The sequence below is a fragment of the Embiotoca jacksoni genome, unplaced genomic scaffold (genome assembly GCF_022577435.1).
Source record: "Embiotoca jacksoni isolate LCO1_2020_lvr unplaced genomic scaffold, fEmbJac1.0.p SCAF_28, whole genome shotgun sequence".
Lineage (NCBI taxonomy): Eukaryota > Metazoa > Chordata > Actinopteri > Embiotocidae > Embiotoca > Embiotoca jacksoni.
The window spans coordinates 519,990-804,411 of NW_027185379.1; the positions used below are offsets into that span (position 1 = coordinate 519,990).

Sequence of the window (284,422 nt, forward strand, 5' to 3'; positions counted from 1 at the left end):
CTGTGTACACACACACACACATGTAAGCAGGGACAATATAACAGCGGGGGCTGCAGGGATAAAAGTAACAGAGAAGTTAGAGAAGCAGGATTGAATCCACAGACCATCTGGAGAACTGAGGTCAAGGAATGTGAACGATTCCCTCCTCCCTCAACAACTGCTGCTGCTGCTGCTGACGTGCCTTTGAGCAAGATGCTCCAGAGTTCAAAATCATATTGCAGTGAAAAGAACCACTTCAGTTCCCGTTTGCAGGACAACTAAAACATGAAAACAACGTAAGGTGAAGGTGCCGTGTCGCTGCGCAGGTGTACGGACCGCCGCACCTGTCAGCTGACTCCTGACTCCAGCTGACTCCTGTCAGCTGACTCCTCTCAGGACCGTCTGAGCGTGGACACACAATGTTTGATTAGCAGCTCACACCATTAATGGTTGTTCGTTTCTTCAGAGTTTTTCAGTCTAATGACACGAATAAAGGGGCCGCACGGTTTTGCCAAAATCAAATGACCCATGCGTGTCTGGACGAGATGACAGAAAGGACTCAAGTACAAAAATACCAGCTGGATGGCAACTTTTGGAAAGTTTCAACATCTGCTTTTGAAAAAAAAAAAAAGAACTTCTTTTGAAGCTTTGTCTAAAACTCAACAAAAATAATGTTCCTATGTTTCCATATGACATGAGAAATAGTTGCATTTTCTGTTTGTACAAAAAAAAAAACCCTGTAATTTGGTCCTCATTGTAAAACGAGGCAGTTGTTTTTTTAAAGACATTTCTCCTCCTTCGCAACGTCGTGCCGACTTTCAACTCTTCAGGTTCAGGAGAAATGACTTTTAATGAATCCTTTGGAAGTCAGACTACTGGAAGTTACAAAGAACTGAATCACTGAAAGAACTGGAACGGCCTTTGTTTGAAGACATTTTGGTCCGTTTTTTTTTAAGATAGGAGGTAAATGACCCTTCCCCCCCGCCCCCCGCCCCCACCTCCCCCTCCCAAACTGTTACTGCAGCTGATTTGTTTTCCAATCGAAGGCCCCCTGGTCAGGACCAATTAACAGCAACACACACAAACACACACATGTACTGAGAGTACTTCTGCAGTACCCAGCTGGAGCAGATTAGTGGTCCTCTACCTTTCTATTGTGCTGCCACGATGATCAGGGACTTCAAATTAACACCCACACACAAGAGCCAGTGAGAACCCCCCCCCCCCCCACACACACACACACACACCCTCTCCATCTGCATGCAAATCCGACTCGGGCCTCTTCGGGTCCAGAGGATGCTGGTGATGAACCCGAACTGAGAGAATCATTTGTTTCTTGAAATTTCTTGACATTAATATTCAGCTTATTTAAAAGCCAACATAATCTTCCACAAAGTTTAGATGAGGTCAAAGATAAACAGCCAACCACACCGATACCATGATGGAAGCAGTGGAAGCACCTTGTTGGGGTGTTTGGATGATCCTGAGGACAGTTACGTATGTACAGCAATCACGCTTCAGGACGCTTCGGCAGTTCGGTTCAGACAGATGATGTCCCGAGCTGCCGACTCAAACACATCTCGTCTCCGGGACCGTTCGGTGTTGCTGCAGCAACGCGTCCTTTCCACTGAAAACATCGAATAACAAGGCACGACTGTGGTGTCAGGTCGGACACGGTCTAATATGGTTTGGCATGTGCCGGTGTCTTAAATGGGCGACGCTGCGCTGTGGATGCATCCATCCTGTCTGTTCATCCGTCAGACTGTTTTTCTACCTTCCCAAAAAACCTAAAATGGACGTGGTCTGGGGAGGAGGGGGGAGTAGGGTGGGGGGAGAGGGTGATGAAGAGGAGAAGGAGGGTGGAAGGACGAAAAAAGCAGGGGGATGGATTGAAGGCCAGTAAGGGATGGAGGGGGAGGCGGCCGCTGCCAGAGGATGAATGAGTGCTACTATGTCTGCTGGCTCCAGACTCTGTGTGTGTGTGTGTGTGTGTGTGTGTGTGTGTGTGTGTGTGTGTGTGTGTGTGTGTGTGTGTGTGTGTGTGTGTGTGTGTGTGTGTGTGTGTGTGTGTGTGTGTGTTTGAGCTTTGCGGCTGAACAGGGCTCCTTGAGGAGAGGGCGACAGCCTCTCACGCTCAGGTAGACAAGCTCCACTTATTTTCACAGAACAGCCTAAAACACAGCTGAACAGTTTGGGCCACGACAGACACCGTAGAAAAGGAAAAGAGCTGCGAGAGGGTTTTTTTTTTTTTTTTTTTTGTTTTTTTTTGGGGGGGGGGGGGGTTTGCAACACTTGACAATAAAGCATGACATTCAATGGTATTTTAGAAATTGAGTTCTCAACTCAATAATGATCATAAATACAAGACTGAATGCATTTTTCTGCGACCTAAAAACTGCATCAGCCTCGACTTCAAGCGGTTCATTCAACATGGATAACAAATTTACATGCACTGATATTCTTATTCTCCTAAAACATTTCATTCATCGCGTCCAAACCTCACCAATCATGGAGAGTCTGATGGGCCAACAGAGTATCAGTATATAAGTATTAAAGATCATTTTCAGGATTTGCACAGTATTCCAAGAAACATTAAACTCCATTAAATGTTCAAACTTTTAGCCGAGAAGTATTAAATCCGACACTAAACGTATTACACAAAGATGAACCACTATTTGTACTGGAAAGTGTTTTAATCGACAGTTAAATTCACATATTTCACAAAGATAAGAGCGTCTTTAATGTCTACGCCTGATAAAGAGAAGGCCCCCTGAGGTGAAATGATCTGCAACATGTTTGCTGAAACGCCTAAAATAAAAATCCACTTTCCCCTTAAAGAAAAAAAAAAAAAAAAAAAAAACAAGTCCTTGACAGCAAAGAGGCATTAGTTGGCCCCTGAGCCATCCTACAGCTTATTTGAATAGTCACCATCTTTATTGTCCCGTCCCCTCCTCCACCCGATCTCCACCCGGGAGACACCTCACCGCAGGTTGAAAAAAAAAAAAGAAAAGAAAGAAAAGAGGTGTCTGTAAAACACGCCGAGCTTTTCTTTACAAACTATCTTTGTCCTCGCTAGAACTTTGTTTTTGGAGGTACAGGAATGTCTGAGTTTGAACTACCCTCTCCTCTCCCTCTCTTTCTTTCTTTCTTTCTCGTCTCTCCATCTGTAGTGCCCCCCCCTCCTCCTCCTCCTCCTCCTCCTCCTCCTCCTCCTCCTCCCTGCCCCTCCTCCTCGCCCCTCCCTTAACCCCCACCTCGCTCCCCCCCTGTCAAAATAAACACATTGAGAGCTGCCCTTCTTTTCATTCAGACGCTCCCAAGTCGACATTTAGGGTCCCACTGTCCTCCCATGTCTGTGTGTGTGTGTGTGTGTGTGTGTGTGTGTGTGTGTGTGTGTGTGTGTGTGTGTGTGTGTTTCTTTAAAGTATTTATAACACACATTCAACAGCAGCTTTTTTTTTTTCTTCACCCACGTCCCGTCCCTCCACCTCCACCTCCCCCCACCCCCCACCCCCTCCTCCACCTCCCCCTGCCCCGGCGTGGTATCTGACATAACCGGCACTGGGTTTCTCTCTGTGGCCCTGCGTTCCTGGCAGATAGAGGGGCCGTCAACCGCTGCCGGGGGAACTTTCCTGGCTCGGGGAAGCCGTGGGACAATCACACCTTTCATGGGCCGGAGAGAACGCCGCCCGGCCAGCGGCTCGCAGGCCGCGGCCAGGGAATTTCTCTCCCTCCCCGGACCCTCTCTCGCTCCTTTTCTGTTTCTGTCTCCAAATTGCGTTAGTTGTCACTTGTTGATTCCCGCCATCTGTGGTAACTTCTTTAGGATAAAAACTTGTTTTGGGGCATTTGAATGACAAACAGTGAGTGACGACACTGAGGATCTCCTGTTTTATTCTCATGCCAAAGATAAGAGGCGCTGCCTTACCGTTATTGTAATAAAATACCATCTGTCGATTGCAAAGCAGACATTTACCTCAAGGAAACTTTTTTTAATTTTTTTTTTTACTCAAAACACTTTAAAATGCTGCAACGAAAACCACCTCGATGCTGTTTTGCGTGACAGAATTCTTATTGGTAAACAAACCGTGCATGAAAACTAGAACGTTTTTCTCTTTATAGTGAAATGACTGTCGTGTCAACTTAAAGATCGCCAAATTTAAATTCCTATCTCATAATATTTGATGTCATGTCCTCTCCAGCTTGCCGTACCTTCTTTCACTCCTTCTACACCATGTATTCCTTTCCTTGATCCCTCTCTGTGACTTTCCTCCCCCATCTTCTCCCTCTAGATCTCCCTCTTCCTCTGAAAGCCACCTCCGGGTTTACAAAGCTACCTTTTTGCAGGGTTTAAATTTAGAATCACCTTCTCTGGGGCCACGACTCGTACTGGAGGTTGTCCTGGAGGGAGAGACACAGAGAGAGGGAGATATTTTCTAAACTCGTCCCTGTAAATTAGCAGGTTTTGTGAAAACCAATTTGGAAAAGCTCGGTTTGGGAGCATGAGTGGACTGGTTGTGATGTTGCGCTGTGCACTTCCCGTAAGCGCCGCTGAGTAGCTTTATTCAAAGAGCTGCGGTAAAGAGTCCAAATAAAGATCAAATCAACACGGAGGAAGCTCGCAGGGAGCGTGGGGCTTCTGTGCAGCAGTGGGGGCAAGCTGGGACATGGAAAACGCAATAAAAACAGAATTTGGAAAAGCAAAAAAGAGAAACTGTATTAATGAATGTCTTGTGCCATCATAAAAAAAAAATAATTAAAAAAAAAAATATATATAGGGGTTGTAATGTAATCCCAGAAGAAATGAACTCAATAGAAAACTACAGTATGAATCTATAATTAGACGGTGAGTGGTGCTGAGGCTCCCACCTACAGCAGAGACCTGACTGCACCACCAGCCTGTCAATCAAACCAGACACCACCCCCAAACGTCCCTCTCTTTTTAGGCCTAATATCTAATTCATGACGGGATTCTTCTCAGATGGACCGCCAGATGATGACACCATAATAACTGTGGCCCTCACTGGTATCGTACTTTGTGTGGCCCTTTGACATTCGCTTCACTTTTCAGACCCAGAAGCTACGTCCACTTTTATATACTCTTTGCCCGACACCCATTTTTTCCAGTATTTACTGGCTGTTTTACAGCTGTGTAAAAGATATTCATTGAGGTGTTACAGCATGACCATCATAGGTCCAAAAGTCATCCCTGTTACAATTACACTCATTTCTGCCACAGATTCCTCCACCACCAATTCTTTAATGTCTTCAACTGAACACGGGACCCCTGCAGGCTCCAAGCGACGTGCTCATTTGTGGAGATGACACTGCGGTCGTCTTGGTTTCACTGCGGTTACGATGGTTTCCGATGGCATCCAATAGTTACAACAAAGACAGATGTGAAAAGCAGCTAAACCGTGATTCACTCCTCTGCTGTTGACCTCAGCGTTCAGTATGTCCACATATCACTGAATACATACACTTTCAACACATGTGGGTTTTTTTTTTACACTTATCTAACTTCAGGGAAACACTGCAGTATTTGATCAAACATTTTAAAATGGATTTTACTGTGAAGTAATCCTTTAAATCATTTTCTGAATGTACGGCTTAAACTGAATGAAGGAAGATATTTACGTAATAGTATTGCGACTAAAAAGACTTGAGTGATTCTTTACTGACAGTTCAAATATACACGCGCGCGTGCGCACACACACACACACACACACGCACACACACACACACACACACACACACACACACACGCACGCACGCACACACACACACACGGATCGTCAGAGGGGTGGGACCAGCCCTGCAGAGCAGTCTTGCATCCTGGTGTCACGTCAGCCTTTTTAATTCCTTCCAGGAACCTGTGAGGATTTTCACCATGCTAACAATGTGTACTCATGCATGAGTCACACACACACACACACACACACACACACACACACACACACACACACACACACACACACACACACGCACACACTTTTTCTCCCCATTTCCCTCTTTTTCTGTGTCCCTTCCTCTCTGTTGCTTCCTCTTGGTTTCGTCTCAAGTATAAAGACCAGCAGAATGTGTGTGTGTGTGTGTGTGTGTGTGTGTGTGTGTGTGTGTGTGTGTGTGTGTGTGTGTGTGTGTGTGTGTGTGTGTGTGTTATAATTATAAGCATGCTTGCTGAGTGTTTATGTACCTGAGCAGGTGTCCGTATGCGGATGCAAGACCTGTCTGCTGCTTCTCACTTTCCCGGCCTGTCATCTGGCCGAGCTGAGCCGCTCTCTGCTTCCCGTCCAGACTCCATCATCTCAGGCATTCAAACGCAGTCAATGTCTCTTTCATAAAGGCTCCATTTCGCCTCATCGTAATTTCTCTCTAAACCTCCGTTTTGGCCAGAAGCCTCAGTATCTATAGGCTCATTCAGCACGGGGCAGGCCGTTGCTGCGTATCTGCATATCTGTGTGACCACGCTACACCGGACCAGTCATCTGTGAGCTCATTAGATCCGCACTCATCACACGAATGAATGACTGACGTTTTGTCCGAGAGGATAAACTGCCTTTTAGCGGACTCGGTTCCATACTGCCTCCTAATCTACACAGCAACTAACTTTAGAGGAACGTTTCTGCAGACTACGAGACATCGGCGTACGTCTCCGTATATACAGTATGCACGCTCACTGTTTAGTTATTGTCTGCTGTGAACGCTACACACTCAAATTCACAACTGCTGTTTCATTAAAATTAGTGAGTAGTTTGAAATCTGGATAAGCCGTGCTAATTTTAAAAAGAAGGTCAGTTAAAAATTCACCAAAGTTAAGAAGCATTTTTGTGGTACAAAAAAACAACAAAAAACTTAGTGCTTATGTTGCTCAGTGTTTGGCTTTTCACACCTTCAGCATGCTTGGAAAGACTAGTCAGCTGTTGAATATAACTCTAATTCATGACAGCCGCCCTATTGGAGCTGCATGTCTCTGCTCTGCTCTTGTCGTCTCCACCAACAGTTCTTCTCTTCTATCTCTATGCTGTCCTTTTCTCTCTCTGCTCTCCTCTCACCCCAACCGGTCGAGGCAGATGTTCTCCACCTCTGATCCTGGTTCTGTCGGAGGTTTTTCTCCCTTAAAGAGGAGTTTTTTTTCCTCCCAGCTTACATAGGAATTGTTGAATTGTTGAAATGTTGAATTGTTGAATTGTTGAATTGTTCTAATGTTGAAATGTTGAATTGTTGGGTTTATCTGTATAATATTGTAAAGTTCTGCTTTCAGGACTTTAATGTGTTAGGTGCCATGAAATAACCTGTGTTGTGATTTGGCGCTGTATAAATAAAATTGAATTGAATTGAGTAGTTGGTTACTCATAAGTAACAAATTGTCTTTGGTTCAGGTGATGGAAAAGTTGTGGATTTGCTTGGATACTGAAGAACTTTACTGTCACTACATTTAACCAATCTTTCACCAGATTTCAACGAGTACTTGAAACATAAATCATGCTGTCGATGTCGCGAGTGGAAATTCGAGTGAAGATGAACAGATTCTTTTATTAAAAGCGTCCCGGTGTCGATCACATTTAAATGCATTTTGCTACAACGTAGTAGACGATTAATGTCATTTTTAGATGAAAGGCTCAAACGGTGACTTTTGTGTTTCCTCCCATTTCAAAATGAAAAATGTGTCCAGTTAAAGATGAACTGTTCAAACAAAGAGACAAGTGGGTGTTGGAGGGTTCCATGAAAGTGATTAAATGACAGTCATGCAGAGCAGCAAGTGAGATGTTGGGTCACAGCAAACAGAGCGAGACTGAGATGAACTGGTCCAACTGGTTTTAAAAGAAGGTTGAAGGAGGCTAAATTAAAAAACATATCCCATCAGAGAGTTTTTTCTTTCTATTATAGTCCATAAATTACAGAAGTGGAGGCAGAGGAGGAAAACCTTCAATGTTATTGGAAATATTCAGTTTGATTGTATTGAATATGCCAAAAGTCAAAAGAATGAAATATTTAATTTATGCATTTTTACAATGATACAAACTGTAGATGTGTTTTGTTTGTTTGTGTGGTTGTTGTTGTTTTTTTTGCCTTATCTCAAACCTAATGGGATAAAGTGTAAAATCAAAACAATATTTTTGATATTCAAATGGGAGCTACAGTAGTTCAAAGAACAATTTGTCAATTTTCATTCATTAACACATTTACAGACTCGACCTGTTAGAGGTACTGAAAGCTGGTTTATATCATCATCACCATCCTCTGCCTCGCTTCAACTAGAATGACAACAAATAAGATGAACAGCATTTAGAAAATTGCCTTTTGAAATGAACCATTTATCGCCTGACGAGCACCTGCCTACCTTTTCCTCCATCTGGGTTTTGTTTGAAGTTGAATGCGGCTAACAAAAGTCAAACACAACGCCTTATGGCTTGTTTGCTTGTAAAGACAGTTAATTAAAGCTTGTCATCCATTCGAATGAATTACACGAATTATGAAAAGGTGGAGTGACGAACTTAACACGATCTGCTGCAAATCCTACTTTACGCTCTATTTATAGAATAACATATAAAATAATGTCTTGTGCGTGTAAATACACACAATGCGCCTGGTTCTCGTGAGAAAGAGTGACATAAAGGTGAAACTTCTTGTCAACCCGGGTGTGTTGTCTGAAAAGCTTGTGTGTCTTCAGTCGCTGTGCATTTCTTCAAAATATATAATAGTAATAATGATAAATGAACGTGCAGCTGAAAGTCCCGGACCCCAACGTGTCCTGAAGAAGTCCTGCAGAGCAAATCCAAAAGTTGGAAAGTTTAAGGAAACGTAAGAAGTGCCTGTGATGGATCTGACTTCTGTCAATCAAAACAGGAACAAGTGAGCTAAAAATGAAAACACTTGGAATTCCTGAGCCGTGTGTGTGTGTGTGTGTGTGTGTGTGTGTGTGTGTGTGTGTGTGTGTGTGTGTGTGTGTGTGTGTGTGTGTGTGTGTGTGTGTGTGTGTGTGTGTGTGGCATTTTACAGTTCAGCAACTCTGGTCTGAGACGGGAAAGTTTACACATGGCTGCGGGAATTCGGCTTTACATCACACACACACACACACACACACACACACACACACACACACACACACACACACACACACACACACACACACACACACACACACAGGCTCCTTCTCTGTCCCTCCTTGGGGTCTATTAGTCCCACAGGCAGTGGACAGGACGGAATTAGTGATATGGTGGGTGATTTTTCACGGCTAAAGGTGCAGTCTGCCAAACCAAATAAATAACACCACCATTCATTCACTTTTCCCTCCACAACTAGTTTTCCTTCGCTTCTACTGGTCCATGCAGAGAAAACACACACACACACACGCACACGCACACACACACACACACACACACACACACACACACACACACACACAAACAAGATGAAGATGAAGATGAAGAGCCCACCTCAAACAGCAACAGCACGCTCGCAACACACATGCAACATATAAACCGGTAAAAACATACGGTACACTGTATGTACATGTGTAGAGACACACGGGCTGAACACAGACTCACAAACGCACTAAACGCATAAACACACACGGTGAAAACACACGCCGCTTTACCACATTTGGACATAAATAGCAGGATAAATAAAAAGGCGAGAGTCCGTTTTAAAAGGATCTGGTTGAAGTGGAAAAGGTCAGACCGGTTCTCAGACGCCTGAGAAGAAACACACACCTTAATTGACCCAAAGTAGACGGGACATTTTCTAATATAATAACACTGCTGCTTATATTTTGAAACAAATCATAGCAAATTCACATGCTTTTAAAATGTCCTTTGTACTTATTTGCGTTAAGAGGAAACTCCGTTTCTATCATGAATGTCGGGAATATCACCAGTTGACCAGGAGGATCACGATCAGGCACGAGTGAGCTAAATGAAGCCTGGTTTGTAATTGATCGTTCATTTCTTTGCTCTGGAAACTTCTCCTGACAATCAATTTCACTTTACTTTGTTAATAATGGAATAATATTATTATTTCTACAGCGCTTTTCAAAAAGCAAGTTACAAAGTGCTTTACATACATTAAAAACACAATATGCAACAGTATAAAATATAATGATAAAATACAACAACAATTTAAGCAGGCAATAAAACAGGCAGTGAGTCAATAAAAATGCAGACAACAAAAGGAAAGTTTGAAATTGCTCCATAACTGAGGGGCCCCGAACAGAAAGCGCCCGGTCACCTTTAGTTTCGTGGTGAGTTGGAGGTCCGGTCAGGAGCGACCTACCAGAAGATCTCAAGGTCGAATCAGTTTATATATTGAGGCGCCTGCGAGCCTCATAAGTGATCATCAAAATGTTAAAATGGATTCTAAAACGGACCTGGAGCCGATGAAGAGACTTTAAAACAGGTGCAACGTGCTCTCCCCTGTCGGAGCTGGTTATGAGTCACTTTGAATGAGTTGTTTTTGTTTGCTTATGTTAAATGGTGTCAGGCAGGAGGATGAAAGCATCAATTACTGTTTCTAGGTTATTGGGGGGGGGGGGGGGGGGTCGAAATGTTAGGAAATTAAGACAGTGAACCGCCTCCTAGATTTATGCATCGCCTACATTTTATAGTAGTTACAGCATATTCATGAACGCTATATCCTATTTATTCTAGTATTTTCTTATATAAACAATCAATTTGGTTATTTTGACGACTGACTCATTAAAAGATGTTGAAGTGGGTGAATGAAGGGTACTCAGGGAGCAGACGGGAGACTGACCGAGTGGAAAGGAAAGATCGTTTCACGACGGAGGAGACACAGGAGTCAGGTTCTTCCTTGTTCTCTCCATTAATAGTTTGAATAAATATTGGAGTGACAGGAAAACTGAAATTGGAGTAAATAAGTAGAAAGTGAATGTCCAGCCGCTAGTCTTTGCTGTCTGAATTGTGTAAAGGTTGCGTGTCCATATTACTGGATCATTGTGTGTTTATGAAACTTGCTACTTTAATAAAAACCTTTTAATATATATATATATATATACAGTATATGTCTTTCTCAGGTGGCATGGTTATGTTTTTTTTTTTTACAGTTTCCTTTCAGTTTAGGTTTCGAACTAAGCGGCATATTAAAGAAACCTCATCAGGTTACCCCGGACTTCAGGAGTCTTCTGATGAAATTGGCCCGCTTGCTCATTTCTGGCCGTCCACCCACGATTTAACGAACTGCTAACACGCAAACAGACCCGAGGTGGTGACGGACATGTAAAGCCGTTCCTCATCTCTCACTTTTTTAATGATATTTCTGTTTTACAGGGACGCGAGCTGGCCGGGGCTCCGAGTCTGGAGGCGGCGGCGGCGTGAGAGTAATGAGCGGGACGTTTTTGGAAGTCGACTCACTGTTGCGCTGCCAGTGAGGTTCGTATGGAGACAGAAGGAAATTAACTGTATCAATGGAGAAAGTGTCCTGCTGCAGGTACAGGTGAGGTTCCAGTCAAAAGCAAACAGACCAGGTCCAGTTCAGTTCATTTCCTCAGTGAAAACAGAGAGAGGGCGAGGGACCCAGAGGGTACAGTTAGTGCACCTACATCCTCAGTCTGTTTCCTTCAAAACATCCGCTGCATGAATTGGACATCTTATTTATCGAGTGCCCCCCCCCCCCCACCGTACTGTACCTCCACGCCACTCCCTCTACGCCGTTACCCAACCTGCCTCAGCGCTCTCCTCCTCGTGTCTTCTCATACAGCCCCAGAAAGAGGACGGTTCTTTAAAAGAGGTTTGGTTACCATGGTGGTTCTCTATAAAACCGCTACGACTCAAAGAGCCCTCTGATTTCTCAGCGGGATGGGTGGAGGAGGGGAGGGGGGGGGGGGAGGCTGCGGATCAGAATAAATAAGCAACTGAGGTTCTTCAAGTTATTTTTAGTCCTTAACTTTGAACACTTCAGTGGATCTTAAAGGAGTTACATGAAGCACTTTCACGTGAATAAATAAAACTTATCACAACACATTAGTTATCCTAGTTACTAATTATTTATGTATTACATCATAAGAATGCCGCAATCATTTTATTTCTACCTTGTATGTTTTGTGAACACCTGTAGAGCTCCAGAGCACTTTTTATTTTATTTTTACGAGTCGGTCTCATGGACTTAAAGATAATTTAATCATGTCTGACATCGAACCATCGATTTGCATCGGAGCCAATTTATTTGGCTATAAATGCCCCCTTGATCGTTTCTTTCTTCTTTTTTTTTTTTTTCCTTCTCCCTCCTTAAATAGTGACGAGTCACCATCACCAAGTCACCGGCAAAAAAAAAAAATTACAATTTCTTCAGCATAAATCCTCCTCACCTCTTACACACAGCAGGGCATGTGTTGCAATTAAAGGGCATTTAATTTTAGTCTCATCTGGCATGTTAGCCGTACAAAGGTACCAGTGTTAGCTGGAGGCCAGAGAGAGACAGAAAGGGAACACATGGAGGTATTTATAGCGGGGAATGAGCAGAGGTGCAGGGAGGAGTCGGCATCTGAGGCAGAAATAAGAGTGAAAAAGAGGTAAAGTTGGGGGAGAATAGAGAGTTTAATAGTGGATGTGTGATCCTCTTCTATGTTCGACGTATCACTGATGATCTACGGAGAGATGAGGTGGAGGCCGGTTAGTTTCTCCTCACATGTACTTATTTATTCCAATAATGAATGGACTGTTTACTGTGAATCCTTCATGTGCAGAATCACAACTTGAGTCCATCCGTACTGTAACATGATGCACGGTGGAACTACGGAATCAAATGGCTGTTGAAGAAAAACTAAAAAGGTTTGTTTCATGGAAATATTGAAGATTACAACGAACGGCATCTTCAGTCTTGTTTGTTTTGTGATATCGGGCCCAGAAGTCTACGTCAACTCACCATTTTAATTTTGTTTTTAAATTGTCCTGCTACACGTGGCGGCAAAGATGAATCGGCAGTAAATGACTCATCTGAATCTGTCGCATTCAGGATGGGAAACTTTTGGCCGTCATGTACTTTCAGAATCAGTACTCTCTATAAAAAGCCGTCTGTACCTTTTCCTCCCTCGTTCTCTCTTTCTGTTCATTGTTCCAGGTTCAGGTGTTGTGCCGGCCGGTTAATGGTTAACCTCGGGCTCGGCCCTGGCGGAGAGCGAGGGGAGGAGGCGGCGGCCATGAAGGAACGGTGACATTTCAGTGCCATTATTCATCCGTGCTTTGTTCCCACTGCACTGAGGAGTGTTTGCACTGGGATGGAGCGCAGGGCGGAGGGATGCCGAGATGGAGGGATGAATGGGGTAGGGTGTGGAGGGGAGGAGGGGAGGAGGGGAGGGGGAGGTGATTGGGGGGTTTGAGAAGGTGAAGAAGTCATGGGGTTAAAGTGTGAGACACCTATGAGGAGTGGATAAGAGAGACAAAGAGCCTCTGTGTTCCTGCCTCACTATCTACAACTTTTAATCCTCATGATCTTTTTGCTTTTTCTCTTATTTTTGCTTATTTTTCTCCCACTTTTTTTCTTTTTGGTTATCCCTAACAACCACACACACACACACACACACACACACACACACACACACGCACACGCACACACACTCTTCCCAGCTGTTTACATGGTGTGTTTGCACAATATGGTGACCGGGAGGAGGGAGGCGAGCCAAGGAGAGGCAGGGATGATGTTCTCTCTTCTCTCTAAGCTGCCACAGAAAACCTCTTCAGCTGCAGCACTTTTATTGTTTCAGGATTGTTGTCGTCGTCCTGAGTGAACTTCTTAATCACACCCCACCCCACCCACACACACCCCTCCCCCCCCTTTATCTCCCCCGATGAGCCAATAACTGTTGATACACAATGATGTGTAATGGACGTGACATATGGAGCACTTCAGGAAAGTTGTTCTTTAAATGAATTAAATGATCTGTGTGAAATCGGAGGATTTATGTTACAGCAAAATTAAGACGGAAACTCAACCTCAGCGTCGCAATTATTCACCATTACCTCCACAGTAACACACTCCCAGATTGTGGAGGACGAATGAATCACAAACTCTCCCAACAACTCACTGATCAGATGGCAGATGGCCACCCACCTCCTAGTGGGAAATTACAGGGTTTATCTGTATGATATTGTAACGTCTCGACCCTAATAAAGTGTCCCGGGATGATTTTTTTTTATTGCTCCATGTTGGCACCATAAAGATAAAATTAAAGTTCAATACAAAAAGTCAAAAGATAAAAACCCACAAAATGACTGATGGTGGAAGAACAGCTGCTCCTAAGCAAATGCGAGTCGTCGCATGTATTGTGCGTGTTGTCTACCTGTATACAGTTGGGCATATTCTCAGTTAGATCACTTACACACACACACACACACACACACACACACACACACACACACACACACACACACACACACACACACACACACATAGAGGCGCACGCACTCACACTAATACACAGTGTGTGCAGAACAATGGCCAGCTTTGAGAGAGCTGTGCTGTCAGGAGGAGATGGGCTCGATCTATTGTCTGCTCTGTTTACTCACAGACTCACCTGGCACTGAGCTAATAGCACCAGCTCTATCTGTCAGTGCAGGGGGACGAGGGTCTCGGCGCGCGCACACACACACACACACACACACACACACACACACACACACACACACACACACACAATTTTGTCTGCATTAAATTGATATTACATAAACATAAGCTTGATGATAAATGGATATGTAGGTGGGGGGGCGGGGTTCGATCTTAAATTGTGTGTGTGTGTGTGTGTGTGTGTGTGTGTGTGTGTGTGTGTGTGTGTGTGTGTGTGTGTGTGTGTGTGTGTGTGTGTGTGTGTGTGTGTGTGTGCGTGCGCTAAGTCACATCTGGGTGTCCGGAGAGGTTCTGGTTAAATGGGAGGGTTTCTGAAGGAGAAAGGGGGGGGTGGGGTTCCTTCAGGTCTTTACTACTGTGCAAACACACACAAACACACACCGACCACAGTCGATGGGTTTTGATGGGATCAGTTGGAAGCCTCAGAGTGACCCTGCCCCAACCCCACCCTTGTTTGATCGACAAGGGTGAGAGAAGACGGGTAGGTGTGTGTGTGTGTGTGTGTGTGTGTGTGTGTGTGTGTGTGTGTGTGTGTGTGTGTGTGTGTGGGTGTGTGTGTGTATCCTGTGGCGCGGGGTTGTGTTTAATTCTGACAAATTTTAGAAAGAAAAACATTCAAAGAGACCAATATTGCCTCATTACTTCATGTACACACACACACACACACACACACACACACACACACTAAGTTGGAAATTTATAGACTACATATATGCTGTCACACATAAATATTTTTTTTGTTTCGAGTGCACGTGTCCAATTACTCTGAACTCCTAAACTTGAGGTTGGACGTGTCTGAGAGCTGTTTCTCCCTCACACTGTTCTCCATGTCGACGTAAACACACTCAAACTACAGCTGAGCATTTAAACGTAGTTCCCGTTACTTCTATTTCAGGTGGAATATGCCGAATGACAGAACCTGCAATGTAAGAATAAGTCTCACTGGACTTGTACCTTCAAAGTCTCAGCAGATCAGGGCTACGCAGACCAACCTGTTTCACAACATGTCCCTTAATTTCAACGGTTCAGAGCAAATGTCAGAGTTTCCCTGGTTCACTCTCGAGTCTCAAAGCCCGGGCAGTCAAGAGTTGGGCCGACCTCGACTGATAAGCCCTTTTTGTGTGTGTGTGTGTGTGTTGTTTTTCAGCTTGGGGCTTGGCCCTCTGCCAGCTGATAACAACATGGGGCATACCTGCTGCATTAATGATTGGTCAGCCCTGCCTCCTGCCCTCACCCAGCTCCTTTATTTTAGCATAATTCTTTATCATTTGAGCAGAAACTAAATCTTATCACAGCGAAGGCATGAGATCTGTGCATGCCAACAGTCCATTCTAGTTATCGCGATGAAATATGCAAAAAGGTGCAAATGACAGTACTTGTCCCTGTCTTTACTGAGTAGTCTAAAACATGAACCTACTTACAAATCTGCATGAGGGGGGGGACAGAGCTATAAACACGTCGTAGCAGCCGGTCAGTCGAGCAAATCCTCATTAAGATCAAACAAGACTTCAGTCGACAGTCTCACTGACAGGCAGTAATTAAGGAAGGTTCTTTATCCATAGTGGCATCTGTTCACAGTGTTTCGCACATCACTGCACACCTCGCTAGTACATGTGCAGGGGTGTGCTTTCATGGGACTCAGTGCGTGGTGCATCAGCCACAAGGGGGGCATCCTCAGGTCTCACTGCTTTACAAACTGCTGACTGCCTCGCGTCTCGGCTACAACGAGGTCAGACGTGAGCGCCTCGCTGCTTAAATACGTTTATACACAGCGTCAAAAAAACAGCAGCGGAGTATTAAAACTATGGAAAAAAAACAGAGACAATATTGTGTTTTGGAGCAACTTGGCTGAATTCTCTCTCTTTCTCTCATCTCACTATCTCCCCTTTCTCCTCTTCCTCCTCTTCCTCTTCCTCCTTCCCTCATCACATATTTCACATCGGTCATCAAACGCCAAATTAAGATGAATGAGTCATGGACGCGGTCAGATCCGGCAGTCTGTGCTGCTGGCTGTGACCGTGTGGTAACATCAAGAATTACAACTTTAATTTAGAGTCCGTATTAATCAGCTGAAAATTAAAAGGAGAGTAATTGTTGTGATAAAGTACGTTTTGCTGCCGCTGACGTTACAGTTTTGGAGCATAATATCAGCAGGACGGTGGTTGAGTGGCACCTGAAACTGAGCGCTGTGGGTCGGGCAGTGACCTAAAGGTTGTCTGGCCTGGATAAAAGGAAGTCCTGGTTAATGAGTAACCGTGGCGATGTGGCCTGGCGCTACAGGTGGGGTAGGTGGGGGTTGGCCAGGACGCACACTGATAAGGCAGGGTGAGTTTTAGTGGGTGGGGGCAGTGAAAGAGGGAGAGGGAGAAATCCACTGGAGCTTTTATTGTCTACACTTTAATCAAATAGGAATATTGTTGTTGTTTATTCTTTTCGACAACTGTGTCAGTGACTTCGGGGAAGGGAAGAAGCACGATTATGGAAAAGAAGTAGAGGTTGCAGCTATCAACGATCCACATCAACTTTAGTGTCTTAGTAAAACTACCAAACACATAAAAGCAACGGAGAAAACTACGCAATACACAAACAGTCCACGTTAGTTTGTAGTGCAGCTGCCCAATAAGTCATCAGATAACCAGAAGGTCTATAAAGCGTCCCAAAATTTAGAAAAATGTCCATCAAAAGTTTCCAGAATTCAATGTGACTTCTTCAAATGTCTTCATTGGTCTATGCAACATTCAAAATCTCCAAAATATCCAGTTTAACATCATTAAAGTAAAAAAAAAAAAAACAGAAAATGTTTCAATTCAAAAAAGGTGAAAGTAGTTCCCAATTCTTTCTCATGTCATCCCGGTGACCTTTGAACCCCCGAAATCTATTCAGGTCATCTTTTGGGCCAAGTGAACGTTTGTGCCGAATCTCTCGAGCTGCTCTTCGGATATCGAGTTCACGAGAATGAAAACACTCGACCCCAAAAACATTAACGCTTCCTGCTCGGCGGAGGCCGAAGTACTTTCACCGTTATGATGTGGTATGCTGCAAATGCACACGTCAAACTTCACACTGTAGTTTTCTGGGGGTTTTTGTCGGTAAAAACAAAACGATCGGGCGTCTCCTCCTCCATTCAGGACCAGCGGCAGAAGTTAGCGGTAGAAGAACCAAGAAGAGGAATCTGAGAAACGGCCTTTGTGACGGCAGTCTTTGCTGCAGCTGCGCTTTATTGATCTCAAAGCAGAAAATTCCTTTCCCTGCTGAAATACTGTAAGTGACGCAACGACCCGATGAGCTGAACTCGCTGCCGTTACAACCCGGCTCGCCGTGGAAACCGGGTCACCGACACGCCGCATTAACAACCGTCCGTCTTCACTTTAATTCAAAAGTGAGTTGATGGTTTTTATTCATTATCTGAACGCTTTAATCGAGCGAGCTGGAATGTTTTCGCATTGATCTCGGCGCTGTTTGGGCGGGGGAAGTTTAGACAACGCTGATAACGGCCCCTGATATGGACCCAAAAGATGGTTGCCGCAACAACCGACGTCACCTTTAACCTCAGCACTTTAGCTTCACTTCCTCATTCTGGGCCGCGAGACAGGAGGGAGACTGATGGGAGATTAGCATCGGGAATTTATTCCAGCAGGCGAAGCGTCAAGACCCATCAGTCTGTCCTGTGGCTGATATTATGACGTGTGTGACGCTAATAATTAACAGGGACATCAAATGACAAAATGCTCTCATGACATCAAATGTACATCCACTGGATTTCCACTGGATTTCCACTGGATATGCTGAAGGTTAAAGTTTCTTCTTAATACGTATTTCAGAGACAGGTTGAATGTTTCTTGTTTTCCTCTCTGAGCTCGAAAAGACTTTAATGAAAGCAGGTCCCCCGTATCACTTCAAACCATCGCTGCATTTTGTTATTTGAAACCCTCAGTGTTCAAATCTTGTTTGTCCAAACTGCAGAGTCTTCACCTCCTTAAAGAGCTCGGCTCCCACGGTTTGTTTTTCTTGCGTCTTAACTGAACAAAAGAGCTTTTTAAACACAACAGAACAGAGGAAATCCTCCGCATTCACACTCGGGGTGTAAAGTTTGAGGCCTGAAAGTCTGAGGAGTCAAACTAACGAAGGATATTCAGATGTACCAGCGGATGCACCACCTCCCCTCTTCCTCTCCCCTCCTCTTCTCGTCACACAGACCCGGTTCGACCGGACTGGGTAATGAGTTACCTGCTCTATCTGACCTGTGCTACCCACGTAGCGTGCTAGCGCGAGCACACGCCGAAAAAACCCCGGCCACGTCCACACTGAAACGATTAAAAGCTGTTGAAATGACTCCGTTACAAAGCTGCCTGGAAAGAAATCCTCTTTTATGTCCTTTCTGATATTTTTCTTTGCAGACCAGTCGTGCCGAGCCTGCGAGTGATTTAGGATACCTTTGTTTGGGCTCATCTAAACAGTCACTTTCTACACTTCATTTTCCTTCAATATCCTCGCCACCATCTTAACTGCTTGTATCACAACAGCTTTGAGTTGTTTTCCGATAGTTTAAAGGGTTTTTGTGTCTGTCGTGTGCATCCGGGGTTGATTTGGTTTTATCTGCTTGGTGCACCTGATGGGTTTTTTGGGAAATAAACGTTTGTGTACACAAAGTTGAAAACAAAGTGCCGGGTTTGTAGTGCGGCAAACAAAATGGATGTTTTCCTTCCGTCCTTTTTTCTGTGAGCTCAGCTACTATCATTTTAAACACCTGATCATGTGGTTTAATAAATACAAGAAAGAATCATATTTTGCTTTTACACGTTTTCTCGAAATGAAATTACAATAAAAAAAAAAAGAAAATGTCATTCATGTCCCTTCTTGTCTTTAGATGTTTAGACGGAGTTCAAAGTGAATTTCAAAGTAAAGATGCAGGAGGACACAAAAGACGGTGAGGTTTGATGTAAATCGGTCTGAAATGCAGCACCTGACCAGGAGCACGTCGTCCGAGCCTGTTGTTCGTTGCTCATAGCAGATTCCCTGGAATAAAAAGCCCCGACCCTGACCTCCATGACAAACAGTATCTCCGTCCTGAACATGTCAAGGTTCTTGTTTGTAAAATGTCAAAACCACAGACACACACAATGTTTAAAACAACACACTCCTGTGAGCGTTTCACCGCCCTGTCCTGCCCTGTCCTGTCCTGTCCTGCCCCCCCTCCCCCACCCACCCACCCACCCACGCCCCCCCGGCTCAGTATCTGGGCTTTCCATCAGCCTTCACCTGCGGCTGAACAACCTGTTCTCTTGGCCCGCACATCCCCACCCACTCACCCTCTGACCATTGTCACCCACATCCCCCCTCCCCCCCCCCCTCCCCCCCGGTCCAGCTCAGACAGACGTGGGTGGACGGTGAACAGAATGAACTGGCCTACTGTCAGAATCAATTTCTTGTCCTTTACTCTCCAAATCATCCGCTGACGGGTTGTTTTTTTTTGTGTGGTCTCAACCGAGAACATAATTAAATTAGGAGGAAAATAACGACAGAGAGGTTTTATGGAACATTTATTTTAAGGTTGAACCTGCTCCAGTGTGTCGGAGACAAGGTTTAGCCACAGATGAAGCAGTCGGCTCTTAAAACTTTTATCGTGTCAGAATTGAGCAACTCCAGGATTGTTTTGTAGTGATGACCTGCACTAGTCTGGGTTGTGGTTGTGTGTGTGTGTGTGTGTGTGTGTGTGTGTGTGTGTGTGTGTGTGTGTGTGTGTGTGTGTGTGTGTGTGTGCGCGTACTTTTTCGACCTCAAGTGAAGTCAGTGAGGGAGTTTGTTGTTTTTTTTGGTTTGGTTTTGGGGTTTTTTATTATTATAACTGGAATTTAAACCAAGGTTTGAGAGAGACATGTAGGAATAGGTGAGTTAGATGCCAGAGAAGACACAAGCTGCCTGTACAACGAGCCTGTTATCAAGTTAAAGAGCGAGTCGGTTACCTGAGTAGCTCCTCAGCCTGTCAGACAGTTGGGTGGCGACGGGTTTACAGCAGCACGAGCAGTCGTTCCGCTTCCTCCTCCACATCCTTTAACTGCACAGGTAACTGGCTTTCCTAAGATCCTGGTGGCTGTGCACGCTCGTGCGTGTGTGTGTGTGTGTGTGTGTGCGTGTGTGTGTGTGTGTGTGTGTGTGTGTGTGTGTGTGTGTGTGTGTGTGTGTGCGTGTGTGTGTGTGTGTGTGTGTGTGTGTGTGTGTGTGTGTGTGTGTGTGTGTGTGTGTGAGAGAGAGAGAGAGAGAGAGAACACACAAGTGAACAACAGATGAGTGGGCGCAGCAGGAAGACATGAGTCAGTGCATCAGGTACAAACCTGTGGGTGTGAACACACGTTACCGTGAGACGTTTAACGTATTCATTCATTTCAGCTGTGGAGTTAATTCATTTGAAGAAAATCCTCAAAAAAGTTTTTTTTTTTTTTTTTTTTACTTTATTATTACCGGTTACGTGAGATTACAGGTCTCCATTTACTAACCAAATCTGTTGTCAATAAGGAATTTCCTGCCTTTAAATATAAGACAATTTTTTCAAACCAACTTTCCAGAAAAATTATGTCACGCAAGTCTATGTAGTTGTGTAAGATGGCAAACTGAATAGTTTTCTTAAAGCTACATTTAACCTATTTGTTTGCTATTTTTTCATTCATTAATATGTTTTCTTTACACTGCCAAAAAGCTTCATTTTATTTGTAGTTTTTACAAAGACATTAAATTTGGAAGATTTACTCTCACCAACAACAACAACAACATGGCACTATAAACAGCAAAAAAGCTAATTATTTTGTCGGCTACAACAGAAGACATTTTTTAATCAATTAATCTTAATTAGAAATTAATTATTTTTTATATTTGTCTATCGAATGGTGTAATACAGTTAATTTGGCTAAGATTTCACACTTAATAAAGTCATGCGCGTACAAAATAGTCAACAGTTTTCTACGTGTCATGTTGATTTTTTAGTATTAAAAAAAAGAAATATCACAGAAGGGAGGACAAATGCAGAAACAGAATATTGTACATGTCGTGATGTTAAGAGTTCAGAGAGGTGACTGTTTTTCAGTGTGAATGACAAAAGCGACCGTGAAAAGGTTCCTCCACCAACAGGATCACCACCATCACCAGCCGGCTTCAGTGATGTCAAAGTGTTTTTATGGCCTGCCCGGTCATAAATAGCAGACTTAGACAAAAGAGAGAGCCGCCTCAATGATTAAAAGGATAAAAAGAAACCGGAGGTTTTTGTATTTGCATAATCTCGTACATTTCCGGACCGGTGTAAACAAGTCTCGTGTGGAATCATTTGTTTCGGTAAAATTGTATTTACCTAATCTGCTGAGTTAAGTTCTCTAGCAGGAGCTGTAATGTGTGTTGTTGTTTTTTTTGGTAGCAGCTGTTCCCATTGTCATGTCACGTTCGCAGGAGCACATTTGGACTCGATAATATAACATTACCGTGATTTTATACGTTGATTAAGTGCCCAAATAGAAGATTAAATCACCCATTTACACCTCCACAAGAACCCTTTTTTTTTGGTCCCAAGATAACACACGTTAAATCACATTAGTGGACAGTGTGAAGAAATGGAAATACATACTATTTAATCACCTAAAGGTAACTACGAGAGTGTAACTGGAAATCAACGACCCAGAATGTGAAGAAGTTATTTGAGTAAAAATTTTTGAAGCAGAGCTTTGAGTATAAAAGCAATTGAGTCAAGGTGGTTTCTCCGTGACTCACTGGATCCATCCTGACGTAGTATTACATGAACACACCTCCTCCAGGGGGAAGTTGATAAATAAAAAATAAATGAAAACATACATCTGATTACTGTGTGCTATCAGCAGGCTGAACAGTATATGATGTACCTAAGAAGTGACGATGCAAGTCGCAAACTGACTAGTTTCACATCGTCAGATAATAACCAAGTCACATTATAAATGTTCCACTTTAAAAACAAAGGCGTAACAAGACGACTGCTGTCACCTGTTGTGCAACCACAAAAAAAAAAAAAAAAAAAAAAAAAATGGTTGATCTGTTTAGAGATTAATCTCATCTGCATTAATCAGAATTCAGAAATCAGAATCGGTCTCTTTTTGCCTTATCAAACGACAGGTTTCACCACTGACAAAAGGAAATATGACCATTAACCACACGTTTCCACAAAGGCACATTCCACTGTTTTTGAACAGATATCCTTAGTTACTCTGTATTGTGAGCCGCTGGTGGAAAAAAAACTGCACTCTGCCTCTCTTCACCCTGCTATTATCCTCTCTGCTGCTTTCCAACCATCACTCATGCCTGAAAAGCTCTAAAAAAAAAAAAAATCCCAGAGTTTGTACTTGCACAATGGCGCCCCCTGTTGGCACGCAATCCTACCAACTCCAATCTATGAATTGTAGTTTGCACGCAGAACTGAAGTCAAGATGAGACTGTCAAACTCATGATAAAAGTTTGTTTCCAGTAGAATTTATTTATACTTTTTTCTTACTGTCACACTTTAAAATGGGTTTCACTAATATTCTATTAATATTTTCCCTCAAGCAGGATCTGCACTTTGAAGACAAAATGCAGTAAGGGAAGCGTGAGCATTCCTGTGACTAACAAATGCATTTACTAGACAAAGACAGCAGTACAATATCCACCTTCAAAATGCATTTGCTCTCCATAAATATCAGTTTCACGTGGGAATTTTTTTTTTTTACTGAAATTCAGGTTCTCCTTTTTTATGAATGAATATTCCTCACCTCTGTCAACACCATCTCTGCTGGGTAAAACTGAGGAGGCCCTCGCAGAAGCTAAGAAAGAAAGACAACAAACATATTAGGCTCTCATTATAAACAACATGGTGAACTAAAAAAAACAAGTACGGGTTTACTACTATTGAGAATAAAAAGTTGAGACCCAGCAAAAGCGGGAGACGTTAATTTATCCGGCTGGAGCAGAATTTAAACAAAAGTATTTCCTTCTTATTTTTATAGATCACGTAGATCATTTGTTTCTATCAATAATGGGAATAAATTCTCAAGAGGACCAAACCAAAAACCAAAAGGTAAACACGTTTGGAGAGAACACCACGCTGTAAGTGACTCAGGGATGCAAAACAACATGGTGGTTAATGAATGTGACCCATCAGTTCAAACAGAGGCCGCAGAATCACCTGTTTAATGAGCGCAGTGCAGCTGGACGGTGGCTAGAAGCTTCAGATGCGCATGCGTCATCGTTAAATATTAGCGAGATGACACCACGTGGTCTCAGACAGCCAGAGAGGCCTTGCAGTTTAAAACTTTCTTTGAAGCTAGAGAAGCTGCCAATGCTTTTAATAAAAAAATAAAAAAATAAAATTTTTTTTTAAAAAACACCACCACGAGTCTTATTGTGTCACAAGTTGTAAACTGTATTTCATGGACTTTTTTTTTTTTTTTTTTTTTTTTTTTTTTAATGCTGTATATTAAACAGGCGCGCGCGCATCCTAATCCGGGTACCTCCTGCCTTTTTGTGTCGCGTGTCTTCGGCGTCCTCTCGTGTTGAAAATGGAAAACGACTCCACTGTGACGTCCGTGTTACGTCACGCCGGTAGCTCCCCTGCGATTGGCTGTTCTGCCTGGATCACATGACTACCTCCCCTCTACTCCCCTCCACTCCCCTCCTCGCGCTGGAGTCCTGTTTGTGAATCGGTGCTCCAACAACAACAACAACAACAACAACGCAGTGAACGAGGTCCTTTTAAGCTTCTTTCCTGTGTTTAACAACGACACAGTAATCTGAACCACCGTGTCGACACGTGGCCGCAGCTGTGTGCGGGATCTGGACCGACCGTGACAGGTTAGTGGACCGTTTATTTATTTATTCTTCTTTACAGCTGAAAGCGGCTTGTTTTTTGTTGTTTTGCACCTTCAGCGACCTTCCGTCTGCTCAGGAAACCGGAAACCTGTCTCGTGTGTAAATGTACTAGTTTCATTTGAAACACATTTACCTCCATTTAAGTTTGAGCCTTCTGCCAGCTGAACCTCACTAAACCCGTTTCTTTATTCTCAGTAATCCTCTCTGACACAATACACACTTCTGCAAGTTCAGCCGAAGTTATTGAGTCACTGGCTCCTCTCGAAATTGTGTTTTCTAATTTAATTTGGTCCTCAGCACAGATGAACAAGCCCTTCTTTATCTTCTAGCAGATGCAAATTGAACGTAAAATAACTGTCAGAATTAAGCCCAGATTTAATCTGCTCCAGGAGTGAAAGGCGACTCTAGTACTCGAGTTTGTACCTACTTTTACAAAAGCCCCAATATGACTCATGCTTTCCCAAAACATCGACACATTTAGATGTTTGGTAAATGATCACAGTAATGTGGTTGTAATGACTAAGAGGGTAAAAGAGAAGTAAAGGATCAGTCTGGTAAATTTGAGAAAATGCCATCTTTTTTCTGTAATGTCGCCTTTAAAACCAGGAAAAGACAATAATTATAGCCATATATCACAATATTACAAAATCCCAAATCTAAGAGACATCTTCTCATATCACGATATGATTGAATATTGAGCCCTAACTTACACTGTACTTTGGTATTTCTGTTTTCTGCTTTTACTTCTGCTCCACCTTATTTATTTTACAGCAATAGTTACTAGTCACTTTTCAGATCAATATTTAATACCTTAAATTGCATCAGTTAGTTATATATGCACGTTATATGTATAGACTGTTCATCAGTGTACTTTTGATACCTTTAAGTATATTTTGCCGACAGTACTTCTGTACTTTAATTTAGGTTTTTTTGAATGCAGGACTTTTACTTTTAATTTACCTTTTTTTGTTGTTGTTATTGTGGTCCTGAGATCTCTGAACTTCTTCCACCAATGAGCTCCTTTATAAATTACAATACAAGAAGAGTAAAATGTGGTTCCTTCTTTTCCAACTTTCATGTTTTTATGACTGAATCGATGTGTTACTTCCCATAAAGGGTGGAAATGACTTTCTTATCAAACTCGATTCAACAGTACGAGAGCTACGCCTGCAGTTTTTATTTATTTTAAATTCAAAATATGTTTACAATAACCAATATAACCGATTAAATGATCTATTTGTCTTAAAACTGTAATAATGAGTAAAATATGTTGTCGGGTATGATTTTTGTTGTTGTTGTTGGAAGCAAAAACCTCCCAACTCCTGGTAAATACCATCATATAAACCAGCACCACTTTACAAACACATTTGAGTAAAAAATAAAATAAAGGAGCATTCACAGCGATTGCTTCGGTGTTTTTTTTCCCTGAGGACTCATTAAGTCAAATAAAAACAAACATTTGAGTGTTAAACTGCTTCCTGAGTGCAGGTGGGGGTACGACTCTAATCAGGAAATACATTTCTCTTCAATCGTTTTTAGGGGGAAAACCACAAAATGAAAATATGTTGGTGTGTTTGTTGTTTCCTACGTGTGGATGACGTGTAAACATGCCTGTAAAATATGTAAGTGGCAGAATGATTTCGGACACAAAATGATTATTTACTATAGGATGGCTGTTGAATTTGAATTCTTTTCAGCAGCAGTTACATGTTTGTTGTGACTTGCCAACTCTGAGATATTTTGCAGCTTCACACGGCTCCTATCAGCATTTCGGCTTCCTCACTTCCTCTTTTAAATAATCCAACCTCATAAATCACGAAACCTCAGATTCCGTCTTGATCACGTATTTTATTTTAATATTTTTGGGTTCAGCTCAGTGAATCCACCACAATCCGTGATATGTGTATTTGTATAGCTGTTAAGTGAGGTGGTGATTTTGGTGCAGCCGTGGGTCTTTGTGATGGAGATGAGCTGTGCCGTCCATTCTCTGTAAATGACTTTGAAAAACAAAGAGAACCTTCTCTTTGTCGAGTCTATAAAGGACAACCAGGGGTGTGTGTGTGTGTGTGTGTGTGTGTGTGTGTGTGTGTGTGTGTGTGTGTGTGTGTGTGTGTGTGTGTGTGTGTGTGTGTGTGTGTGTGTGTGTGGAGGAGAAACAGTTGTTTTTTTTGACATTGGTATGATATTTCACAACTATGCACATTTATGATAATCTCTGGAGTCAAATAGAAAACTGACATTGTTCAGGTTTCAAATGAGCATCGGTGGCCGCGTGGTGTCAAACCAGAACGTTTTTAATGAACCGACATTCAATTTCAATGTCTTTACTACCGAAGCCTGAAGACACGGTGTGACATTGTGTGTTTCTTTCCTCTTGTTTTGTCTCAGAGGACCATCTGACCTGAGGTCTGTGAAATCACACCTCATTTTGTCTGCCGACATGAAGACGGACATCATTTACAACCAGGTGAAGCGCTTTTTGGTTATTAGTAGTTTTTCTTCATTTCCACATTTGACTGGGTTTGATTATTTATTTAAATCAGATATCCAGTTAAAAATACCCAAAATTGAAGATGTGTTTGCCCACATTTTGGAAAGTTAATTTATCATGTTTAACGTCGGTTTTTCACAGTCAAGAAAAATCAGCTTCTGTGAATAATTTGTGTGGCAGCATTCACGTCCTCCCGGAGGTTCACAGTCCAGTTAGTAATGAAAGCGCTCATGGTGTTGTGCGGTCATTGTGTTGACGTGTGTCTCTGATGTCTCGTAGCTGGTGGACACGGAGGGGCGGAGACACGAATCCAACAGGAAAGCACAGGTGGTGAGTTACAGCGCGAATACCCACCGTCTCAAACTGCGTCGCCGCCGCTCGCCCTCGACTCTAATGGGAGGTTTTCAACAGTATTCCAGGTGTTTGCTGGCTCTGGCCACCGTGACCAGCGTGCTGCTGGCCGCCGTGGCCCTCTATAGCCTCCTGACGCCGAGGGCCTCCTCCCTCCACCCGCCTCCGAGCGCCCGCCTGCCCCTGGTCGAGTCGTGTTCGGACTCCTGCAAGTGAGCAAACATCCGCTCGACATTGAACGCAGCACAAACTTTGAAACTTGCATATGATATCTCGTGTAACAGCTGTTGTGTCATGTAAACAGACAGAAGTTATTGCTTCTTGGTTGTGACTTTTTGTTTTCCGTCATTTGATGTGTTTTCCCTCCTGTCAGGATCGTTCTGGTGGAGAGCATCCCTGAAGGTCTGGAGTTCAACTCCAGCGCCGCCCACCCGTCCATCTTCCAGACGTGGATGAATCTGATGGCCGAGGCTCGCAGCAGTCTGGACATCGCCTCCTTCTACTGGACGCTCAGCAACGAGGACACCGGCACTCATGAGCCGACGGCGCATCAGGTCAGCTGGAGGTCCCAAAGAATTAGACACGAGCTCAGTTTGAATTGAGTTTTTATCAACTCCTCTCACATTATATTGTATTATCTTCATTTACTGTGATAATTATGAGTCAGTCGACTTATTTTGATGCCTTTTTTTCTTGCTGTGTGAACAGGGTGAGACCGTTCTGAGTAAACTAGCTGAACTATCAGGGACGTTATCTGTCCGTATTGCAGTCAGCAGACCTCAGGCGGGAAAACCGCAACACGACCTCAGACTGCTCAACGACTCGGGTGAGGACTCTTTATATCAGCTGGTGTCTGAACGACGTGTCTGATGTGTTCAGATCCTGAGAATCAGAATCTTCTGCCTAAAAAAAACAACACCTGAATTAAAGTGACTTTCTAACAGATGTGTGTGTGTGTGTGTGTGTGTGTGTGTGTGTGTGTGTGTGTGTGTGTGTGTGTGATTTCAGGAGCTGATATCAGGACAGTTAACATGAGAACGCTCACCTCGGGCGTCCTGCACACCAAGTTCTGGGTCGTAGACAAGAAACACATTTACATCGGCAGTGCCAACATGGACTGGAGGTCCCTCACACAGGTACACACACACACACACACACACACACACACACACACACACACACATTGTAAATGTGTTATATGGATTATCTGAATGTTTTGGTTGATCTGTGCGGTGTCAGAATCCAGTGTGATTAAAAACATCTTTGTGATATCTGCTAAACTGACAATAATAAAGTTGCGTGCTGACGCATTTAAGATTCTTCTCCTTTTAAGAGGAAGTGTTTATGTTTGCTCAGAGTTTCAGTCACATGTCATGTTGTAAGAACAGTTTACGCCAGCTTTAATTCTGTGAAGCCATTAACATCTCAAACCACACCGTATTTTTTCCTCATCAGACATTCATTGGTCATTTTGCTGAGCTGTTAATGCAACAAAGATTTTTTTTTTTTTTTTTTTTTTTTTTTTTTTTTTTTTTTTTTTTTTGCTGACAGTGCAAAAAAATTTCTTTCTGAATTTTTTTTTTTAATCTTAAGTGGTATCATATCAAGTCATGGTGTTATTTCCTCGTCAAAAGACGGGATTTGGAATTGAAACTAGGTCAAAATTAATGAACAACAATTCTAAAATACTTTAATGTTTTTTCTGAAAAGCCAGAAGCTGTAAAAAAAACAACATGGGGATTATATTAATGTTGTGCTTTTGGGGGGTCGCCAGGTGAAGGAGCTCGGCGCCGTGGTCTACAACTGCAGCTGTTTGGCTGCCGACCTGAGTAAGATCTTCGAAGCCTACTGGTTCCTGGGGGAGAGTGAGTCCATCCCGTCGCCGTGGCCGACCAGCTTCTCCACCCCGTACAACAAGGACACGCCCCTCCAGCTGGCGCTCAACAACACGCCGTCCCACGTCTACCTGTCGGTGAGATACAGGAAAGGATGGGGGATTGTTTTATTTATTTTTTATTTCAGTATATCAAAAGGTTAAGAGACTGCCCCGCACCTCCTTATATAACTTAGGGAAGGTGTTCAATGAGGTTGAACATGTTGCAAAACACACGAGCTAATAACTCGACAGATCTCTGACCGTCTCCGTCCCTTCGCTCGTCCTCAGAGTTCCCCTCCGTCCTTCTGTGCAGCCGGCAGGACTCCAGACCTGCAGTCCATCCTCAGTGTGATGGAAGACGCCCAGAGCTTCATCTACATCGCAGTCATGAACTACCTGCCCACCATGGAGTTCTCACACCCTAAGAGGTACAACACTTAGAACTGAAGACCTGCTGAAGGGAATGCAGGTTGGATTTTATGCCTCGTCAGCAGAGTGTCTGTCCAGACTGAAATGTCTCCGCAGCAGTTGGATTGATCGTCATTAAATTTGGTACAGATATTTACAAGTAGCTTTTTTTTTTTTTCTTTTTTTTTTTCTCTGTTACGTTATCATTTGTAAACAAGTGTAAAAATGTAACAAAAATGTACTTGGGACGCAGCTGCGTGGGTTTGTGCGGTTGTCCGATGTGCTCACGCCGGTGTGCGTGGCGCCCCCTGCAGGTACTGGGCCGACATCGACACGCAGCTGAGGCGAGTGGCGTACGAGAAGCGCGTCAAAGTGCGGCTGCTGATCAGCTGCTGGGGCAGCACCCAGCCCGTCATGTTCCCCTTCCTCAAGTCGCTGGCAGCGGTTCACGACGCCAAGAGCAAAGTGGACATCCAGGTGGTAAGTAGCACTTCCTGTTCCAGACCCGCTCGCGGTCAAAGGATTTTATAAACATTATTACGTCATCTGAAGACATGATGTTTCCTTCATTCAGAGGCTGTTTGTGGTGCCGTCCAGCCCCAAGCAGAAGGAGATTCCCTTCGCCAGAGTTAACCACAACAAGTATATGGTGACTGACAAGATAGCATACATAGGTAAGACACGCTGCATGCTACACGTGAAATACACTCTGGATGCCCGCTGACAGCATCGAGCTGTGATACCGTTTGTTGACTCCGCGTACCCGGCTGAATACACACAAGGGGTTTTGGGGCTTTTATCTGTCATGAGGGATCCAAACAGGAATCTCCCTGCTTCCCTTTAAACAGGTGATTTTTGTGAGCAGATGATTCGTTTTATCCTGAAAACATGAAGACGAAAATACTTTTTTTTGAATCGAATACTTGGTGGAAGATGTTAAAAACTAAGCTGAATAACTGATCGATCAAAACGGATTGTACTCTCTGTATTCCCACCCGTCGGCCTCGTCTTCAGAAAAGGGGGCTGAATGTGCTAAGATGTGCGTGTTGCTGTCTGCAGGTACGTCTAACTGGTCAGGCGACTACTTCGTGAGCACCGCCGGCTCAGCATTGGTTGTCAACCAGACGGCATCACAGTCCCTGGAGCCAACCGTCCAATCACAGCTGCAGGCTGTCTTTGAGCGGGACTGGAGCTCCGCCTACAGCACTCCTCTCACCCAGCACTCAAACCTCAATGACTTCTGTTAAAAGCAGATATTACACAAATCATACCAGTCAAGGACACTTCGGATCCTCATACTACGTACTGCTGCAGTTGCACATTTCTTTTCATGCGTTTTTGCACTTCTCAACTGAAACAGTGATTTTACACATTAAAATCTCGGGAACTCCTCAGCTGAAAATACAGATACAGAACAACTCATAATATTTGTGCAATTTCCAAGTTTCAAAAGCTTGTCGCACAGCTTTTGTGCCAAACTCCCAATTTCACCAGAGAATAATGTGCCATCAAAACATTACTGCCCGGCAAGTAATTCTATATCTTCGGGTGATTAGATACTCTGATGTATTATCAGACCAGAGCAACACACTAGTCAGCAGTCAGAACGAGCTGAAACATGTTACCAGCACGGATTCCTTTTATTACAAAAACTCAGACATAAATAATTCAGTTTTTATTAATTTAATCATGTGGTTTGGGTCATGCAGTGCCAGTATCTGTAAGGGTTCCTGTTTCACCCTCCGAATGAGGTCCGTGTCATGCTGTCACACAATTTTTACAACGGCTCCATTTCTAGTTTAAACAATCAATCGCAGTTCATTGCTTTTACGCAACTTCGGTCTCAGTGGGAGTTTTTGTCCCAGTTCATCTCAGGGAGTAAAAAGTTTGAGTGTTTCCTTAAATGAGCATTTTAGTTTGCTGGAATTTGGAAAAGTAATTTTTGCTCAATGTGATGTGCCGTGATTGTTCTGTAAATACGATGGGCTTTTTAAATTCCACTTTCAAGACTTTCAGACTGTTTACTTTCCACTGTGTGGAGTGATTGAAACCTACTCATTAATGCAGAGATGGTTGCTATGGCAACTTCCCAGAGAAGCAGGTATACAAATAGCACCATGCTTAGGTTGGCAACGGTCCTATTAAGGCTACAAACTCTTCAAGACAAAACTTTAAAAAAAAAAATCTGAATTTCTATCAGGTTATTTTATTTCACATAACTTTTCAGAGTCATTGCAGAACATGTTCAGAATAGTATATTTTATTTGCAGCAGTAATGATTATACAACATCAAGAATTTAAAATTTTAATATTTTGGGGTTTTCTGATCCTAACACGGGGTCAGAGTTATTCATCAGTCTTCAACACACCTATAATGTTTGATTAAATGTCCCTTAAAGTTTCATCTTGACCACATGCTTTTGAGATTTTAAGATGACATAGTCTATAAATAAAAAACTACTCAAATGCAGACAGTGTCCCCCAAAATATAAGGGGGACACGAGGGTGCAAAGTTTCCAGCCAGAGATCCAAACCGGGCCGGCTGATTCACAGTCAAGGTATGAAAATCTATCCAAGTCCAAAAGTTATTAAAATAATATCTTAAGATCAAATTAAACCTTTATGTTTTTATTTATTTGACTTCTTTCTCCCATCTATTTTGATTACTGCGGATTAATGGACCAACAGGTCCTACCAGACAGTTGACCTTGACTACATCCAACTTTTGTGGACTATTAATAGAAATGCAGGATACAGATGAGTTCTTAAATGTGTTAAAGGACGCCTGCAGTGCACATGTTGAAGGTGAGATTTAAAAAAAGAAAAAATTATATATATAAGTTTTTCAGTTTCTGTCGTTGGTCAGTTTAACGTAAAACCTACTCCATGAACCTTTCACATGATAGTCGTCGTTTTAGTATGTGGAGAAAGTACTGAGTATTCTGCCGCGTTGTTACTTGTCTGGATAACAGTCATTACTGTCCAACTGATGCTCATCTCTCCATGTGCCGTGTCAGCGCCACCACCTGGATGAAGGCCCTGCTGGATGTCCCCAGTGTCACCGTACTGCTCTCGCGCCGCCGCTGTCTGCGCTTAGTTCATCCACACATTCACCTCAAGGAACCTCCCGAAGGGTTTAAGGTCACATGTTTAAAGTTACCTGCCATCCAGTAAAATTAGAGGTCATGTTTTTAATTCGGACTCAAAGCACCTGTCTGCTTTATGCAACAGGAACCAACAGGCAAAACCTCTGTTCCATGCTTTAGTCCCAGTGACATGTAACCACTTCCTGTTTACAGAAAAACAACGATGCAATAACTTTTTAGACTTTCAATAGATTATGAATCCGTTAGGGGATATGTTAGTATCAACATTGGGTTTTATGATTTTCCGTCTCCTCGGGTTATTTGTACTGGGAAGATATTGGGCATGCGTCATGGTGCAGTAGCAGATTTCTAACACTTGTGTGCAGTATTGGTGAAGGTTTGAACTGTCAGGCTCCTCTGATAGTTTACACACTGTTTGAGCTCCTCTCTTATCAGATGCTCCTCAAGGATTGAAGCAGAAATTAGACTGTTGTCTCATATTAAACCCGGAGGGTCCGCTGCATCTGCCTGTTTATGGGTGTATCTCAATGCGAGACTCAAACACACCCAGACTCTGCTGACACCGTTAGATGAATGCACACTGACCCAGAGTGAACTGAGGGGTTCTGAACCTGATATACTTTATGTCATATACCAGTTATGTATCTCCGTCTTTTAGTCTTCGTAATCACACGATGTTTGATCACAGATTGTCGTACTTGCGCTCGAGACCTCTCGGAAATTATGCTGATTTGTTTTATATGAAAACTAAGCCTGCACTAAAACAAACTCACCATTTTAATTTGTCATCGTTTGAAGCTGTAGAGCATGTCGAGCTGTATTTCTCCTATGAAAAGGTGATTTATAGCATCGAAACTTGGGTTCTCATTTTTTGCCGCTGCACATTACAACGTGATCTGTCAACTCACTTTCATAGATTACTTACTGAGACAGAAGATGCACCTACTGTCTCTGTGATAACCATCCCAACCTCATAAAAATCCCATCTCATAGTTCTTTTTTTTTTTTAAATCACTGTGCAGTGTTTTTGTGTCCGATAAGCCTCCGACTCATTGATCAAAACTTGCACTGAGCTTCAGGGATCATATTTCATTGTCTCACCAGAACCTCAGACATGTCCTCTCTAACGCAGCTGCTTTCTGTTTAAGTAACAATAACTGTAACCTCCATAAACTGTATTCTAACCTCATCCTTCAAATAAAACCAAGCACTTATCTGACTTATTAGGAACAGCTATAACCAACAGTAATTGCGGGTAAACCTCAAACACACACACACAGATCATGTGAGGTATGTCCAACATGTCACTTCCCGCTGTGTAAACTATTTGTGTCGTCAGCGGTCATGGAACTCAGCAGAGCCCAACCCAGGCGGTTATTTCTGTCTCCCTGTTAACTATCCCAAACCATCCAGCCTCCACCCATCCAGGGACCCATGAAGTAAGTGTGTGTGTGTGTGTGTGTGTGTGTGTGTGTGTGTGTGTGTGTGTGTGTGTGTGTGTGTGTGTGTCTCACCCTGAGGACCACTCAGTGTCTCTGGACACACTATAACTCATTTACTATGCTGAGTTATGACAGATTTCTGTCTTATGTTTATGTTACTCCTCACGCAGATGTTTCGGTACCAAGATGCTGAGATGTGCAGGAAGGACTAAATGATCAGGTATTGCTTTAATTGTCTTTAATATATGTCTGTGTGTCGTAATGATGACAATTATCCAACGACAATTCTTTATTATTTAGTCCTGTGTGGGAAGAAAAGTAGAACCTGTACATGACGTGTCTAAATATCAAAGGATTTTGAGGTGATGTTGATCTTCCAGAGATCCAAATGTTTTCTTTGAGACATGAAATTGATTTTGAAAAAAAATAATACAATAAAAAAAGAGAAAAGGTGGCAAAACAGTTTGAGACACAAAGTTATAGGAGATACAAGCAATAAAACAGTATATTGAAATATACTAACAAAATATAATAGTTGAGCAAAATCGCAGCAAAGCAATAAATAATAGTTGAAATTAAAATGTGATAAAGTGCATAATTTCAGACACAAGACTTTAAATTGTGTTAAAGAGCAGGAGAATCTTGGGATTTAACTGCGTGTCAGTACAGAGTAAAGAAAATGCACTTTAATTACCACACTGTCCTCAACAGTGGAGAGACGTGGTGACGAGGACGCGAACAGTAACGGGTGGAGTCTTGTCCCTTCACATCGCTGGTTCAGATGGTACCTGCCTGATGTCTGGGGGGGGGGAATGGGGCTCCACTGAAGAACTGGTTGGATGTTAGGTTTGACTCTTCTGCCAATGAGGCAAACTTTGTAAAATACTTTTATCATTTGTAACTGTGCAAATAAAAACACCATTTGGTTTGCCAGGTTGTAAAAAAAAAAAAAAATCCCTTTTAACTGATGTCTTCGGGCAACCTGCACCAACTTAATAGTTCTCCGTGAGGATAAAGGTACAGCTAGTGAAAAAAAAAGAAAAGAAAACACCCACCCAACCCTCTAAATCACAACCACTCAGACAAACTACCACCTTCAATCTACTTTCCTCATGATGTGACACTGTAGAAAAAAAATTCAAGAGCTCAAAATGCCTGCTGCCTTTTTGCCTCGTAAAATATAAAATCATGCATTCATCTTTCAAGCAATCATTTCTGAGAAGAAATCAATTCAGTGAAAACCTCATTTCTGAAGTTGCTTTTTAAAGCTGCTTTACCCGATGGCCAACTTACCTTTTACTTAAACGTTGCACTGCAGATTGCGACAGATATGACCAAGAGGGTCAAAGTTCAAGGCGCTTTTTTATTATAAAGTATGTCCCAATTGTATGCACACATATTCGCAAGGGTAACTGTAGTATGTAAAGTAAAAAAAAAAATATTTTTTTTTTAAAGTATGTAATTGGGACCGCGGGATGCGTGCCAAGGGTGCCGGCCCCGCCCAAAATTTAGCCAGACAAGTAAAGGCTTAGCACTGACTCCAGTCGTAGTTAGCAGGTGACTACTGAGTCTCAGTTCGGCACAACTGACCAGCATCACACAGGAAACTGTGACTAAATAAGATCATAAATAATAATCCACAATGCATCGGTGACTCAAGCAAAGGAAAGTCACAACACAGTTAACAGAAGCTGTGAAATCTATTCAGCCAGCTGGAGGTGAAATCTTTCAGTCCTGAACACTGCAGAGCTTCAATTCAACCTCCTCCTCCCCCTCCTCCCCCTCCTCCCCCCACACCTCCCCTCTGTTCCTCGGCATGATGACAACACATCAGAAAACACAAAGCAGATCTGCAGCATCACAGCTGCACGTTCAGGCGGATACTATAACGTTCTTGGAAGGTTTGTATATAATGCACGTCAAACACGATGTAGTTTGAGGTCCAATCGTTAATATAAAAATGTAGAAATATAACTTTGTATACAAAATCATGACGAAATGCAAGAGAAATATTAAAGTTCATTTCATGTCTACCTGGACTTTCCTTGTTGTCATTCATTCAATTTATGTATTTCACATTTGAAGCTAACTGCCCTCGTTGTCATGGCAAAAATGCTGAACAAGAATTGAACAGGACCAAATAATAAAAGCGTTAATCGTCTTATTATGACTGAACTCTCAGCTGCTCCGGTTCCACTCCAGGACTGGACATCTTTTTCTGAGCTCTCGACCCTTCTCCTCATCCCCTCCGTGCCTCTGAACGTAATCTGACAATTTAGATCATTTCTCAGGTCTCTCCTGTGTAATTAGACTAATTCAATTGGCTGTTAATGGCTGTAAAGGCTAACACAAACCTGTTTCACCGGGTCTCCGCCGGGATTCATTTAAAGTCCTGAACTCAGTTGGACATTTTCCTGAAGGGGGTAAAACTGTCGAAGAACGCCTCTTCATCAAATCTGCCACCAATGTTGATGTTGGTAAAAACCACTGTGTAAAATTAATCCTGCAAAAGTAAAAAAGCAATAAAATAGCTGCTAAATTTATTCAAGTGTCAAACACAAATTAATCTAACATCATTTAGCTTCAGGATAACAGATGGCCTCCAGAAAATCCATCAACAACTTCCAGTTTTGAAGATTTCACTGCCTTCAGATCACTTGATGGAGAAACAGAACCCACGTATATGAAGTAAAGATGAAGCGATAAGAAAGGGAAGACCAAAGGAAAGAAAAAAATGAACAAAACGAGAAAACACATCCAACCTCGCAGCTCTGAGCGGCTGTTTCTTGGTGCTTTGAGCTAAATGCTAACATTAGCATGCCAACATTTGATAATGAATCACAGAAGATAAAAAGCGGCCCACAGCTGAGGCTGACGACGGAGGACGTTTTGGACAAACTGAAATTTTCACCTGATTTGTTGGAAGATTGAAAAAAAATAAATAAAGGAAAACCATAAATATTACAACGTACCCTGAGGGAGGATATCAATCTGTGCACATCATGGCAAACGTCACTGAAACCACAAATGTCAGTCTGAACTCGTGCAACCAGCCAGGACAGAAGAATTGAAGTGAAAGCTCACAGAGAAGCTCTGCAGGTTTTCTATGCTAATCAGTCACTCTGTATTCTGTGTAAGTACCCTGAAATCAGAGACTTGTGTGTAACAAACGACCACAAAAGGACGGTGTTGTTCATGAATGAGCTCCACTTCGTTTTTGCGTCCCTGCTCCCCTCCTGACAGCAAGACAAAAACAACAACAACAATCATTCATGACTTAAAACAAATTATTCCTCTGTCTGAACGGTGGGAAAGTGCTGTCGACGAAATTTCTAAGCCGGAGGATCTGAGCTGTGAGTGGGCATCGGAGGAAGAAAACCGCTGTGATCCTTCTGAGTCACTTTCTGTTAAACCCACTGGATTTTCAGGGCTTTAGCCTTGTGTGAAACCAGAGCGTGTGCGCATGCCGGCTCCGTCCTCGATGACTCAGCTCTCAACTACTCTGCACTTTGTGGGGATTAACTGAGGCATTTGGCAGACAAACACCACTTCTAATGAGCACAGAAACTGCATTTACCACCCCGAGGGCCGCAGGAGCCTCGCATGTGGTCTGTGAATCTCTGCGGACTCGAAATCACAACGTTTTTAGATAGGAGGTCTTCCTTGGGGTTTTTTTTTTAAGTCACCATCTTGAACACAAAATAAAGTCTGAAATTGGTGTTTTTGAAGGGAATAAAGGCATTTGAAAGAATTATTAGTTTAAAAAAAGTAAGCTATAATAATTTAGTTTTTTTTGGACAGATTAGCAGCGCTCATGTCTGCCAGTCTTGCCTGTCCAACAATTGGGTCCAGAGTGAAATATCACAACAACTGTTACTGGGATGAAATTTGGCTCATTTGGTCCTCAGAGAAGAAAAGAAAAAGCAAGAATTTGGGACAAATGAGAACTTCGGTCATTCCAGCAGACGACCCGAAACAAGTTCTGGTTTATTTAATAGAAAAAGTCCTGCAGCAGCCAGATGGGCTGAACATGAAGCACACGGATCAGCAGGGTGATAAAAACATGTCATTTTAAAAACATATGGACAACTGCTTGGTCTTTTGCACAAGACAACTTTTGGGGTGTAACTTTTTTAGGCCCCAGTGGATAAATAACGACATTTTTTGTTATGTTTTATTAGTAACACAACTACAAATGCCAATGAATTTACTATTAATTTGCAGAAACGCCCGTTTGTTTATGGCATGACTGTTTGCTCAGTTTCTGGGATGAGGTTTAATTAAAATATGAAATATGGTGCTTTACATTGACCTTGTTTTGTTTATGGTTTGTGTTACCTGGTTAAATCTGCAGCATCAACATTTAAGTCACAAATGTCTTCCAATCAGATGCTAGATCCTAGAAAAATCTTTATACAAAACAACTAGATGGATGGATTAATGTAAAGTAATTAAGAAAGAGCCTTTAAATAGTTCAATACATTTTCCAATATTTTAAGGGTAGATTGTGTTTATGAAAAAAAATAGTACAATTATTGTTTCGTTTTCTCAGTGTAAATAATGAAGTAATATATATTTTCTGCTGGTTGCCCAGTTATACAATATTCTATATTTTTGTTGATGTCAAAACTTCAGTTTGAGTTATTACTAGAGACTTAAGATTTCAGGAAATAACAAAGCCCCTTTTTAACAAGACAATATTTTTGAGTCATTTCAAAAGATTTACATCTTCAGCAGGAACCAGTGCTACAGATAGGGAAGCTGGAAAGACCTCAATAATTAATTTCAGCCTTTTGTAAGATTTATTGTGAATAGAAAAATACAGAATGACCAGCGTTTACCTTTAAATCAATGTTCTGATCACTCAGTGATGAACTAAGGTCATGTTTCACCATTCATGGTGCGTTGGCTGTCGTTGTGTCTGACTGGTATCCAGCGTCCAGCCCCTCTAAGCCCAGTAACAAGGACCCGCTGGGCCACGGCTAAAGCCTCCAGCACCACAAACAATGGAGCGGGGCTTTACAGAGGGTCGGGGCAAACTGCTGACTGTCCACTAGTGCTAATACACCCCTATTCTGTCTTGTCTCGCTGGTGTCACCCTTCCCTGACAAACACACACACACAAACACACAGATATGCACATCTAATACCTGTATGTCCCGCTCTGGGGTGGTTTATGGAAGAAAAAGAAAGTCCAGCGCTTCTATATGTTCATGTGTACATCCACTGATGAGACAGCAGCGCTCTTCTTCTTCTGATTCATCCACCTTTCTGTCTCTGCTTTCAATCCCTCTTTCTCCATCCATCCATCCATCCATCCATCCATCCATCCATCCATCCATCCATCCATCCATCCATCCATCCATCCATCCCCCCTCTCTCTCCACCCTCTCTCTCTCTCTCTCTCTCTTGCTTTCTCTCTGTTTGTGATCCACACCGACAGTGTTGCTCAGTCTCCCTCGGGCCCAAACAGTCGAACCGACCCCCGGACCTCCTCTAACACCCACCTGCCTCCCCCCAGCGCTGCCTCCCAGCTCTCCCAGCCCCACAGCCTGTGTGTGGGCTGCTGCATCGCTGTGTTTCCTCCTTTGGCTTCCTGCTGTGGACCATGTGTGAGTGTCTGCGTGGAATATTCAGAGTCACCTGGACGCCCTCCTCCGATGCAGGTCAGGATGAGTCACAGTCTCTGTACTGAATGGAGCGCCGCAGCCTCCCTGAAAGTAATCGTGTTGTAAAACAGTCTTTTTTTTTTTTTTAGCTGGTCCAAAAAAAACCTGCAAGATTATGTCAGACAGTCATTGATTTGATTATAAAACAAAACAAAATATCATAGAGTGGTTGAGCTTGAAGAGCGAGTTGGGTTGTAAGAATAGATTTAGGTAAAACTTTAGTTAAGCTTGGGTTAATCAAACTGTTTGATTAATCTAGTTTGACATTAAATAAGTGTCCCCTTTCTGGAAAAAGTAAAACAGCCCGACATGAGTTGAGATTCAAACGCAGGCTTGTTGTCCACCGTGATCGCAGCACCGATTCTCCCCACATTTAGTTTTACTTATCTTAGAAAAAGCTCACTGCATGCTGATGCACTGCAATTGTTTACGGGTGCGGAGAAGCATTTCCATACAAACCTTTAGCTGATGCTGACAGCTGGAGTGACACAGAGAGCAGGTGGAGACTCCGAGATGGAAGTGAGGCACATCAAGTCGTCACCCATGCAACACCAGCAGCAGCTAAATCCCGGTAAATCCTCCGATCTTTTCTGTAACACCTCGGGGCCTCACTTCACCCTGCTCTTCTGAATGCTCTTCCTACTGTTTATACAACTTTTGGAAAAAGATATATAAGTATGCAAACCCCTCGGAGTGTGAGAGTTTGAGGATGAGGATGGGTTTGTTGTTGACCAAATATTTTGGGTGGATTTCAAGTTTATGTGATTTAGGATTTAAAGCTCGTTCTGCAGATAAACACTTTAGAGACTCTACAAACAGACGACTGCACATACTGTGTGAAAGAGGAGCAGCTTCAGTCTCCTCCTGCGTGGCTTCATTTGGTGGGAATGTGACTGACTGATCACATGCTGATTTATTTTTACACTTTACTGTGTTCAGTATTTGCTCCTACTGTAGCTCATGCTTATCGTAACTACTGGTGATGTTAAGAAACGATGTCATGTTCGATCAGGTGATCACATCAAAATCTAATGGGAATAGTTAACTGAAAGGTTTGGTGATTTGTTGGTGATCAGCTCGTCTGAGGTTGTCATGTGGAAACGGATACCTGCAATTTTATATGGAACAGCTGGATCATCAAAAATATTGAACTGAAAGAGGATCAAAGTTGCATTGTTTTTATTCATTTCCAGTGAGTCCAGCAGTGGGCCACTACTAACTTATTAACATCATATTTCATAGTTTTATGATTTTTGTTTGGTGACTATTCTGCCCTCTCTCAACCCATTTTAGTTTTCAGTGGCCTACAGGAGTTGAAGTCTCTGTTAGCAACACATTCAACTCAGTTTTCTGGGGCACAGCTGACTTCTGATTGATGGAAAATGTTCAGGAATTCGTGCACGTCCTGCCTGAAGCAGCGGGCTACAGCAGCGGCTGGTTAGCCGAACCTTTTACATTCAGCTCTTGACATCCTCAGGTCAGGTCGTCACCTGAAAAGGTCGCTTAGTTGCAGGTCGGGCGAAGCGCCGTGTCACTCGTAACATCTTCAGCTTGCTGGTTTATCATGTGTGTGAATGTAAGAGAGCCGAATCAGTCATCTTCAGTGTAGAGGTGTCAATGTTTATCTTGTCTCCTGAATGATCAGCTGACGTTTGAGTGGGCATTTTTGGTTAATGTGAGTTTATGTGTTTTGATGCACTGATGTGGACAGTTCTTAAAAAACGTCACTTTTAAAATGTCTTTGTAAATGATTAACCACTTGTTGTTTATTATTATTATTATTATTATTATTATTATTATTATTATTATTATTATTTTGGAAGACGGAAGCCGTAGAATACAAATCAGGTCAATTTGTACAGCACATTTAAATACACCATACTTTGACCAAAGTGCTGCACAACATCAAATAGAATTAAAACACGTCACAAATTGTGACATTAGAGACCAATTAAGCAATAAAAACAAACTTAAAAGAAATCAGAAACTATAGTAAGCTTAAACCCCAAACTGTGTATCTTTAATTAAATTAAAACAAAAACAAAAATCTCACAATATCTTTTTAAAGAAAATATGCCAATTCTTTCCTCTTTTTTTTTTTTTATTTTTTTTATTTTTTTTTTTTTTAAACATCACGCGCACACCTTTCCCGATAGAGGGGCGTGGTCACGTTGCAGATTGATACGCGATCATGGCGGACTGTGGCGCGTTTACGTCGTGGACATACAACTTTATAAGTTTTCCAACTGTAAAACTTTCCCTGCGGACTGCCAGCCGAGTCGACAGTGAAAACTCTGCAGTCTGCATCTTGAAAACCATGCGGGTAAGCGGCACGTTTAAATTGAACTTCCGGTGATTTGTGTCGCTTCAATCACAACAAGCTTTTCTCCTCCAGTGTTCACCAGCTCACCTGGCTCCTTCTCAAGTGTTTTGTTATTTATGTCTGCATGCAAAAGTTTCACAAATTGTATTAAGGGTACAGTTTTTTTAATTTAAATGATTCTGAATACTTTTTTTATTTATTTATTTATTTTTTTATAAATGTCCTGTAGCTTCATATAATACCGAATATATTTTGAGCGGTGGACTCAGGATTCATCCATCACTACTTGTTCAAGGCATTTTGCCCAAACCCTGTTTATAACCTCAGTAGAAGAGGAAGCTGCGACATCCTCCGCCTCCGACAGGCTGTTAGACCAAACACACACACACACACACACACACACACACACACACACACACACACACACACACACACACAGCCTGCTCTAGTTTCCTGGCCCATATAAGTGCTGATGAGGACATAGCTGTGGTGCCTGATGCCCCCCCCCCCTCCACCCTCCCTCCACCTGTCAACAGCCCAACACACCACCCTGAACAGTTTGCTCACTCCTGTCCATCTTTCCTAAACCATCCTCCCGTTTTTATTTTTTTTTAACTTTCCCCTCTCTCTGTCTCTCTGCTGTCCTCCCGTCTGTCCACCGTCTGGCCCAGCGCTTGTTTCAGGGTCCAAGCCCCCCCCCCCCTAAATCCTGGCTTTGTGCGGAGCTGGAATGCAACACAATGAGCATGTTAGCTGACACAGTGCTGGCGGCCTGATCTGCGGTGACAGCATCTCCCCTCCACAACCACACCTCTCACCGGCCCGCTGGCAAGGGAGAGACATCTATTGGGGCTGGATGGTGCTTTGCTGGCTGTATAAGGGGAAGGTTGGGGGGGGGGGGGGTAATGTGTTCAGTGGCAGGACCAGTGTGTGCAGGTGAATGTGTTTACAAAGCCTTCAGGTCCAGATATGTGCAGGTGTTCTCGGGGATTTTGGCCGATGACACTTGTGCTCGGTTTGGTAGAACGACGACGACGATGATGATGATGATGATGATGCAATTATTTATGGCTCTCACAGGTGCAACAAACAAACAAGCAAAGAGGAAGGCGCGTGATAAATGAAACCAGCTGTGTAGTTGCGTTGCAGATGTTTCAGGTGCTGCAGTGTAGAAATATGCATGAAATGATGAGATGACCAAGAAGTGACATTAAAGATTTTAAGTTAGAATTTATAATATCAAACACTTTGGTGTGATTATGGTGGATTGATGTGCTTCCACTCACTGCAGCTAAGCCTCCATCTCGGCTTTATTTATTATTACATAAAGAATATAAACAGGCAGTATTTCCTGAATGAAACCATCGTTCCCGTCCCTCCTTCAGACACTAAACAGCCTTTGAGAGTTTGTGTGTCGTTGAATGGGAAGTAAAAATCCATCGTGATCGGCACCAGTAAGCAGAAGCCTCTCGCATTCACAGTGATTACTTTTTAGTGTACTCATTAAGCATTCAGGTGTCACGTCCTTTCAGTACTTCTTCAGTAGTGCTCTGTATAAATAATCCTTTTGTTGCAACGGTTGGCTCGAGCATCTTCCCCGGAGAGTCTAACTCGAGGGTACAAGACTCTGAATGAACTCGGATTAGACATTCCTCCGGTTGTTCACAACACTTTACGAGTGGATTCTGCAGGCAGCTCAGCTTAATGCAGATGTGTTCCAGATTTACTCTCCAGGGTTCGTTGAACTCCTTTTATGCAGCTGAATTACTTCCAGTGGAGTTAAAGCTTCTCCGCTCGGTTTCACCCCAGCGAGAGTAAAGTCAGGAGTGTTTTGTGCGCGTTGGAGCCACCTCGAATCTTTTCCCCGAGCAGCAGGTGCTGAATGAGCAGAATGAGGCTTAAAAAGGAATCACTGGCATTGAAACGCTTGTTGTTTAAGCACTGAAGAATATAACATTTTAACATCTTACAATCTCATTATCTTATTTTATTTTGATATATTTTACATTACGATGCACTTTTTAATGTTCTGTTTTCAATGAGAGTTTTTTTTTTTTGATCAGTATTGTCACAGGTTTAAATGCCAATCTGTTGTTTTCTTTTTGTTTTCAGTTTTGTCATGTCACATAACTGTCCTGCATCTACAAACGTTTCCTTATTTAACTCTGCGTCGAGCAGCTTTACTGCTAATCATCTGTAAACACATAGATGTGCACAAATACCCAGACAGATACACATCGCTATGCTCAAATTCAAGCATGAATAAACAGACACTCAACGTTCAGCTCAGATCAGCAGCCGTTACCTTAAAATACATCACACTTTCTCTAAAACAAGATCCAAGGTGTGCTGCTCCTATTTTCAGCTGTTTGGGATCAAAATAACTCTCCAGCAAAATCAGCTGTCGCAAAACTCCTCCATTATTTACAATAAGTAGTAGAGACAGATTTCATTAGAGCCTGTTTTCTTGTTTATTGGCTCAAATGGATCATATGATTTATATATATATATAAAAGTGGTTTTTTTTTTAACACCACAGACTGAATACACTTTTTTTTGGAAGCTGTCCCATTGGTCAACTTGCATATTAAGTATTATAACTTAATGGCAGATCAATCACTCTCTGGCATGTCAGGCAAACTCAGCAGTATATAGTTGGATAGTAGATGATGAGAAGCATTATCCAAAGTAGAAACTCTGACCTTTGAGCTTTTATTTCATAGCCTGTTCCAGAAACAATATATCATTAACTCAATATAGCGGATGTATCTGCAGGCCTATTTGTACTTTTTTTTTTTTTATTAGTACTGTACATCATTTTAAATTCCTCCTGGAAACCAGGAAATGAATCCCGATCGTTATTATCCTCAAAAAATTCTCCTGTAGAAGAAGTAAAACGCATCAAATCATTTAATACCATTTTGTTTTAGAGCTCTGAAAAGTCCTTATTTTTTAGTTTTGTGAAAGCACAAGTCACCTTTATGAAACTTAAGATAATAATGGATTTCATAAAACCAACGACTCTGCAGTCTTGTGTGTCTCAGACAGAGACACATTGACTCGTCTCACCACTCAGACAGGCAGTCTACTATGTTAAAAACGCTCTTCCTCTCCTCCGTCCTTTATCCCTTTATCATTGTCGTGCAGCCCCGCCTCTTGCTGCCCTAATATGGGGGCATCTCTCTGTGCTCCAGCCAATCAGGAAGCCCTCCTAGAGATGCCATGGTCCCGGGCCAGGCCTGATGTTTCAGTGAGGGAAGCAACAGGCTGGCTGGTGACAAGGGGCAAAGGCTTCAGGGAGAGAGCGGGGAAGAAGATTTCAAAACAGCGCCAGAGAGTTAAGGGAAGCAGCTGATTGACAGGAGGTGAATCTGAGAGAGTCGTAGGAAGAGAGTAAAAAAAAAAAAGAGTGAGACTGAAGTGGAGGTCTGTCACCTTTTGAACCGCTGAAGGAGAAACGCTGAGGCTGAACATCAAGGTAGGCTTGATCGATGTGGTTTTTAATAAAGTGCCTGCGGCGATGACGCCGTGCAGCCTGCCGACGCCTCAAAGCTTCTTGTTTGCTGCCGCGTTTAGAAAAATGTGCTGCGGGACGCCTTCGGTTACGGCTGGTTAGTCCGGAGAGCAGAACAGGTGTCCCTCCACGTCACAGTTTTAGGCAACTGATTCCTCATTTAATGGAATAGCAGCAGCACAAGTGCTTCTTCAGCAGCGAGGCCTCGGCGGCCCCGTGTCCGTGTAATTTAGTTTTCAATCCGCCTGAAAACCTGTTTTATATACTGAAATGTTGCTTTAACATTTGGCCGCTCGGGAGTTGCCGTGCAGAATAGTTGACGGAGCAGCCTGCAGACTCCACATCGCTGACTTTGGAGAGCGTAACAATAGCGCGCTGTTTAAATGCAAAGACAGTTTTAGTAAGACAGCTGCTGCTTGTGTTTATTCCAGCATGCCAGTTGCTGGTTACAAACACTCAAGCATTCACTGAGGTTTATAACTATCTGCAGCGTGACATGTCGCCGTGCTCCAAGTTTGTCGGAGTGTTTTGTAATGAGACCGAGGTCGAATAACACTTGGAAATTACTCGTAGCATTTATTTAAAGCGCTGGGAGTGCCTGATGAGTCTCTATCACTGGACAACAGCAGAAATACTACAACAACTAAAGAAAATGACTGAACGAATAGAGAGTATTTGTCAGAAATAATATGTTACGAATAATTCTTAATATTGCTGTTTACTAGAGTTTACGGCTCTTTTAAACGACTGCCGGTAAACCGCCCAATCAGCTTACAGCAACATTTAGTTTTTGGTAAAAACACAACTTGACTCAGCTGTGGGTGCTGATGATGATGATGATGATGATGATGATGATGATGTGGCTTTATGCTGCCGAGCAGAGCTGCACACGCTCCGTCCAAATAACCCCCGTCTGAATGTTACACACCAGCGACAGCTGCAGTGTGACGGTCACAGGATCCGTTTGGCCCCCCGGTTCCAGACTGGCATGTACGTTGGACCTAAAGTGGGCGCAGAGGCACGGGAGGCAAAACACACCAGCTTTGTAACGAAAGATCCCCAACACATGTGTGCCAACGCGCTTTGCGTTCATGCGTGCACTTCTAACTTCTGGGCGACGGATTTGACGGCAAAAAAACAAACTAATCGCCTTAATGCGGCTTTTACATAAAGAAGCGTTGTTGGATTTACTGCTTTCAAATGATCGAGATCAACTAAAGAAAATATGGACAGGCTTTGGTGAAAATGCAATATTAAGGTGAATCTTTTGTAGCGTCAGCTTAGTGAATTTGAATTTGTCAGATCCACCATCAGATATAATGTTTTCCTGAATAACGTTTGTAAAGGAGACAACAACATTTTAATACCAACAACACAGTGCTGATATTAAACATCCACCAATCACATCTGGTGTCTGGGGTCAAAGGTCGTGCTTTCCCTTGTGATTTAGTTGGGACTCTTCTGATATATTATTTATTTAAGAAGTATTTTAACGTGTGTCCTGAATGTATTTGCTCCATCATATCTGCAGCTTTCTGTGTTTTTAGTGAAACCTTTGGAAGGATCTAAAAAAAACATGTCGATCTTGGAGGATGCGTGAAAAGTAGATAACAAATCAGCAGGTTTAATTTGTGTGTGCGTGTCCATGAAACTGAAATGATGGATGACGATAGCAGTTTCCTGGCGACAAACTTCGGGTGGTGTTTGCGGCTGTGGGCGGGGGTCTGTTTTACAGCAGTGTTTCTACGGGTCAAGTAGGGTCATGAGTTGGTTCAGGAGGGAGACCTCGTGAGGAAGCAGCGACCGCCTCCCTCGGCCCACTCGGCGAGCTCAGAGGATTTCACAGGAAGGAAAACTCGTGTAAACAAATGACAGGAGAGTAGATGTCGTAGAGTTTAGGGAATAAATACATTTCAACAGCATCCCAAATACTCCAAGATGCATTTTAGAGTCTGTCAGGTTTTGTTGTTGTTGTTGTTTTTTTAATGAGTTGTGTGTGTTTCTCACCATGTGAGGAGTCAATCTGTCAAAAATATCTTTGCTTCCTGTTTATATGGAAGCATTTCCTGTTGGCTGACGCCTCCGGGTGTGTCTTGTTTTGTCCATCTGATGTCTCCAATGGGCAGAAACCCACCGGGATCTATCTCTATAATCTTGTAGGGTTTGGACACTGAGCTGTGGCTGCTTTTTTCATCTAAAGTGGCTCACAGTAGCAGCGCTTTCAAAATGTTCAGCTCGAACAGCCACAGTGGGAGTCGAAGCCCGGCGGGTCGGAGTCACTGGGCCTCCGCTGCCTCTGGAAGTGGGGCAGTACTCTTATAGTCCAGTTATTATGGTGTTCAACATTATTAGGCTACAGACTGCCAGAGAGGTAGTTGTAGGATCTCCATCTTCTGGCTCTATTCGGGCTGCTGGTAAACATCAGTATATCTTTATAATTACTATAACGTGCATACTGCAGTTTGGAGTTCACTATTCGCTGAATAATTTTATTTATGATCCCTTTGGTGTAGAAAAACCTTAAAGAGGTATTTCATAGATTTGATATTACATTTTCATGTAGTTTTGGGACACATTAAGACAGAATGGAAAGCACTGACACTTATTTGCACATTTCAAGTCTCGTAAAAATACGAAATCCTTCATTTATGTCATCTTTTTTTATCGGACCCTCCTTTTTTTGGGGAAAAGCCCATCTCTCTCCGACTTCACAGCGATGATACGTGATGCAGGCTCTCCATTAAAAAGACATTTTCACAGTCGTGAACAGTAAACTGACCTTTACACGTAAAAATGCAACCGGCGCGGTGTCTTTCCGGGAACATTGTTAGTTTGGATGATACACAGACCTCGCTGTCAACACTTCTGGGTGGTTAACACTGCAGTTACTAATACAGACTCCCTCGTAAAACCCTGTTGATAGAAACTCTTTCCAGCTTCATCAAACCTGACAACCTCAGAGCACCGCAGCTATCTGCATGTCTACGTACCGATCACGGTGAACTGGGAAAATAGTTTGAAATTTGGGTGAACTGACCCTTTAACTGATTTTTTTTGCTGTTTGACTAGCTTGTGTTTGGTATTTAGGAGTCTCCGGCTGGCGGTTCCCTCGGAGACGACGTGGCACCACGATAGACTTTGGACGTTAAGCGTCATCTGTTTTTATGAAAAATGAAGGAAGATCGATGAAATCACGTCTTTGCTTTCCTTCACAGGTCGTTTACTAAAACATCCCGCCACTTCTCAAACATGTTCCTTCACTTTTCAAGCTCATTTCAACATGTATCGCTTCAGGCGTCAAAAAAAGAAAAAAAAAAAAAAAGGCTGATATCTAAATGTCATTGTTCATTTTTATGGTCTGATGTTGTTCGTTGAATGTTTTCACAGTCGGTCTGGTGTCTAGAATAGAAACCGCTTCCCTCCTCTGGTCTTGTGATTGTCCTGAAATTAGAGCCAATAAGGTTTGTGTTATCTGCGCAGGCCGCCACCAATTGTGAAAACGCGTTGCGGTATTTCCTCTGTCTGAACTCTTATGTAAGTGCACGAGGGAAGAAAAATATTTTTGTCTAAATGTGGCCTCTGTTGATAATACCTCAGCCTACAAATAAATCACAAACACATCCTCAGCTGTCCGTCATGTGCTGCATCGCTGCCGCGGCGTGTTATGGCACAGAAATGTTATCAGCATTTTAAAGGGCAAGATTGGTGGTTGTTTTCTTTGGGTGGACACCTGATGCCCGAGTCCAGCCGTTACCGAGCCAACTATAACATCATTAACTTGTCCAGGTCTAATTGGCTTAGAGCGGCATCAGAGCGGGATTAGAGGGAGTCGGTTTCCCGAAGCTGCAGCTGGAAGTCAGAGCAGGACAACAAGAAGTATTCATCTCACATCACTTCATCACTTCATCACTTCCCCTGATCGACGTCTGAACTGGTCGAAGGGATGAGTCACACTTTTAAAGAGCCTTTCCTCGAAGGATATCGATTATCAAATCAGATTTATCAGATAAGCGTTATGATTTCCTGACAAGTGCCTCTTGTTTTTGTCTGAATGATGCAGAATATTGTTGTTAATGCTGCTTCTCAAAAAGAGAAGATAAGATATGAGAAGATAAGAAAAGATCAAATAAGATAAGATTGAATTTATTAATCCCACAGTGGGGAGATTCGGTCGTCAGAGCAGCAAGAAAAAAACAAAAAGTGCGCACAATATGAAAACAATTACAAATACGTATAAGATATAAGAAATAAGAGATAAAAAAAATATATTATTTTAGAATAAAATCACACACACAGACTATACACACACACACACACACACACACACACACACACACACACACACACAAAAAATGTAATTAAAAAATAAATAGATACAGTTTGGGATGAATGGAAAAGTTAGTTGTGTTGACTATTCGATGGAGCAGCACCTCATTTTAATGTTTAGTGTTTAATGCAGTGCAGGAAACAGTGAAGGGATGTTGATGTGGTTATGTGGTGAATCAGATTTTAATGTGATGAGCTGAAGTTTGAATTATTGGACTTGGCAATTTGTCAATGTCGTTGTGAAGCAGCGTTTACCATACGACAAAAAGCTGTCGGCGTGGAGTGCTGCTCGGGTTGTGAATTGTTGTCCCTCTGCTGCTCTTCACTTTGGAGATCAAAACAGTTTGAGTTGAAAACTTGAAGAAATCTGAGTCCTTCAAGAGGGTGATGAATTAAAAAGCCTTTAATCAGTCGTGGCTGTTCAATCGCAGTAAAAACCTTCATGCCAGCGCGTTTCAGCCTCTGAGGCCTTCATCAGGCCGGGAGTTTTTACCAGGATTGAACATCCATGACTGATAAATGGCTTTTTAATTAATCACCCTCTTGAGTGCCTCATATTTCTCCAAGTTTAGGTAAATCTTACTGTGCTGCAGTAACTGGAAGCTCTTCTGTCTGCTGATTGCACACGAGGCGTTTATTGAACATCAATTGTAGCATCTAGAAATAACTTGAGGTGTTTAGGGGACATCAACACGTGTCCCCTAAACACCTCAAGTTATCTCTAGATGAGTTACAGAAAATCACCTGAGTTACATTCTCACCCTCTAAAATGCATTAAAGAAAAACCTTTTTGAAAGACAATAATAATAACAGAATGTAAGCTGGCCGTACATCTGAACATGAACACATACAGAAATGTAGAAAATTCAGTGGATAAATGCTGCAGAGGTGGAGGGAGGAAACTCTGTGGAAACGGGCAGCAGTGCATCGGAGTAGAAGAAGAGCTCAGCGTGCCCAAATATTTACATGGACCGGCTATTTATAGAGACGGGCTGTGGACATCCACGAGTCCTTCTTTGCATTGTCCTATGGATTGTTTTTGGAAGGCTCTGACAAACAATCTCTTCTCTCATTTATGTATGAAGATTTATTGTTGCTTTTACTGACCGTTGAAAGGCTTCTGTTTGTTTAAATAGTGTCCCGTGCTTCGTCCCGAGAGGCGTCCGCACCCACTCGTGGGCACAGGTGAAGAAAGTATGTGAACGTGGTTCAGGATGGGGTCAGTTGTGAGCCTACAAAAGGAGTTTATGATGCTGGTGCAACACGGTAAACACACTTCTTCAGCAAGTCATTTAGCTCCAGATTGCAGAACTATAGGAAATATAAATACTTTAATCCCAACATCCTGTCATTTAATGATTTACGTTTACAACCGGCAAAGAAGTTTTCTTGCACAAACTTAAAGTGTACAGATGCTGTCAGGCCGTGTTTGCGCTGTCTTTTCCACCCTTAAGACTCCGCTAACAAACCCGCCCACATTATCAGATCTACTCGAGACAACTTAATCCAGTTCCCGCTCGACAAACTGCCGAGCGGCTGACGGCACCGACGAGCTCTTAAGCTGTCGGGTTTGTCTCCGGGTTCAGGACTTCACTGAGGCAGCAGGAACTCAGACTCTCTAACTGCTTTAACCACACGGTCCTTATTAGGAATTTAAACATTTCATACCAACCGGGCAGAAGGTTATTAATTCAGTTTTATGAAAAGAGTGTGTTTGTGTAAATAGTCTGGTGGTGTGCAGCGCTCCTGGCAGGAGGCCGGAGTTCACTTGTTCTTTTTATATATATATATATATATATATATATATATTTAGCCTCCTGAATTCAGTGCACGGAGGAGCACTTTGATCAGGTGTGTGTTCGTCGGTATGTCGACAGCCAAAGAGACGCCGTGTTCACAGCGTATCGTAGCTTGATGTCGGTCTGTCCCTTTGCAAGAACGCAAACAGCTCGACAACCCACTTGTGTTTTTTCTTCCTGTAATTCTTTTATTTCTGCTTTTCACAACCCAACTGCAACTGGAGGAGAGGAGGAGAGGAGGAGGGCTCCGTGCGCATGCTTACCGCTAACGAGGAAGTGGCTGCGTTTTCCGTGCCAGTGACCCTCTCCTCTGATTGGTTGCCGTTTTGCTTAGTGACACGCGCCGAGGACAACCGCAGCTCGTCTTCGGAGAGTGGGCCGTGCTTTGTGAGGATATGTGACATCACAAACTGGCTGAACGCTGGCTGTGTAAATGTCTCTGTGACACTCTCAGCCTCCCTACAGCACCTAGAGCCGCTTTATAATCGAGGAAGACGTGAAAATCTGAATTTATACAATATCGAAGCTTTTAAGAACCGATTCAATACAGACTGCCTCGAACAAAGATGAAACAAGTTGTTTATAAAAGCAGGGTACAGTTGGTACGTTGCTGTCTTTAATCTAACATTAGCTTTTCCTGTGTGAACCTCTGGACTCTTAAAGCTACAGTTAACACACTGAAAATATACTCATAGGTTGTTTATGAATTTTACATTTTAGATCCATTTTGGATCAATTCTCCATCATAAAACTTCTTTTTTTTTTCTTATGGATCCTGCTGGTTTTGTAATTATAAAATATAACTGAAGGAAAAAACGGTATTTTTCCTGAAATTAAGCTGAAATTATTATCACTGATTGATTTTAAAGTTATCCACAAGAGTCTATTTTTCTATGTTGACAACTATTGAGGTTTTTATTAAAATATTTGTAAACAGTGGCTCCACACTGCTATATGCAGGCGGGTGGGGGACGGGGGGAGGGGGGGGGGGGGGTGATTGGGGCAGTCATCAGGCGTGTGGAGGCCTGCAGATGTGAGTCTGATCTATAATAAGACTGGGCTGTGAGGCATTTCACCTCCTCCTCCTCCTCCTCCTCCTCCTCCACCATCCCTCCATTCCTGCTCTCCGTCCAGGGAGTGCCACCTCCTCCACCTGCTGTTGTCTGTCTGCCACACATAGCTGCAGTTTAAAGCTGCTGTCAGGTTAAAACCTGCACAAGTTGAACTGTCGCTGATCAGCTTCATACTTTCACTTTTCTTATTAAAAAATACAGTTTTTAATTTCACAGAAAACATTTTATTTGGATTTATAACCCCCCCCCCCCCCCCCCCCCCCAAAAAAAAAAAAAAAAAAAGATTATTCTTAGGAGGTAATACATTAAACAAAAATGACAACAGTGTCATCCTGCAAGTTTCTATCTCTGTCGTGTCCTACTGTCCTTTACTGGCTATAAACTCAGCAGCGAACTGGCTGCACCTGTTGTTGTTGTTGTTTTGGTGCACCTGATAAAATGTCAGTCAATCACAGTCAGATCACCTGGATCTCATCCCAGTTAGCTGAACATCTCTGTTTCATGACTATATGACCAAAACTTGAATTTGATAGTAAAAAAAAAAGTTAGTTCATTTGTATTTCTCAACATTAAACAGCACAAATACCTTCTTCTTTTTTTGGGGGGACATTTCTTGTTTGGTAGATGTGTGAAGTGAAAACATCCCGGATCACAGAAAAATAAATCATTACAGGTTATCGATGTGTCTTTGTCACCGGTCGGGGATTTTCCAGGTACTCGAGGTCGGTTTTGATGTCTACATTCTTGTCACTTAATAGTGTGTAAGTCTTGTATAAAGTGTCAGTCTGTCCAAAACTTGTCTTCGTGCTGCTCTGTGACGTCAGCAGTGAATGTGTGTTATGTGTTCCTGTGACCTGCTGGACACCAGATACCTCCGACCCACCCAAACGGGCACGACGTCCATGCTGACACTTCAGGCCCAAACACTCGCTGAGATTCACTCACACACAGATTAGGTTTCTGTCTTGCACACACACACACACACACACACACACACACACACACACACACACACACACTGAAGCTAAGTGACCACATGAAGGGAGGACTGTGAGGAATGAGATTGAGGTCGAGATGTGCCGCTAGTGGCAAACTGACCAGGATAAGAGTCTCTGCACACATTCGATCACTGGCAACTTAAAATAATGAAAGTCTTCAAAATACTTCTTTAGGTCTGAACCCGGTCTTGATGCCACCGAGCCAAACCACATTACTGAAGGACAGACTGAAGGGCTTGTAGCTCCCAACGCAAAACACACTATTTTAGTACTGTGTTCAGTCTCGAACTGCTTATTGTAAACATGCACCGAGTAGTTTTACAACTTTTATCTAACACTTTTCTTATAGTTTTTTATAGTTTGTGCCACAAACACTCAACTTCATTGGTTCCCGCTGGCGTCTTTACTTGTACCTCTGTATCTCTTACCTCTAATATCTGTACACTGGTGAGCAGTAAAACACAAAAGTAAGTTTGAAACTTCTTATTCTTGACAATAAACAATGAATATCGATTTTTATTGTTTCTCTGAAACCTTTGTGAGACATTGGATGCATTTAGTGACAGTAAAAAAAAAAAAAAAACAAAAAAAAAAAAAAAAAAAAACAAAAAACACAACCCTGTCTGACTGGGACTTATTATATAGATATATATATATAGATTTTATTATGTTTTATGCATCAAGACAAGACTGAGTGTTTAATTATCTATGTAGCTTTAAATGTTCTACTAATTTCTGTTTCCTAGACTCAGTTAACAGCTCTGCTTTTACACATCCTGGTCTTTCTACTACTATTATAAGAGTGATTTTTGTTTTGAAGTGACATGCAACTGCTGTTACCATCTTTATTTTGCAAAATTTCACACCAAAATATTTCATTAGAGTTAGATTTGTTAGGATTGCTGGTTCTCTGAAAGTGTGAGTGGAGAATGTGTTCGGAGGGTTTTTGCTTCGGGCTGCAGAGGAATGACTGAGACTACGGAGAGAATGTGAGGACCGCTAGAAGCTTTAGTCCGACGGCCGTGTCACTAATCTCCGTACGCTTAAGCCTGACATGAATACCTGACGTTACATTTCCGAGAGCGCTACCGGCTCTGATTTACTGATATGATGGTGCTATGTTTAGGTGGATGTCAGTGGGGGCTGGTGGCCTCGTTCAAATGGACGGTGCTTTACGTAATAAATTTTTAAAAAAAAAGGGCACTGAAACAATTGTTTCTGATTTAATTCAACTTTTACTTTGAGTTCTTGCAACAACCAGAATAACCTGAGCTTTTGTTGTGTTTTAGACTCTGACAGAGACCAAGAGGACAGCCATGTTTCCAACCAGACCAGAGATCCAGCCGTAAGTAAACCGACCGAAAGAAACGGTGGGGAAATGTTTATCTCCAAGAGTTACCTGCAGTTCATGTGATGTGTGGAAGTCGCTTGAAATCTTCACCTCTTGACGATGATTTTCCAAACAGCGGAATGATTTATTTCCAAATAATTTGGAGATCTTGTTAAATCCTTTTTCAGACTTTTCGGTTTCCACAACCTCGTCTCTGAAGGCTTTAGAGAGCGTTTTAGATCTCGGCATGACGACGCCACAGACTTCAATTGTAAAGAGAACAGCAGATATTTGATGTCACAGGTTTCACCTTTCACTCCCTGAAGAGGCTCCAATCATCTGGAACCCCTGATTCTTATTTTATGGATTTTAAGGTCTCATAAATGTTTAAAATATTAAACTGGGTGCAAATATGATCATCGAATAACACGGGAATAAAAACAGGAAAATATTGACAAAAAATTATCTTAGTGGGAAAATTAGATTTTTCATCGAGCGATAATAATAGCACATATTGTTTAAGACATTCAGCTTGCAGTGGGCAACGGAAATTTGTAGTTAGCGTCAGATGTCACAGAGGTTTTTATGAAACAAGTAGAGGAAGGAGAAATGGAAAGTCAGGGGTGACATGTTTCCTGCAGGAAAAGGGGGGAGGAGGTAAAAGGAGTTGAATCCAGTTCACTTTGACTCAGTCGACCTAAATTATTGCAGAGAACCTCTGTTGCAGTAATGGGGAAAAAAAAAATCCATCAAATTAAAGGCAGCACCACATTAATAACAGTTTCTGGTGGATTTATAAACAGATGAAATAAAATAAAGTAGGTCATCAAAAGTTTAGTTCATAGTTAAATTTATAGAAGTCGATATTCACTGAAAAGACATTTTTTTTAATTGGCTTTCACCTTTTCTTACATCTCTAATAAACCAAAGTATATACAGCACAGGATTCCTACAGACAATTAACAAGGTCATCTGCCAATACTAAACAAATGTAGCTCCTTCATAAATTAACTTCTTTTTTCACAATGCCTCTATATTTTTACAGTTCAGTTTGTAATCAATAACTGATTCATATTTTATACTGTGTTTTTGTTTTACTCTGTAGCGTGTGATCACCACATCCACATGTTAAGTGCACGGTACAAGAAGCGTGACCGCCATACAGAGAAGCTCAGAGGAGCACGAGTTCACGGCTTCTGCATCTTATTTTATTCATGCGCAGAGTTTTGCCGTACATACATTCAACCCTGGGAACTGGTGGATTCCCAGGGCAACTAGTTTTCCTCCGTTGAGCAGCTTCACTGGAGCAGGTGGAAACTTGAAATGTCAAAAATGTCGGTAAGTTATTGAAATAAACCGAGAGAGTTCACATCCCAGTCGTCGAGTTCTTTAGATTTTCCCGCCAGGCTGCAGGGCAGAGCTTCTCTGGAGCAACACAAATCTCGCTGGCTCGTCGGGTTAAAGAGGTAAAACTACAGTGAAAACTGCCGCTGCGTGAACCGTATCACCTTCTCTTCTGTGGGCAGGTAAAAGACAAGAGGCGGTCGCCCCCCTCGAGCGGATCACCCTCCGCCCCGCAACACAACCCTCACCACAGCGGCTCCACAGACGAGCAGGAGAGCCCCGAGAGAGTGGTGAGACGCAGACACATCCAGCTGCATTAAAACAAGATGCACAACCGCGTGTCAAACATGAGGGAACCCATTTATACACACGGGCAGCTTTAGATAGAAGGTGTTTAGAAATATGTCTTGTAAAGAAAAATACAAGATTTTGAAAAAGAAACTGCAGCAGCATTGCACTGCTTCTTATTGTCATTAGCTGCAGTGTGAAAAAAAAAATACATGTTCTTTGTCCTCGGTTCCATCATAAAGTCTTTTTGTTGTTTTTGTTCTTTTGTTGTTGTTTTGTTTGAATTCATGCCGGTTGTAGGAGTTTGCTGGTTGTAATATTAATCAATACACTGCTTATCAACCATAAGAAGGAGTGACATGAAGTGTAGTACAGGTATTTTTAGTTTCAAGAGCGTGAATCCTGCAGATGATGTGACGACAGCATCACAGGTCTGTTTTCTTTCAGAGTGATGTAAGAGGAAAAAAGATTTCCTTTTTCAGGTTCCTGGATTTTTCTTGTGTACGCTGCCATTGTTTAGTTAATTTAGACCGAGAGGAGTTTTGGTGACACTGATCTCAGGACCTTCAAAGTCACATTGAGAAAAAGTTGACATTTTTAAGAGCTTCATTGTTAGCTGGATGTATTTTTAAGGGGAGAAGTCAGCTTTGTGACTGACCGCCTGACCCCGGCAGCCACCAGGCTCCATACAAACGGGATCACAATAGTCAGGCCTGATCTGCTGAGGTTATCGTCCACAACATAAACAAGCTCTCTTTTCTCCCAGCTCAGCAGAAATGTCCGTCACGACCTTTTCATGCAGCGGCAGGTGACCGCCGGCTGCTGGACACAAAGTGGACAACAAAAAACATCTGAATGTGGCAGATCTGAAACCAGCTGCAGGTGCTGGGACTCAGAGTCTTAAAAAGTAGAAAGTAGACAAGTAGAACAACTTTAGGAGATTTTGTGAAACAACGTGTTGGCTGCTGGTTGTCGGTTTCAAACAGTTGGGTGTTAAAGAGTCTGCGTTGCACACAGGATGAGTGGAAGGTAACGAGGTTATCAGGCTGGAATAACAACCAAAACACAACATTGCTTTTATATCACATGAATAGTGCGCCGCTTTTGATTTTATGGTTAAGTGTTATGAACATTAAATAGATTTAAAGTAAAAAGAAAATAGTTCAATTTATGTTTTTAATGCGTTTCATCAGCATGTTGTAAATTGTCCGATTTCTGCTTTTTGTTTTGTGTAAATATCAAATTCACGAGCGAGTTATCAGCTTAACGTGCAGAAATTATAACCCTTTTAAATGAAGATCCAGATGGCAGTGTTTCAAGAATGTAAAGCCACATTTGATCAATTAATCTAACAGTTGTAACGATATCGGTTGCACACATTAAATTTCCTTTTCTGAGTAAGATTTTGCCAACAGTAAATATAACTACTATTACCACTGTTATCATTATTATACAAAAAAATGTAATCTCTAAGATCGACCAGTGGTGTGCATAATTAGAAAACAGCAATAATTGTTGTATGGATTAAAACAGGTCTTATTCACCAATGTTTCAGTTAAACTAGTGTGTGTTTTTTTATATTGTTGATCATCTTACCCCACGTTATCCGTGTCTTTTGCAGGTGCAGAAGGAGAAGCTCCATGCAGAGCTGAAGCAGGTGTTAAGTCAAAAGAGAAGTCATCTGAGAGAGTCGAGCTGCCAGCTGGCCCAACCAGAGATGGATTCAGAGCCCACAGATGAACAGACAGTACGTTATTTTCACTGGTCGGTCTCTGGAAAAGTGAATCAAGTCCATGAGTAGAATGACCTTTCCTCCCGACAGCTAAATGGATAAAATGGATAAGAAGTCAAGCGTGATGTGGTGTGAAATAGTGTCAAGTCTCTGTGCTTTTAAAATAATGTGTTTCTACCCAGAAAGAAAGAAAAAGAAGAAGTGAAATACAAGACAGAAATTGTTTTTTCATGATGGTGTCCTTGGTTAAAAGGTGACGGTAGAAGATCTGTGGACCAAAAAGATAAATCGAGAGAAACGGTTCCAAACAACGTATTTCTACGATCAGACTAACCAGAATTAATAACGAAGGACCCGAAACAAAATTGAGATGAAATATACCTGTGTATTGCAAGTTGTGCGTTTGTGTCTGTGTGCGTCAAGAGTTCGGACGAAGCCTCCAAGTCGGTGGAAATTGTGGTGGAGACGGAGGCTGAGGCCGGAGCCAGCGGCTACAGCGTGACCGGTGGAGGAGAGCGAGGGATCTTTGTTAAGGACGTCCTCAAGGACTCTCCAGCTGCTAAACATCTCAGTCTACAGCAAGGTACCGGCAGACACATCTGATTCATTTATCAAACGTAACTGGAATTAAAAGAATCCAACAGGAAATGAAGTAAAAACATGTACATTTTGATCTCTGAGCGAAGTGAGTGTTGATGATATACCCATCAATACAGTTGATTTGTTGAATAATGAACAAATAATAAAAGAATTCCAAAGAATTATATTCATGAAGGGCGGAAATGACTTTGCCAAAACCTTAAAACTGGTCATTAAAATGATATAATGTCTGCTGTGAAAAGCATCTACAGAAAATGACAAAATATTGCACCATTATCTGCCATTATTCTCATGATTAAGCTGCATAAATCATTTGATATCGGATAATCTATTTTGAAACATGTATTTTCTTTCACCTCGTAATCCCTCCTATTCTTATTTTTCTTATAATTTATGGATATTTCATATGTTATTGATATATTCTAAGAGTTATTGACATACACCAAGAGGGACTGGTGCATGTTCTTCCACCCACTGGAGAGACATGAAAGTGAGGCTAACTGTCGTCCAATCCAGTGACGGATGTCCACTGACAGCCATCGACCCAGCAATGTTCAGGAGCCCGTTAACTCAAGTGTCTATTGGCATTAAATATTTAGGACTTAATATACAAGCGATTTATGCAGCGAGCTGAATCGTTTCTGGGAATAGACTATATATGAACTTTTTCACATTACTGTTAAACGCTTCATGCATATTTGATTGGCTGATTTATTTGCACCTGAGTGAAATAGGATAAAACAATCAGAATAGTTTTCCTTACAGCTGTGCAATATTTATATGGAAAACTTGTGATCGCACTTATAAAAACTGGGTATATCCTGATGTATATTTAACAATGGTATAACATTTTCAGTAGTGACGAGTAAAGGTGTGTTTACTTCCTTCCCTTCACCTCACATACATGACAAGAGAGCAGCCTGCTACTGTTCATGTAGATTTATTTTGTCAATACTTTATGACTCTTACCAAAGTAGTTATTTTAATGACTGCTTTTACGTTAATTACTTCTACTTATGTTATATTATTATTGTCCCACCTCCTGATTCAGGACAAATATACATCAGGTCATATTATTATTTTTATTTTTTTTGACAGGATCTAACACTCGATATAATGTTTTCTGTGTGAAGGTGACCAGCTGCTCAGCGCCAAGGTCTACTTTGACAACGTAAGGTATGAAGACGCTCTAAAGATCCTTCAGTGTGCGGAGCCGTATAAGGTCAGCTTCCTGGTGAAGAGGACCGTCCCCGGAGCAGAGGTCAGCATGCGGCCGAGAGTCCCCAGTATGGAGGTCAAAGGTCCCAAAGCCAAGATGGCCAAAATGGTATTCAGTTATTTTGTGGTATGCAGTGTCTCACCTAAAGTAGTGTAGTTTAAAAATTCAGAAACTTTAGCAGTCAGCTTGATCATTAAGAGTCCAGAGACATTGATGGTATTTTGTTGTAACATTGAAATTAAATTCAGAGTTTTGAATAAGAGGTAAAACCCTATGTAGTAGTTTGCTTACACTTGTCTCAACAGATAGTGACATCCTCAACTTACAGGCTCCTCATATTTTGCTGACATACCCTATTGACATTCACGTACGTTACAGAGTGTGAAGGGCACCAAGCCGTTCAAGGTCAAGAAGAAGCGAGGCGGTCGTTTTGGCTTGAAGAGGCTGAAAGAGAAGCGCAAAGAGGAGCTTGCTATCGAGGGAACGCCCCCCAGGCTGGAGACGAGTGATGTGGACGTCGAGTTCTCTCTCCCCAAATTCAAGCCGAGGAAGAGTGCGAAGGTCGAAGCAGAAGGGGGAGCAACAGCCGTGGGCAAGGCAAAGAGGAGGATGAGGTTGGCCTTCATGGTGTTCTGAGTTTTTATCCTGAAATGATCACGATTAAAGAATGTAAGGAGGTCTATTAATAAACAGTATGATGGTGGATCTAAAGCAGGAGTCTCCAACCTATTTTTTTTTTTTTTTTTAACTCTGAAAGCTACTTTGACAAAATGAAAAAACTCTCATTTCATTTCACTGTAACATTTATTCACATAGCTGAGCTCCACCAAACCAGCTGAAGAAGCTTCTTTTGTGTAAACAATAACAAATTGATACTCAACGGACACTCAACCAGTAGCGCTGATGGAGATCCCTGTTCTGCATCGCAGAGACTTCAAATGATTATCAAATGAGGATGTTTTTCTTTTAACGAAACATAACTTATTCTGGTATATTAAAACGTTATTCTCCTTTTCTCTGTCCTCTCTACACACTGTTCTCCCAGGTTCCCTCGCATGAAAGCAAAGGGTCACGCTGCAGCAGAGACAGGAGGAAACATGGAAACAGGACAACTGGAGGGACAGGTGAATATCTCTCCCTCTGAAATACCTGGACCTAAAGTGAAAACCAAAGGAAAAGGACACAAGTTTGGGATCATATTTCCTAAAACCAAACACACAAAGTCAGGCTCCACGTTGGAAACGGGCTCTCTGGAGCTGAAGCCTCCGACTGTCAATATCCAGCCACCATCAGTGGAGTTCAGTTTGTCTGGCGATAGAGACGTGGATGTGGAGAAGAGCAGCTCCAAGATTAACACGCCCGATGTGGAGTTTGTCCTCCCTTCGGGAAAAGCAGAGGCCTCGTTGCCCACCGGGAAGGTAGACGCAGGCAAAGGAGACGCAAAGCTCAGAATGCCAAAGTTGAAACTACCCAAAGTTAGACTCTCACGTCATTCGGATGAGATTGATGGTGGCATCAAAGTAAAAGCTGAAGGGATGCAAATTCCTCACGCTGACGTAAAACCTCCAAAAGTAGAAATGAAAGGAGATGGGGAGATTTGTCTCCCAGGAGCAAATATCACCAAACCTATGATGAAAGGTGATTTTTCAGAAAAACCTGAATCTATTCAAATGCCCTCTGTTGATATTTCTTTACCAAAAGTAAAGGGAAAGTGTGATGTCTCACTCCCAGAGTACGAAGGAGCTGGAAGGACAGCAGTCAACATGCCTGCCATTGACATCGGACAGAGAATTCCTGATGAGGTGGAGGGCTTCTTTAGAGGGCCTAAAATCTCCATGCCAAAGGTAGATATCTCGCTACCAAAGATGGGATCACCTAATGCGGATATTGAATGTCCAGGAGGTGAAGGGAAATTCAGTCTACCTTCTGTTGACATCGCTCTCCCAAAGGTGAAGTCAGAGGATGAAGATGTGAATATGGACTATTATGTCGGTGGAGATGGAAACTTCAAAATGCCTAACTTTGACATATCTCTCCCAAAAATGAAATCATCCAAAGGAGAAGTAAATATAAAGGGACAAGAAGTGGAAGGCGGTTTCAAGTTGCCCAAAGTAGACCTGACCCTTCCCAAAGGCAAAGCAACCGATGTTGAAGGAGGAGGAAAATTTCAGTTACCATCATTTGACATCTCACTCCCTAAAATGAAGACAGGTGAGGTGGAAGTCGACGCTGAAGGCCGCGGCCTCAAAGGTGGTCAATTTGAAATGCCTGCACTTGATTTTTCTCTACCCAAAGGCAAAATGGAAGGAGACATTGAAGTGGAGGGACGTGCTGGGAAGGGAGGAAAATTCAAAATGCCTACTTTTGACATTTCACTACCAAAGCTGAGACAAGCAGAAGGCCATGTGAACATAGAGGGGCCTAAAATGGAGGGAGAGGGTGAGATCCATGTGCCCGCTGTTGATACATCGCTGCCAAAAGGCAAGATGGAGGGTGACGTTGAAATAGAGGGTCTGTCCACAAAAGGAGGGAAGTTTAAAATGCCTTCATTGAATGTCAAACTCCCACAGATAAGAACATCTGGAGCTGATGTTGACTTGCAAGGACCTGAGATTAAAGGAGGAAAAATAGAGGTGCCATCAGCAGATATTTCTCTACCGAAAGGTAAAACCAGGGGTGAGGTTAACATTGAGGGAAAAGGAGGCAAAGTCAGCATGCCTCCTGTGGACTTTTCTCTCCCAAAAATGAAGGTACCTGAAGGAGATGTGAAGCTAGAAGGCCCAGAACTTCCAAACGTTGACTTTTCCCTTCCCAAGCCGGACATTGGAGGCAACGTGGAGCTCAAGGGAAGTGATGGTGGCAAGTTTAAGATGCCAACTTTTGACATCTCACTGCCAAAGGTGAAAACCAAAAAGGGAGAAGTTGATATTGAAGGACCCGAAGTCAAAGGAGGAGCAAAGTTCAACATGCCATCACTCGACATTGCTCTCCCTGCAATGAAATCACCAGACGGGGAGGTAAAGATTGAAGGTCCTGAAGCCAAAGGAGGAAAGTTCCAGATGCCATCTTTGGATGTGTCACTACCACAGATCAAAACACAGAGAGGTGACATCGACATTAAAAGTCCAGAGTTTAAGGTTAACTCACCAGAGGCAGATTTAGACTTAAAGGGAAGTGAGATTACAGGAGGGAAAATGAACATGCCTTCAATTGACATCTCTCTTCCAAAGGGGAAAGCAGAGGGTAAGGTAGATGTTGAAGGACCCTCAGGTAAGGGAAGCAAGTTTAAGATGCCTTCATTTGATGTGTCCCTCCCAAAGATGAAGATGCCTGAGGGAAATGTTGGCCTTCAAGGACCTTCAGTCGACATCTCTCTTCCAAAGGGAACAACTGTTGACATTTCACCTCCAAAAGGAACATTCAAAGGTGATATTACTATTGACGGTGAAAGAAAAGGAGACGAGTTCAGCCTGCCATCTGCAGACATTGTCCTTCCTGCGGTAAAGTTCCCACAAGATGTGAACTTTCAAGGCCCAAAAGTCAAAGGTGGGAAGTTTCAAATGCCAAAAATTGACTTCTCGCTTCCTAAAGGAAAAGCAAAGGGAGACATTGATATTGAAATTCACTCAGGAAAAGACGGAAATATTGAAATACCACCGTATGATACTGGACTTCCTAAAGGAAAAGTCAGAGCTGACATGAATGTTGAAGGTCCTGAAAAGAAAACAGGAAAATTCAAAATGCCCAAATTTGATGTTTCTCTTCCAAAAATGAACCTTCCAGAGGGTGATGTCAAAGCGACAGGACCCGAGATTAAAGGAAAAATGGAAATCCCAACTGTTGACATCTCACTTCCAAAAGGAAAAATAGAGGCAGATGTTGACTTTGAAGGTCATGGGGCTAAAGGAGCCAAGTTTAACATGCCTTCAATCGATATCACTCTGCCTAAAATACAAGATAAGGACGTGAGCCTTGATATCGAAGGGCCTGAAGGTCAAAAGGGAAAGTTTGACGTGCCATCATTTGATGTTTCAGCGCCTAAAATTAAACCTCCTGAAGTGGATGTTAGCCTCGAGGGTCCACACGTTAAGGGAGGACATTTTAGCTTGCCAAGTGTTGACATTTCACTTCCAAAAGGAAAAGGGGATGTTGGCATTGGCATCGAAGGTCCTGAGGGGAAAGGGGGAAAGATCAAAATGCCCAAATTTGACATTTCATTACCAAAGGTAAATTTTCCTGAGGGTGATGTCAAAGTAAAAGGGCCTGACATGAAGGGCAGGAAAATTGAGATGCCTGACATTGATATGTCACTCCCAAAAGGAAAAACAGAAGGAGAAATTGAAATTGATGGACATGGTAGTAAAGGACTAAAGTTCCATATGCCCTCTATTAATATATCTCTTCCTAAAATAAAAGCAAAGGGACCAGAGGTCAACATAGAGGGTCCTGAACTAAAGGGAGGAAAAATCAACATGCCGGACGCTGACATTTCACTTCCCAAAGGAAAAGTTGAGGGTGAACTTGATGTTGAGGGCCCTGAGGTGAAGGGCGGGAAGTTTAAAATGCCAAAGTTTGACGTGTCTTTACCAAAAGTGAGTCTCCCAGAGGGTGATGTCAAATTCAAAGGCCCAGACATGAAGGGAGGGAAGATTGAGATGCCTGACATTGATATTTCACTCCCCAAAGGAAAAGCAGGAGATATTGAATTTGAAGGACATGCTGGCAAAGGAGGCAAGTTCAATATGCCCTCTATCAACATCTCTCTTCCTAAAATGAAAGCCAAAGGACCCGACATAAATGTTGAAGGTCCTGAGGGTAAAGGTGGAAAGCTACACATGCCATCCCTTGATGTTTCACTGCCCAAAATAAATTCTCCAAATGTAGACGTCAGTCTCGAGGGTCCTGATCTTAAAGGAGGAAATATAAAAATGCCAGCTGTTGATGTTTCACTTCCCAAAGGAAATGTTGAGGGAGACATAAATGTCGAAGGCCCTGAGGTGAAAGGGGGAAAATTCAAAATGCCCAAATTTGATGTTACTTTACCAAAAGTAAGTCTCCCAAAGTTTGATGCCAATGTGGAAGGACCAGATATGAAAGGAAAAATTGAAATGCCTACTGTTGATATTTCACTTCCTAAGGGAAAGGCAGATGTAGATATCAGCCTCAAGGGTCCTGAAGTTAGAGGTGGAAATTGGAACTTGCCCACTGTTGACGTTTCACTCCCCAAAGGAAAAGTTGAGGGTGAACTTGATGTTGAGGGCCCTGAGGTGAAAGGTGGTAAATTTAAGATGCCCAAATTTGATGTTACTTTACCAAAAGTGAGTCTTCCAAAGTTTGATGCCAATGTGGAAGGACCAGATATGAAAGGAAAAATTGAAATGCCTACTGCTGATATTTCACTTCCTAAAGGAAAGGCAGATGTAGATATTGACATCGATGGAAAGGCTGGTAAAGGAGGCAGGTTTCATATGCCCTCTATTGATTTCTCTCTTCCTAAAATCAAAGCAAAGGGAGTTGATATTCAAGGACCTGAAGTCAAAGGAGATTTGTCACTCCCTAAAATGAAGTCTCCAGAGGTAGATATCAGCCTCAAGGGTCCTGAAGTCAAAGGTGGAAGTTTGAACTTGCCAACTGTTGACGTTTCACTTCCCAAAGGAAAGGTTGAGGGTGAGCTTGATGTTGAGGGCCCTGAGGTGAAGGGTGGCAAATTTAAAATGCCAAAGTTTGATATGTCTTTACCAAAAGTGAGTCTCCCAGAGGGTGATGTCAAATTCAAAGGCCCAGACATGAAGGGAGGGAAGATTGAGATGCCTGACATTGATATTTCACTCCCCAAAGGAAAAGCAGGAGATGTTGAATTTGAAGGACATGCTGTCAAAGGAGGCAAGTTCCATATGCCCTCTATCAACATCTCTCTTCCTAAAATGAAAGCCAAAGGACCCGACATAAATGTTGAAGGTCCTGAGGGTAAAGGTGGAAAGCTACACATGCCATCCCTTGATGTTTCGCTGCCCACAATAAATTCTCCGGATGTAGACGTCAGTCTCGAGGGTCCTGATGTTAAAGGAGGAAAAATCAAAATGCCTACTGTTGACGTTTCACTACCTAAAGGAAAAGTTGAGGGTGGCTTTGATGTTGAAGGCCCTGAGATGAAAGGGGGAAAATTCAAAATGCCCAAATTTGATGTTACTTTACCAAAAGTGAGTCTACCAAAGTTTGACGCCAATGTGGAAGGACCAGATATGAAAGGAAAAATTGAAATGCCTACTGCTGATATTTCACTTCCTAAAGGAAAGGCAGATGCAGATATCAGCCTCAAGGGTCCTGAAGTTAAAGGTGGAAATTGGAACTTGCCCACTGTTGACGTTTCACTCCCCAAAGGAAAAGTTGAGGGTGGCCTTGATGTTGAGGGCCCTGAGATGAAGGGTGGTAAATTTAAGATGCCCAAATTTGATGTTACTTTACCAAAAATGAGTCTTCCAAAGTTTGACGCCAATGTGGAAGGACCAGATGTGAAAGGAAAAATTGAAATGCCTACTGCTGATATTTCACTTCCTAAAGGAAAGGCAGATGTAGATATTGACATCGATGGAAAGGCTGGTAAAGGAGGCAGGTTTCATATGCCCTCAATTGATTTCTCTTTTCCTAAAATCAAAGGAAAGGGAGTTGATATTCAAGGACCTGAAGTCAAAGGAGATTTGTCACTCCCTAAAATGAAGTCTCCAGAGGTAGATATCAGCCTCAAGGGTCCTGAAGTCAAAGGTGGAAGTTTGAACTTGCCAACTGTTGACGTTTCACTCCCCAAAGGAAAAGTTGAGGGTGAGCTTGATGTTGAGGGCCCTGAGGTGAAGGGTGGCAAATTTAAAATGCCAAAGTTTGATATGTCTTTACCAAAAGTGAGTCTACCAGAGGGTGATGTCAAATTCAAAGGCCCAGACATGAAGGGAGGGAAGATTGAGATGCCTGACATTGATATTTCACTCCCCAAAGGAAAAGCAGGAGGAGATGTTGAATTTGAAGGACATGCTGTCAAAGGAGGCAAGTTCCATATGCCCTCTATCAACATCTCTCTTCCTAAAATGAAAGCCAAAGGACCCGACATAAATGTTGAAGGTCCTGAGGGTAAAGGTGGAAAGCTACACATGCCATCCCTTGATGTTTCGCTGCCCACAATAAATTCTCCGGATGTAGATGTCAGTCTCGAGGGTCCTGATGTTAAAGGAGGAAAAATCAAAATGCCAGCTGTTGATGTTTCACTTCCCAAAGGAAAAGTTGAGGGTGGCTTTGATGTTGAGGGCCCTGAGGTGAAGGGTGGTAAATTCAAAATGCCCAAATTTGATGTTACTTTACCAAAAGTGAGTCTACCAAAGTTTGACGCCAATGTGGAAGGACCAGATATGAAAGGAAAAATTGAAATTCCCACTGTTGACGTTTCACTACCTAAAGGAAAAGTTGAGGGTGGCCTTGATGTTGAGGGCCCTGAGATGAAGGGTGGTAAATTCAAAATGCCCAAATTTGATGTTACTTTACCAAAAGTGAGTCTTCCAAAGTTTGACGCCAATGTGGAAGGACCAGATATGAAAGGAAAAATTGAATTGCCTACTGTTGATATTTCACTTCCTAAAGGAAAGGCAGATGTAGATATTAGCCTCAAGGGTCCTGAAGTTAAAGGTGGAAGTTTGAACTTGCCCACTGTTGACGTTTCACTCCCCAAAGGAAAAGTTGAGGGTGAACTTGATGTTGAGGGCCCTGAGATGAAGGGTGGTAAATTCAAAATGCCCAAATTTGATGTTACTTTACCAAAAGTGAGACTTCCAAAGTTTGACGCCAATGTGGAAGGACCAGATATGAAAGGAAAAATTGAAATGCCTACTGCTGATATTTCACTTCCTAAAGGAAAGGCAGATGTAGATATTGACATTGATGGAAAGGCTGGTAAAGGAGGCAGGTTTCATATGCCCTCAATTGATTTCTCTCTTCCTAAAATCAAAGCAAAGGGAGTTGATATTCAAGGACCTGAAGTCAAAGGAGATTTGTCACTCCCTAAAATGAAGTCTCCAGAGGTAGATATCAGCCTCAAGGGTCCTGAAGTTAAAGGTGGAAGTTTGAACTTGCCAACTGTTGACGTTTCACTCCCCAAAGGAAAGGTTGAGGGTGAGCTTGATGTTGAGGGCCCTGAAGTGAAGGGTGGCAAATATAAAATGCCAAAGTTTGATATGTCTTTACCAAAAGTGAGTCTCCCAGAGGGTGATGTCAAATTCAAAGGCCCAGACATGAAGGGAGGGAAGATTGAGATGCCTGACATTGATATTTCACTCCCCAAAGGAAAAGCAGGAGATGTTGAATTTGAAGGACATGCTGTCAAAGGAGGCAAGTTCCATATGCCCTCTATCAACATCTCTCTTCCTAAAATGAAAGCCAAAGGACCCGACATAAATGTTGAAGGTCCTGAGGGTAAAGGTGGAAAGCTACACATGCCATCCCTTGATGTTTCGCTGCCGAAAATAAATTCTCCAAATGTAGACGTCAGTCTCGAGGGTCCTGATGTTAAAGGAGGAAAAATCAAAATGCCAACTGTTGATGTTTCACTACCTAAAGGAAAAGTTGAGGGTGACATAAATGTCGAAGGCCCTGAGGTGAAAGGGGGAAAATTCAAAATGCCCAAATTTGATGTTACTTTACCAAAAGTAAGTCTCCCAAAATTTGATGCCAATGTGGAAGGACCAGATATGAAAGGAAAAATTGAAATGCCTACTGCTGATATTTCACTTCCCAAAGGAACAGTTGAGGGTGGCCTTGATGTTGAGGGTCCTGAGGTGAAAGGTGGTAAATTCAAAATGCCCAAATTTGATGTTACTTTACCAAAAGTGAGTCTTCCAAAGTTTGACGCCAATGTGGAAGGACCAGATATGAAAGGAAAAATTGAAATGCCTACTGCTGATATTTCACTTCCTAAAGGGAAGGCGGATGTAGATATCAGCCTCAAGGGTCCTGAAGTTAAAGGTGGAAATTGGAACTTGCCCACTGTTGACGTTTCACTCCCCAAAGGAAAAGTTGAGGGTGGCCTTGATGTTGAGGGCCCTGAGATGAAGGGTGGTAAATTTAAGATGCCCAAATTTGATGTTACTTTACCAAAAGTGAGTCTTCCAAAGTTTGACGCCAATGTGGAAGGACCAGATATGAAAGGAAAAATTGAAATGCCCACTGCTGATATTTCACTTCCCAAAGGAACAGTGGAGGGTGGCCTTGATGTTGAGGGCCCTGAGGTGAAGGGTGGTAAATTCAAAATGCCCAAATTTGATGTTACTTTACCAAAAGTGAGTCTTCCAAAGTTTGACGCCAATGTGGAAGGACCAGATATGAAAGGAAAAATTGAAATGCCTACTGCTGATATTTCACTTCCTAAAGGAAAGGCAGATGTAGATATCAGCCTCAAGGGTCCTGAAGTTAAAGGTGGAAATTGGAACTTGCCCACTGTTGACGTTTCACTCCCCAAAGGAAAAGTTGAGGGTGGCCTTGATGTTGAGGGCCCTGAGATGAAGGGTGGTAAATTTAAGATGCCCAAATTTGATGTTACTTTACCAAAAATGAGTCTTCCAAAGTTTGACGCCAATGTGGAAGGACCAGATATGAAAGGAAAAATTGAAATGCCCACTGCTGATATTTCACTTCCCAAAGGAACAGTGGAGGGTGGCCTTGATGTTGAGGGCCCTGAGGTGAAAGGTGGTAAATTCAAAATGCCCAAATTTGATGTTACTTTACCAAAAGTGAGTCTTCCAAAGTTTGACACCAATGTAGAAGGACCAGATATGAAAGGAAAAATTGAAATGCCCACTGCTGATATTTCACTTCCCAAAGGAAAAGTTGAGGGTGGCCTTGATGTTGAGGGCCCTGAGGTGAAGGGCGGTAAATTTAAAATGCCAAATTTTGATATGTCTTTACCAAAAATGAGTCTCCCAGAAGGCGATGTCAAATTAAAATGCCCAGACATGAAGGGAGGGAAGATTGAGATGCCAGACATTGATATTTCACTCCCAAAAGGAAAGGCAGGAGGAGAAATTGAATTTGAAGGACATGCTGGCAAAGGAGGCAAGTTCCAAATGCCCTCTATCGACATCACTCCTCCTAAAATGAAAGCTAAGGCACCAGAGATAAATATTGAAGGTCCTGAACTTAAGGGAGGAAAAATCAACATGCCAGACATTGACCTTTCACTCCCCAAAGGAAAGGGAGAGTTTGAAGTCCCAAAAGTCAAAGTTGATAAAAAATCTGGTGGACTCCATATGCCCACTCTCAACATAAATCTGCCTAAATTTGATCTTGACCTCAGCCTCCCCTCTGGTGTGAAAGATAGAGGCCTCAAAGTGGACATGAGTGGTCCTGACGCATCAGGAGATTATGAGATGTCCGGTCTCAAAGGAGATATTAATCCACCCAAATTGAAAGTTAAGCATGCAGACGTAGAGGCCGGTGGTGTAGAAGGTCAAGGTGTTTCCCTCAAACTTCCCACTGTTAAACTACCTAGAGTTGACATCTCGGCTCCAAAGGTTGATCTAGACTTTGGCCTCACCAAACCTAAAGGAGATGATATAGAAGTGGAGCTTCTGAAAGCAGAGGGAGGCAGGCCTTCTTCAGGGGGCAGCTTTGAGCTGCCTGATGTCCCCCTCAAATTCCCCAGTTTCTCTCTTCCGAGGTTTGGTGGGAAGTCAAAGAGCGGTGGTTCAGATATTTCAGGACCCAAGGGAGATGTTTCCCTCAGTCCACCACATGTGGAAGGGGAGATAAGGGCACCATCAGTAGAGTTTGATGCAGATGGGAAGGTCAAGGTGAAAAAATCTAAAATCAAAATGCCCTCATTTGGAATATACAAAAAGGATGCAGATGTGTCAGTGTCTTGTCCTGATGTGGATGTTAAAGTGAAAAAGGGAAAAATTGACATTCCTAAACCAGAAATCAATGTGGAGAGCCCAGACAACAAGTCAAAATACAAAGTGAAATTCCCCAAGTTTAAAATATCATCCCCAAAAGGTAAACTCCCAGAGGGACAGGTTGATGCTAAACTGGAAGCAGATATACAAGGTAAAGGTGGGTTGCATGCACCGGAGGTCTCAATCAAACTGCCAAAGTTCTCCATGCCAGGATTTGGCTCTAAAGAAAAAGATTTAAGTAAGCCAAGTGGTAACCTTGAAACTAATGCCAAGGTCAAGATGCCTTCTATCGAGCTGTCACTACCAGCAGCTAAAACTCCAGAGACTGAGGTTCTTCTCCCCAAAGCTGAAGTTGATGTTTCAGAGGCTGATATCAGGGGTTATGAGGGAAACCTCAAAATTCCCAAAATGCCCAAACTTGATGTTTCCATCCCCAAAATTGACATGGGCGTGTCCCTACCTAAAGGAAAGTCCCCAAAGATGGAAGGACCTGAAGTAGAGCTAAAAGGAGGTGAAAGAAAATTCAAAATGCCTCAAATAGCAATGCCATCACTAGAATTGTACCTTCCCAAAGGGAAATCAGGAGATCTCAATGCACCAGATGTTGAAATAGATGCTGATGGAGGCAAATTGAAAATGCCTCATGTCAAAATGCCTACTGTTGATATAACTTTACCAAAACCAAAAACTGGAAAAATTGATTCTCCAGATGTAGAAGGAGAGGGGAGCAGATTTAGAATGCCTGGTATCAAAATGCCAAACATCGACATATCTAAAGGAAAGTCTGGGAAATTAGAGGGACCAGATGTTGAAATTGAAGGAGGAGGAAAGTTGAAGATGCCATATGTCAAAATGCCTTCAGTTGATATTTCACTGCCAAGAGTGAAGACTGATACCCCAGACGTTGAAATTGAAGGGACGACAGAGGGAAAGTTAAAGATGCCTCACATAAAAATGCCCAACATTGACATCTCTCTTCCTAAAGGAAAACTCAAAAGCACTGAGACACCTGGAATAGAAATGGACAGACAAGGAGGAGGAAAACTCAAAATGCCTTACATGAAAATGCCAGATGTTGATATTTCATTGCCCAAAGGAAAGATTGAAGGTCCAGAGGTGGAGATCAAAGGAGAAGGTGGAAAATTCAAGATGCCACATCTCAGCATGCCCTCTGTTGATGTTTCACTGCCCAAAGGGAGGGTTGAAGGTCCAGATGTTGAATTAGAGCGTAGTACTGGAGGGAAATTCAAAATACCTCACTGGAAAACACCAGATGTCGATATCTCTCTGCCCAAAGGACAAATTGAGGGGCGAGAGGTGGAGATCCAAGGAGCAGGTGGAAAATTCAAGGTGCCACATTTGAGCATGCCCTCTGTTGATATTTCACTGCCCAGAGGAAAGATTGAAGGTCCAGAAGTTGACATAGAGGGAGATAAAGGAGGGAAATTCAAAACCCCACATATGAAAATGCCTTCATTTGACATTTCAGTGCCCAGAGGGAAGATTGAAGGTCCAGATGTTGAAATAAAGGGAGATGGAGGAGGAGAATTCAAAATGCCCCATGTAAAGATGCCAGATGTTGATATCTCTCTGCCCAAAGGAAAAGTTGATGGCTCAGAGGTGCAGATTAAAGGAGAAGGTGGGAAATTTAAGATGCCAAACATCAGTATGCCTTCATTTGATATTTCACTACCTAAAGGAAAGATTGAAGGTCCCGAATTGGAGTTAGAAGGCGATGCAGGTGGAAAATTCAAAATGCCTCGCGTGAATATGCCAAGTGTTGACATCTCTCTACTGAAAGGAAAACCTGGCAAAATTGAAGGAGCAGAGCTGGAGATGGAGGGGGAGGGAGGAAAATCTAAAATGCCACAGATTACATTGCCTTCTGTTGACATATCACTGCCAAAAGGAAAGATTGAAGGTCCCAAAGCTGCAATGAAGGGTAAGGGAGGAAAGTTCAAGATGCCAAATGTTGACATATCTCTTCCTAAAGGAACACCCTCAGCTGAAGGTCCAGAGGTGGACATTAGAGGAGATGGGGGACAGTTCAAGATGCCAAATGTAGACATATCTATCCCTAGAGGAAAAGCAAATATTGACACACCAGCAGAGAAAATGGAGGTAGAGGGAGGAATCAAACTGCCACATATCAAGATGCCAAAAGTTGATATTTCACTTCCTAAAGGTAAAGATACTAAAGCACCTTCTTTCCAGATGGAGGTCACTGGTCCAGATGTTAAACTTCCACAGTGGGAAATATCAGCGCCTAAGGTCAAATCAGCTGAAGCAGAGATTAACTTGCCAACCGTTGAGGCCAAGGGAGAATTTAAAGTGCCACAAGTCGCATCACCAGATATGGACACAGGAACTGATTTGCATGTCGTGGGAGAACACAAAGGTCTGAAACTCAAGATGCCTACAATAGATATCAAAAGTCCGACGGGGGACCTGGAGCTTGATGTAGGATTTCACAAAGGAGATGGCAAGACGGACAGGAAAAAGGTTGAACTACCCGACTTGGAGCTCAACACAGCAGGAACAAAGGGCAAAGTAAAAGGGCCTAAAGTCAAAGGAACGAAATTCAAGATTGGAATGCCAAAGATGAAAATTGGTGGAGATGTTGCTGCCGAAGCAAAAGCATGCAAAAACGGTATCAATGAGGAAATAGGTGGCCAATGCAAAGACGATAAAGGTCGTATTAACATCCCAGTGCCAGAGGTTACACTACCAAGTGCAAGCCTGAAAACAGGAACTGATGGAGAGGGTGGCCTCTCATCATCCAGTACAGAAATCAAGGTCCCCCGGATAACAGACATAGAGTTTGATATCGGTACATCACAAGACAGAGATGATAACAAAACAGAAAAAGGCAAGAAAATCAAAATCCCTAAGTTTGGTGTCCCTTTACCCTCCATCTCCTCTCCTGAAAGAGGGATGAATATCTATGGGCAAGAAATTCAGTATGAGGGTCCTAAAATGCCCAAAGTAAAGAAAGCTGTTTTTGTCTTGGTAAATCCTCCTCAGACAGATGAGGCCTCTGCAAGCACAGGTTTTCTAAAAGAAGAGACAGAGGACGTCAAAGTGAAGATGCCCAAAATCAAAATGAAGCCAACCTTTGGGAAGTCCAAAGATAAATCAGCTGCTGCGAGCGCAGAAACAGGAAGAGAGGAAGAGGAGAAGTCAAAGGGAGGAAAGATGAAGATGCCCAAAATGTCATTTTCTTCTGGCAAATCGGGGTCGTTCGATGTCAGTCTCAAGGGAGAAGGTTCAAGTTCAAGTCTCAACGGCGAAAAAGATGCAAGTCCTCACAAGGGCACCAAGGACGATAAAAGGACAGTCGGCAGTAAAATCAAACTTCCAAAGGTGGAGTTGACCAGTCCGTATGGCAAGATGGCTGCAGGGGAGGAAGGCGCAGAAACAAACGTGAAACAGGGAAAGGATTCATCGCCGGGAGAAGTCAGGGGAAACACTAAAGGGCTGAAATTGAAATCGGGCAAGATGGCCGTGGCGGGTGTTACCGAGGAGTCTTCGGAGAACGTGGTGTCGTCTCGTGCCAGAACGGACATGCTGGACAGGGACAGCTCCGAGTCCCCCGCTAGTTTCACCACCGAGATCAGCTCAACTCAGGCTCAGGCTTGGAGCGAGATGGAGAGCAGGCAGTCTGAAGAAAGAGAGGCTTCCTCCTGGTTCAAGGTCCCTAAGGTCACCCTAAAGCCACACTCCACAGGTAAGGACACCCAAAACAAAGTGTATTATAGACTAAACACTTTTATTTTATTTATTTGTACATCTGCAATCTACAATATGATCTACAGTTGATCCTCGCTACTGTCTTTGTATGTTTTGCTCTTTTTGTTTTTGTTCTATGAATTATTAATATATCATCTCCTGTTTTGTCTCTCCTACATAAGACTAAGTTTCTTTACCCTCTTGATTTCGTCACCCACCCTCCTCTTCTCGCTTCCTCCTCCTCCTCTTCCTCCTCCTCTTCCTCTTCCTCTTCCTCCTCCTCGCAGGCTTCCTCCAGATAACCCCGGAGGGTTCTCCTCAGGCCCAGCGGAGGGGTGAGGTGGGAGGCGAGGCCGACGTCTCGGGGTCGTTCTGCCTCCACACCTCCGCGCTTGACTTCACCACCCAGCAAATGTCTGAAGAGCACCCAGTCTCCTCCCCCGAGGAGGGAACTGTCACCACGGTGACCAAGACCACCAGAATCACCCGTCACCTGGTTACTGGTGAAACGCGAACAGGTGAATCTTCATCAACCACAACAACAACAACAACACGCCAGGTGTTGGACTCTAACTACTGAGGATGCTGTAATGATATCTTAAATATATTTAAATTTCTTTGTTGTTGTTGTTTTTGTTTTCTTTTTCTTTTGGTGAGGTTGCAGTGTACTTGTAAGCTAAGCCTGCAACGTAGCAAACCACTATTAAGTAAAAGTCTGTATTTTATATTTTAATAGGTGAGGTATGATTGTGATGAAATACAACCAGCATTAATGTCATTATTACAGCAACAGAGTAATATATACTTCCTTTTTTCATTTTACATGTGACTACTTTTTGTTACTGTTCTTTGAGTTTTGTTAGTTTAGTCCTAATTATTTATCCGATTTTGTTTGGATTTAAAGGTTTCACTCTGAATGTAAACATGTCAGATTGCTTCATTATTTATTGTTGTTTGTGTGTTCAAAATGGGCTGGAATGAATCCTTTACTCATCAGTATTATGGATTTTATGATTTGTTCAAAATGATTAATTTTGAGCCACCACAGTACAGGTCAGAGTAATATTTGTGTAAATATAACTATACAATTGCTTTTTTGAAGCAGTATCCCTTCAATCCAAAAAGCAATTATTTTCATATTCACCAGAGTCAAGGGCAGAAGTGATATTTTTGGACCTGATAACCTGTCTTACTTGTCTTGAAGGAAAAGTGTGAGCTTTTTTTTTTTTAGATAATAGAGGACTCTCATTTTCTGCCATCGGTTTCTATGTTAGCTGGTGCTGTTTCCCAGAGGTAGTCACAGTGACTCTCTTTCTGCTGTGGGGATCAAACCTGTGACCTTCTGGTTACAGGTTGCTCTCAAACATTTTAGGCCAACCTGCTGCTAATCCATTTCATGTTTTTGTTTTTACTGTAAACGGCCAGAAAAGGACGCCACTGTATGTTTGGTGATTGAGGCTTCTGCCTTGAGGTAACGCCTGACTGACGCTGATTTTATTTGAAACTCAGCTGTGACCTGTGTTGAGTTTCAAAACTATCACAGCGAGCTGAGAGGAAATTTGGGGGGTTTTGGGATGCTTGTTGGGCTCTTTAGCAAAATCTGGGGAAGGAGCTTTGGAGGTGAAACTGTAAACCTTTATTCTCTTCACCCAAATGATGTTACTATAAGGCTGCTACAGTGAGATTATAGTTAAAGAGTGGTGAGCCTTGATCTTCTTTAAAAGCCATCATGTAACAAAATATGTCCTCAGAAAACAAAACAGGAGGGATCATAAACTAGAGGACCAAGGCATGTTTTCCTTCAATTAAAATGCCTTTATTAATGACATTTCTATTCTAAAAGATACACTGTCCGATTAGTAAAAGCATTTTATTAAGTGCCTTTTCACCCCTTATTTTTCAAAAAGTGTGTCCTCCATTAAAGTATAAAGTGCTTTGAAAGGGATGAGAAGCCTTGTGCTATCTTTTAGATATGTATTTTTATCGTCTCTACATTGAGACACTTAAGCTTCATTCCCAAATGTAGTACTTACCATTTGAGAAAAGAAACCGCTTATGATGTGTCTGGCCTTAAATGAAAACGTCCTCCCTTACAGTTTCTGTAGGATGCAACAATCTGATTTTATTTTAAAAAATTAAAAAAAAATGTTTTTAGCTATTTTTCAATTGGGGCGTGAAACATTTGAGAATGAACCCTTAACTTTTTATTTTACTTAGTTTACTTGGTTGGTAGATGGAATGAAATTGTGTGATAACATGCATGAAGAAGTCCTGACAAATCCACCCCCACATTTGTTTCATTAACAACTTTTAACACAATGCCTGTTTTGCAGGTGAGAAATAGATCTTTAGCTGGGACACGAGTAGTGACGTATCAAGGTAACACGCGCTGACAAATATCCACGTGTACAGAGATTTTTACCTTCCTGGTTTCATTAAGTCTTTGAATTTCTTTTAGATTATAAGGGTTTCAGTGCCAAGTGTTTTGTCAGAGCTGCATTAGAGAGAATGTTGGTTAAGATGTTTCATCAATAAAATAATATTCACGCAAAAGATTGTAAAATACTTATTTGTTGATGTCTTGTTCTGACCTGTGCAACGGCTGAATGAGTTCTGACAACTTTCTTTTTTGGTCAGATTTATAATCTCAATTATCACGTAGCAAGTCAACATTTTGATTTACTACGTTTTAATTTAGGTTCAATTTACCTAAAATTCATAAAATATTTCAAAACCTCTGAAATTTAACAACATTTTTTGACAGTATTTTGAGGTCCTAATTAAACATTTTGACTGTATTTCCTCATTTGGACCAACAAACACAATTTTTTTCAGCTTTTTCATTTTTGTCACGCAAAAAGAAACCAGTTCATTTCTTTTTCTGTTGCCTTTAGTATAAAGGCCCTCTTGGATGAGGCCCATTTCAACAGCCTGTTTCTATTAGAGCTATACAATTGCCTTATTTTTGAAGAGTATAGTAAACAGTATCCTCATGTCCACCATTTAAATGAAACATTTACTTTTTCAATTAATGAGCAGTGAGCAGAAACAGAAACACAAACTGCAACTCTGGCAGTTGGTGAAGTAACTAATTGAATGGTTTTTTTTCTAAAATTGCAAAGTTTGGTGCCTCGTTGTTAGAATCAAACAAGCAAAGACAAAAAGTTATTGCAAAGTGTTTTTGCAGAAACATTATGACGTGACAGTGACTCTGACCTTTGACCTTTTGGGTGTAAAATGTCCTCACTTTGTCATTTAATCCTAAAAGACAATCGGTGTGAAGTTCTGTCAAAATTAGCACGTGAATTCTTGAGTTATCGCCGCAAGCACGTTCTCGGAGATCACGGTGACCTTTGACCTTTGACCACCAAAAATCAAATGGGTTCATCCTTGAGTCCCAGTGACTGTTTGCGCCGCATCGCTACAAGAAATCCTGAAGAGTTCCCATTCACGGGTTTGGAAGAGATGGAAACGGACAACCTGAGAACAAATACCTCCTCGGGCCACTGGCTGCTGCTGACACGCAGACTCCTCGTGTCAAAGATGTTTCAAGGGAAACAAATTCTTCTTTACATTAAACCAGAAAAAGAAAAAAAAAGACACGAAAAGCACATGAATGAGGCTCACTGGAAAAATGTCTGCGGAGGAGGACTTCGGAGGAGAAAGCGGTTAACTATGCACATGGATGTATGACGTCTTCCTATTGTGTGTGCTCGTGTTCTACTCATCTGCTGCTGTGATGATGCTGTGAAACGTAGGCTCGGGGTGAGCGGAGTATTGAAGGGGGAGATTGATGCTGTATGAGGAGCGATCAGTGCCACAAGAGACGGAGGGCGGTGAGAGACGAGACGCACCGCCGCGTCACTTCCACCGATTTAACACGTCTCACTTTCTTCACTAACAACTCGAACTGCACAAATAAACAGCGGCGTCTTATTTCAGCCTGTCATCGTCCCAGATCAGGTGGTGATGAAGCGGTTTTATGTTGCAGAATGCACCCTTTGCATGTAATCCAACACTATTTTGCAGCTGACGGCATCACCTTATCAACATTAGTCACATTTATAAAACACATTTACTCCCCAGATCATCTCCGCTTCGGTGTCTTGCTCCCACCGATACCTGAAATACCTTTTGTTTTGATTAGTGTGAGTGGTGCAAGCTTTCCATATGGTTTCCCATCATTTCTTTTTTGAAGTAGTTTGTCATGTTTGTGTACTAATCTGTTGTAATGAGGTTCAGAGGAAGCAAACACTAATGTTCAAAAACCTTTTTAATCAACGGTAGCACGTAGTGAGAAGATGTAGTTATGTTGGTAATTCTGACAACACCATTATCATAATATTGTTTGTGTTACTGTTTGTGTTACTGTTGTTAAATCAGAGCGTGTCTTTACTGTTTTCTTGAACCCGAGCCAGTTCATTCCAGGATCAAGAGAGTGCTTCACCATCTTTTCTCCACGTAAAATCTGCTGTTTTGTCTTCACCAACATTTCAGGTAAAGTTGCTGTAGGTTGACTCGTTGGATCTCTTAAACATTATTGTCGCGGAGCACGAAGTGATGTCACTTTAGGGGACAGCACAGCCGTTGTCATGTCAACCAGTCTGCACTTTTACTACAAAACCTGCAGGTTCAGGCTCATTTAACGTGGATGAAATTCACCCAGCAACCATTGCAGTGCAGCTAATTACAGTGTGAACTTTGTCCTCCATGGTGGACCTATCATCAACCCTGCAACAGCAACACCTGCTGGCAGTTTACTGGCACTATGGATGACTAAAGACTTCAACAATGACTAAAGATGTCCTCTAATTATTTTACAAATTAACTCTCTTATTCAATAAGCAGATAGAAAGATACATAGATTTTTTTTTTAAATTTATTTATGTGACATTTGTATTTGATGACCACATTCTTTAATTACCTATAAGTTCAGTCAATTCCTCATATATTGAGCCTTTATTTTAGTCACGGTGGTAAGAATTTGTTTGTCCTAACAGTAATTGTATGGAAGATATTCTGTCTGTTGCACAATTAAAAAGATTTAGCATGTTACCAGAGGAGACAATTGACACCAAGCGAATACGGTATTATTTTGTACGAAAGTAAAAACACAAAACAGAAAGTACGACCAATTTAGACAAAACTCAATTTCCCAATTACCAAATCCATTTGAATGCAGAAATATAATTAATGAGTGATTTTTGTTTTTGTTTTTTTGTGCTACCGTTTTATCCAAATACAGTTAGAAGAGTCTTCGAGGTCGGCCGACATCCAGACCAGTGGCTGTTAACTGACCTCATGAAATGCGGCCACCTATAATATAGACTACTTCAATGTGATGTAAATACACGAGAGGCACAGACTTGTGTTTTGCCTATAAGCTTTGTATTCTGTGTTTTTTCTGTATCATTTTGCTTTCTATATTTCTAGTCGAGTTGAAATCCTCCTCCTAAAAAAAAGAAGTGTGGCATCAACAACCCTCCATACACTTCCGCTCGCCTCACCTCTCCCTGTCTGTGTGGCACGAATCACGCCTCCTATCAGTGAGTGGGCTGCAAGTCAAATTAGCTCTCCGTCATCCTTTTGCTCGCCGTGCACACCGGAGGCTACTGCGGTAAGATGCGACGACGACGCAGCAGCGACGACGAGCCGCGGCGGGTGAGATGATGCGCAATGGCCAAGACGAGTCTGGGAGACGGAGAGACACGAAGATCCACCGTGTCGCGCGCTGCGGGCTCTGATTTAGTCGCTGGGACAGGACCGGATGCGTGTTGGACTGATTCGTAGCGTCAGTGGTGCAGGCCGACTTGGAGGGATGTGCTGGTGCTGATCCTACTTCAGGATGCTCCGGAGCCCGAGAGGAGGGAGAACAATCCGCTTCGTCTGTAAACAGGAGAGGAAGCAGAGACATTAAGTCAAAGGACCTGAGACACGGAGGCATCGACGGAAGGTGAGAATACAATAAACGCGCATCTTCCACGACATGTTGGCTGGACATTTTTTTTTTTTTTTTTTTGCTGGAACACTGTGTGGTTTCTCTGTGGCTCATCTTCATCCTAGCGGTGCACATCCGGCTGGTCTGAGGAGGCTGAGGTGACATACGTGGTCCAAACCTGTTTCCAAACCTGTTTCCAAACCTGTTTCCAAACCTGTTTCCGTCGCTGGTGTTGCGGTTTATTGAGCCTCTGTGTGTAAAATCCTTCAGGAGAGGATTGATGTGTCTGTGGTCACCTGTTTCTTCTTTTTTCTTTTATGGTTTATTCTGTGTGGCTGATGCAACAACTAATCTAATTGGCACGTGGTGCACAATGTGTGACTGCACATTTTTATATAAAAGAAAAATAAGGCCACTTGGATTTTAATGGATGACCCTTGACAGCATTCACACCCCCATGAACAGGATAGCTGTAATCCAGTGAGCTGAAAGTGAAACCAAATCACTTCTCTATAATAAATTAAACATTTAAATACAAATGTTTTTTCATTAGATCGGCCCCAACTGTAAAGACTTTCTAAGTAATCGTATAAATCAAAAAGAAAGGACTGGATTGTGTCTCGCTGGGCATGATTTTTACTATCTAATCATAATAATGAGCCTTACTTCTGTGTCTTTATAAGTATTCTTTTGTACACATCTCTTTTTTTTCTGCCCCAACTGTGAGTCTTTAATGTCCTTGTTTTGTCCCATTCCCCTGCAGGTTGTTTTGTGACAGCTGAGTCAGTCCTTTGTGACGAGAGGCCGGTGGACAGGGAGGGCAGCGAAGCTCTGAAGACATCATCGCTGAGCATCAGCGTGGAAGAAAACAAACTTCTCATTACCCTCTCTCCCATCAGCGCTGACAGCTGCACGTCTGACCTGGCTGTTTCCTCGTCTTCGTCAGGAGACTCTCGAAGTTAAGGAGCGATAAAAGGAAACAACTGAGTCTATTTTTAATTTTTTTTTTTTATTGTTGCCCAAAAAACTCAAACATAGTCCGAATGAACTGTGAAGAAAGGAGATGAGCAAGAGAGACAGCTCTGCAGACAAAACATTTTCTGCAGTCGCGCTTGTCAGAATTAATGAGAAATTCTTGAGAGTATTTCATCTAATCCATTATGCCCTGTGTTTCTTCTCTCAACTATGATCTTTTTACCTTTTGAGCTGTCAGGCTCTGAATCAACGATACACTCTTATAGTGGCAGCGTTCCCTCTCACAAATGAGATTTCAACTCAACTTGACAGGCTGCATTTTAATAAAGGATAAGCAAGGACAAACCAATAAAACATAGATGAGGCCAACATCCAGTACCATGCTCCAGCAGAATAACAACAACAACTACCCCTGCCTGAACATGTCCGGCTCCACCCGGGAGATGCTGCAGAAGTGCTCCAGAGCCTCTCTGCCCTTCCCCAGCCGACTGGAGCTGGGCCTGGGAGACCTGCCGCTGATTCGGGGCCTCCGAGCCTGGGCCCTGTGTTCCAAGAACCGGGGCAAAGCCGGGAGCCGGCTGGGAGGAGGACAAGCCCCCGCAGCTCCTCCCGCGGGACGCGGGAGTTCGGCATCCTGCCCCAGGCCCGCCGACGTGTACCTGAGCGGAGAGTGGGGTCGCATGGGGTACGGGCTCCCCCTGGGGCTGGATAACCGGCAGGCTGGCATCGGAGCTCTGGTAACGGTCGCCACTCTGAAGACCTCCGAGGGCAGCGGGAAGACGCAGACCCAATGTCTCTTCCTCCGAACCGAGAAGGGGAGCTGCTTGTACTCCACGGCGAAGCCCACTTCTAGTGTGACGACCGGCGCGGCTTCCAGTATGGTCGGAGGATGGCTGAGAGGGAAGACGGGAGGAGGCGGCGACGCTCCGGCGGGGAGGAGAGACAATGGGCCGACTCCGTCTGCGCAGACCGGAGCAAACCGGGTCAGAGTGCGGTCGGGCCGGAGGTGGAGGAAGTCCGGTAACGCAGCAGGCCGGGACAAAACAGCCGTGAGCAGAGACGGGCGGCAAAGGAGCAGGGAGGATGCTGCCGCCGGGGAAAACACTGCGGATGAAAGACAGGAAGAGCGAGACAAAGCAGGCCCGAACAATAAACAGCTTCCCAGTCCGCTGCAGGACGGCAGGAGAGCTCGATGCTGCCACGATGTTTCTCCTAAGAGCTGCACGCAGTGTGGAAGGAGAGCAAAGAGGGGGGACAGCCAAGATGAGCGAGAGGGAGGTGAAAGTCCGAGAAGAGGCGTCCCGATCGGACTGAACGGGGAGGCGAAGGGAATGAGGAAGGAGGAGAAGGGAGGCCCGCCGAGCTCCGCGTCAAACCCTGACCTGGAATCGGGCCGGAGTCACGGAGAAGAAATGGCCGAGAGCAACGAGCAGCTGAAAACTTCCCGCAGCGAGGACGACTTCTCGGAGAAAGATGACACGTACACCGAGGTAATGAAATCACAGCCCGGAGACCATCGTCTCATTCACGGCCGTTCTGCGCTGGTGGCGGACGTCTTCAAAACGAGACGTGACACGGATGTTAAGGACGGGAAACGAGAGGTCGACAGCTGTGAAGAAGTAGCAGCTGATGGAAACGGAGTTTCTGATCAGGTTGAAGCAGATGAAGAGTCAGAGACGCAGCGCGTGGACGTTAAAGAGGAGGAGGGGAGCGTCGATCAGAACCCCGCCGGGTCCGCGCTCGGATCCGGCTGCCGTCACGATATCTCAGTCTTCAGCGCTGCAGTCCTCCTCACCAGACCTAACGAGTCCTCCCTTCCTGCAGAGGGCAGCATTAGCAACGGTGAGCGTGAGCCCGAGCAGGACAACAGCCAGAACCACCTTGAAGGGAATCAACAAGAGGAAGAGGCAGAGCCCGGCGTCTCGGGCAGAGGAGAACCGGATGTTTACGGATTAGAGCTCCAGGAACAAAACTTTGTGGCTGAAAAGAAAAACACTGTGAATGAGAGGCTGAACAAACCCCCCAAAACTCAGTTCTTCTCCAACAATGAGGAGAACAACAGTCAGCTGGAGGAGAAAGAAGTTTTATCTTCGCCTCTCGGACGGAGAGATCCCTCCCGGGGGATCGTAACAGAAAACGGCAGGACGACCGAGTCGGAGCAGAGCGATGAGCTGGAGTCGGAGGGGGACGGCGTCGAGGGGAGACTCCATCCTGAACGCTGCACCTGCAACCAGCTGGACGGCGGTACAGGTGAGACCGGACAGGAGGAGAGAGGAGTGAACCAGGAGTCTGCAGACGGGTGGAAGAAAGAGGATGAAGACGCCTCCGAACAAACCGGCGTCACCCGTGACGGAGAGACCGGCACCGACGTCGCTGATCCCCCCACCTCTCTCGCGCTCTCCCCGGCTAATCCTTCCCCTCCTCTGCCCCCCCTGGGATCCATGGCAACCGGCCTGCCCCGTCTGAAGGCGGGGGAGGAGGAGGTGGTTAGAGCGCCCGCAGCGGCCGGTCAAGGAGGCCAGGAGGGGAAAAGGAGGAACGGGAGAGAGCCGGAGCAGCAGGGTGAGGAGGAGAGGGGTTCCACCGTGGCCGCTGAGGAAGGGAGGAAGGAGGAGGAGGAGGAGGAAGAGGAGGAGGAGGAGGAGGAAGATGAGTTTGGCGTCTTCATGCAGGCGGAGGGAGAGCCGGCCTGGAGCGAGGGTTTCACCATGTCTGCCTCAGTGCCTTGTGGGAGCGGAGACGCTGTCGGTGAGTGTCGTGGTCGTCAGTTTGTCCTTCTGCGTTTCTTCCTCTTCTAGCTTCTCTCTCGCCGCTTTGAGATCTTCAGTGCGTTCGTCTTTCTGTTTCGTAGGTTTGTAACCGGAGGATCTCGGTTAACATCGACCGGGCCGACACTAAAAGGCTTCAGAGGCTTTTAGGGACGTCAGAAACGTAGTGATTCGGAGACGCAAGAGTATCGGAGCTTTTCTGTGTCGCGCTGAAATATGAATGGCAACACGGACTCGGGGTGTTAGTGCAGTTTTAACCTTTTGTGCAGTTTCAGGAATGAATGTTCTCCTGCGGTGAATTTACATCTGGCTCAGAAACTCTGATTTAATCAGATCTGTCATCAAAATATGACGTCCTTATTAGTGCACACGAGGAAAACAAGGTCCAAAACTCTCATCTGAAAGAACCGAAACAAAACTGCTTCAGTCGGGACCCCCATCAGTCGGGAAGGAGGGTTTGTGGGATTCGGGGGAGCCGTATGTTGAACCACACTACAGTCATTAATAATGACACGAGACTCGGCCACAGTGCTCTGAGCAAGGATTGCAAATGAATGACTGAATTAATAATCTGACAATATGAGGGCTCGTATAAACCCGACACCGTCCCGATGCAGACTCACACAGGTACGTGAGGTCTGGGGGCCTTTTTGTTTTTCTCTCCGGGCCGTTGCTAATCAGTCATTAGGGTCCCTCATTCTGCTCTGTTCAGCTAATCACCTACAGTAAGTCACTTTAAGCCGTCTCCACGTCGGGGTCATGAGAGGCTAAGCCGAGGTTTACACAGTGTTGATGTCTGCGTTTTCTTCTGCTCAGAAACATTTCTGTAACTTCTGAGTGTTGCTGATGATTCATCTGTCGGGACGAATGCACTCGGTGGTCGGCCCACATCGACAGAGCGTCCCGTGTGTGAATTGGCGTCAATTAAAGGAACATTCCAGCGGTTTTTTTTTGCAAGTTTTAACTCCTCAACTTCCAAAAGAGTTGCTTCACCCACATTACAGATATGAATCCTTTTCCACTTGTCTGTTCATGCAGATTAGTCTGTTCTGGTTTTTTTAGCTGAGCTCGAGAGACATTCCCATCACTGCAGATAAGAACAACGGAAAAGTATTTCAAATGAAACGTTTTGTCGTATTTCAGTGCCGAGAACATCCCAAATAACATTTTATCTGTCTTCGCTGTATCGAGATGGAGGCAGATATACTTTTTGTTATTCGTGTAACCGTATGTCCTCTTTAAACCACACTTGTTCTGAACAGTTTAGTTCATTTTCAAATGCACCGCGGCAGCCATGGACTTCATCGTACTAATACATCTTGACAGGCTTTTAAAACATCCCTACGTCACCATAAAACCAGCAGCATCACTGCGTCCGGTTGTGGCAAATTTGAAGAAGGTCCCTTCAGGCGTTTGCTGTGAAATCACATTCACAAGAACGGGAAAGATGCGAGGTCGCCGTGACCTTGACCCTCAAGCTTTGACAACCAACATTGAATCGTTTCATTGCTGAAGCGTAGCGAAGAGTTTTCGATAAGTTTGACACAAAATTCACTCCAGGCATTCCTGAAATTTGGTGTTCACTGGGGAGGGGACAGCGAACATGACCTTTGACCTTTGACCACCAACATCTTATCAGTTCATCCTTGGTATGAAGTGAATGTTTTTGCTGACTTCATGGACTTTTAAATCCGGCACCTCGAAGACATTTATGAATAGAACGAGACAGTTTATCATTAGTCGTGTCGGCGAGTCCGGACCAGAACGTAACTGGATGAAATCTAAAACTCGGTTGACCAATATCGCCTTTAATCTTTGTGATAAATCGGTGGAGTTGTTTCTCGCCTTGCTAAGCGCCACTTTACCCGCACGGTGGAAATGAGATTCTCGTCTGTCCTGACCTGGATTCCTTGCAGATCCCTCCGTGGTATTAATCATTCACAGTTGGGTTAAGTGAGGGGGAGGAGGCGAGCGGGGGCTGAGGACGCTAAGCTCCCACTAGCCTCGGGTTGTAGGGCAGCGGGTGAACGAGAAACAACACACACACACACACACACACACACACACACACACACACACAAAGACAAGTGAAGTGTCTGACAGATACGATCTGCAACAGAGAGTAACACATAACGGTGTCGAGGCAGAAGGAATCAAAGGGACATGCAAATATTCCCCAAACCTTTCCTTGCAGTGAGATGTCGCAGTGTGATTTCAAGTCGAGGTCACGAACGCGAACGGCAGCGGGCAACTCTTAAGCAACAGCGGGACACATTCACAGCGACGTGATTAACAGAATATTAAAAGACAAATTGTCACTCGGTGCCGCTGGGAAAAAAAAACTAAAGGGAAAAAGCAAAAGCTTCACCAACACTCGGATGTTGTCGGGGAACATCAGACTGTAACTTTGAAGCAGTAGGAAAGTGTTCATGGAGGTGATCGTTTAAATTTCACTTCTTTCACTGTAGGAGACATCTCGTAATGCTCTAATAATTAAACTAATGTCGAATGGCAGGGGCTTCATAATAGATAATAATAATAAATGCTACTAGATACGTGTTAATGTTATTCCCCTTCGTTAGTCATCTGTCTCAGATGTTCAGCTGGTTTGATTGAGGGCGAAGTCTGCATGAGACATGACGACTATTCACAGCACGACACCTCGGGGACATGTACAGTACAAACTGTACACTAATCGTGTGTGTGTGTGTGTGTGTCTCTCTGAAAACAGCACTTGGAGACCACGCCATCCCCAGTGAGTCGACCCACTGCGCGCCAGGCTGGACGGACAGCTCGTTCCACCAATCAGACGACACCTGGACAGCCTTCCCTCAGGATTCGTCGGATGAAGGTGGAGACGCCGCGGAGCAGTGGTGGCCAACCGGCGCCGTGGAGGAGAGGAGAGACAGGCTCTCGACCAATCACAATCTGGTACAGTTGGACTGTCGGGATGGCTTTTCATCACATCGTCCTGTTTGTTGTGTAAAAACTAAAGTGGCCATCGCGGGCGTTTCTCTGAGAGTCCCTTTCTGATTGGTTCATTTCAGTCATCAGCATTGACTTCCTGTCTCACTCGGTGAGACTCTGTGAACGTAACACCCGGTTACACTTCCTGTTTCATCGACCGCTGATGATATATGAGAAGTTCAGTCTCCTGTGGACGACACAGAAGAGACAAAAATATTCCTGGGGAAGTCTGCGCCTACTGATTGATAAAGATCAATAAAACATGTGCACTAATTTGACAAACCGTGTTTACGCTTGAATCTCCACATCAGTTTTTGGACGTCTCTCGTCCAGCAGGATTTATTTCGGTGTCTCCTACGTTGGTCAGTGATTTTAATCCAGTCTGGAGTGCACACGTCTGTGACCAAAAAAATTAGAAACCTCGTTGGCAGACGTGTTTATGAGGCATGTTGTCCCCTTGCGGCGTTACCATGGAAACACGGCTAGTCCCGACACAGCCCTGCAGGATGGGGGCACTACATTTTTAGACTTCAAATGAATCAGTATTTGGTAGGACTGTACGACTCACATTAGACCAGTCGAAGCTCTAAAAATGAAACAAAATAAATGAAGAAGAAGAAAAAAAGAAAAAGGCAGCAGCCGCTGCAGGGAGAGTCTCCCGGTGGACGGGAAGCACGCCGCAAAGATGCAGATGAAAAATGAGCTTTGCCTGTTTTTCCTATCGAGCGCTCGAGTAGTAAAAAAAAAAAGTCTTTCTGTATTTTATATATCTGCACTTAACTTAAAAGTCTGACGTTGAAATAGTCGAGAGAAGAAAAACGTGGTTTGTGTGGCGTTGCGGTCGCAGTTTAAATGGTGTTTGTCTCTCCTGCAGGCGGCCGTCTTCTCCGACGCCTTCCCCTCGCTGCCCGGCTCGTCCTCAGCTGACCCCCGCGACCTCAGTTCAGTTCCCACACTGACCCAGCTCCTCAGGGCCGGAGCCAGCCACGAGCAGGGGTATGTCCAGCGTCACGACTCAGCCCGCCGTGTGTTTGTTCATTTCACAAATCAATGTGCTGCAGGATTTACTGCGTGGCGACGCATTCCTCGTCGGGTCGCAGGGAGACCCTGCAGGGAGACCCTGCACGAACCGCCCGTAATCAGTTTTAAGACTGGAGAATACTTTCCTGTCCGACACTCATACTTCCTGTTAATCTTAACGTGGCATGAAGACAGCGTGGCAGCAGCCGAGCAGCCAAACAATGATATCAAAGTATATATACAGTATATGAATCCAGTCAAGAAAACAGTGAAACAGTGAAACAGTGTCTGTCACTCAGTAATAAACTGAATTAGATGTGGGGTTTTTTTTTTGTCTCTAATAAATTGCATCGACACTTTTTAAATAAGAGAAGAGACCAAATCAAACGTAACATTTACTTGCAATAGAATAGCAGAAAGCAAAGTGGCTTTTTTTACAGACTGAAAAAAGTGAAGGCGAAAGCTGCTGCTTTTATATTTCAAGCGATCCTTTCCGTACTAACACCGACACCTCATTCTTATCATGCGTTTTTATATTTCCTCCTCTGATGATACGCTGTCCAGCTGCTAACCGCGTCCTGCGCTGGCCCACGAGGGAAAATGAATTTGAACGTAAACTCACGATAAAGTTTTATCGTATAAATTCACCAAAGTTTTTGTAATCTTTGTTTCCTGAACATAAACACTTTTCTTATATTGACTTACTCTCATTTTAAGAACTTGACTCGTGTTGGTCTAAAATCTTCCACGTATCTGTATTTTATAGCCTCTTATTAAATAAACCACCAGATTGATTTCCGATTTAAATAAATGTTGCTTTAATCTTTCAGGACCAGTAGTGAGTTATCAGTGTGCAGCCATGTGCATCTTTCACTTTCTCCATTGAGGTTTGTTTTGGGAGTTTTCAGTATCTTTCTCCCTCCTGCAAAGTCAAATTCAATATTTAAAATGCAAAAATTTTACATTTCCGCTTCTTGTTTCTGCTGATGGAGACCCAGGACGTTATGAGAAATATCATTTGATGTGTTATTGTAATTTCTTGTGTTGAAATCAAAGTGGTTTTGCCGAGTTTATGTGTAAATGTTAAAAATTGTGGCCACCAAGTGGTTAATGTGGTGAACTGCAAGTTGAACTATTATGATTAATAATCACGTTAAAGAGGAATAAAGTTTATGTGTTTAATGCAACTTACAGTTCAACCAATTTGAATTGTTGAAATATGGACATTTGTATATATATTTATATGTATATTATATATATATATGATGGCGTGGTTTTATGCACAATATCTAATCGTGAATTTAAAAGAAAGTGATTGTCTGTGTTTGACCCAGCAGGGTGTTGGACACTTTCCATGACTTGAACAAAATGATTGGCCAGAGATACAAGAGAGCCAATGGTGTGTCTCGTGACCTGCTGCTGAAGACTTTACACCTGGAGCAGCCCTATAATGTGAGTAATTACACAATTATAGCACCAAGATTGAGGTGGTAACTACTCTTTTTTTTATTTTTAATGTCTTATAGTTGAAGCCCCACGAGACAAATAGTAAAAAAAAAAACGGTGTTTTTTTAATTAAAGTTTATCTTCATGTAATCTTGATTTACTGGTCATGAAATGCTGCATGTTGCACTGTAAGTAAATGAACTGATAAATCACGACCATTGAATTAACTTGCCACTAAATATGCTATGAAATAAAGGTTTATAATTAATGTTCTGGATAAAGTCAATAGAATTTCAGATGTCGGTTCGTTTCTTTTCTTTCAAGTCTTCAAAAATACTAAATTCTTTGACTCGATGATAGAAACCTGAGTCAGGTGGTACATTCTCACGTAGAATAAAGGATTTTTACATTTTTGCTTGATAGATAATTAAACGGATGAATTAATTACCAGATTTGTTGTTGACTGACTATAATCCACTCGTCTTTAGTAAACTACAGTGAGTCACGTCGCTGATTTCAGCCGTCCAACATCACATCGTGGTTGTTTTCCTTTGCAGGAAATCCGACCCGCTCTCTGGGCAGCCAACCGCCGTCTCTCCCCCGGCCTCCCCTCGGCCAATCAGCACGCTCCGAACGCCGCCGCCAAGCGACGGCTGTCGTACGACTACAACAGAAACATCGTGGAGTAGCTGCGCGGCTTCATCTCCGGACCGCCGGTTTCTGAAGACGCCGATTCACGACACGTGCACTTTCTGCTTGTCAAACACTCGATCGACCTTTCGACTCTTTGCACACTCTCCGGTTATTAAACGCCCGAGCCGACGAAGAAGACGCGACCCGTGGAAAATGGAGCGACCTGCTTCGGTGGTGTTTCTGGTGATGTGTACTGGTGGAGTGTTTTCATCCTCACATGTTCACCACCACCAACCTCCCATTTTGAGTTTCCTCATCAACCCTAGAAAACCACGTCGTCGGAGATGGTTCGGAGCACGACGACCTGCAGTTACGAAGTTCTCGCCACCGTGCTGAAGGACGAGTAAAGTCTCCCTCCTCTTCTATTCACATCTGGGAACATTCAAGTGTTACTTCAACAGAAATATTTGCCCGAGCCGGGAATAATCTTACTTAGTACAAAGTAACATCGCCTCCTTTTTGTAGTTACGGCTTGTTTGAACATCTGAACTCTGTTAAGCGAACTAGCACGTTTCCTCCGACTTCTTTTTCTCTTCTCGTGTACTTTTTTTGCGAAAAACGGCTGTTGGGTTCTTGTCGCACAGAAATGGCAGAAAATAACAAAATGATTTCTGTTCGGCTTCATCGATCACTCAAATCAGCAGCCGGTGTGTACAGCAGGACTTTTCCCCCAAAACATCTGAAGTTATATTTCCCGTCCCGATAACCTCCAGAAGCTCCAGTTAGAGAAGAAGAGGCGTTTCCGTCTGTTCACACGGTGGCGCGACCCTTCGTAACATCTGCTAATCTTTATTCAAACATCATGTCACAGGTCTCCATCTCACAGTGGTGCATGTGCGTTCGTTGTGTATTTGCTGCAGAGGAGCCGGCGACAAGAGGCGCTTCTTAAAAAAAAACACACAAAAAAAAAAGGTTTTGTTTTTTTTGGTTCCTCAGAGGAAGGAGTTTGTCTTCCAGTTTTAGTGCCAGCAGCAACACCAGTGAAAGCGTCCACGTTTACAAGGTTACAGAAGTGAAGCAGACGCATTCAGTAAGAAATGTTTGTCTCGTTTCTCAAACACACTGAAGTGGACTCGAACAATAGCACGAGGTCTTTCGCTCTTTTATTTATTTTTGTATTTTGTTTTTTCTCCTCTGTGATCTTCTGTCTGGCTTCCCGTCCGACTCTCTTTCAGTCCACTTATTTTTTTGCTCAACACTTGTTCTGTAGGTGAGTCCACTTCACGGGCAAAACTTGAATCTAGCTGCCAATCAAAACAATATTTTATGAGAATATTGTTCACATTATCGCAATGATGCACTGCTTCTTTTTATTTTTATTTTTTATTCTTTTTTTAATTTTGACATGCTGTTACTTACTATCACCTCCGAAGGTTTATTTGCCGTTATGTATATTTCACTGGTCAACTCAGTCATTTGTGATGAAGTTCAGAAACGTGTGTGTCTGCCATTTGTACAAACTTCAAATTCCTGAAAAAGATGAATATTTTCTGATCTGATCTGATGAGGAAGACGGAGTTGTCGCCTCGTCAGCTGATGTAATAAAATGATACTGCGTGTTGGCTTCCTCCTGACATTCACAAGGATGTGACGTGTTCATTTGCAACGGAGATAACCACCAACTGACAAGCAAGACAGGCTAAAAACACCACGAGACAAGCTGTTCCAGGCCGACTCCTCAACATTAAGAAATCTCATTTCTTGTCTTTTATAAATATTTTGTGAAATGAACAGACCGTGCTGTAATAAAATGGACGGGAGGGGCCGGACCTAACGCGATTTAGCTGAGGTCTTATGATTTCATGGGAATATTTTGTCCAAGCTAGACATTCAAACTTCTCCTTCTTTGCCTCTGGAATCTGAACTCAACCTTTAGCATCGCCCAAATTATCATCAAACTTTTTCACTTTACAAAAATGGTGTTTTCAGGTTTACTAAAAGAAAAGAAGCATTCACATCACGCCTCTACAAGTCAGTCAGTCCTTTGCTGAGAAGAAAAGTAAACAGACTTTCATGAATCCCATGACATCGGTGATTCCCTCATGGTTGACGATGTGGTTGACGTGTCTATTTGATGCATTGCCTTGAAATGAGATATTAATGGTGCCCAGGGGCTGAAAACAAGGAATTTGATCATCTCTGATTTTTACAAAATTTTTCTTTGATTTCTTGCCAAATGTTTTCAGTTTTTTTTTTTATCCAGTGAAATATCTCCTGATGAAGTAGCTCGTCAGGAAGAATTACAATCATTGTGGTGACGCCAGACTCAGGGATTATGTGTTTAGTGCTAATTAATGCTAGCATGCTAAAATACTCGTGGTAAACATTACCTGGATTTTTTTTTTTTTAACAGAATTTAAATCCTGTAGTGTTTAGCCTAAAACTCTGTGGCACCACCTACATTACATGTGAAAAGCAAAATGCATTTAAGAGGCACTTACTGCAAAAAGAATTATTAAAAAAAAAAATCATTGTAAAATAAAACAGAACATCAGGAAACATGCTTAATATTTACTGAACTGGACAAATCTTGTATGAAATGTGGCACAAAAACATCTTTCTAAAAAGATGAAAGTATTATGCTGGTCACAAGTCTTCAGCCTGTAGGCAGAACATCACTACAGCCTGACTGTTATAACACAGAAGCAAACAAACACACCGAGATATCTTTAACCGACAGGTTTTGAGTATTAAAACAACACGCAACATACCGAGACGTCTGTTTACATGTCATCATTCATGCACGTTTGTGCAGACAGCGAGTTTAGTTTAAGCTGCTATGAGTCATACTGAAAGCAGGTATAGTACCACACTTCCTTCTGTATATAGATGTATGCGGTGGGTCTCTGCTATTTCTCAATAAGATGCACTACATCCGAAGGCTGAAGACTTCGACTGGTTGACATTATAAAATGATAAAAAGCCAACATGAGCCTGATTTGCTGTATGAAGCGCCACCGACATGTTTTCCCCTGTGAGATCGGTGAGGCACTTCTGTGGTCCAGAGAGAGTTAAGCACTTTTATTTGCTGAGTCAGAGCAGCTGCCTGCTGCACCGTGATAACAGAGCTTTGTACTGCGCGGTAGAAAACAGGTCTACGGGCAGCAGAGCGGCCTGACCTCACATGAGTCAGCCGGCCTTCTGCACAAACACCACACAAACAAGACAGCGATTACTTCCTGGAGAAACAGAGCAGGATCGGGGGGGTTTTCTTGTGCTTGGCAAACAGGCACCGGGTTACAGCCCGACAGTGCAGGAATTTACATCTGAGCAGCCTGTGAACTCAAATTTAACCGTATTTAAAGGAGTAGTCCAACATTTTTGGGAACTCTTCACTCTCTTGCCGGGAATCAGATTAGGAGATTAATACCTCTCGAGCGTCGGGAACCTTGGACAGACCTTTTCAATGGCAGCCTTGTCTCATTAGGGAAAGCACAGGTGGAATTACTGGTGGCTCAGTTCTCATTAATGTTGCCTGTAAGCCGGGACGGTGAACCTGTATGCGCTGAAGCAGGAGCTCCTCTTGAGTCATTAACACACCTGCTGTGGCAAGGCAGGACGTCTGCAGTGAAATGGGCCTTTGAGATCTTGTTATCTTTGCACCAAGGTGCATTTCCAGCCTTCATGTAACTCTCAGAAAAATAGCAAACAAGGACCATCTAATTATTCCTGACTGATCCTCGTGGGAGAATATGTTCTCTGTATGTAGAATATTTAGAAGTGATGTGCAGCCGTAGCTCCTGCTCTGAATAAAGAGACTTGCTCAAGGTGGAGGGCGGTGCGTCATACACTACGTAATACTACACACTAGGTTATGGAAGTTTCAAACTAAAAGAACCGGAATAGAAACCCAGAACAACAGATAAAGTTGATCTGAAAGTCTTGCCCTTACACTTTAATGTGGAGCTGCCCGTAGCTCATGCTTCATAACTAACATTCATAAATTTGACCATTTCCATTCCAATTTTGCCACAGTTCGGTCTTCATGCTGAAACCTTTTCATTTTTCTGAGCAGCGTGACGGCCGTGGTGAAGCAGTTCGGCGATCATTGAGGAGAGAGCGGTTCACTAATCCAGACCAGGGTTCAGTTTGAAGCTCAGGGACAGTAAAAACTTCAGCAGACATTCAACTCACAAAAACACCATTGAACGAGTCCAAAAATAGTCAAATGATTTAGCAGCTTTTATGTAGTCGTGTTCAGGATGCGCAGAGCCAGACAGCATCTGACTGCAGCCCACATGTTCCACTTTCTACCGGTCTAAATAGCGTGCAGTGATGGAGATGAACCAGACACAACTGAGTCACAGCATACAGCAACATATGGAGACAATGCACTCTGCACACACACACACACACACACACACACACACACACACACACACACACACACACACACACACACACACACACACACACACACACACACACACACACACACACACAGAGAGAACAGATGCACTGTAGAGATAAGTAACTCTCAGGAACTATAATACGACACAGAAAGAAGATCTACTATAAAAGAGCAGCTGTGGACGTCAAAGAAAATAAGAACACGTCTTATAGTTCAATGGAAATATGAATAATAATATAAATACAGATAAGTCAAACTGATACTTAAAAAAGGAGCATGAACCACACAATGATTTCAAAACAGTGCTAATGTTTGTCAAACGACTATTTTTTAAAATTTTTTTATTATTATTTCTTTAAAAAAATAAATAAATAAATAAAATAAAAAAAGGTTCTTTTGGTTGTATTAAAGTAAAATGACAGAGAAAAGTCCACCGTGATTAAACGATGTGCTCTTCGTGCCAACACAGAAGTGTGATTCCGGAAGAAAAGCACCTTGGAGGCACCCTGGGCTCGGAGGTGGACACACCCTCCTGCGTCTCATGTGGGAGGAGGATCCAATGTCAAAGGAGGGATTCAACTTCAATTCGGACAGCCCCCCAAAAAAGTTCCCTCAGAGTGGAAGAGAAAGAAAACTTGGCTGCTGGAGAAGCAGAGAGAGGGAGAAAGAGGGAGAAAGAGGGAGAGAGGGAGGAAGCTTCGGCCAGCAGTTCAGCTGATGTTTGTCCAGAACTAGAAGAAGACATGGATTCTGTAGGCAAGTCGTGGCTGCTGCTTACAGGCTTTGTGCTCTTTTATGTCATCTACCTGCTGTTCGGAGCCCTGGTGTTCTCCAGCATCGAGCGGCCGGTGGAGGACAAGCTGCGACACGACATGGAAGTCCTCAAACAGGACTTTCTGAACCAGAGCTGCGTCAACGCCGCGTCCCTCGAACGCTTTCTGGTCCAAGTGCTGACGGCCAACAAGTACGGCGTCTCCGTCCTCAGGAACTCTTCTTTCACGTCAAACTGGGACCTGGCATCCTCCATGTTCTTCGCCAACACTCTGGTCACCACCGTCGGTGAGTTCACGCAAAACGTACAAAGAAAAGTTTTGGGCAAAAACATAAAAGTCACTTAGCGGCGTTTTTGGAGCATTACGCACAGCCAGAAAAGAAAAGAAACAAAACAAAGAGAATTCAAACCTGACGTTGAAATCGGTGTAAAAACGTAACAATATGAGGCCACATGTAGTCATAAACTGAGGACATAATTGAAGAAAGAAAAACACCAGCAGGACTCTTTTTTTTGTTTTTTTTGTTCAGACTTTTATCTTAAATCTAAACATTACAACGGGTCCCAGCGCTGTTCATGGCCACACATCCATATGTCATAGAAGTGCTGGTTGTGGTGTGACTTTGCCACGTGTTCCGGATGCTGCAGACGAGCTGCAGCTGTGGAGCTCTGCGCGCAACGTCGGAACAAACTGACACCTCGGAGGACTCATCACCGGAGCAGTCGTTTCATCTTCGAAACAAATCCTCATATCTGTAGGACAAGCTCCTTTTCGTGAGAGAAGGTTGTTCATCTGAAGAGGGAAACGAGATGTCATTTTAAGTTTTGGAGTTCCCCAGAACCTTCCAGGGTCTTCCAGTTTGAACTGTTTGGTCTGAACACCTGCAGTGGTGATAACTCGACCTGGATGTTCCAGGAAGTCGAGGGAGACCGCGGGGCTCTTTACATCAGAGGTTTCTGTCCCTGGGGGGCCACACAGACAACAAATACCACACAAGGTCACAAAGTAGAGACATTTGGTCATGGAGGCTGTAAGTTGCATAATGGGAACTGTAAGATCCAACTTCTACAGAAGTTTATTTACAGTGCAGTCAGGATATCCTAGGTCTTAAAAATGTATTTCTTTTTAACCCCTTGTTAGAGGTGTATTCCTTAAATTGAAATGCAGGTCATTTCTTTAAGGGATTTTTTTTTTTTTTTGGTAATTTTTATTCTTCTCCCGGATGTGATTTAATTTGTCATAAGATGAAGAGTTTATTTTTCAAAATTAATGTGTTTTTGTCTGATTTGGCATTTACATTTTTGGGGGTTTCTTCCATAGTACAAGTCTCCCCCCCCCCCCCCCCCCCCCCCCACACACACACACACACACACACATATTCTGAACTGAAAATAAATAAACTCCTCGTGTTGGTGTAAATATGCTGAGAAAGTTTGCCATCTTAAAACAAAGCACTGCCTCATTCAATTACCCAGATTGATTAGTGGGAGTCTCCCAGTGGAGCAGCAGTACATCCACAGAGCAGCTGCTGCTTCAGAGGCACCAATTCACATCCTCATGGCAGAATTTCCCAGCTGGTCTAGATATTGACTTGATGTTATGACAAAAACAAAAAAAAAGCATCTGTGGTCACATCTGTAATCTTAAAAGTCACTGTGAAATGTGGGACCGGTTATTGATAGAGTTCCTGTTTGAACAGGATGTTGATGTGGTTCGATAAAGGCCGACCAGCGCATGTTTGAAATGTGACCTGTAACGATGGCAGGAAGGGGAAAACCCAGAAAAACAGTCTCTCTCTCGTTATATAGCTGCACCCTGTAGTTAGCCGGGTTTTAACACCTCGGCTGAGAGATGATGTCACACCTCTGGACTAAGTTCCTTTTGCTCATCAGCACCAGAACTACAGACTTGAGACGCAGCTGTGAATCTGAAATGTCGGAAGTTAGGAAGAAGATCTAAAGAATAGGCAACGATAAGGATTGTTTTTTCCCTCGTGTTAAGGACGTCCTCGGAAATAATAATAATAAAAAAAATCCCTCAGAATGGAAAGCAAAACTTAGCATGAGAAATACTGTTTATTTATCTGTAGTTTTAAAGATTTCAGCTTCAGGAGGGAACTTGGAAGAACAAGAGGGCCGGATCCCGTCTGAAGAGGTTCATGTGAGCTGGACCTCGTGGTCGTCTTCAGCTATGTGTTATTTTAATTGTCAGCATTCGGAAACCGGAAAGACTTTAAAGTGTTCAAGAAGCGTTTATGAAGTTAGCGACTCGCACAACTTTACTACTAAACTGCCTCATCATCATCATCATCATCATCATCGTCGTAGTAACGTCACACAGGGAAGCTTTTAATTACATGCTGCCGTTTCCGTCTTGGCAAACTGCTGTGAAAAGTCACATTTACAGGCATGCTGCTGTAGATCACGGTCACATGAGCACTGGGGAAATGCAAATTCACGCTTTAAGCAGAACAGAAGTGACCTTTGTGTTCAAATGCAGTTTGTTTGCTGGATGCGATGCCTGGATTTCTTTCACAGCACTGTGTGTGTTTTCCTCTTGTGTCTCTTCCTGAAATGTTTTCATAGGTTAGTCTGCGGTGTGCTTCATGTGAGGCTCTCAGGTTGTGAACAAACCACCGGTTTGTTGTGTGTTGTATGTTGTTTTATTCTAATTCATTGCACTGTTGTTTAGTTTATTTATTATTGTTATTATTATTTATCTTATTTTATTGTATAGAATGTGCATTTTTTTACGCTGCTGTAACATAAGAATTTCCCTCTGAGGGATTAATAAAGTATCTATCTATTTATCTAAAACGGGAAGTGAGCGCACCTAAAGTCTCTTTGATAACAGTTCCTCCTCACAAAAAGGAACATGTTGGAGTGGAACCGTCATAGTTCTGCAAAACCAGAATATGAAAGTTCACTGGACCGATCAGGAAGGAATGTGTAACATGTCTGTCCTGGTTCTTCTTTGTCATCACCTGTTCAATTAAGGATTTTTCTTCAGGCCTCGACATCAGCAGTTATGTTCAGGGACTAAAGTTCTTCTGTGAGTAAAACTTAGATCATGTGCTTTGTAATATTTGTCAGTAACAACTGAGCAGAGCACTGATTGAATGCACCGATGAGTGCTGATTGCTAAGTGATGCTACGAGTGTTTTTGTTTGTTCACTTTGAATTAGTTCTTTGGTGTCAGATGGGAAAAACACTACAAAACCCTCTCTGTTGCATTAAGTTACTGCCAGCTGGAGTCATTTTCATCAGTGTAATGGGAACCTAAGGAACATATTTAATGCCTTTTAGAAACTGCTTTTGCTTTTTAGCCATGTTCTTCTGCTGGCGTTCTTCTGGTGTGCTCGTGTGCATCCACGAGACAAAAACAAAACACAAAGCTGCTCGAAGGACATTGTTCCCGGTGCAGAGACCTTTAAGGCGGTACGGTTCACTCTCTGGGTGCTTTAAGGACATGTGAGGAAAATGATCTCCACACGGGGGAAAAGATCAGCAGAAAATCCCATCGCCACGCCCGTCCAGGAAAAATAGAATATACGTCTTCTCTAAGTTTACAGCATCTGTATCGAAACCGATTACTTTCCTTTAAATGAGCCTCCGAGTGGAAAGTTGGATTCAACTCTTATCTCATTAAGGGTCAAAGTGGAACTTCACTAGTGTGCAAACAAGAGACAAAAACATGACGTGATCACTTTGTCTCAAGCGTAAAGGCTGTTAATTAGTGAGAATTAAAAGGGAAAGTAGTCTGTTGGTACAATATTGGAAATGAGTGGAAAATCAGTTCAAAGCTGAAAGAAGGTGTCTGTCTGTCTGTCTGTCTGTCTGTCTGTCTGTCTGTCTTCACAGTAACCTCGTTGTACATCCACTCTCGCTGTCGTTGAGCTGAAGCGGTGCTAGTTTTGACAGAGGACTCCCACTGAACTCTGTCGAACCCCTGAAGGCTCCACTTTAATTCATGTGAAATGGTGTCATCATCCTGACATCATGTCTTTGGTGCTGGAACAGACACGAATGTTCAGGCTCGGGGAAATATCCGCATGTTTTCACGATCTCGACTTATTACACAATAAAAAGCCTTTTTCTATCTCGGGAGACGCGCGTCTCAACGTCCAACCCAGCGTTGGGATCCGGTTCGTAACACGGATGGATGTTCGGTCACTGTCGAGAACAACTTTCTTCAGTGATTCCACGTTTTTGTAGTCGGGCACTTTTTAATCATGTGATTCCAGAGTCACATCTCTCTCTGTTTGTTTCCCTTTGTGTTTCTCTCTCTGTCATTACGGATGATAATAATGAAAAACCCCACAGACTGATTTTCGACAAAGAAAACCTTTGTACTGATCTCCTTTAATATCGGTCTCGGACGACCATCAGGCAGCATCATTTAATCACATTAACCGAATCTAGCCAGTAATACCAAAACGTCAACATACTGGGACGAGACGATGTCTACTTTGTGACACCGAAATGACAGACGCTGCGTTACAGTCTAACAATGCACCTATAGGAAGCTGTGCATCCAGCTGGCGTCTGGCTTCTTTTAATTCTCTTAATGCACAGAAATACACGATGTCATAATTCAACATAATTCCCAAAGAACTGTAACTTTGTGAAAAGTGCTGTTGATGCTGTTAGAAACAGGCGTGCTGAGCACAGCAGTGTAGAGTCCCTGTACGAACTGCAGTGTGTGTGTGTGTGTGTGTGTGTGTGTGTGTGTGTGTGTGTTCCCAGGCGGTTTGTGTAGCAGCCTGTGTTGTGATCACATGCCGTAACGACAGATTGCCTTGAAAGCAGCCGGCTTTCTGAATTCCATTTCTGAGGATTTTAATTCTTAAACCCCGCCGCCGTTTCATTATTTGCACATCAGATTATGTTGAAGACGCTTTTCGCATAAATATTCTATTTTTGTGGATTCTTTTTAGCAGGCAGCCGTGACTGTGGTCAGGACTGATCCAGGGGCAGTTTAATGTCAGATGTGTTTGTGGTAATGTGTCTCTAACATGGCCGTATTGTTTTCATTGTATTTTATGGTGTGGTTACACTGCAAATCCCTGAGTGGAGATCTGGACGAGTCAGAAGCACATTTCCGTTCCAGTAGCTTCACTCCTGTCAGTTTTATAGCGATTTTTATAAAATGATATAAAAATGCAGGAAGTTGTAGTTATTTTTTTTTTTTGGTGTCTCCTCTGTATTTTCTGTTGTCTCCTGTTTGACTCCACCGTGTCCCTCCTCCTCTGATCATCCGTCCTCCTCTTGTGTCTCCAGGTTACGGTCACACCACCCCTCTGTCCGACACGGGAAAAGCTTTCTCCATCTTCTACGCCCTGATAGGAGTTCCCTTCACCATGCTGGTGCTCACCGCCTCCGTCCAGAGGCTCATGCACCCTCTGGTCATCGTCCCCATCGGCCTCCTGCAGCGTTCGGGCATGGCGCCCCGCTGGGCCACCGTTGTCCACTTGGTGCTGCTGCTGGTTCTGGTGGTGCTGTGCTTCTTTTTGGCGCCGGCGGCCGTGTTCAGCGTGCTGGAGGGGTCCTGGTCGTTCTTGGACGGCATCTACTTCTGTTTCATCTCTCTGTGCACCATCGGACTGGGCGACTTCGTGCCGGGGACACAGTCTGGGCAGAAGAACAGGCAGCTGTATCAGCTGGCTGTCATGGGTGAGTGAATGTTGTCGTGTCCCTCGTAGATCACAAATGCATTTGTCCAGTCATCCAACACTAGTGCAGCCAAACTATATCATGATATGTATAAGTAGTAACACAAGACTGAAGCCCAGAACATCCGCATCGTTAAAGTCGTGTTTGAAGTTTCACTCTGAGACTGGAACGGTAAGAAATGTCTAAATACGTCAAATACTTGCTGAATATATCTTTTTTTTTTTTTTTTCATTGCATGAACTTGAAACCTATTTCCAAAAACTGCCGCCTGTTTCTTTCAAATCAAACAAGTGTCACGTTTTATTTTCAAACTGAACATTTTCTGCTTCACTGAAATGATCATTTTAGTCTTTGTCTTGTCGGATTTGTCTCCGACGAGCGTCCAAAGTTAAGTCTGCGTGACTCTACGGCCTCAGAGCCCGTCTCACACACTTCTCCATTGAAGCTGCTGATATGTAGCATGTGTTTGATAAGGAGGTGCGGCCTCATCATGGTCCAGGACACGGAGACGTTCATGTTTGCCGAGCAGATGTATTACAGCGGATCATCTTTTGATTGCCGCGTCGTTCGGTTGATCCGCGGCTCCTCTCGGCGGCCACGCGTTGGGCATATTTGCTCTACCGTGTGTGTGTGCGTACAAGTAAGCATGAATATGATCAATGTTTGTTTGGTAATACTTGAAGAAAATATAGTCTTGACTTTTGTTTACCCTCTGACGATGTGTTGTGGTGGATAACGCTGAATGTGAACCTTGTTTGTTTACAAGAAAACGCTGTGGGGAAGTTTAAATCTGCAGATAATCAAACATGCAGGAGCCAACCTGATCTGAACCAAAACAAACTGTTCCTTAACACTACTGTCTGTGCCCTCAAATAAGATTTAAACAAAGCAATAAACATCTCCCACTTGGTGCAACATTAACTTTCATACATGAAAATAACAAAACGTCTTAACAGTCATTAGAGAAAATATTATGAAAAGAAACATCTTTATAAACATGACAAGGCAGAAGCTACTTGCTTTTATAGAAATAATGTTGATTCAAATATAAAATTTTAACAGTGCAAACGGCATCTCATAATCCTCATCATGAAATCATTCACACGCGTTTTAACGTCTTCTGTCAAGGTGTTAATGTTATATTCAGCGTCATGGCAGGAAAGACATCGTGTCCTGTCAAGAAACATCAAAAGGAGGCATGCAGTGAGATCAGAGAATATACAGGAAGGGTATTAAAAACTCACTTCCAGCAGGATTGATTTTTGTCTTGCTGCTCCGAGGCGAGAAGATGATCTTTGCAGCGACGCATGCCGCCTTTATTCTCACCTCCGATGTGAGAAATAGCACCTCTCACGGCTTCTCTTTCCTCTGCTGAGAGGTCGCTGCCTCATAAATGAAACCGCTCCTTGACTCCTCAGCGAGCTCTCTGGAATCTCGAGTTCTTTCTTGTCATCTTTAAGTCGAGCCGGATTTCATTAAATGGAAATAAAAAAAGGTGTCGAGAGCCTCTTTTGATCGAGTTTTTTTTTTTCTTTTTTATTCAATAAAGCTTTTTAAAGAGGTAGAGAGTCAGCAGCCTGACTGGACCGAATCGGACAATGACTGAAATTTCAAAGTAACTGGACCTTGAACTGCTTTTGTTTAATAGTTTTTAGCCATGCTTTAGTGGCGCAGCGCTTTGGATGACTCCACGTCAGCTACGCAGTTCAACACTTTGGTCCAGACAGACGCAGCTCAGCCGGGCTGAGACTAAACATCATTTGAAAAAGATTCTCCTTTCAGAGTGATGTGTGACGAAGAAAAGCAGTAAATATGAGAAGCTGGAACCAGTTTTTTACTGACTAATCGGTTTAGCTTCAAACTAGTGGATGGACTGCTCGGACATTTTGCACATGTTCCCAGAAGATCGCTCCTACTTTGGATTACATTGAGTAAAAAAAAAAAAAAAAAAAAAAGTCATTTCATGGATTACCGTGAAATTTAGTACATGTTCAGGATGTAATCCTCTAACTTGTGGTGGCTCTGGGATGAAGTTGAAGTCAAGTGTTTGTTACTAAATGTGATGTCCGATTGGTTGGAGGCTGCTCCGATGGTTTTAAAATGAACCCGAATGCTTTTAAAAACTGAGAGATGAGAAACCCGAGTTTTGTGGGATTATATCGCACCTGCAGCTGGCTTAACAGGATTAAAAAAAATATAGATGACGAGTGTAGAAACCATGTGGGTGAGTTTCCAGTATGTGATTTGCATGTTGTACATGAATGCGTCTCTTCATACAACACTCACATTTGGATCCTGGGGTTTGTCCTCGAGTTTGAGAGACATCAGTCACATGATGGAGGTTATTTTCATCGTTGTGCTCTTGTTTTTCAGCTGCTGTGTTTTCTCGGTAATTGAATCAGGCCTGGAATGAGCTTTTTGTCTAAATGTAGCCCGGCTGTTGTTTTTGTGTCTCTGTGGTCTCGACAGTTGAATATCTGAAAAACAATTATTGGGCTTAATGAGCTATGCCGTATTCAGGAGGGAGAAAACGTACCCTGCAACAAGTTGAGCAAAAAAAACAAACAAGAAAATTCCCTCCTGAAATACTTTTTACTGGATTTCTTTGGCTTTACAACGAGACTTGGTTCCAAAAGCATCTTTCTGTTGATCTACTCTTTCATCCCACTTTAGGAGGATGTCATGTTTGATTTGGTGGTTGGAGAGACCCACTTGGACATTGCTAAAAGTAGCTGCGTGTTTCTCTGTCTTGTCCACGGCTAATTCCTTGACTTCAGTTTGGAAGGAGGCCCGAGAGTTCACACTGCTTCCTCGTCTCTGATTAATCCAGAGATCCCCGACAGGTTCGGAGGATGATGAGTGACTGATTGCAGCCGGATGATGTGACGTGTCGGCAAAACATTTCTATAAATGTTTTTGGTCAAAGTACTGTTTTTTTTTTTTTTTTTTTTTTCCCTGAGAATTTACTGCACAACGGTAACAGCAGCCTGAACTGGTAAATGTTGTGTATATATTCTTAAAAAGGTTGTCCATAACACAACGTATTTATTACCAGAGGAGCCAAGTGGAAGTCCAACATCTCATTTTTCACAACATGATATCAGAAGTTATGCAATGTAAAAAAAAAAAGACACCAAAACTGCTGTTTCAGGGCTTTTTCCACTGCGAGTGAATATTTTGAGGGCTTCTTTTTTTTTTTAAGCGCTGGCTTACTTGTACTGCGAGAGACTTATTGTCCAGGGCCTGAACTCGATGTGTACGTGGGCTGGTTTTAATGCATACATGTGACAGGAGGAAAACCAACGCTTCTTGGATTCTGTTTAAGTGTATTACTGCTTACATTTGGAGATCTTTGTGCAGTCTTAGGCTGTCGTGAATGGAGGCGACTGTTCCTAATGGACAAAGAAGCTTCCTACTCATCTGTCTCTTTATGATTATCATAATAAGGTAACCATTTACAAGGGATATTATTTCTCAAGTAAAATTAGACATCCAACGTCAGAGGCACGTTTCATTTACCGAACGGTTGTGACGTCATTTTCTATTCGAGGAGAATCCGTCTTTAATTTTTTTTTTCCTCGGTTCATGCAGCGCTTTCAGGTAATAATTCTCTTTTGCAACAAAAAGAAAATAGATGACCACAACGTTTTATTGAATAAATGACCTCTGCTTTCCCTCCAGCTTACCTGTTTCTGGGCCTGATGATGATGTACCTCCTGCTGCGCACCTTCCACAAGATGTCCGACCTGCACGGCCTGACCGGCTTCCTTCAGCTGCCGCGCTGCGAGGAGTCCGACCCGGAGGAGGACAGGGAGCCCATCCTGGAGGACAACCAGATGGGGAAAGCTGCCAGCGAGCCCCTGGAGCCGGCATCGCAGCCGTCGTACAACACCATCAACAAAGGCTGAGCTGTCGGTAGGCAGAGAACAGGAGGAAGGTCTACCTCTGTCCTGAACCAGCGATGAAACTCCTGGGCTGGTGCGCTGAATCTAAAATTCTTGCCTTAATTTGTTCCGTTTCCCTCCTCAACTCATTCAAAACATTCAGAGAACTTAATGAAGAATTACGATCCAGCCTTTCTGGGGAGGATCACCAAACTGCCCGGGCTAAAAGGCTCCGATGTTCTCGTTCCTCTTCAACACCGGTGGAACCGTGGTGTGTTTACAGCCTCGTGAAGGGCCCGAGCTAAAAACTTTTCAATACATGGTTGGTTACTTTCAGATCACTTTTTGTTTTGTCTGTATTCTTGTCACGTTTGCTTTTTGTGCCACAGGGTTTTTGGTTTGCTAGTTTGGGACTAACAAATACTGTAATTGTGCTGCAACTAAATCTTTTACACCATTAACTGCCTTTTTTTTTTAGTTTTTACGTTCGCACGTTCTCGGCGAAACGCCTCCAGACTATTGACCAAACTGTCTAGCCATGTTTATAGCGAGGATCAGCCTTTACTCACTTTTGCACCAGTTTTAATGTCTTCACTAAGCATTTCAAACAACACGGCCTTTAACCGAGTTTAATCAGAGTTCCCCTGTGAAAGGAAGTTGCCTTATTTAGTATTGGAAAAGTACAGAGACCTCCAGTGAGGAGCAGTTTGCCTCAGGACGACGGCGCTCCTGCTTTATGGTGCTGCCCCCTGGTGTCGATCTGTATGTAGTGCAACATGTTATGATGTTGACACCTTCAAAACAACAAAAAAATAGGCTTAGAAAGGGTTTGAATAGAGGGAGTGAAAAAAAATAAATAATGATTTGAGATTACGACTCATTTTGACGGCAAACCAAATGTCAAACAGCCTCCTCTGCGTCTGCGTATTTTAAAACGTCCATTTCTGGCTAATGAACACTTGAAATGCACTTTAATGGCAAAACGGATCTGAACATTACAATTGTTGTTGAATGAATGTAAAATAAATGATCAGTGTGTGTGTTGTAGTTTTGTAACGTGACATGTATTCACTTTAGACAATCAGAAATAAAAGAAGAACTTAACCTGACATCCTCATTTTTCTCGTTATCTTTGCCTGCAGTAAGTTTGGGAAGATTTTATGGTAATCTTAAATTTGCGTGCCTAAAGATATATTTTTTTATGTTTGAGGTTGACTCACTGTTGTGTGCGCAGACGACATCTTGGATCTTTTACCTTAAAACCCCAAAATCCTTCATTCTTCTATTAAGAATCTCACTGAAGCTTTTATTATGGTAATAAATCCATATTATCTCCAAACTACCTGTATTTTACACCTTACATTGCTTTCTATACAACACTCAGTCCTGACTGGTGCAACTAAAACACAACGATTTGACGATTAAAGCAGAATTTTCTTTTCACATTTTATTAAAAACATCAGTACAGGTAAACAAATATTGTTTTCTTAAAAACAAAATACACAGTATCTGGACATTCTGCCCTCCATTTCAAAACATAACTATAAAAGTGAATAAAATAACTGCCGTGACGGTACATTAATATACCATTAGTGATTTGTCAATAGGGTATGACATTAAATTACTTGTTAACACAATATTCTATTAATAAATAGTTTGAGACTGCAGCGATTTTTAGAAAAGGACCTTTTGCATAGAAAGCAACTCAAATCCACAGACTGGATATAAAAGTACAAAAACTCCTCCAACGGTTGTGGTTGGTTCATATGCAGGTCGACAGCCGGCTGCGTTGCAGTTCAAACATTTCCCCTACACGTGTTTATTCATAACGGAAACACAACATTTAAAAAGGGACTCCACCTGGTGCTCAGGAAGGTAAATATTTCTCATCAGTAACAACACCAACTCCACGCAGACGTACGAATGCATATTATTGACCAAACAAGTCACACGTAAAACAAACAAACAAACAAACAAACAAACAAAAAGAAACGCGTGAAGCCCTTAAAATAAAATAAAAACGATGAATGAACCATGATGCCGAGCACCTTTAATAAGGTTAAATCTGCTGCATAGTGGTTGGAACCGGTCGTCACATTCAAGCTCATGAGGATGTTTGTTTTTTGTTGTACAATCGAGAGAACAGTAAAAAGGCTTTTTTTGAATAAAAGCATAGTTCAGAAAAATAAAAATAAAGACATGAAAGAGTGTTGATAGAAAGCTGCTCACAACGACTGCATATCTGACTGGAAACTTTTAAAAACAAAACTTTTAGTTTCGTCTTTCTTTTTCTTTTTTCCAGCTCTTTAGATAAAAACATGGTTTGGCAACGAGACTGAGGAATACAAAAAAACAAAAAAGATAACTTACCAGTATTATAAACACTGCACACGCTTGACAAAACAACAACAGTGTAAATATGCATCTTTTTGACTGCCTCTGATCCCTCGACCTCTGACCTCTGACCTTAAATATGAGGTTCAAGGATTTCATCAGAGGATTTGTGCCCTTCGGTAGTTTTAGTGTTTCAGCCGTCCTCCTTCCAGCATCAGCCAGGTCACTTTATCACTTTATCACATCTCACACTTGTGGTTTAGAGGGTGTCCCCTCCTCCCCCCTCCCCCCCCCCCTCACCCCCCCCCCACGTGTATGACTCACTTCCTCTTTTTTCCCTTTTCTTACTCCACCCCCCCACCCACCCACCTCCCCTCCCCCACCTCCCCACGATGCCGTGATCTATCTGACATGATGCTAAATGCCAGTTTTGCGTCACACTTGATAATTAATAACCTGAAAACGTTCCTCAGTAAACCGTTGCTGCCCAGTTTTAATTGTGACTTCACTTCCTCTTTTTGTCTTCCCGCCTCATCACAGCTACTCCTGCTTGAAAAACACTTTCTGTCTTCGACATCAACCGTTTCTACATTTCTAGAACATTCTCACTGCTTTCTAAATCCCATAATGCACCATTTTTTTTTTTTATGTAAACAAAAGGTGAGAGACAACGTGTTTGACAGTCCAGCGATTTGTCTCGTGAATTTCGCTTTATGTCCACTAACTCGGGGAACGGTGTTCGGGTGGAGTTCTCAGGACTCCACCAGGATCTCCATCAGATGCTCCAGCTCAAATCCGTCTCGCGCATGATTGACACCGCCGAAGGAGGAGGACGTTGGCAAAGAGAGAGACGGCGAGCAGGAGGAAGACAGCTGGCTGAAGGAGGAGAACGAGGGCAGGCACTTCGGACTCGGGTTGAGCGAGAGGGAGGAGGAAGAGGAGGAGAAAGGTGGCAGGTACCGAAGGAGGTCCTCCCCAGCTGGGTATCCGCCGCCACTGCTTCTGAGCCCAAGCACTCCCATGTCCATTTCCAGCAGGGACGTGTCTATGTCCTGGAACAGATCCTCTACGGTGAGATCGCCGAGGTAGCTGGACCTCATCACCTCCACGCTGTTGTCCCGCGCCCGGAGCTCCTCCTGCTCCTCCCAGCTGACGCCGTAGCCTCGGACTCCCTGTCTTTGCCCCTCCGAGGGCCCCGACAGGTTCTCCAAGGACCTGAGGGGCGGCCGCGGAGCTGCCTGAGGGCTCCCGTCCATGGTCGAGTCAAGTTCATTCAGGATGGAGGCGATGGCGACCGAAAGAGAGAAATCAGTATCCGTGGACATCGACCCCCAATCTTCGTCTTCGCCGCTCATCGGGACATTTGACTCGCTTGAGTGGCAGCTCGCCGGAGACCTGCTCGCGGCGCAATTTGACAAGTCATTTGAGGAAAACATCGGGCAGTCGGCGTACGCTAATTGGCCGGCGTCGACCGTCGAGCTGCGAGGACTGCGGGACACGTCCCCGTCCTCCCCGTCTTCGGTCGGCACCCGACGGGCCTCCAGGGCGACCTGCCGCAGCGTGTTGGCGATGAGGACGGACCGCCGCAGGCTGGGTTCAGGTAGCTCCTGGCTGCGCTGATACTTGCTCATGGAAACGGAGAACACAAACTGCCGCTGGCTCTCCCAGGTGGGACAGCACCTGTCCAACACCTCCACGTCCTCGTCCTCCGGCGGGAGTTTACGCTTCTGCCCCTTCATGATCATCTTTAAACTGTGAAGGCAGGAGGAGAAAGAAAAATACTATTTAAACAGATAAATGTTTTTAAAAAAAAAAAAAGATCAGTTTCTCAGTTTTTGAATGAAGGTTGTCATAGATTTTAAAAACTCTCATACATATGAAGAATGGAATAATATACATATTTATATATATATTTATATATATATATGTATATTTAATGATAAAACAGGAAGTCACCGAGTAAAAAAAACAAAACGTTTTTTTAAATTGCAGGTTTGATAAATTGTGGTGAACAATTGCCATTACTCATAATCAGGAAAGACAGTAAGAAATTATTATTGAACAATAAATGATTCAATAAATAAAATATAATGAAGAAAAAAAAAGATGGTGAATTGTGAAAAAAAAAAAAAAGTGACTCTTCAGTGTTTAGGTGAGCTAAATACTTTTAAAAACGTTAACATGTTCAAAGATGAAGTCAAAGACTGTAAATTAGTTAACGGTGATTATCCGGTTAAATGTAAAATAAAGTTCCGGTGAAGGTTCAGGACGAGGAGCCGCTTCTGAAGCAGGATGGGGGTCGTCGTCCTGGAGGGAAAACGAAAAACGAAAAAACTTTCTCCACCGACTAAATCAACGTAAGATTACTCACGTTAATTCACTTGATTGAAAAAAAGAAAGAGGAAAATCAGCGTCGCAGTTTTAATCCATCGAGGTAAACTTCAGACATTTTGAAAGTAAGCAACAAAAAAAAAAAAAAAAAAAAAAAAAACGAAAGAAAAACCCCGACCTGTTGAATCACTTCCCGTCGACTCGTCACCGTCGCGTTTCGTTATCGCGCTTCCTTTCCGTTTTATTTTCATAAACGTTTGTTATTCAAGTCATTCAGAAGCAAGTCGGCGTCCCGGACCCGGTTGTTTCCGTTAAGTTTCTCCGTTACGTGAGCTCTGGCTCCGCTAACCGTCCGACTCCGTCTTCTCCCGCCCGTGATTTGAGATTCTCCCCCAAAGCGTTTACAGTTAAGGGGGTGGAGCATCGGCGCGCCGGTGCATTGTGGGTAATGTAGTTTATGCGACGCTGCATTCCAACACAGTATTTTTTTTTTTCTCCCTCCATCATAAAAGCGCATTAAATACTCGCTGAACCATTTACAGAGCAAACAGCATTTTATGAGCACAAACCCACATACGTTTGTAGACGTATAAAAGTCACTCCTGACCCCAATTAATTGCCGCCGGACCGGATGGTCGAGTTTGTTATTATGTAATTTGCAATGCACTAATTCCTAAACGATTACATCACCGGCGAAAGAGGTACTCCTTTCTGCATGTTGGTTATTTTAATACAAAAAGCGCGTGTAAAACACAAATATTACAGAGAGGTGATCAGCTTCTTCTTTTTCTTTTTTTTTTTCCAGTCCAGTTTAACATTAGACTTCTGAGGGAGAATGGATCGGATCAATAAACCAAAACAATATAAGACACCAAAAAAAAAGGCTTCGCATTTCAGAATGACATCGAAAGAGAAGAAGACAAAAAAAAGAAGAAAAGACAACAGAGTTTCATCCCATACATGAACACGTCCACGGCCAAGGTGATGTTAAGGCTGATCAAATGCAGAGGAGACAGTTACCTGAAAGACGCAGCCGCCACGGAGCCAAACAGTGAGCTCAACTTCTACTGTTGTAAACCACCAATATGTCAAAGCTTATGGCCACAGTTATAGTTATAATTGCCGACTTTTAGCCCATATGAAGTACCAGTAAGTCAACTTTGAAAAAACAGCTGTGGCTCCTCCTCGGCTTGCGCATTGGACGGCAGAGAAAAAGTGTAAAGTTAACAAAATATGAATCAAATTCCTGTAATTCCTTTCAATATAATATAATTCCCTCTGACGCTCTGACAGTTTTTAATTAGCCTGCGCGCTTACGTTTAATTTGGTTATTTTCAAAGGACGCCGTCTTTAAGAGAAATGCGGACAACGGCTGGAGCTGCTATGTTTTGTAAAATGTGTAAAAGTAGTGAGTGTAAAAGGATGCACTCAGACATGACCTTTACGCATCCGGCTTTTATTTTGAAAGGCAGAAACAACAGACTTCTGCTTGCTCGCCTCGGTGAGCTTGATTGAGTTTGGCCCCAGCGAGTTGCACAACAGCAACACATGCGACTCATCTGATGGACTGGTTGTCCTTTTCACATGACAGACTCACACCAGGACACATGAAACGAAACTTCTTAAAATAGCCCACACCCTACCGTACTTTACCTGATTTAGAGCAACTAAAGATTTGAAGAAATGTTTTGCCATTTCTTTGGGGTTCTTTTAAATGTAGTTTTTCTATTTATTTCACAGAGGGCACTAACAAATTTAAAAAAAATTACAGATTATAGAAGTAAATAGGCTGACAGTGCAATTTAATTAGAAGTGAGAATCACGGTGGACTACAGGTTTACTATCTGGTAAAATATCTGGCTGTAGTTTTTACCATGACCGGTTCTATTAGCCATTGTTTCTTTTTGTTTGGTAAAGCATTCATGTAATGTAAGTTAATATCTGGAAAACCTATTGTTGTTGTGGCTTCACTAAAAACAAAAAGCCTGCAGCTGCAATGCGCATGACAATTTACTCTTCCAGCACAACCTTTTGTACAACAAAGTCTTTTATTTTTTAAGGCCATACAAATAGATTGGGGATCAGAATAGTAAGAAGAAGCATCAGGTGAAGTAATGTTCAATGACAGGAAGCAAGACTGTTTGTGTGAAAAAACACAAGTGATGTAAAAAGCTATAACGAGCTGTTAAAATGTCTCCAATGGACAGCTGATCATAAAAATGAAAATTTGTATAAAAAAATGCAAGAACACAAAGCAGAAACTGATCCATCATAATCATGAAACTGAAAATAAAGAAGTGTTCGTGGTTTATCAAAAAAAATAACACTAATAGTTTAAATCCCCCAAAAAATCTCTACTTCACTTATTGCTCAATATTTTCTCTTCTGTGTGTTTTGGTGGAAATAAAGAAGGCCGACCAGTCACAGGAAGACATGTCCACCCGTCAGCACGGTGTCCTTCAGGACTATTTGTACTCTCCTGACACTCCAACACTCTTGCCGTCCCACTCCGAGGTGGACAGACACTTGACAAAGAAATGTCCCAGGTCGTGTTTGGAGATGGCTCTTCCTTTTAGCATGTTCTCTGTCACCGTGTAGCGCTCCGTCAGAGGGAGGTCACCTAGAGAGAGCAAGACAGAAACGATAACTCAAACACAAAATTTAAAAAAACACACAGGAGCTCTAACTGACTGCAGTTAACAGAAAAAGGACAAATCTCAGGAAAATTAATGAAGCAGGAAATTGTAGATTTAAGTTGGATAAATACTGAATAATTAAATTTTCAAAACTACCATCAAAACATAATCATTGACTGAATTTCATTCTAACATTTACTAAACTTGAAAATAGTTTTTTGATTCAGTATTTTTTTTTTCCAGTGTGGTGTTATGAAGTAAAGGACCTCCAAAAATCAGATTTGATAACTTCACTGGCCGGTCGTGCCTTTTAATGTTATGTTTAACTTTACTTTGGACCAAATTCAAGTAATATTTTACATATTTTAAGACATAATCTTTTATCTTTATCAAAACTTCACAACAAAACTCAATGTAGATGTTAAAAAAGTTTAACCCTGAATTCATGTCAAATGACAACCAAAGCTGTCGGTTGTCCGTTTCCCACTGACCGCCGATGTGAGGCGGCATGACGGCCACGTAGTCCAGCCCCGACGTCTTCAGCACCGTGTACATCCTGTCGTGGTCCTCCGTCACGGGAACCAGACGGGGCGGGACTTTGGAGCGATCCCACAGAAGGAAGGCTGAGTTGGATGATGATGGGAAGGAGTGGAGAGGGGGAGGGAGGTGGGTGGGAGAGAAAATGTATGCATGTGGCAATCACTTGAATGAGCAGAGAAGAAAAAGAAACACCTTATCCATGTCATAGTTTTGTCCTGATTCTCCTAGTTTTTGTTCCTCGTCTCACTCTCCCTACCGACCAGAGGTTCTCTTGTCTGTCTTTGTCCTTCTCTACTCTCATTTATGTCCCCTTGTGTTTCCATACGTGTCATTCCCCGTGTTCCCCCACCAGAGGTCCCCAGGCTGTTTCTCCCTGTGCTCAGTCCCCTTTTCAGCCACACCCAACTCACCTGCTCTCAGTTCCCTAATCAGCCCCAGCTGCACCCAGATGGTATGTGTAGGCTGATATACACTCCCTGTTTCCAGTAACCCATTGCTGGATTGTTAAGTCAGGGAGTCAGCGTTGCCACCTCGGCACGCCCATACCTGCGTGTTTTGGACTAATCCTTTTTTCTTTGTGTTTGCCTGGACTTTGAGTTTTGCTTCTCCAACCAACGTGAGTACAGTTCTTTAGTTGCTCTCTTTGTGCATTTGGGTCATTCCTCCGTTGTGGACAGTCCAGCTGTCTCCTTTGCATAGATGTTTGTCATACAAATAAAATCTGTATCCACATATTTGACTTTAATTGGCTTTCATTATCAAGTGTTGGTATCAGTGTTAATCTCTGTTGGTATCAGAGATTAAAATCCAAATCCATCTCTGCTCATCAGAGCCTCGAAATGGACTGAAAAAAAAAAAATAGATATCCAGGTCTTTTGTCTTTATCCACACCGGCCACATAACACAAACTGTGACCACTTTATCATCCTTTTTATCAGAGCGTCCTACCTGACATGCAGCTGACCACTTTGCGAATCCCTCGTGCCTTCATGGTTTCCACAATGTTCTTGGTGCCTTCAGACATCATGGTGGTTGGGCCTGATGAGACCAATCAGATCAGAGATCATGCTGAGGCCATGTGTCAATAAACACTGCAAAACCGTATTCAAGTATAATTTGGCTGCGCTGGCACATTTCCACTGGGTGTCACTATACATTTGCTTTACTTTACTTTAGAGAGCTATTTTATAATAATGTGTACTTGGAAAAAATATTATTAAAACTTTAATGCATTCATTGTTTGTAAGTAAAGTATTCAGAGGACCTACAACATTAAAAGACTTCTTCCACGCTATCAATAACTTAAAACTGAAGGAAAGTGTTTTGTTGTTGAAGGGAAATATTGAATGCAGGTCTCTTATTGCTGTTTTACAATTAATTCATGTACATGTTCTTTAACAACATCATGAATCCAATGAACCTCTTCAGTACTCTGAGATCTTTCAGTTTGTCAGGTCACAATGACATCTCCGTGTTATACTGTATGTTATGTAAGTCTTACTGCGACCTCTAGTGAAAGTTATGCATCATTACAGCACTAAAAACTACAATCTGAACATCAATAGTTACGCAAAGAAATTAAACTCTGTACAAAGTCTGTACAACTAAAGCAAATAAAAAAATTAAAAAAGGAACATGCAGTAATCGGTTGGCATAAAGAGCTGCAACAACACAGAAAAATGAAAAGGAGCCAAGAATGCAAAAATCCTGACCAATAAAATAATAAATCTAGTTACTAAATGGTAATTTCAGTCAATGTAATGCCATTTTATTTTTCTTTGCCTGAACAAGACCTTCATTTTTATGTCTTTTTAAAAAAAATTTTTTTATAATGTTTGCTTCATTGTGTCATTCTTGAAACTATGGCGCCTTACTGAGGTCGTTCCTGGTTCCTAGGATGATGATAACAGCATCCTGGCCCTCCATGGTCTTCTTCACGTCCTCTTTATTCTGTACGTCTCCCACCACCACTCTGGACGCCTTGTGATCCGCGGGCAGCTTGGCAGGGTCGCGCACCAGCACCGTCACGCTGTATCCTGAGGGAAGAAACTCAGAAATGAAACCGATCCACCGTCATTAACATCCTGAACATGAAATAGTTCCATGTTTAAAAAAAAAAATAAAAAAAAAAAATACAGTTTTAATGAGAATGAAGTGTTGTGCCATTTCAGGTAATGTGCATCTCTGTGGTTATACTTCATGAGTTCATATTTCTTAAAATTTTTGCAGGATTTCATGACATTTTTCCAGTGGAAGAAGTGGTGGGAGATCAACGGTCACTTTTATTAAATTGCTACAGAGACGAATGGGGATTTTATCTTGGTGACACTGTTGGAAAAATTACTCGAGGCTTGGTTCAAAATCAAACACATCGGACATTTTATTCTTGCAAGAAGGAGCAACTACATGCACCCTCAAAGAGAGGTGTCCACCAGTGCTCCCCCACCAGTGCTCCCCCCAACAGTCCTCGCCCCAGCCAGGCTCTACTCTCCTCAGTCCTCTTCTTCTCGCAGTCCTCTTCCTTAGGGCAACTTTTATACAGTTGACAAACAGTTGACAGTCACCCCCATTCCCTTTGTATCTGCTTTCGTATGGTAATACAGAGTTGGTTGTAGGTCAGGACACGGAGTTGTCAATTAGATGTGGAAAGTAAAACAAAAGGAATCACTTGCAAATAAGAGAGAAAACAAAGGAAACTTGCAAACAAGAGGAAGGGACAAATCCTTTTTTTCCATCACACACATTGACAACCAGCAATTTCACCTAGTTGGCAACTCTCATACTGAAACCATCACCGTCACCTGTTTGGTTATGGTGCTGTGACTGCTGCAAGGTTGGCATTAAAATTCAACAGGATAACACGTCTTCAGTTTCAATGAAGTAGTCGTTTCTAGAGGCTCCTTTTTAATAACTTCAACTACATGACGGAGATCCCACCCTTACTGTAGAGATGAGATAGTGAACAGCTTTCTGCTATCAGTTGTGTCACAAACTGCTGTGACTCGGCAAAATGCTGACCAGTAACGTCAAACATGACTCAACAGTTTTCTTTTCTTTTTCTGCCTTGTGACCAGGAGGAAATGAAATTAAAATGCTGATGAAGCCCAACATCATGATTTTATGCGAGTGTGTGTGTGTGTATATATATAGTCTATATTATGCTTTAAGGAAGTGCAATACAAAAATTTAAAAAAAAAATGACAGCAGATGTGGATGGTTTATCATACCAGAGTGAATATGTGATATAAATGAAGATGTTTTGATAAAAATTCAATTACAATTAATGTTCTCCAATCTCAATGTGTAAATTCAAGTCAGTCAACTTTCCATATTGACCAAATCAAAACGTGATGACAGTTTGACCAAATGTATATATGGATATGCTATCATCTTTAACTACAGTACAGCATGAAAAGACATTTACACACCACGAAAATGTCCATTTATGATAGCCGTGTAACTTTTTAATTTATTCTGAAACATTTCTGTCATTTGCTTAGACTATTTGACGACTGTAAACATAGTGACCTCTATATTGGGTAAAAAGACCGTCACGCTGTGCGTCAGTGATAACAGACGGAAGAAAACTTTTAATCAAAGCCTCTCAAAACTGGCTCCTGCACACAAAACCAACGTGGGTAAAATTACTGCTGGAACCCAGTGAGGACAGTTCGACCAGTAAAAGGCACCGAGTACTGATCTGCTCCACATCTCACCTGCAGCCACCGCTTGCGGCAGGGTCGCCAGCCCGGTCATTCCCGTGGCTCCAAATATCGCGACGTTTTTAATGGAGTTCGACATTGTTTGTATCAGGTGAGATCCACGACACGGCATCGGCAACTGGCAAAAATGCGTCCGAAGCAAAAGATACTTTTGACATTTGGAGTAAACGCCTCTTTCAAGTGACACGGAGGAGAAGCGCTTCCGCAGCGCTGACTCCGCCCAGCTGGAGAGTTAAAGGAGCCCTGCAGCTGGCGGTGCAGGCTCATATAAAGCATAGTGGTACTGTTACGTTCATTGTAGTGATCATCTCAATCATCATGTCAATCTCCAGTCGTGTCCACGTTTGTCAATTTGTAACGATGTTCTACTGAAGTGTTTTTTTTTAGTTTTTTTTTTTTAAATCAGGATATGAGATTCTGCCTTCACTCTTTCATAGAAGTAGAAATGGGGGCAGAATACGGCAGAGAACTATAAAGGGCTGTAGAGAAAAATCCGGTGGACATGTGTATCACACCGAGATGTACAAAAAAGTCTCCTGGTGTCATGACCTCAACTCAACAGGAAGTCCGCCATTTTTAATTTAGTCGCTATTTTTGGCGATTTGCGCATGTTGTATTTTAACGAACTCCTCCTACGGATTTTGTTGGACAGACTTGAAATGTAGTCTGTGCACTCTTAACATGTGTGGATTAAAAAGTTATTAAAAGAATTCGTTTTCGTCGATCGGTGTGCCCGCGGCGTGGTGGCCAAAAAGTGACCCAAAAGTCAAACAGTAGCATGCCGTCCAAAATGTGATTTAAAAAAAAAAAAAGAAAAGTCATACTGTGGTCCATAAAGTGACCCAAAAATTACTTCTGGGTCACTTTTTGCTATAGTATGACTTTTTTTTTTTTTTATAATTTGGATGACAAGCTATACTATGATTTTTTTTTTTAAAGGCATGACAAAGGGGGGAGGGAGGGGCTTGAACACAAAACCTTCTTGTTGAGAGGCAACAGTGCTAAACACTGCACCACCAATCTTATTATCTACTAATATTTGGCTCACTGCAACCTCTAACTCCAGCGTACACAAATATTCACCAACATTTAGACTTTTGGAAGCGTTGGCGTCAGAGAAACCATTCAGTTTAATCCCAGAACATCCTGGAGCCTTTAATATAAGTAGATCTACAGTAGTTACACATTGAACAAAGCCTGCAATGTTTGACCATTTTCTTTTTGTACAATTTAAAAATTAAAAATAAAAACACTGCCATGAAAAATAAAAATGACAAAATATTGCCAAAAGGCTTTTTGTGAATTGATATGAACGACAATTTTTTTTTTTTACATTCTAGTGTCGTTGGCACTTAAAATGTGTTTTATGTTCATTTGACTCAGGTTACAATGGTAAGGATGTTCCTATAAAATATTTAGTCAGATAAAACAAGTCACCTGTCGACTGTTTCTAATTCATGCTGGAGTTTATAGGAGAAATTAATGCAGGGATTTCTTCAAATAAAAATCCATTCAAGCATTTCATACACAGCCATATACCAGGCTTTGACCTTGTCTTGTTACTCTAATAATAGATGTGGCTGGCCCTTTTATACTTGGTTAACTAGTGTTTAAATTCATAATTTATTACTGATACACATTACAAACATGTGAGTAAGGGGAGTAGCCTACAGCCACTTTCTTTAGTTTTTCTTCTCCATTTTAAGCATGGAGCACATGTGCCAACTAAAACTACAACATGACATTGTATTATGTGATGTTCAAGGATTATGATGCAACTTTAAATCCTTAGTAACTTATAAATAGAAATAGAAAAGGTTGTCTCAAACTTGGGACTAACTGTGTGTAAAATAAACTATCAGTGATGAGAAACATTTCAAATGTAACGTATTTTAAACACAGCATTTACATTTCTTTTTCTTTCTATTATTCATAAATATAACAGCATTATTTTGAAGTGCCCTTTAGCAGCGTCTGCTGCTGTGAAACGGCCTGTGACCGCTTCATGTTGAAACTGTCCGTGTCTCCCTCCCTGTCTCCCTCTCTGTCTCCCTCCCTGTCTCCCTCTCTGTCTCCCTCCCTGTCTCCCTCTGTGTCTCCCTCTCTCTCTCTCTCTCTCTCTCTCTCCTCGCCGCACTAATGCTGATATTTCTCTCCAGCATCACCAGCGGAGAGGAGGAGGAGGAGGAGGAGGAAGGAGAGGTTGTGTCAGGTGGAAACGCGGACCTCTATGGATATCATCATCACCCTCCACCGGCTCGCAACCTCAGCACCGACAGCATCTCCCGGCTGGCGGTCACCGCTGCAGGCTCACAGCGCTCTTTCTAATGCGCCAAGGCGTTGCGTTACCACGGCGCACACTGGCCGGGCTGCTGCTGCTGTAATTACCCAGACAAACCGCGTCCTCGTGTAATAAGGACTAATCGAGGGAAGACCCTGCTGGAATAAAAGCGGGAGCGTCAGTCTCCTCCATTGATGAACCGCTCTCCTCATCGATTCACCCCAACGACGTCTTGGCATAAGAGGAGGACAAAACCGATCCACAGAACTGACACGGAAGCTAAAGGTAAGGCCGATAAAAGGACGGCAAGATGACTCCTTTCTCCACGGGATGTCGTTTGATTTGGTCCTTCCCTGTGTGAGAGCAAGGAGCCGAGATGCATGTTCTTTTTTTCCTCCCCTTCTTTTGCAGAGAAGCCGGCCTGCATCAGGGTGCAGGGTACCGCAGTGATCCGGCGAGGGCACGCGCTGTTTCATGTTCTCGTTTCCACCTCACATGTGTTACGTGATGCATGCATGTAGAAGGTGCTCGTGGTGCCTGCCAGATCTGATCCGTGTCATTTGACAGGAGAAATAGGTTAATGAGCAGAATAGCGGCCTAGTGTATACGGGCTGTGATTAATTGCTTTACCGGCTCAGTTACGGCTTCTTCATAACCTTTAACTTTAAATAAGAGATAGTTACGTTTCTGCCCAAATGCAAACAGCAGCAGAACTTCACTGGTGATACATTTCCACAGTGATGATATATTTCTGCAGGAAGTTGCAGTGTGACTGTGGTCTCACATGTGACCTCACATTACTTTGGCATTTCTGCCCCTTGTGGTATCCGTTATTTCTGAATCCTGAGGGGATGCTGCTGTCCTGCAGAAGTAGATTCAGCCAAATTATTCCTGCTTTAGTCAGATAGGGCCTACAGCGGCATAGCTTGCTTTAGCAAACAGAAAAAAAGCAAATGCAGTGTAGCCTGAAAGATGTTCATGTTGGCTGTTTGATCACTGCTGCAATGAACCTCCGCTTTGCCCCCGGAGGGATCGTCGGCTATTGACAGTTGCTGTCCGGACATCTGAGATGTGCAAGCAGGCGTTGGTTAGCTTTGGTTAGCCAGTGCCAGGTGTGTGTGTGTGTGTGTGTGTGTGTGTGTGTGTTTACGACCAGGAGATAAAATATATCATTTATATGGACATGTAGTCATCTGTGTTAATGAAGTCAGTTCAGTATCTCTGGTATTATTGAGCCAGTTTTAAGCCCGCATATGTTACATAGAAGTCAAGTATTTTTTGACCTTATTGTACTTCATGTTGCGTCACTGTTCAACTTCTTCAATGGATTGACACAGTGGTTGTGTGTGTGTGTGTGTGTGTGTGTGTGTGTGTGTGTGTGTGTGTGTGTGTGTGTGTGTGTGTGTGTGTGTGTGTGTATGTAAAACGCTTAGCAGTTTACTTTATAGTGACTATATTACATTTCATGGTATTACATCCTGTCGAGTGTAATTATTTATTTATTTAATACCAAAATAAATCTCTGTTCGGTTCAACATTTTGTTCAAATTGTGTCCGTGTCGTCTGAAGTGTTAGACTTGGCCTCATGTTCCCACATGTGGTGGTATAGTAATCATAGTAACTTTAATAAAGCTTCATATTAAACTAGGTGCTGTAAATAAGGACTGTCTGTCTTTAAACCAGCACCACTTCTTCTCTACATGTTGTTTTTTTTCCAAGATAGTTGCTGATAGGTTGTTCCAAGCATCGTGTACACGTCATGCCACAGTTCATGTGTGGATTTAGTGCGTCTCAGCGTCTTCTGTCTTTCCGTGTAATCCCAGACTGACTCGGTGATGGTGAGATCAGGGCCACACCATCTGTTGTAGGACTCCTTGTTCTCTACACTGCTGCAGAGTGAATTTGGGATCAGATGCCTCTGTGAGACAATTTGCTTCAATAACACATCTGACATGCCTAAAACTTTTGCACGGTATATTTATCACAATATAACGCAGTATTTCCCGGCTTTGTTACAATACAGACTTCTTTTTGACACCCTTTGCTGTTGCTGTCCCACGTCCGGTCTGCATGGTAGACGTCCCTCCGCGGGACACTGAAGCCCTCCGTTTGTCTATCAGGACCGCAAGGTGACTGCTTTGATGAAGACTTGTGGTCCCGCCGACTCAGAACAGGGCGTCGGCCGCCGCTCCCGCTTACAGACGTTGGTTCACACTGCTGAGGTGAAGTGAGTGAAAGTGACTCAGTGCAGTGTGTAAAGTGCGTACTGTGTGACGTCACGGAGACGGAGCTCGTGTGTGTGTGTGTGTGTGTGTGTGTGTGTGTGTGTGTGTGTGTGTGTGTGAAGGAGAGATAGAGAAACAGCTTCTATCCCTCTAAAAACAGTCGAGATTTCCTATAATTTCACAAAGTGAGATTGTTTTTGGATAAAAGTTTCGGATAAGTCCTCGTAGGCGACGCCAGAATAATGGTTAAAGTTCAGGTTAGCTTTCAGTTCTCTGCTTGCGGTCACTTTTCCCCCAAAAGGTATGAAATGTTGACGGGAGAGCTGCAGGGCGTTCATTGTGAAACAGTCCAAGACATCATGTTGATGAACGCACTTAATGTTGAGTTTGTGGCTACGACGGCTTCGTCTACATTTGTACGAGAAAAACGCTGCTCAGGTGGAACAAATAGAACCACGGCTCCGATAAAAACAACAGCAAAGCCGGATTTTATTTTATTTTTTGAGATAATAGTAAAATAGTAATAACAGGAACAGAGACGCAGCAAAAATCGAAACGACATTGTACATCACATCAGTTTAGTTACCACGTTAGAGCTGCTGCATATCACACCACCCTTAAAATAGACCTCACTGCACCATAACCTTCACAAACTGTTTTGGTCAAAAAATGTGAGAGAAAAAACAAAAAACAAAATCTATTACATACTTCAGATGTCCTCCACAACACCTTGTTTTTTATTTTTAGCTGAGGCTACACATGATCCACATGTTGTTCCCCGTTGTTTGACGGATAATATCAGATTTGATGACAGACAGAAAAAGGACCGTAGGGACATTGCTGATAAATTGTAAGAGAACAACTTAAACAGTGATGTGAAGCAGCGAAAGCCATCTTATACTGTGTGACAATAAATGTAAATATTTACAGAATATATATCTATATCTATATATAATTAGTAAATATATTATTCATTTATTGGAAGTTCCTTTTATCAGTTAATATGCATTAGATGGCTGTCAGCACAATTAGGTTGTAAAGGAGTTTTATTAATGTTCCTCCAACCCTCCAAAGGGAATTTAATTGATATCTGATCATTGAATCAGTCGATAGAAAGTCCAGAAACTGAGCGTGCTCCTCACAGTTGTCAATAGGCAGATGGCATGATTAATGGCCACATCTATTCTATATAAGATCATATTGATAAAGACTAAAAAACTTTTTTTTTTAAAAGGGGATGTCCACTGAGGGTCTGTCCTCTGTTAGGCCTCAGAGACACAGAGCTGCTGCCTCTGACTGATTAACCCTGGCAGCTGTCTGTCTCTCTCTCCTCGTCTCTGTCTGTCTTCATCTTTCTGGTGATCCGCCCTCCTGTCTCCCTCTCGCACCTTCAGTTTCTCTCCTCTTCCACGTCAGCCTTCCTTCAAGTCTTACGACTCAGTCTTTACCGATTGTTGGTGCGTCCCCCTCGCCCACTCTTCCTCCGTCTGTCTCTAAGTTTAACCTCCAAATCAAAAGAGATAGCCGGTCCAACGTCTGGAATGTACTCGGCTATTCTCGTCGGAGCTGAAGTCCAACTGGATGTTAGAAATGTGTTGACGAAGCATAAACACACCGGCAGTTTACCTTTTAGTTCGTTTCATCACACTAAGAAAAGAAATCTCCTCAACAAAAGGAGAAACACTTTCCTGAAGCAGTTTACAGTTTTTCCTGCATTTCATGACGTGAAGTTCACAAAGTTCACACTGATAAAGGATGAACTAGAAATCAGCTCGTCTTGAGACGACCAGCTCTGACTGCATACCTCCAAAGTTTTAGAGATATATTTTTTTAGCTGCAGTTGTTTCAGTCACTCGACCTTCGTTGTGCTATTTTTTTTTTTTATCGTCAACAAATCTCATGAAACATCAAAAACAACAATCTATTAATAGTTCCACTAATTATGATTATCTTTGCAGCAAAAGCCTGATAACTTCATTTTCTGCACCATCCACGGCTGCCTAAAAACGATCAAGAGCCGCACAGTTGCAGCGGGTGTCATGTTGGTTTGTGAACGAGGATACTCGAGTTCATTTTGATTCCACCTCAGTGTCCACCAAGCTTTCAACAGAAAACCTGCTCGCTTGCTAGCTGATAGACAAACAACTGGTGCACTGCCAAAACCTTCCAGGTGAAACTCGTGCTGTAGAATTTTGGTTCCAGGAGGGCGAGTATTTAGACATAAATAGACTTCTGACAGTAGGACTGAGAGAAAAATGCTTCCCCAAACTGAACGTACCGAACGGTTTGAGTCAATTACACGAACCGTCAGACCTCGAGACTTAAGTCATTACTAATGTTCACTAACCAGCTTCACGGCAGCATTTGGGGGTTAAGTACTCGTTTCAAGGGCGCCTGTCATCTGGTGTACTGAAAAGATTTGAGTATTGTCACTCTCTGGGAGTATGGAGGCATCGTGCCAAACGCTAATAGCCAAAACACAAGTTGTTGAAGCCATAGAGGATGGGAGGTGAGGAGTGGGAATAGAGTGAGAGGACAGTTGAAACAATGAGAAGGATAATATAAGGAGAGAGCAGGGTGGGGGTGGGGAGGGAGGGAGGGAGGGAGGGGCGACATTTTCATTACACCGTTGGTGTAACAGTGATTTATTGTGGTTACTAACAGCGACAGCATAGCTGGGGAGAGAGGACAATAATAACGCTGAGTGGTTTTGAGGAGAAAGCATAACGACTGACAGCTGTGCACACACACATATACACGTATACAATAGTTCCCACACTACTAGGTCATTGATTGGATACTAAATCAATAGAAAATTGATCAATGATCATTTTTATAATGAATTAGTTTGGTTATTTATCAACAACAATAAAATGGAGTTGTGCACCTTTTACTGATTTAGAGTGTCGGTTGAACAAACAGGTCATTTAATGATGAAACTGGGCTTCTTTACCGTTTTCTGACTAAAATGTCATTTGATTAACTGAAAAAAAAATTAAAAAAAAAAAAATTCCCTGTTAAATCGATGGATAATCGTGATCAATATTTCAGACGTGGCATACAGATGTGAAGTCGTGCCAGAAAAGTGTATTTTGTTTTAAATGCATTAGATGCAGTTTTCTTTCTGTGTCAGTAAGACAGACAGGTGAGAGTCTGGCTCCTGAAACTTCAAAATAAAGACAATAATAGCTGGAAGTGTTGCGACAGTCACACAAACACGAGATGGCCACCCTGAATATAGAGCACTTCTTTTTAGATGCTGTCCTATAAAAACCACAGAGAGGTTCTGGTTCTGGTCTACCTGGAGGAAAAAGTGAGAGATGCTTGATGTGATCTAGATTCTGTCCTACAAGTGAGACATGAGAAGACATCTGTGGTGCAAAGTGCTTGTTACTGCTGTCTGTGTGGTCGGGACTTCTGCTCACCACATTATCTACTTTACTCATCCTCTGTTGTAAGTAAATATTATTGATTACAGATTATTTCCCGGATGAATTGATTCTGAATTTTTGTCAAGCAATAGCTAAAAAAAAAAAAAAATGCTCATCAGTTTTCCAGGTCCAAGGTGACTTTTTAGAATAAAATACTTTAGTTTATGATTAATAAATCCTATTATCTGACTTGAACATTTTGGTTTCAAAATTGACATGATAAATTAGTTATTTGACTTTAAGTGTATTCTGTTTTTTTCTTTCCAAACATAAAATAGGAATCTCACTCTGAACAAAATCATTTCAGTTTGCAATAAGGACTTAGCAGCACACACAAGTGTTTATTTAAATAAATATTATTATTAAGACTGCATCTGACTGTGATAGAAACGTGTGTTTGTGTGTTTATTTCCACTGTACTTACTGCAGGTTAACAATGCATGTGGGATGTCTGCGAGATCATACAACACACACACACACACATACAGAAGGGATTCCTGCTCTTCCTACCAGCTCCATGGAGAGATCAGAGAGCTTTCTGCTCTTGAAATGTTTGATCTTTCAGTGTCGGAGCAGCAGACTCTGTATCCTGGACTGACAGCGACATATAACCTCCTCCAGTTTAACAGGGCAAACGTCAGAACTACAACTTTTCTTATTTGTATTTAAAAGCACAAAAAGATCCAGAAACACCTTCATCCTGATGTTGTATTTTTTTTAATTTTTTTTTTTTTACCAAGTTTGGTGTTAGTCCTGAAATGTTTTCTTAATTTTCTTAAGTTAATGTACGAGATGGCGTACTGATGAAAAGAGCCAGATTGATCGATTTCTGCACAAACAGAGATGTCGCACTCGTTGTTTTCTTCGTATTCACAGATTAGACGTCTTATATAATATAAAATAAGTAGAATGGGCAAACCAAAGCGTGCAGCTTCAGATTTGCTCCCTTTACTTGCATTTTAATGCAGCTTAATGGTCTTAGTTGTTGATAGCTGAGGGGAAGCAGCATTACTCAGCATTTTACTTTTGACAGTGTTGTCGAGCAGCTCTACCTGAAGACCTTAAAAACAAGAGAAAACAGGAAGACGAGATCCTGACAGATAACACTACGTTTCCAGGCTTTAATAACCCTTTTGGGTTCATTTTGATTATTTGTAACATCCCTCCGGGAGATCTGGGGTCAGACAGTTGATTGGTTGAGTTGTAGTGTTTTGTAATTTGCCTCTTACTCAGACGATGAAAGCAAGATGGCAGTTGCAGATATGCCGTCTTCGATGTTACCTCACCCGGTCGGACAAGCCAGGGGAAGGAAAGTGTGATTGGTTGAAACGTGTCAATCAAGCAAATATTTAATATATACCTCCTTGATATTTCCTTATTGAAATATATTTTCACAAAGATACATTAGTAGTATTTGGACCTCGACAGCTTGTGGAAATACATCGTGCAAGTGAATGTGTGTTATTTATTATTATCGATAATAGAATGAATTTACTTTTTCATATCGTTATGTTGAAGCATGCAGGTTTACATTCATATTACTCTGAATACAGATAAAATCATACTGAGCTCTTTATTATTTTTTTTTACTTCTGTTTTTATCTCCATCCTCTGAGACTTCCTGAAGGCTGCGTTCAGTCTCTGGAGGCGAATCATGAATCATCTCTGTGCTGCTGTTATGTATAGAGCAGGAATGGATAGCCAGGAGAGTTGCGCGTGATTTTCAGACATTGTGTCGACCATCTAGCCTGCGGCTGACTGATTCCTCAACAGCTGGGTCTGATTATTAGAATAAAGGGCATAACACACACACACAAACACACACTAACACTCACATCAGAGCAGTCCTGCGAGCAGTGAGTCTGATTGATTGAAAGACATCAGGTGGTCGAGGTTCGGCGAGGAACAAGGCAAGGACAACAGAGGGCGTCACACACGTCGTGGGTTTTGATGTGTATTTATATTTTTAATGTTAATCTATAATCTATTGTTATAGGTTTTTTTTTTACCTCTTAGCAACACGGGCACTTTACAGTATGATGACAACTCATTGTTGTGTGTACGCAACACGGTCACAGATATTTCTCAGATGAGATTCCCTCGTCTGATTCTCCGTGTGCTCCCACGTCTCTTCGTCGGGGGCTGCTTCTGCGTAGACCTCCACACGAACCTGCTTCAGCTTCACGGTTTGGGATATCAACTCGGTTCAGTCTGCGGTGGGACAGCGTGTGCAGCCGGCCTTGATCTCGGCTCTCACACGTTCTGAAGGGAAACGCTGGTGAATGATTTTTGCCACGCTGGGGACACGAGTGAAAAATGTGGAGGGATTTAGGGCCATTAAACACGGGGCGAGCCCATTTGCAACATCTGAGATCGCACCATCAGCTGTCACTCGTTGAGATAATTTTAGTAGCGCTGCGAGGGATTAGACAACGTTTCAGGCCGTGGTGTCAATCCTTCATCATCAAAGAAGAAAAGTCTTTTCTCTGGAGCCGACATTAAGCACTAATCAACGATCTTGCCGGAAGAAGTAAAGGTACTAATTCTACTGAGTCAGAAATGTACCACATAAGCTAATATAAGGATTTTAGAGGATACAACCGGGATATCTTTCACAATGATTGACTTTTTAATTACTTTACTCTAAATGTACATCCACTGGACTTCTTCTATCAAATGTCCTGTACGAGTGTGAGAACCTCAGAAACGATAGAACAGCTCCGTGGTAGTGCTAAACATAGAAATAAGAAGAAAGTCCTCCTCTCAGTATTTTAGTTTTTTATCAGACAAATACACTAAAATAGGATGTTATATGGAGTATACTTTACAATTTTATAGTAAGAAAATATTTTAGTTTTTTTTTTTTTTGCTATAGTTATAGAAATATTTGTATTTATTTTTGGGAGTTTTTGGAAATTAATTTTAAGAATAAAAGGTTCCACCTAAAGAAATGTTATCATTATTATTTTGAAAGCACACACAAAGTGCCAAATGAATGCAGAATAACAATATTATCATTAAAATCATTTGTCCATCAATTCATGTGTTGATTGACAGAAAATTAGTTGGCAACTATTTTAATAACTCAACTTTTTTATTTATTTTTTTTTTGCTTTTCAAACACTTCGAAGGATCCTATAGGTTTCACTTTTATTGGCTTGGGCTGCCGCCGTCTATCTGCTTCATCACCAGATAGAAAGCTCTGTAATGTTTTGCTGTTATTCTCTCCAGGGAAGACGGCTAAGTGCATGTGCACAACTACTCCTTCTTTCTCCGTCTTGCAGGGCAGGCTGACATTTACTCGATATGGCCACGTTGTTTTGCAGTGGTTTAGGTATAGTGACAACCGAGAGCTTGGACTTTTGTTGCAGGGCAGAGGGAAGGAGAGGCCAGAAAGGGCGGGGGGGGTGGAGGTGGAGGGTGGAGGTGGGGGGTGGATTTCCAGCTAAAAGGCTGAGGCAGAGAAACCTTCCTAAGTTGTGTACTGCAGCATTGAGTACACTTTTTATGTTACTTGAAATCTTTGTCGATTAATCTATTAATTACAGTTTAATTAACTTAAACGTATGAAACCCAAAACATTTCAACATTAACACAATCTGTTCTTCTATGAATTGTGTACTTGCCATTATTTTATGTTTTTTTTTTTTTTTCTTTTTACTGTGTGTGTGTGTTTGAAGGAGGGGGTGGGGTAGAGATGGGGGAGGGGTTGAGAGGAGAAGAGGGGAGAACATTTTTCATTCTGTGTTATGTTGGAGGCATTTCAAGGACAGGTTTTAGTGGAGGGAGGGTGGAGGGGAGGGGGAGGGGGGACATTACCATGGCCAATGTTTTTTGTAGACCAAAAGATGGCCACCAAACATCTTAGTGGAGGAAACACACCGGCATCATCTATTCTAAAACGTACTTACAAAAATAAAAACCCCACTGGAGGGGAATCACCAACTGTAACTGCCTTTCTTAAAATAATATGCAACACCTTCGCCAAACATGAAGTGGACCAGCTCTTTTCTAAATAACGATTCAAATAGATTTTATTTTTTTAAAGAAAGGTCTGTGAGTAAGGAGGAAGCTGCTGCATGTTCCCCTCATCGCATTTTTAAATCAACTTTGTCGCGTGAGCCCACATGTGAAAAAGCTCTATAAGGCTTTGATTCCCACTGGTGCCAACCATGCATATAAACGTGTATATACCCCCCCCCCCCCACCACACCTTCCCCAGACCCTCTCACCCCCCCCCCCCCAACCCCACCCCCCATTGTAAGCTGCTTCGGAGAAGAGCACCAAATGGCATATTTTATGTCCTGTGGGCACATCTGCTCTTCACAGAGAGAAACTATCACGTTTTCTATTCAGCACGTATGTAGCACCAAAAAAAAAAATCTAGTAGTAGTAGACGGTTCTCAGTGTGCATCGATTAACTTCATGGAACAGGTAAACTTCATAAATCAATATATAACAATATATAATAATATATAACAATAATAACCTAAGCTACTTTGCAATGCCTGTCCTCAAATATGGCTGAATACACTACACTCCTTTTTAGTGTTTGATATTAAATATCTCCCTAATTTGCAAGAAAAAGGAACCATAGGGGGAGTGTAGAGGATAAAGAAGTAAAACATAGCTCCGTCTCTTTTAAGTCTCCAAAATCTATTAAAAAAAAATCTTCCCAAGAGTGTGAAAGTGTCCTCTGAAATAACAGTTCATTTGATAGCTGCCAGGCTTTTCTAGCAGGAAGGAGTTTAAATTTTCACCCTGTCTGCTGATTTTTTATGTCTGCTATGAATTTTACTTCAAACAGAACTGGGCATCAGTTGAAGCACACTGTTTACATCAGGATATCCAGGCCTCTTATTTTCCATTTAATTTTGGATCTCATTGACTTTTAAACAAAATCTCACATTGATATAAAAACAGCTCTTTCAGCTCTTCAGATTAACGCGACCGAAGCCGATGAATATCAGAAAATTGAATTGAAATCTTTTCATTACCGTTTGTTTTGAATATTTCCTTTTTCCTCATTCTGTACTGTGTGATTTCTTTGAGAAGTTTAGAAGTTATTTATATCTTCCTGTTTTCAGCTGTCAGAGGGACAGACTGGAGAGATCAAACAGCCAAATCATTTTTACCCTCCGTCTCCCAGCATCCTTTAAATCATCAGAGAGATTTTATTTTAAGCGTTGCTATCGTAAAAAGCTCTGATACCAGAGACAGGTGCTGCATCATTCATGAACAGGAAGGAACCGTTACTTATTGACTTCTAAGTCTTTTTTTTTTTTTCTTTAAGTCATATTATTGGTGCGTTTTGAAGACTTATAATTAATCTGTGAGTGTTGCACTGACTGTTCCAACCCGAATAAGATGGAGTGGCTAAACAGGGATTAAAAGCTGTTTCATGAGATGTGTTAAGTCAGTGAAAGAGTTTAATTATCAACCGTGAACAGCTTTTCGCCTTTAGGGATGGAGCAACCTGTCCTCAGCACTTCTTCTTCTTCTTCTTCTTCTCTCCTGTACATGTGTGAGTGTTTTCGAACAGCTCTTTGTTTGTGTTGCAGGGCGTCGGGCGCGATGGCTAATGCCTCCCCAGACCTGGACAACGCGGAAGCCCAGCGCCAGCTCAACAACAACAACCGACCAATCAGCTCCGGGTTCTGGGAGACAGAGTGTACGAGCTCCAAGCTGTTCGAGTGCTCCCGTATCAAGGCCCTGGCAGGTCAGGAGTAACACGTGGATCAAAGCCACATCCGCACAGATCACTAACACTTCAAGGACATCTGCAGGTGTATTAATACGACCACATCAAGGTCATGATGACAGCTCCGTGGGAAATTAAGAATAATTACTGTTTCATCATGACTTGTCTGCGAGAAGTGATGTCAAAAATTACTAAAATAAGTTTGAACTTGGTGGTTTGTTGTGTTTTTATGAATTCAGTAACACGTGTTGACATGGTTTTAATAGTGAAGGACTGCTAAGGTGGTTATAGAAATTCTCCTACCTAAAAACATGGAATATATGTTATATTTAAAAAAGTCTCATCGTGTAATATAAGTTGATGGTGATTGAATGATGTCATGTGTATTCCAGTAAACACTTTTGGAGAATATTTGATTTAGTACTATAAGGATTATTAAATTTAAAAGAAAGCAGTGATTTTAATTAGGAATGAAATAGTTGAATAGTTCCTTCTTTTCCCTTCATTTCTTCCGGTGTGACGTTTATTCCTTCGTTTCCCTCAGATGAACGAGATGCGGTGCAGAAGAAGACTTTTACTAAATGGGTCAACTCCCATCTAGCCAGAGTGTCCTGTCGCATATCTGACCTCTACAACGACCTGAAGGATGGGTACATGCTCACAAGACTGCTGGAGGTCCTCAGTGGAGAGCTGCTGGTGGGAGCACATAAGAGCCGTTCTGAACATCGGCACATGATTGTCAAATTTGCAGCGTTACTTAACTCACTGCTTCACAAGATATCAGCTGTACTGCTATAAATTTAGATTTGGTTTTTTTGAGTTTTGATGTGTCCATTTGTTTTCCTTTTTACTTCAAGTTTTGGCTCCTGTTCGTGCTACTTTTTCAAAGTAAAGTTTTTCCGCTGTAATTAACCCCCTGGTGTCCTCCTCCAGCCGCGGCCCACGCGGGGCCGTATGCGGATCCACTGCCTGGAGAACGTCGACAAAGCTCTGCAGTTTCTTAAAGAGCAGCGGGTTCACCTGGAAAATGTTGGTTCCCATGACATCGTGGATGGAAACCACCGCCTCACACTGGGGCTTATGTGGACCATCATCCTACGCTTCCAGGTAAACACTAATAATAATAATATTGTATTACAGTTTATCAGTGTAGTTGAGTCATGGCCGAAGGTAGAAAAAAGTGATTTTGGCTCGCTCTGATTCCCGAAGTGACTTAAATCATCATTTTTTAGGATCTAATATCTGATTCTTGCTGTGGGATACCAAGGCTTAAATCCGATCTCCTCCATAAGTGCACTGAGACGCTGGCATGCGTTGCCACGATACTTGCTGAAGCACAAGGTTGCTGTAATCAGCAGTGGCATCGTTTAGGGTGCGCTGCCAGAGGTTCAGTGTGGGTACGGCCGTCACAGCTGCCCCGTCATCACAGTGCGACAGCGGCAGCCGTGTTTGGTGGATAAAGCCTGAATGTCAGTGGCCTAGAGGTAACGGTCGCCTTCCAGGCCGCTCTTCAACAAGGACATATGCACACACACACACACACACACACACACACACACACACACACACACTACATTACCTGCACAGTCTAACAGTCGATCTGTCACACACACACCTATGCGCTGACATCCTGACATGCACATACTACACACACGCTCACACACATACACCGGCAGTGATACAGGATCAGTTCCATCCATGTAAGTAACAGAAGCCCTCGGCTTCTCTTTATTACGCTTCAGTGCGACAGTGGCACAAAATGCTTATTTAGCATTATTCAGTATGTCATTTATGGCGTACGGTCGTCTGCTAACTGTCTCCTGGGACTCTGATTTTGTCATGCTAAGACTGGCTATCGTTAACAAAGCACATTTAACAGCACCGCCACCAGAATCCTGTAGTACGTGGGACTTTCTGCAGAGTTCTGTTTATGCTGACTGGACTCATTTTTGCAGTGTAAACATTGAAATTGATGAATAGGTTGTTGGATATGCTTAGTGTTTAAAAAAAACCTAGTCGATGATGGGCATTAGCGACACGTAGATGTCAGAGTTCATGGTCATTTAATCATAAAGTCCCACCTAGTGTAGACTCCGTAGGCTGAAGTTCCCAAACAAGCATGTTGTCAAATATGTTAAAGTGATGGTTCACGGTTTAATTTTAATGGCAAGTTAATTAGGTCATTTTTTAATTAATTTTTTTCTTGTCACCTTCCGAGTCAAGCTGAACATCTGTAACCGTACAACTTGATCGACAGTAGCGTTAGCTGACTGCTAGATTTGCCACCGTTCGCTGTCATCTTGGCTGTAGTCCCGTTCTCCTGCTCCCAGGAGCCACCAGTCTGCTGTGGACTCTTCAATTTTGCATGTGCTGAGAAAGGAGAGCAGTGTAGAAGACGTGTGTGTGTGTGTGTGTGTGTGTGTGTGTGTGTGTGTGTGTGTGTGTGTGTGTGTGTGTGTGTGTGTGTGTGTGTGTGAGAGAGAGAGAGAGAGAGAGAGAGAGATAGCGTAAATATGAAAGAAGTAAGGACAGAAGGAAAAGATGGTTGGCTGATGAGAAGCAGCGAGCGGTGATGTTGTTGAAAGTAAGTAAGTAATGGATGCACAACAATGAAAGAATGACAAACGGGAAAAAAAAAAAATATATATATATATATATATTTATTTATTATTCAGATTCATTTATGTTAGAGCAAACTGGCAATTTTATCTTGTAATATATGAAACTACTGACAACATCGTATCCAGGTGTCACGAGTTATTTATGACACTGAAACCTCGATTGTTTCAGTCCTGTTTAAATTAGAAAACGTAACTTCTGCCTCCCGGATTCATCCCATTTTATTTCCATTTTAGACCGTGTGCTCATGGTGAGAGTGTTTTGGCCCAGAAACAGCTGAATTTGTACTCTGCTGGTGATTCAGGCCCGGGGTTTCTGCCAACACACAATCATCTTTCTGATTCTAAATCAGAAGCCACGTTCAAACACCATAATTTAACCAAACATTCGAGTGCTGAGAAATCACGTGAGCCGATCCCGGACGGTTCTCCATCCTGCTGAGGTTTGTGTTGTCTAAGTGGCTGTTGAGTTCTCTTTTTTTATTTCCCTTTTTTGCACAGTGTCGCTGCTCATCTCCACCCCCCTCCACCCCCCTCCACCCCCAGCCCCCTCTTCCTCCATGGTGAAAGTGAGAGTTTGCTTTGCCCAGTCAGCAGGTAGGGCCGAACCACTGCAGCAACTGCACGCAGGCAGAAAGAGGGAGACAGACAGACAGAGAGAGGGAGAGAGAGGGAGAGAGAGGGAGAGAGAGGGAGGGAGGGAGAGAGGGAGAGAGTAAAGAAGGGAGAGGATTGTCAGGCAAAGGAAGAGGTAAAACCAACGTATTTAGAGAAATAACTGTCTGTTATTATTTGCTGCAGCTTCGATTCTGGCGTTGTATATGGTTGGCTGAGTGTGCCGACGTTGTGTGTGTCTACTGGCTGCAGATAACGTTGCACTCTGTTGAAACAGTTGTAAAAGCTAATTGTATATTTATTAACGTGGAGATGTTCCCAGTGTTTTTATACGTTTACTGTGATTTTATTTGGCTCATCATTTTAAGCATTAAATTGCTGTGTTTTATACCCTCTTTTTTTTTTTTTTTTTTACATTACTGGCAGACATAACATTTTTTGGAGTGATTATTTTTGGGCATTTTTGCGTTTATTCAGAGAGCACTGTGCAGACTGCAGACGTGGGGATATATAGAAAGAGAGCGGGGGAATGACATGCTGTGAAAGGTCGGTGCTGGCCGGTAATCAAACTGTCATGATTGACACCATGTGGTTTGAGCCCGACCCACTCACCTCACAACAAACGAAGGAGATAAAGCTCAGTGAAGTGTGTGTGTGTGTGTGTGTGTGTGTGTGTGTGTGTGTGTGTGTGTGTGTGTCTAACATCGTCGGCAGCAGCTGATTCCAGGGTGTCATGTCCCCAATTACCTTGGATCATGTCACTGTGATGTGATTGGTTGAATGGCTGTCACTGTCACCTATCATCACGCATCGTGATGGCTCTGCATGTTCTTCTCAGTGCGGCGGGTTTTTTTTTACTCTGAAAAACCTCAGCTCATATTTCTCTTGTCTCTTTTTACTTGGTTGGTCCATTTTAAGGGTTTCAGGAGTAACGTGAGGCCAACGTGACTCTCACACTTGCTCTTTTAAAACATGACAATCGGTCATTTGGTTCCTCTGAACAATTTAACTGATCTAATCGCTGCTGGTGATCTATTACGCTGCTTATTTTCTGTCCCAATAACTGAACTGTTGCTTTGCCGTGTTCTTGTTCAGATCCAGGTGATCAAAATAGAGACGGAGGACAACAGAGAAACTCGCTCTGCCAAGGATGCGCTGCTGCTTTGGTGCCAGATGAAGACTGCAGGGTGAGTAGTGACAAAAAAAAACAACAGCCTGAAATCTACTCCATAAGCAGCTACAGTGAATTTCATGATCATTCAAGTGTTATACCACGATAGTTTGTTGGTGAGTTGGTGCTCGCTGGTCTACAGTTAAAGTTACAAAACATTTCTACTTGCTCCAGGTACCCTGAAGTCAACATCCAGAACTTCACCACCTGCTGGAGAGACGGCCTTGCCTTCAACGCCCTCATACACAGACACAGGTAGGACACAGCGCACCGTGTTAAAATATGGTATTTATAAAGTTTTACATGATAATGCCGTTATTGTTGGTTTTTTTTACACCAGAAAATGCCCCAATTTTCCTATTTCTTATAAATCAAAAGTTCTCAGTAATGTATAAACATCACTAAATATAGTGGAAAGACATCCAGTAGGTTTAACCTACAAGCAATTTTAGGATTACAGCTGTGCACACATGACAGATTCTGTTTCATCATCTTGCGCCCTGCAGACCTGACCTGATAGAGTTCCACAAGCTGACGCGGTCCAATGCAACCCACAACCTCCAGCAAGCTTTCAACATCGCTGAGCAGCACCTGGGTCTCACCAAACTCCTGGACCCTGAGGGTGAGAATGTGGAATTGGTTTTGCATTAAATCATTCAATGCAGACTCCTAAAGTCAAGTAAGATGTTAACTCCTCTGTTCTTTGTCACGTCCTTCCCGTGCAGATGTAAACACAGAGAACCCAGATGAAAAGTCCATCATTACGTATGTGGTCTCCTACTACCACTACTTCTCCAAGATGAAGGCTCTTATTGTGGAGGGGAAGCGGGTTGGCAAGGTAACAAGATAACACGTTTGCAGATATGCATGTAGACTTTCATCTACACTGCAGAGGTTGGTCAAACTTCTCCATAACTTCACATCTCGGTCTCCCTCACTGAATCTTCTCCCAACTGTCCTCCATCTCTCCGATTCAGGTGCTAGACAACTGTGTTGAGGCGGAGAAGATCGTCAACCGCTACGAAGCTCTGGCGTCGGACCTGCTCGACTGGATCGAAAAGACCATCGCGGTCATCAGCAACCAGAAGTTTGCCAACTCGTTGACTGGAGTTCAGCAGCAGCTGCAGGCCTTCACAACCTACTGCACTATAGAGAAGCCCATCAAGTACGTTTGGTGAACATTTCGAATGGGAAATGGCTTTTCTAGTCTGAGCGGGTGTTCGAGAAGCTGTGATTGCAGCTTCTTAAATGTGAGAATTAATTGTCTCTGTTTCATAGATAGTTTCCGCTTTGTTGTCGTTTTAATGATCCGCTACGTCGATACAAGTATTGTAAAACTATCCTCGATAAGATTGTGTGAAACATGTCAGAGCTGACATCATTCAGGCTTTACGTTTCATCCTGCCAGAGAAGCACAGGACTGTTGTGTGTGTGGAGATGAGCATCACGTTAGGTGGGTTCAAAAGCCAGCATTACCTGAATGGAGGAAACAAATGTCACATAAAATCATTTGTGCTTCCACAAACGCACAGACACACATTATTCAGTTTGTCATAATGGATTTTGAGCGGTGCTGCTTGCAGCATCGTGCCGTTCTTCTCGATATCTGCTTTTCAGCATCTCCAAAAAGGTCTGTATCCCATTTCTGGCTTGATGACCGAGTATATCTGATATAAAAGACAGTTCTCAGTCACCAGATTGTCTCAAAGCAGTAACGAACATCCAGGCTGTTGTACAGTCGACTCCCAGTCAATGATTAATGGCCATGATATGGGACACAAAGTCCCCGTGAGGTCACCCTTTATGCAGAGACCTGCAGTATATGTCAGCAAGCATTCATTCTGTCCACATGTCCTTGATGAACATCCTGAATCCTTGACCAACTTTCTTTCCTTTAACCTGTTTTTCTTTGAAGAAAGTTGGAAGCACTTCTAGTGCGCGTACACTGGGGAGGGCTGTTGAAAGAGAACCTAAACTTCCCTGTTTCTCACCCAGGTTTCAGGAAAAGGGGAATCTCGAGGTCCTTCTCTTCACCATCCAAAGCAAACTCAGAGCCAATAACCAGAAACCCTACGTGCCTCATGAGGGAAAGCTCATCTCAGACATTAACAAGGTCAAACATCCACCAGCTGGAGTTTATGTCCTATATTTCTTTTTTTTCCCCCCCGTTACACTGATAAACAGTTTTTAATCAATTATTATTGTGTAGGCCTGGGAGAGGCTGGAGAAGGCGGAGCATGAGAGGGGCGTGGCTCTGCGCAAGGAGCTGATTCGTCAGGAGAAGCTCGAGCTGTTGGCTCAGCGCTTCGACCACAAAACTACCATGAGGCAAGCCTGGCTCAACGAGAATCAGAGACTTGTGTCGCAGGTGGGTCCGACAATGTGCTCATCTCACCTGATGCAGCTACAGAATGTGTGTCCATCTGTCGTTGAGGATGTAGCGCGACATGTGCAAAAAGAACACTTACTTGTGGTGGTGGGTGGTGCGCATGCAGTTTAGATGGGGAGAGTGTAAGCCAGGTTATTTTCTTGAGCTGCATTTTACTGATGACCCCTGAATGCCTCTCATGCAGACTATTAGTATATTCTACCGTTTACAGATGTCCTCTAATCGCCTCACATGCAGACTAACCATACGCTAGCTAGGAGGCCTCATACAGCCTGTAATGCACCAGGGTGCTACGCTAACGTAGAGCCTATATATATAATGCATATGCTTTGATTTTGACCTCATCGTGTCCGTGTTTGAACTTCATCTCTCTGCATTCTTCTGTCACTCCTCCTTCTGCTTCTCCACTGCAGAAACACTCTTCATGTTGTTCTTTCTTTTCTTTTTTCCCCTCTCTGCCTTTCAGGATAATTTTGGCTACGACCTACCAGCAGTCGAGGCGGCGATGAAGAAACATGAGGCCATTGAGGCGGACATAGCCTCGTACGAAGAGAGGATCGGCGTGGTCGTGGAACTCGCTGCGGAGATAGAGACAGAAGGATACTACGACATCCGACGTATCTCGGCACGTAAAGAGAATATCCTGGGCCAGTGGAGTCTGCTGAAGGAGCTGGTGGCGGGGAGGAGGACCCGGCTAGAGAAGAATCTAGCCCTGCAGAAGACTTTTCAGGATATGGTGTACATGATTGACTGGATGGAGGACACACAGGTACTAGAGGGTGTGTGAGAGTGAGAGAATGAGAAAGACACTTCAGCATGACGTGAAAATAAATATTCTAATATTTCACGGTTTCCCGTTATCCCTTATTTCTCTCGTCTTCGTCCCCCTTCTATTCCTTCGTTCTTCTCAGGTCCAGCTGCTGTCAAAGGACTTTGGGAAGCATCTTTTGGAAGTGGACGACCTGCTGCAGAAACACAGCCTGCATGAAGCCGACATCACTGTGCAGGCTGAGAGAGTTCAGACCCTCAACACCGCTGCACTCAAATTTACCACAATAGAAGGTACACACACATGCAAGCTGGCTCGTTTAGGCTCCTTTAAAAGAGACTGGCGTAAAAACACACCTTAAAATGCAGCTTTTAATTGCTCTGATAGTTTTCAGAACAATATTGGTACATTTTAGTAAAATATAAGAGTTAGGAATGTAATGAAGGGGACAATCATTGTTTTTGAACGTATTCCCAGTGCTTGTTTATGTCATAGACTGACTAAATGAAACCCAGAGCAAGTAATGATCCAGTATTGATTTAATTTAGTCAAGAGAAGATGTGTTTGACCTTGACACGAAAGGGAAATGGATTTTAGAACTTGATATGAGTAATGTGATCTGCTCAGTATACCCGTGGGTTTTTGTCTTTTTTAGTTGGCACTCAGAGATGTGATGAATTAAGTTCTGTATCTATTGTGTCTTCTTTTTTTTTTCATGGTTATATTCCCCACGTTTTTCTTTTTCATCTTCCAGGTTACCAGCCATGCGACCCACAGGTGATCTGTAACCGTGTCAACCACGTCTCCTCCTGCCTGGAGGAGCTGAAACAACTGGCAGCTAAAAGACGCGCTGAGCTCGAGGAGTCGAGACAACTGTGGGCCTTTTTTCAGGTAGAACGGGTCGACAGGTGGAGACGAGAGGCGGGATTGAGTTAAAGGGCCAGTAGACTTCGTATGAGGTGCTTGTTGGACAGCTTTAAACACCTTTTTAACATCAGTTGAGTGATGACATTTTTTGTAAGTTTAAAAAAACTGACAGTCTGACATTTAAACCCACTTCAAATGTCACTTTTTGCAAATACAACTAAGCACAGAATAGTAACTCTTAGATTAAAGGATGTCAGTGCTCATTTTTGAATTTTCTAGTTAAAAAATATGACAGGCCTCTGATAAAATGTTCATTTAATAATTTATTACAGCTTTTTTAAGCTCTTTTTCTAGCTTTTGCAACAACCTCTTTAACAGAGTCAAGGTTTAACATGTTTTTTCCAACCTTTTTCTTTTGTACTTTGGTTTATGAAGCATTACTAGTTCATTTGGCTAATTCGCTTTACAACCGTCAGACATTTACTGTCTGGCTCAGACACAGACTGAGATCGGTCTGTTCTATACTTCAGAACTTTTTTCCTTTGTGTATTTTTGCTAATTATTTTTTTCTTTAAGTAATCCTTTATCTTAATGTTAATTTTTTGTTTCCCACTTATTAATTGCTTTAGCTATTTTCCGTCCTTTTTATTTGCACGTCTTTTAAATTGTATTATTTTAATTGTTTCTATCATTTCTCTCTCTACTTCTTTCTTGCTTCTTTTTTTGGATTAAGATATGGTTATAAAACCCATACGTCGTTTATAAATTTATAGATAAATAAATAAATGTATTATTTGAGATCTTGTTTGGCTGTTTGTGGTCCCGTTAGGAGCTGGAGGAGTCGGAGGCCTGGATCAGGGAGAAAAGCTCCATCCTGGGAGCTCAGGGCTATGGGAAGGATCTGAGCAGTGTGCTGAGGTTACTACAAAAACACAAGACTCTGGCTGGGGAACTGCTGGCTCACCGCTCGCTGCTGCAGGTGTGTGTGTGTGTGTGTGTGTGTGTGTGTGTGTGTGTGTCTGTGTGTGTGTGTGTGTGTGTGTGTGTATACGTGTGTTTTTGTTTATAAGTGTGAGAATCACCGCTGGGAATACTTACAGTACCTGAAATTTCTGCTCAGATCTTCATATACTGCAGTGAAACTATGCAACAGTGTTCAGAAAAGATTTTTTGATGCCCCACTTTAAAACAGAGCTTGAAGCTAACGTCCCTTTATCCTGCCGCCTCCTCCAGAACACCATGAAGCGAGGGAAGCAGATTCTCAGTGAGAAGAGCTTCGGCACAGCGGGGATCCAGGAGCACATTATGGAGGTTAAAGGCGAGTGGAAGAGGCTGGAGGACCAGGCAGCGCAGCGTCTGGGGCACCTGCAGGAGGCGCTCAACTTCTTCCAGTTCTCCACGGAGACCGATGACCTGGTGGCCTGGCTGCAGGACGCTTACCGCCTGGTCTCCAGTGAGGACTTCGGACACGATGAGTACTCCACTCAGTCCCTGCTGAAAAAACACCGAGGGGTCAGCGAGGCCGTCGACAAACATCGTATGCATGTGATGGCCCTGCGCAAACACATGGTGGCGCTGCCTCTGCGATACCGTGATCAGGAGGTTGGTAGAAGCATAAAAGCCGAACATCGTGAGGATATTAACTCTCTTTGTATCAAGTATTTTATATGTTGTTTTTTACCTTTTCGTCCTTGCCCTCTCTTTCTTTCTGTCTCCTCCCCCTCCGTCTTCCCTCTGCAGGAGGTGCAGGTGCGTATGGGGGAGGTGGAGCAGCTTTACACGGAGGTTGCTGAGGTTGCGGTGCTCAGACAGCAGTGGCTTCACGACGCCCTTGCCGTCTACCGGATGTTCAGTGAGGTCAACGCCTGCGAACTATGGATTGATGAGAAGGAGCAGTGGCTGGACAAGATGGAGGTCCCTGAGAAGCTGGAGGACGTGGAGGTGGTGGCACACAGGTGGGGAGAGGGGAGAGGGGAACAATGGGATGAGGCAGACGTTTTGATTGCTGTGAAGCTTGAAGCTCAGCTGGTTGAACAGCGTCTGGGTTTAACTCTTTTAACTGGTTGAATGTCTCGTCGTATCCCACATGGCCTCTTGTTGTAGGTTTGAGAGCTTGGACCAGGAGATGAACAGCCTGATGGGAAGGATCCTGGACGTTAATCAGATAGTTCAGCAGCTCCTGGATGGAGGTCATCCATCGTCTACAGAGGTCAGAGGTTGTCAGGACCACCTCAACTCCAGGTACGGAAAAAATTCTGAAAGCCCAACAACTACAATAGCTGCAATTACCAGAGTTACGACAACCACTACCACAAGAAACCACCTGCACTACTAGTAACATGAAACTACCTGAATAAACACACTAGTGTAAAGCCAGATCTGCTCTACTTCCCCTACGAAGGACAAATACTGCTAAATGATATAATAGAGCACAAATACCAAATTAAAAATACCACCACTACTACTCAAACTACTAATAACACTAATGCACTACTCTAGAAATAGTTTGACAAGTGCCTTGTGTCCTGTCAGTCTCTGTCTGAGATATAAATGTAAAATATGTCTCTTCTGAACCACTTCCTCTCTGTTTTTTTGTTTGTTTTGTTTTTACATTGGTATCCAACCAGGAGGACGCTATGATGGGATTGGATTTTTATTTTTTTACCCGTCTCAGTCATATTCATTGACCACGGCTGTTAAGTCTGGCAGCAGAAACCATGATGGCCGAGTGTCCATGAGTCTTGTGACCTTGGCGCATCGTGGCGGTCTCAGGATGACCATCTGTGCTTGGCTTCCTCAGTCAAGACGAGGCCAGCCGACGGCACAACAAACATACCAAATAAACACTCATCATCCTCTCTGGTATTAGTTATTCAAATTGTGTTCCAGTTGTAGGATTTCAAATACAGTACGTAATATCATTGCTGGCTTTTGATTTGGATTTACTGTTTACACTAGTGGTACAATACCGATATCAGATGCTGTGAAACACCAACAAACTTCTGTAAAAACATGTATTAATGGAGTGTTAATGAAATAATACACATTGTTATGGAATCACTCAGTTTTATTTTTCATCTTTACAGTATCTCTTCTAAATTAATTTCTGATATATTTGTTGTATTTCTCGTCCACAAGACCACGAACAGCGTGACGTAACATTTGAAAATATTTCAGATGAACGAAATGGTGGAATCACTCGGGTTTAGCCATCGATATCAAGTCCCAACAGTTGCCCTGATTTTAAGTGCGTATCACCACAAAATAATGACAGTGTAAATTATTACTTTACATTGAATGATGCTTAAATTTAAATATACTACAAAAACTAAGTTTTGCTGCTCTGAGGTCAGTGTCACCGAGCTGTTTTCCTGCCTGCCTGCTGAGCGAGTCTGCCATTACCTCATTACAGTGACAAGGATCTGTGTGTGTGTGTGTGTGTGTGTGTGTGTGTGTGTGTGTGTGTGTGTGTGTGTGTGTGTGTGTGTGTGTGTTTCTTGGCTGAATGGGTGTGTATTGAGACCTGCTGGTCTGGAGCAGATTCAGGAGAACATATTGTATGACGACCACAGCAGAGCAGAGCAAACAACTGTCTCGCATGAATCAGTTCCTGTCGGCTCATTTCAGGTCATCATGACAACAGGTGGAAACGGGTCTTTTAATATTACAATGATTTAATCGATAGAACTTCTGCTCATCACTGCATTAAGGAAGACAACTGAATACTGTTTCAAGGACTCAAGTCGTGCACACAAGACTCTGTCTTGTGAACATTTTTATACTGAATAATACAAAGTGAACACACATGGCTAAATGAGGGATCTATGAAGTGGGTGTAACTCTTGACTGTCATGTCCTTTAAAGTCGTCCACTCTCCTCCATCCCGAACTACACCTCCGGTATTATTCTCTCCTGTCTGTCTCACTCTGCCAGGTGGAACAGCATCGTGGAGCTGGTTGAACAGAAGAAAGATCAGCTGGACTCGATGATGCGCCTGCAGAACTACCTGCTCGAGTGCGGCGAGATCAAGTCCCAGATCCAGGAGAAGAGAAAAGCCATCGATGCCACCCAGTATGTGGGCAGCGATTTGGGGGGAGTCCTAGCCCTGCAAAGACGCCTCTCCACCATGGAGGGAGCCCTGTCGGTCCTGGAGCCCAAACTACTGCATCTACAGGTAGAAAAAAACAAAAAACAGACTGTACAAACATTTAGGGAGGACAGTGTTTTGTCTTTAAGTTTGATATTTTCATATTGATCACAAAAGAAACATGGAAATGTTCACCTTTTTTACTTTTGTCTGTGCTTTAGAAGTTTAAAAGTTCAGTGAGTTTAAAAATCCAGAGAGATTAGATACATAAATGAGGTGATTTTATATATTGTGCAGCATAAAAGGCTAGAGTAACGATCATGGCGTCTGCGTTTGGTGATGTAGGAAGAGGCGGAGCATATGGCCACCGCTCACCCGGGTCGGGCCATAGAGGTTCTGGTGCCATTTGATGGCATCAGTGTTGAGTGGGAAGAGCTGAAACAGACCCTGCAGGGATGTGAGGACTCGCTGATGGTGGCTAGCAGGTTGCAGAGCTTCATACAGGTACTAATCAGGAAGATATCTATGACTGGTCGAGTTTTACTGATAATCTCTCACCTTTCTGTGACACAAACAATCGAGTCACTCTTTCCAAACTAGTGAGATAAACTATTTAAAACCACAAAACCGCTTTGATCCACTAATAATTTGATCAGTCATCAACCAACAACCCATACAGACACAGTATGTCATGACACTTAACAGCTATCGGCCGATAGAAATCTTACTTCTTAGTTTTAATGTCATTTAAAATCTGATATTTTACCTCCACAACTTTATGAGAATTGTAATTCTCTTCTTGTCAAAGGACGGCAAAGAGACTTAAAACAAAAGAACAACCAACGAACTGCTAATCTGGAAACCCACTGCCGTGGACTTTACCTCACGGGAAAGAAGAAACTGTTGTGCAGATAAAACTCTGCATATGTTGATATTTTGTCAGGGGAATATTATAAATTTGTCAGTTTGCACAGAAGTCTGCAGCAGCCCAACAACACAATTACTAAAACGTGAATCATGTTCTTCTTCGGGACTCGTCAGGACCTGGACTCGTTCCTCACCTGGCTGGTCCAGACGCAGACAGCTGCTGCTTCAGACCAGCTGCCCAACAACCTGGAGGAGGCAGAGAAGCTCATTAACAAACACGCCGCTCTCAAGGAGGAGATTGGACGGTAGGTGACCGAAGGACAACAAAAATCATACTTTTGCTCCTAATATTATTTGATATAATGTTGTTTTTTTTCCACAAAAAGGATCTCAGAAGCACATCAGGTATCCAGAGAATAACTGGACGGGTCTCTTTTCGTCGTTCATGCAGGTATGAAGAGGACTACGAGCGCCTACAAGCCATGAACGAGCTGCTGGAGTCCGAGGAGGCTCCTCTTCCTCAGGCCGCCCTGCAGCAGTGGCTCCAGAAGCTCGACGTTGGCTGGAACAAGCTGCTGGAGATGTGGGAGAGCAGGAGGGAGGTCTTGGTCCAGGCTCACATTTTTCATCTATTCTTGCGAGACGTCAAACAAGCCGAGTCCTTCCTGAACAACCAGGTGAGACGGACAGAGTCTAAAGATGGTGGTCAGGGTTTAAGTAGAAGGAGCGTCTCTGACATGGAAAGATAAAATAGCTGAAAGAGCCGTCCAGTTAGTCTGTCTGTCAAAACCTTCGGTTCAAATACGAAACATCACAACAACTTTTTGCTTATATTGCCTTGAAACCTGTTACGGACACTTATGGCCTTCAGAGGATGAATCTTGTAACATGATTTTACATGCGTGAAATATGCTGCCAGGCAACATGAAAAAGCTGTCTTATAGTGAAGCAAAGGGAGGAGCGGATCAATCCTGCAGACGCTCCATGTTGACCCTCTTTTTAAAACTCTTAAATTAAACAAAAATCCAAAAACTTTTCTGGAGATAAAACTCCCTTTATCGTTTAGTCAGTTCAAATAAAGGCTTTGTGGACTCGATGATATCGTCCTCTTTTAGTATTGAAGATGTTTTTTTTATCGCACCAACTAAACATCCTGACGTCTGCATGAAGACAATTTCTCTAAAGGTGCTTAATGAAGCCTTGTGACTGCAGCAGAGATGCACAGACTGTCGGCCGGGTTGGGCGTCGGCTTATAGCCCTGCCAACAAGAGCAGTGGGAGGGAGTGTGTGTGTGTGTGTGTGTGTGTGTGTGTGTGTGTGTGTGTGTGTGTGTGTGTGTGTGTGTGTGTGTGTGTGTGTGTGTGTGATGTGATGTTAGAGCAGGAGCTGTTGAGGCAGCAGCTTCTAGTCGTTCTATCTCTAAATCGTGACTTCTTGATGAAGTGTAGGAGGCTGAATTATTGTCGTCGTCCCCCCCCCACCCGATGCTCAACTCTGTTTTTGTGCTTCTGGATGTAAAAAAAACATATACGATGGTATTAAATGATGTGCTCGTATACATTATACATGTTTGTTATTGGCTGAATTCAGTCTGTGATTCAGTTATTGCATAAAGTTTGGTTTACAAAGATCACAATCTTATAGTATTGTAAATGAAGAGAGATTATATCACATGACAAATTTTTACCTAATTTTATAGTAATTTAAGTGGAGTTTTTAAGGTAATATCCCGTCTTATTTTCACAAAATACTGAAAGCAAGAATTTGATGTAAACCAAATCAAGTATTCAGTACTTTTAAAGTAGATTTAGACATTGTCAGGAGTTTTACATTAGCTGAATTATGATTACAACTTCTCTTTATGATGTATCAGAGTGATAATCTTTGTAAAACAATCAGCGCATCCTTTCATGTCACCTTATAGATATTACTAAAGCACATTTCCATCTTTCCAGATGATTCTGTGCCCTGTGGTGTAAACCGACAGTCGGTCCTCTGTCTGTCGTCCGTATTAAATCTCAGTATTACATGCAGAGAGGTTTGTTTTTTTCTTCTCTGAAATGTCACAGGCCGAGCCAACCCCGACTCCTGCCTGTGTGTGTTGGCCAGAACGTCTCTTTCAGTTTGCTAACAGATCTGTACCAGGGACCGGCTCTCCTTATCAGCCCGCAGGGGTTGATTTAGAGAGAACAGCGTTTCTTCTTCAATATCTATCAAAGATGTTCCAGCCATTGATCTCTCTCTGCCTCTCCCTGTTTTACTTTTTTTTTCAGCAACCAAAGACCATATACATATAGCTATAATTTTTTAAGTGAAGTAGTTTTGTTTCGTAACACAGATATTCGTTTAATCAGTATCGGTTAATCTTCCGATTTTTTCTTTGACTAAATGGCAGAAGTCCAAGTTGATGGCTTCGAATAAATTGTTTTGTAGAACCGTTTGTCCAAAACCTAAATATATTCTGATATTTTTCTGTGTATCGTGAGCTTTGTACATCTTTGTTAATGCTCTGACTTCACTTTATCAATTTCTGGACCAAAACAATCCCTTCACTGCTCCCGTCTTCATCTTCCAGGAGTCGGCCCTCGCTCACGTGGAGCTTCCCACCACAGTGGAAACGGTCGAAGCGGCCATAAAGAAACACAAGGACTTCACCACCACCATGGAGCTGAACCTGCACAGGATCAAAGCTGTGATCGAGGCAGGAGAAAGTCTGATCAGCCAGAGCAACATCTACTCGGACCGCATCCGGGAACGCATCGACACCCTCGCCAACAGGTACCACATACACGCATCAAAAAACAAAAGGAGAAATAAAAGAGTTTATTTGACCAAAAACACTAAAGTACAGGACGATATCTTCATCGAGGATTGAACGCCATCGAAAAAGATCACAAAGACTGAATTCTCACCTTGACAACTCTTACTTTGGGAATTTTTAAGAACCCAAAGCATGAAGAAATATATGTTTGTTTGAGTTAAAACCCAACAAAAGAAAATTCAGTGAGCACGTCGGGTTTTTGTTTACAGCGATAAAGTTTTAAAAAAAAACATACAGAAAGCCTCTTTAAGTAGTTGGCAGTTTTTAAAAGCTCCCAATAATTCAAATTTCTTCAAGGAAATAAATCCATTAAAGGGGAAACTTCCAACGGTTTCATGCTGCTTGCGGTCAACACGCTGTGCTTAGCTGTGCATTGAGCTCATAAAGCACCTAAATCCAAGCAGCTGTCCAAACACAATACACCAATACAAAAAAAAAAAAAAAGAATAATAGCAGCTAAAGAATTTAAATCAAAAGGACTCGCGAGTATAAATTAAACAAAAGACAGAAAACAGAGTCTGGTCTGAACTGACACCTGACCATGAAATCTGTACGATGGCTGAGGTGGTGGTGTGTTGGGGGGGTTGGACATTTGTGGAAATGTGTGTGTGTATAAGTGAGTCCCTATAGCAACAAGGAGTAGCATATGGTTTTGAGATTTAATTTACATGAATTAACACATCAGCATTTATTTATCTCCCGTGGTGACAGAGTTCAGTGCAACACAAATATTTCAGTGTTTCATTCTGCTTCTGTAATAAATCATTTTGCAATTAGTCCGTTGATTAAGATGGACAAAACAATTCTGGTGTTGTTTGTCGTCAACTGCAATCATAAATTCTCAATATCTAAAATTTTTTTTGCAACATTGGCCCTCATTTTTCCTCGACACCGAATTAACATCGTGAAATGTTCAATCTATATTTCTAGTTTTGATAACACACTCAAGCATGTTATAACTGTGTGAGATTTTGTTGTTGTCGATTCAAACTAAAAGCCCGGTCTGTGACTCCTGCAGGGGGAACCAGAACCGAGAGCTGGCCCAGCAGTGGCTGGAAAAACTGAACGACCAGTGGGAGCTCCAGAGGTTCCTCCAGGACTGTCATGAGGTAGGAGGCCAGCAGACCGGTCGGAGGATTTAAGCTCTCTTATTGTCATTTTCATAATTACTGATCAGAGCAACTTCCAACTGGCTTTTTATCTTTTAGCGTGTTGTAATGTGATGACGGTTTACATCTGTAAATATCACAACAGCCATCTACTAAGTGAATATATGCTAATTGATTGTGATAGAATATACAGTATATAGTTTAGTGAGCATGTGGGGTATGTTTATGATATCTAAGCTTGACTTCCCTCCCATATTTACTGTGCACAATATAGTTTGAGGAGCGTGGTTACGTGTTGTCGTTTTGGAAAGTGTCCGTGACATGTTCCACACCACACGCGTGTCCAGGTGCGCCGCACACGCCTCACCTGTGCCCCGCCTTGCAGTTTGAGCTCTCTCACCCTGAAGAGTCGGCCGGCTTTCTTTTCTGGGCCGAAACCTTGTTTAGTTTCAGCAACTTTCTCTCTTTGGCTCTGCTGAATAATTCAGCGGCGCAGTTCCTCATCACTAATTCAAAAGGAGGAAGAGTGTATCTCACGGTCGACATGAATAGTGTGTGCGCACGTGTATGAGTGTGTGTGTGTGTGTGTGTGTGTGTGTGTGTGTGTGTGTGTGTGTGTGTGTGTGTGTGTGTGTGTGTGGATGAGTGACACTGCGTCAGTCTGTAGGAGGAACCTGAGCTCTCAGCTGGCAGGGTGTGTTCGTCTCTCCGGTCCAGGCTGCATCCTCGTGTTTCCTGCTACTCGCTGCTGCTTTCTATCCACTCGCACGCACATTTACAGTTTTTACAAAGTCTGATATTGTTGTTGTACACAAAAAAACAAAAACAACAATACTTAAGATAAGATAAGACTTTATTAATCCCACGGTGGGGAAATTTAGTCGTCACAGCTGCATAGAAATACAGTTAGGAAAAGAAAATTACAAAATACGCATACAATCAAAATAAGATAGATACAAATATTATTTTTTTAGAAAAAAATTGAAATACTTCAGCATTTATACAAGCTTCTCCTGATCTTTTCAGTACTTGTATGTTTAGAGGACGTTAAAGTAGTTGTTACACACTCGCCCATATATGGAGCTGCTCTTTAACTACTGATGTTCAGCCCTGTTAGAATAATGACTCAAATTAAAGCTGAAAATCTGTGCTATTTATTACCATATGAAAAACAAAAGTTTATGCATTGTGCTAAATTAAGTATTTTAATTTCTGTGTTTGGTGTGGTAGTGGTGGTTATTTGTTGACAACACTGCAAGGACAGCATGCTTTGTGAAAAGTCACAGGGGCTCTGAACTCGGAGATCGGACTGCAATTTCACGTGGCGCTGGTTTTGCTGTTGTAAATGATTCTTCAATCTAAAAATATAGAAAAAACACATTTGTTCCCCTCTTATATAATCTTTGAAGTCCCTCATCAACCTGCTTCTTCCATTTCATCCACAGTACAAGTCTGTCCTCAGGACAAAAGAAGTAAACTCAGGTGACACTGGAGCTTTTTACCTGCTCTAACCTCCTGGTCTGTTTGAAGAGAAGAGAAGTTTATAACCAGAGGCAGGATTTCTAAATACAGTGTGTGTTACACATGCCAAGTCCCTCTGTATAAATGTACTCCAGCCTGCTCGGAGCTTTTCCTCTGTCAGGTAGGCTGTCATAGTAAGATATTAAACTGAAGTCTGTCAACATGTGTGGTTCACAGTAATATTTTTTTTAATCTTAATCCAAATCATCTCTTTCAGTTCTTCAAAACGTATGATTAGGTCTATTTCATTAGGGTTGGCAGCCAAAGGGACGTTTATATTATGACATTGGAAATCATAATTTCTTACATGTCAAATTGACGTCTTCAAATTGCTTGTTTTATTGATCAACAACCAAAATTGTTGATTAATTTGCTGGATTAATAGATTAATAGACTATGTTATTTTACTCTGTGTAGTTTCCTGTATTGTGGGTGAACTGTGGGGTTTTTACAGAGAGGCTTTCTTCACATGCACTTTGTTTGATGTCTGTTTCCGGACTGAAACTGGAGACCGACTGGAGTTAAAGTCTGATGAGGAGATGATTTCTCCTTTGACCCTCCTCCTCTCCCTCTTTTTCTTTTGTCCCTCTCTTTCCTTCTGACGTCAGACTTACTCATCTGCCTCCTCCCCTCCACCCATTCATCCCACCCCCAACTCACACTGCCTCCTCTGCTCCTCCTCCTCCTCCTCCTCTCTCCTTCATTCAGTTAATTTACAGTCTGAAAGTGGGGGAGAAGGGGGAGGAGGCCCTCCATGACCTCTACAGTCATGAGACCTGTGCATGCGTGCAGTTCAAATGTGTGAGGCGTGTCGACTCACTTTAGTCAGTGTGTCCTTACCTGTCTGTACTGTGATAAACTCCAGGAAGAGGTGACAAAGTTACACAGAGGGGGGTTGGCGGGGGTAGTGGGTGGGGGATGGGGGGCTTGGAGAGAGGGGGGGGGGTCCAGTGCTGGTCCGTTGAAGGGAAAAGAGGAGCAATCAATAAATCTAGCAAACCAAAAATCCCTCATTCAGGATCGGCCACCACAACCGTCCTACTTCACCTGTCTCTCGAGCCCCACTCTCCAAACCAGCTTCTCTTTTCTCAGTGTCCAAACATCCACCGTTTCTCTCTCTCTCTTTTCTCTCTGCTTCACCACTGCAGCAGCAGCAGCGTCGGGCGAGCTGGAGACAGAGAGCACAGCTGCCTGGGACTGCTGCAGAGAGGGATGATTGGAGGGGGTGATGTGTGTTGAGCGGGAGGGGAAAGATAAAACACCAGCGATTGTAGAGGAGTCAGCTGTTAGCTGTTAGACTGCTTCGGTCTGTACAAGCCGCGAGAAAAAAACAACAACATCTTTTCTTCTGCTTTTGAGTCTTTCATTCCCCACGCACTCATCCCTCCTTCTGCTCCGACACCATTCAAAGCCCACCTCCCCCCACCTTCGCCGGCTCAGGCATCACTAGCCGTGACCGGCGAGCCTGGGGGCGTTGCCTGCACCCCCCCCCCCCCCCCCAAAAAAAAAAAAAAAAAAATCCCAGGCTTTGGCTCCTCCCCCTCTCCTCTCATCCTCCTCCACTCCATCCCTCCTCCTCTCCATCTCTCCATCCCTCCTCCTCTCCATCCCTCCTCCTCTCCATCCCTCCTCCAACCAGCCCGGCAGCTCGCTCGCCCGCTTGCTGAAAGTGTGAGGCAGGGGAGAGAGGGGGCGGGGGGGGGGGGGGGGGGGGGGCTTGGCCGCCTGCCATTTTATTGTTTTGGGGAGGAGGATTTTCTTTTTCTTCTTCTTCTCTCAGTCGTCCTCTCGCTCGTCACTGATCCGCCCCCGCCCCTCCTCTCTCTCCTGGTTGAGTGCACAGCGAGTCCTCAGAGAGAGAGAGAGAGCGAGAGAGCGAGAGCGAGAGAGAGGGAGAGAGAGAGAGAGAGAGGGGGGGGGGGGGGGGGGGGGGGGAGTGCAGCCTCAGTTTGAAGTCTCCAGTCTGTCTTCCCTCCAGTATTATTATTTGCTCCCCCCTGCCTGGCATTTTACTCTCACCTTTGTGTTTGGCTCACCAGGAGTCTTTCCTTTTGATTCCTCTCATCACTTGCTCTCTCTCTCTCTCTCCATCCGGCTCTGCGGTGAAGACTTTTGTCTTTTTTGCATGTGTGTGTCGGCAAACCAGCCGGGATGCGGACACCGGCGGCCGCCTGCAGCTGTGGGCTTCTCCTGTTAAACGCTGCCGGTAAAACGGGCTCCTCTCTTTACGGTCCGGGGTTAGCGGAGAGAGGGACGGAGGTGCAGTCGGGAAGATGTTGTTGAGGGAGAGACGGAGATGCTCGAGATGCTGATGCTGACCTGGATATTTTTTCGGTGATGCTCTCGGCGCAGGCGTGGGGGGACGTGGGGGGACTCCAGCGCGTCTCGGCTTCGTGCGAGACGATCTGTGTGTGCAAAATGTGGAGATTTGACTGCTTAATGGAGAGCGAGGGGGATGTGTGAGTGGTGGTGGTAGAGGGGGAGGAGGAGGGGGGGGGGTTGTTTACTGTGTGGGTGTGTGTTGATGCTGTGAACAGTGTGGTCTGCTGCTGTGTCGCGTGCACATGTGAATTCCTGCCTCCATGCTTGTTTGGTACACGTGTGTTTGCCTTCATGCGCCCGCTGCGCGTCATCAAGTGTCCACGTCTGTGTTTGACCTTGTGTTTCCCACCGTGTGCTCTCGTCTGCAGGACGCTCTCGTCGTTCATGTCGTTTTTCCACATGACACGGGCAAATAAAAACACACGTGTGTCTGATATTACGATAACGTGAACGCGTTCATCTCTTGTGTATTCAAAAATATTTTTTTTTTTTTTTTTGAACACTTCCTGGAACATCAACACCTCAAACAGTTATTTACATTATTTTTCCAATATTGACACCTCTCTCTCTCTCTCTCTCTCTCTGTCTCTCTGTCTCTCTCTCTCTCTCTCTGTCTCTCTCTCTCTCGCCCGCCCAGCTGGGGGACTGGGTGTGTGAGAAGATGCTGATGGCGAGGGACAGCAGCAGAGACGAGACCCAAAAGCTTCATAAGAAATGGCTGAAGCACCAGGCCTTCATGGCCGAGTTGGCCCAGAACAAGGAATGGCTGGACAAAATTGAGAAGGTGAGTGCTGCTGGCCGTTGGCGTGGTGGAGATGCATTTCTCCTGCCTGAAAGTTTGAGAGGGTCCTTCTGGGTTTGAGCCTTTAGCTTCTTGGAACGAGACACAACGCTGCTTTGTTGTTGTTGTTGTTGTTGTTACTGTTGTTGGACTCGGGCTCCTGCTAGTACAAAGCCAACATGTGTCAGCCCCCAGTCCTGCGTGTTCTTTAATGAGGCAACAGGAGAAGATGTCAGACCTTTTGGTTTGGCACAGTACTTTCACTCTCATTCACAAACACAGCCTTTCGTCTACCCCTTAGGATTAATAGTTGATAATATGACCTATATATAATTAATATGATATGACATATATATATGTTGTATTATTGTAAACATAACCTAGCACAGAATCGCACACTGTCCAATTTTATTACGTAATATGTGACTTTTGACAGACAATCTGAAATTGTTAATACTTTGACGTGCAGCAATTTGTTTTGAAAGCTCACACGTAAAAGTGAACAGCGCGCTTTTCTTTTTTTGTGGACTAAATTGAATCTTTGTATTTGTAGGTGATGTGTTGTAATTAGCTATGTTTTGGGAAGATTTATAGCAGCTGTCAATTAAAATTCACTCCTGGTGAGGATTTATTTTGATCATTTTTAAGAGATAAGCGACCTCTTGCGACTGATTCCCTTCAGACAGGAAGCATCGCTGCCTGCTTGTTTTTTTTTTTTTACCCAATGTCAGATTCATTTTTAACTGATTTATACGATCGTCCTTGTGTTAAACACCAGAGTGCTAAACTCACTTAATAAAAGCGTAACAAAGCCAGTGGCAAGGGCAGAAAGTATGACAGGGGGGTTTTAAATAGAGAGAGGAGCGCGCTCGCTCTGATACGATCTGTTTTATATTAAGGCGATTTACACAGCACATCAGCCTCGTGTCTAACGCTGCATTCGACACAGATGTAATTGGGTAAGCCGTGTTTTCCCGGCTGCACGGGGCTGGTTGTCTTTGAGAAGTTGCCGTCACGCCTCTGACCGGTTGCAGGGACATGAATCTGCGTGTGTGGAATCACTGCTGGTCAGTCGAGCTGCAGTTCAAGGCCACGTTTCCTCCGCTGTCTCCATCTCCTCCCTGGTTTGTGGTACTCAGTGTTGTGTTCGGCTCGCTGAGGGCAGTGAAGGTAAAACTTACATGACATTAGCTCACGTTTGACCACAGAGGGCCCTGCATGTGATGTTGCTCATAGATTTCTGCACCTTTCCAGTTACTTTGGCCTAAAACTCCCAGAAATGAAGGATCACAGATTGTGTACTTACTGTACATGAAAACATATTTACTTGTAGGTTGTGTGAAACGTGTCAGGTTCTGGTCGACATCGGTGTTTAGCTAAAAGAGGCTAGCTAATGCTACAGCTACACTCATCGCTTGTTCGTTTTTTCAAGTGATGCTGATTCCCATCATCGGGTCGTGTTCGACGGTCGTTCTCAGCGGTGACTGTGCCTGTCACCGTTACAAAATTAGACATTGTATGTGATGACCCTTCAGATTAAGTAACAGCGAGCGGCTGCTGAAGTTGTTTTGACGTGACACATGGATGCTGATGGACCCATATGGGCTGTTGTAGAGACTCAAGTGTGTGACTGTATCGTTACTGTATGACATAAACACAACCTGGCAGTACGTCTGTTATGAGGAAAGCCAACGAGCTGCAGTATTTTCCAGTGAAGCAACACTAAAGTTATATTTATTATCATAAAACTTTGCACTTGTGCTGCTCACTGAAACAACGAATATTGAGATACTGAGTATATTTCAGTCGTAACATCTCTCATCATACTGATATGACAGAGCACACAGTTGACTGTGGCATAGTGGCGTAATCCTCTGCAGTCTCATACTGGGCAGGGCTCAGAAGTGCAACCTCCCCGGTGGAAGCAGCCGAGACACGACGCCGTAATACAGCGGCGTGTGTTGCCTTTTGCTGATAGGCAAGGCAAGTTTATTTGTACGGCACATTTCAACAACAAGGCAATTCAAAGTGCTTCACATAAAACCATTAAAAGCATCAAAACATGAGGCAAAAGCAAAGCACATTAAGGACAGTGATTCAAACATTAAGCAAGCTAAAAATAGGATGAAGTCACAGTGTAGTTCAAGACATGAAATACAGAAATGCAAGACATTAATCAAGATCCTCAAATCTGGTTCAGTGGCAAGTGCAGCCAAAGAAACAGCCTGTGAAATTATATAATTACAGCTTAAATAAAATACATTAGACATTTCAGCTTGCAGTGGCCAGTTTACTGAAGTAGTTAGAGCCATTAAATGTACATGTGGGTTGGAACTATCGATAAATATTACAGGCACAACTAAAAGAAAAAAAACTCTCTCTGTTGATTTCCTCATGCAAAAAAAAAAAAAAAAAAAAAAAAGCTTCAAATAAAGTGTTAAGGTTGAGGTTTTTCATCGTCTAAAAGCTGCTCATTATGTTTCTTCCATAGTGGGCACTGTGAAGGTAGTGATGCGATAATATGTGCGTGTTCGTTCATATGATGGTATAAAATATGTGTGCTAATGATGTGGGGGATGCTGGCTGACTGATGTGTGATAATACTCAGTGACATGATGTTGAGAGTGCAGCGCTACGTCGGCTGAGAGTGCTGGGCTGTTTCCATTATACATTCATGGGTCATATGCTGATGTGACGGAAGAGTCGGGTTACTGAAAAGTGCTTACAGAAGAGGAGAGGTGAGGAATATACAAAAGGGAGGAGGAGGCAGGGAAACACTGGAGAGCTATGTTGTTTGAAAATGAAAATATTAAATGTCTGGTGATGAAGTTTTTGTGGTCAAATCTAATATATTATTCTCAGAAATAATGGTTGTGGTTGCCTAACATGTTGGTGTCAAAGGATCTGTTCACCTGGAGCTCCAGAAATATCACACACCGTATGTTGTTGTTCTAACGTAGTATAAAGGAGTCCATTGTAGTGTTTACGCCCACGTGTAAAGATCAGAATAATGCTTAAAGCTTTTCTTAGTTTCAATATGCAGTTAAAATGATGTAATTTGGAGGACAGTAAAAAAACAACAACAATAGTGTGCACAAACATTAGTGAAATCTATTATTTTTTGATATTGTAAACAGATAAATGTGCTTTTATAAAACATTTTACTGCAAAGAGAACAACAAGACTGCATGCAACTAAATCAAAGGAGTGAACACTTATATTTGGATACCTGTTTGTCATCTTACTTTGAAGAGGCTATTATACTTGAGATACAACATGAGATATTTCCTTTCTCCTTAATTCGGACATGTTCTACTAGAACCCAAACTAAAAACCTCTTGTGATCCACTAGTCATCACCTTTCATCTAAAATTCGACAGCCATTTTTTTTTTTACATTTGTAATCTGTATATAATAAGTGTGTGTGTGTGTGTGTGTGTGTGTGTGTGTGTGTGTGTGTGTGTGTGTGCGCGCATATATTAAGGATATGTGTACTGTGACTTTTGCACTTTTTTTTCGGAGAGTGGGGAAAGTTCATCCCCCTCTTAAAAGAGCTGTTTATGCGTGTGGACTTGTTTTTGTGGGTTCAAGTTCAAATAAGCGTTGATGGAATAGGGAACATATTCTACCGGAGTAATTCTCATAACAGCGTTGGTGTGCATCCGGCTCTGCTGGTCACAACTCGTGCTCTTCGGTAGCAGACTGTAGTCACACCAGGCTGCCTGGCTGTTGGCAGATAGACAGGGTTTAGCTTCTGAAGTCATAGGTAGCAGCCATGTTCACCCCAAAAGCCTTTTCAATGGCCGTTGCCTAGCAACTTGCAATTTTTTTTTTTTTGCCACATAACATTCAGTTTTTGGTTTTGTTTCATGTCAGTGCTGATAAGGATTTGTACTGATTGCTGACTGGTGTTAGAAACGCTGTTCTGGGTTAAGGATTATACTCTACAAATTAATTGGTTGGATTCCCAACTGGGAACTGACTCTTGTTACATGTCATGCCCCTCGGTCTCTGCCCTTATTTCCCGTCACTGTCAAATAAAGGCAAAAAAAATCCATATAAATAAACTTTGTCTTTGTTTTGTGCTGTCGCTGAAGTCCACATACGAATTGGGTCGGCAGGTAATGTTTCTAATAAACACATTGAACAGATATTAACAGTAGGTTAAGAGACGACAACTCCCTCACATAATTGGGTTGGAATATGAATCATTATTGCATGAAGTTATTCTCGTATTAGCGTAGCGTTGAAATGGGGTCCTGTTCATTGTGGAACTTGCTTTCTAAATACTCTGCATGTCCTGTCCTGGTTGTGTCTGTCTGCTGATGTCCTCGGAGAGTCTTCGGTCTATTTTTGTACGGGGTAAGAAAGAACCCTTCTCGGCTGTGTGGGACTGTGAAGCGCAATGGCTGTTTTTCAGGGTAGCGTTCGCCATCTGAGGCCACGTGTCCGTGTTTCAGTGTGTACAGTATTTTGATTCATCAGACCGGACAAGTTTTCCACTTCACCTCAGTCCGTCTCAAATGAGCTCGGCCCCAGAGACAGCGTCTCTGTTTCTGGGTCTTGTTCATGGTTTCGTCTTTGCATGGTAGAGTTTCAACATATGTTCACCAAATAATGTTTTTTCCGAAGGGTTTCTGAGCCCATGCAGTGATTTCCTTTACAGAATTGTGTCTGTTTTTACTGCTAACCAAAGATCACGGCCATCCAACATTGGTTTTCGGTCTTTTCCTTTGCATACAGAGACTTCTTCTGATTCTCCGGATGTTTTACTGATATTATGTACCGTATATGAAATCCCCAGGGTTTCCAGACTATAATCACAACAAAGAAAACTAATGCTGTGAGCGACCATCTAACGGAGCAAATACCTTCCCTGTTTGTCCTCCTGTTCTTGTCTTCTCTGAAATATCTCTTTCCATGTCTCTTTCTTTTCCTGTTTTCCACAACATATTTCCATTTGCTAGCCAGTAGTTGGACACCAAAGTTAAGTCATAGCAAGCTGAACAGATACACAGCTGATTGTTCTTGTATTAGCATGTACTGTATCTTAACAACATCTTCACCACGACATGATGTCCAAGTACCAAAACTCTCACTACAAGTTGAGCTTTACGTAACATCAAGCCGAGCTCTGTTCAAACCTCTGTGTGGACTGAATAACAGCAAAGTTGTGGAGTTACAGATGCTTTAAAAGATTATAGGATTTTTTTTTTTCTTGGAAAAACTTCTATTTATCTAATTTTGATGAAAAGGAGATGGACTTAAACTGTTTGGGGAGACCCAGGCCTGCTTGATTTAGTCTCCGATTTAAACTTCATTTTAATGCCAGGTCTCGCCTCCGCATGTGCCACCGAAACAAACTCCCTTTTTCAAGGACACCGTCGCTGCATCCATCGCTGAGCACTGACCTAGACAATTGTGATTGGTTTACAGAAACGCAAACATGCCAGAGCATTTTTCTTTTTCCCCCGTCCTTATACCAGAGTGCAGACAAACCGTTCTCCAGCGCAGTGGAGATAAATCTGGCAATGTGAGACGACTCTGCAGTGACAGCGGACCCTTGAGCAAGACACGATCAGCTGCAGCTGCGCTTGTCAGTGTTCACCCGTTCACACTTTTGAGGGAGTCTGAAAGGATGTAATTGTGTGTGGAGAAAAAAAAAAAAGCACACAAACACACACAGAGAAGCGGATCTATCGTCGGTGACAGCCCGGCAGAGGAGGCCTTATTGGGATGATTATGACGTACCTTGGCCGGTCCGTCGGCCCGTCGTGACGCCAAGCGGCCCGGTGGCATCTGGGGCGACGTGTCCCCTCTTTCCTGTGCTTGCGGCGGTTGCCAGGCAACGGCTGCCCGACCACCCTCCCTTCTCCTTGTCCTCCTCTCTTCGTCCCGCTCATGTGTGAAGGTCACCGGTCTCTTCCCTCAGTCTGCTCTCTGTTCTGCTTATTCCACTTCCTCCCGTCCTCTCGTTCCTGCCTCTGACCTGAAAACTGACCCGGGTCCGCCATCATCTCGGTCGGTCCGGTTCCTTAAATGTGTTTTAGGTGAGACGAGGAAGGAGGAGGCTCCCGGAGGTGCTTCGAGCGAGGAAACATAGGTGCATCCTGTGTGGAAGTCTTTTACCGCGATGGCAACATCAGATGATCTGATAAGATAAAATAACATTGGACAAGATGTACTGCTGTCAATCAGACAAATTACGTGGAAAAAGTCATAGTTGAGTCAAAAGCAGTTCAAATGTTCTTCATGGTTACTTTTAAGATATGAATATTGTGTGTTTACAATCTGATTCGTTCACGAATTGCACAAAGAAGTTCTTACTTTATTTTTTTTTTTTTTCCATAATCCAAAAGGTTTTTTGTTTCTTCCACTTTTTTTAATTTTGCATTTCCACTGCTAAAATAAACTACAGCTTTACAATCCGTTCTTTTATTATCAGCCTGATCCTTAAAATGAAATCAGACTTACTATACCTGTAGTCTGTCACAAACAAATTAGATTTTATAATCCTGTCTACTTGTGTTATATCTATCAGTTGCATTCTGTGAATATATCTCTACTCACATTCAGTCTTATGGGCATAAACGATAACTTAATTTTACATCAAAATGAAGCTGCAATGACTGAAGGGCGTCCCATTTTGTAAATACATTTCCTCTGTCCTCCCATCTCTTCCCGCATCTCTCTCTTCTCGCATGTCGGAAGGAGCTAAAACAGGAGTAAGGGAAGGTAGGAGCCATGTTAGCTGCATGTGGAGGACCTCGGCTCCCAACCTCACAGCAAAAGATTGCAGAGTGCTGCTTGGGAGTGTTGAGATGCAGCCGGCAGCAGTAGGTGTTAATGTTGTGTTGTGTAGAGGTCCAAATCTAATAAGCTGAGGTTTGCACTGTTCTCAATGTATAATGTAGTGTTTAATCAATAACTGCTGTTCTGTAGCTGCAGAATGACTTGGGCTTCTGTAACGAGCCAAATAAACAAATCTGAACATATGTGGATCACGACGAAGTTTTTGAATGAACGACTCGAGTGAAAGTGTGTTTAAAAACTCTCTCTCTCTCAAAAAACAAACAAACAGCTTGGATGTAAAAGTATTTTGTTGTTGTTGAGCCACTGGTGCAGGTTTCGGCTTTTCCAACTGAAAATAGCGACCAAGTATTTCTATTCACGTAGCTGCAAATCGATGTAACAGCAGTCGGCACGCTTTTAGAAGGTGCGCCGGTTGTAAAGACACACCTCGTCTTTCTGTAATGTCTGTAATCTGTCTCCGTAGTGGCCGAGACCAAATAGAAGCCGCTCGCTGTTCAGGGTGATTTGCTTCAGTTGCAGCAGATTGTGTTTGTTCGTGGATGTGAGTATGTGGTTGTGTGAGTGCACAGTGGAAATACACTCTTCCCCATGTAGCTGCTAGCCTGAAGCAGAAGGCTTTGGATTCCCTGCCTCCTTATTTACTGGTGAAGAATGACAGTCTCAACCTCTGCTGCTGGGCTTCACTCATTCCCGTTGTGATATCACTATTTAGTGGAGAGGTGAATAGTTTGTGATGAACCGACCTCAATGTCTTAATGAAAATGAGTATATAATGTATATTTTATTGGTGTAACATTGAGCCTGGCTTGCGTTTATTTCTATTTTAAAGTGTTTTGTGTGAGTTTGTAGCAGCTGTGTACGTGCTCCTGTCCTCATGTACAGTCTGAATCATGGTGCTTCCAAACAGGCGCTATATCTGGAGGAAACAGGCTTTGTCTTGTTCTTCTGGCCTGTGAGTCAAAAACTAAATTGGAGCTGGAGAAACAACTTTGCTCATCCTGTATCTTGTGGGTATTTATTATTTTGTATCCCTCAACATTTGTAGCCGGGCTCGGCTATATATTGCGTTTAAACATTTATCAGCTAACGTGTGCATTATTCATGTTGACATATGTAACTATTGGATGTTGGAACATTTATTATGTGATTTGAAGCATGCAGTAGTTTGCAGTGCTAAATAAAAAGTCAAGGTGATTTTTTTTTTTTTTTTAATTCAGTAGCTGCTGTTTAGCAATAGTTGTTATTTTAATCCAGACCAGTTTTGATGTAATAACCTCATATACAAATTACACGTAAATGCAAAATTTGATATGCACATTAGTGCACCGACGATCTCCTTCCCCTTTCCTGTAGTGGACTACATGCAACTGTGTGGTGAAGCACACTGTGCATTAAGCTTTGACCTGTAGTTTTGTGCTGTCTCTGCAGTATAAGAGAAAGTGTGTGCGTGAATGAGTGTGTGAGTAGGTGTGTGTGTGTGTGTGTGTGTAGGTGTGTGTGTGTGTGTGTGTGTGTGTGTGTGTGTGTGCAGTGAGAGCATCAATGGGGCACTTTCTCTCAGAGCAAACGGTGAACTGAGACGGTGGCCTGCTGTTATATTTTTACTCCTTTCAAAAGTTTTATTTAGATACTTTGGCAAAACTGCTCCTGAAGTGTTGGTGTTGTAAAACTCGACTGGACAGACGTTGTTTTCGAGCTTTTAAACTTCTGTTACAACGGGTGTACACTGATATATTTGCTGAATTTGAGGCTTTTGAGATGTCGCTGCCGTAGTGGAGTCCATAGTGATACAGGAGTAGAACCAACCACAGAGAGCTCAGAGTCCAAACTGCTGCACAATATATTTGGTATATTGTATATGATCATATTCATCATGTTTATATCAGTAAGAGTCTTTCTTATCCCTTATTGAAACTATTAGTTTATCTTTGGCTTTAATCCTGCAGGTGGTCTGCTGCAGCAGCTCCGTCTGTCCGCACTACAACAGAGTGTTTCTCTTTCTGTCTTTACTTCCGTTAAAGTTCAAATCAAAGAGGAAAGTGCGGTGTAAAGAAATATAAACCCATCAAAGTGTTGTCTTCTTTGCCTCCCCAATCCTGGGGCACTCTGAACTTTCTAATGCGGTCAGTCCAAAAGAATACACTCAGAGGATTGTGAAAGGCAAAAACAAAAAAAAAGTTCAGTCCTTCTCTTCCACTAGTCAAAGTGATGCTTTTACAGCAGCACAGAGGCACTTTTAAGGTAGATGGCAGAACAGCTCTCCTCTCTGCCTGTAGCGAGGCACTTTCCCAAAATATATGTCGTCACGTGTGTGTGTGTGTGTGTGTGTGTGTGTGTGTGTGTGTGTGTGTGTGTGTGTGTGTGTGTGTGTGTGTGTGTGTGTGTGTGTGGGTGACAACTTATCTGCGCTGCACCAACAGCACGAGTAGCGAAGCAGACGATGATAAAAGACAACGTGAGGACAGGACAGAGATGTAAACGTGTTTGGAGAGAAATGTTCTTTGTTGAGTCTGTAACCTACGGGAGGCTTCGCACACAAAATCTGAATGAACTGAATTTTAACGGCCAGGAAATCTGCTGTCGTGTCGACATGAAGTTTCTCTTCTTAGGCTAAAATACGTAGTACATCACAAAGAAAGCAAAGAAAGGTGATTTTAATCTGTGTTCCAGTTCCTGTATTATATACTATACAGTTCACACTATAAGCACTAACCATCACCGCATAGTGTTTAAATAGATATTATACCAAAAAAAAGTGAACATGCCCTTTTTTACTTTCAGTACGAACTACATCGACCCTTAAAACGTGCTTGTAGTACGAGTACAATTGGGAAATACTACTTCATAAAAATGCGTCTTGAACTTTGACCCACTTTTCATCTCCGTCGCGATCTGAAGCGAACGTTTGTTGTAAAAAAGAAAAAGGAGGTGATTTCTTCTTCTTCTCCTTCTTCCTTTTGTGGGCGGAGCTTCAGCGCCACCAACTGTCTCGGCGTCTCAGTCGATGTGACGTATCTTCCGCCGCGCAAAGGATTGTGGGTCAGAACAGCTCGAGTTAGCATGCTTGACCTGCAGACTGGATGTAGTAGAACATCCTGGTACTTTTGGCATCCTACGTCTAACATACTAAGTACTGGGACAGACTAAATCTTTTTCTGTCACCTTTGGAAGTCCTCTGCCATTTCAAGGATGACACTGAAGCAGCTTCATTGAATTGCATTCTGGAGAATAGTCATAAAAAAAAAGAAGAAAATCAGCCGTATATTGAATTTTAACACCAAATACTGGCTTTGGATTCGTGTGTTGTAAAGATCCGGGATACCTTCGTTTATCTATTCTGCTGTTTTGGGCCATTTCTGCTGCTCATTGCTCGCATCACTCTTCTCCGCACCGGAAGATTTCCCTGATGGAGGCAGCTCCTGATTTCAGTGCGAAAAAAAAAAAAAAAAAAAAAGGCAACAATTATTCACATCAAAATGGATGTGGACGGGCAGATGTGGACGGGCAGATGTGGAGTAAATATTGACACGGTAGCTGCGGCGGCGCTGAGCGTGACAGACCCACTGACCAACAGGGTGTCAGCGGTAACGCTCAGGAGCAGATGTCCACTGTGAAACACACACCAGGCGGCCGAATGAGGACGACCCGTCTGTCCCTGTTAGCGTCACCGGTCTGTCAGGAGTCCTCTCTCTGTGTCCTTCGGGACTCTTCTTCTTCTTCTTCTTCTTCTTCTTCTTCTTCTTCACTCTGCCTACTTTCCTGATTTGGTTCTGCGTCATATATGCTCTGAATGTTTGTATCGTCTTGTAGTGCTCGTTCTAAACGCCATCATTTCAAAGAAAGAGAGATTTAGAGCGCTTGTTTTCCTTTATTGGACATCTTATCATGCAGAGAGAAGTGATTGACCTGTCATTCAAACTGAGGGTAGAGTTGGTGTGTGGCAGCTTTCAGGAAGCCCAAGACGCTCTCTGATGTCACATTAAACTATTTTTCTTAAGTGCATTGAGCACATTATTTATTCAATACTTATTTCCATCACCAGATGAAATTGATAGCAACGTCTGAGAGATTCATCACTTTTACTGCTCGAAATAGCTCCTTCAGTGATTTTGTGTGTCTTCCATAACTCTTGGTGAGAATCAATACAGCAGAGACGGAGATACCGTAACACGTAGTCCCTCGTATATGCATCGAGCTCCAAAAAACACTTGATCCCTCGCTTCCCATGATGCCACCTGATAGCATCTTTCATTTGACCCTCTCGACTCGGTAAATGTCCGAGCTCCAGCCGAGATAACTGTTCTCGCGGGCTGAGTGCGCCTCACGACTAAAATCCCCTGTTTTCACGTGTCGAAAGGGAGGACGGTCGTATTTTCCCCGTTTTGCGGTGAGATCTCTGCAGATACAGTTTTGTACGAGCGCGGCTCCTCTTTGAACTGCAGACCGGCTACGTGAGCGTTGGAGCAGCAGCTCTGAGCCGGTGGGCGAAGCTGCTCGAGCCCACGCAGCCGCACAGAGAAACTCTACACCAGGGTGACGTAACGCATGAACACCGGCAACTACAGGACATATTATCATTTGATCATTTAGTTGGAGACAAACAGTCACCGTATCTGAAGATCTGATACGTAATCAGTACTCTTTGTGATTATTAAATGTTAGAGATATCACGTGTAATATTATCAAGACATTATACGTAGTAATTAACTCTTTTTATGTGTTGCAAAATGTACTGCATACAGTACTTTACACAGAAGTCCATATATGGTAAATATAAGGGTAAAATATTAAATAAATTGCCATGTTTTACAAAACTTGATATATTCAGAAATATTTAATCAAATTCAGATTTGTGAATACTTTGTAATATTTGACTTAACATTGTGCAAGTTAAACAGTTATTTCAACAAAAATAGCTTTTGAGGGAAGCTGTTATTTTTGGTACACGTTATGCCTCTGATGGATTTATGGATTTATGATTTGGGGTTTTCCATGCGTCCGTGTATAACCTTACCAAGAATGAGCTGAGCCGATTTTAGAGAACAAAGGTCAAGGTCACCTCACATTGACCCCTGACCCAACATCTCAGGAACGCCTCGAGCAAATCTCTTTGAATTGAAGACGAACATTCACTTTGCTTCGAGGACAAACGGGATCGATTGTGGCGAACAAAAGTCAGAGGTCAACGGCAATGTGACCTCACGTCCGTCTTATTCGTACATCCCGACTCCTTGTCAACGTGACATTTCAGAAACAATTTTTTTTACTCGGCCTCAAGTTTGAAGTGATTCGAATTTGGAAGTCAAAGGTTGCTGTGACCTCACAAAGCCTGTTGGTTTAATTATGACATCATTTCACACAAAAGACTAACAGGATGAAATGATGAAGTTAATCACATTTGATATCCAAACGGCCAAAGTTTCAACTTCACTATGACAAACTATTTCTCGGCCATCATTTACCTCGAGTACAGAAAAAGTATTTCACGTTATTGTGTTTAGTGAAAGCAAAAAAAAAAAAATCCGCGAAGCGGTAATTCTTATTGATATTTCATAACTCTATCGTCTCATTTTAACTGTACTTTTATGCTAATATTCACCGTGGTGTATAACCAGACATTTCTTCAACTGTTGTCTCGCGGATATTTGGACCGGAAACCTTTCCTATCGCATCAGTTCCACCCCGTTTCCAGTCATGAGGCAACGCTGCATGTCTGCAGATCTAACGATAACCTGAGGGAGTCAGTGTGTGTGTGTGTGTGTGTGTGTGTGTGTGTGTGTGTGTGTGTGTGTGTGTGTGTGTGTGTGTGTGTGTGTTTGGGGGGGGGGGGGTTAACGCTGTCCTCTCTGGATGATGAGTCACTGCTCAAAGATACTTTTATCATCCTGCTGAAACGTCTTGGCAGAGTTTGAAATCACCACCAGCCAAGCAGCAAATGTTGGAAAATTTAGTCTTTGGCAGAAAAATGGGACACAATCACAGTCAGACTGGCAAAAAACATATTTGTTCAAAATCCCTTGTAATTTTAAGTTCTGTTACATAGTGTTAGCAATTCAAAAAAAAAATGCAATTGGTGGTATTTGTTAGCCAGCGGGTTTCACGTGTCTATTAATACCCGTTTTATCTTTTTAGACGTGTACAATATTTAAGAGGACTGGCAAAAAACAAGCACATTCATGGTTCCAGGAGGACGAATCACATGACTCTGGCGATCCTCAGACTTTTCCTCTAATGCCACCGAGAGTTTGGCACGCTGAAATAAACCCGAAGAGGGATTGCCGTTGTCCCTTAGTTTCAAATTCAAGGCGATGCCTCAAAAGTTCTCATTTGTACAAAATGCACGGCAGCAACAAGCAAAGCATTTATTTTTAATAGATGTCCAGAAATAATAGTGAAAGTGTTGTTTTTGTGGAGTCTACCCATCCAAGGACAGTTCTTTACATCAGGTTTATTTTCTCACCTCTACAGCCAGTTACTTATTGCTGCGTTAATATATCAGGATGGCTTTAGACGATGATGATGTCATTATTGTATAATATACGAATCAAACCGTGTTCAGTCGCCTTTCCAATTCTGGTTTTGGGAGTGCGATAGTTTAATGCAGAGGGGGATGCCACCGATTTGGTTTCATTTATTTTTTTTTATGTCTTTCTTTGTTTGTTTGCTTCTATCAAATCTTTTTTTATTATTATTTATTTATATCGGGGGTTTCCATGAGGATTTCACTGTGGGGGAGGCTAGATGAGTAAAAAAAGGGAGCAGGTGAAAATTAGGAATGCTGCAAGTGTGAGTGTGTGTGTGTGTGTGTGTGTGTGTGTGTGTGTGTGTGTGTGTGTGTGTGTGTGTGTTTCAGAATGGGATGAGGAACAAAAGGGGGTAGAAATATGAAAAGGAGAGAGAAAGGGGGAGGGGGATTGGGAGGCAATTTATGAGGCGTTTAAATACATTAAGGTTGATTTTCTCCACACACACAATCACACACACAGACATGATCTTATTTACATTTACTTGATTAATTGTTTGGTTTATTAAATGCCACCAAACAGCCCAAAACCCTGAAGAAATAATAAAGAAAACCAGAAAATATTCAACAATTATTTAAGATGAGCAAAATTATGGATGATCCACAAATGAATGAATCGACTGATCCAGTTCTACATTTTATCGTCTCATTTACAGTGTATCATGTTCATAGTTTGACAGTGTAAAAATCATTTTTACACACATTTTTCTGTGGTTGAAACACCTTTCAACGTGAAGCTTTGTTCTACGTTGTGAGAAGTGGCTTCAGGTTTTCTGATTGTTAATCACAACCAGCGGATCTGATCTGAAGCAGTTTGTCCTGATGTGTAATCTGCCTTCATCTCGTCCACTTCACATCTTCCTCTGTTGTTGTTTACTTTATATTCAATGTTTTGTTCTTTTATCGTGCAGTCAGCTGTTCTTGAACTGATGCTGCTTATTTTAATATTGACAGTTCATTTTCACTCTTTTTCACTTTTTTTGGACGTCACAGCAAAAACACCACAAAATTTACAGAAATGTCATTCAGATGATTTGATTTTGGAGTATTTTTTTTTTTTTTTTTTTTTTTATAAATTTGCATAGTGGTGAGGAAAAGGGGATTTACATGAAACTGATATGTGTTTTAAGAGTCTTGACTTTACGTTGATACTTCACAGCTGGTCTGTAGAGACAAGAGAGTCCCTGATTGATGTGTCAATTCATCTACATAATGACCTTATTATCAAAACAGGTTGTGTTTATTACAGCTTAGCGATTATGCAGTGGCATTTGGTGGCTTAATTGCCTTTTGTTTAGTGTTATATTGGCACATGCGTTTGACACATCCAACTGTCGACTAATTACACCTTGTCTGGATGTCATTGAATACCCCCCTCTTATTAAAACATGAAGTCTTACCTCGGTCTCCCCCTCCCTTCCCATGTCCGTCATCCAGGAGGGGCAGCAGCTGATCCAGGAGAAGCCGGAGCTCAGCCCCGTCGTCCGGAAGAAGCTGGAGGAGATTAGAGAGTGCTGGCAGGATCTGGAGAGCACCACTCAGGCCAAAGCCCGCCAGCTTTTCGAGGCCAACAAGGCAGACCTGCTGGTGCAGAGTTACGAAAGCCTCGACCACCGACTGGGCCAGCTGGAGGGACAACTGGCCTACGTGGATCAGGGACAGGACCTCACCACTGTCAACAAGCAGCTCAAGAAACTACAGGTGCGTACGAGTTAAAAAAAAAAGTGTGTTTGAAGATCCACTGGTCAAACCGTCTCCATCTTCTGCCCTCGGAAACGTTTCGAGTTGTGATCTCTCCATGTTTTTCTCTTTCCCATAAGTCGGTCAGCTCTCAGCTGCCTTTGATTTCCTTCATGTTTAAACATGAATATTTAATCGACAGGACAGAAATTTAGAGAACGTGTGGCGATACCAACATGCATCAGCGTGTCACTTAAATGGCACCAGCAGCTGATCTTATTAGCAAAATAGCAGCCGAAGAGACGCCCTTTTGCTGCATCATTTATTTCCACTCATGATCTACTGAAACATTCTTTTGACACCTCTGGAGTTTGTTGTGTTTTTTGTTTTTTTTAAGCCTAGTTTGGACCGACATCGTGAATTCTCCGTCTTTGTTTCTTTGCATGTGGTACTGTCTGAGAATGACTCACTGTTTACGTTATTATCGCTGCACAGTGATAGCCTCATCTCATTAATATTCAAACAGAACATCATGTTTGAAAATGACTAACCGCAACATTTCTCGCTGTTTGCCTGCGACGCGTACTGTTCAGCTTTTCATCTCGTTTCCGTGCAGCCGGTCTCCTGTATGTTCACGCCAGCATTCATTTTTAATTTGTGTTGATGGCTTTGCAAACATTATAAGCCATCAGCATTCATTGTAACCCGGTAAGCTTTGGTAAGAGTTTCATCCCAAGATCATTTTACAAATACCGATGATAGCAAGTAATTAAATAATATATTTTTAAAACATCTGCCGGCATCTTCTGGTTTTTTTTGTTTTTTTTGCTGTTTGACAACTAAATCAACAGAATTCATATTATAGCATTGATACGCTAAATGTTTTGGGACTGATGGGACACAGATTCGTGTGTTTTGTTATTTATAAACATATTGATCTTAAATTAGTTTTGTGTATTATTCAGTTTGGTGTGATTGTGAGCGACAGTGTCAGAAAAACATGACATACTGAAGCCTGTAAGCTCATAAGCTCCAACGATTACACTCACTGATTCCCGAATTATTCCCAATGAGCATGGCAGCTCTGCCAGTCATCAAAGTGTGTGTGTGTGTGTGTGTGTGTGTGTGTGTGTGTGTGTGTGTGTGTGTGTGTGTGTGTGTGTGTGTGTGTGTGTGTGTGAAAGCACTGCAAGCAAAAAGTTTCCACCTCCTCTCGGGGCTCCCAGTTGACACCAACAGGCCATTATTCTTTAAAAAAAATATATATATTTTAGATTTTCAAGGATTTGCACACTTTCACTATTTTTTTTTTTTAACTATGGTATTTATTATATACATTATTGACTGTATATTTATTATCTTTTTTTCTTCTTAAATTCTTCCGTTTTTTTTCTGTCCTGGGTCAGACGTGAGCGAGTGTAGCGTTACAATTTCCCTGTTGGGATTAATAAAGTATATCTGATTTGTGATTTCTGAAGATTCAGTCCCCCTCTCTGTTTTGGATGATGGAGTGAAGGCAGCACTACCTTGTCAGTTACAGCTGAGGTAAAACTCCTCCCAATGGTATTGGCATATACAAGTACAGTATGGTGACAAGTTGTCTTGTTTACATCTTAACCTTAATATAATTAACATAATTCATTTTGAGGTAGTTTGGTGTAAAAAGTTCCTTTTTTTTTTCTTTTCTTGGAGATGTGATGTTGGGATGTAACTCTTCATTTGCCCTCCAACACTGATGCAGGATTTTATACACAGCAGCTCGACCGCTCAGATTCATCCTCTCACGACTTCATTTCACCGGACATCTCTCACTCTCCTCTCCCACAGCATGCTGCTTACAGCTTCCTTTAACAGGTCGCCCTTAGCACTGCTTTACCACCTCATCCTAACTCCAAACTCCACTACCCAGCATCCATCCTGCCAAGGGGTACAGTAACCTTCATGTCTATCCTTTGACTCTTTTGGGTTATTTTCAGTCTCATCTTTGCTTTCATGTCCATCTTTGGTGAAATGAAGACATTTCATTGAACTGAATTGGGAAATGATGAATTTTATTGATCCAGTTGTTTATTTAAGTTATTATTTCTGTTGTGATCTTTCCGTACCATAAATGTCGTATTTCAGACGCTACAAAAAACACATTCATTAATTTTTATTCTGTATTTGATTATATTCTCAAGGTAAGTTAAAAAAAATCGATAATTTTTTTATTTCTAACTTCGATGTAAAAATGTTTGCGCAGGAAAAAAAACTCAAACAACAACAACAAAAACAAATCATGTCAAACTACTCATTTATGCATTTCTGTCTTTTCATCTCACTCATGCCATTTTTATCTTCTCTCCCGTGATAACGTATTTCTTGTTCAACTCCTCCCAGTTTACTCTTGCTTCCCCTCACCTGCCTCAATCGCTTTCTCCTGTCTATTTTAATAACTAATACTCAATGCGCCCCACGCCCACCTTCCTCCACCCTCCACCCTCCACCCTCCACCCTCCCGCTCCCCCTCCTAATCCTCAGACCATGGAGACCCAGATGGAGGAGTGGTATATGGAGGTGGGGCAGCTCCAGGTGCAGTCAGCCTCCATCCCGCAGCAGACGCAGATCAAGGGGACGGTTGCCGGGAGACAGGCCGTCGTGGAGGCCAGGATGGTGCGTCTGATCGAGCCGCTGAAGGAGAGACGGCGCATCCTGCTGGCGTCGAAGGAAGTTCATCAAGTCGGTCGAGACCTGGAGGATGAGATCGTGAGTTGAGTGGAAATAAGCCAAGAACACAAACACACCTAAACTCACTGCAAAGGAAACAGGGAGCCTTCAAAGAGCAGTAAACTGTCCTGTTACAGCCTGAACGCTTGATTTATTTAACATTGCCCCGTATCTTCAGAGTGCCATGTTCTTGCTCGTTTGGAGACTGTACAAATGATTGTGAAGAAAAAAAACAACTTCAATGTTTTAAGTGACACTAAGTCAAGATGCATCCAAATTCTCTTAAAGATCCCTTTGAATTATCCACAATTTAATTAGATTCCACCTATAAGTTGAACATTTTGACATGAATCAAGAAAAACAAACATGCTGCTCAGACTATCAGATATTCGTGGTTGTAAATTGGCCGGATGTTTTAGCACCAGTCCTCGTTTTTGATTCCCGCCTGACTGTAATTATTCACTCCCCAACTTCCCTGCCTCTAACTCTTTTGTGCTGTAAAAATAAAGACAAAAATGCTCCAAAAACATATATCCTTGAAAATATTTCTCTAAAAAATTACAAATTTGTATTATACTTTTCATGTAGATTAAAAATATATATATATTTTTCTTTATTTGAGGCTAAATATGCCCAGAAATGCATGTGGGACTCAACAGGTTTTTATTTAATCTGTTAAATTTAACATAAAGAAACATTCACATAAACCATATGAAGTATGAATGTGAAGTGTACAAACATTCACCTCCTGCTGTGTATCACACTGTTGTGCTCGTAGTTGTGGGTCCAGGAACGCCTCCCGATGGCCACGTCTCAGGAGCACGGCTCGACTCTGCAGGCTGTCCAGCAGCTCATGAAGAAGAACCAGGTGAGAAAATCACAGGTCAAGTCACAAAGAAATCGACGTCATGTTCAAGCCCCTAAATTCATTCACCAGTGAAATCTTCTCATCATTGTTCTGTTTTACACGTCTAAGCAGTAACCTGCTCTCTCCTGTTATCCCCCTCAGACGCTACAGAGGGAGCTGCAGGGCCACCGGAGCAGAATCGAAGACGTCCTGGAGCGGGCCGGGATCATCGCCTCCATACGCAGCCACGAGGCCGACTGCGTCAGGGCCGGCCACGACCAGCTGGCCCAGCTGTGGGCTCTGCTCTGGGCCGAGACCGAGAGGAGGCAGCTGGTCCTGGACGCCATGTACCAGGCCCAGCAGTACTACTTCGACACCGCCGAGGTTGAGGCCTGGCTGAGCGAGCAGGAGCTGCACATGATGAACGAGGAGAAGGGGAAGGTGAATTCATTTGTCGGAAAATATACAAAAAAAAAATAAAAAAAAAAAAAAACAGCCAATAAAGTGCTCCTTGTCTTCTTTTTTTTGAATCACTCTCTTATCATCAAGGAAAGAATGAACTTAAAAGCACGTATGTGATATTTATCTCATTATGTTGGGTCCTAATCTCAGCATCTAATCCACGCTGGATCAGGACTGAGAACTTGTGCTGTGTTTGTGTGCTATTTTTATAGTGTAACGCGTGTTGTTTCCTCCTCCCACCAGGACGAGCCCAGCACGCTGCAGCTGCTGAAGAAACACTTGGTCCTGGAGCAGACCATCGAGGACTACGCCGAGACCATCGGCCTGCTGTCGCAGCAGTGTCGCCAGCTGCTGGAGATGGGGCATCCGGAGTGGTGAGCATGGAAACACACACGATCTGTCGGCCATCGCAACTACAGAAATGCATTTAATTTTCAGCATAATGACTACATTCGAATGTTTTTTTTATTTATTTTTTTTTTATTTCAAAATCCACTCGTCAAATTAAAACTTTAAGAAAAGTTATTTTATCACAGGCCGTTTTTTATTTCATGTTTGACCTTTCGAAGACAAATGTGGAGTCTTATTGGTTTCTTTAACTGCAGCAACAGCCGAGCAGTTTTCAGAATTAAAATCATTTAACTTTGTCACCTAGCATTGGTCACGGGTTGTTTTGGGTTTTTAGGACAAAGATAATATTGAATTTAAAAGGAATCGCTCTTTCAATTCTAAATTTAGGATGATGGCAAATGGTACAGAAGAACTTCAAGGTTTTTTCCTTTTGAATTTTGCAGTCTAGCAAATATTCATATATTCATATTAAGTATTTGTGGCGTGTTAATCCATAAAGATTGTATGTGCAGGTTTCAAATGCAGCACGAATGCCCACATCCTCCTTCCGTCCGTCATCTGCCGACCTGTTGGAGGAAACTGAAGCTGAAGGTTTTCCTCTACTTGACCCGACACTGTTTTCTTCCACAGCGAGCAGATCAGCAAGCGGCAGTCCCAGATCGACCGTCTGTACGTTTCTCTGAAGGACCTGGTGGAGGAGAGGAAGAGCCGCCTGGAGCAGCAGTACTGGCTCTACCAGCTCAACAGGGAGGTGGACGAGCTGGAGCAGTGGATCGCTCAGAGGGAGGTGGTCGCCAGCTCGCCTGAACTGGGTCAAGACTTTGAGCACGTTACTGTAAGTGTGTTAGCAGATGGCGTGTGCAGATGAATAATAGATTGAAGAAAAACATTTTTATTTGAAATTAAAATAACAACTCTGGTCTCATTTGATTATGACATCAATTTATGTCCGTTGATAGGACAGTAAATGTACCAATTTAAAACACGTGGTTTTATTTACTTTTTGCAGAATAATAGACGTTCATTTATTAAACTAAAGTCTTTTCTCTGGGTTACTTCCACCGCCGCAGGTCCTCCAGGAGAAGTTTACAGAGTTTGCGTCGGAGACGGGCGGCGTGGGGCAGGAACGAGTGACGGCCGTCAATCAGATGGTGGACGAGCTCATCGACTACGGCCACTCGGAGGCGGCCACCATCGCCGAGTGGAAGGACGGGGTGAACGAGGCCTGGGCCGACCTGCTGGAGCTCATGGAGACCCGCGCGCAGATGCTCGCCGCCTCACACCAGCTGCACAAGTTCTTCTCCGACTGCAGAGAGGTACGACACATGAGGAACAGGGCTGAGACCGTAAACTGCAAAACGACACAGATATGAGAAAGGAGTTCTGATTAGGAGCAGATGAATTTTGTACGATACAGATATGATGAAGTTGGTATTATTTAAAAAAGAAACATCAGAGCTACACATTTTATAAACTTTCCTGAAACCACAGAAGAGAGTTTTTAAACTTAAAAACAGTCCATGAAAATACAAAAAGAGTCCCACACACTGTCCATATGGAAAACTCCTGCACCGCCTTACGTTCTGTTTTTCAGGTTTTATTCCAGATTGAGGACAAACATCGACGGCTGCCGGAGGTTCGTGCTCGGCAGGGCAGCACTGCCAACACCAGCACCCTGCAGAGACTCCTGCACAGCTTCGAACAGGACATACAGCTGCTCGTCACTCAGGTACGGCAACACGCACCTGAACACACGGCCTGGAAACCGTCCTGACCCAGTAAAGACTAAATCCCCAACTTATGTGGACCAAATTTCTGGTATACTGATAATTCATCCTTTTTTTTTCTGCTCATAAAAGCCTCCGAGTTTAATTAAATTGCTATTACTTTCCTTAAATTCAACTGATAGTCAAATCTTTATTTAGTTGCGAGTCTGACATTTTCTTGGCCAAATTACCTTCTTACGCAGCATTTATTTTGCTTAACGTAGTCTCTGCCGTGCACCTGGGGAACACCAACAGTACATTTTGCTGAAGAACGATGCAAAACCGCAGCTGCTCTGTGTCAACTCTGGTGACAGAGCCTGTACCATTTGGCCCGGACTAAACTCAGCTGTCAGGGCAGCTGTGTTGTGTGCGTCATTTGGAAAAACAAACTTTCTCCTCCATTTTTTTGTATTTCTTTTTAATTTCTTTTTTTCTTCCTTTCCCACTCCGTCAGGTGCGTCAGCTGCAGGAGAGCGCGGCCCAGCTCAGGACGGTGTACGCCGGCGAGAAGGCCGAAGCCATCGCGTGCCGGGAGCACGAAGTGATGCAATGCTGGAAGGAGCTGCTGACGTCCTGCGAGGAGTGCCGAGTGCAGATCACCACCGAGACGGACAAGCTGAGGTTCTTCAGCATGGTCCGAGATCAGATCATGTGGATGGACTCCATCATCTGTCAGATAGGGACAGGAGAGAAGCCCAGGTATCTCCACGCAATCTGGGCCGACCTTAACGTCTTAACATCCCGCATTTTGATTGCTTGTAAAGTACTTTGAATTACGTTCGATTTGTTGGAAATGATTGATATTCCAAATTTGACGCTTCAAGTAGTGTTGTATTTCACCAACGACTGAGAGGCGTTTTGTTCTAATCCGGTGTAACGTGTGCTCTGTGGTTCCTGCAGGGACGTGTCCTCGGTAGAAGTGCTGATGAACTATCACCAGAGTCTGAAGAGCGAAGTGGAGGCTCGCAGCCGCAGCAGCCTGGAGTGTATCGAGATGGGAAAAACCCTGCTGGCTGCTAGAAACCCTGCAGCTGAAGAGGTGAGATGAGGAAATATGGTGACGATTTTAAACTTTTCTCAAAACTTTAAAAATACAACTTTAATCGGATCACTGCATTGTAATAATAATATTACCAATTAAACTTTTCCAATTAAAATTCCATAATATAAACTATTGATCTCGGGCTTTGAAAAACCTTAAAGGTTTATGAATTTTGAAATCATTCTTTAAAAAAAAAAAACTTTTTGAGAAGGATTTAATTGACTTAAAAGTTTTTTTTTTAGTTTTTTTTTTACGTAAAACACCAGATTTATCAGCAGAAAACTTACCAGACGTGTGATGTTGTCATTCTGATGTTGCTGATTGGGATTCTTAGATCAAGGAGAAGCTGGACAAGGTTATGGCGAAGCAGCATGAGCTGTCTGAGAAGTGGGACAAGCACTGGGAGTTCCTGCAGCAATGTGAGCGCGCACACAGGCCTAAACTCTTTCAAACAGCCGGTAGAGACGGATGTAAGAGGTGAATCTTTATTTCTACTGTCCCGCCGTCAGTGTTGGAGGTGCACCAGTTTGCCCAGGAGGCGGTGGTGGCGGAGGCGTGGCTGACCGCTCAGGAGCCGTTCATCAACAGCAAGGAGCTGGGCGGGAGCGTCGACGAGGTGGAGCAGTTGATTCGCCGACACGAAGCCTTCCGCAAAGCTGCCGCCACCTGGGAAGAGCGATTCAGCTCCCTGCGACGGCTCACCACGGTAATCTTCATCATCACTATTGTGTAAATACCGCCACTATCCAGCTATTATCAGTTGGAAGTAAGAGCTGAGGTTTTCCCCCACGTGGATGAATTTCCATTCACTATTCAACACAATTCACTTCGTAGTCTCGAAGGTTGATTGTAAAGCCGCTTCTGTATTTTTTTCTTCCCGCAGGTAGAAAAGATGAAAGCCGAGCAGAGCAAACTGCCCCCGACCCCTCTGCTGGGTCGTAAAGTCTTCCTGGACCCCCAAGATGCCTCACAGAGTCCATCCACCCTCCCCCGCCTCCCGATCTCCCCCGTCATGAGAAAGACCATCTATGAGCAGAATGAAGCCAGCTCTCCTCCCTCTCCCTCGCCTGCCACCCCGACACCCTCTCCGTCGTCCGTGGCTCGCCGGCTGGGGTCGACGGTCGCCAACTACACTCCTGTGATGAACGGCTCCAGTTACCGCCAGACCCTGGAGGCCCGGCACGGCGGCGTGGTGGGTGTGGCTGCGGGACTGGGCCAACCCGCTCCTTCCTCGATTGCGTCCATTGCCACGGCGGCCATGCTAGTCTCAGCCAACCAGGCGCGAGAAAGTGCCGGCACAGCAAGAGAGCAGGTAGTACAGGTGATGAGTCACCTGCATCCGGCGCAGGCTGCGAGGGAACTGGAGGGGAAATCGTCCCCGTACCTACGGCAAGCCAAAATCAAACACTTAGACGATGCTGTGACGCCGCTGCTCGTGGCCAGCCGGCTGGAGAAAGCCAGGGAGAGGGAGCGGGGGAGGGAGAGAGACATCATGATGGGAGAGATAGGGACAGAGAGAGCAGAGGTGGCGGTGATGGCCGAGGTGGTGCTTCAGGAGCCGGGGCGGGAGCGTCTGCACAGCGAGCCCACCAGAGGGTCTCGGGGATCCAGGACCGACCCGCTGGGCCACGCCGAGCCGCAGGGCCAGACGCACGCCTACCACCGGGACCACCGGATAGAACGGCAGCTGTCCAGCGAGCAGCTGATCCAGGCACGCAGGGACGAGCTGCCTCCGGAGGTGTGGAGGGAACAGGCCGGGAGGCGGGAGAGACGGACGCTGGAGAGGCAGACGTCCAGCGAACAGGAGGGACACGGGAGCCACGAGGGCCGGCGGAGAGAGAGGGACAGACACCGGCTGGACAGACAGGAGTCCAGCGAGCACGACACCGGGAAGGAGCACTCGGACAGGCGCTCGGGAGGAGGGTGAGTGCGCCGAGGGGTCTGTTGAATTATTTTTACTGTCATCTTTTCATGTGAATTCCCGATGTGATTCTGTCCTCCGCAGAGAAAAGAGATCCACCCTGTTAGAGATCGTGGAGCAGCTGCAAGAGAGAGAAGCCGCACAGGTCGGGAGGTTTAGTGTTTGTTTTATATTCTGTCGCTCACTGGCCGAACGTTTTCAACTCAAGACGTAGTATCTACCTAAACAGAGGGAACCTGATTGAGCATATGTTGTTTGTGAATTGGATAATAGTGGTAGATAAGTTTAATATAGGAACCAAATGACTTCTGACTCCTCCCCCTTCCCGCCCACAGGCCCGCGGCGAGGTGCCCCGCCTTCCAAACGGCGTACCGGAGAAGATTTCCCGCCCCGAACGGCCTCGCGCTCGGGACAGACCCAAACCGCGACGCCGACCGCGACCCAAAGAGGCGGGAGAGACCACGCGGCGGTCCCGGTCCGCCCCGGCCCAGAGCAGCCCGGCGGTCCCGCAGCCGCCGACACACACCGCGCACCACGAGGGCTTCCTGTTCCGCAAGCTGGACATCGAGACCCTGAAGAAGAGCACCAACAGGTGGGTGGTCAGGGTCACGATGGGAGTCATTTCCACTGGAGGTCCAGAACAGGGGTCATCGGGAAGGAGGACGGACGCTGGTGTCATGGGAATCAGACTTTTCCGCTTACAGTTTGGTACCTCGGGACGGTTCTTATCGACCTCTCTCGGAGCACCGAACACTTCCGTCCGCGTCCCATGACATCACCGCCCCTCCCCAATTCACTCCTCCGAGCGACGACGATGACGGGGCATGACTTTAGCATGCTGAGCTCACCCACTCCGCTGACACTGCGTCTGACATGTCGAACAGGTGCACGACAGACACCGGCTCAGGTCGACACGTGATCGCAGGCCGACACTCAGCTCAGCTTTCAGCTGTTTCCTGTAGTCGGCAGAAATCGATCAAGTTTTGAAATGAACGAGCAATATGTCCGAATTTGGAGCGATATTCGTTACCTGCTGTCGGCGCTGTCAAAAACAATAGAGTTGTTTTCATAAGGCTGCAGTGGAGCTGTAAGAGGCAGATTGATGATTTGTACTGAGGGGAGGTCATATTGATTCATCGTAATCCATCGTTATAATTGTTCAAACTACCTCGCTGTATTGTTGACGTGTCGAGCAGCTGTTTTTCAGTGTTTTCTCTGGTATTTAAGCAGTTACTTAATTGTAGGCACAAGCATGCAGAAATGGAAACATTTAGACTTTTGAATTACGAGTGGCACCGAGAAACACTTCTGGATCTCTGATGTACGTCATCGCTGATTATTAGTGTGAAAAAACATGCAGACGAGAGAGTTACACGAATTAGAAGAGCAGCCCTCAGAAATCTCACGGCATGTGAAAACTCCGTGCATGATGCTTAGGATGCCTCCTGATCTAACACGGGCCATCAGAACAAAACACACACAAACACAGCCGAGGTGGTTGGCTCGCTAGCAGACTGGCTGGCTGGCTGATGAATGCTGCTGGTCACTTAACCACACACACACACACACACACACACACACACACGCACACACACACACACACGCACACACGCACACACACACACACACACACACACACACACACGCGACCTGCCCTCCACAGATGACCACCCTGCTTCCTCCTGAGAGACACCAGCTTCAAAAGTCTCTCCCTGCACTGCCCTCTGGTGGCTGGGCTGACCACGCACAGCTAAAAGCTCATCCCTCCCTCCCCCCTCCCAGCTGTGGATGAGTCCCACTCACGCGCCCACTCAAAGGCAATGGATGTGTGTGTCGTATGTACATGCCCTGTAATGTACATGGCAAAGGTAAAGCATAATCCCCCGAATGGCTTAACATGTGGACGCGTGTGAATCTCCGAACCGCTCCTGGTTGGGCCGACCGTGTGCTCTTCACGCTGAGACGGAGAGGACACGGAGAGGACACGGAGAGGACACGGTCAGCCCACGTGGAAGGAAGGGTTGAGATTCAACCCGTCTCTGTTACATCTCTACCTGACGAGACACTCAAGTTGATGTGCACATTAATATTCTGGTGTTACTCAGGGTAAACCGTGTGCTAGGATACGGTGCATGTGAACGTTGTCTACTCTTATTTATCTCGTCGACGACGTGAACGACAGATCGCATCACTTTTGGGTTGCAGCGTCATTTCTCGTTAATTAAAGATATCTTATCGGCTGTTTCTAAAAGCTGAAACATGTTCTGTTCAATAGTCTTGAGATAAACTGACATCTGATACTGTAAAGGATTGTCTGAACACTTTATCTAATCAAAAAAAAAATCAAAGACTAACCAGACTAATTCATTATATAATATAATATAATATAAGACTTATGACGCCTGTTAGCTCGCTGTATGATATCCACTTTAAGATATGTCAGACGGTGTGATGGCACCTCGATGAATCACTGTGTAAGTGATGTAGTGGAGGGGTGGGAAAAAAAACAGGTAGGTGTCATCCATCCATCCATCTATCTAAAAACTATGCAGCGTGAAAAGGACTTTATAAAAAGCCTTTCTGACAGAAATACAGAGCGTTCGAGTTTAAGATGATGCTGCAAAGGTTCATTGTTGTTAAAGTAAAACAGCGAGTAAACAAACTGAAGAGCAATATTTCTTCATGTTGATTTAAATGATGTGACTCTTACACACCGGGAGTTTAAAAAAAATGAAAGGCTTAATTTCCCTTAATGTCACTTAATCCACTTTTAAATGTAACTATATTAGATTGTAATGTTATCTTTAGCCGTGTAGACATCTTATCACATGCACCTTTGTTCTCTGACAGTCTGTATCTATTGTTAGCTCACAGATGTATTTGAAATCAGGATATTAAGCTGCACACAGACAGCTCCCTCTGAATAAAAACCTACAGCACTGTGCAAATGTTTGAGGCACTAAAAAGTCATGTTTGATTATGTATTTAGATTTATTAACGAATTTAAACTCTTTGCCTTTAAATCTAAAACACACATTAGTAGGTGTCTCGTTGTCTCTTCGTGTAGATCAGGCCTCTGTTGGACTGTTGCAGGACTGAACGAAGTATTTTTATGATTTTTCCTGCAACGTTTGAGTTTTGAAAAACATTTAAAAGTGCCTAAAACTTTTGCCCACGACTGTATATTCTGATGTTAGTGATTAACTGGAATGCCGTGTGCATGTAAACACACTCACGGAGGGGAAAAGAAGCATGATGAGACTTTAAAGTTGTTTTGTTGATTAAAAAAAAAAAAAAAAAAAATAGCATTTAACCAACCTCCCCCCCCCCCCTCTCTTTTCTCCTCCCTCCTTCGGTGCTGCTCTTCCTGTCTCCTCCAAGGTAAGTGATATATAATCCTCAGACAGAAACACAGAAGGTGTGTGTAGCCTCCCTCCCCCGGTCCCTCCACCCCCCCCCCCCACCCCCCACCCACCACCCCACCCACCCACCTCCTCCGTCTGTGCGTCTGTCCGTCCCTCCGTCCGTCGGTCTGTGTTTGTTCGGCAGTGTGTTTCCTCCTCCCTTCTTGGGGCTGGTCCATCCCGCCTACCTACCTGTCTGCTCTGGTCAGGTGAGTGAGGTGTTAGCTTAGCGACAGTGACTCTGCAGCTCTCCCTGACTCCCCCCCATCTCCTCCCTCCCCCCTTGCCTCCCCCAACCACCACCTCCCCCCCGTGCACCTCCCTTCCACCTGTCCCTCCTCCCCCTCCTCCTCCTCCTCCTCCTCCACTCTCCCTTCCCCCGCACCACAGCAGGTCATGGGTCAATCTGTACTGCGTGCTGAACAAAGGGGAGATGGGTTTCTACAAGGACGCCAAGAACATCGGCACGCCCTACAACAACGAGCCGCTGCTCAACCTCTCCCACTGCCACTGCGACGTCACCAACGGTTACAAGAAGAAGAAGAACGTCTTCACGCTCAAGTGAGGAGCTGTTTCCGTGTCCATATTTACTTTTGTTTTGTGCAGACTTGGGTTCAAAATCTAATTTGTGGTTGTTGTTTTTTTTGCCTTCCTTTAACATCGGTTTTCACTTTTTAGGGCACCAGTGATGCCAAAATGTGCCAAAATCCAAATCACATTGATTTTGACTTTTGTGATCTTTAACTCATAAATTTACATGAACCACAAACAGCAACACTTTCTAATTGACCTTTGAAAGAGCTGTCAAAGTCGTACTGACTTTTGGATGCAGTTATAATCCCTTCTAGCCAGCTTCTGGAATCAACAACACAAGGACAGTTAATATTTAGATTTTTAATCACAGAAACATATTTTAAAGGCTGTTTATATAAACGTTTGTAACCAGTAATGATATTAAATTTGTGACAACTTGGTTTTATAACTTGGGAGAGATTGTATGTGATATTTATATATCTTGTGTCTGCAGGTATCAGTAGGCTGTTGGTCCATTTGGTGAAGAAAAAGATATAAATATAAATAAAATATACCATAGAGTTCATTTCATAAAACTATGTTATCCGCTGGGTGTTTTTGCACAACACTGGAAGTAACATTCATCTCCTCTCATCGCAGAACGAAGGACGGCAGCGAGTTTCTGTTTCATGCAAAAGATGAGGTGAAGCTTTTTCTGTTTCTCATCACAATCTTGAAATATCTCTTCACCGCTCAGACGAGTCCAAAATACATCCAAAATAGTAACAACCATTATCAGTGCATGTCTAATCAGCTGATATCTGCCCACCTCCCACCTCCTCTCCCACTACAGGAGGACCTCAAAGCTTGGGTGAACAACATCACCGCCAGCATTTCGGAGCACGAGGAGATTGCCAAATGGGGTCAGCCCCAACCAACTACCTCATCCACCGACGAGGGCACGCGCCGCGACGGCAGCAAGGCGGACAACAGGTCAGAGCGAGGCGGCGAGCGCTCGGACCGGGCCGAGCGAATCGAGCGCGCAGACAAAGAGAGGGAGAAAGAGAGGGAGCAGGACAAGGAGAAGGAGAAGGAGAGGGAGAGAGGCGAGCGGTCAGAGAGGTCAGATCGGGGCGGGAAGTCGGACGCGAAGCGCTCGGAAAAGTCCAGTAAGAAAAAGTAAGCCCGGTGACGGATCGGTCGGGATTTGAAGCGTATGAACTCCGGAACGGGAGGCGGGGCCGTAGACTGGTAGTGACACGCCCCCTTCCTCCTCTCCACCTCCAACGCCGTCGACAAAGCAGCTGCGTTCGGATGGAAAAAGAAAGGATTGACCCAGGCTCACCCATAGGACGGACAGGACGGTTTGATTTCTCTCTCTCTCCTCTCCCTCTCCTTCTCTCTTGTGTCTCTGTGAGAACACACAGAGCCACTGACGCCCCCCCCCCCCTCCCCCTGGTGGCCGCTTCAGAGAACTGCAGAGGGCGGAGTTTCGTGCTGCAGCGATAACGCGCGAGAGAGACGGGACACGTTACGTCGAAAAGGCTGATACCGATTGCTGGTAGTGCGATAAAACGTAGCTCATACTGCTCCATGTTTGTTTTTTCTATGAGATGAGCTGTATCTATGTATTTCCTGTCTGTCTGTCCTATCTACTGTATCTACCCGTCTGTCTGTAAGTCAAGACATCCTACACTATGTCTTATTAGTCCTTGGAAAATCGAAAGAGAATGAAATTATGCCAAAATCTTTTACAGACAAACATGGATTTTTTTTTTTAAACCTGTTTTATCCAGTTTATCCGTTCTGTCTCGAGGTCGAGCCGCGAAGAAAACGTGGAAGTGAAAGCGGTTTTAGTTCGATATACAAACGGTACTGACGCATTCATCGGGAGGACTGATGAACATCTTCAGTTCGGTGCTGATCCCAGGAAGGCGGATGGTTTCAGACAAAAGAGGAGTAGACGGGTGACCGGAGAGATGAACTTCAAAAACTTCTTAAGAATAATAATAATAATAATTTTTAAAAAAGCAAAACAAATTATTAGAAATAGCATTTAAAGGCCTAAAATCTTAGAAATATCACAGATTACTGATATTTTCTAGAAATTTCATCCCATTTAATGTTGAAAACTTCTCACAATAAGGAAACCAAGCAGCGTCCCTTCATTTGTGTAGAATTTATTTAGGATTACAGATTCTTCTAGTGAAGATCTCTGCAGGACGCTGAAGTCAAAATGTGTTGTACCTGTTGCATAAACAATACAGGACAGTTTGGGCTCCCACTTTATTAAGGTACAGACAGACGTGTTCAGAAGAGATTCAAACTCTGGTTCCCAGGGGCCTCATTCATTAAAATATTGTTTAGTCTTTTTTCTTTAATTAACAAATTCATAAGCAAAAAAAAAATCTGAGCATTCATATTTTGTGTAACTGTACAGGCAAAGATTTACATCCTGATATCTCGAACAAAAATCTGCTCAAATTTGCTTGTAAGCTGCTTTTTACCGTCCACATCAGTTGTCCATAAATTACATGTTTGGCTTTTGGTCATAAGCACAAAATCTGCTCAAAATCCTGTTTTTGATGAATGAGGCCTTCGGGGCTGAAAACAGGCTTCATCTGCTCTTTTATTCTCTCACAACATCGAACTACACGTCGGCTAATCTCTTTGATTCATTCACACAAATGTGTTTCATCCGTTTTTATACAGAACTCAAACAATCTTGTGTGTGGCGTGTGCGTGTGCGTGTGCTGCTGCTCTCCCAGGGTCTCCATAGCTCTCAGGTTATTTACGTTGGTGTGTGCTTACCGTGTGCTTCACACATGTTCATATGTTTGTCCCCCCAGATGCCACCTCAGTCGCTTAGTTAACGTCCGGTTCACAACACAGATCTACACACACACACACACACACACACACACACACACACACACACACACACACACGCAACTCCTAACCTAACTCATCAGGTTTAAAAGGTCGAAGGTTATAAACATGTTAGAGAGTGTGAAACAGAAATGAGTGAATTAAGAAATGAGTACGTGTGAGAGTGACGCACCAGTGAGAGTCGGGATTTCAGGCTGACCAAATATTTGAGAAGTGGTTTCAACTGTAAGTTGTCAGATTGCATGTTTTCGCTTGGAGAGAAATCACTCGTCTAAAAAAAAAGAAAAGAAAAAAAAACCCCGCTTGTCTTTGCGGCACTGACTCGGCATCCACACGTCAACATTGTTATTTTATTTTTCTGTAAACAACACAACAAAGCCATAAACAACTGGGAAACATGAACTGTCACAAACTAAGTTCCCTGCTCCGGCAGGTGCAGAGAAGAGTTGAAAGCTGGTCGGAAAGCGTTTAACATCCTTTTCAAGTACGAACGCTGTTTCAACATCGCTGCTGTGTGGAAACCTCGTTCGCTGCAGCTCGGCTGTTTTTGATTCTTTTAGTTAAAGTCCAACTGAAATTCGCTGCGTAATTAAAGCAGTATTTCTTGGTGTGTCTGTTTGATTGACAGGCCTGAGGTTGTAGTCAGGTTTCTGCTGTAGGTGGGCGGGGCTTAGTGTCCTCAGGTTCCCCAATCAGATGCACTTCTCTCTCTCTCTCTCTCTCTCTCTCGCTCCTCCCTCCAAAATAGTAAAATGGCGGTTTGTCCAAAAACGGCGAGATTTCTGCTTTATTGCGGGTTTTCCAGTTTTAATATTAAAAAAAAGGACAAAGAAGGTGAAGATTGGTTGGTTTCTCCACCTCCTTTTTAAAGGTGATCATCTCGACAGTTTTCAGTGAAATAGATGTCTGCCAAGTCTCCGTCTTAATCTCCGAGAGCCTTTGCATGTGCAGTATTACGGACTGAACGAGCGTCGTGTCTGTGGCGACATTCCCGAGAAAAATCAAAAGCAGCGAACAGTTAGTGACGCGGTGGGCGGAGCTAACGCAACATACTCGCTCTTCAACTGCCAACCGACCGACGTCACAACAGGCAACACGTAACTCTGGGAAGTGAAGTCTAAAAAAAAAAAAAAATTAAAAAAAAAAAAATAATAACCTGCAGTTACAGCTTATCGCCACAGGGGCCGCCAAAGAGAACAAAACAGATCTTCGAGATTGTGACTCTGAAGTGCAGCTTCACAGAGCTCACTCTCCAAAGCAAACTCGTTCCTTCATTCTGCTGCCGGTGACAGAGACAACCTGCCAGCCATTCAAACGCATGTCACTCCAAGAGACATTTTTATTTCTTATTTCTTTCAATGAAAAAACACAGAAATTATTTTTGACTGCAAACAGAAATGAGTTGACGAGATTTCAGTTGGACTTTAAATGCTGAAGTTTACTTGTTCCCTTATGATCGGTTAGTTCGATCAATTCATTTTCAAGGCCACAGAGCCCACTCATCATTTTTCAGATATCTGTATTTACCAGGTAAACTTTATCTTTTTAAGCTTGTAATAATACAGTTACCAGCTAACACCTATGACATCTGGCTGTTTCAGGTTTTTTAAGGTTTTCACTTCAGGATTTTAAATTTTCTCCTGACCCTGTTGGTCCCGTTTGTGTTCATCATATGAAACATGTCTGGAAAACTTGTAATTTTCTTTTTATCTTTTTTCGATCACAATTTTTATGCATCTGAATTAGGTGTGAATGCCAGATCAATGCAATCATTTACATGCATGTTGGACACAGCAAACACAGTCAAGAGTTAAAAAGAAGTGACTTTTTTTGAATGAGCTAAACTTCCATGTATAAAAGTGACAGAGAAAACCGTCCTGCTGCTGACGGATTATGAATCTAACAGCATAATAAACCAACACATGTTGTGGCTGTCGAGACACACAGGACAGAACGAGCGGGGTGCAACGAACCCAGCGACATGGTTGACATCACGACCGACTGAAGGTTCAAAGAAATGTGGAGATTTTGTTTGGGGAGGGTTTGGATGAGGCGCCCTGCCTGTCTGTCTGCCTGTCTGTCTGCCTGTCTGTCTGTCTGTCTGCGCTGTTTCTGATCACATCAGCCTCAGTCTGTCAGCTGAGATGAAATGACCAATAAAAATACCTTTTGGTTTGTCTTTAATGTATTTATAGTCGGTGTTTTTATTTTCTCACTGGAGATGAATGTAATGAACCTTCGTTTGCGTCGGTGTTTCTCATCCTGCTTTCGTGACGACAACTTTGTAGATCAAACGACGGTAAAATCGAAACGCCAAACCAGGAACGTTCAGTTAAACGTGTTTGTTTCCACCGAAGCGGACGGAAACACCGCTTGGGATTTTTGTTTTTGTTTGTGATGCCATTCAGCCGCTAACATAAACACACGTCGGCTCTCGGACTGACGTGTTTCATCTCGTACACCAAAACTGCTCAGTAGTATGCAGTAATACGGAGTGTAATTCATGAGGATGGTCGAAGGGTGTGTTCAGGGATTCACCTTGTTGTTGTTGATGATGATGATGATGATGATGATGATGATGATGATGATGATGATGTTCATGGTAGCAATGAGACTTTATGCAACTCTTTCTTTGCACTAAGGACGGTGGCCTGTTGCAGAGCTGAGGCCTGATGGTCAGTGGTGTGGAGGGGGGGGGGGGGGGGGCCGTCACATCCAGACCAGTTTTCATGTTCTCCAGAGGAAATCCCAGCTAGAACTAAAACAGTCAGCTGAAACAAATTCAGTTTTTAATTGTTTATGTCATTATGTGACATTTTGCTGTTTTTTTTTCTTTTTAAACTTCATATCTTCGTGACCAGTTTGTCAGATAAAACATTGCGTCATCTTGAGCGCCATAAATTTGTGATGAGGAGTCATTGTTTACGAAACTTTTTGGAGTCCAAATTATTCACCGTTTAATTGGGGGGGAAAAATAACCAAGAGAATAATGAATAATGGAAATAATTGTTATTTCAGCCCAAATTCATAGATTGCACACACACACACACACACACACACACACACACACACACACACACACACACACACACACACACACACACACACTGCCTGGAATGTGAAATTATAAGGAATATTTAGACTTTAAAAAGGGCTCTGAAGACACTGAAAATTACTTTTTATTTTTTATAGATAACCTTTGTTTATGTGTTTCTGAGGACAATCAGGGCGGTTAAATTTAACAACACATGCACTTCATTCATTCAGTATCCCCGAGGTTGAACTTCAGTTTTGATTTTGAATACGCTTGGCTCTTTTCTTGGATGGGTGTTGTGTATAAATGCTGCAGTATAAAAAAGGATCCTGTTTAATAATAATAATAAAAAAAAACAGGTTTATTATCAGTTTCCCATAAAGCTGTTTGTAGTAAATAATAATAAGATAACATTTGCAGTATAACATCTTTCTGTGTTGTATGTGGACCACATGCCGTGCTCTGAATATTTTGGGGACTTTTTGAGGACATGGAAATGGTTTATTGCACTAAAAGAAAGCACAATATTTGTTTTTTTTTTTTTTTTGATTCAGTCACATTGAAGCCAATAAACTCGTGCTCCATATCTGTTTGGCATTTCTGCTTTGAAAAGTGTAACTTTGACTTTTAAACCATCAGGATTATTCAGACGTCATCCTCTTGTCTTGAGACAACTCGAGCAACTACAAAGACCTGCGACAAATAGTTGCAGTGAATCATTTTTAGTGTTTTCTTTTTCTCCAGACATCAGCTTACGCTTGAACTCACTTTTCAGGGGGGGACCAGGAAAGCTGAGTTATTGGGGTGCATCAGAAGAGACTCCCCAATTTTATTGCCAGCCAGCTGGACCTTCACTGCATGTCATTGCCCTGCTGCCTTTCCCTGCATTTCATCACATTTCCTGTCTGTCTCCACTGAACAAAAGGGGGAAGAAAAAAAAAAATCCCCCCTCCCCCAAAAAAATAAATTTAATAAAAAAACAAAACTCACTTTTCTGCTGGGAAAAAAAAAAATCAAAACTTCATGTGCATCAAGCAGATTCAAGCAAAAAAAAAAAAAAAACATCTCTTAATGTTACTCCAGGGACCCTTTTCACACCTGCCAAAGACAAAGCAGTAAATACTGGTTATAATTTGGTGTTTCAGCTGATCTGCTGCCACAGTTTCTTCCCTCCCGGGAGCCCCGAGCACCGCTGTCTATCTGCCCTCAGCCTCTCTGTCTCTGTATGCCTGCACAGCAACCTGATCGTGTACAAATGTATTTGCTCAGAAGTATTTTCTGTAAAAAAAACAAATGAGAAAAAAGATGGGTTTTTTTCATGGTGATGCCTGAAAAACTGCCCCTTGTCTTTGACTTTTCTGAGTCTGTGTTGAAGTGAGATTGTTGATCCACGCCTCCTCCACACAAACGCATCAGGACAAAGAGGGTGCATGAATGACATAGTCTCTATTACAGTACTGCTGTGCATGTCTTGAAGTCCCATCTCTCCACTATACAATCACTGTAACATACCGGGGCGACACAAACTACCAACATGGAAAAAGGTGAATGAATGAACCAATAATGTACAAAATGATCAGAACCAACTGCGAATCATTGACTCTGTACAGTTGTTTCTTTGAATTGATAATACAGATTGTGATATTAAAAGATCATGTTTGAGTGTCTTTTTGTGACGCATTTAAGAGTGTTATAAAGGAGACAAGGACCTTTTTTTTATGGATTTTTTTTTTTTCCCACAAAGTTACAGAACTGTTTTATATCATATTTTGGACGACATGCTTTAGTATGACTTTTGGGTCACTTTTTGGCCGCCACACCGCGGGCACACCGATCGACGAAAACAAATTCTTATGATAACTTTTAATTCCCAACATGTTAGTAATATTATAGTATTATAATAGTATTAGTATAATAATCACTTGAATAACAATACAGCTTTCGGGCCATAATAAAAAGCTTCACTATTGGGCAATTTCACTAAAAGTCTGCCAGGGTACAACTCTATTATCGACCGCTGATTTTAGTTTACCGCGGCTTTTGTTTTATAACGTAGAAATGACACGTAAAGCAAACATAGACTTTGCCAGAAGCTCACACACGAGCGAGATAAGTGAGGAAGCTGTGAGGACTTAATTCTTAAACTGCACTGACTTTAGGAGTTGGGACATTTATTACAACATCTGAAAGAAACAGGAATGATCAAAATAATTTAGTTGGCAGTGAACTGTTGTTTTTACTTAAAAAGTTATTCAGGTCTCAAAGGGGATCTCTAACCCTGGTCCATGCTCCGAAACAGCAGGTGGCGCCTTAACGCTTGCCGTGACACCCAAAAGATGACACCGGAAGCGGATATGCAACACGGACCTTTTTCAGGTGTGCACAGGCCGTCAAACAGGAAAGCGGACGTAACGGTCATCACAGAAGAAAGACTCGTCGTCTCACACTGTGCACAATTTCAGTTCTTTACCGAGGCTCAAACATGTGTTCCTCCTTGTCGGACACCGCAGGATAAGATTTGAACCCAAACAGAGAAAGATGGAGGCGAGGTTCGGCAGCGAAGTGGCGTCGATCGTGGAAGTCGCCGTCCGGGCGACGCTGTCCGTGTTCCGGACCGTCTGGGCGGAAGAGGCGCCAAACGCGGAGTGGGACGAGGCGAAGTTCGGCGAAGTCCAGGAGGTCGAGAAGTGCCTGGTGGTCCAGATCCACAAGGTGTTCACGGAGTTCTCCTCGGAGCTGCTCGAGGAGAACGAGGCTCTGCGGGCCAAAGTGGAGCAGCTGGAGGACGTGCTGCAGAAGAAAGCCGGCCAGCTGGAGCAGGAGCTGGAGGCCCGCGTCGGCCAGCTGGGCCGAGACATGGAGCAGCTGGAGATGGAGCTGAAGACCATCAGTGACGGCGGGACACAAGCCGGACACGTCCTGCTGCAGGACGGCCCGCTGATCGGTGAGGGGCAGCTGTCAATCAACAGATCGGTCGCTTCGATGAGCGCGTGAAACTTGTCAGCTAGAATTGAATTAAAACGTCAACTTTGACCTTTAAGCCCCGCGTGCAGACGGGGACTGTTGTATTGATTAGTGTGCTGATCAGGGCTTTATTATGAAGGGACATTGAACGTTACACGAGGACACGTGAATGATTTTGTTGTCTTTGTTGTGTGTTTGTTAGTTTCTGTTTTGGATTATTTAAAATGTAATTTTTTTTTTCATGAGCAGTCTTCACTCCATCCTGACGGTGAACTTTAATTCAGCTTCGTGACGTCATGTCTCTGAACACAGAAGGACCAGCGCTGTCAGCCTCCGCCAATCAGGATGCCCCGACGTCCCCGGCAAACGGATCCTCCTCCAATCTGTTGCCGGTTTCGTCTGGAACCGCCGAAGTCCTCACAAGCTCCGCGGTCCCCGAACCCGCCGCTACCCCGACGGTGCCGCCGGCGGGTGCCGGTCAACTCGTCAGCTGCCCCCCCGACACCGCGGGAGAAACGCCGCTCGTCTTCAAACGGTCGCCGCCTCAGGACGTCCCCGGTCCGGACGCCGTCGCCGGCCTCGACTGGACGCTGCGAAAGGTCCGTGTTTCTCATCCGAAGTCCGTTTTCCCGCGCTGCTCTTGTTTGTCTTTCAGGTGATGGTTTTGAAACTTGTCTGTTGAAGAAGAAGAATCACAAATACAGAAACATCTCGGTCGGTGTTTTGTGGAGGTTCGGGTATTTAATGGCACAACAAACTGTATGAATTAGAGTCCAAAACTTTAGTAGTCGGGACCACAAAAAAAAACCCGCCTTAAATAGACGATTCTCGATAACAAAGCAAAAAAATAAATGTAAATAAATAATTTGCGTTGAACTTTTTTTTTTTTAAGATTAAACTCAAATGATTTCCCTCGCAGAAATCTTTGGAAGGAGAACTGTCGGGCAGAACGAGGCGGACGAGGAGGCCGTCTGACAAAGCTCAGAGAGGTACGACCGGCGCCGCGGACAAATCGGTTAAGAGAGGAACTGAAGATGCAGAAAGGAAAAGACATACTAACTTGTACATTTTGCATTTTCAGTCTCCACCGACGCGGAAGAGAAAGCGACGTCGTTGGACGAAGGGCAGAGCAGAGGCCTCAGAAACCGAGAGGCCCAGACGGCGAAGCGCTTCCTCTGCGAGCACTGCGACGCCGGTTTCCACCGGAAAGGCGAATTGAAGAAACACATGCTCGTCCACAAGAAGCCTTTTCCGTGCGAGCGCTGCGGAAAAAGTTTCTCGCAGAAGAAGTCGCTGGAAAATCACCTCTTGTGTCACGAGGCCACCAAATCCCCGCTGCCCTTCCCGTGTCCTCGCTGCAAGAGGTCGTACCGGAAGGAGCAGTCGCTCCAGAATCACCTGAAGCGCCACCAGCGGTCGAAGCCGCCGAAGCAGTTCTCCTGCGACCAGTGCGGGAAAACGTTCCGGCTCGAGCAGTCGCTGGAAAACCACCTGCTGCGCCACGAGAAGTGGAAGCAGATGTTGAAGTGTCAGTTCTGCGAGAAGATGTGCAGGACGTCGGTGCAGCTGAGGTCTCACATGGCCGTGCACTCGGAGGAAAGGCCGTTCAGCTGCGCCACGTGCGGGAAGGACTTCAAGAGCAAAGACACGCTGCGCTTCCACCAGCTGGTGCACAGCAACGCCAAGAAGTACAAGTGCACCATGTGCGAGGAGACTTTCAAATACGCCCATTCGCTCACGGTGCACATGAGGAAACACACCGGCGACACGCCGTTCATCTGCCCCATGTGCAGCAGGTCCTTCAGGACGGGCACCGGCCTGAAGAAGCACAGCGTGGTTCACACGGGGGAGAAGCCGTTCACCTGCCACGTGTGCGGCGCCAGATTCAGCCTGAACACCAACCTCAAACGGCACCTGCGCATCCACACGGGCGAGAAGCCGTTCACCTGCCAGGAGTGCGGCAAGAGCTTCTCCGACAACAACAAGCTCAAGACGCACATGCTGATCCACGGCGCCCGGAAGCCCTTCATGTGCGACCTGTGCGGGAAGACCTTCCTCTTCAACTGCAGGCTGCTGATGCACCAGAAGTACGTGCACGCCGACGCCAACGAGCAGACGGACGGCACGCAGAGCTTCTTCCAGACCCGGCGGCAGAGCGGCAAGTCGCTGGTGAAGCCGTTCAGCTGCAAAATCTGCCTGAAGGGTTTCAGCGCCGCGTGTTCGCTCAAGCTGCACGAGAAGGGCCACAGCGAGCACAAGGAGTTCAACTGCGGCGAGTGCGGGAAGTCCTTCCACAACAAGTACTCGTTCAGCTACCACCAGCGGAGCCACGCGGGCGAGAAGACCTTCGTCTGCGACGTGTGCGGGAAGGGCTTCTTCCACTCGGCGAGTCTGAAGCAGCACGGACGCATCCACACCGGAGAAAAGCCGTACAAGTGCGACCAGTGCGGCAAAGCCTTCCGGACGGACGGGAACTTTTACCGACACTTGCGGATCCACACGGGGGAGAAGGCGTTCGAATGCATGTACTGTCACAGGAAGTTCCACCAGTCCAACCAGCTGAAGTCGCACCTGCAGGTGCACACGGGGCAGAAGCTGTACTCGTGCCAGCAGTGCGGCCGAGGCTTCTCCGACTCGAGGCAGCTCAAGAAGCACAGCTGCGACGGGTCGTGAGCGTCCCGATCGCGACCCGGGAGTCGTCAACCGAGTGGAGGCGTTAGTTTTTAGTGCGTACGAAAATAACTTCGTTAGTTTCATCTTCACAGTTTAACAGTTAAGATATTGAAAGAAGTTGATCTAAAAATAAAAATAAATTAAAAAAAAAAACTTTGATTGTATCATGATGTGGGAAAGGGATTCTTGTTTGACTTTATTTAAGCTCAGCCCTTAAAAGCTGCAGTAACTCATCATCTCGATATAAAAGAATTAAGGGATTATTAAAAAAAAAGTGATTAATATTAGGAAACGTAGTTGCAGCTCTACTCTCAGGTTAGCAGCATTGTTTGTGGCGTTTAGATTTTTTTTTAATTTTTTGCTTCAATAACCTGCAAAAAAAAAAAGAAGAAGAAAAGATGGTACTGTTTATGTTAATAAAACATTGTGGCTGTTTAAAAATCCCACTCATTTGAAACCAAACGAGATATTAAAGTGGGAAACGTCTGTAACTGTTTTAGGATGTAATTGATTTACTGATTTATCACTTAAGTTGTTACTTAAGGCTTTTATGTTCTTAATTTGAAGATGTTCTTGAACAGTTAATATTTATGTTTTGTGAATCAAGAATCCGATTGAATGCCATTAAGATGTAATTATTTTCAAAAATGGAAATGTACTTTCTAATGTACAGCTCCCTGTAATATGGCCTCCATCTATATATATTTTTCGCTCATATTCGCAAATAAAGAACATGTGCACTTAAAGCCAATGTCATGAGTTTTATTTTGAAATTTTTAAAAGTGAGCTACTTCCATTTCCGGAATCGACGGTGCTAAAACTCGTGCTGTTTTTTATTTATTTATTTTTTTAACACTGCCGTTTTGTTATTTGCACAGTTGTGAACCTGTGGATGTAAAATGTCAGAGGACTTGGTGTTTTATTCACAAACAAAGTCCATCATGGAGACGCTCATAAAAAGCGCCGTCGATGTTCTCGGAAGTCTGAAGGAAGAAACTTCCAGCAAGGAGCTCCGCGCGGGACGAAAGGTGAGTCGGCGGCAGATGTTGTCGGTGCGTGTTAGATTCACGCATCGGCGGCAGATGTTGGCGGTGCGTGTTAGATTCACGCATCGGTGACTTGCTGACGCGAACAGACAGACTCGCTCGTTTAAAAATGAACCACATCAGAGAGTCTGTGTCTGGAGGAGATTGGACCTCCGCAGCGAAGTCGAGCAGAAGACCAGCAGCAACAACAACAACAACAAAGATGGCGGACGCTCGTCGCTGAGTAGCTGGCTTCAAAATGTCAAAACCACGTTTAAATAGTAATCTTAAGATGCAGTTGTATTTTATATTTTTTTTTGTACTATAAACCGCAGGAGGACGAAACAGTCAAATGTTTTCGGTAAACGTAAAAATCATGAGTTGTAGCTCCTATTCAATTAAAAAAAATAAAAATAAATAAACTTCACATCATTTTTGACCATTAGTTCCTCAACATTAGATGAAAATCAAAAAGAAGTAGTCCATATGGGAGAAGTCCTTCAGGGAGTTTTGATGCTCTCTTCCTCAGCCTCACAAAGGATGTGTTTGAGGAACTGTACTTAGTTATTTTCCACCACTTGGATTTATGACACCTTTTTGGGGGCATCATTATTTCCTACTGTAAATGTATCTTAACAACTGAAAGGGGAGAAAAAAAAACATTAAAATAAATGCATTAAAATTATTTTTTTTTTCTCTTACCTCTCACAACCTTTAGATTTACCTGGTGACCCTTCAGAGGGTCCCAAAGGACTTCATACCTGCAGAAAATGATTTCTGATTATTATATTAAATGCTTTTTATTCAGTGTTTCACATATCTGATAATAAACTGTTTTTATTTGAAATCCTCTCAGCCAGATTTTGACTGCATTGTGGAAATGTTGGCGCAGGAGGCGACCAGAAAGGTCAGCGGCGTTTTCTCCCTGCTGTCCTCGGCGCTGCGCTCCGACAGCAGGAGTCTGAGGGCCCGAGTGGGGCGGCTGGAGGCCGAGCTGAAGGCCGCGACTGAAGGTTTTGAAAACGCCAGACGGTGGAGAGAAAACGTGCTGAGCGGCTGCCCGGTGCTGTTCGAGCAGAGCGGCTTGATCTTCACCCTGAAGCCGCTCGGAAAGCTAAACCGAAAGACGGATAAAGAATCGGAGGGAGTCAACGAGTCATCGCCTCCTGCTGCTGCTGCTGCTGCTGCTGGTGGACGGGACGCCGGTAAGTTCCAACTAAAGGAGAAAAATCCACTCAAAAATACGATTAAAAGTTGATTTAAGTGGAAAATCATGAGCCCAAACGTGACGAAGATGTCCGACTCACAGGACTGGAGGGACGCTGATCAAACACATCCGGGACCAGCGTCCAATAAAAAGTATAATTTACACATATTTCAGATTGCAAATCATTTTTAATCTGTGGAGAAATTACATTTATTTCACACATGCAAAATTCTCTCAGCAATAATTCACACTCAGTAAGTTTTATATTTTCAAAGTTAACATATAAACAACATATGGGGATATAATAATACAAAAAAAATGTAATGCAGGTTTTACAACGCACTTCTGGACTGGATCAGGTTATTGGGGAGTTTTCCTGAAATCATACATGTTTTTTTTTTTGTTTTCAGAAGGAGCACAGATTTAAAGTCATTAAAAAATATATATTTGTGAACTTCGTGCCAGAGATTTCTCAAAAGTAAAATTTTATTCAAATTAAAAACAATCGATAAATAACAGAAATAAATAAATGGCAACACCAGCGTCTAATAAAATAACAGTTAAAGTCAGATAAATGCAGTAAAACAAGTGAACTAAATTGAAAAGAACATAATGATTTAGAGGATTTACTATTATTTATCAGCTGTTATCACTGTCCTGAGAAAAGACATGAATTTCTGAGAAAATGTATGAAATCACAATATTATATATAATCTATATATATGAATAATATTTATTAAGAGTGCATATCGTATCATTTCATAACCGTCATAAATATTATTTTCATCCAGTTGTGAAGGAAAAATTTGACCCAGACAGAATAACTGAATCCAGCAACAATTAATGTGCGTTTGTTTGTATTTTCTACCATTTTAGTTTCTTGTTCAGAAGGCGGAGAAGCGACAAAGGAGTCGACTTCATCACCAGGTGAGATTTTAACAGTTATGTACGCAAATATTCCACATAAAAAAAAAAATGCAGGAATAAAAACGTTTGACTCCGTAAGAAGTTTTTAATCCACGGCTGCAAAATTCGAACACTTCAGTGTCATTTTACGTCATTAAAAATGATATTTCTGAGCGCGCACGTTGACTTCCGTCTTTGACTCTCCAGGTTCAGACACGGCAGAACTTTGTACGGCGACGAACCCAGCCGGACCCAAACCCTCTCGGGAAGCAGAGGTCGGGAGGAAAGGAGGGAAGGTGTTCGTGTGCGACGTCTGCAACAAGAGCTTCAGCCGGCGGTTCCACCTGACGAAGCACGCCAACACTCACGGAGAACGCCGGCCCTTCGCCTGCGCCCAGTGCCCGAGGAAGTTCGGGAACGCGGCGGCGTTCGAGTATCACCTGCTGCGACACGAGGAGAAGAAATACGCCAGCTTCGCGTGCCGCCTCTGCGACAAGACCTTCAGAACCAAAATGCACCTGAAGACCCACCAGCTGGTGCACACGGACACGAGGCCGTTCGTCTGCTCCGCCTGCGGGAAGGCCTTCAAGACCAAACACAACCTGCGGGCTCACCAGGTCGTGCACGCCGTGGAGAAGCCGCACAAGTGCGGCGAGTGCGGGGAGAGTTTCCGGTACGCCTTCACGCTGCAGTGCCATCGGAGCGTCCACAGCGGCGAACATCCTCACAAATGCACGGTGTGCGGCAAAGCTTTCACGAAGCGGCGGTCGCTCAGGACGCACCAGTCGGTCCACCGGGGGAAGACGTTCACGTGCGAGACGTGCGGCGCCGGCTTCACCCTGCAGCACAACCTGAAGAGACACATTCGCATTCACACCGGCGAAAAACCCTTCGAGTGTAAAGTGTGCGGCAAGAGTTTCATTCAGGACAACAAGCTGAAGGCGCACATGCTTCTCCACGGGGCCTCGAAGGCGTTCATGTGCGACCTGTGCGGGAAGACGTTTCTGTACAACTGCCAGCTGAAGAAGCACCAGAAAGCGGCGCACGACGAAAAACGCGGGCAGGCGGTGAGACGACGAGCCCGGGAGCGAGGCGACCGCCGGGTCATCTACCGGCGGGACCGGACGACGCTGGACGTCACGCCGTTCGGCTGCAGGACCTGCCGCAAGGGCTTCGACACCGCGGGTTCGCTGAAGCGGCACGAGCTGATCCACACGGGCCGCATGCAGTACGCCTGCGACACGTGCGGGAAGTCCTTTTTCTACAAGGCCACCTACGACTACCACCGGAGGGTCCACTCGGGGGAAAGGCCGTTCGGCTGCGACGTGTGCGGCAAGCGGTTCATCATCCTTCAGGCTCTCAAGTCCCACAAGCTGCAGCACTCCGGGGAGAAACCGCACGAATGCGAGCAGTGCGGCAAGGCCTTCAGGATCTACACCAACTACCTGAGGCACCTGCGCGTCCACACGGGGGAGAAGCCGTACGAGTGCGAGGTGTGCGGCGTGAGGTTCAGGCAGCTCGGACACGTCAAGTTTCACATGCAGGTCCACACGGGGGAAAGGCCGTATTCCTGCAGCGGCTGCGGACTCGGGTTCTCCGACTCCAGGCTGCTCAAGAGACACAACTGTGGCGAGAAAGGCCAGAAAACGCCGGGGAGCGCGCTCGCCACGTCCTGACGGGACGTGTTCACGCAACTACAGCGAGAGTCTCCGAACCGGGACCGAAACGAGAAGTCACCGCTGGATCCAAATATCAAATAACATAACTGCATTGAATTTATGTCATCGTGAGCTCTCTCGTAGGTGCTGACAATCTTTTACGGAGTTTTACCTGCACAGATGGATTTACACGTTTCAGGCGTTTTATCATTTTGATCAAATGAAAGCGTCTTCGCAAACACAGCAGGACTTGTACGCAAAAATCTGTTCTAATAAAGGTTTTTACATTTTAGGATTCTTTTATAAATCATTCCATATTTTCCAACGATATTGGATGTTATATATGTTCAAACAGAAAAAATAAATAGTCTCAAGTCTTAACAAGACTTATCAATACCTTAATTGGTATCTTTGGAACTGATAGTATGACTTTTGGGTCACTTTGGCCGCCACGCCACGGGCACACCGATCGACGAAAACAAATTCTTATGATAACTTTCAATTCCAAACATGTTAAGAGGGCACAGACTCAATTTCAAGTCGGTCCGACAGAATCTGAAGGAGGAGTTTGTTAAAGTACAACATGTGCGAATCGCCAAAAATGGCGGACTCCCTGTTCAGTTGACGTAATGGTGCGTTGTAACTTTTTTGTTTGTCTAGGTATGTCCACCGAATTTCGTGCATGTAGGTAAATGGAGCCGCAGGGGCATCTGTTTAGGGGGCGCTAGCGAGCCATTTGGCCACGCCCACTCGCGACTCCACTAAAATACCAAATGTTTCGCCGGGAGAGATGGGTGTACCAACTTTTATGAGTTTTTGAACATGATAAAGCCTCCAAAAATGCAGTTGTTTACGGAGAATCATAATAATCGCTTGGATAACAATAGGGCTTTCGCACCATCGGTGCTCGGGCCCTAAATATATCTTTAGTACTGTGCAGCTGTAGTGTGTAACTTTAGGAAACTAACAGCTATTATTCATTTCTGTTAATTCCTAACTGTGACCACCGGAGGCAGCGCGAGTTTTAATGATTTCCTGAGCAGAACAAATATTAAAAGCCTCTTTTCTAGTATAGTTTCAGTTCAATCACTACAAATAATCTACGAGCAGATATAGATAGTATTGATTGTACTGTAGGGCTGCAGTTCGTGGGTTTGGCCGCTGGAGGGCATGTGAACTCGCATGCAAATTTAGAAGGAAAAAAAAAAGAAAAGATAGGACGCTTCCGGTGAAAACCTTCACAATAAGATACTTCAAAATACTGATGTTTTGATGTAACATTTACATGAAATACTTTTCTGCTTTTTAATTTAAAATTCTTAAGTCTTTACAGTCTTCCTTCGCAACTTCCTGTGAAGGAAGTGACCTCCATGATGTGTTGTCGTGCCTGCTTTTATTTTGAAGGGCCCGCTCCAGGAAGGAGAAGATGGTACCTGTGTTTCTCGTCACCGTAACACTGGCTCACCAAAGCTGTTGCTGTCCTTAAAAACTCAATTATAGACCTAAAAGAGCGACAAACAATCACAAGTAGTCGGCATGTCGGATGTGGAGACGCGGGTGTCCTCCATTTTGGAGATAATGGCCAACGCGACTGTGTCAGAAATGACCAAAGTTATCGGCGGCTGCGGTTCAACTGGTCCAGAAGACCCGTCGCGTGCGACCGAAAACACACACGGCTCCCCGGACCAAAAGGTACGGTAACCCGGAGCCGGTTCACCCGCCGGCCGAGCCGCGTCGGTGCCGGTTCCCCCGGTGCCGCCGGCTGCGCTCCTCTCCGGCGCCGACGCTCGCGTCTCGACTGGCGTCCAGACGACCAGCTGATCATAGAAATAGAAGAGATAGCGAGTCGCACGAAGCGGGCGTTCAACATCTGGCCCGGCGGCGGGGCCGTGGTGGTGGACGAGGCGTCTGTTCAGGCTAAACTACGTGTAAATGTGCGAGTTTGAGTCATGAAGGTAGAACAACAGTCCAGAAGAACCCATCTTTGGGCGCCATCTTGAGTCGGGCAGCAGGCCCGGGCCTATCTATCTGCTGTATGTCTACAAGCCTCTCAGCTACAGGTTCCCACCGCTGGACCACAATCCGCTGAACAACCTATAATAGCTCCATTTATTGATTGATTCATCCAAACAAGCGCTCACACTGACAACGAAAACAAGTCTCACGCTTGAATTACATTATAGATAAGTTTTTTTTTTAATTATTTTGCTTATTGCACCAACGCCCTTTCTCCCAATGTTCACACAACCAAGGATTTAGTACAACTTTGTATTACGTGTAATTGTATTGGACGTCTGGAGAGTTTACAATTTGCGGTTAAGTGTGTGTACACTGTACAAAACGGCAAAAACCTGCACATATTTTATGTGTAATCAGTGTAAACAGAAAAGAAATAGGCCAACATACATACATACATATATATATATATATGCTATATATATATATAGGATAGTTAATAAAGGCAGAGCTGTTATAAATTTTTTACTGGTTTCATTTGAAGAAAAAAGAAACCAGATCATCATATTTTTGTGTTCTTGTCTATTAATTGTTATTTTTGTTGGTTTCATCATATTTTTCTTAAATACATTTTTACAATCTCTGCTATTTTTTTTTTTTTTTAACCAGTGTAATGGTATATATTATCAGACTGGAATATGATTTAAACTTCCCACATTGTATTTAACACATTCACTTCGACCCTTTATTCTGCTCTGACTCGGTGCGTCTCCGACGGCGGTCTGTGTCGTTCCCATCAGGTGATCCAGTTCAGCGTCTTCATGACGTCTCAGGCTGAAGAAGCTGTGGAGAAGATCTGCCAGCTTTTCCACGAATGTTCATCTCTGCTGCAGCTGGAGGTACACGACATCCCTGCTACAACACCAGCGTTTACTGTTACAGTCGTGCTGTGAAAATAAGTTTCTGACTGCAGTCGTGTGTGTCTTTGTCCTCGTCCTGTAGGTGACGCAGGGTGCTGCTGAGATCGAGGACCTGAGGAGGAGGCTGGAGGAGACGGAGCTGAAGCTGCTGCTGGAGGGCAGCAGAGGCCAGGAGGAGGTGGAGGACCTGATGGAGGGAGGCGGCGGACAGATGGAGGGGCAGAGGGCAGAAGGAGAGACCGTTCGGAGCTGCCAGCGCTCGGGGAGGAAGAGTCGCAAAGGTGAGCCGGTCGTCATTTCACTGGAACATCAGTGGTGCTGCCGGCATTTGGCTTTGCAGGACAGTATAGGAACTGTACATTTAATAAACGCTGAACACGGACAGATGGAAACTTATTCCAATGAAATGTTTCCTTGCCAAGAAGCTCATCGGTTCATCTTTTGCCAGAGATTTCTTTATCGTCTATGTCTCCCTCTTTGCGTCTTTACAGTCGTGTTTTTCAACCTCTTTTTGCTGACTGCTTGAAAAAAACAAAACAGATTCAAATGTGTGATGATCAATAATATGAGGAGGCAGTCTTAAATCTTTTTAGCATCGTGTTGATGTCAAACACATTAATAACGTTATTAACGCAAACTGATACTGATAAATAATCTATTGGTTTTTGTTTTTTTGAACAGCTGTTGCGAGTGGCGGTGATACTGGAGTGAAGCGATCGCCAATAATTCATCTGTGGAAAGGAAGAACTTATGAGGTAAAATCTTGACCTCTTCTTTCCGTTTATTTTTCTCAAGACTGTTTTTTTAATGAATTAATTTTCTGCGCAGGTTTTCAGTAAGATTTTTCAGAACCGATCTCCCATCACCCAAAATACATCAAATGTTCGGAGGAGAATGTCCGTATCTTTGTGCTCATCATGACTCGGTGCTGGATTTGAATCTGTCCGTACGTCCTTCGTCTCTCTTCCTCTCTGTCCAGCCAATTATAATAAAAGAGGAAGGACCGGAGGGCTTAGCTGACCAGGCGTCCTCTGATTCTGGTCACTATAGAAACGACCCCGGACAGGATGACGACGACGACCCAGACTACCAGGTTGGTTTCACTAATACTTCACTAATGTCATTTTATTTCTAATTATATTTTATTGCTTGTTCTTTATGTTTCCTGCTTTTTTGTTGTTGTTGTTGTTGTTGTTGTTGTTGTTGTTGTGTAAAGAATTGAACATACAAACACGGCCTATATTTGATCATCCAGATTGTATGAAGTTCAGATAATCAAAACAGATCTATCAGCTGCAGCAAACAACAAACAACAGTAAACAGCTCGTCTTAATTATGTCAAGAAATCTTTTCTGAGTCTGGTTCTGATTATCTGCAAACATCAGCGCTGAAAAGTTGCCTTTATTGTTGCCTTAAATTGCTCCCATGTGTTAATGTGAGTGTGAAGGTCCGTCCGTGTGAAACAACATTGATCAGATAAAACTAGTGATAAAGATTTCTGCCTTCTCGCCCACGTGTCAAAAACAACGATTAAATAAAACAAAAGGAAACTGACGAAACCAATTTCTCTGTTAGGTGGAACCAGAAGATCCCGACGACGGCGACCCGGGATACACCACCAGATCCAAACGCGTCGTGAAGCCCAGGTCCCATCGAGCTCGAGCGAAGGAGAGTCCGAGTCCGAAAGAGCAGCCGCTGAGCTGCAAGCACTGCAGGAAAACCTTCAGCAGGCTGCTGCAGCTCAAAGCCCACCAGGCCGTCCACGGGGCCGCCGCGGAGAAACCCTTCCACTGCTCTCAGTGCGGCAGAGGCTTCTCGTTCCAGCGAAGCCTCAACGCTCACGCGCTGCTTCACACCGGTGAGCGTCTGCCTTTATCCTTCGTGAGAGTACAGAACGATACTGAGGCAGCAAGAGGCCGACTCAGTACGTCAACTTTTTAAGCAAAAAAAATACTTCAAATTCAATGCTTTTGGTCTCTGATACGTAAACATTCTCTGGTTTTCTTCTTTGTCTGCGGTGATAACAAACTGAATATTTTTTTTAGTTTTAGATTTTATGTAAAAGAAAACTGGACCTGCGGAATACGAACATTTTCAGACCAAAAGCTTCATCGAGAGCATCTTCGGCAGACTGTTCGATCGAGAGCGTACACATGAAACCTGTTTGCCTACAGTGTCGTACAGTGTGTGAATGTGTAGTAACTCACAACACTCCTTGTTTTCGTACACAGGTGAGAGACCACACACCTGTGACGTTTGCGGGAAGGGTTTCACGCTCAAGCAGCTGCTGAGGAACCACCAGCGTCTCCATGCCGACGTACGTCCGTTTCACTGCGAGCAGTGCGGTAAGAGTTTCTACCGGGCGCACGGCCTGAAAATGCACCAGATGGTCCACACGGGGGAGCGCGCCTACAACTGCCAGTACTGCAACAAAAGCTTCACGATACAAGGTAACCTGCAGCGGCACCTGCGCATACACACGGGCGAAAAGCCGTTCAGGTGCGAGACGTGCGGCAAAAGTTTTAACCAGGCCGACACTCTGAAGGGCCACCAGCGGATACACACCGGGGAGCGTCCCTTCAGCTGCGACACCTGCGGAAAGTGCTTCATCCAGAAGAGCGCCCTGAAGATGCACCAGAAGACGTCTCACGTGGACGACAGGTCGCTGGCGTGCGTGGCGTGCGGCGCCGCCGTGGCCTGCGTGGACTCGCTGCGCAAACACCTGCAGACGCACGCGGCGGCCATCCCCTGCACCTGCGTGCTCTGCGGCCGGCGGCTCAGCTCCATCACCGACCTGCGCTCGCACCAGCAGCATCACACCGTGGACAGGCCTCACAGCTGCGGCCTCTGCGGGAAGAGTTTCAAGTCGTCCAGCTACCTGAAGATTCACTTGAAGACGCACAGCGGGGAGAAGCCCTTCTCCTGCGACATCTGCGGTCGCATGTTTACGCAGCACAGCAGCCTGAAATCGCATCAGGTAGGTTCGTATTGATTGTTGTTCAAGGTGGGACACGTTTACCAGAAAGAAAAATCCCCCCAATTGTTTTTTTTTTTTTTCAAGATGTTAGTATCTGTGGAAGTAAATGCTGATTTGTTAGTAATAAGTAGATACAGAGGTGCAAGCAGTTTTTAGAAGTAGAAGTAATCATGTTACTGTTGGAGCTAGTTTGTAAGTACAGTACTCGGGTAAATGTACTTAGTTACTTTCCACCACTGCAGAGATTTCATGTTAATTTGACGCCGGGGTGAAAACGATGACACAGCAGATTTGTGGTCAAAAACAGTATGATCTGTTCCGTTGTTGGAGAACTGGAGCTTTTTGTTTTTGGGGCAGTGGATGATCTCAGAGGACTCCTGCCGCTGATTCGATGGCAGTTGTGTAATTTAGAAACCACAAAATACTCTAGAATTGACTATTTTGGTACACCAAGTTTTACATCAACAAAAACTGAGCTCATTTCTAAACAGACTATTAAGATTGAGAACCTTTGCAGGGCCGACCGCACCTCCTGCAGCAGGGTGGTGGTTGTTTTTTTTTTGTTGTTGTTTTTAACCCCTTCATGCAAAGATGTCAGTTCACCGCTGTTCTTTCTCCAAAGGTGGTCCACACGGGAGAAAAACCGTTCAGCTGCGACACGTGCGGGAAATGTTTTAGCAACACCGGCAACCTGAACAGACACCAGCGTATCCACACCGGCGAGAAGCCGTTCAGCTGCGACACGTGCGGACGCAGCTTCAACCAGGGCAACAGCCTGAAGGCCCACCAGCAGATACACACCGGGGAGAAACAGTACATGTGCGACAAGTGTGGGAAGAGTTTCTCCTACCTGAGGAATCTGAAAGACCACAAGTGTTTCTACGTCTGACGCCACTCTGTCATGTGACACCCAGACGCTTCCCGGTACCTGCTGAGGAATAAATAAGTGAATAAGTGGCTGGACTGGATGAATAAATTATTTTTTTGGTGATTTGGAAGTTGTGTTCCACTGATAAGACGGCGGTGGAGGTAGATGCTCCGTGGAGTTTATAGCAGTGGAAAAAACAAGGTGGTCAAAGGTATTGAGAGGATGAGGTGAGCACCTTTTTGTGTTTAAAATCATTAACCCGACAGAGTTGCAGTGAATAAAACGGGTATGAGAGCTTGACGGATAGAAAAACAACTGCAAGGAGAACACTCATAAAAGTGTGGACCAAATTTTATTACATTCAGCTGCCAGACTTTTTTCAACTTGCTAAAATATGAAGAGCTGAGAAAGTCAGACTTGTTTAACACTACAGTGAAATGAGCAGACTCCTCATTGGAGATCAGCTGAAACTGAAACTGTCCCTTTAAATGATACCGACTGACGAGTCACTGGTTAATGTTCGAGTATGAGAAGAGGTTTTTCTTTTGTAATCTAAACAGACTTCAGAAATACAGACAAGCTTTTTTTCCAATGATGCAAATAAATCTGAGTTTATGAACGTGTTATATTTCTTTCTTTTCTTTTTTTTGCCAGAAGTAGCATGAACAGTTTTATTAGCCACAATTAAAATTGAGCAGTATTCTGTGAGCAGCTCTGATTTTGTTGTTTGAAGCCTTTTTCAGAGACTGATACTTTTAAAGATGCAACTTTCCTGTCTTTTTTTCTTCAAACATCATTTCAAGTGATGATCGCCAATCAATACATAAATGAAGCATTGAGATTTAAGAAGAACTAATGTGCTGACCGAAATATACCGAAAAACACTTATCTTGTAAGAATGTTTCATCTCATGGGGAGAGTAAATTTGATATCGCAACTTTGTGACTCAATCAAATGGATAAACATCCAAATTTAAATGTTTCTTTTATTGACTTTAATAATGCATCAGAGTAAAAAGCTTCACATTTAGATATTGCTTATTAATACATCGTCAAAATCACACACTAAATTCCCAAAGTTGAATTGTTTGCAGTGTTTATGAACACATGACCTTCACAGCTTTACTGAAATGTGCATTACTAATATGTCTCATGGTGAGCCTTCACTGGAGCTGCACTTTTCATGTCTATCACTTACTTGTGCTGGAATTCGCAATATTCTTATATAGCTTGCTTTTTTGCATATTTACATGATTTCGGTGCAAATTATCCCAGAAATAATCTCAGTTCTTGAACGCATCAGTTGATATTCGGACTAGAAAATCAGGAGCAGTGATGACAAAACACCACAAAGGATGTCAGTGGTGAGAAACGGAGAAAAGGAAATGATTGTAAACCACTTGAAACTCTTGTAATGCAATAATCCAGTAACAGCAGGGGAGACGGCGCTGGCTGTGTGACTGGTGTAGCTTCAGTAAAGGGGCGAGGACAAAGGGTTTGCAGAAACGGTGTCTGATGAAGAGGAGAAGAAACAACTGGGCCGATCTCCTAGTTTGTCGCTGTGCGTGTTGACCCAGTTGCTGATGTAGAGAATATCTACACAGGTGCAGTCCCATAAATCACCTGACAGACGGCACTAAGCTTTCTCAAAGGATCCAAAGACCCGTCGTCGACTGTCCTGAGCTGGTTGGACTTCAAGCTCAGTTTGTGGAGGTTTGGAAGTCCTTGAAACAAATCAGGCTGCAGGTGATCCAGCTTGTTTCCGTCCAAACTGAGTTCAAACTGAGCTCTTGCAGGTTGGTCAAGTGACCGACAACTTACAACGCATTTTTCAACCATCATAATGTGCTGATTTATGTCGGATTAAATTAATTCATTTAGTTTTTGACTGTTCAAACATTTTTAGAATATACTGGTTAATGATAACGTACCATTTCATCCTTCTTGTGTCGTATAATATATCAATACACCTCTGAGGACATCAATTATTTGTGGTATATATATATATATCATGCATCACAATTGAAATAGTTTTAAGATGTATATTTTGTCCAGTCAGATTCAGTGAGCACATTTTTAAGTGTTGCTTTAGTTTTGTTGACCATTTCATTTAAATCACAACTGACCATTGATGAACAACCTTAATGGATTTATTGCTTTGTCTCAAACTGCCGGGATGTTCAACTGCAATTTCACCAACAGGTGGCACCATAACCTGAGTAGCTGCTTGGATGATACTCTTTTTTTTTTTTTTTTTTTTTTTTTTTTTGGGGGGGGGGGGAACTTTTACTTTGTTATGGAAGCATGTATTCTGTTTATTTCTTTCAAGCTGGCTTTCTAAAGTGAAACCTCTGACTTTGCAGGTTTTTTTTTTTTTTTTTTTTCAAAACCAAAGACTACAACACATGATCTCATTGATTAGTCCTCAGGGAGAAATGGAGACAGGCAGGACAGCTTTTTAGATTTTGCAGACAAAACCTGTCCATTCAGCCTCCAATGCAACATTACTAGAAACATGTAATTTAGTGTTATTCACCTCTTCCTGAATGGGTGCTTCTTTTTTAATGATGTTTTATTTGTTTGGTTGGTGTGTGCTTCCTTTTAAATCCCTGTAAATGACGTCAGTGTCCATATTTAGCAGCTGCCTGTGGGCTGACTGCTGCACTGACTGTCTGGCTGCACGGCTGGTTGAACAGCCACAGGGCTGTACAGTAGGTCAGGCTGGCTGTAATCCCTCCCAGATTACTGTTGAGGGCACCGTTGGAGGAAGTGTGGGGGGTTGGCAGAGACAACACTCGTTACAACTGTCTTCCTGCCAAAGAGATGAGAAGAAGTATGTATGTGTTTTGGTACTCATGTGAGAGGCAGGGTGAATTTTTTTTACAAATTCATTTGGGATACCCGGTTTTAAAAAAAAAGAGCATCGTTTTTTTTTACTTCATGCTTTAACTGCATGTAGTTTCCACCATGTACTCTTAACAACTGGATCTTAAGTTTAAAGATCTAGTTGTTAAAAGGAATATCAGGATAAATGTGCTTTTAGAAAACAAATGTCTGTTTTTTCTAATATTGGGTAAATCTCGATCAGAAGCAGGAATTTCTCCAAATTAAGACCAATAAAACAATGTGTTGTTGTTGTTGTTTCTTATAAAATAACATAAAAGCATACAATGAGTCTCTTGAAGGAGAATCATGCAGTCTTTGAAACACTATCGAGCCATGTTTAAACTCTTGCAGCTGAGAGGTTAATCGCTCTAAAAAAGGTTCAATCTAAACTTTGTGTGATCAAAAAAGATGTGAAATACCATTTCAATAAAATAAGAAACTTTAGTTGAGTTTGAACCAAACGCACACTTAGCATTGAGGTTGAGATAAAACGCTCTCGCAAGTTCATACTAACATGAGTATGTGTGCTTCTGCACTTCTATCCTTGTGAGGACCGCTTTCTAGATGGTGAACTGTTTGAGGGTCAGTTTCCTGGATTTGGGGGGGTTGAGGGTAGAGTTAGGTTAAGGTTTGGAGAAGGGTGGAGTTATGGGGTTGTTTGTGTGTTGATGTCCTCTGGGTCAACATGATCCACTGGTTGGATCAATCCTCGCTGACGTGCTCAGAACAGCACAAATCACTAGCTGCTGTGTTCTCGCACACAACCACACACACACACACACACACACACACACACACACACACACACACACACACACACACACACACACACACACACACACACACACAACCAGACTAACTCACCACCACCCTTCCTTTTCCAAAGGCCATTAGATATATTGACAATTCCACAGCCTGTATTTTTTTGTTGTTGCTCTAATTGGTTTATACACAGCTGACCGGTCAGGGATGCAAATGATGCCTGTGTACTCTGTAACACGTTGTTCAGCACAGGCGCTTCCATCCATGGAAATATGGACTGCTTCTCTGGTTGCTCTTTCCAGCATCGATTCTTCTGACATTTCACTGCACTCTGCTCCGCCGGCGGACGTCTTTCTCTGCTTCTGTTCTCCGAGGAATGACAGTGAATCTTCCTGTGTGTTGCTCACCTGCTCGTTCTAGCATCAGCCCCGTAGTCTGCCAGGGTTCAGGTCACCGACGGTCTCCGTCATAACCGGGAAGTACAGGCGAGGACAGGATGAGGCCCTGGGTTCGTTCCAACAGGTCCAGATCAGTCCAGGTAAGACTTGTGTTTCTAATTTTGTAATTTAGACATGTGAAGACACCTTTGAAGATTGATATTCTTTCAGTGGGCAGTTTATTAGGTGCACATAGCTGAACTAATGTGGTCTAACACGACATACTTGAATAAAATATCCGTCTGTCCTATACTGTATAATCCAATAATGTAAATAAATAGGAACAAAGCTACCTGTCAAATACAAACAGCAGCGATCAGCTTTTATGAATTTTACACTGCTCAAGAGTTGCAATTATGTTTCAGAAATTATAAATATATCCCTGAAATACAGTAATATTATTTGGTACCTTTGCCAGAAAGCATTTTGTTGGACCGAATGTGTAATCACACCATTACATTACAGCTTCCCTCTGCAGGCCAGATAAGCTCATTAGCTCCTGAATTACTTCGTAGCACAAAGGTGCGCACAGTACGTGAATATGTATTTTCATGTTTAATTCATGAGTTTCCATAAAAATCCTGCAGTTAAATTCTGCATCGGACCCGAATACATCTCGTAAATCTTTCCTCCTTGTCTCCTCTGTGAACAAGCCTATTCAAAACAGATACAGAATTCATGTTTCACTGAAGGGGCTTTGTTTAAAATAACATGACGCCATGAAATATGAACAAACGAGCAGCCATCAAAGTGTTCAGTGGAATTCAGTGCAGAGAGGCAGAAGTCGCAGCTTCAGTGGAGGTTAACAATGATGAAGAGTTTTAGTGCTCTTCTCTCGCTGCACCTGTGATGACAGGTGAGCCAGTCGGTGAGGAAGAGGAGGACGCAGGAAGATAAACTTGCCCTCTGGAGAGAGTTTGGGTCGAGGGCGTTGGACACTTTGGTTTATGAGTGCTTCTGTGTAATAAGCGACAGGGTGAGCTCACCCGAGTCTAAATAGACATTTAGTTAGCCAGGAATTGACAATGAAAACTTTACTCGTGTCGTAACAAGTCAAATAAAAGCTCTGTGCTGCAGTGCAATCTAAAGCCTCCAATAAATCAGTCAATAAGATGCGAGAACGCCAATGATTTTAGTTGAGCTCTGGGTGTTGAATGCAGAATGAAGCTGAAGGTTTTACAGAAAATCGTTGACACATCAGAACTGAAAGTAATGCGATTTAATTTCCTGGTGGTTTTGTGTAATTTGATCATCTTCTGTTGTGTTTTGTAGCGTTTTTAAGGTTGAGGTTAAACTGAATTATTTGTAGACTGCTACAGACTTCTGTTTTTATGCGTAGCTTGCCTCTTTGAAATGTAAAAATGAAACAGGAGAGTTACAACATGGGATAAATACTGCCGCGCTGTATTGTTTACCACAACTGGAACTGCTGTTTAATTACTCCTCTAAATTGTCAAAAGGTTTTGGTTCAGTTGTCTGTAATAGGATTAATTGCAATCCTGAACCACCAAACACAGATGAGGCCGAGGCAAATTTCTGAAGAGGTCTCTGCAAAACTTCTGGGAACATTAATGTCTCCTTTCTCTCTCTCTCTCTCTCACACACACACACACACACACACACACACACACACACACACACACACACACACACACACACACACACGCTGTATGAATGAAGTAATTGTGCCTTTAAGAACATGGGGGAAGGGTTTGTGTGAAGGATGTTGTGTTCCTACGCTGTTGGAAAATATGCTGTTTGGTTTTACGTTTAGGTAAACACAAACATATTTAAGAGATGAGCGTATTTAAATTTCAGCCAAAATAACAAATAGAGTAGAAAAAAATATAAGTAATAAAAAAAAAAAAAAAGACAGACTGTTGGAACTTCTGTATTAATTAGACCTGTCCTTATCAGATGTCCTTAACCCAGAAAATAAATGAACAAGACAGTTTACATTCACGTCATATTCTAATTTCAGAGCTTGTGTCCTTCACATGGTGAAATGGGAAAATCCAGCTCCAGTATTCAGTCTTTGTGACGCCGTGGCCTTTAGAGAACTCAAGACTAATAGGATAAACATTTGCTTTCTTTCCAAAGATTTTTCACAGTGCTTTCCTCAGCCTCACGTGGGATGGCAAGTGGATTTGGGATACTTCAGAATACAAAAGAATACACCGCTGTGTCACTTAAATTTGGGCAAAGAAAGAAAGATATCTCTGTTATATATTTGGAGGAACCTCTGAGGTGGAATGAGCTACTTGAACCATAATGATTTAGCCTATAATCTTTAGTTAGTTCGGTAGTGTGGTATGAATATACAAGTGCCCAGCCCACATGGCTTTATTAGACCATGTGGAGTACAAAAAAAAATACTGTTTTAAATACTGCCCTAGATTTTTTTTAAAACAAATACTTTTGCAGCTGCAGTGGGGAACCGTTTGTAAAACATGAACCTAACTGCTCACATGATCATTATTTTTTGAGGACTTGAATGTAGGCTAGTAGCCACATCTCATTTGTCTGTGGGAAATGCATATTTTAGCCACAAGGAGGCGATAATGATATTAATAATGATCTAAGAACAAAAGGAGCAGATGGTGTCATTTTCAAAAAGGCAAAATTCAAGAGATTTTGCCACAGAAATAAAATCCACCACTTATTGTTGTTTGTGTGTATATGAACCGGCAAAACAAAACAAACAAACAAAAACAACCTTATAAATGAAGTTAACTCCGACACTAATTCACAAGCATTACGTATCGTTCTCGGAGGACTGATTTTTACGCGCAGTACCTAAAGGCAGCATGAGCGAACAGAGGAGAGCGCGCGTGTGGATGTGCGCGTGCGCGGACACCGACGCAGCAGCCCTGCCTTTTCTCCGCTCCGCTCCTGCTCGTCTTGTCACTGTGCTTTTCGGGAGGTGAAAGGAGGGGGGGGTCCCCGTTTTTTTTTTTTTACCGTCTTCTTCTTAAGAAAACCAACTATGTTCCCGACAAGGAGGGAGACGGACGTTCCGTCGCTTTTCATTCACCACGACGGCACCGGGAGCCAAACCGAGTGAGAGGAGCTGAGGGCTGCGCGGAGCGGAGCGGAAGACCCGGAGACTGGATGCACATCCGCCGCTTCCTTTGATACAACCGCAGTTTTGCCATCGATGTGTTTCCCCAGGCCCCGGACATCTCTCCCCAGGCCCCGGACATCTCTCCCCAGGCCCCGGACATCTCCCAGCGTCTGAAGAAAATGCCCTTCTCAGCCGGTTCCTCTTGAAGTAACTGTTTCTTCCGCTTTGACGTCTGTCACCCACAATCAGCGTATTAGCTCGCAAACAGGAAAGCAGAAACTCACCCGGTTTTTTTTGGGTGTTTTTTTCTCCTCAACTCGGTGGTCGCAGGGACGCGCTGAACCCACGACGCGCCGTCCTCCTGCTCACCGCTGTAGGTTCCCTCGATGCTCGTGTGTTTTTTGGGTTTTTTTTTTTTTTTTTTGTCTTCCTCTTTCAAAGACGATGCAGCTGAAAGTAAAGCGGTGACCATCGGGATTGTTTTTGTCACCGAGGCAGCCAGTGTCCAACCGAAATGATACGATAGCGTCTGGGAGGGATTGGGGCACCGTGAAAAAGATAAGTGGTTGTTGTTGTTGTTGTTGTTTTTCTTCGGATGAGGCTGGGTTTGTACCAACAAGCCCAAACAGACATGAGGTGGATGTAGCCACGTTTTTTTCTTTTTTCTTTTTTTCTTTTTACGCATTAATTTGAGCTGGATCCCTCTTGGTGATCTGTGCTGCCTTCATGGACTGTGACAATGAGGATTGTATGAGAAGTGAAGCTGTTTTTTTCCCCCTCAAACACCGAGCCTGGTGGGACTGACAGCCAAGGCTACTCGGGCTGCTATTTCTTTGACCAGCGTGAACACAAAACCCACAGCCGACTTTTATTTTTCTCCTGCACGGTGAGGCGCACTCAGGGACGAACATGTCTTTACGCACGGCACTGCCTGGAAACGATCGGAACCCGGATCATGTAAGTATTAAGACAAAATCACAGGGCGCCTGTTTTTTGTTTTTTTTTTCACCTTCAGCATTAGGATGAGGTTGCAATTAGGTTTTATTATGCTTTTAAAGAAAGTGATCATAATTACCCCCCCCCCCCCCCCTCACCCTCAGACCCCCTCGGCCGTGAGATTAGTCAGCCATGTGCAAAGAGCAGCTGCGATCAAGCAAGGCGACGCGGACGCGCTAATCTCCCCCCGGCTCATTTGGGACGGGTTGCAATTGGACACAGGCTGCATGGAGACTGAGATGGGAGACATGGGGGGGGGGGGAGAATAAAAGGGGGGGTTGGGGTGCACTGATTGGATACACGGGCACAATGCCACAAATTAAATCAATGAGTTGCCCAAAAAAACCCTAAAAAACCAAAACCCTCCCAAGACTTTCACCTCCACCTTCTTCATCCAAGGTGTCCTCAGTGCGCATGTTTGTCTTCCGTCAGCTGATCAATAATTAATGCATCTGATGCAAGGCCACCAAGCCCTCTCCACACCCATCCCACCCTGCACCCAGACCCTCCCCCCCTAGCCTTTCTCCATCACCTCACTTTCAGCTATTCACCTTCTCTGCCCCTCCACCCCCTCCTCTTCCTCCACCCCCTCCTCTTCCTCCTCCCCCTCCTCTTCCTCCTCCCCCTCCTCCTCTGGTCGGACAGACAGCTCAGTGGGCAGCACAATATTGCAAAATCTGCTGTGTCAGACTAGCCAGGTTTGTCCTGCTGATGTTTTCTCTGTGTCTGTGGCAGTGTCTGGGTTTTCTGCGGAGACAGGATGTTGAGCTGAACGGCTTCTTGAATCATTTCACAGTTTTGTTTTTTTGTAAAGACGCTTGAACCTCTCAAATGTCCTCTCAGCACACACTGACATCAGTAGTGCAGATGTTCCAGAGTTTCCTCCACCTTCATCTCAAGGGCACCTACAGCTCACACCAACCTTTCTGTCTCACGTCACTCACTTCCTTTTGGATTTCGGAGCTCTTAACAAAGAGCGACTTCCGTTTGGAGCAGCCGCCGGCAGCTGACAAAATACACAATACTTCCCTCCTATTTTAAAGGTTATTTAAAGGGTATGTCATCACCAGCTCTCGCCCTGTAATGCCTGCTGTTTAGATATTGTGCAAATAGCTCATAAAAATAGTAGCTATCACAGAATATTGTCACTACAATAACTAGTCTCCTTTGTGCTCACATTGACCTTTTACCATAGTGACGGTACTCAATTTGGGGCGGCTGTAATTTTAAGTTTTGAATGCCAGTCGTGGAAAAGGTGCCTCCGCTCATTTACTGTATTTAGAGCCCCTGATTTACCCACGTACTCTTTTACCAACCTGCTCCTGACTCACTGGATTGTCACAGTTAGGTGTTTATTGTCCGAAGCTCTTTCCAGGACAGCACTTTTAGAGGTGCCAGAATATAGGAGGTATTTGGGATTTTTATACCAACCTGTTGTGGCACTTTGTGTCCGCACACACCCAAATGTACGAGTCTAAAACAGGGACGCTACATTTAAATGGAGCCTTTTGTGGAAATTTGAATAAAGAGCTTAGTCATAACAACAGGAAAATTCCTTTCCAGTCACGTTTACTTGTTTTTTTCAACATGCACTAGTTTTCTCAACTTGCTGTTTTGGATCTTATTGTTCCGTATTTTCCGTAACATTTTCCCCTGTTTAAGAGGGATAAAACTTTGTCCTAAACAAAGCAGAGCAGGAACCCAATAAAACTGCCTACGAAGTGCTTGATGCAGTTCCATCTTTGTCACGATTTTGCATGTGGTTAAGTGCAAATAACAAATCCGTCTCTCTAGCTGCGAAGACACATGTGGGAATATAATCTTCTGTTTCCACTATACTGTGAATCAAAAGCTATTTTCCCGTCACAGAGCAGGACTCGGGTGTCGCCATCATTTTGGTGCGATGTAGAAAAACCTATGTAGCGTGGAAGCTGCCAGAAGACGAGTCTTTTACTGAAGTAGTGCAGGGAATAAACTTGTTAGCCCCGAGCTGGGCAGCGGCGCAATTCCCGTCGTGGTTCGTGCACGAGCTACTCTTGTTGGTAACGTCACCATGGCAACAACGCCTCCCCATTACTCCTCCAACCCCACCCTTCTTCACCTCCTCCTGTCCATTTGAACAAACACACTCCTTTAGTTTTCAGCACACTCACTACCGTCTTCCTGTCTTCTAACCAAAAGCCTCATTTCATATCTTTACTTTGCTTTGGAGGGTTTTAAAAAAAAAAAAAAAAAAAAAAAAAAAAAAAAAAAAAAAAAAAAAGTGTAGAAATAGATTCAGCTGCTGGAGACATAAATATCTCTGCAATGTCATCTAAGAACATTTTCCAACGCTGATCCATTATTTTTTATTTTTTTACTTCCGTGTTATGTTAAATTAAGTAAATATTGGTTTATGATTTTAATCTTGATGTTGACTGATAAAAGAAATCTATAGAGGTCAGAGGAAAGACAGACATTGGTATGTTATGAACGCCTTGCGTATTTGTCTGGGCGTATATAGTTGTGTTTTAAACACATGCAACACAAAGTGAAAATATACTACTTCTTCATTTTGTTTCATAACCTTCAACATAACGGAGAACCATCATAACGACGGTTGCACAACTCGACCCTGTGATATTTATCCTCCTGCAGCTTTGTCATCTTTTGAGATCGTTGTCAGCACTTTGACTTATTATTCAATCACAGCATTTGTGACATGACGGCCTGCACTTTCACACTGGGGTTCACCATTTGCTTGTTCGTACTCTCCGTTGCCTCCTCTCTCTTGTTTCCAACCCTGGCAGCATCCATGCCCTCTATCATCTTCCTCTTTCACCCATTTAAGTAAAAAAACAAAAAACAAATTCCCGTTGCTTTTTGTGCTCTTTAACCATTCCTTATTATCGTATATTCTTGTGCTACATTTGAAAACAATTTCATAACGGAGTACAAATTAAGCAAAACTTTCAGACAATATGCATCAGAAAATAAATGAACTGTAAAATTCATCAAGCCTATAAAATGCCATGGTGTTGTTTATGTTCTTCCTTACATGGAAGGATTACATGCTTCTCTATATGTGTAACGAAGAATTACGATATTTAGATTTTCTCTACTTTGTTAATATCTGACTTCATACTTCCCTTTTGCTCCTCAATTTATACGTCTCGTGTGTCTGTTGTTGTCTTGCGAAATCAGGCCATAAATCAACTTGACATCTGCGTCTTGTGTTGTATCTGTATCCCTGCTCCTCTTCCTCTCTAGTTCTTTTGCATGTGCAGATGGCTTTATCTAACCTGCTAAACCCGGTTTAAAGGGCTGCAGGTATTTGGCTTCAAACCAAAAATCATAAAAACATGTGTCTCGTGTATTTTTGTTGTTTATAAGAATGAAGGAAAATCCTTTTACAAACATTCAGTCAAATCTTTAAAGTTTAAAGTTGCATTGGCATTTTAAGTTTAGGAATATTTTTCTAAAGACTCATTTAGCGAAGTATAATAAACAGCCCTGCATGCATGTCTGCTTTTTTTTTTTTGCTGCTGAATTGTGGGAATAGACAAAGCTATTTTGCTCGGGGCTGGTTATGAAGTTGTATCTGTGTGTGTGAGAAAGAAACGGAAGTCGTACAGTTGGTGTGGGTGAGGATACTTGTGCGCACATGTACAGGTGTGTGCTCTCATGAATAAAGCCAACATGTCTTTCTGTGTACCACTGCAGGGCAGAGCAGGGCTTTGGTGTTCCCTGGATAAGCGAAATATTGCCCTGACATGTTACCCAAAAGGTGGCACCCACCTCCGATGCCCACGTCGGCATCCGTTTCATAGAAACACAGCAGATACAGTCGTAAACAGCTTCAGGCTTTTAATCATCTGGTCTGGTGAGGCCAACCGAACCACGTAAGACTGGTATAAAACTGAGCTGTTGCTGGATAACCCTTATTGGTCACGGAGCCTTTTTGCTGATGTGTGCTGTTTTTGCACACTCGCCAGTTTAACACAACTAAAATGTGCTTTGAGTTACCGTTGCAACAGTAGCCCAAAGGTCAGAGAAGTGGGCCAGGTCCAGGGAAATTTCCATCTTAAATCCCCGGAGAGGTGATTGAGTTACCATCTGTTTAGCCTTAACGGCAACGACCGAGGTGCCCATGAGCAAGTCGCCGAGCTCCCGTATTCTCTAGTTACATTTGTTAGTGCGCAGTAGTTGCAAACTGAGCAGATTCAACTGTTAAAAGTATAAAAAAAAAAAAAAAAAAAAAAAAGAGAATAGAAAGCTGGGCAGCATCAGGAAAACAGCTTAAGAGCTTACCAGACCTTCCTGTAAATGGTTTGCTTGAGACCATGTCAGTGGCAGCTTTTTTAGGAAATTTTAAGGATTTACTTTCTCCGCCTAGATTAGTATTACTTGCTTAAGTACCATCTTACCCTCTGTCTATTGTTTTTGAATTGCACTTTGAAAAAAGCCTTTTCATTACTTAGTGTGTTGCTGTGGCATTTTCTCGGATAAAGTTTGAGTAACTGCTGTTTTCTCCAACTGGGCAGACGTAGTTATAAATTAAAAACAAACTCACACCAGCCACCAGAGAACATTTGGTTTATGGTTTAGGTTGAATTTAAATTGTGCTATGAGTTGCAAACAGCAGTTTCTAAAAGCAGATAAACATTTATGAAAATGTGATTGACTAAATCAACAAATTTTAATTATTAAAGGTACACAATGTTTATTGGGAATATTGTCAGTGTAAATTAATCTGTGATGCAGTGAATCCTTTTAAAAGGTGCATATTTATTCCCCAAAAATATGAGCTGTTTCATGTCATACCTTTTTATTCAGCGTGTTTTGCACATTGTCCGCCCTCTGATTTTACATAATGTATCTTTAAGCAGTCAGATGTTTGTCCCTGTTGGTGTTTAAAAACCTTTAGCAGTCCAGTTTCTTCCATCTTTATGTAATCCAAGTGGCCAAATGTAAAGGATGACTTAATGGCAATTCAAAAGGAAGGAGCTCGCTGTTGGTTGCAGGTCCAAATGAAAACACGTGTCGGTTAAACACACTGAAGTTTCATTGGCACAAAATCCAAACGTAACCGTCAAAGCTTTATGTCAACACAAATTGTTTTCCCGCCGGCTATTATGTAATTTGAGTTAAGAGGTGAGTCGGTGACTGCTGAACAGGTGGCGTTTTCTGGAAATCAGGCGACCATGTGAAGAATGACACTGTTCATAGAGCCTCTGTTAACTACCAAACACACACACACACACACACACACACACACACACACACACACACACACACACACACACACACACACGGATACGCACATTCAAAGAAATGAACCAGCAGACAAGCATGAAAGACACACAGGCGCTGTGTTGTGTTCATTGTGTATTGGGTCTTTTCTACTGTCGGGCTCTCAGGTGTCCCCGTTCTGTCCTCAGTGTCTCTCCTGAGGCCCGAGACGCTGCAGACACAATATTGTGTGTTTGCATCTGTTGTGTAAGAGTCTTGTCAGCTCTGTATCTCTGTGAAGCTCTGCTCCCTCTGTGGACATGTGAAGTGGCAGGCAGAGATATTTCACAAGATTTAAAAGAAGCATCGTGCCCTCTGTGGGTTGAATGAGCTTCATCTTCATATAAAAAGGTGATGTTTGTATTTTTCACGTCTGCATTTTCCACCCCCCCCCCCTGTGCACCCACTTGTTTTGCATTTAATCTGCATAAAGGATGAAGTAATGAGTCCATATGATTCCAGTTCTCGTGTTGTTTTTTTTAAGTAGCCATTGCTTTAAACCTGGCTTCTTTGCAGGGTTCTTGTACTTCAGGTTACATGTTTACTCGAAGCTGGATGTGATAAAGACAGTGTCATGTGGTTTATGTGACCGTGTGGTGATGTTCTTGGTGTTAACCAGAGGAAATGTTGAAATGTCCATTAGCTGCTGCAGACAGTTTGAGTCAGCAAACATTTTGTTTTATTCAGTGGTTGTTCGCAGAGCCGACTGTTGTATCATTACTTCCCCTAACAGGGAGATGTTAAGAATTTCCTGCAGCAGACTATAATCTTAAATAAATGCATACACATGCTTTATTAAAAAAATCAGCCTTAATATTGTGCTTTAAATTAATTTGCTGAACTGTGTGCTTGTTTACAACTTGTCTGATGGTCTGACTGCATCTTTCTTTCCCAATAAGACTTCTTTAAGGAGCGATCCAGTTTTAATAATAATTTGGGTAATGTGAAAATACAGCCCAAGTTGTAATGGTAATGTTCCCAACAGGGGACTGCAGTTGTGTGTACATTTGGAAAAGGAAATTGCCGATTTTTAGCGTTTGTGGAGACTTTTATAAATGTACATCAGAGCATGCAGTGAGACGAGGTTCATTACAGAGAGTCTATATGGTGATGGAGAAAGAGAGACAGTTCGAAGTCTAGCTGAGGAGTGACTCAGCTCTTTAATCCATTGCTGTTGATCTACACAGAATAAATCTGACCCTTACTCAGCCTGGTCTGATGATCACAGCTTTGCGATGAACGATATGCTGAGTAATGTGGCAGATCTCCAGAGGCGGATAGAAAGCAGTTTGTGTGTGTGTGTGTGTGTGTGTGTGTGTGTGTGTGTGTGTGTGTGTGTGTGTGTGTGTGTGTTTGCAGTCCTGTACTGTCCAGACTGAGGAATCCAGTTACACTTTGCATACTGCAGCCAGATAATGTCAGACTGAAGGAGGAGGGCCGCCTTAAACCCACAATGTCGGTTTAGTTGTCCTCTTCAAAATTTGCGCCATGTGGCTCGTGTCGGCGATAATATTTTTGATGGGACCCGCCGTGTTTTTATATTTTAAGTTATTCCAACATGGATATAATAAACAAACGGAGCGTCATGTGCTCCCTCATCATCTGCTGCTGTATTCGGCTCATCAAACAGAAGCCTGAGAGTGCTCTTCCAGGAAAAACAACCGTTTTGCCTGCCCTGGGGACATTCATACTGTACACATCAGAGAGAGGAGCTTTACACCCAAACTGGTCTGACTCCTGTTCGCTATAATTGTCACTGGTTGGAGTTTGAATGGTCTGGCGGAAGCCAGTGAATGTAAAATAGCTGTAGGTTAATTCATGTAGTCATTAGCCTCTTCTCTATCTCATATTTCCTGCCACTCTCTGATGTTAGTCCTTTAGTATTAGTGAAAAAAAATCTCTGCAAATAATAGTTTTCCTTGACAGAAAAAACAAAATGATGTTGGTGACTCTGGTGCTGAAAGTCTTTGTCGTTGAGTAAGGTTTGATTATGATGATGTTATTTTGTCTTTGTTTGGTGGCCAAAAATTCATATTAAAATAATGTACAGCAGAATACTTTAGATTTTCAGCAAGGCTTCATGAGGTCAATATTAAAGGTGGAAGAAAGCCGAGGTATTTCCTCCAGAGATCCACTCAGCCGTGAGCTTTTTGTTTGACTTTTCTGTACATCGATAGAGATTATATCTATAACAATGGCTTGAACATTTACTTTATCTGCGACATGATATCATGTTTGCAGTTTTTTTTGTTTTTTTCTAAAACACACACGTTATCTGCAATGAGATGCTTTTGTGAACAAATCGGATCACGTGGGCGATAAGATCAAAAAGTGAGGCCTCAGCAGATGGACGAGCTCCACGGTATCACACCGCCTGTCTGTCACCGTCACCGACATGTTTTTCTGCCAGCTCTCTCTTCCGAGTTGGGCCTGTCAGGAAATGCTCGCTGAGTTGTTGCAGCTCAGCATGCGACACGTCTGCTGTCATCTCACTCCCCAGGACAGGAGGTGACGCAAGTTAAGTTCACGCAACTTCCTGCTGCTCTCGACACACACGCCTGATGGTTGAGTGAGATGCGAGAAGTTCATATGGGGGATCCTAATTTGTAGAGAAGTTAGAGGATTTAGTCGTTTATGACAAAGCATCGAATGTGACCTGGCTCTATTCAACGTGTACCAGATCTTTATATGATGTTTTCAGTATTTGACGGAGAGGAAGTCGTGACACACGGACTCACAGTTGGACGTGAACCGTGGATACGGTCGTTACATAAGCAGCATCGAGGACTGCCAGATAATTATATGCTGGTGTGGACATGTCGAGCCGCAGTGGACTCGCCCGAGTGATGAATAATCTTATAGATCGATAGATAGATAGATAGATAGATAGATAGATAGATAGATAGATAGATAGATAGATAGATAGATAGATAGATAGATAGATAGATAGATAGATGATAGATAGATAGATAGATAGATAGATAGATAGATAGATAGATAGATAGATAGACTGGCACTGTGTGTGTGTGTGTGTGTGTGTGTGTGTGTGTGTGTGTGTGTGTGTGTGTGTGTGTGTGTGTGTGTGTGTAGGTATTAAGTAAGGACAGGATGTGTGACGTTGGAAACCAACAGAGGAATGGCATAACCATCAGTCTTCCTCAACCTCTGCTCACACACACACACACACACACACACACACACACACACACACACACACACACACACACACACACACACAGTGCACCCAGGAAACCTCCCTTTAGGGCGTGGTCCATTGTTGTAGGAAAACATTTGTGTGCGTCACACTATATCTTGACGTATCATTGTCTGCCTTCCCTTCACACTCTTCCAGCTCAATTTAAAACATAATGCAACCCAGAAAAATCACATTTTGTCATTTCACATTGGCACCAAAAGATGACACATGATGTTCAGTTATTTATGAGTCCAACAGCAGAATGAGCAATAAGTCCTACATTCAGAACCAAAAAAACCAACTGGTGTAATGACTTCGAGGGGACATGACATGTATATACGCAAGTATAAAAGATGAGCGTTAATCGTGGTCGGTCATATTTTAAAGTTGGAAGAACTGGAGGACATGATTCATTAAAGTTTTCTTTCTCTCAATTGTGTGCATGTTGTTCAGCTCGACACCCACACAGAGCAGCGCAGATGGAAGATAGCTGCCGGACTGTTGAACGACTATGCCAGACATGAAAACATGCGTGTCACCACATATTCCAGCAAACACGTTCTCATTTTATTGTCAGAAGGAATGTCGAAGTTTTAGGAGTGATGTCGTATGATTTGTAGCTCTACTTCGGGACGTCTGTGTGATGTACATCCACGAAAGCTTGCTTTTATTAGTTCACATTACGTAACGTGGCACCAGAATGCTGTGGATCCACTTTGAAAATAACTCTTAAGATTGTTCTGCCGGATATTGTGTAGATGCTTATCTCGGTGGATGGTCCTATTCAGAGCAGGAGAAAATGACGTACAGGAGAAGGAAAACATTTACAATCTGATCGCTGCTGGTTTGGAGGCAGTTCAATTTAACTCCTTCAGAAGATAATCAGAAGCACCCGAGCTTGACCGGACCATCTGCACGGTTCAATTTAGTCAGACAGTGGCCTTTTTTTTTTTTTTTCTCATTTCCATCCTCAGTTTCAGTTTTAGGCTCCAGTTTATTGAACATATCAATCAGCTCCACTGAGAAAATAAAGCCACACAAAACTGTCTCCGACTTAATATTACCCTTCTGCCTGTTTTGTTTTCCCGAATACTCACGTTTAGAAACATGTGAAACTAAATTGGCTAAACTCGCCTCGACACCTCTTATTTTTTAAGGAAACCTCATCTGACCATTTTTACTTTGTGGTTTCAGGTATCAGTTTGTTATTGTTCACGTTAAAGAAGCTAATTCAGTTGGTTTTGCGGAGCTCAGCTGTACCACTTGCTCTCGGATACTTTCATTTTGTCAAAGGGGTTGGAGACTCTTTTTTTTTCAAGCTGAATAGACAGCTTTGGATCTTTATGTGTTCACATCAGTCACATTCACATATTCAGCATGTTGTTGTTCAAACGACGTCAAGCTGTCAATCCTGTCAGCGACACAAGAATTTAAGGGAATAAACTGATGCGCCGACTCCGAGTCGGTGACTGGAGCACAGCCAGGCAGCAGGATATATACAGGATCGAGAGGAATTTACCTAAAACTTTGTTTATTGGGGTTTAATGGTTTATTCTGAAACTCCTCATAACAACACCTCAAACGCTCTGATGTCAGCTCATATTATTATACTCGTAGTCAAAGTCAAGTCAAACACTAAAATATCCCCTTTTTAATCTTTTCAAAGTTTTCTTTATATTGAATGATTATTTATTTATCATTATAATTACATTGAGGACATTTAAGTTGACCAGGATTTTTAATTTTCCATAATCATGTTGAATTGGACAGAACTTTTTTTTTTGATAACAGTTTAGTGTAGGTCATGGAGGTATAGACTGAGGCAGTTGATATGGTGAGCTCTTATTTCAATATAACGTTAGGGTGACATTATATGGGTTCAACCTCAGTTAATCCTTCACTATCCCATCAGCTCCAGAAGCTTCAGCAGAGCGAGTAGAGACGCAGGCCATCGTCAGTCACAGAATCTTTTAGTTTGCAAGGACACGGTGCAGCTTCTCTGCTGAATGTGCAAATTACATAGTAACACACACACACACACACACACACACACACACACACACACACACACACACACACACACACACACACACACACACACGACACCCTCCACCAGTCCTCCATCCATCTTCTATACCAAATGTCACCTTACATCCGCAATGATGTGGAGGGGTGGGGGCTTTTATTCCCCCCTCCCCCTCCCACACTCCCCACCCAAATACCTTTGCTGCCTCAGTCTGGCAGCAATACAGACCCCATCACACCGCACTCAACCACACACACACACACACACACACACACACACACACACACACAACCACACACATTCAACCACACACACACACACACACACACACACACACACACACACACACACACACACACACACACACACTGTGGCCTCTTCAATGAAACTGCGTGGTAATCAGAAGGAGTGGGTGAATCGATGGACTGCGCTCTCCCTGAAAGAAGTATGTGGGGCGGGAGGAGGGGGTGGAGGAGGGGGGGCAGCGGTGTGAAGGAGGGCTGCATGAGGCTCAAATTGATGCGAGGTCGCTGAAAATGAAGATAGCGTTCGGGAGACAAAAGAGAGGGCGTGTCCAGGCGTGGAGGGGAGAGTAGGGGGAAGGAGGCAGAGTGGATTGTCTGGGGGATGGGATGAACCAGGGGAGAGAGGAGAAAGGGGTGAATATATGGGGGAAGGGTGAAGAGGAGGTTGGAAATGAAGGTGGCCAAATAAGTTGGACAAGTAAAAACGGCTGCTGGGTGGCTGCAGTGCTATAAAACGCCTCACGCATCACTTATCCCACAAACATTGACTCTAAAATCCTGAAAAGCTGCTGCAAACTTCTGTTTTTTTCCATTTCAGTTTTCGGTGCCTTGTCTCTGAGGAGCAATTTGATATTATTAGTCGACTCTTTTCTTTTCCTCTCATACGACGTGTGGTTGTTTTTTTAGTTGGTTTTTTTTTTAGCCAATCTCTCCCCACAAAGGAGTCCAATGTTTCAATAAATGTTTAATTTTTTTTTTTTGAAAAGGGACTTACGAATGAAATACTATAGAAAGAGGATGCGGAAATAAAAATAGAAAGCCAGAAAAGGAGGGGTGATTATGGCCCTTTGATACCCAAAGGATGCTTGGAAGGTGTTAAAAGCCAATTAGATGTCTTCTTAGTGAGCCTCTGCATTTGTCATGCTGGAAAACCATGATGTGTCGTGATCTCACCACAGTTTACCACGTTGATTGCATTTCAAGGTGATGTGGTCTCATCACACTGAGATCTGTTTCTGCACGTTTGGATGCGTAGAGTTGGAAATACAATCTTGGTCTTTGTGCTTCGGTCATGAGTTGCAGAGAAATATTGGTTTCCTGTTCTTACAGTTTCTCACCCTCCCCGCGGTTGTCCTCATTTCTTCTCATATAAAAAGTTTTAATCTGTGACTCCTCACATTGGACAAACCTGTGAGCCTCCAACTGGCCTTAATTACATGCTGATTATTTAAGAAGGAAAAGATGGTGAGAGCGAGGTGGGACGATGTTGTAAAGATCCCGAGTTGGATTCGCCACGTTTCGCAGCCCTGATATGTTAAAAGTCTCTTTTTAGTCTGACTGGACACGTTTCATTTCAGCATTTACTCCTTGATACAACTATAGTTTACTAGTAATTTCTAAATGACACAAATTTACCAAAACTAAGTTATTACCGTTCCTGTGATAGTTTTGACTGAAGAAAACAAACTTTAACTTTGAAATTCTCAGATGCATCCATCCCACAGAGGAAAGTCACAGCTCTCAAATATTTTTGTTTTAAGCTTGTGGAGGTGGGTGGAAGTCAGTAAACAAAACAGTTAATAAAGATATTTTAAAATAATACTGTGCGCACTCTGAAATATTTGTGTGCGTTTTCATTGTAGTCAGGCCCGAGGACAGGAACTGAAGTACGTCTGTTCGGCTCTGATGCTTCCTGTTCGTTCTTATTTCCTTGTTCCTTCTGCTATCCCCACTAAAGATTAAAAAGTTCAACCTAGTTTGTTTCCATTGGATATATCTGGGTTTGTTTTGTGCTCCCGAAGGCACGTGGAGTTTTTATTTTATTTTTGCCTATAAGACCTCAAACCTAACTTGAAATCAATCACAGCGTGACATAAATTGACGATAGGATGAATTTTAATTTTGTTTTTTTTCCACTTGCATAGCAGCAGAGGCCTCTGAATACGATTTTTGTGGTTAGGATCAGGTAGAGAGGAAAGATTTTGCTGATTTATATTTAGGAGTATGAAGAAAAAATAAAGTACCCATTTCTAGTTACTAATTTTAGATCACGGATTTATCATTTTATCTCCCGTTTGGCCTCCTGATCATCTCTTTGAGTCCCGAGGACACGGTGATTCATCGGTAAACTGTTTATGCTGAGCTGCGGGGTTGTGTTTGTGTCAGCAGAGTTTGGGATGTGCAGGACTGATCAGCATTGCCACCTCACGACAGACGGCCGGCCGCGGGAACACGTGGCCGGCCGTCCGTGGCCTCGCAGCCTCACATGAATGTAAGGAATGCAGCCCGTGAGGGGTCGAGTGAGATTCATGGGTGATCCAGTGACTCTTGCTTTTCAACTTTGGGTGTCTGGTACCGGGATGCAGTCACATGACTACAGAACCAGTAGTGGTCATAAAGTGTTTGTTGGTCGTGATGTCATATGTGCACAAGGAGGCAGGTCATTTGGACGGCGTGCCTCTCTTTTTACTCTTTTAGCATCAATATAAATCTGTTAACCATTACTGACGCTGTAACAGATTAGATCTGCAGCTAAGGATTATATTATATATTATATTGTAGGCCCTGCTATGCAATTTATAAAGTCAAAACTTCTATATTAGATATTCAATCTACTGTCATTTAATGTAAAAAAAGGCAACACTTTCTCAAATTTATAGGTGTGTTGTTAGAAAAATATCTTTGATTATGAAAAAAAATAAGTATTTTATGAGGTCAGAGACTAGTTGTCATTAATAATCCAACCTTTTTGCTGCTTTAAGATTTGGATTAATTACAGCTCTGAGCTTTCCACGTATCACATTTCTTACTTTGCCAATGAACCAGTTGTAGTTAAATATGGAGGGAAGAACATGTTTGACTGAACGTAAGAGTACGTTTAAAAAGACAAACTCAAAAAACAGTAGGAGGTGTTATTTGGAAAATGTATTTTCTTTTTTTCTTTTTTCATGCCTAACTGTTCCTCTGTCTGTCCTCAGCATACCTCCCTGTCGGCCAGCCGCTCAGAGAAAGGTACCGGCTGGTCAAGCCGCTCACTCGGTGCCCGATGTCGTAATTCCATCGCCTTGTGCTCAGATGAGCACCCTCACATCGGAAACTACCGGCTGCTCAAGACCATCGGCAAGGGCAACTTTGCCAAGGTCAAACTGGCGCGACACATATTGACCGGCAAAGAGGTGAGTTTAAAGAAACAGGAGGGTGAATTGAGCAAATTGCTTTGATACTATCTCGTACATTAAAAAAAAAAATCCCTTGTTATGTAATACCAAATTTTGATACCCAGACATTTTCATTTTAAAACCTACAAACGGTGGCTATGTTAAACAGGCTAAGTTTACTCATCGCCTCGGTGTCGGTAAGCCGCAGAGTTTACCAAACTCCAGCTGTTCTCCAGCCGCCCACCCAAGCAGATGAAATCACTCGCTTTCAACTTAACTCTTACATTAAAATGTCTTATTTCACTCTTTTCCAACACATTTTTTACTTACCGTGTACCGATTGTGTACATGTGAGGCTTTTAGGGAACATCGATAAAATTGCAGCGTCTACTGACAGCTTGCATTTGAGGTGTTTTTGGAACGACTGTAAATTATAGTGACAGAAAATAACCTGGGTTACACTCTCCCCCTCTAAACTGCATTAAAACCAAACCCTTGTACCAGTGTGTGTAATGTATTTTTATTTTTGTTAATATGGATTTTTATGAAATTTGCATTTTAAAAAAAAGCATCGTTCTGGAGCCGGTGTTAAATTCACGTCATCGGTACCGGTAACTTACGAACGATATTCAGCGGCAAAACGGTTCATCATTGCACTGAAAGGAAGTATCAAAGTCGTGCACGCAAAGTTCACAAACGGTAGCGGGCTCCTGGCTATGTACTGAGGTTTGGGAGCCAGAACAAAGCCAAACCCTGCAGCACTGTCAAGCCCTCAATAAATTAATACACTGCGGCCTTTCTTCTCGTAAAACCCCTGACCTACATTTGTTCAGCTGATAACTCAAGGATCAAGAAAGGTTGTGTGTCTGCCACCGGCGTGATCATGTGAGAGCCGGTGTGTTTAAACCCACGTAAAGCAGAAGATAAGTCATATATGGGAAGTTTACGGCGGTAGTTTGACGCAGTCTTTGACTGGCTCGCCTCATGTCGTTACGCCTCTTATGAAGCCATCTTGGTTTATTTAGTAGATTTTAGCTTTCAGTGTATGTTGAACTCTCTGTTCTGACTACAGTGTGTTTTTGATGTGCATGTTTTGCCTTTTTTTATTTATTTTTTTTTTTTTACTTTGAATAATTAATAATGCTACGTTGTCTGATGTTATGTTGGTAATTTAATGCCAAAATGTGTTGTATTAGAGATGGTTTCTACTGTCCAGAAATCTGACTCACCACCAGTTTGGTCAAACTAGGTCATAATAAATATAATCAGCTGATTTATTGATCCAAAAATGTATCAGAAACCAAGTCAGTCTTCAAGAAAAACTCCCTGGTTTTAAAAATAAATAAATATTTGGGTTTTACATGGAGGACCATTGAAGATGGCGCCTTTGCCAATCGGAAATCCCAACTGACATCTTTAAGGGTTTTCTGACATCTTAGAAACCAAAATGAGAAAATAGTCATCAGTTGAAGATGAAAACATGTCATGTGAAATTAATCTTTGTCGTTTCTTCACAGGTTGCAATAAAGATCATCGATAAAACGCAGCTCAACCCAACCAGCCTACAGAAAGTGAGTGACATGTTGCGTTTGTCCTTTTCTCTTGAAGATTTAATGTTGTTTTTTCCCCTGAGGTTACGACTCTCAGTCTACTCTTGCATGCAGTAGTCTTATGAACTTTGACCTTTTGGTTGTGGTGTGGTGCTTTTACTGGCTACAGGTTAAAGAGCTGTAAAACAACACTTCAGGGAGAAGTTGTTAAGTGCTGAGATAACCAGGTTGTGTGCAAATACCACTTTATTACAGCGGTTGGATAAAAGGCTTGTCTTCCTAGATTCATGGGTGATTTAAATGTTTTGTAATCTCAGTATATGTATTCACAGATTGGTGGTGAAGCAGTGAGTTCTGCTTTTTGTAATTACAATACAACAACCATTTGTCCAGTCAGTCCACTGGAGCTAATTAGGTTAAAGGCTTAGATTAATGTACATCACTGTATGCTAGTCTAGGGTCATGTATTAATTACATGTGTTGCATTCATGGCCCTTATGGGATTAAGCCCTTTCCTGTCTGAACTTGGCCGGCTACATCTATTTGTGTTTGAGTGATCTAATGAAAATAAATCAGTCAAGAAACATGCCTCAGTCCTGCACAGTGTTTTATAAGCAGTCAAAGTTGCAGTATTTCCTCGTTCAGCTTTGATGGTTCAGCTGTGTCAATACTGCAATACTGCAATATTATTGGCTGTGCCGTCGTATGTAAATGTGGAAAACCTTGTGGCTGCATATGGTGTTTTTTTTTTTTTTTTTTTCAGTGTTGGTGCAGGTTAACCTCTCTGATAGTTAAGGAAAGAAGTGAATCTGACATTATTCACAGGGGGGAACGTTGTTGTAATTCCGGTGTCATAACCAACATAAGCAGGAGATACTCAAGTTTGATTGGATGATGACGATGAAATCTCCTGAGCTCAATATATTTATAAAACTTTGGCATCTACAAAAGAGAAAAGCAGAATTAGATCCCCATGATATTAATGGAAAATTATGTGTGTGTGTGTGTGTGTGTGTGTGTGTGTGTGTGTGTGTGTGTGTGTGTGTGTGTGTGTGTGTGTGTGTGTGTGTGTGTGTGTGTGTGTGTGTGTGAACCGAAAGTTATCACATAAAAGATCATTGTTTGTCTGTCAACCAGCAAATCATTTAATACACTCGTAACGCCTCTGGAATGCTTTGCGTGTACTGTTTGCTTATTTTGTCGTCCCCCCCCTCCCCCCCCCCCCCCCCCCCACACACACACACACATTTGCGTCAGATCATTACACTGTGTGCTGCTTGTGTTTTGGATAGTTCACAGCTTGTATATGGTCCGTGTGACAAACTTGACTGTTGTAAGAACCGTTCTCAGAGTTCGTACAAAGGGACTCTGTTTGGCGACGGCCCCGCTGACCAAACTTTGACCTTGTCTGATTACGAGTTTACTTAATCTGCACCTTTACTGCAAAAAAAAAAAAACATGCTCAATCTCTTCATGTTGATCAATGTTTCATCACACCCATACACAGCGAGGCTATTGATGAATTCTTAGCTGGTTGGGCAACCAGTCTCGCCTCGGTTTGGACTCCATTGATAACAGAGTTGGGTTATTGATGATGTCTGGCTCTGTGCGATAGTTGAAAACAACAACACACATTCTTTGTTGGCTTAATCTTAACATGATAGTGTACATGTTTGCAACAAAAGACGGCAAAAAGTGTAGTTGCTCATATTCTGCTGCTGAATTTCTTTTAGTTAGCTTCCTCCACAATGAAAATGATCAAACCTTCTTTCAGTAGTTCCTCTGTTTTATTTCCCACTTTGACATCTTATTTCAGCTTGAAATAACATCAGATAACTAAACATGACCATTTTTTGTGACTTTAACCAACCAATCAACCCCATTTCGCTTCGCAGCACAGTACTGCCTGAACAGCTCCGTTAATGCAAGAACAAACAGAAGGAAAACCTTTTTCACTGTAAAATATTTGAGCCGTCTTAATCGAATCTGAGTCCTACATTTCTGTAAAGTCTGATCTCAGAGAAAATTATATCTAGCGCTGAAAGCCAAGACTAAACCAGGGAAACAAACTGTCTGTCTTTTCCACTTTTAATTAAGTTTACTTACTTAATAACTGCCTGTAAGTTCACTGCGTGCTGAGCTTCTGAAATCTTACACAGTCAAAACGGAGGATTTCGAGTGATCGCTGTATGAAAGTTTGAGGACCTTTACATCTCCCACAGCCGTCACATTATTTGCAGCTCTTGTGAGGAAATCAACAAAGGAGGATAAAGACTGGAAATTACAGCGAGATTATATCCAGCAGTAGCTCCGAAATCTAAATCTTTTGGGAACTGCTGTGCTCGTTACACCATGTTTGAACTCATTGTTTCCAGACATAGATAGATGGATACTGACTGGTCCCATGCAGCATTTCTCATATGACAAAAAGTGTGACTGTTCATTGTGCATGAAATAATTGTTGAGGCTCAACTTTAATTTAAAGTTTCCCTATCGGTTGTGTGTGTGTGTGTGTGTGTGTGTGTGTGTGTGTGTGTGTGTGTGTGTGTGTGTGCGTGTGTGTGTGTGTGTGTGTGTGTGTGTGTGTGTGTGTCCCACTGAAACCCCGAAAATACTTTAGCTGAATTTCGGTTCTGAGATTCACCGTGTTTTTCTCAGAGCATCATTTCCCTTCTGCTGCAGCGGCGATGTGCCTCTTTACCTCCACCATTAATCTGCTCTTCAGGTCTTTAAAGCGAAGATCCTGGTTTTAACAAGGATGCTGTGTGTGTGTGTGTGTGTGTGTGTGTGTATACTCTGCAGCCTGGTAGTGGTGTAGTGCTGCATAGCGCAGCTGTGTCAGGGCCACGGCTGCCAGTTACGTCCCGTCAGCATTTTTGTAGTCAGTGTGGGACACTACACATGCTCTCAGGTGACACGGTCTCTCTCCATCTCTTTGTCTATCTCTGTCTGTCACATGCCCTCTCGCTCAATGCCTGTCTCTATTTTCTGTCATCACTTTTAATTTACAAACTAGAAGCCTAAAAGGGCTAAGAGGCCGGAGCTTTTGAATTTCTGGTCTACTGTTGGAGAAAAATCTCCCAACGTTGGCTGACGTGTCCTTTGATTTCTGCCTTCGAGTAAAAAAAAAACTAAAAAAACCCTGAAATCAATGCAGCTCACTGTGAAGAGTATTTGTCCAAAATTAATCAAGTCTTTCACGGGAGATTGAATTATGTGCTTCAGTGTTGCTAATGGTAATTCATATAACTAGCATTTTAATTTATTGATAGAAAAATAATGAACTCATCATACTTGTCAAATGTTGGTCTATATGTTGCTCAACATGTTCCTATTGTCTCAGAAAAGATGTACCCATTTATCCGTTGCACAACATGGTTCTATAGTCTTAGTTACGACGTCTCTGTGTCTTTATCTTGTGACCTACGACCTCTCTCACTACTATCTACAAAACCGGACATACAAGAGGAAGTGGGGGGGTAACTGTTTGTCACACTGTATACAAGCTGAACTACGGAGGAGAGACTTCGAGCAATACTGGACATCTTTCTTTGAGTGAACATGTATTTGCTCCTTCTTGATGTTTGATTTTGAATACAGCCTCTGAGTAATTTTTCTAACATTTATACAACATTGATATTCAAAAGTTGTTGTATTCACAGTTGAGTTGAATCAAGTTGTTCTTCTCTTTCTTCTCCTCATCAGCTCTTTATTTGGTTTTTCTTTACTGGAGTTCTGTGTCCCACTTTTCTCTCCTCTCCTCCCTCCCCAGGCATTATGTTTCAGTAGTAGCTTTACTGTCATCACAGCTGTACTTACTGTCTGTTGCACTACAGGACGCCTCCAAAAAAAACTACAGGGACATTCAGGGACTGTCAAGTTTTAAAGGGTACTCGGTTTCTAGAAAACAGCCAGAACTGCCACAGTGTCACTGTGCACGTGTCCGTGCATGTGCAGGTGCATTTATAGCTGAATTGCTATACACCTGGCACTCAATGGATGCCAGGTGTGCATGCCCTGTACAATTCATAAATATAGAGTCGTCATTACAAAGTCTAACATCATTCTGCCTTAATTATTACTGATGATAAAACTGAAAATAAACTGTAGTTTGTGAAAATCCAAATTCGGACTATTTGGTAAAGAGCATATATATATACGTGATATGTATAATGTGCTATAAAATATAATATAAAGTGTTTTTAAGCGGAGTTGGAAATCCTGACGTCCTTCTCGTGCCTCAATGCTGCAAAGTTTTGCGTCGGCAGAGACAGAAAACACAACTTTTCCTGTGAATTACAGGTGAATCTTACGGTAGATTTTTGGCAATTGAAATATGTTGTTTTTCTGTTCAAACCTGAGAGACCTAATGACTGTGATAGTAACAATTGGATCAAGCCCTTTTTTTTTTTTTTGGTGCACTCTTCCCCTGTGGTGTGTTGATGGATAATCTGCCAGACTATTCAGGGCCCCAGCAAAAGCCTGGTGGTACTTTGAGAACGGAACAGGAGAATTTTGTGGGCAGCCATCCAACTGTGTACGTGCACAAAAGTAAAGTGTGTGTGTGTGTGTGTGTGTGTGTGTGTGTGTGTGTGTGTGTGTGTGCGTGCGTGCGTGCGTGTGCAACGCAGTGAGTTTGGGCCACTATCAAATGCTGTGAAGTGTGTTTTGTCCCTCGCCCAGGCCCCTTCGGCCAGGAGCTAAATTCCAGACAGCCAAACCAAAAGGGGCGGTCGTGTTGGGATGGAGAGGTGGAGGGGCGGAGGTGGAGGTTCGGGGGCATTGGCACTGAGAAAGACAAGATACAGAGCAGAACCAAAGACAACAGACTCTGTGTGTGTGTGTGTGTGTGTGTGTGTGTGTGTGTGTGTGTGTGTGTGTACCTACATGTATGATAACAGGCGGACAAACTCAGCCCAACACGCTCTCCTCTTTGCCTTTGTATGTGCGTGTAATGCCATTATCTGGAGGCCTATTGTACCCGGCATGTTGTCCCTGTGTGGGTGTCTGTGCATAATCATATTGTTGCTGCTGTATGCGTTGTTGTTATTGTGTCCGTGTGTAAAGGGAATTAATTGGACAATAAAGAGACAAGAGGGCAGACCGTCTGAGAGCAGAAGGTTTTCCCACAAGCCCGTCTTCAAAGCAACGGGAATACAACAGTAGAAGAAGAGAGCGACGCCTTGATCTTTTCACTCCCCCTCCATCTCTCGCTCCCCTTACTGCTTTTTGTTTACCCAACATCTATAAAAAGAAAAATGGGATGTAAAGTTATTCTATTTAATTATGCTGAGTCAGGATATCTATGATCTGGGTCAAACCGCAATGTGAGGCCCGAATTAAAGTTCCAGGATCGCTTAATTTATAATTAACCTGCCCCCAACAACAGGCTTCAGAGCTTCAATTACTGGTGTACATTAAATGAAAGGAGGGATTGAGAGGTGTTCATTAAGTACGCTTTTTTGTTGTTTTTTGTGTGATAGTGTGGAGGGGGCTGTGCTGCAAGCACCCAGAAACAATGACATGCAAGGTCAAGTATATATATTCAAATGCTTCCCAGCGACAAAACCGAAGAGCTGAGGACAAACCTTGAGCTCTCCGGCTTACATTTGACAACAGCAGTTTGATTCATTGCTGTTTGCCTTCAACCTCGCCAGAGAAGCATCCACATGCTGAAGCGTCTCATAGACCGCAGTGTTTTTGTCAGATGTTTGTGTCGATGCACTTATTTAAATTGTCTCTGCAAGTAGTGAAACACCACTTCATCTCTACTGTAATTAACATCGCCAGCTCCGTGACTACGTATCAGGCCGAATCCTTTAATAGGACGACGTAAGCTTTATTTTTTAAAAGCTTTTGTTTGTTGAAATTGTGTTAATAATACATAAAAAGTGACATATTAAATATTTAGGCCTCATGGAAAAACTGTAGTTCTTGCTCAACTTGCTCACCAAGTGTTCAAGATTTTCTTCTATGACTGCGTTTTATGATCTACAGTGAAGGTGGGGAGTTTTGCCCTTTTTTTAAAAAATTATTATTACTGAAACTTGACCTTCTGCAGCACATCAACTGTTGAGTTCAGCAAAACAAAACAAAATCCTCGTGATACTTATGAGCCTGTCTTTATTTTCAGCAATCTCTCAGCATCAGAAAGACAAAAAAAAACAACTTGCAGTCCAGACGGCCCTACGGGAAGCAGGGTGAGATGTGTCGGGGCATGAATATATGAATCCATAATCCAGCACGGGTAGCAACATGACTAGAAAACTTAAAATCTTAATGCACGAGTGTTAATTTAGCATTAGGCTACCAGGCTACAATGACCTTTAAATCCTACCAGAGCAACAGTTAATGGCTGCGGTGCCTCAGCCAACCTTTGCTAACGTACCACATAAGGAACACCAATGGTCTCTGGTGTTTTGCCCAGATGGACCGGCCTCGACTGATCTGTGTCTTTTTGCCGAAGGGCGCCGTGGCAGTAATTGTGTTCAGTGTGGAGGACCGGTGCCTAAAAGCCTGTGGGCGCGGCACAAATACAGAGTTTCCATACTGACTGAAGTGCTGTGCAAGGTTTCTTCTAAACCACCTCTCTAATGGACCGAGAGCTGAACTGACTCATTCAGACGTTCACAAACAGACGTATTCACAGCGAGTACTCTGACGTGGGAGCAGCGAGTTTATCTTCTAGTCTTTTAACTCTCTTCCCCTTTTGTCACGAATCTCTCCTGGTTTTGTTGTTGGCTGTGGCAGATAAGAGGAAGCGTGCTTTCTATTTGCAGACTTGTTTAGTGTGTCAGTGTGCGCCGTGGAGATTTGAAGGATTGGCTAGACGGGCTTTATCAAGACCTCATTTTTCATCTTTGTTTTCTTTACGCTACCTCTCTCTAACGCTTCGTTTGTTTGTGCGGGCATACTTTGTCTGAAGGAAAGGAAAAAACACAGATACCCCGTCTGGGATGAACAGGTCAAAGGTCAATAGACTGGCAGGCCAGAGGCATGAATCAAACAGGCACAAAGTGAGAAAGAGAAGAGTGAAAAAAAAAAGTGACACCCGGTCATTAAGTTGCTTTGTGTAAATCCTTGTAGAAAAACAGTTAGAGCAACGACTTCGAAGTTGATTCCTGGCAAGGAGAGAAAGAGAGACACAAAGAAGATTTAAATGCTCACTAGTTGATTAATGCAGCCTGAAAGGATGTAAAAGAGAGCTGAAGAGTCCACGTGATTTCAAGGTGGTTTTTGTGCCATCTCTCTTCTCGTATTTTGCACACAAAATGGCATTTTTTCACACTTCTTAAAACTGCTAAAATGTTGTGAATATTTGTATTCAGAGGGCTGAAAGAATCTTTCCAAACAGGCTGATAAATTAAGGCCACCCGTGACCCTTTAAAGCACCGAAATCAATAGATGCTGTTATACGAGGACCACACATTGACAGCAGCTGGGTCCGTGTGTCTCCGAGTGTGCAGCTCCTGCCGTGTGTTTGACGTTTCGTGACTTATCGCAGCCCCCCCGGGGAGCCGGTGAGCCGAGCCCGGGGATTATTACCTGGGTTTGCCTGGCAACTATGACGCGGGGCCATCACCAAGGGAATGAAACAGGAAGTGACGTAAGAGAGGCTTGGTATATAAATTGGACAGTAAGTTATTCTGTGGAAAAATGCTGCATTCAAACACGGTCTTTTGCTTTTTACCAGAATAAATGTTGTGTTTATAATCTTCAATAATGCACCTATAAGTGCAGCAAGAAACCTCATTACATCACCACACCGCAGCAACATGAGCTGAGAATTGATTAGATCAATACCAGTGACTCAACAATTTCCTGGCCATTTGCTAATGTTTGCTTAGTCTCCTTTCAGTCGTACTCTGTTCTGGAAACAGCTCCCATTTGTTATTTTAATCTCTAAATATACAGCATCCCAGCGTGCAGTGGTTGCAGCGTGGATTCCCCACATACTGAATCAAACAGGCAGCAAAAAAGAGTCAAAAACTGGGAGAGAAAAGGGTGAATGAGTACAGCAGAGAGAAAGAGAGAGGTGAATGGGTGTATAGAGGAGAGGTGAGGGAGGAGAGGCTTAGTCGATAATTCTTCCTAAAGCTCAGATGAACAGCTGATGCACCGTGCACTTAATTCAATTACACACACACTCCCGCTGGACTGGGGACGATGCGGCTTCCCATTTTAACAGCACTAGATAGAAAAACTGACAGATAAGAATTGCAACTCCTGGTAATAACACAACACTAGCCAGGAAACGTTCCCTCTGGTTTCTTAATGTGTAACTGTTTCTCCTGATAACGTTGTTGTTCTTCAAAATCAGGTCAAAAATAACAGAGGATGCCGAAGTCCTTTAAATGAGGCAGTATTTATCCAAACGCTATAAGAATAAATGTGCTGCAAGTCATATTTATTTTCATTATCAGTCAATATTTCAATCAGTCATTTATTTATTTTTATAAATTAAGTCCACTGTTTATGGTGTCATCGTTGATTGACATCACTTACATTGATATAAAGAAGAAAAAAAGCAGCAGAGAAGCTTTTTTTGGTGAAATTAATTTATAATAGAAGTTCAGCATGTTCACGAGTTCTTGTATTTTAACCTGTTGGTTATCTGAATGTTGGTTATCTGAATGTTGGTTATCTGAATGTCCCACTTTTGAGCGATTGATGCAAAATGTACAACTTGTACGGTGGAGCCAAACCGGTCTGAGTGTGTCTGCGGGACGATGTGTTCTTATATAGACCAACTAAACTGGTTGTTTTACTCTGGGCCCGTTGGATACCAGAAATCTATCACTGATCACGTGGAGAAAACACGTATACTGGCACGTATATGTGCTTACTTAAATGTGGAGAAAAAAAAAACTCATGGTTCGAAGGGAAGTCCGATTTTGTTTTTAAAAGAAGCATTAAAGAGGAACTAAAAAAGGAAGGTGAACACGTACTTATTTGCTTTCTAGCAGAATATTAGAGGAGAAGATCGAAACCACTTTCATGTGTGTGCGATAAATATAAAGCTTCTGGAAGCAGTCTTGCTTAGCTTAGCACAAAAATACACTGTACATGCCACCTGAGCTGTTTCCCTAACACGCTGCTGCTTGCAGCTTTATATTTAATGGACAAATATAAGAATCGAAAACTTCCTCACGAAGCACATAAGCACGTTTCCCAAAATGTCAGACTATATTTTCATCAAAAATTGAAAATGTCCTGGTTTTGCAGATATACAGCGATCCATGAATACACGTAGGGAAATGTAAGCGTAAGAAGATTTTAGATTTGATGGGGTTTATTAAGGATGAACTGAGAGCGAGAGGAGGAGTGTGTTTCCAGGGCGGCTGAGGTTCACCTACGAGAATGAAGGCATCAGTGCATTCCTGCTTTTGTACTCTTGTTCTTTTCACTGTGCGTCTGTGCTTTCACTTGTGTGTAATTTAGTCTTAAAGAAATTTTAACAAGGCAAGTTCACAACAATGTTCTTCACAGGGGGAGAAAAAAAAACACCCAAAATTCACCGCTAATACCGAGGTCAACACATTTAATCTCTGGCTTTGTACCATTATATCGCTTCTTTTTTCTTTCTTACTTTTCTAGTTTGTCATTGTCTTCTTCTGCACCCGCCCCTCATCTCCGGTGCATTGTTAATTTGCCTCATTTTCTATTTCTGTTTTAGTTTCCTGCTGACACACAACACTCCCTTGTAACGCCTTGTTTCTACTAACCAAAATAAAAACAAACTCGTGATGGATGAATGAACCGATTGCTTTTGTGTAACACTTTACTGATGCTGAATACTGGCATTTCATTTTTTCTGATCTTGATTGGTTCGGTGGTGAAATTACACTTCAGTTTACTGAAACAATAATTCCATCTGGTGTTAAAAACACATCATGACCGGCCATCAGCATCCTGAGCTTTTCGCTGCGTAAACCTTTTCAATGGAGTTCACAGACAAATGCATTACTTTAATTAGATAGAGAGGGAAAGAGTGAGAGAGATGACATCAGAGTGGCAGGATGAGGCAGCAGTCTGGAGCCCATTGATGGATGAGGGTGGGAGGAGGGGAGGAGGGGAGGGGGAGGCACACCCAGGGGAGGAGGCCTCGTTGTCAGCCTAGCATCAGTGGGACACTCCCCTGGGTGACCCCTGGTCGAGAGGTGGCAGGAAAGATGAGTGTGAGGCAGAGTGTGTGTTTGAAGGGTTAAGATGGATGAAGGGGAACGCTGTCTGTATACCAGCTGTGAACTGTATGAATTAACAGAGGGATGATTCATTTGCTAAAAAAATATGCAGAGGCCGTCCTTCTTTTCTTAAATTCAACTCGTCGACAATAAAAAAAAAAAGGAACAGCTGAGATTTCATGGTTCGCGGTTCTTACGTGGAAATAAAAGTATGAGATCTAAGTATGATTGTTTCAATTACAGGATTTTGTTCCAGGAAAACAATTAATGGAGAAATTAGAAATCTGACTTCTTTTAAAATACCTTAGCATGTGAAGTTAATGCCGTAACCGTCTGATTGTTTATTTGGTCATATTTCCCACTCCTACATTAGAGTTAGTTCAATGTTGTAAAATAACACGTACATTTTTTTTTATTTCAACACATACATGTGTTTAATTGACCATTATCCTTTTGTAGTGCATATGTAGTACTATATATAGTTATATAGTTTGTGTATACATATATATATATATATATATAATATATTTATATTTTTAGTATTTTATGGTATTTCTGATGATTTTTTTTCTTTCCTTTTTAGCTGTTTCGAGAGGTACGCATCATGAAAACTCTGAACCATCCTAACATAGGTAAGTGACTATTCAAAGAATTAACGTGTGTGTGTGTGTGTGTGTGTGTGTGTGTGTGTGTGTGTGTGTGTGTGTCTCTGACCTTTGTGTTAACATCTCTTTCTCTCTGTGTGTGTTACAGTCCAGTTATTTGAGGTGATTGAGACTGAGAAGACACTTTACCTGATTATGGAGTACGCTAGTGGAGGTGAGTGACAGCCCCCCCTCCCCCCTTCCATCACCATTGCCAAGTATTGAATGCTGCCAATTACATTAATTTCTTCTGAACTATGTAGCCCAGCCGATGACTTAATTAATTTAGAGTTTACACTCCATTTTCATTAGTGAGATTTTTTTTGTCTGTCGCATCACTTTGCTTCCCTTCTCTAATATTCTCTCTGCTGTCTTTTCCATCCTGTTCTATTCATCCTCCACTTACACGTTGTTCAACTGTTTCCCATGTACTCATCTATTTTTACAGCTTCTTTATTTTTCTTTCTTCTTTCTGTTCGCGATCTCTTAATCTCTCCCCGTTGCCCTCTCTATGTTGTGTGATCTCTTACTTCCAATACCTAATAAGGAGGCAGCAGCTCACCAGCAGACATGCAGCTCTGTCCATCTTTGCCCTCAGCGTGTCTCACCGTTTAGGATCTGGAGGATTTTCAATGTGTCATGCCCCTAGAAATAAAGCACAAGAACATATGCTTTCCTTCATATATTTGTATTGGAGAGCACAGGTGTTTTTTCCTTTCCCCTTTCCCACATCGTTCACATAATTCTACTCATTTCAGTCAAATATCAGACGGTTACAGTCCTGCTGAATTTAATTTAGTGGTCAATGCAGTGTGGTTGTGCTCCACAACAAGTTTGTGCAACCTTGATGCAGACTAATTCATTTCCAAGTCGACCCGAAAGACCAAATGTTTCCACCCCGTTTGTCTTTGTTCCAGGCGAAGTGTTCGACTACCTCGTGACTCATGGCAGAATGAAGGAGAAAGAGGCCAGGGCCAAGTTCAGACAGGTCAGTGATGCTCCACACCTCGCTTGTGTCCGTATGTCTTTCTGTCCAGAAGCTTATAGCTGCTCTGTGAACATTTGCAGAGAGGAAGAGAACAAATAAAACCCTGAAAAGTTCTTTAAAGTTACAGAAGCTGAAATACAACCTAGTCGATTGTGATTTTACTGTTTAAAGTAACCGATTGGTTTGTAACTGTGGATTCTGACCCTGAACCCAATGAAGACATGCAGGAAACCTTGCAGCTGTAATTCAGACCAAATAAAACAGTAGGTGTGATTACACTACAAGAAATCCACTCATCCAAATTGTATTCTTAACTGCGTTGTATCATTGGCTGCAGTGGGCATGTGAATATATGAATGGAGCTCCTGGCTTACATAAAAACAGCATCAAGTGCAATTTTCTTCTCTTGTTTGAGGTCATGTTGTCTGTTTCTGTCCTCAGATTGTCTCAGCGGTGCACTACTGTCATCTGAAGAAAATTGTTCACAGAGACTTGAAGGTGAATTTATTTAACGCTACGTAGTGTGTTATCCAGAAGATGTACCACTTCATGTCCAACAACACCGAAAGGAACCATCAGTTCTAGCTTTAATTTGCAAATATGGTCTTTTATCGTTACATTTTTCAGTTACGATCCACTTTACATTACAGTTAGTCTTTTCAGTATTCGTGTTCTTACACCGCCTATGTTGGTTTTTTTCCCCCGCAGGCGGAGAACTTGCTTCTTGACGCCGACTCCAACATCAAAATAGCCGACTTTGGCTTCAGTAACGAGTTCACTGCGGGCAGTAAACTAGACACGTTTTGCGGCTCGCCGCCCTACGCTGCCCCAGAGCTCTTCCAGGGGAAGAAGTACGACGGTCCAGAGGTGGACATCTGGAGCCTGGGCGTCATCCTGTACACGCTGGTCAGCGGCTCTCTGCCCTTTGATGGACAGAACCTGAAGGTGGGTGATGTGATGATGTCATTTGAGGCAACTCGGCGCTTCCCTGAACTAATGTTGGATATTATCTCAAAGAAAAATAATGTACCACAGACACATTATTGTAAATGAATTTCACATACAGTCACCTGTCACTGCGCTTTTCATTTTAATCCATATCATTAGACAGTATAAAAAGTTCCATAAGTGTACTTGTTTTTGTATTTTCTCATTTATTTGGGCTTAAAAAGCTTAACATGTCCTCTTACAACAGTATCGTAACAATCAGTGTTGATATCAAGTGCTTGTTCATGTACAATTAACCTGAAAAATAATGATAAATTGTTGTTAACCATGTTGAACTGTAATGGCAAAATTTTACGAGTAATTCCTCGAGGTTTTAAATCTACATCTGATCTGTTTTTTCAGTCACAATATTACATTGTAAGTGATTCCACAAAGATAATAACCTGTTTTTATTGAAGTATTGATGATAAGTGACGCATTAAAGATTCGGCATCCCTGTTGTTTAAACGCGTGTTGTATGAATGTGTGTTTCCAGGAGCTGCGGGAGCGTGTTTTGAGAGGGAAATATCGTGTGCCCTTCTACATGTCCACAGACTGCGAGGGAATCCTGCGTCGCTTCCTGGTCCTCAACCCCACAAAGCGCTGCTCCCTGGAGGTGAAGAGGGAAACCCCGTTGCACAATTAGTAGAATAAACACCGATAACATACGTAGACCGTAGAAAGGAGTTAAAGTTAGAGATATGACTCGACACCGAGCAAACTGTTGAAATTAAAAAGAATTTCACACCTTTCATATCAGATCACGGTTTTCTAATGGTAAACGACATTATTTTATTTCTCAAGGCCTTTCTGTGTTTGTTTTTGTTGTTGTTTTTTCATTCCGCCAGCAAATAATGAAAGATAAGTGGATAAACGTGGGCTATGACGGCGAAGAGTTGAAGCCCCACACAGAACCTGTGGAGGACTTCAGCGACACCGGCCGGATCGGTGAGAAACGCCTTTTACCACCTTACTTTTAACTCGGCGCAAAATGACTCACTGATAACAGAAATATGTGTGTGATTTCTGTGAAGTAACTTTATTGGCGTTGTTTCAGATGTGATGGTCGGGATGGGATTCAACAGAGAAGAGATCAGAGATTCGCTGGCCAGTCAGAAGTACAATGAGATCACTGCCACATACCTGCTGCTGGGACGCAAGATCGAGGTGAGTGCATCGACTTCGGGTTCGCTGTCTGCTTCTGTATTTAATTCCCTCATGAACCGGACCAACCTGGCATTGGTTGGTCGGCTCAGAGAACCCGTAAAGGTCCAGATCAAGTCCCCGTCTCCAGTCCTAGTATATATTTATATCGTCTCTGTGTGTTTGTCTGTGTCTCAGCCGGAGGGCACCGAGTCTCGGTCGGCCAGCAGTCTAAGTCTGGCTCGAGTCCGGGCCGGCACCGTCGCCAACGGAACGAGCAAACACTCCACTTCCTCTTCCTCCTCGGGTGCACAGTCTTCCTCCTCCGGCCACAAGGCGCAGCGCAGCGCCTCCACATATCACCGCCAGAGACGACACTCTGACTTCTGTAAGGCAAAAATACCGCGACCGTTGGCGTCGTGGAGTTATTTTTGGACTTGTTGAAGTTGAGGGGGTTCATCCTGAATTGTTTTACTCCTCAAGGTGGTCCGACGGTTCCAGGGTCGACGCACCCCAAGCGAAGCCCCAGTGGCGTCGGCGAAGGGGCGGGTCTTAAAGAGGAGCGGCCGTCGATCCGCAAACCGAGCACCAGTACCGTCGGCTCCCGCAGCATCCCGACCCCCTCCAGTCCCATGGTCAGCTCCGCTCACAACCCAAATAAAGCCGAGATACCTGACCGGCGCAAGGAAGTCAACTCGACCACGGTACGGCCCAAAGGAGGTTTTTGTGTCTTGTGTAACCGAACGATCCCGTTTCATCTCTTATCAATGTAACGGGTACAGATTCCTCAGTTTACAGCACGTTGAGGTTGACATAGACGTTACGAGAACTGAAAACATTTACATCTCCCGCAGAATAGAGAGGCTGAATAGTAAAACACACCCAGCTTAGATATTAATCATAAAAGAGAGAGAGAGAGTCGTGATTGTACAGCTTTAGATTGACTCTTAAATGATCTGCATGGCAGATACAGGCGGAGCTCATAAACATTTTTGTTTTCAAATAGTGTCAGATAAGTTGTCAGGCAAGTTTTACCTGAGTTTTATTCACTATTTGTTTTGTGTGTTGAAAGATCATTTTATTGGGGAACAGAGTTCATTTCAGTACATTTACGTGCTCATGGGTTTACGATTCCTTCTCCAGAACAACATCCCTGCTAGCGCCATGACTCGACGGAACACGTATGTGTGTACAGACCGATCCAGCACTGATAGACCCTCCCTGCTGCAAAACGGCAAAGAAAACAGGTGAGAGGAGCTTCGGCGAGTCTGTCCGTGTCCCTGTTTGTCTTTTATGTACGTACGACAAAGCTGAATTGTTTCAATTCAAATAAAAATTGAAGCAGCTTTGCTTTATTTGTGTGAATTTGGATCATCTCCAATGGCCCTGGAGCATATCATATGAACGTATTTCTGAGGAGCTGAAGGATTTATTGCCATCATCAAGTGAGATTACCTGTTTTATACCTGTGTCCAACGTCTCTCTAATCAAAAACACATGATTTAACGTAAATTGTCCTTTCCTAAACTCCCTGAAGGAGCTTGAGGGTGCTGAGTTGAGAATACAATTAGGTTTAATTTGGGGGGTAAAAATGAACAGATTCGGTTTTATTAGTACACAGGTTATTAATTGATTTGGTGCTGGTGAACATCAACACATTGAAATAAATTACAGAATTTGAACTTGAATTGTTGCGTGTCCTTGAACCCAGTGCAGGAAATCCATTTGTATTCATAGTGAATACAGTGTGAGATGTTACTGTAGTAAGTTTGTGTGTAAAGACTGGTTTGACGGGTACAGCTCATCTCGTTTTGCACAGAGCTTAGAGAGTGTTTGGCCCGCGGTGTTTGTTCCACACACATTTTGTCTCTTCAAGAGAGGATAAAGGGCTTAAACTGTGCATGAGTGTGAGTTTGTGTGAGTTGTGTGTGTGTGTGTGTGTGTGTGTGTGTGTGTGTGTGTGTGCACCCAGTATGAACTGTCTGTTGTCATGACAGATGGTTGTCTGCTTGTCAGTCCCAGAGCATGGCACCCGCCATCTCCTCTCCCTCCGTCTCCGTCTCACTCTATTTCTCCGTCCTCCTGGTCTCTCTGGCCTGTTTTCTGTCCCTCTGTCTCTTTATCGCTCTGTAATTTCGTCCCTCCGAGGGAGAGCCAGAAGGTTTGTGTCTGTGGTCTTGACCTCCAGCGAGATTTTCCTGCACGGATGGGGCGGGGATTTTTACTGGATTTTATTTTAAAACAAAGGAAAGATGATAGGATGAGGAAAGGAGTGGGTCGATGGGGGGGAGGGGGGATAGATGGGAGAGAGATGGGAGAGGAGGTGAGCAGGGCAGAGCAGCAGGATGAAGTGAGGACTGACACTGTGCCAACGTAACCCTCCACTTGCCTCTGAGGCCTTGTCAATGCGATGCCATGCTAGAGTGGTTGACGGGACGATCGTGTGCATGGGACACACGGGTAGAGAACAAAACACGCCGTAAACTTAAAGCACAGCAGCCAATAAAGATGTATTAATTAATTAATTCAAAATGTCAAAAGTCAAACTTTATTAGTTTTTTCCTTTTTTCGCTGTTCTTCCACACGTGTTCAGTCTCCCCCTCTTCTTCCCTTTCTCCTGTCCACATCATTTTTTTTCATTTGTCATCTCTCCTGCCTCCCCACTCCTCTCTCCTGCCTCCCCACCCCTCTCTCCTGCCTCCATCCCCGGTGAGGTGCAGTCGGCAGCCAGTTCGCATTGACTTTAACGGCTGCGCTGCAACTTAACCCGTCTAATGGTTCTGCCCCACTTGAACCCTGCGTGGGTGTTATCTAGAGCGTTATGGAAAGCAGCCCCAGGCCACCAGCTAGCCACACGTGTGTGTGTGTGTGTGTGTGTGTGTGTGTGTGTGTGTGTGTGTGTGTGTGTGTGTGTGTGTGTGTGTGTGTGTGTGTGCGTGTGTGATTATAGGTCATATTTCAGGTTAGAGAATAACCTGTGGTCCATGTGTGAGGAGCAGCACACTTTCTCTTTTTCTGTTCCCCTCTCTCTGTCTTTCTGTTACGTATACTTTTCTTTTCGGTAGTCGTGCTTCTTGAAAACAGTTTGCCATCCATTACTGCATTTATAACTTTATAACTTCAATTTATCTCGGATGTTTTAATTCTGTCGATGTTTGGCAAAAACTCATTTTCTGAAATAGAAATAATAAAATGTTTCGGTGTTGTCATGTAATGATCTTAATTTCAACAAATCTCTTCCATCCCCGCCCCCAACCACCTCTCCAGTACCTTGTCCCACCGCCTTCCCCCCGCCTCCCCCTCAACCCACAGCATTGCCGGCGCCTCTGGGACCTCCTCCTCGTCCTCCACGCCTTCCTCCCGTCTCTCCAGGGGATCCACGGTGAGGAGCACTTTCCACGGAGGGCAGATTAGAGACCGTCGTCCTCCCTCCCACGCTCCCCCGACATCCCCTACGCCGTCCCATGATGCCAGCCCGCTGTCCCACGCCAGGACCCGGGCTACAACCAACCTGTTCAGTAAACTCACCTCCAAGTTGACTCGCAGGTAAGGGGAGAAGCCGGGGCAAGAAGGAGAGGAAAGAGTAGGTTTAGTAGTTCAGCGTTAAAGACGACGAAGGTGAAACAGAAAGATTAAAACAAACAACAGTTTATAACTGCATTGTAGTTTCAGGGTTTGTGGCTTATTTTGACATTTTCAAGTGTTTTTAAGGGTTGTTTTTGTTCGATTATCATTGCTAATGAACTGTGTGTGACAGAAGATTCCCTTTAAGGGATGTATTTTTAGGCATTAAACTGGACAGAGTAGCGTGTTTGCTGTAAACCTTTACATGAAGGTCATGTAGCGAAGCTTGCTGCCTCTCACCGTCTCTTCCTTAACCTGTACTAACCTACCAGCCTTCCTTCTCTAATAATTCAGCTTTACAGGCTTCAGAACTTGTCCTCCTTAATGTCAGACTTGGGTCTAATAGTGTTGATAGTTAATAGTGTCATTTTTGCAATTAAAAAAAAATGGCTAATATTACAAACGTATATATGTTACATTACAGGAGCGAGCAAGAATTGAGCCGCACAGAAAGACAAAAAAATAAGAGACAAATAAAACTGACATTTGAGGACATGTAGTTTACCAGATGGCCATGAGTATGATATTCTGTCCTGAAGGAGTAACGCTGGCCGTTCGCTTCCTTAAACAGTAGAGACGTGTGTGTTAGGATCTGTGGGAGACGCAGACAGCAGATCCTGCTGCAGCGCTCTCTTTTAACCAATCACAGTGAAGCTTGAGAAAATAGTTCCTATTCAATTGCGTAACCTTTGCAGGGTCTTGTCATGATGCGTTTGTCTCCACCTGAGTGGAGCTAAAAAGATGATAACCTGTTTGACCCAGGTCTGCTGGTAAGCCGGACGTACTGTATGTCTTTGACAGTCTTTTGTTCTTGGCTGCTCATTGTTGCTTTATCTGTTTGTTTGTTTGTTTGTTTGATTCTTTAACAACTTTGGCTTTTTCTTGCCAGTTCATCTGCCGATCTTCTATCCTCCTTCTCCTGAACTACAGCTCGTTTGATTTGTACTTCTCGACCTCTACTTCTCTCTTCCTGTCTGTCACTCGACGTTGTCTTCTGCTCACTCGCTTTTTCTTTCATTCGATGTCTCTCTGACTCTAATTTTCCTTTTTTTTCCATTCCTCTCATCCTCCCTTCACCTCACTTCTCTTCTTCCTCTCTCCTCCTAGGGTCACTCTTGACCCTTCTGAATGTCAGAGCTCAAACAAGTCCATGTCGGGCTGCACCCTCCCACAGGGGACAAAAATAATTAGTAAGTCTTCCTTTCCCATGTTTTTCTGGCTGCTTCTGTCCGTCTGTCTGTCTGTCCGTCTGTCTGTCTGTCTGTCTGTCTGTCTGTCTGTCTGTCTGGCCGTCTGTCTGCCTGCCTGTCTGTCTGTCTGCCTGCCTGCCTGCCAGGTGCCCTGTCATCCCCTCTGCCCCTCATTCGCTGTGTGTTGCAGGTTGGAGTTTAGCTATACAAACATTTATCTGAGTCAAAGCTACTCTACAGGTAGGAATTTAATCGGTGGTTGACTTAAATTCAACTTGCAGGCTTCTGGCTCCGATAAAAAAACAAAACATCTTTGCTCATGTGGAAACTGGAGAAGCTCTATTTTCTGTTACAAAGTGAATACATGTGAAACATATATTTTCCAGATTTTTGTTTACATTCATCATTTTTAGCAATAACAAACAAAAAAAGCCTTAAATATTGTCTCTTGCCTGCTCTAGACATTTTATTATGAAATATTTTTGAATCTGAATGCAGGTTGTCAGGAGACATTACACATTTCTAAACTGAAAGGGGGATTTTTGTGGCTGTAGGTTGTGCAGCTTTTTTTTTTTTTTGATGTGCAGTTTCAGTCAGTACTATCAGATCAGTAGAAAACGGTCACTATTGCTAGCTACAGCATCTACTCAATAAGGGTGTGTTGAAATCAGCAAAATCAGGAATCATTTTTAATTGGTTAATGCATCCATTTTCTTCCACTTATCTGTGCTAATTGAATTAATCCCATGATGAATAATTATTGCTTCATACTGCTGGGAAGTACTGAAAATATATATTATAATGATTGATTCTAGGCCATATTGATTGTTCTGGTGGTCCAATAAACCAGTGTGCTCATAAAAAAGCTATTACACTGCATATGATTCGTATTAAAAAGTCCTTCCAGCAGAAACTTTGCAAAAATTCAGGTTTTGTGTCTCCAGTAAGTTAAGGTTAGAAAATCCAAGATTTAAAGCAGCTTTTGGGACTGAACTTAAACCTGAACTCAGAGTAAGTTTCTTCCTATAGAGCAGCTTTCTCTCAAAATGGTATGTTTGTGCTCCTCAAACTCTGATCAGCAGCTGTCTGCGTGAGTGTCTGTCTGTTTGGACTGCTTGTGTCTCTGCTGGCTCGGCGTTATGCTGTAAGCGCTCGTTAGAAGCTGTATGTGCTGCAGCACCGTTACCTGCTTCCAACGAAAAAGGGACGAGAGTTGGTTTGTTGTTTGAGTTTCTGAATGCGGGTATTTAAAGTTTTCCTTTTCGACTACGTAATGGATTCCAATGTCAGCATCAGGTGTGTTGGACCTTTGCCATATAGCTTACATAAGTAGAAATCAATAGTTACTCATAAGCACTTGCACAACACACACTTGATCACACAACTTGTTCGTAGAATAAACAACCATGTGTGTGTGTGTGTGTGTGTGTGTGTGTGTGTTCCCCGGAGTACGTGAGTTTATTGCAACTCCACTGTACTGGTCTTGACTCATGTAATCAACACCATATGTTTTGCCCATGCTGTTAACAAATCAGCAGTCCTACAGCCGGGCTGTGGATTCTCAGAGAAACCCGGACAGACAGGAAAGGGGGGGGGGGGGGCTTTACTGCCGAGTTTGTTCAAGACAGAGGTGGTGGTGGTGGTGGGGGGGGGGGGGGGGGGGGGTAAAGTATGAAGAGCAGTGTTTAAGAGAGGATCATTCTCTGCCTTTTGAGAAAAACAACTTAATCAAGGCTAAATTCAACAACTGGTCGTGTACAGTGCATCACTGGGCAGATATTTCTCATTCATATGTATACTTGGCCAAACGTCGTTTTATATAACGTACTTCCAGACAACTAGTTTTGATAGAAAATGTCCAAAACTGTCAGTCCTTCGGAATCAAAGTGCAAATGTGGATGTGGAGACTGTAAAATGTACTCCAGTATGACTTTGGGTTTTTTGATAGTGACACGGCAATACAAAGAAAACAAAAGGACACAGGTTTACACACTCAAACTTTGTAAAACATTCACGTCGGCTGCAACAAGTCAGTAAAAGTCAATTTGCAACATCGCAGCCTCGAACCTGTGACCATTAAAAAAAAAAACACAACATGTGTCCGAGCCGAATGCAGGAGATGCTTGTAGAGAAGCATCTCGGCCTGCAACAGTCATCCTGGCTGACTGACCCGGCATCACTGTCGTTTTAAATCAGGATTAGTTACATAACTGGGATTTATCCCTTTCTTAAACTGGGATCTTGCTATTTTTATTATTAATTTTATTCCTCCGTAAGCATGTGACGCCTCTCGTCCTGCTCAGAGGTACCTCGGCGTCGGTCACGGCGGTAGAGATGGCACGCCGCCAATTCTTCACTCAAAAAATATTTACATAATTAGCGCTGCATAACAATGCACAGGCATGTATTGACCTTACATAACATGGTTTTAGGAAGAAAAAAAAGTATAGGTAAACATCCTACATATTCTTTAGTGATATAAAGGTGTTAAGAGTCAAACATTCCCAGCAGTTTCTGCAACGAGGCCTCGTGGTCTTAAATTCCCCTCCAGATAGTTGCCAGATGATTACTTGGATAACATTCATTCATAAATGCTGAGGTATATCCCAGTGATTATCTGTGAGGATTAGCAGGGATCTCTGTACTTTTAAAGAGAGGCGATGGAGCCAAAACTGCCGGGACTCACAATCTTAACATTCACTTAGATCTGATTAAACCCACTGCACTTTAAACAACTCCTCACGCTGCACCAGGCTCATATCACAGTAGCTTTCATTCTCCGTTAAAGAGAAACTCTATCAATGAAATCTCCCTGCTTTGCTCCTCTGGGCCACACACCCCCACCACCCCCACCAGTTCCCGGAGTAGCAGTAGAGATCAGGTTGCCAGGTTGGTGGGAAAGAAACAGCCTGGAGAGAAAATAGCAACAGTAGCCCCTAGTGACCACAGATGGGAAGTGCATTGAGCAGCTCCAACCTCCATCTGAACGCATGTCGGACGGAGAAAACGCTTTCATTCAAAGCATTTTGAACATGTGATACTCTTCTCTCTAAGCTGTAAAGACTTGGCCTGGACTATTTCCCTCGTGAATGTGACGGAGCTGCGATGTGTCGTTAGAAAAGACGCAGACTTTGAGTGGAAACGTGTCTCGTCTCCAGAGTCGTCTTTTAACTCGCTAATTTGTGCTTCTACCAGCATCAGATTTGTGTTGTGTGTGAGTCATGTGTGGACACCACTGTAACACACGTTATATTGTCCGTTGAATCGTGGCCCCGTGCCACAGATTCACTCCCTCTGCATCCGTTTACCCTCCTCACTCGTTTTGTCGGTGACTTGGACGCTTCGTCGTTTCACATCCATCCAGTGTTTTCAGTGTCTCGTGCAGGTCGATGGAAATCCATCCTAGTTGTGGTGTTCTGTGTCGTGTTTGGTGGACTGGTTGACGTAGCTGTGCTGCTGATCGGGGGCCATTACAACGGGACGTGGGGTGGAGGTGGGATTGATGTGAGGATGTAAATTGGCCGATTGATTCCTAACGGATACGTTTTTCTTCTTCTTGAGGGTCACAGATGAACCGGAGAGAAATGGCAGATCTCCGGTCACAAGGTGAGTTCACGTCTTTGTTTCCACGTTGACCGTCTGTTGCTGAAGATCGATTTTTGTTCCTGAGAGTTTGAGATTATTGTCATCAGAATCAGACACCTCCTTAATGCTTCGTGGATAAGAGGCCTAAAAATGCTTTACTTGCACTGTACAAGATATAACACAGTAAATTGCAATCTGAGAAGTGGTGTTCTCATTTTAGAGGCCTGAATTATCATTTATTTACACTTTTGCATGATCCAACATGTTCATGATCACATTCTTGTTTTAATTTTTCTCTTGCATGTGATTAGGACATACGGAAATGCAATTAAAACAATTTTTTTTTTTTTTTTTTTTTTAAAGCTCATAGAGAGACGACGCTGTGTGTTTAAAGCAGTCGATCACAAACATTAAAACAAAGAAATAGGCATAAATCTGTATCAAAGATCTTGTAAAATCAAGAACAGTAGGTCAACATGAAAAACTTGAATTGCTGTTAACTTTTATTTCCCCAATAACCCCAATCTGAAGAAAGGAATGGACGATGGAGTGACCTGAATGCTGTTTCACGTCATTTGCCAAAAACAACAGCGTTTATTTTAGTGCAGAAAACGTGTCACTTCGTTCTTCACATGGAGAACAATCACACGAAAACGCAAACAATCAGAGCATCTGAATTTATTATTACAGAGAGACTTCGATTAGATCGAAGCTTAAAAACACATCGATAACAAGCACATGAATCTCTTTCTAATCATTGTATTATTCGATTATATTCATATCTCTTGTATTTTTATTTTTTTACACGGTTATGGGTCTCATTTTCATCAGTGTGTTACTAAAAGGTCTTGTGCACTCCCTCTCAGCCTCAGCTGCTCCTGCCCAGTCGCAGGTTAAAAACAGCAGGTAAACAAACGCACAGCGCCGGGCTGAGGTTAGCTGACAGGCGGCGGTGCGGCCGTAGATACTGAGTGTGCCTCCTTGTGGTAGACGACCCCCCCTGCAAGTAGCACGGTTGACTTTCAATGAGAGAAAAACACACCTGCAGGTTGATGTATTGATGATTGTGTTGTTTTAGAAAAACTGTGAAAAGCACAATTCTAAACAAGTCAAGTAAAAAAAAAACAGTAATCCGCATTTATGGATTTATAGTCTTGGTGTTAAATTATTAAACGACAATAATCGTCACTCCCTGTTTGACAGAGATCACTCGTGTGAACAGTAGTTTTGAGTGGGGTTTCGTTTGCATAGACATTTTCTGTTGTTACATCAAGTCAATATATGTTGTTGGACTAGAAAATACACATTTATCTACGACCAATAGGAAATTAAAATCCTTTAATGTATGATATTAATTATTTTTCTTCTTCTCCCCCTCACGCTCACACATTCACGCTCATACAACCGCATTCATTCACTTGTCTCCATCTCCATCTCCCCCATACATGAACTTCTTGATCCTTAAATCTGTTCATCAACCTTCATCCTCCTCCTCCTCCTTCTCCTCCTCCTTCTCCTCCTCCTCCTCCTCCTTCTTCCCCTGTTACACATCCCACATCAACCTCACCTATTTATAAACCCTCCCTCCTCCACATGCATCGCCCCTTCCCGCCCCTTCCCTTCCAGTCGCCATCTATCTGGGCATCAGAAAGCAGCCGAGCCCCGGACCCCCCGATGCGGCTGGGATGTGAGGGTGCGGAGCCCCCGCGACCCGGCCGAGGTGGTGCTGGCGCTTCGTGAGGCGGCGCAGGGCTGCGGCTGCCAGGTCCACCTAGCCGGGCCTTTCCTCCTGTCCTGCACCCACGGAGCAGCCGGCGCCCGCGTGGCCTTCGAGGCCGAGGTCTGCCAGCTGCCCAGCGGGCTGGGCCAGAGCAGCGGTGTGAGGTTCAGGCGCCTGTGGGGGGCACCGTTAGCCTTCAGAGACATCGCCACCAAAGTGTCCAAGGAGCTGGAGCTCTGAGGGCGACCGGAGGCGGGGCAGATTGATGACACACGGGACAGGTTGGGCAATGAGGAGGGATGAAGAGGAGGAGCGAGGAGGAACCAGTAGCTTCTTCTCTTCCTCCCCGGGCTCCACCTCAGCTGATGTGGCTAGCGATGCCTCGCCTCCGCCAAAGACCCTCCTCTTCTGATGCCACCAATCACAGCCAGACAAACGGATGCACGGATGCGGTTCGGCCGCCGTCCGCAGACTTATGATGACCCTTGACCTTGGAGCTGTCAGTCACCTACGATCCCTGCTTAGCACACGCCACCACCTCCACATTATGAGCCCACGGAGTCAAACTGTCTTTTTGTTTTTCACGATTTCATATTTGAGGATGATAAGGATGGTGTTGCTGAGAACGATAGAGATCGATAATGTGTTGTTGTGGACATTGTTATTCCTATTGTGTCATATTTGTCATCATTCCTTTTTAAAGAGCTGCTATTTAAAGAAATGTTTAAAAAAAAATGTGTGTATTAACTTTATTGTCTTTCTTTTAATGCTTTTAAAACCGGCAGACTTTTGACATCCGTTGTCATTATCGGAAACAAACGTCACGTTTAAGAAGTGAAGGCGCAGTCTGACCTCCGGCCTCTAGAGGGAGACATGCAGAAATGCAGAGGCTTGTGACACACTGAACGGAGTATCAAGCAATCACAGGTATGAACAAAAACCCATGTTTCTGCTCAGTTGGAAATGTTTGCGCCATTTCTGGAGAAACGTTTGCTTGTCTGCCCGTTTCAGTGTGTGAACAGCCGATGAGCAAAGCTGCCCGGTAACACAGGACCCACCCGATCAGCTGATCATAACCCGATCAGCTGATCGTTTGAGCTCATGCTGTGCTCCTTACAAATACTCAGTCTCATTGTATTGTCCCTCTGTGATCTTTATTAAGAATTAAATAACAAATAAACAAAACTTTTTTGATCGTTCAAAGGTGCAATTTGTTCCTTGCAAAAGAAAATCTGGATTTTCCAATCGGAGCCGTGACGTTTGACACAACAGGATGTCTCAGCTGTCACTTTAGTTTGTTAGTTTCTGGACCACTTTACGTTGTTTTATCTGAACAGCCTCTACTCACTGGGTTTTAATTTAATTCGGTTAGAACAGCCAGCCAATCAGAATGCATTATTAGGACACACCGTTTAAAAGTAAAGTAAAGTACATTTCTATCCATCGTAAATTTGGAAGCAAAATGAACATGTGAATTAGTTTTCGCAGCACGCTTAGTGTCAAGATTAAGTCGTTTTTACTGGTCCTATAGTTTAATCTGATATGATGGGAATTTACTGTATGATACTAAAAGTACAAATGTTCACCTCTTTTCCTGCAAAGCCGACGCAGACATCATTTAAACACCCAAAAAAACAACAAGCCCTTATTTTCTGTTAACTTTGATTTGTTTGCTCTTTAAAAGGTCACCTTTAAGTTTTTTTTCATGACAATTGAATCTCTTTCCCCACACATGATTACTGGAGCTCAAACGGAGGAGTGGATGTTCTGGTAGCGTTTTGGTTTTACAACATTAGAGTCTGTCAGAGAGCCGTTGCCATCGCTTTTCCTCGAGTGTAGTGCAATACAGCCACGAAGCCAAGAATCAAGACTTGAATAAGCATTGATTAAGACTTAATAGGGCTCTTTTGTTTGGTTTATTTTTGGAAGTTTTGATATTCCTGGTATGATGTTTAAATTGATTGAGCACTTTTTTGCTTCTTTTTTTTTTTTTTTTTGCCAGTATTTCACTTTACTGTACTGGTGGGGTTTTTAAATAATCTGTATTTTTTTTTTTCTGTATCTGTAATTTGTTTAAAAAAAAAAATCACATTGTATCGCACATTTAAAGCCCTTTTAAGAGAATAATTTGCATTCTGAATGCCTTTCTTTGCTTCTATGTTCCTCCCTGCAGCAGCTTCTTGACTTTCCATATAGAGAAACCAGCTGTGATGACTTCTGGTTTCCAGGTAGATGTGCCATTTGGTTTCAGTGATGCCTCAGTTTATTAATAAGGAGACGGAGGTAGAAAATACCGCATTTCTGATGAGCTACAGTTCACAATGGCAGCGTGTCTCATCAAGGTTTGCTTTTTGTTTGTCCGATATGTCATTTGATTTGCGTTCCTATCCGTAGCAACACTGATATACAAACTTTAGCCTTTTCCCTCTGTTGACCAATCAGGCTGCAGCTCTGCCGAGAGGTGCTTGACTGTTGACCAATCAGATTCAAGTATTGCCGTGCGAGGTTTATGACTGTTAACCAATCGGACTCCTGCCTCATCAAGCCACGGTGCAGTTTCAAAACCTGCGGGCGTGGATGAGGCAGTGGATTCAGATGGGAACATGACCTCGAATGACCTTTTAAGAAATTCGTATCTTTTCTCTTATATATTAAAAAAAAAAAAAAAAAAAAAAAAAAAAGTGCAGCTCATCACAGAACAAAGCTCCCCGGATTCAACAAATATCGGCGAGTCCACCAAGTGCTACATCGATGATGTATCGCTGACACCGACAACTCCAAAATCAAAAGGTTGCCGTACTTGTATTGTAACTCTATAAAGCCGAGCAAATATAACTTGTACTTTTGAAGTATGCCTGCATCTAACGGAAACCTCGATACGGGAGCGTTAGATGTTACAGCAGATGTGTGATCTTTACCACAGGATGTGTGCGTGTCATGGGAGATATCAGCGGCAGCAGGTGTCCACCACTGTCTGAAAATGTGAAGCTGTGATTTAGGGCTAGTTTTGCAATTTCTTTTTCTGTTTTTTTTTGTTATTATTTTATTTTATGTTATTTTTCGTGTACCACTGGGCCTCGGCCCCTGAGGCTGTTCTCTAGATGCGGTTAGGTCCATGCTTTAAGGCTACAGTTCTCTTGTATAGTGTGTTCGAAGCTGTCGCTGTTTCAATAAAAATTAACTTATGGGCTGAAATTACAGAAATGATCGACCTGCAATCCTGCATGTCTCCTAGGAAATAATGTGTGACACAAAAATAAAGACTTTCAACCTCTTTTATATTTTATGTCTCTTTTCTTTTTCTTTTTCTTTAGATCAAATATGGATTTAATAGCTTTGGAGTAGAATCACACCAGTTTCTTTGTATTACTGTTGGATTGTATGATGTGTGTGTGTGTGTGTGTGTGTGTGTGTGTGTGTGTGTGTGTGTGTGTGTGTGTGTGTGTGTGTGTGTGTGTGTTTCCCGTAAAGAGAAGATGAACGAGAAGGTTTGATTGTTACATGGGGCATCGTTTAATAGTCCAGTTATATTTTACAACCAAAATGTTTTCCTTTGGTGCGTCTACATAGCCACGACCAGACTATGCATGGATTGATCCCAGGATGTTGCGGAGAAGATGACAAGATGGATGATTAGTTACAGGAAAATTAAGAGGATCCAAAAGGAAAGTAGGAAAGGAAAGGGTGTGGTTAGCGTAAGTAAGAAAGGAAGAAGAGAGAAAAGTGGAGTGTCTTGATGGAAAGAAGTAAGCAGGAAGTAGCCAATTGGCCAAAACCAGTAAAATAACTTTACAGCAAGGCTACCCGTTCATTTTTTTATAAAATAAAAAAACAAACAAACAGACAAGTCATTCATTCATGGTTTGTCTGTCCTCTTTACTTCTGGGCGGGGATCATGCCATCGATGGACTCTCCCTTCTCGAGCTTCTTCTCCATCTCAACCATCAGCTTGACACCGTCGACCACCATCTGGACCTGGTCCACCTCGGAGGAGCCCAGACGGTCAGCGTTGGAGATGTCGAACACGCCGCCCACGGAGGCTGTGTCCACGCCGCCTGGAGGAAAGAGAAGCGGGAAGTCAGGAACACCGGTAGGAGCATCCCGGGAGCGTTACCATGCAGAGCTGGCTGGGAATGGAACAACTCTTTTCACGTGTTTTCCCTGAAATGTGGAGACTTTCATTATTTCATTATTCACTATTTATTTTTTGCGTGTTTTGCTCGTGTGTGTGTTTATTCATTGGCTTTTATTTTTGTGTTCTTTTAAAAAAAATTATCCAACTTATTTTGATTGTATGTTTGTAATTTCTTTCTTACTGTGTGCTTCCCATGTTTGTTTGTTTTTTCCTGTGTTCCTACGCTGCTGTGACGACTACATTTCCCCACAGTGAGATTAATAAAAGTCGTATCTCATCTCGTCTTATTACCTGTGCCACGCTTCTGCAGACGCAGCCTGGTCAGGATCTCCTCGAACTTGGGGTGTGTGCTCAGCTTGGCCAGCTTGACGTGCACGCCGCCGCGCAGGCCGGTTCCCAGGTTGGAGGGGCAGGTCAGGACGTAGCCCAGATGCTCGTTCCACATGAAGCCGTGGTTGTGCTTCTTGAAGATCTCCTCAATCTGACCGAGTTGGAGTAAATTTTAAATGAATAATGTCACTCGTTAGGAATTAAACGTCACACCGCCCAGATATGCTCCAGTATGTCTTTTTTGTGTGTTACCTTAAGCAGGCCGGTGCAGAAGCGTCTGAAGACCTCCTTCATGTTGCCTCCCTTCTGCATGGAGATGACACGCAGGTGATCCTCCTCGTTCACCCAGACCAGGAAGGTCTTGTTGTCGTTGTGCCTTCGGGAAGAAAAACATTAAAAATCCAGCTCTTGATTTACGTTGAACAGAAATAGTTCTTTAATATGACACTCTGGGTTTTTTTTGGTTTTTTTTAAAGCACTGCTGTGTAGTTGATGTGGCAAAGCGATAACTCATTAACAGGATGTAGGGAGCAGTGTGCTGCAGCTGTGTGACACACATCAACAGATGTTTGAATAAATCTGGCTTTTCATAAACTGGCTGAGAGAAAGAGGCAGATGGTGATAGTTTTAAAGGTTTGCTTGGGAGGGACAGATGGGAGATTTTAGTTTAAAGGTGGTTGTTTGTTTTCTGATCGGGTCACATTCAAATCACAACTGAAAACCCACCTTTTTAAAGCTGATTTTAATGTTTGATTCATATTGTTTAATCAGAATATCTTAATCTGATTGTTGTGTGATTTGCACTTTTATTGTGTTGTCTCGATCATTTGAACCTGTAAAGTGTCTTTTGAGTGTCCTGAAAAGCGCTATACAGATAAAATGTTGTATTATTATTATCATTATTTGTGTTTTTGTGTTTGCATAGACTCACAAAGCTGATTTTACAATTGATTATTGGATACACTTGATCACCGTTTTGCTTTTTAAAACAAGGACAGCCTTGATCGAACCAATTTGGAATTATAATTTCATTTCCTGTCTGCGTTTCTCACCAGATGCCTCTGGCGTCGGGCCAGTCACGGGCCATACCGGCGCAGGTCAGCAGGGGGGACACGGGCTTGTCAAACAGGAAGTGATCAGCGATCAGCTTGTCCTGATCGGCGTCGGACATGCCGTCCAGGGGGTAGTACTTTCCCTTGAACTCACCATCCAGGCTGGCCAGAGCTGACAGGAAACAAGGAAGGAAAGTGTTCAGAGAAAAGAGGTCAGTCTCTGACAAACACGTCTGTTTCTACAAACATGTGTTACAGCTGTGGTATTCACCCTCAATGGACAGATTCTGAATGGCTCTGCGCTCTCCACGGCTGTTGTGGGGGGGCAGGGTGAATCCCTTGATGCTGCGGCCGGTACGGACGCGGCTGGACAGCACGTAGTTGGGGTCCAGGTCGTCACCACCCTGCGGGGAGGAAAAGACGACGCCGGCATTATTTTATTGTTCCCGGATACGTTTTGGTGTTTCCCCCTTCGTCCCAGTTGAGGAAGCGTTGACGCGTCTTTCCTCTCGGCCTCAGACTGTACCGACATTTTGGAGGATCAGTTTGTCACCTTCAGGTTCTCGAAGTTCAGGTCGGTCTTGTGCTTGTCGGTGGGTTTGTACCCGCCGTGACGGTCGGAGATGATGGGGTCCAGCAGATCCTTGAAGACTTCGTAGGACTCCTCGTCACCAGCAACGCAGCCCACGGTCATGATGAAGGGGTGACCTTGTGAGGGAGGGAGGGGGAAGGAGAGGGGGGGTTAAGTTGGTAAATTTACAAGGTAGTTCAGCTTTGAAGATTGACATGTTCGTTGGTGAAAGGTGTCTTTGTGTCTGTTGCATTGAACGTGAGGTCCTCTTTTACCTGCACCGCTACGTGACCAGGAGGGTTTTTTTATCCTGTTTTAGAGGATATCATAATCATAAGCTCCGTTAATTTGAGGTCTTTATGTGTGTTTGTCTCTATGCTGACGACTCGCTCCTTCTTACCAGGGTTGTCAACACCAGTCTGGATGACGTCATCCACGGTGAAGCCGCTGGGGGTGGACTTTCCCCTCAGCTTGCCGTAGATTTCCTTGCTCAGCACCTACAGACACACGGTGCAGGTCAGTCACGCGACTTCCTCTGTCTTTAAAGTTTGGAGCAATTGTCCAGGTCACGGTCAATCTAAGTGTTATCCGAAGGACACTGGACTTGTTTGTGTTACAGGTGAAAGATGTTTCAGGTGAAATGTCTTCAATTACATTTAGGTCTTTAAACGTTATGCTGTGAGAGACAGAAACAAATCTAAAAAAAAAAACCGTCAAAAGTAAAATAAAACGTGTTTTTCAGGTGTCAGAGTAGGATTTGTACCTTGGCCATGTGGTTGTTGTGCAGGGACAGATCGGGGTACTCGTCGTCCGTGGTGAACTTCATTTTGTAGTCGTTGTGGCAGTTCTTCGCCATGGCTGCGATTCTTACTCCGTCTGAGAGGAGAAAAAGTGTTTTTAGTTATTTTCAAAAGCTGCATTATTATTTTGAGTTATTTGGTGAGACTGAGGTTTAAGAAAGGAGAATTTGGAGTTTAAAATTTAAAAAAAAAAAAAAATCATTTGACATTTGCAGCAATGTGAGAAGCAAACTGTAACACAGCATATGGTGCAGTTAATACCATATTTCTTATCTGGCATTTCTCCACGTTTTTCAAGCGCCTTGTCTATTAGTCTTCTGGTGAAGAGGAGACACCTTCTCATTCTTTGGTTATTTCTTTCTGTCTCTTTGTCTCCTCTTCCTATCTGTCCACATGCTTGTCTCCATGACCGTCTCACCACCTGTCTTCCCCTCACAGTGAAGCCTATTTAAAGCATGACTCTCTCACTTCCTGCCCTGCACCCCTCCTCCCCTACTTGTTGCAGGGAGTCTCCAACACATGGTAATGAATGGTTTTCTATCTCGTCCCGCTCCATTCAGCCTAATAACCAGGCGGCACAAACGCCTGCAGTAACAACTTCTGAACTGAAAACTGCACCAACGCTCAAAAACCTAATAACCTGCCTCATCTTCATTTGTCTCGAGACATAGTTTTTTTTTTATATTCTTTTTTGATCCTTTAAGTTTGAAGAGAACTAAGAAAACCTCTCAAAGAAAACAGGAAGTAAATCATTTCTGTGTATGTCAGGCACTATAACACATTTTGGGACTTAATGACCTTAAACCAAAATGACGTTACTACAAATCTCTAAATACAAAGCTGGAGTGAACAAGGCTGCAGCTGTAGAAGAAATAAATCTACAACTTCTAGCTGCTGTTCTTTATCCAGTCACGAGCCAGTCTATCTCTCCTTCAGGCGGAGGTCAAAGTCAGCAGTTGGGTCATTGAGCGGCGGGGCAGCAGACCGACGACACCTGGTAACACCGAAAGGTCACAGCTTGCATACCTCCACGAGTCCCAGGACTAAATCAAGCGCTCCTAAACTATTCAAAGACACCTCAAGCCTGTCCTGCTGGCGTCAGCAGCAGCAGCTGATAGATAGTCACAACTGCTTGAGTGAAACTACACCGCTGCATACTTCCAGCAGCTACCCTTACACCAGCAGACCAGGTACCCACAACAGGGTCGAGTCTTTCAAACAGAAAACATATTTTCAAGCTACGGTGTGCGACGGTAGAAGATCAAAGTACATTTTTATAGTTTCCATGTCAGGAAAACATGTGCAAAGCTTCACAGGAATCCAAGTAAAAAAAAAAAAAATAAAAAAAAAAAAAGAAAGAATATGATACGCTGTCATGGCTCAGAGTTCACCAGTGGAGGGAATCTGTCAGATTTTGGTTGCCCTTGTAGAACAATTTTGTTTTCACGAGGCTTGGCCAAAAGACACTCCAATATCTCCCATGGAATTATCAAAAAGATCTACTAAAGCACCGCGTTGTTTTTGTTATTTTACCTGCTTAGGAGAAAAGAAAGAGGTTAACAGATCCCGGGATCAGATCCTGTTCACCAAATGTAGGGGTTGCCCAGCGCTGCTAGATGATGGACTTAAGTATTTATACCCAGACCTCTGTCGCCATTGGCTGACCGAGCTCGGGGGTCCCCTCATTTGATTGGTCACGGGAGGTTCTCGTTCGGCCGTGTTTCTAAAAGGCAAGAACCAACATCACACAACACTCGAGACGAGAGACGAGGCAACAGCTGCAGCTGCCCCGTCCACCATTTCACCTTGTGCCTGAATGCAGCTGCTCGACGGGAGCCTGCAGGAAAGAACATTGTAGAAACTCACATGAAATCTTCAACAATTCATGAGATGCGTGCAAAAAATTCAAAATTCTAGAGCACATCAAAGACAGAGGGGAAAAAAAGCATTTAAATGAAATTTAAATTGGGATTTTTGTTGTTATTATTTAAATATTTTTTAGTATACAGCATAATAGTGTGCAGCCTTGTTTTGAACAAGGATCTTTTTAACTTATTTCACTAGAGCTGCTGGCAACTGATGGTTTGAACACTTAAAGAAAGAAATGCTTGCTGTATTGAATCTTCTAAATTCCTTTCATAAGTGTCCTCTGGAGTTAAAATAACCACTTTGTCTTGGATTACATCATTGCAAATTTTCAAGTTCACAGATCGGATTTCATCGAGCTGTGGACCCTCACCGACCAAATTGCTAAGAGGAGGTGTCTGCATGAGTTTAAGATGTGTGGTACTGCTCCCTGTGGGGGAAGTCTTGCAGTGATGCGTAGTGACAGGCTCTCCAAACTCAAAACCTTCATGTCTCTTTCGATGTTTGTATCAAAAAGTGTTTGTGTAGTCGGGGTGCAACTTTCTTGGTATGTGTTCTTCAGAAGTTTGACCAATTTCATTAAAACATCACGTCTGATTTGTTTCAGGTTTGGTATCATTTCTTACTGTATCCAATGCCTAAGGTGCTGATACTCCATGAGACCTGCCTCTGATTATAAAACCCAGAGACCAGCTCTTGCTGTATCAGTGCCAGCCCCATTACCCCCCACTTGTAATGTGATAGACCTCAGTAATCTACCCACAGACAGATATTAAATCATTCACATCATGTGACAGTAGAAGTTGTGGGGCGGAGCTGAGAAGAAAGTGTGACGCACACGGCAATTTAACACAAGATCCAGGTTTCCCCCAAAGCACAGAATAACCTCGATCAGATGTTTGGTATCCTACAGCTTATTTTCAAAAATAACTCATGCTGCTTTTTATTGTATTTATAACAAGAGATCAACTAAAGTGACTTCCACAACCTACTTTATAATACCCTCTTTATCTTCACTCAGCAAACAATAACACACAGTAAATTATGGAATAATTCACAGTTGGTTACCAAACAAAGTTAATGTACATATATTGATAATGGGTTCAGTATTGCCAGCTGACAATATACAATTATTAACCTTAGAAATTCTTAAATGCAACCATTTTGAGATGTGATTTCCATGAGAGTGTAATACTGCTGATTTGGAACCAGCCTGATTTCCATGTCAGCAATGTATTACAGGAAACTGACCCTGGATCTGATATTAATGATCCAATCACAGCTCTGCAGGCAGCTACAGTCGTTGCTCTTTTATTTGCTTTACTTGGGAAATCTGTTGTCAGTCTATTCTTTGGTGTTGCTCTTTTCCACCTCAGCTTCATTTAACTTACACCAGGTTGCACAGTGGCTTCTTCAGCCTGCATTGTCAACGCTGACCTGTGGCCACGCCCACTGCAGTCAACTCGTTCACCTGTGGATGTGCTGTGAACCGCTGCAGAGAGCTTCAACCAGCATAAAGATGTTAGTTTGAACTGTCTGGAAATGTGGCTGGAGATGTGCAAAGGAGAGACCGGAGATGTGTTTCTAGTGTTGACAACGACAGAGCTTGTGACTTGAAAACAGGGAAATAAAGGTTTCAATCTTTCTCCCAAAGTACAGCACAAGGTTGTGTTTCATTTTAACAATTGATAATTTGCAGAAACCTTTTCTTCAGTGCAGAAATTGTATTCTCCTGCACACACAGGAAGTTTGCGAGGGTGCATTTATGCTTTCTGTTTGCTTTGGTTTATGAGTGCAGGAATGTAGAGTCACTCTGAGTCTCAGCTCCTTTGCTTTAACTCAACACTCAGGCTCCAGTTTCACAGCTGTGGCCTGACCATCCCCAGACATGACTTTCCAAATTGGTCTTTCTCCATGTTCCTCACCCACCGCGAACACACGCTCATACCAACGCACCCCGACTTATTATCATAACAACCAGTAACAGAACGTCAGTGTGTTCCCAGCAATGCATGACGCTCCACCTCCGAACTATCGAGCAAACGATGAAATCCAGTCAAAGATGTGATATGAAGAATAAAATGCTGCACTGTTAACATTTGTGTTGAAAATATTTGCACCTTTCATGTCTGACACTAACGCACAAACTGTGAATTAATCACCTCATGCAACACGAAGCAGCGCAAGAGGGTGTTTAAACTTCACATTTATAAGTAGCATCAATAGAAACCTTCCCCCCCCTCAATAAAACTCAAAGGTCATGCTGACTGACGTGTGATATGTGCTGTGTGTGTGTGTCTTCTGCCCATTCAGACCAGTGAGTTCTGTAGCTCGTATGCTAATGTGGCACAGATCCAGTATCCCAGTTTAGACTGTCACTATATCCCCCATCACACACACACACACACACACACGCACACGCACACACACACACACACACACACACACGCACACGCACACACACCACCCTCCACCGTGGAGCCAAACAGCCCCAGCACCCTGCAGCTGCCCCGGGGAAACAGGCACCAAGGACAGTTATGTAAACCAGGAACACTGTGTGAATCATTTATAATGATTTTAATCGGATGCATGAGCAGAGTGTGTTGAGAAATCAGTCGAATACTTCGGGGGGGGAGAAAAGGGGGGAGAGGAGGGGGGAGAGGAGGGGGGAGAGGGGGTGGGCGCATACTAATGGTATAACGTTGAATCGAGCACATATTCAAATACTTCTTGTTGTTGTTTTTATATCTGTGAGAATATGTCATTAGAAGATATGTAAAGTAGGTCTGATGCTCATGAGGCAGCAGGACGAGGGAGGACGTGGTTTGCACCGCCGGAGCTGCGTTACCACGTGCTGCTGCAGGTGCTGCAGGTGTGCATGCATGCATGTGCGTCGCCTGCATGGTTCATTAGGACTTTACATACATTAATCACATCTGTGAAAACTGCTGTTAGATTTTTTTTGTTGTATGAACATTAGTTAAATTAATAGTTATTAAGTTACGACACGTGTTTGTTCCTGCCGCTGTTTTTAGATCCATTGTGTGTCCGAGGCGTCGCACAGAATCACGTGAACTTCAAGGAGTATCACATAGTTTGAAAACCTTTTTAAGACAATCCAAACGTTGAACGGCTGCTTGCAGCTGCCTGATTTCCTAAATGAACGAACTGTTTCATAAAGCCGAGTTTGCGTTGGTGTGCAGTTTGATGGCGGATTCTTATTCACAGCAAAGGAACAGCATGCATTCACACGTTCACACACGGGTGTTGCCAGGAACAACTGGCAGCCTCGACCACTGACAGCATCCACCGACACACGTTTGTAATGCTTCATGTTGATATTAGTGTTTTAAACTTTATCTGATACAAAAATCATTCCTTCAATCCCACATGAAACTTTGTAAACTCTGCGGTGAGAGAGGTCGGAGACCTCAGGAAGCCAGGGTTCAGGACGCTCAGGCCCGTGCGTGGGACCCTTCAACATTTGACTTGAACTAACACTTTGAAACACACGAGTCATGAACCAGAACAGGAAAAAAATTACGTTAACATTTTTAGGAGCCCACAAATAGACTCTGGCATTTGTAAGACAACTCTGTTGACATGTGAGCGTGTTAAGTCTGCGGTGAAAAGTGCTGCAATGAGCAGGGGCTGACCGAGGTGAGACGGCGTGCTGGCCAATGAAATGTGAGGCTTTGTGTTTGGGTGTACACGTCAGTAAATATAGTGTATATAAAGATATTTTTACACGTTTGCGCAGATTATTTTCTCAATTTTGTTGCAACTTTATTGTTAAAAAAAATGTGTTTATAGCGTATAATAAACCAGGTTGAATGTTGGGGCACCCAACACGAAGACTGAGGAGCGGTGTTCACATCCTGCATTGTTAGATTTAGGTTATTAAAACTTTAAAACTTTGTTTTATTGAAAAAGACCATTTCTTGAAAATGAATTCACCGTCACCTGTCAGAGAAACTGGGCTGCTTTCACACATCGTACACAAAGTCTGTTTACATGGTCAGGAAGTACGACTGGAGATGTGAAGAAGGTGGAGTTGCATTATGGGTAACTAGAACAAACCCCTTTTTCTCACCCTCCCCTGAGTCTCCCGCCCTGAACGCTGCTTTTGCCCTGATCCTCCTTCACCCTGTGACCCTTCACCCTAAAATTACCGAGCGCTAAACACAGAACTCAAAGAAGTATTAGTGGTGAATTTAGAGGAGATGCGACAAAAGGTCAGAAAAAGGTCAAAAAAAAAAAATAAAAAAAAAAAGGTTGAAAATAAATTCACCAATCTGCACCGGGATGCATGACACAGCGTTTCCAATGAAGACGCCGGATTATGCAACAAACCGACGTCATCTTTGGAGGATTGTTTTGAATTTCTGTGATTTTATTTTTGCGTGCACTGTGTGAAGTTGATGGAGACGAGGTCACAGTGAAACATGAGCTCCTGAGGGGGGGGCCTCCGGGGTGAACCGTTGGAAATCTATCTTTAGTGCCACTTCTCCCGATTGAATTGCGTCGACTCAGCCGTCGGTCTGTCGGTGCGTCCCTCCTTCTCTTCGTCCGTTCGTCCGCCTTCACGTAACCGAGGCTGATTCATTTCATGTTTCTTGAGCAAACCGCGGCCGAGGAGAGGACGAGGGTATAAAAGACGCAGAGCAGCGAACAGATCTGACCGTTGATCTCGCTGTGGAGAGCAGACACGTTAGAGTCACCACGAACAGAGCTGCATCTGTTGGACAGAAATACATCAACCACTACTTGATAGATTGTCATGAAATCAGATTTTCATGGTTCCCAGAGGATGAATCCTGCTCACCTCGGTCAACCACATTGTGTGTGTGTGTGTGTGTGTGTGTGTGTGTGTGTGTGTGTGTGTGTGTGTGTGTGTGTGTGTGTGTGTGTCACATAATTCCCCGGCCATATGTTTATATGTGCGTATTGTATCTCCATGAAGGTATGTCTGTCATTCCCACCTGTGCAGCTCAGGCTCTCATTCCTTCCTGCTGTCGTCTGTTTCGTTGGGCGTTGTTTCAGTTTCTTAGCAGCTCTTCACTCAACTCTCGCACAAACAAAATGAAACATCACTTTCCATCTTCCTTTCACGGTGTTTACATGCAGCTCGTGTGTGAGTTAAATCAGTTAGTGGACGTTAACGGTCGTAACGGTGTTTTTATCGTCGACACTTTAACGATGTGACGCTGCAGCTCTCTGAAATGGTCAATCTTGATAGTCAGCTGTCTCATTAGACCTCAGTGTGTGTGTGTGTGTGTGTGTGTGTGTGTGTGTGTGTGTGTGTGTGTGTGTGTGTGTGTGTGTGTGTGTGTGTGCGCGCGCGCGAAGACAAAATCAACTGGTAGCAAAAAATAGCAAATTAGTAGTGAGGTTTAACAAATAAAACATTAAATATTATTATTATGATAGTAATATAATATAATTAATATTATACTTAAGTATAAAGACTTCACAGTTCTTTTAGGGGTCCATTGGGTTTACTAAAAGATTTAAAAGGCTTTTCACTTTTCTGTGGAGGTTTTCCATGAAAGCAGCGTTGGTCCTCTCTTAAGTAACACCGGTTGATCCAGGAGAGCTCATATTTAATAAAACACAGCAAGATGATGCTCAAGAGGAGAAATAAATGAGGCAAAATCAAATAATAAAGCAAATGTTAAACCAACAGGAAAATTGATAAATAGTTTTCTTTAACTGACTCGGATAAATAAAAATGGCGTCTATCTGCCAAATGGACGCAATCTAAAAGTATTAAAAGGGAATATAAATATTTTTCACTGCCACACACGACCAAGTAAGGTGTTTTTTCTATTTTGTGTAGCGAGATCGAAGGTTGAGGAAAAGATGTCGGCTTCTGCCTAAAGGAGAGGGTTCAAGTCCCAAATCGTTTTAAGCACATTGAACCATTCATTATGACTCATAATGTATTCTTATCAATTCTCTCAAATGCTGTTCATGAAAGAAATATGAAACATCAATATGTGAAGGTGCACAAGGAAACAAGCTTTAATGTGAATCTGCACTATTTAGTTCAAACAGCTTCACTTACCCACAATCCTCCTCTTCTTTTGCAGCCACGCCTCTCCACTGCTCTGATGGCTTTCAGCCACCACATGTCAATCTTTCATTAATAATAATTCATATTTCAGTATCTGAGAATCTGACTGCTCTGATCAGCTGGTGACTTACAAATTTGACTTCATTTCATTGGCAAGACTGCAGCATCTTGTGGTTAAAAGAGGACAGACAGTTTGGCATGTGAAACTTTTTGATATTTAATTCATGTTTGAGAAACTGACAACAGTTTGAACCCAGTGATTATTTTGTTGTTTTATTGAACTTTTTTATTTGAAAGTAAGGTGTCAAATTTTCATTACTTTTTTTTGTGCTGAAACTGATGAAAAAAACCCAAAAAAAAACAGTTTCACGAACTATTTGATGCAACAATAAAGGTGAACACAGGACGGCAATTACCAAACAAAAACTGTCAAGGACAAAGAGGAAATACAGATAATTAAAAACACACACCACCGTACAGTACTTGGTCTTCAGATGCTGTTTGTTTACAGTCGTTTCATGTTAGGCTGCTTGAGCCGGGCCCCCTTAATGCTGCTCTAATGAAGTCTTAATGGAAGTCAAGGTGATTGTTTACTTAAACCTTGTTCCTCACCCGGCTTAACTAACGTTACATGAATAAGACTAATGCTGGTTGGACACTTTGACCTCTCAGTCCCAAGACCACCCACTTAATCTGACTGAATGGACGTGCTAATCTGTTATATGACAGCAACATAAGAAAACAAAAATACAAAAATGAACAGGAACTCAAACACTGAGTGAAAAATGACTATTAATGTATGTTTAGACAGGATACACAAATATTTGAGGACACGCAAATGCTGACACGTTTACACGACCAGCAAACAACCCAAACACGGGACAGAAATAACTGTGACTGTTTTATCTAATTAAATATTAGAAAAACAGTTACAGTCATCTTTTTAACAATTACTTCCAAAAAAATTAACCTTAAATAGGTTTATTGTTTGAAGTAATTGTTAAAACGGTGGTCTGCTTTTTAAATAATGTACAGTAAATTAAGTATATGTTAAACACACACGGATGAATCATTTCAATATTAAAAGTAGGCTAATGGACAATCTGTCATTAATAATCTGTCATAAATAATCTTTCTCATCCTGCAGGCAGTTCACGTGTCCCGCAGATAGGTGGCCTTGTCCCGGGCAGGGCATCACAGTGCCGCGTTGTATGATGGGAAATATGGGATCAGGTAAGCTCCTCCGCTGCGTCAAGCAAAGCAGACACGACCGGACAAAGGCAGGAAGTCAAGGGAATTTGCCTTCAAAATAAAAGCACAATATAACCCCAATTTTATATTGGCTATCTTTATTTGAAGGTGATTGACGTGTTGTTGAAGTCTACTTAGGTTAAAAATATGAGATATATTAAAAAAAAAAAAAAAAAGAATTAGCCTTTTTTGTGTTTATTGTGGGATCAGGGATCTGGATGCTGCAGATGAAGCCACTAAACTGATAATTAAATATTGATTATATTATCTTTTTCTTGAGTTTATTTTTTTACCAATATGCTTTGGTGCCTCACTGCAAACGTATATCTGCATTGTAGTGTGTGTAAAGGATAGATTCAGATAAAAAAAAAAAAAAAAAAAAAAAACTACTTTGCGTTGTTTGTGGGGCTGCGAAAAGTCCATTTGTTTGTTATACAATATTACAACACAAGTTAAAATATGATTGGTTTTAATCATATTTTGACATGTGGCGAATGGAGATAACATATATAACAATTTAGTTTATAACCTGTTTCAATATATAACCCAAAGTTAAACTTTGTCAGCATCTATTTGAGCTAATAAAAAGTCTTCAGTTGATTCATCTCGCTTCAGTCATTTTTTACTGCAGCAAAATGTTAATGTCATAAAAAACTTCTCTTAAATTTTACCTGCACTACTATCCTGCTTGTTATGGAAGTTCGGTGGAACCAGTGGATACTAACTGGATTTGTTTTAAGAAAAATAAAATAAAATAAAAACCAAGTATGCCTCCAACTTACATAACATAGCTGGTGAGAATAATAAACCTGGAATAAAATACTAAACAAAACGTACTGATGCTTATTTTTCTGAACAATATATTTTGCACCTAAAAATTCTTAAACTAAACTAAAATGATCTAGTAATTTACAAACAAGTAAAACAATAGTAGAGATAAAAGATTAGTTTCACACCGATAACGTGGGTATCGTCAGTGAGACTTTTACTTTGAAGTTGAAAAGCGGAAGTGGCGGTGTTGCGGACGCCGGCTTGATGCTGGTGGATGTGGGATGACAGGAGGAGCTACAGAGCCGAGGAGGCGGCAGGTGGATGATTTACAGCCTCCAGTTTTCACCGTCCCACCTGTTTCAACACCAAATAAACTCAAACATACCGAAAGCGGAAATGTCCCGCTGTGACTGACTGACAGCTCAGTGTGTCCCAAACTAAAAGCACAGTCCCAGCTCCGAGAGGTCCGAGGAACCCGCCGCCGGAGTCCGGACTTAGCAGGTAGGCTATAAATAACCTACTGTTGATGTGGGTCTGAAGTGCAGCCTGCTGTGGAGCATTTATTCCAGTTTGTTTTATTTATTTTTTTAATTATTTTTTTTGTGTGTTTTTTTTTAAACGGTAAATCTTGAAGTGCAGGTTTGGTGTTTTTGCAGCAGCGGGACGTTTTCAGTCAGAAACCTCAATTTAAATATGATGAGAAACTGCGTCGCTACGTGACGCAGTTTCTCATCATCCGAGCTCAGACGTTTCTGTTGGCTTTTAAATTTGTATAAAAATACACGAGTGACACGTTGACGTGTCTCCGAGGCCTGGAAACAGTCAACAAAGCGCATCGGGACCGCGCGCGCGCGCGTGCGTGCGTGTTTATTTACTTGTTAATCTTGTTTTCGTGTGTTAATTCTTCATAGTTGTTGTTGTTGTTTTTCCATCAGCGGCCTGTAAATAGTTGGAAAAGACACACAGAGATCCAACCCTCGTTGTCTGGTGTCAGAAACAGACAGATGGACTCACTCAGTCATACATGTGGGATTATAATCCAGCCAGCATTGGGGGAGGGGGGTGGGGGGTGGGGGGGTGGTGGGGGAGGGAGGGGGGGGGGGTCGTTTTGTGTGTCATTGTGGTTGTTGTGGTTGTTTCTTTGTGGTCAAGTTGGGTCTCATTGAAGTCATCAGTTATTGTTTGTTTGTTTGTGGACGTTTTTGTGCTCATTTAGTGTGTGTGTGTGTGTGTGTGTGTGTGTGTGTGTGTGTGTGTGTGTGTGTGTGACTTTTATAGTTTTTTTTTTTGGTATTTCTGTTTGTGTTTGTTTTGAGTTTCCTTTTGTTCGCTTTATGTTTCTTTGTGGTCGTTTTTCATCTTTTTGTGTCGGTGGTCAGTTTCGTGTCTTCGCGGTCGTTTTGTTTGTCTCTGATCATTTAGCGTGTCAGTGTGGTCGTTGTATTTCATTGTGGTCTCATTGAAGTCATCAGTTGTTGTTTGTTTCTTTGTGGTCGTTTTGTGTCTCTGATATGTGACATAGCGTCTCAGTGTGTCTGTGTCTTATTTTGTATTATTTCCAGGTACATTTTTAGTCTTCTGTTAATATTTGGACGTGTTGATTTTGAGTCAAACTGAAGCAACAGATCGTGACTGTGTGGACGATGTGTGGACGTTTCAACCTCTTTGCAGCAACAGTTGTTGTCCAGTTGTCGTCTGCGGCAACAGTTGTCGTCTGCGGCAACAGTTGTCGTCAACCGAATAGTGTTCTCTCAGTCTTGTTTTCTTTTCTTCCTCTTTCAGGCTCCACATCTTGGACTATAAACCTCATTATATGACTCCCACAACAACAGCTGCCTCTGGTTCCCCTGAAGCTCCCGCTGTCACCGCTGCTATCACACGTACTTCCGCTTCTACTTGTACTAAAGTTGCGTTTCCCTCCCCGGTGGCGTTCCCAGGTCGCCGTCCGCCGTGAGAGGAGGAAAGCTCGGAGCGGCAGCCATGTTGTCGGCGGAGGAGATCCTGTGCAGCACGCAGCAGGTGATCGCCGGGCTGGAGGCGCTGAAGGGAGAGAACCGCAGCCTGCTGGAGAGCCTGCAGGAGGCGACGGAGAGCCGGCCGGCGTCGGACAGCGGCAGCGTGGCGCAGGAGAAGAGCGGCATCATCCAGGAGTCTCTGGAGAGGATCGAGCTGGGGCTGAGCGAGGCCCAGGTACGAACACCGGACACCGGAAACCCCGTCCGTCCGCCACGCTCCCACTTTCTGTGGTGACGAGGATCGAAGTGTGTTTTTAATTTAAAACGTCTCCATCCTTTCTCGCAAAGCTTACTGTTAAAATCCATTTTAAGGGTCATGACTGTAAAAGAGTCCACAGGCGAGAAACTACATTAAAAACGGACTAAAAAGGTACAAATAAAACAATTTACCATATGTGGTAAATAGGATTTAAATATATTTAAAAGTAGTAACTAAACAAACTTGTAACAGTGAGTACAATCTGACAAAGATTTAGTGTTGGATGAACATTATGAAAAGGAAGTATTGTTTTTAGATTGGAGCTTTTTTTTTTTGTGGTATTTTGTAGAAGTTTATTTGGGTTATTTAGCGGTAAAAGCTGCAGTTTTAATGTTTCTTTTTTTTCCAGGTGATGATGGCGTTGTCGGCTCATCTCGGCTCACTGGAGGCGGAGAAACAAAAGCTGCGAGCTCAAGTGAGTGTTGTGAGATTTCTTATACGTGACTCGACAGTCCGGCATGTGTAGTTCATGTTATTTGGATTCATGAGGAGAGTTTACAGCTTTTTCTTTGACCATAAAGAAAATGAAGCTCGCTCAGATCCTCCTCCTCCGTCATCTTCTCCTCGTAATCATCCCGTTGTTGCTGCTCCGTTTGTCTTTTCTCCATCTTTTGTTCCAAATCTTTTTTTTTTTTTCTCTCTTTCTCGTTCGTCTCCTCGTCCTTCCTCGTGACCTCCTCCTCCTCGTCCTCGTCCGTCCTCCCCTTCAGGTGCGTCGTCTCTGCCAGGAGAACCAGTGGTTGAGGGACGAGCTGGCCGGCGCCCAGCAGCGGCTGCAGGACCGGGAGCAGGAGGTGGTGACCCTGGAGGAGCAGAACAGACACCTGCAGTTCATGGCCTCCATACGCAAATACGACCAGGACGAGCCGCCTCTGGTGAGGACAGACAGACGAGCCTCGACGTCTCCGACGCTCAGGGAGATGTTCGCTGCCCGATACATAATAGTGGGTCGGGGGCATACTTCGAAAAATGAAAAGAAAGTCACACTATAGCATGTCGTCCAAAATATGAAAGGATAGTCATATTCTATGATATGACTTTTTATTTTTATTTATTTGGACAACATACGATAGTGTGATTGTTTTTTTGACTGACATGTATGTATCAAGTGGGAATCGAACCCACATCCTTCTTGCTGGGAGGTGTCAGCACCAACCACTGTGCTACTGCTAGTTCTACCACTATGCACATTTTGAATGACATACTATAGTATGACTTTATACTAAGTATTTGTACAACATGCAGTAATATGACTTTTATTGAAATGACATGCATGTCACAAGTGGGAATCGAACCCACGACCTTCTTGCTGGGAGGCATCAGCACTAACCACTGTGCCACAACTGTTATGCACATTTTGGACACCATACTCTAGTATGACTTTATACTAAGTATTTGTACAACATGCAGTAATATGACTTTTATTGAAATGACATGCGTGTCACAAGTGGGAATTGAACCCAGGAACTTCTCACTATGAGGGAAGTGTGCCATTTGTCACATCCAGGATGACATGCTATAAATATGGGGGAAAAAAGTCACATTATAGCATGTCGTCTAAAATATGATTAAAAAAAAAAAAAAAAAAAAAAAAAGTCATACTATAGGATGTCTAAAATATTAAAAACTAAAATCCGTCACCTTCTAAGTTGTGTTGAGTGCGTTTTTTTAGTGTTTTTGTTTTTTTTAATCTTCTTTCAGGATGACAAAGAAATGTCCTCCAACAAGGAGTCTCTGGATGACCTGTTTCCTGCCGAGGACGAGGAACAGTCTCAGAGTAAGATAACAAGGAGTGTTTAAATCACAGATGTGGCGTTCTCCTGATATGAGTTGACCAAAATCACAAAAACAACTTTCTTTTTTTCTTTTTTGAGAACCAGTGGAGGTTTTATTGCGTGCGAGGAGACGACGGGTGTCTGGTGTTCGGTTTCAGACGGTCCTTCTGATATTGGAGTAACTTTTAACACCACAAACACATTTCAAGCGCTGATGTCACATTTTGCAGCATCTGCATCCCGTGCGGTGCTGATGAGACGACAGCTCCGTGCCGGTTCATCCCACGATCTCTGCGGAGTCGTTAACTTTGAAATGAACTTGTCCTTTTTGATACGATTCAACCAGAACTCGGGTCCTTTCCGACCTTGTTTGTATTTGTGTGTTTGTTGCTGTTCAGTGTCGCAGCCTCACCACAGCAGCGCGGCGGCCGCGGCCCAGCAGGGCGGCTACGAGATTCCCGCCCGCCTTCGAACGCTCCACAACCTGGTGATCCAGTACGCCTCCCAGGGACGGTACGAGGTCGCCGTGCCGCTCTGCAAACAGGTGAGAGGTGCCTCCGCCCCCCCACCACCCTCGGCATCCTGTTACCTGCCCAGACAACTGAACCGCTCCCATGTGTTTGATGTCTCAACAGGCTTTGGAAGACCTGGAGAAGTCGTCAGGCCACACCCACCCAGACGTAGCTACCATGCTGAATATACTGGCGCTGGTGTACAGGTGATAACAGTTACCATGGTGACAAGGACTGAAGGAGAAAAAGGATGATATACTGTATTTTTCCTTGGAGCTGCTTATCGCCTACGAGGGCATGAGTCACTGTCGCCTTGTTTTAATTGTTCCCCAGATTATTATTTTTTACAGCTTGTTTGTTTGCGAGCGCTGATAAAAATATATATAAATATTAAAACCCCTTATAGATGGAAATCTATAAAATCTGAGGTCTGATCTGAGTGATGTGATGTTTTTTTTTCTGCAGAGACCAGAACAAATACAAAGAAGCAGCGAACCTTTTGAACGATGCGTTGGCTATCAGGGAGAAAACTCTGGGGATGGATCACCCGGCCGTGAGTCGCCTGCTTTAACACACCGGCTTGTAACGAGACGGTTTAAAAACCATTAAACTGAACAAAACTTGAATTCAACTCCGATGTATCACCGGAGATGCGTCACATCAGATATTTCACCCGCATTTTTTCTGTTGCTTTCTGCATGACATGAAAGTATTTCATGAAATTGGGATCAGACCTGGTGAGTTGGTTTGTAATGTGCAGCATGTTGTTTTTGTGCTTGTGTGTGTGCGTGTGTGTGTGTGTGTGTGTGTGCGTGTGTGTGTGTGTGTGTGTGTGCGTGTGTGTGTGTGTGTGTGTGTGCGTGTGTGTGTGTGCGTGTGTGTGTGTGTGTGTGTGTGTGTGTGCAGGTGGCAGCGACGCTCAACAACCTGGCAGTGCTTTATGGGAAAAGAGGAAAATACAAGGAAGCTGAGCCACTTTGTAAAAGAGCTCTGGAGATCAGAGAGAAAGTGAGAAAACACACATTAAGCAAGAGTTCACACAAATAATTGACCTTAATCTCCATCTAACTCGATCTAATCCTAAAACTAAATTAAAACTGTGTCCTGTTCAATTTTGTCCTCACTTTGGAGGATTTCTTGCCTTTTTATTTTGTATTCTTAAAGACAACAAATCATTACACGTCTATTTATACTTGATGTTTTTTTTTCCTTGTCATGGACTTTAACCTAAACAATATCATGAATGCCTCTTATCTTTTTAGTGTCGTATCGGCGCTTTAAATCAAGTACAAACTTGAATACACACACTGAAACATCAGGATGTTGTTGCGTAACGTCCGACATATCAGATAACCGTTTATTGTTTCGGAGAGAATAAAGTGTCTCGCTGTCACGGTGTGTTTTTCAGGTTTTGGGCACGGACCACCCGGATGTGGCCAAACAGCTGAACAACCTGGCTCTGCTGTGTCAGAACCAGGGGAAGTACCAGGAGGTGGAGGAGTACTACGAGCGCGCCCTTCACATCTACCAGAACAAACTGGGACCCGACGACGCCAACGTGGCCAAGACCAAGAACAACCTGGTGGGAGCAGAGCAAAATGTCTCTTTTTTTACATATTTAGGAAGATCTGACATCGTTTCTGTTCAGATTTTGAATCCAGATGGAAACTGCCCTCCGAGTATCATTATCAGTCACCGCTGATGAAACTGAATCAGATTTTACAACGTTTCTGCCCTCCGTCGAGCGTTTCTCTTCTTTCTCCTTCTCAGGCGTCCTGCTATCTGAAACAGGGGAAATACAGACAAGCTGAAGCTCTTTATAAAGAGATCCTGACCAGAGCACATGAAAAGGAGTTCGGATCTGTGGAAGGTACAATCATATTTATTATTATATATTGTCTTATAGATTTGTCATTTTGTTTTGTCAGGCTGACATGTTCTAATGTGGAAATGAAAATGCTGCATCTCATCATAAACCCTTAATTTGCCTGAACGACCTGGATCTCGTTTTGTGTCGTTCTTATTTGTCACGCTGACTTTCCGTTTAGAGTTTGAAGCTCCCATAAGCGATAAGTTCCCTCATATTATCTAAATGAAAAACAAAGCGGTTTATTGACAAACTAAATAAACATGATCTTAAAGTTACATTTTGTGGTTCGGCTTCAACCTTTTGAAGAAGCTGTAGCCGTTTGTGCTCTTTAGCAAAATGTTCAGATGCACGACGGAGCTTGTTGTTGTTTACTTTACGTTCACACCCTGTTTGTCCGTCTGTCCTGCAGGCGAAGGACGGCCCAGCTGGTCCGGCGCCGAGGACGGAAGCAACAGCCTGAAGCGCAGCGGCTCCTTCACCAAACTCAGAGAGTCGATACGGCGAAGCAGCGAGAAACTGGTCCGCAAGCTGAAAGGAGTGGGAGTGGAGGAAACGTCCCCGAGGCACACTGGGTAATATTCAAGCAATATATTACGAAGTGTAAATCTGCCTTTTAGTTGTAAGAAGTGACGCCATGTTGGATAGTTTTACAAACGATGTCGGTTGCAAAAAAAGCTCATTTTTTTGTGATTATTTAAAATAGCAGCTCTAATTTTTGAACGAAATTCTTTATTTATTTAATGTTTAAATTAATAACTTGGCACTGAAAAATCTAGAGACTGAAAATGATTTTTTTTTTAATTTGTTGGCCGGTGTTTGTTGGACTTCCTCTTTTCTGTTTTCAGGATGAAGCGGGCGAACTCTCTGAACGTGTTGAACGTTGGAGCCAAAGAGAGTCAGGACGGCGCCCAGGTGAGCAAAATAAATCATTCAATAAATGACATAATCTGAACACCTTTTAACGTACATCCAGTTCACGTGTTTGTATTGTTCCTCAGTCGAGCCGCCTGACCGACACCCGAGGCCTGAGCTGCAGCACACACAGCCTGACCAGACGAGGGTCAATCGGTGGGACCAGCTAACACACACACACACACACACACACACACACACACACACACACACACACACACACACTAAATACAACACCTCTCGATGATAACTGGAAAGATTTCTACACACTAAACCCGCTGCTTCGTATCGAGCAGATCCAACACTTCCTTTTCAAGAAAAAAGCTGAGATAGTTCTCACAACGTCCCGCCGACAAAAATCGAACTCGCTAAAAGTAACTACAAATGAATGTTTTGTGTTTTCAGCAAAATAAAAGCTTGTTTGTACTAATAAATGTCTTTTAAAAAACAAAAAAAAGCGATTAGAGAAGCACAGGTCCCGTATCGGATCGACGTGTCACTACTCGGGCTGCACAATTAGTCGTATCCGAAACGCAATCTCGCAAATGCAGAGAAGAAGTTCAGATTCACGAAGCTAAAAACAAGTCTTCATAAAAACGAATGGCACCGTTAGTTTTCTTCTGTCAGGTAAAGAGATCTCAATTCTAAGCAAACAAATCGTGATTCAGATTTTATTCAGACTAGTATCACATGTACTGACATGTCTATATTGCACTATAATATTTCCTGCCTGATTACTTGAAATTTAATCGTCTTTCATTTGGTTTTAGACAAGAAGTTAACCATTAATCATTTTAGACTACTTGAAATAATAATATTTACAACGGACTTTGCATTTTACATTAACCAGGCGAGGTCATTTGGAAGATAAGGTCAAAACTAATCTGTAATATAATTAATTTCACATTTAAGTATGTTTCCATGTGCTAGTTTGCCCCTTCATCAGCATTAAATAACATCACTTAAAAAAAAAAACAAAAAAAAAAACTACTCGTTTATGGGCACATCGACATCTTTTTTAAAGATTCTATAAATTCTCATTTGAGAATCGTATGTAAAGTTGTTTTGCACAATTATCAAATGCGTTTGTTAGATAGCACATTTAAAGAGGGGGAAGTTGAGCTGTCGAGTTTTACACCGTTAAAGAAGTTATTTAGATGTGATGAATGCGTTTTGCCTTTAAATTGTGCCGGGCATTTTTAAACTGATGGTAAAACAGGAGTATGTTGGACCGCAGTCCAGTTCTGACATTCCTCATTGTAAACAGTAGGAGCAACTTTTTTTTTTTTTTACATTTAACTAAAGTTAACAACTCCAACACGTTATTTGTACCATTTAAAAACAAACACCAGCGCTACAAACTCGCATATCTCAGTTGAAAGATTTGAAAGGACAGTGAATATTTTTGCACATTTTATGTACGTAGTTAATATTTTCTCAATCAAACTCTTTATGGTGGAACATTATTAGTCCCTTTCGTACACATTTCAATATTCAAAGAGTACGTATTTATTGCATTTTGAGTTTTTGACAGTCTAATCAGAAAACAAAAAAAGTGTTAAGCTATCCGGATACCCAAAGTTGTTGTTGTTGTTGTTGTTGTTGTTGTTGTGTGCCTGAATGTCGGTGTTGGTTTGATCCATTTCAACCAGCCGTTGATTGAAGTGACTCACTTGAACAAAGATTTACTAAAAGCAACAGTAAAAGATTTGAACATTCCTGAATTTTTAAAGTTGAACTGCCTGAAATAACCACAAATAATAATTATAAGTAGTTTTGTCATTTGTCAGAGATTATATTACTTCAACTAACTGCTGAAGAGTTCAACTTAAGATTTACACAGAGCGTTAAATAACTCTTAATTTTTATACACACTCCCTAAACTCTCAGGCATGTTTGGAGTAAGACTATAAAATATGCAAAAAAACACATCGCTTCGTTAAAACATCACCGACGGATCCTCCTGGATTTCATTCCCACAAAACTTCTGTTAGGACTCATTTGGTGTGAGAGATGAGTTCACTGCTGTTTCTTTAAAGGGCTGAAATCGCACTGTTAGTTGCTATAGAAACAACCGTCTGTTACAAGGTTCATGGAGGATGTAAAAAATGTGACATACAAAATGGGGGGGGGGGGAACGATGTAGAAACTGGAGTACTGTTTATTCTGGTGAAGATGAATGTTTGTATTTTATATTTGCAAACTTGAGCTGAATTAAAACAATAAGGCACTTTTGTGTACTTTTTAAATAGTAATAGTCGTTTCACAAGGTTTCTTTCTCTGTTTGAAAAGCTAATGTGCTTTTTTTCTTTCTTTCTTTTTTTGGTTTTTTTTAAGTATTGAGTTGACATATTTTCCAGAGACGCGTTTTAATGATGATGAAAAAAAGAGGTTAAGATTTAAACACTTTTCCAAGAAGAACAACACGAGTCAAAAGTTAAATACAAACATTTATAGTCCAACTTCCTGGTTTGGGAACGAATACACAAATGTTCATGTTCAGTATAAAATGTACAGCTGCAGTAGTACAGGAGACTATCTGGTCTGTATGACAGACACCACATGTTACACCCACAGACACAAGAACTAAACTACAGTTTTAAAACGGCTCAACATGTTTTTTGGGGTTGAAAATAAACAAACTGAAAAATGCTGTGAACGAGCACGTCCTTCTTAGGAGTTTAATTCAAGTTTTCTTTATCGTGACACTTGTTCATTAGAGTTGTTGGTGTTGACAGCAAGATGAGTAGATTCACTATGTTTGTATTTATTGGCTGGACGTGTCAGCTGTTGTTGCTTCTGTCCTGCAGACCTGAAATACTGAGAGGCTTTTTTTTTTTTTTTTTTTTTAAACCTCAGACCTGCGATGGTGTTAAACTTCACACCGACTGGTGGTTACAGTTCAGGACCTCTGACGAGGAGCTAACCTGTACTTTAAAAATACTTTCATGGTAATTTAGTTTGAGGTTTTGTTTTGTTTATGATAACCAGCAAACTTCTTTACGTGTATTATAACGGTCTCTGTGTGGAGTAAAAGCTGCATATCTGGAGCTGTATCTGCTACGGTGAGAACATTATGCAGCGTCTTGTCACCTTCAGGTCTGATGAGCAATCTGAGAGATTTTCTGCAGCATTTCTTCTGATTCCAGCTGCTCCAGAGTCAGCAGAGACAAACCCAGCTGGTCCTCCTGTTAAATGAGAAGAGAGACTGAGATACAGCTCCATGTAACCGAGAACAAAGTCCAAAAGCTGCTACATCTACTAGCGCAGTCTTTATTCACATGACCAGACCATAATATACAGATGGCGTCCCATGTGATGCCACAGTGGATTAAACATCCTGCATTTTGCATCTAAACGTAATTATTTTTTGATTTAATAAGTGCCTGAAATGCACTTTCTGACTCCCCTCCGTGACTGAATAAGCTCATGTATTTCTCAACATGTTGAAATCGTCTCGTTTGCTGCTCGTTACACGGATGTTGGCGTCAGCTGAGGTCACACCTGAGATTATTTCAGGATCGTGAGAACCTTCTTAGAATTTCTGAACCGAGGAGCGACATGTCCAAACGCATCCCCCCTGACTTCACACTGAATGAAATGACGTCAGCGCTGGTGTTGAGGCTCGTTAACTACCGGGAGCCCAGATCTCACCTGTCTGAAGGGCTGAGCCATCTGCCGGAGGAAGTGCTTGGAGAGCTGCACGGCCTCGTCCACGGTCAGGTTCAGACTGCCGTCGCTGATGTGCTCCTGAATCCAGCGAGGAAGCTTCCCGCGCTTGTCTGCTCGGGCGTAACGCTGCGGAGCGGAAGAGGAAGAGGAAGTTACGACAGCTTATAACATCACGCGCCGATTTATGCTTCACTCGGCAAAATAAACCGCCGGCGGCTCCTGGGAAGATACTTCAGACGACTGTGGAAGTGAAGCAGGGCGATGCCGAGAGGTTGTGGTGATAAGCGTGCTGCTACACGGCCAGGATGTTTAGACTCGGTAGAAACGTGTCACACACACACACACACACACACACACACACACACACACACACACACCTTGTCAGCAAAGATCATCAGTCCGTAGTCGGTCTTTCCTCTGATGGCTCTTCCGACGCACTGAGCCGCGTGCCGCATGGCGTCGAACGTCAGGAAGTCGTTCTCTCTGATCTGAAACTGATCCCGAAGGTACTCCAGCCGAGCCTGAGTCGGACAAAACATATTCTTAAGGTGTGAGCAGATTGATGATAAAGTCACACGGTCAGACTTGAGGAAGAGAAAAGGACCTGTGGTTTATAAATGCGGTTAAGTTGTATATTAAAACATTTGGATTATATAAAGACTTTATTTTAGATAGTTTCTCCTCCAAAGAGATAAAATAAGTGAAATAAAATTAAATCAACAATTTATATTATATATTGTTGTAGCTTTTATATCAGCACTGATTTATGTTTCTGAGTTTATTTGTCTGAACCTCAGTTGATATAAAATAGATGGATTTTCTGCGATCCTGGAATTCTTTGATAAACCCATTTTTGACATTTTCTCCTAAATCGGATGTCTGATTGCCACCAAGTTTTATGTACATCATCAACGGACCAAGCTCATTAAAAGTTCTGTAAAAGCTTGTTGATATCTTTTTTTTTGGGCGGGTTTCTAAGATTCCGACCAATATCTTTGTAATAATAGTAATTCTCACCTTTAGGATGCGGCTCTGCGTGTAAACATAAGGAACTCCGAACATGATGACGGCTCGGCCAAAATGATGCACTGAAGATCCAACAGAACAAAGTTCACCGTTAATATGTTTGTAGAGAACCGTAAAGAAATCTTCATGTTCTCCGAGTTTCCTCTCAGTAACCAGATGATTTACCGAAATCTATTCCCTCAGACACCTTTCCTCTGGCCACTGACAGGAGGATCGCTCCTCTGCCGTTCTCACACGCCTGAAAGCCAACATCAACACAAATATGATTATTTTTCGTGATTGTTTAATGTTAAAAAAAAATACGCATAAAATCAGAGAACAGGAGTCTCTCTGACCTCCTGGTATTTCTCCAGGGCCATGCTCGTCTCTGCAGCATCCGGAGTCTCGATGAAGATCAGCTTGTTTCTCTGGATATTCTCCAGGATGCCCTGCAGGCAAACAAACAAACAAAATATAAAATAAAAACAAAATGAAAAATACCGCCTGCTCCTCACTGCTTTAAGAATAAAACTGACTCGCACTGACCTGTTCATACCAGGACGCCACGATGTTCTCCATGTACACGTAGCTGGTGAAAAAGGCCACGATCCCATCAGGAACAATCGCAGACATCTCCAGGAGGAGGTTGCCGTAGTTACGAATCACAGCTGAGGGAAAAAAAACAACCTCATCCTGTTATATTTGAACTGTTACGTGATAAAAAAAAACCAAAAAAAAAAACCCATGAATTTGTGTCAAAGCTGCAAATGAATATTTTAACGATGTCATAATTATGGGATATTTTCCTTCGGGACATCAGGCTCTAATTAAAAACATTTCTACTCACCAAAGTCTTCTCTGGTTTCAAACTTTGAGCTCAGGGCCACCTGGTCGTTTCCCCTGCCAACGATCTACGCACGACGAAACAGATGAAGAGTCGAGAAAATTATGGGATTCGGTGTCAAATTCCAGTTTCTGGGACACTTTATAATTATTCCCGTCATCCACAGTCGACCTGTTCTTCTGTGTGTGCGTCTGAGCGTAGTTACACACCAGAGGACAGAGGCAGGTCCGTGCCAGCGTCATGGTGAAGGATGCCATGGTAACAGGGCGAAAGTCGAGGATGCGAGGATAGATGTCCAGCGGAGAGAGAGTCTGAGGTGAGACGGAGGACGAACAGACGGACGTCCACAGTCAGACAAAAAAAAAAAAAAATCGAATAACTTGATCAACAATATAGACTTTTTTTTTCCAGAATGAAAGCAGGAACAGAAACGGAAAATAAACGGAAAACTGACATATTTCTCAGACTGTGAGAGGTTTACTTTTTTTTTAGCACTTCATTAGAGATTTGAACACAAAGAAACGGGAGCAGGTCATTCTCGAGAAGTTCATTCTCAAATGAAATAACGTTGAAACAAGAAGAGAAACCCACGGCGAGAAACAAAGAGACGGAGAGATGGTGATGTGCAACGTACCCCCGACGTGATGACGACCGACTGAAACCTCTGAAAAACAGGCTTGATGGCGATCGACGGGTCCATGCAGCTGAGACAGGAAGCAGTTTTGGTTTTTTTTTACTTTTAAATGCCGTTTTGATATTTCAATGTTTTGTGTAAAAGAGTCCAAACATCTCCAAACATCTGTACATCAACTGGATCAGAGAGCATCGATGAATGTGATCAGACATCAATCAATTATGTTTCCCGATATTAAAACACATATTTTGTTGATTGGCGCCCACCTGAAGTGCAGCACGGGGTTGGCGATGGTTGGAGTTCTGTCTTCAAAGGGCTCGATGATGATAGTAAACCCTTTACAGAGGGAGAGGAGAGAGATATAGATGATTTGTTAAACCGTGGAGGACTCGAGCAGCTGAAGGTGTGCGGAGGACGTTTTCGGTACCTTGGTTGTAGGTGCTGACGAGTGTCGCGAAGTTGGAGATGAGAGTAACAGCTGAGAAGTCGGCGATGTCGGCGATCTCCAGCGTTCGCAGCAACGACTGCAGCCGCTCGGCACAAAACCTGCAGACACAAAGGATTCACAGGTGATGAACACAGGTGATGAACACAGGTGACGAACACAGGTGATGAACACAGGTGATGAACACAGGTGATGAACACAGGTGATGAACACAGGTGATGAACACAGGTGATGAACACAGGTGATGAACACAGGTGACGAACACAGGTGATGAACACAGGTGATGAACACAGGTGATGAACACAGGTGATGAACACAGGTGATGAACACAGGTGACGAACACAGGTGACGAACACAGGTGATGAACACAGGTGACGAACACAGGTGATGAACAGGGCCTTGTTTTCATGCTGACCTGAGAGGCTTGCGGTCGATGCAGACTTTGTCAAAGATGTCTTTGAGGAACTGCGGGGTGCTCTCCTGCACCACATGATGGACCCTCAGACGGGACTTCAGATACTCCAGGAAACGTCTCAGGAAACCCACAAAGTGCTCGGCGGTGCGAATGGTACCCGGCACCGCCTCTGACCGAGGGAGCAGGAAACAAAAAGCAACTTTTAGGAGGCTCAGTTTTATGTTTTTGTCAGATAAATTCATATACGGATCTTTTTCTTCAGGCTTTTTCTTTCAAACAGGCCCCTGGAGTCTGTCGGTCTGACCACGTGTACACGGAAAACAGAGCTTGGTAGAAAAGCAGTGTTTTTAAAATGAGCAGAGGAAGAAGTTTTGTCTCGTCTAAAACCACCAAAGCATTTGTTGTTGTGTTTCTTCAGCCACAGTTTAGACCAAAAAAAACAACAACAACACAGTTTTGTCTCCTGATGAAACCAAAACCTCAGAAATTTCTCTCACTGGAACCGTTTTCCAAAAACAATGCAGTCAAAAAGTCAACAAGCAGATATGGAGATGCTTTTTTTTTCCGTCCAAACCTTGAAGAATTTCGTCAGGTAGGACTGGATTAGCGAGGTAGACGTCCGTTTCCCTGGCAACGTTGGCTTCCTTCAACCCCTCCACCAACCGTCTGTACTCATGCTTCAGTTTAGTGGCGTCTGTCTCCTTGATCCTGTCGGAGAGCAGAAGAGGAGCTGATGCAACTGATGCGGTAAAACAAGGATTTTATCATTTAATATATATAAAACTGTTGAATTGAAAAGAAAACTTGAGTTTCCTGCACGTAAACAAAGAAAATAAAATCATTTGCATTCGTTCATCGGGATGATTTTCCTGATATCTCGTTTTTTAGATCAGGAGGAGGATTGTTGGTGCAATTTTTTATTTCTTCTCCGATCTGTGGTTGAACTCGTCTTCATAAAGAATCAGGATCAGTGCAGCTGTTGCCTCCAGTCTCGTAGAGGAAAAGACTCAAGAGACGAAAACATGGACGCAGTCACACAAACTGAACTGCACCCGACGAGTTCGAGGATTCGGGACCTCTGACCTCCGACCTCCGACCTCACTCTTACTTCTGTATGGTGTTCTGGAGTGTGTCCACGTTGTTGTGGCAGCGGTCCAGCATTCGCCTGGTGATGTTCACGCTCATGGAGTCAATGCACACGTTGTCTGAGGAGACGGCGGAAGAAGAAATCAAACAAAAGATTAAAAATATATATAAAAATCACAAAACAATGAGACTTTTGCAGTAAAATTGCAGTTTAATGACCGACTCAGTTCCTCACCAATATTATGAGCCTCGTCAAACACCACCACAGATGTCTTGGCCAGCTCTTTGGACACCAGGTCGGCGATCTTGGGGTCCAACAGGTAGTGGTAGCTGTACACCACGATGTTGGCATGCAGGATCTGAGAGGAAATAAACGCAAGACAGTAAAAAAGACAAATAAAAATAAACAAAAACAGCGTATTTTTACAACATTCTGTTAATTTCAAACCATTTCCTGGAAAACACATTTTCTAATTCTGAACTTTCCTAGGAATTAACTCTGATATACTAAACACAGCTTTTAAAAATAAAACAATCTTATTCTTTTTGTTTGAGGAGCCAGTATTTTCTTTTTCTTCAGAACGTGGAATTAGTTTTTTTTTTAGTTCAACCAACAATAAAACAGCAGAAAAGCTTTTAGTAAAGTTAGGAAATACCAGGAAAACATTTTCCCAACAGATTTCATTGCTCGGCGACGTACTGAATAGCGTGCCAGGTAGTACGGACACCAGCCTTTCCTCCTGCCGAAGTCCTTCAGGTCGTCGAGGTTGTAGACGCCGG

General features: G+C 43.0%; 13 protein-coding genes across 29 annotated transcripts in view; 9 read left to right on the top strand and 4 right to left on the bottom strand.

The window, feature by feature from the left end:
- The first annotated feature begins 24,239 nt into the window (after positions 1-24,239).
- On the top strand, positions 24,240-31,547 carry pld3 (phospholipase D family member 3). Its single transcript, XM_069161451.1, has 12 exons — positions 24,240-24,396; positions 26,803-26,881; positions 27,185-27,235; positions 27,317-27,468; positions 27,630-27,810; positions 27,965-28,082; positions 28,265-28,392; positions 29,031-29,228; positions 29,421-29,560; positions 29,855-30,020; positions 30,115-30,214; positions 30,600-31,547. Exons 2-12 carry the CDS (start codon positions 26,855-26,857, stop codon positions 30,785-30,787), a joined length of 1,449 nt encoding a protein of 482 aa, XP_069017552.1. The 5' UTR covers positions 24,240-24,396; positions 26,803-26,854; the 3' UTR covers positions 30,788-31,547.
- A 26,833-nt stretch (positions 31,548-58,380) lies between these two features.
- prx (periaxin) lies at positions 58,381-77,514 on the top strand. Of its 5 annotated transcripts, none has more exons than XM_069161003.1 (7): positions 58,381-58,500; positions 58,909-59,068; positions 60,219-60,412; positions 60,683-60,918; positions 61,350-68,211; positions 68,368-74,959; positions 75,249-77,514. In XM_069161003.1, exons 1-7 carry the CDS (start codon positions 58,471-58,473, stop codon positions 75,539-75,541), a joined length of 14,367 nt encoding a protein of 4,788 aa, XP_069017104.1. In that variant the 5' UTR covers positions 58,381-58,470; the 3' UTR covers positions 75,542-77,514. The 5 variants fall into 5 exon arrangements, with proteins under 5 accessions (XP_069017104.1, XP_069017103.1, XP_069017101.1 ...); XM_069161002.1 differs by having other exon boundaries at positions 61,350-61,942; positions 62,036-74,959; XM_069161000.1 differs by having other exon boundaries at positions 61,350-74,959.
- A 3,009-nt stretch (positions 77,515-80,523) lies between these two features.
- On the top strand, positions 80,524-92,342 carry LOC138205272 (uncharacterized). 2 transcript variants are annotated; one of them, XM_069161132.1, is made up of 6 exons: positions 80,524-80,914; positions 81,663-84,622; positions 87,374-87,573; positions 88,484-88,605; positions 89,964-90,081; positions 90,633-92,342. In XM_069161132.1, the coding sequence occupies exons 2-6, from the start codon at positions 82,234-82,236 to the stop codon at positions 90,762-90,764; spliced, it is 2,961 nt and encodes a 986-aa protein (XP_069017233.1). In that variant the 5' UTR covers positions 80,524-80,914; positions 81,663-82,233; the 3' UTR covers positions 90,765-92,342. The 2 variants fall into 2 exon arrangements, with proteins under 2 accessions (XP_069017233.1, XP_069017234.1); XM_069161133.1 differs by having other exon boundaries at positions 89,967-90,081.
- Positions 92,343-95,691: 3,349 nt separating this feature from the next.
- kcnk6 (potassium channel, subfamily K, member 6) lies at positions 95,692-106,551 on the top strand. Its single transcript, XM_069161479.1, has 3 exons — positions 95,692-96,178; positions 101,172-101,564; positions 105,246-106,551. The coding sequence occupies exons 1-3, from the start codon at positions 95,863-95,865 to the stop codon at positions 105,470-105,472; spliced, it is 936 nt and encodes a 311-aa protein (XP_069017580.1). The 5' UTR covers positions 95,692-95,862; the 3' UTR covers positions 105,473-106,551.
- A 1,620-nt stretch (positions 106,552-108,171) lies between these two features.
- sertad3 (SERTA domain containing 3) lies at positions 108,172-111,229 on the bottom strand. Of its 3 annotated transcripts, none has more exons than XM_069161236.1 (2): positions 111,134-111,229; positions 108,172-109,534 (listed from the first exon to the last, which is right to left on the bottom strand). In XM_069161236.1, exon 2 carries the CDS (start codon positions 109,525-109,527, stop codon positions 108,535-108,537), a length of 993 nt encoding a protein of 330 aa, XP_069017337.1. In that variant the 5' UTR covers positions 109,528-109,534; positions 111,134-111,229; the 3' UTR covers positions 108,172-108,534. The 3 variants fall into 3 exon arrangements, with proteins under 3 accessions (XP_069017337.1, XP_069017338.1, XP_069017339.1); XM_069161237.1 differs by lacking the exon at positions 111,134-111,229 and adding an exon at positions 110,292-110,602; XM_069161238.1 differs by lacking the exon at positions 111,134-111,229 and adding an exon at positions 110,154-110,214.
- Positions 111,230-111,551: 322 nt separating this feature from the next.
- blvrb (biliverdin reductase B) lies at positions 111,552-117,187 on the bottom strand. The gene is made up of 5 exons (XM_069161454.1): positions 117,006-117,187; positions 115,164-115,325; positions 114,238-114,327; positions 113,241-113,372; positions 111,552-112,733 (listed from the first exon to the last, which is right to left on the bottom strand). Exons 1-5 carry the CDS (start codon positions 117,121-117,123, stop codon positions 112,579-112,581), a joined length of 657 nt encoding a protein of 218 aa, XP_069017555.1. The 5' UTR covers positions 117,124-117,187; the 3' UTR covers positions 111,552-112,578.
- A 1,998-nt stretch (positions 117,188-119,185) lies between these two features.
- LOC138205235 (spectrin beta chain, non-erythrocytic 4) lies at positions 119,186-185,691 on the top strand. 4 transcript variants are annotated; one of them, XM_069161005.1, is made up of 43 exons: positions 119,186-119,577; positions 130,510-130,667; positions 131,194-131,345; positions 131,583-131,756; positions 134,978-135,069; positions 135,228-135,308; positions 135,560-135,675; positions 135,779-135,891; positions 136,031-136,218; positions 137,049-137,166; positions 137,263-137,421; positions 137,909-138,211; positions 138,354-138,504; positions 138,966-139,102; positions 139,908-140,057; positions 140,312-140,680; positions 140,819-141,033; positions 141,182-141,319; positions 143,012-143,252; positions 143,511-143,669; positions 144,207-144,337; positions 144,484-144,709; positions 146,608-146,810; positions 147,872-147,962; positions 152,443-152,589; positions 167,360-167,623; positions 170,123-170,347; positions 171,087-171,176; positions 171,318-171,596; positions 171,861-171,991; positions 172,599-172,803; positions 173,039-173,284; positions 173,563-173,697; positions 174,189-174,433; positions 174,635-174,773; positions 175,111-175,195; positions 175,286-175,482; positions 175,660-176,699; positions 176,782-176,842; positions 177,033-177,289; positions 180,492-180,662; positions 181,275-181,317; positions 181,468-185,691. In XM_069161005.1, exons 2-43 carry the CDS (start codon positions 130,523-130,525, stop codon positions 181,795-181,797), a joined length of 8,142 nt encoding a protein of 2,713 aa, XP_069017106.1. In that variant the 5' UTR covers positions 119,186-119,577; positions 130,510-130,522; the 3' UTR covers positions 181,798-185,691. The 4 variants fall into 4 exon arrangements, with proteins under 4 accessions (XP_069017106.1, XP_069017107.1, XP_069017108.1 ...); XM_069161006.1 differs by having other exon boundaries at positions 180,495-180,662; XM_069161007.1 differs by lacking the exons at positions 119,186-119,577; positions 130,510-130,667; positions 131,194-131,345; ... (19 more) ...; positions 146,608-146,810; positions 147,872-147,962 and adding an exon at positions 151,421-151,689.
- Positions 185,692-188,811: 3,120 nt separating this feature from the next.
- Positions 188,812-197,262, top strand: LOC138205213 (zinc finger protein 721-like). Its single transcript, XM_069160974.1, has 8 exons — positions 188,812-189,481; positions 189,814-190,100; positions 190,421-190,490; positions 190,583-192,170; positions 193,061-193,202; positions 194,056-194,404; positions 195,283-195,333; positions 195,520-197,262. Exons 1-8 carry the CDS (start codon positions 189,076-189,078, stop codon positions 196,986-196,988), a joined length of 4,362 nt encoding a protein of 1,453 aa, XP_069017075.1. The 5' UTR covers positions 188,812-189,075; the 3' UTR covers positions 196,989-197,262.
- Positions 197,263-198,370: 1,108 nt separating this feature from the next.
- LOC138205264 (oocyte zinc finger protein XlCOF6-like) lies at positions 198,371-204,391 on the top strand. 2 transcript variants are annotated; one of them, XM_069161112.1, is made up of 9 exons: positions 198,371-198,662; positions 199,727-199,825; positions 199,929-200,127; positions 200,528-200,601; positions 200,826-200,939; positions 201,422-201,704; positions 202,078-202,296; positions 202,392-202,823; positions 203,446-203,591. In XM_069161112.1, exons 1-9 carry the CDS (start codon positions 198,507-198,509, stop codon positions 203,499-203,501), a joined length of 1,632 nt encoding a protein of 543 aa, XP_069017213.1. In that variant the 5' UTR covers positions 198,371-198,506; the 3' UTR covers positions 203,502-203,591. The 2 variants fall into 2 exon arrangements, with proteins under 2 accessions (XP_069017213.1, XP_069017212.1); XM_069161111.1 differs by having other exon boundaries at positions 202,078-202,823; positions 203,446-204,391.
- Positions 204,392-210,676: 6,285 nt separating this feature from the next.
- mark4b (MAP/microtubule affinity-regulating kinase 4b) lies at positions 210,677-255,076 on the top strand. Of its 4 annotated transcripts, none has more exons than XM_069161009.1 (18): positions 210,677-211,796; positions 225,552-225,749; positions 227,249-227,302; positions 238,049-238,097; positions 238,219-238,284; positions 239,027-239,097; positions 239,539-239,595; positions 239,806-240,042; positions 240,581-240,700; positions 240,933-241,032; positions 241,142-241,251; positions 241,426-241,615; positions 241,711-241,931; positions 242,371-242,474; positions 244,495-244,773; positions 245,959-246,041; positions 249,611-249,647; positions 251,253-255,076. In XM_069161009.1, exons 1-18 carry the CDS (start codon positions 211,749-211,751, stop codon positions 251,584-251,586), a joined length of 2,358 nt encoding a protein of 785 aa, XP_069017110.1. In that variant the 5' UTR covers positions 210,677-211,748; the 3' UTR covers positions 251,587-255,076. The 4 variants fall into 4 exon arrangements, with proteins under 4 accessions (XP_069017110.1, XP_069017113.1, XP_069017112.1 ...); XM_069161012.1 differs by having other exon boundaries at positions 249,603-249,647; positions 251,253-251,404; XM_069161011.1 differs by lacking the exon at positions 245,959-246,041 and having other exon boundaries at positions 249,603-249,647.
- Positions 254,836-259,871, bottom strand: ckmb (creatine kinase, muscle b). The gene is made up of 9 exons (XM_069161014.1): positions 259,768-259,871; positions 258,198-258,310; positions 257,835-257,931; positions 257,417-257,571; positions 257,135-257,267; positions 256,864-257,035; positions 256,064-256,187; positions 255,773-255,962; positions 254,836-255,401 (listed from the first exon to the last, which is right to left on the bottom strand). Exons 2-9 carry the CDS (start codon positions 258,288-258,290, stop codon positions 255,223-255,225), a joined length of 1,143 nt encoding a protein of 380 aa, XP_069017115.1. The 5' UTR covers positions 258,291-258,310; positions 259,768-259,871; the 3' UTR covers positions 254,836-255,222.
- Positions 259,872-262,872: 3,001 nt separating this feature from the next.
- Positions 262,873-277,772, top strand: klc3 (kinesin light chain 3). Of its 2 annotated transcripts, none has more exons than XM_069161017.1 (15): positions 262,873-262,972; positions 267,324-268,699; positions 270,136-270,388; positions 270,822-270,887; positions 271,183-271,347; positions 272,174-272,249; positions 272,646-272,791; positions 272,883-272,965; positions 273,225-273,312; positions 273,666-273,767; positions 274,168-274,341; positions 274,530-274,629; positions 275,039-275,201; positions 275,475-275,541; positions 275,628-277,772. In XM_069161017.1, the coding sequence occupies exons 3-15, from the start codon at positions 270,179-270,181 to the stop codon at positions 275,709-275,711; spliced, it is 1,524 nt and encodes a 507-aa protein (XP_069017118.1). In that variant the 5' UTR covers positions 262,873-262,972; positions 267,324-268,699; positions 270,136-270,178; the 3' UTR covers positions 275,712-277,772. The 2 variants fall into 2 exon arrangements, with proteins under 2 accessions (XP_069017118.1, XP_069017119.1); XM_069161018.1 differs by having other exon boundaries at positions 262,878-262,963.
- Positions 277,773-277,978: 206 nt separating this feature from the next.
- Positions 277,979-284,422, bottom strand: part of ercc2 (excision repair cross-complementation group 2) — an 8,135-nt gene continuing 1,691 nt past the window's right edge. For both annotated transcript variants that reach the window (XM_069161015.1, XM_069161016.1), the window contains 17 exons: positions 284,343-284,422; positions 283,878-284,001; positions 283,665-283,761; positions 283,131-283,264; positions 282,557-282,725; positions 282,124-282,242; positions 281,963-282,032; positions 281,697-281,766; positions 281,272-281,373; positions 281,066-281,129; positions 280,765-280,886; positions 280,575-280,667; positions 280,405-280,477; positions 280,231-280,301; positions 279,591-279,734; positions 279,196-279,339; positions 277,979-278,729 (listed from right to left, as the gene is read on the bottom strand). The exon at positions 284,343-284,422 is cut by the window's right edge and continues 37 nt beyond it. In XM_069161015.1, coding sequence (XP_069017116.1) covers positions 278,637-278,729; positions 279,196-279,339; positions 279,591-279,734; positions 280,231-280,301; positions 280,405-280,477; positions 280,575-280,667; positions 280,765-280,886; positions 281,066-281,129; positions 281,272-281,373; positions 281,697-281,766; positions 281,963-282,032; positions 282,124-282,242; positions 282,557-282,725; positions 283,131-283,264; positions 283,665-283,761; positions 283,878-284,001; positions 284,343-284,422 — 1,769 coding nt within the window. In that variant the 3' untranslated portion in view covers positions 277,979-278,636. The remainder of the gene's footprint in view (positions 278,730-279,195; positions 279,340-279,590; positions 279,735-280,230; positions 280,302-280,404; positions 280,478-280,574; positions 280,668-280,764; positions 280,887-281,065; positions 281,130-281,271; positions 281,374-281,696; positions 281,767-281,962; positions 282,033-282,123; positions 282,243-282,556; positions 282,726-283,130; positions 283,265-283,664; positions 283,762-283,877; positions 284,002-284,342) is intronic.

Bases quoted from the DNA above. Each gene is read 5' to 3' on its own strand.
- pld3 (XM_069161451.1), top strand. From the start codon at position 26,855: ATGAAGACGGACATCATTTACAACCAG. The intron at 28,083-28,264 runs GTGAGGACTCTT...GTGTGATTTCAG, and splicing joins CAGACTGCTCAACGACTCGG to GAGCTGATATCAGGACAGTT. The intron at 30,021-30,114 runs GTAAGTAGCACT...TCCTTCATTCAG, and splicing joins GCAAAGTGGACATCCAGGTG to AGGCTGTTTGTGGTGCCGTC.
- prx (XM_069161000.1), top strand. From the start codon at position 58,471: ATGGATTCAGAGCCCACAGATGAACAGACA. The intron at 58,501-58,908 runs GTACGTTATTTT...GTGTGCGTCAAG, and splicing joins AGCCCACAGATGAACAGACA to AGTTCGGACGAAGCCTCCAA. The intron at 60,919-61,349 runs GTTGGCCTTCAT...CTGTTCTCCCAG, and splicing joins AAGGCAAAGAGGAGGATGAG to GTTCCCTCGCATGAAAGCAA.
- LOC138205272 (XM_069161132.1), top strand. From the start codon at position 82,234: ATGAGGCCAACATCCAGTACCATGCTCCAGCAGAATAACAACAACAAC. The intron at 84,623-87,373 runs GTGAGTGTCGTG...CTCTGAAAACAG, and splicing joins TGGGAGCGGAGACGCTGTCG to CACTTGGAGACCACGCCATC. The intron at 87,574-88,483 runs GTACAGTTGGAC...TCTCTCCTGCAG, and splicing joins TCTCGACCAATCACAATCTG to GCGGCCGTCTTCTCCGACGC.
- kcnk6 (XM_069161479.1), top strand. From the start codon at position 95,863: ATGGATTCTGTAGGCAAGTCGTGGCTGCTGCTTACAGGCTTTGTGCTC. The intron at 96,179-101,171 runs GTGAGTTCACGC...TTGTGTCTCCAG, and splicing joins CACTCTGGTCACCACCGTCG to GTTACGGTCACACCACCCCT. The intron at 101,565-105,245 runs GTGAGTGAATGT...CTTTCCCTCCAG, and splicing joins GTATCAGCTGGCTGTCATGG to CTTACCTGTTTCTGGGCCTG.
- sertad3 (XM_069161236.1), bottom strand. From the start codon at position 109,527: ATGATCATGAAGGGGCAGAAGCGTAAACTCCCGCCGGAGGACGAGGAC.
- blvrb (XM_069161454.1), bottom strand. From the start codon at position 117,123: ATGCCGTGTCGTGGATCTCACCTGATACAAACAATGTCGAACTCCATT. The intron at 115,326-117,005 runs GTGAGATGTGGA...TTCTTCCCTCAG, and splicing joins GCCGCAAGCGGTGGCTGCAG to GATACAGCGTGACGGTGCTG. The intron at 112,734-113,240 runs GTCAGTGGGAAA...TGCTCTCTCTAG, and splicing joins CATGCCGCCTCACATCGGCG to GTGACCTCCCTCTGACGGAG.
- LOC138205235 (XM_069161005.1), top strand. From the start codon at position 130,523: ATGGCTAATGCCTCCCCAGACCTGGACAACGCGGAAGCCCAGCGCCAG. The intron at 131,757-134,977 runs GTAAACACTAAT...GTTCTTGTTCAG, and splicing joins CCATCATCCTACGCTTCCAG to ATCCAGGTGATCAAAATAGA. The intron at 175,196-175,285 runs GTGAGCGCGCAC...TCCCGCCGTCAG, and splicing joins CTGGGAGTTCCTGCAGCAAT to TGTTGGAGGTGCACCAGTTT.
- LOC138205213 (XM_069160974.1), top strand. From the start codon at position 189,076: ATGGAGGCGAGGTTCGGCAGCGAAGTGGCGTCGATCGTGGAAGTCGCC. The intron at 189,482-189,813 runs GTGAGGGGCAGC...CTCTGAACACAG, and splicing joins GCAGGACGGCCCGCTGATCG to AAGGACCAGCGCTGTCAGCC. The intron at 195,334-195,519 runs GTGAGATTTTAA...TTGACTCTCCAG, and splicing joins GGAGTCGACTTCATCACCAG to GTTCAGACACGGCAGAACTT.
- LOC138205264 (XM_069161111.1), top strand. From the start codon at position 198,507: ATGTCGGATGTGGAGACGCGGGTGTCCTCCATTTTGGAGATAATGGCC. The intron at 199,826-199,928 runs GTACACGACATC...CTCGTCCTGTAG, and splicing joins CATCTCTGCTGCAGCTGGAG to GTGACGCAGGGTGCTGCTGA. The intron at 200,602-200,825 runs GTAAAATCTTGA...CTCTCTGTCCAG, and splicing joins GGAAAGGAAGAACTTATGAG to CCAATTATAATAAAAGAGGA.
- mark4b (XM_069161009.1), top strand. From the start codon at position 211,749: ATGTCTTTACGCACGGCACTGCCTGGAAACGATCGGAACCCGGATCAT. The intron at 225,750-227,248 runs GTGAGTTTAAAG...GTTTCTTCACAG, and splicing joins ACATATTGACCGGCAAAGAG to GTTGCAATAAAGATCATCGA. The intron at 246,042-249,610 runs GTAAGTCTTCCT...TGAGGGTCACAG, and splicing joins ACAGGGGACAAAAATAATTA to ATGAACCGGAGAGAAATGGC.
- ckmb (XM_069161014.1), bottom strand. From the start codon at position 258,290: ATGGCGAAGAACTGCCACAACGACTACAAAATGAAGTTCACCACGGAC. The intron at 257,932-258,197 runs GTACAAATCCTA...GTGTGTCTGTAG, and splicing joins ACAACAACCACATGGCCAAG to GTGCTGAGCAAGGAAATCTA. The intron at 255,963-256,063 runs GTAACACACAAA...CAACTCGGTCAG, and splicing joins TCTGCACCGGCCTGCTTAAG to ATTGAGGAGATCTTCAAGAA.
- klc3 (XM_069161017.1), top strand. From the start codon at position 270,179: ATGTTGTCGGCGGAGGAGATCCTGTGCAGCACGCAGCAGGTGATCGCC. The intron at 275,202-275,474 runs GTAATATTCAAG...TTCTGTTTTCAG, and splicing joins ACGTCCCCGAGGCACACTGG to GATGAAGCGGGCGAACTCTC. The intron at 275,542-275,627 runs GTGAGCAAAATA...ATTGTTCCTCAG, and splicing joins AGAGTCAGGACGGCGCCCAG to TCGAGCCGCCTGACCGACAC.